Source organism: Culex pipiens, chromosome 2 (genome assembly GCF_016801865.2).
Source record: "Culex pipiens pallens isolate TS chromosome 2, TS_CPP_V2, whole genome shotgun sequence".
In the NCBI taxonomy this organism is placed as follows: Eukaryota; Metazoa; Arthropoda; class Insecta; order Diptera; family Culicidae; genus Culex; species Culex pipiens.
Window position 1 is genome coordinate 94,129,899 of NC_068938.1, and position 205,327 is coordinate 94,335,225.

At 37.3% G+C, this 205,327-nt stretch overlaps 7 protein-coding genes and 16 non-coding genes across 24 annotated transcripts; 11 read left to right on the forward strand and 12 right to left on the reverse strand.

Moving 5' to 3' along the window:
• The first annotated feature begins 3,006 nt into the window (after positions 1-3,006).
• Positions 3,007-21,406, forward strand: LOC120415488 (SPRY domain-containing SOCS box protein 3). Its single transcript, XM_039577055.2, has 3 exons — positions 3,007-3,560; positions 15,606-15,864; positions 15,932-21,406. Exons 1-3 carry the CDS (start codon positions 3,007-3,009, stop codon positions 16,187-16,189), a joined length of 1,071 nt encoding a protein of 356 aa, XP_039432989.1. The 3' UTR covers positions 16,190-21,406.
• A 2,930-nt stretch (positions 21,407-24,336) lies between these two features.
• On the reverse strand, positions 24,337-29,318 carry LOC120415476 (eukaryotic translation initiation factor 3 subunit H). The gene is made up of 3 exons (XM_039577039.2): positions 29,180-29,318; positions 24,953-25,633; positions 24,337-24,893 (listed from the first exon to the last, which is right to left on the reverse strand). Exons 1-3 carry the CDS (start codon positions 29,255-29,257, stop codon positions 24,642-24,644), a joined length of 1,011 nt encoding a protein of 336 aa, XP_039432973.1. The 5' UTR covers positions 29,258-29,318; the 3' UTR covers positions 24,337-24,641.
• Positions 25,650-28,610, forward strand: LOC120415475 (facilitated trehalose transporter Tret1-like). Its single transcript, XM_052708203.1, has 2 exons — positions 25,650-26,517; positions 27,657-28,610. The coding sequence occupies exons 1-2, from the start codon at positions 26,045-26,047 to the stop codon at positions 28,570-28,572; spliced, it is 1,389 nt and encodes a 462-aa protein (XP_052564163.1). The 5' UTR covers positions 25,650-26,044; the 3' UTR covers positions 28,573-28,610.
• Positions 29,319-29,386: 68 nt separating the features above from the next.
• LOC120415474 (uncharacterized) lies at positions 29,387-30,538 on the forward strand. 2 transcript variants are annotated; one of them, XM_039577035.2, is made up of 6 exons: positions 29,390-29,767; positions 29,825-29,931; positions 29,991-30,031; positions 30,097-30,165; positions 30,225-30,332; positions 30,405-30,538. In XM_039577035.2, exons 1-6 carry the CDS (start codon positions 29,686-29,688, stop codon positions 30,484-30,486), a joined length of 489 nt encoding a protein of 162 aa, XP_039432969.1. In that variant the 5' UTR covers positions 29,390-29,685; the 3' UTR covers positions 30,487-30,538. The 2 variants fall into 2 exon arrangements, with proteins under 2 accessions (XP_039432970.1, XP_039432969.1); XM_039577036.2 differs by lacking the exon at positions 29,991-30,031 and having other exon boundaries at positions 29,387-29,767.
• Positions 30,539-34,932: 4,394 nt separating this feature from the next.
• On the reverse strand, positions 34,933-37,056 carry LOC120415467 (ankyrin repeat domain-containing protein 39-like). The gene is made up of 4 exons (XM_039577026.2): positions 36,703-37,056; positions 36,301-36,452; positions 36,028-36,234; positions 34,933-35,736 (listed from the first exon to the last, which is right to left on the reverse strand). The coding sequence occupies exons 1-4, from the start codon at positions 37,035-37,037 to the stop codon at positions 35,495-35,497; spliced, it is 936 nt and encodes a 311-aa protein (XP_039432960.1). The 5' UTR covers positions 37,038-37,056; the 3' UTR covers positions 34,933-35,494.
• Positions 37,057-37,091: 35 nt separating this feature from the next.
• LOC120415466 (uncharacterized) lies at positions 37,092-52,764 on the reverse strand. Its single transcript, XM_039577024.2, has 4 exons — positions 52,514-52,764; positions 41,995-42,087; positions 37,835-37,938; positions 37,092-37,432 (listed from the first exon to the last, which is right to left on the reverse strand). Exons 2-4 carry the CDS (start codon positions 42,074-42,076, stop codon positions 37,190-37,192), a joined length of 429 nt encoding a protein of 142 aa, XP_039432958.1. The 5' UTR covers positions 42,077-42,087; positions 52,514-52,764; the 3' UTR covers positions 37,092-37,189.
• Positions 52,765-56,823: 4,059 nt separating this feature from the next.
• On the reverse strand, positions 56,824-204,501 carry LOC120415489 (mitogen-activated protein kinase 1). The gene is made up of 8 exons (XM_039577056.2): positions 204,090-204,501; positions 196,108-196,583; positions 92,685-92,811; positions 81,120-81,230; positions 74,329-74,463; positions 67,386-67,502; positions 66,962-67,318; positions 56,824-62,111 (listed from the first exon to the last, which is right to left on the reverse strand). Exons 2-8 carry the CDS (start codon positions 196,299-196,301, stop codon positions 61,983-61,985), a joined length of 1,170 nt encoding a protein of 389 aa, XP_039432990.1. The 5' UTR covers positions 196,302-196,583; positions 204,090-204,501; the 3' UTR covers positions 56,824-61,982.
• On the reverse strand, positions 88,113-88,185 carry Trnav-cac (transfer RNA valine (anticodon CAC)). The gene has a single exon. It is a non-coding gene; the product is annotated as a tRNA-Val (tRNA).
• Positions 115,104-115,176, forward strand: Trnav-cac (transfer RNA valine (anticodon CAC)). The gene has a single exon. It is a non-coding gene; the product is annotated as a tRNA-Val (tRNA).
• Positions 117,808-117,880, forward strand: Trnav-aac (transfer RNA valine (anticodon AAC)). Its single transcript has one exon. It is a non-coding gene; the product is annotated as a tRNA-Val (tRNA).
• Positions 118,174-118,245, reverse strand: Trnah-gug (transfer RNA histidin (anticodon GUG)). The gene has a single exon. It is a non-coding gene; the product is annotated as a tRNA-His (tRNA).
• Trnah-gug (transfer RNA histidin (anticodon GUG)) lies at positions 162,565-162,636 on the reverse strand. Its single transcript has one exon. It is a non-coding gene; the product is annotated as a tRNA-His (tRNA).
• Trnav-aac (transfer RNA valine (anticodon AAC)) lies at positions 162,755-162,827 on the forward strand. Its single transcript has one exon. It is a non-coding gene; the product is annotated as a tRNA-Val (tRNA).
• On the reverse strand, positions 167,068-167,139 carry Trnah-gug (transfer RNA histidin (anticodon GUG)). The gene has a single exon. It is a non-coding gene; the product is annotated as a tRNA-His (tRNA).
• Positions 170,471-170,542, reverse strand: Trnah-gug (transfer RNA histidin (anticodon GUG)). Its single transcript has one exon. It is a non-coding gene; the product is annotated as a tRNA-His (tRNA).
• On the forward strand, positions 170,660-170,732 carry Trnav-aac (transfer RNA valine (anticodon AAC)). Its single transcript has one exon. It is a non-coding gene; the product is annotated as a tRNA-Val (tRNA).
• Trnav-cac (transfer RNA valine (anticodon CAC)) lies at positions 172,367-172,439 on the forward strand. The gene has a single exon. It is a non-coding gene; the product is annotated as a tRNA-Val (tRNA).
• On the reverse strand, positions 173,627-173,699 carry Trnav-aac (transfer RNA valine (anticodon AAC)). Its single transcript has one exon. It is a non-coding gene; the product is annotated as a tRNA-Val (tRNA).
• Trnah-gug (transfer RNA histidin (anticodon GUG)) lies at positions 174,223-174,294 on the forward strand. Its single transcript has one exon. It is a non-coding gene; the product is annotated as a tRNA-His (tRNA).
• Trnah-gug (transfer RNA histidin (anticodon GUG)) lies at positions 174,427-174,498 on the reverse strand. Its single transcript has one exon. It is a non-coding gene; the product is annotated as a tRNA-His (tRNA).
• On the forward strand, positions 174,617-174,689 carry Trnav-aac (transfer RNA valine (anticodon AAC)). The gene has a single exon. It is a non-coding gene; the product is annotated as a tRNA-Val (tRNA).
• Trnav-aac (transfer RNA valine (anticodon AAC)) lies at positions 176,257-176,329 on the reverse strand. The gene has a single exon. It is a non-coding gene; the product is annotated as a tRNA-Val (tRNA).
• Positions 176,448-176,519, forward strand: Trnah-gug (transfer RNA histidin (anticodon GUG)). The gene has a single exon. It is a non-coding gene; the product is annotated as a tRNA-His (tRNA).
• Positions 204,502-205,327: the final 826 nt, after the last annotated feature.

Genomic DNA, 205,327 nt, shown 5'->3' on the forward strand with positions numbered 1-205,327 from the left:
AAAAAGCAAAAACTGCTCGAATGGAAGTGCTCCATTCCCCACGAAAACAGCATGATTCGAAAAAAAAAGTTGCATCTTTTGATTACAAAATTTTGGTATCCAAACATGTATAGGTTATCGCTTAAATTTCAAAAGTTGGCGCAGTTTTAGTGAAAAAAGGTTGTTTCTTTTCGTTTTTGTCATTTTTCCATTTTTGCGCGTGGCGTGTCGAAAACCCCAGTTTTTGTTTCAAAAAATTTGTATCTCGGAATATTATCAATTTTCAGTGTAAGAACGGGCCTTGACCGATCTTATGCACTAGGTTCCCGACGAACACGCACTGCCCTTACACCTACATCTCACCCTTGCTCTGAGTCAGTACGAGCAGCACGCTAGAACACGCTTTGAGTGTTCGTGCCAGGCATGCACACCTTCTTTTCCAGTTACGCATTTTAACTCGGCCGGGGGTGGTACATTACGTAGGGTTTGATGTAAGTATAAGCGCCTAACCATTTATAGTGTGCCTATCAACTTTCATTAAAGCAAAAACTGTTTTAATTTTAGTTTAAATTCAAAAACTTATTGTTATTTACTGTGTATTGTTTTCTCCTGAAATCTTCCCTATTGTTGAGTCTGTTTATCTGTTACTATTTCTTTTGTCGCGGTGTTTTGTTACAATTTTTGGTCCTAAGCATGTTATAAAAGTTTATCAAAAATATAAGAGTAGTATTTGTGTTAATCCTTTAACCATTCCATAAATTGAGTAAGGGCTCAAACCTCACTTGTTTGAAAAAAGGGTGAAGAATGAAAACAATTGACAGTAAAAGAGAATTTATTTTATAAAAATCAAGTATCAATAGTAAGACAATGATGAGCGTATTTTGAAGAAGAAAATGAGAAGCTAGATGTATTAGATGTAAAATTAGACAATAGTTAATAAATAGAGATACAAAACAAGCTTAGATTATAGTAATGATAATTTATAGGACAGATAAAGAATTATTCAAATAAATAAATTCGCAATGAAATCAAAAAAGATTAGGCGAATGATAAATAGACTTGATATTACTAGTACATTAAGGAAAAGTATATTTTTAAGGAAAAAAAAAAACAAAACAAAGTTTGTTACAGCAGTATCAATTGATAGAAAAGAGTGGAAAAGCTTTGAGAGATAAGAGAATCAAAAGTTAGTAAAATTAAAATCAAATGTTGGATATTAAATAGAAGAATCAGTGAAGAATTGGGAATCAGAAGAGCAAAATAAAAATAGGAGATAGGTGGTAGCTGAGAATGAAGAGAAGAGAAACCCCGTTGTGCGATGTTTCAGGTACATCCACAGCAGTTGACTCAACATACTGCGAATCAAAACAATACCGTCTACAATCACAAATTACTTCCCTTTCCCACATTGTCGCGCCCCTTTCTTTTAGCCGTCTCGACTCTGACCCGCGGTGGTCAAAGGTTTACGATCCGTTTCCACAGGCCACCAGCTAGGTCATCATGAAAACCAAGCCAACGTGGAGGTAAGAAAATAGGACACTCGCAAGGAACCAGAGCTATACTGTTCTGATCAAGATAAGTCGGATGATCTAACAGAACTACGGATGTAGTTAGTTACGCTCCTTCCAGGATGTTCCTTACGTGGACGTCAACCGAAGAGCACGCAACAAGGTCAGTGCCATTGCATGCTCTTAGGTATCAATCCTTGGCCTGCAACACTCAAAGAGCAGAAAAAATCAAAAAATTGTTTTAAGGACGTTTTCAAAAAAAATCTAGATATCAACACTTTACGCCAGTATACATACTGTAAAAAATAACCCTCACCAAACCCTCACCCATACGCTTATCACGCGCACTCCAGTTCAATTTCCTCTGCCGCTACGCTTCGCGCACCAACACATTGCCGAACACGTGTTATCCTTGTTCCACCCCAGCTCGTCAGAGAACAGACTACGCAGGAGCTCCAACTTACCCTAATCATCGCCGTCCGTCATCGTCATCGCGCGAGGAGGGTTTCCATCGCGCCAGGCGATTTTTCCTTTCTTCAGTCTTTCCGAGGGTGGCGCACCGAACAGAACCCGTGACACACGGTCCGTCGTACTGTTTTTTAAATCTTTGGTGAACGCTAGAGAAGCCCGTTCGCGTACGTCGTGACGTCGTCTGTGTCCGGAACCAGTTTGGATTGTCGTGAAAAGAGGAACGCCAACCTGAGGGAAGAAAGAATTCGGGATTTTCCAAGATGTCGTCGATTGCATCCTGAAGAAAGAAGTCACGCGTCGGCGCAATAGTAGGCCTTGGAACCACAGGATAAGTCGCGCGGGGAAGGAATTTTTAGTCGAGTCCCTCCGTTTCGGAAGGTTGTAAATAGAAGACGGTTCTACGGAGTCAGGCCGTAGGTTCGGGGGGTTGTGTTTGGTCGCACGCGCATCGGGTTCCCCCAAAAGGACATTCGTATGACTTTGATACTGATTTTGCTGTTTTTGAAAAATATTTGCATCTTTTGTAACAAGTTGGTTTTACGGGTTTACAACTCGTTCCTGATTCACCCGAACGGGAACCACCTGGAGAACGCTTCCGGCAAGCACGGCGGCCATCGGTACCGGTCCAGGACGATCGGGAATCACAAGGTGTACTTCAACGATCGGGATTTGCCGGTGCGTCCTCGCAGGACTCGACGGCTCCGCAACGAGCAACAGCAGCAGCAGCAGCAGGAACTGATGGTCGACCGGGACAGCTACGGAAAGTACTACTAGGCAGGGCCAACGCAAACCCCTGCTAGCCTTCCATGAGCAGACTCGACCTCGAAACGTGACTCACCGTAGCTAGACTCATCGCCTCAGTAGACGACACCAACACAACCATCCAGAACCATCATCATCACCAGTAGGATTATTCAATTACTCGTACAATACTCGTCCAGGCTGAACATCTCTCAAACTATGGCCTAGCGTCCATTTCTCGAAATTCTTCCAAGTCTCCAACAATCCAGTAATCTTCAAGCCCGCACCGTGGTCGCCTTCGCAGAAAATGACCATTCAGGAGGGTCGTAACGCGAAACAACCCACCAGCCACAGCATCGGTTCCGGAAGCCACCTTGCCACCTCTACCAGCACAACCAACAACACCAGCAGGAGCAATGGAGTACTCAGCGCCTTCTTCGGATCACTCACGGCCGGAGCTTCCGCCGCCAGAAGTGCCTCCCACCACCATCACCATCAACCAAGTTCCGAACAGCAGGAACCGATTCCAACTCCTCCGCAGCACCAACAACCCGCCATCGCAGTACCGGTTGTGGAAGAAGCGGAGGCGGCGGCGGTGGCCATGGTCGGGGTGGCCTCGGACAACAACAACCAGCAGCCGTTCCGGGGGGAGCGCCCGCTGCAGAACGGCTGCGAGGACAAGTGGAGCTGGAGCAAGCGGGACCGCTCGAAGGAGGTGTGGCTGAGCGGGGCCAACAACCGGACGGTGCACTTCCACCCCAACTGGAGCAAGGGTACGGCCGGAATCCGAGGCACGCGGGTGCTCAACAACGGCCGCTACTACTGGGAGCTGAGCGTGTCGCAGCGGGTGTTTGGGACGAGGTGAGTGCAATACCACCCGATCATATGAAGTTAACCGGTTTTTTTTTTCAAGCTCAAGCAGTGAATCTTCGTTTCTAAAAGATGAATCACATGCTTTCATACAGAAGATAGGAGTTGTATTAGTAAACATTTTTGTTTATATCAATCTAATGTGATACAGTTGATGAACTGTACATACGAGGATAGATTTGCTTGATAAGTCGATTGGCACACTCATCGCAAGGAAGTGCTGCACAAACTGTCATCAAAATCATACTACTTTTATTGATAGCATTTCTACGTTAATATGCATGAGTGACGTCCCATCGAAATAGATTTACTTCAGTCGAACGCAATTTTGTAGTACGCACTTACAATTATTGATATTTGTAATGTTTTATATATAAAAAGCAGACTTTTTCAAATAGACATTGAAAACATTAAGGTATTATGGATGGCACAGCTTTGGGCATATTTTGAAGTATTTATCTAGAGATTCGAACAATGGTTGACAGCATATATCTTGAAAGGGATCCCCGGCCGCACAATTCTTTCGGGATACACAATACATGAAGAACTATACCGAATGCAACCCCTCAACAGGGAAACAGGTTTGTGTATGGTGCAAGAACACAAATAAAAGCGAAAAAAATCGATATCGTACGCCAACGAGTGCCGCAGGAGGAGGCAAAAGGGAGTTTATTTGACGGGGTGCGGTACGTTTGCTGTTATCAGCACATGACGAAGCATGGAACTATATTTTAGGGATGGGGGGAAAACAACACTTGTTGTATTGTGATGTTTTCAGTGGCTTGCGTGGTTGACTGTTAGGACAGCTTAAAATGTAATGCTTTCCAGCAGACATAGAAAATATGAAATTTCTAATTATTATTAGTATTCATTTACAGTTTAGATTCGATTATCCGAAGTTTTGATTATCCGAAGTTCGATTATTCGAAGGTTTGTATGAGACTTCGGATAATCACGATCACGAAAAAAATCGTATCTTTTATTTTCTTACTTTGAACATCAAATTCGAGTTCTGCGACCCCATTTTGGTCAAATTCTGCCTATTGAATTAAAAAATGTCTTTTCAATATTTCATCTCCGCTATTTTGGCCGCCAGCTTGGAATAAAAAATTCTAAATAATTTTAGAATAGTTTAGGGGTCATACTTAATCTAAGTAATCAAAAACAACGAAAAAACAAAACGTTTTTCGTGGTTCGATTATCCGAAGTGAAATTTTGAAAAAGCCTTCGGATAATCGAGTCTGGACTGTATTTTTCTTTATTCAAAAAAAAATCGCATTTCTCGGGGTTGTATGGCGATTGCCCACGCTCCATACAAAAAAAAATTGTATGGACAATTGTCCACGAGGGGTTTGAGATTTTTAAAAAAGTGTCCACATGATTTGTGGATGGTCCCTCCATAAACCACGTGGACACTTTTTTGGGAATCTTCGTGGACAAATGTCCATGCAAAAAAAAACTCCTCCCCCCCCACCCCCTAAAGTGTCCACGTGATTTATGGATGGTCCCTTTCCAATGTTCGCTAAAACTAGTGGAAAGGGCGCTATTTTCTCAGCCTACAGAAAAATTGCCAGGAATCGCTAATTTTTTTCGCTGATTAGAAACAGGTCTAAAATGACCGAACCAGTGGTAATGGTTTTGTAAAAAAAAAATCACTGTTTATGTTCAGTTTCGCTGGAATCAACGTTTTTTTTTTTTCACTAGATTAGAAAGAGCTGCAGGTTTCCAAAATCAACTGCAAAAGAAAGGTTTAAGGTTTACTTTTGGGAAAACACTTTTCTTAGAAAACTTTAAAAAATCGTGCGCGGCGAGGAGTCGTCCCAGAAAAAAAAATCCTATTACTAAATTGAAGGTTTAAATGCGCTCTTTCGATTGAATTTTAGCCCGAAACCCGGAACTCAAAGTCTGATTTTTGAGAGCTCTTTTTGTGAAATACTTGAGCGATGTCTGTATCCGCTCTTAAAAAATTGTGTCTTCCATCATTGGAAAACTGCTCGTAAAACCCACAATTTTTATATTTTAGATTTGTAGCCATGGGGTCGGAGACGAACATTTTATTTTTCGATTCACAATTTTCGACCAATAAATGTGGTCAAAACCATTTTTAGAGGTATTTTTTGGACTATTTTACAGATAACACTATCAAATTACAAGAATTCAGATTCAAACAAAAAGCCATTCGAAAACATGCGCCATAAACTGCTAGGCCCCAAAATTTGAAGCTTTTCCAAAATGTATTTCCAGAGATATAGCCATATTAGTGTTTTTCGTCTTACTTTTACCCTATTTTTCCTATTAAATTTTTGGGTTTATACACAATCATTTACTGAATATCAAATTCGATGTCCCGGCACGTTTTCCCTCGAAAGATCGACAAGTCTTCAAGTCGAAGCATAAACGCCAGCACATTTACGCTTGAGCGTTTTACGCACCGCGTGAAAGTGTTCTTTTTGGCTTCTCATAATAGATCGACAAAGTGCAATAGCTATACATATTTTTTTAAGTTAATCATAGACTAACATTAAAGACTGAGTACCCTTTATATTTTTCTAATAATGTCAATCCAATATGTTTTTCTTAATTAAATTTCAATACCTTGCGACCCATAATGTACCTCTGAAATTTAAAAAAAAATTCGAGGTTTAGCCTTAAAATATTCGAAGCTTTAGGTCAAATTCTCACTGGGGTGTATCATTTTGTTTCTAAAAAATTAATTGCACCAATATATTTGTCGGAGTTTCATCATTTTTTTAAGAAAGGCTCTATTTCACCTCTGGTGATATTAAATCGGGTTTTTCGGTTGAAAATAGTGAAAATTTTACCACAAGAGCCGTACCATATTAATGATTGCAAAACAATTGGACGAATGTAGGTAATAGTAGTTTATGCAACAAGTTGCAAAAAAAAAAGATTTTTTCAGCATGAGTCGAACATTTATTCAACGAGGTTCACCGAGTTGGATAAATACGACGAGTGATGAAAAAATCAAGTTTTGCACTTAGTTCCATACCACATTTTTTTTTGCAATTCCGAAAAATACCCTTTGAACAGAATTATAAGTCAAATGCCCATGGATTTAGTCAATGAATCGTTTAAATAAAAAATACCTTGAAAAATATTACTTTTCCAAACAAGTGCTGTAAAGTTCAACTTTAAACGAGATTTTTAGGCACATTATAATAAAAAAATCTTCAGGTAATCAGGGTTGTTACGGAAGAGTCGAAAACAAATCCGCGCCAAATCCGCGCCGACCTAAAATCCGAAACCGCGCGAAATCCACGCCATATAAAAAAATATCGCGACCAACATTAAAGAAATTTAATTTTTTTTAATGAAGAAAAACTAATTCAGAAAGTATTTGATTAAAAAAAAATTCGTTTTATGTTTGAAGGCTCCAAAACCAAAAGAATGAAAGCAATAAATCCATTTAAAAAAAAATCCTCAAGAGACGGTCAAGGCAAGGGTCATGAAAAAAAAAATCTTCAAAATAGAAAATACTTCAAAAATATAACCTCAAAATAAAATCAAAATCTAAGAATTTTTAAACAGTTTGTAATCCAAAATCCTCGCTAAAATTTCACTCCGAAAAAAATTTAATTTCCGATATTTAAAATAATGTCTTCTCAAAATTTCAAAATCTCTTACATGAAACAGGACTTCAAAAATTGTGGAATTCAAGAATTTAAGAACTAAGAATTTAAAAACAAAAACATTTAAGAATTTAAGAATTTAGGATTTTGTAATTTAAGAATTTTAGAATTTATAAGCATAAGAATACTAAAATTATTTTAGATTTGAGATTTTTTTTTCTATATTATTTTGAATTTGATATTTTTTAGTTTTTAAATTTTGACTTTTTAATTTTTGGTATTTTGCTTAAATTTTGAATTTAATCAGATTGCTTAAATTTTAAATTTCGAAATTTCAGATTTTTTAAATTACGATTTTAGAAATTTCGAAAAAAAATTAATATGTATTTTGATTTTTTTTGTTATAATAAAACTATCAAAACAATTTTTTTCGAATTTTCGAATTTCTGAAGCCTTGAATTTGGAATGTTCTGATCTTTTTATTTTCGCCAAGAATGTTTAAATTTAGAAAAAATATTTCTGCCGATTAAATTCCATTCCAAAATTCGAAAGTGGAGGCCAGCTTCTGTTACGTCTAATCAAGCTCATATTTGGCGCTCACCAGAACAAGCCCCAATAATAGTTTTTGTTACACATGCTAATGTCTATATCTTCGGGAAAAGTTTTTAATATTTGATTTACAAAATTAAAAATAGAATAAATCCAGTTTAAAATTAAAAATAAATCATTACTCAAAACTCACAAGAAATTAAATATTCAGAGCCGGAGATAATAAGAAATGACAAGAAACATATAAAAAATAATTTCTACATAATCTTGATCTTCATTTTTCGACGTTTCGTACTAAGAAAATACAAACAAACATTTTCAGAAGAAAATTCAATTAATAAAAATTATGAAATTCTTGCACTCAAAGGAAACAAAACAAATTATCGTAATTCCTGATAATATTTTCCTTAATAGCTTGAAAGTAATTCTATCTCTCTCAATTAATTTATTTATCCGCGCGAAATCCGCGCCTGAGCAAAATTAGCCAGCAAATCCGCGCCAGATCCGCGCTATCCGCGCGAAACGCGCCATCCACGCGATCCGCGCCGTCCGTAACAACCCTGTAAATACACTTGACTCGGTTTTTTTCGTGAAAACTTTACATGTATCCTTATGTGTGAGACAAATTTGAAATGCGTTTTTCTCAACTTGCTGTTTTTGCATATGGGACATTTATGCGAACATAGGCAGTGGGGTCGTTAAAGTGAATGGTTCGTTATTAAAATATCTTTTAAAAAGCTCAAGGGAACTAATTAATTGTATTCATTATAAATGCCAAATAACTTTTTTCAAATAGAAGAATAATTGCTCTTTGTTTGTCAGGTTAAGGCTTCGGTCCAATATCCATCCAATTCGACGATTTCTTATTTTTACACAACTTATTTGAAACAAAGATTTGATTAACTACCATCATTACTGAATTTAAAATGAAACCGCTTTTTAGAGACTGTAATTAAACGTCAAAGTACGGATATGCCAACATTAAGTACCCGATGGAAATACACTTTGTTTCCCTATATCGCGCACAAGCAACCCCCCGAAAAAACGCTCGCTACAATCAATTTTAATTGGTTTCCGTTGCGGACCCATTTTTCTCGATTGCGTTTCGAGAGGGTGACACGAGAGGTGATTTTCCAGCACAGCACTTTTTCACTTCCTTTTGGGGTCCTAAACAACTCCTCAAAGTTTGGGACCGGTTGGTTTAGTCCTCACTTTGCGCAAAGCGATTCAATTTTCCATATAAATTTGTATGGGGAAAATCATTTTTTTGGATTTTGATATTTATCAAATCCACGTTTCATGCTATATCAAAACCGGGCTCATATTCGGATGCTATGGAATGTCCTCTACAACTTTGCCGAAGAGAGTATGGTGCTAACTTGCTCCTGAAAGAAGATATAGCGTCCTCAAATCTCGTCTAAAACGTGATTTTCGAGCAAAAAACACGTTTTAGACGAGTTTTGAAAACGTTGTATCTTTTTTTAGGGGCAAGCTAGCACCATACTCTCTTCGCGAAAGTTGTAGAGGACATTCCAGAGCATCCGAATATGAATCCGGTTTTGATACAACATGAAACGTGGATTTGATAAATATCAAAATCCAAAAAAATTGTTTTTCCCATACAAATTTATATGGAAAATGTATTCGCTTTGCGCAAAGTGAGGACTAAACCAATCGGTCCCAAACTTTGGGGAGTTGTTTAGGACCCCAGAAGGAACTAAAAAATTGCTGTGCTCACTAAATTTGGACAACTTTATTTTTTTCCATACAACCATATTACACCCTAATGTTTCATCGCGCCAACGCGCATACAGGCTTGCCGCCGTCGTCGTCCTTTTAGGCTCATTATTTTGTTTTAGTCTTGCATCAGCTCCTTTGTCGGAGATTGAACATAGCAGAGCAAAATGCGAAACAAATGAGATTGGCTTGTTTAATTTGGGCCAAAATGCATTAATGGAAGTTGTGTATCAGTAAAATTTAAAAACAAAGCATAGGATGTAGAAAATATGAAAAATAATACTTGGAAACTAAAAACTAAATTTATAAGAAAAACAAGTAACAAGTTCAAACATCTTTTTTGAAAACACAAACTAGACTGAACTGTAGCAAAATTAGGTTCCTTCCTGCAATGTTTAAATTGAAAGTGGTGAAAAGGGACGTCCTGGCTGCGGGATCAAAATTGACACTCAGAGGGAAAAAAATCCTTTTGTCTTTGGGTGTTGGTAAGATGAGAACCCTCTCTCTGCACCACCGGGCCAAGGTTCTCGAAGGGGGGAAGAGTTGTGGAAAAACAAAAATGAGGATAAGGATGCTTCAGTCAGTGCACACAGCAGTGTTTCCGCGTCAAAGGAAGGCTTTCCCTGCAGCAAAAATGTACGGATTCGCTCTTTAAAAATGGAGGGCAAACGTCCGCCTTTCGAGTGCTTGAAAGAACGACTACACAGTGAACAATGTCACATTGCTACATTTTGTGCCAGGAAAGCAAAATTCATTGAATTTTCACAAATTGTTGGAAAAGTTACAAAACAAAATTAAATTTAAGTAGCGTTAAAAAACTAAAATATCGTTAAAGTAGAGGAATTTGAAACTCTAGACTGGACATAAAATGTCTAGTTCTGCATTTCTTCCAATCTTTGTTCCTACAAAAGCATTTTCTTTTCTGCCCTGTCCAGTTTCCATCCAGAAGAGGCATTATTTATGCAGCCGTCGCGCGACTTTTCCCCAAGTGTTGCCATAAATCAGAAGAAAAGTGCTTGCACCAGCAATACTTTTACCGCGAGATTAATGTAACTGTCCTGGAAAGGTCCACCCGCTGTTACCAAGCCCCGGTGGCAATGTGGCCGGGAAGGCTTTCTTCGAAGTTCAGTGCAAAGTGATGTGGAAAAATTCAACGCTTTTTGTTTATGACTCGGGGCAAAGCTTTTGGCCAATAGAAAGAGTCTGGTGAATTATTTGAAAAACTTTAAATTATTGGGTTTTGAAATCATTTCTTCTACGGGTCAATGCTTTAACCACATCGTCATGAAATTGGAAAATGAGTTTTTGTACTGGCAATTTTTTAAAAAAAAATCACATAAAATATTAAAAGTTATCAGTCGATACACCATTTGAAAATTCACGTGTGAAACTCTCAAATCGAACAAAACATTGTAAATGGGCCAATGTGGATTTGAAAACAAAAAGTCTATCCTGCTCATGTCAAATTGAACGTTAAAAAGACAAACTACTTGTTTACAAATTGGCCACATTTACCAAATTACATTGTTTTGCTAGAAATGAAGGATAACAGTTTATTAACTCAAAGCGAACTCATGCTGATACAGTTCGGTAACACTACTGTTTTACAATTATTTCAATTATTGGAATAAACCAGAAAAAAAGCAATTTCAAAACCTTAAACAAAACTAAAAATTATAATATTAATCTTTAAATATGTAATTGATTCCTATTGTTTCTAAACCTTTAGTTGACCCTAAAAAAATGAACATTGAGTCAAAAACATTTTACCAAACCTAATCTTAGGATCACAGAATCTGATTTTTGCATAAATAAGCTAGTTTTAAAACAAGTCAAATTTATAAGAATCACACTCTTGCCCAAATTTCCACACAATCAACACCACCTTCCGGGCCAAAATCGAAAAACCTCCGACCCCAAAACCTTAACTAATTTGGCTAAAAATTAGCACAGATTCTTACAACTTAGAAACATTGGATACATAGCAAAAAAAAACTGTGTAAAATCGCATGCTAATGCATGCACTGCACATCACCTTTGTGAGCAAAAGCATGTAATATTGTATGAAAAAACGTGTACACAAAAAGCATGTACCGAAGAAAAACATCAATCCAGCGAAAGTCATATTCAGATTACCAAATCCACGCCCCAACCCTTTCGGCTATCTCGCCGCTGTGAAAATGGTACTGTATACTGGGTTTACTGCATACTATGTATGGGGAACCTATTTTTGGGTTGAGCAGACCTGATATTTTTTTTTCTTCGGTACATGCTTTTTGTGTACACGTTTTCTCATACAATATTACATGCTTTTTCTCACGAAGGCGATGTGCACGCTTTTGCATACTATTTTACCATCGGATTTTTTGCTGTGTACCATTTTGCAATTTAAGTTTCTTTAAAATAGTTACCTATTGTCTACGATTTTGCAAAACAGTCCAAGCTACGAAAAATGTACCCTTTTCAAATGTTGTTCCAGATTTTGCCGAAGGAATCGAGCCAGGTGGTTTTCACCTAGAATTTTCCAAAATTTCTCATTATTCTTGTCACCCTAGTAGCCACTCATGTAGGAAAATCGAAAAAGTCGGATATATGCCAAAATCCATAACTTTTTGGAAAATATTTTATCTAGTTGTTGAAGAATTATACAATATTTTGTAAAGTACCTGTAGTTTGAAGATATTCACTCAAATGTGTGTATCAAAAATCTTAATGCAAAAAGCTCTTGTTGATGCGCACCGTTAAATCAAATGTCATAAATTTTCGAAGATTGGTAGCATAAAAAAACGAATTCTTGACAACTCGTAACTCTACGTTGATTTTTTTAAATCCGTTGCAAATATTTTTTGAAGTTTATGTCAGAGTCGAGGGGGGTTAAAACATAAAAAAAAGTTAAAAAAAATTGAAATTACTGGTCACGGTTTCAACATTTTAAAATACATTATACGTCTGTCCAGTTGTTTTGCAATTATTAGTTTCCAAAATTCCTAAGTATTGACGAAAATTTTATTTTTGCGAGAAACATTTTTTTGCGTGATGTACGTTGGAATTCCATAAAAGTTCAAAATATTTTTAAACGAGCCCAAACATGCTAAATATGATTATCAATGCAGAATAGATTGTTTTCAGTTGATTAGACTTTTATTTCCACTGAAATTTTCAAGTTATTTGCAAAAAAATATATTTTTGGCCCCTGATAAACTTTGAAAAATATTTCCAACGGCCTAAATAAAATATCAAAATTAAAACTTTCAGATTGGAGGAAATGTAAACATTTTGATCCACAAATCTGCCGGGACCGTGGTGTAGGGGTAAGCGTGGTTACCTCTCACCCAGTCGGCTTGGGTTCGATCGCAGACGGTCCCGGTGGCATTTTTCGATTCAAGATATATTTCTGACTACGCCTTCCGTCGGACGGAGAAATAAATGTTGGCCCCGGTCTAACCTAGAGAGTTAGGTCGTTAGCTCAAGCCAGGTGTAGGAGTCGTCTCCCTCGGTCCTGCTTCGGTGGAGTCGCTGGTAGGCAGTTGGACTCACAATCCAAAGGTCGTCAGTTCGAATCCCAGGGTGGATGGAAGCTGCTTAGGTGTAAAAAGAGGTTTGCAATTGCCTCAACAATCAATCAAGCTTCGGACACATAGTTTCGAGTAGGAATCTCGCAATAGAGAACGCCAAGGCAATGCCGTAGAGCGAATAATTTGATTTTAATTTTGATCCACAAATCCAAAAAGAAAAATTGATAAGAATGCAGCGATGGAAGAACCACAGAGTAACTCTGTGGAAGAACTATATCGGTATAAAGAAACTCTAAAAATCATCATCTTAATTACTCGGTGGATCATCTATTTCTCTACTTGCAGGTATAACGTCACACGTCGAAAAATGACCTGTCACTTATTGTAGATGGGCAATGTGTGTAAACAAGTAGGTTTAAGTGGTACTAACAAGGAAATTCACAAAAAATCTTCAACAGATTGATTTTGTTCAAGAAGTTTGGAAGCGATTTTCTCTTGCGTGATTCGCCTCCTCTCTCTTTTTTTTTTCTTTTTTTCAAGTTTTGCCACCCCTTTTCTAGGCAAATGCGAGGGAAAAAATTATAGGCATAAAAAAAATTAATTGGCCTCGAAATTTTTATATTTTGGGTGGGTTTGTAAATTTTCCCTTGAAAAAAATTACCTTTTCAAGAGCGAGTTGTGGCGCTATAACCACGGCAAATAGTGTCCAGGGCATTTGTTGAAATACTATGTCCCATCCCAGAAGGTCCCGGAGGTGCTCCCAACGATTTATTGCTCTTACAAACAGGAACGTTAACGGGGGATCCAAACGTTTCTTCCTCCCCTGTAGATTCAAGAACGTATTACTGTTTGAACATTCGTGCTCAAACTCAATCCACTACAACGAATCATCTTTGTGGTTAACTTTACGCAGTAGGCCTGGCCGCTTTAACTTTTATGATGTTTCAAAGCAATCTAATGCATTGGGGCACTGCAAATGTTAATAATGACAAGAGGATGCTACGGGTTAATCAACCTAAGGCATTTTCCAGGATGCCCTCGAAAGACTGACTGCGATAGAGTTAGATTAGATTAGATTAGATCCAAAAAACCTTTTCAAACATGTGTTTTGTTAGCCTTCTTGTTTTGCAAAAAGAGCAAAAAGTTAGATATTTTTTGAATCTATTTAGAAATTATTGTTCTATGGTGGATATTGATTTTATTAGAGATAGTTTTTGACGATATTACACCATCCTTTGTCGTTTATTTATGCTTGAGTCGGGAATTCGAACATGTGATGTGAGTGGCCACCTTGGGTTTTATCAATCGGTTTTTGACTAGATCACGAGTTCACGAATGCTTCAGTTCGTATAAATGATCAAAACTAGAAACCTAACGAAAATTTGGTTTTCTCCAGAGTAAAACACAAATTACTACTGGAGATCGGAACAACTGATAGAAGCTTATGAAAACTAAACCGGAATTTGATCACAAAACGAAAACTATTTTTCTAGGGGAAGTTTAATAAAAATATGTTTTGTTGTGTTGCAAATAATAAATAAAAACTGTTTAAATATTCAACTCGTTGCAAAACTTTGTTTTTTTTAGCACTTGTCGTATTTCATCAGCTGTGTGCTATCTTGTGACATAGACCATTTTGGTCGAAAATGAGTTAATGCTGACGTTTTGCTATACTTAACAAACACTACAAGATGCTTTAACCCGATTTTGGAAACTCGCTTCCGTTTCCCGGATATCGCAATACACACTTGTGACATAGACCAATTTATCATCAAAATGATTGTGCACACTTGTGACACGTCATACATGTTGTTGGAAAATGTGGAAAATTTTTCTTGTTTTTCACAAATTTATGTGTACACATACTTTCTAAAGGCAATGTAACCTTTTGTTTGTAAAAATATACTAATTAAGTCGATTAAACCATTGATTTGAGCTTATTTTAGTTTGTATGGGAATTCTGTGCACACTTGTGACACGTAGTACAATTTTACTTTCAAAACACACTTGTGACACGTGCTTTTCAGATTTTTGTTTACATTATTTACTGTATCTTTTAACTGGTGTAACCAAATTAGTTGAAACTTGGAGCGTTTGTTAAGCGATAGTATACGAACCGATTGCTTCAAAAAGTTTGGCTCTATCATTCATAGTTTTGAAATTATTTACCAACAAACTTTAAAAATCGATTTTCTCGAAAAGTATTAAATGGTCGTTGTCACAAGATAGTACACAACGGTCGATTTATCAAACTTCTTTTTGCAACTTGTTTCAAAAAACTACTTCTCAATTGGCATGTCATGCCAATTTGCAAGTCAACCAATTTAAAAAATATCAGCTGGCAAGCCTCATTTGACCAGACGGCCATACTTTGCCTAACCCTATTTTATACATTCCCTTTTGCGTCTTTGATCAATGCACTACGTTCAAGATTACATCAATCTGACGTCTTCATAATAAAACTGCGTCAAGAAAGAGGAACAAGGAGTTGATCGATTTTCCATTGCACAACAGCTAATAACCGTTGGGGTTGGTGCGATTCCAATTTTAGCACACATCCAGCCAAGGCCGCACTTGATTGGCCCACCCGCTAATGGGACCCACTCACGAACCACGAATTTGTTTCTTTCTCCCTCTCTGCACAGCATGATGTTCGGCATCGGCACCAAGAAGGCCCGGCTGCACGTGAACGCCTTCACGAACCTGCTCGGCGAGGACAAGAACGGCTGGGGCCTGTCGCACAAGGGGCTGCTGTGGCACGGCGGCATCGCCCGGAACTACACCAAGCGCTTCAAGGAGAACCAGGCGACCCGGATTGGCATCCTGTTTGACGGCGTCGCCGGCACGCTGACGTACTACAAGGACGACGTCTGCCTCGGGATCGCGTTCCGGGGGTTGAACGAGGTGAGCGGGGGCGGGGGGTTTGTGGGTTGTTGGGAGCGGGATTTAACGTCGTGTTTTGGTTTTGTAGATTCGGGAACCGCTGTATCCGGTGGTTTGCTCGACGGCGGCCAAAACCGAGATGGTGCTGACGGAGTCACGGCGGGACTTTGTCAACCTGCAGGACCGCTGCCGGGCCGTAATCATCAAGCACATCAAGACGCGCGAGAAGCTGGACCGGTTGAACCTTCCGTACTGTATCACCAACTACCTGGCGGAGGCCCTGTCCGATTGTACCACGCCGGTGACGCCCCTGGAGCAACAGCTGATCGATTACTATCTGTTCTAGGACATGGCCGAAGTTCGGGGGTCGTACGACTATCAGTGGGTTTGCAACAACCCGGTGTCGTGGGTGTAGAGCGATTGTTTGTTATTTTGGTAGTCCAATTCTTAGTTGCCACACCACGGGCGTGGTGGAGTTCTTCTTTCTGTTGATACTCAATTTCTGAGCGACCGTACTGAGGGTTTTGCGCGATTGCAGGGCCCGGAATAGTTGGATAGTATTTATTAATTATACTTTTTAATTATTTATTTGTTACCTCAATTGGATTTTCCACTAACAACCTGTAGATGTATTTATTTATTTATAAATGACAATATTGTTTTAAAGCTTTTTCCAAAACGTATCTCATAAGAAGAAATAAAAAAAAAAAAATATTTAAAAGTCAGAAATTTGTTGTTTACAGAGCTGGTGGATTGCGGATTGATTTTGATTTCGATCGAGAATTTAAATCTAAACATGTTGTTAAACTTTCCAACATGACATAAACAAAACTTCGAGGCACCTGAACTTTGATCGCGAGAGATAACAAAATATCAAAATTACGATGAAGAGCGATGAAGGCAATTGAATGCTCATTACTCACTGTCGATTCGATTCGACCATGAATCTAATACAACTCATTTTGTTGTTCAAAGAACTCACTAGTGATTTGGAAGAGCAGAAGCTGAGCCAGAAATTCTTATTTCTGAATAAAATGGCGGCTGATCATTTGACAGATTGAAATAGTCAAAATAAATGCTGAAAAGTTCTAATTTCCTCGATTTTTTCAGCACTCATCGTGTTATCCAACTCGGTGAACCTCGTTGGATAAATGTACGACTCGAGCTGAAAAAATCTTCTTTTTGCAACTTGTTGCATAAACTACTATTTTGCAATTCCGTCGTGAAACTACTTACTTTTCCTGTCATTCTTGAACGACGAAATAGCCTACTTTTCTGTACCAAAAATAACAGAATCAAATAGCAACACTTTTCAAAATAAATGCTGAAAAGTTCTACTTTTCAGCACTCAAATGGGTGCTGAAAAGTTGAACTTTTCAGCACTTGTTTCGAAATAGTAGTTTATGCAACAAGTTGCAAAAAGAAGATTTTTTTAGCACGAGTTGTACATTTGTCCAACGAGGTTTACCGAGTTGAATAAATACGACGAGTGCTGAAAAAATCAAGTTTTGCAACGAGTTACTTACAACATTTTTTGCAATTCTGAAAAACGCTTCTTTAGTGGAATTTTATGTCAAACATTCATCAAAAAAATCAAATCAAATTATTCGCTCTACAGCTTTGCCTTGGCGTTCTCGATTGCGAGATTCCTACTCGAAACAAGGTGTCCGAAGGTTTGATTGTTGAGGCAATTGCAAACCTCTTTTTACACCTTAGCTTCCATCCACCCCGGGATTCTAACTGACGACCTTTGGATTGTGAGTCCACCTGCCTACCAGCGAATCCACCGAGGCAGGACCCAGGGAGACGACTCCTACTCCTGGACTGAGCTAACGACCTAACACCTCTAGGTTAGACCGGGACCAACATTTACTTCCCCATCCGACGGAAGGCGTGATCAGACAAATCTCGTCTCAAAATTTGCCACCGGGACCTTCTGGGATCGAACCCAGGCCGACTGGGTGAGAGGCAATCACGCTTACCCCTACACCACGGTCCCGGCAACACATTCATGTGTTTAGTAAATTCATCGTTCAAAACAAAAAAATATTGAAAAATTTTACTTTTCGATACAAGTGTTGAAAAGTTCAACTTTTCAGCACCCGTTTTAGTGCTGAAAAGTAGAACTTTTCAGCACTATTATTGAAAGGTATTAATTTTCCATTCTGTTATTTTTGATAGGGAAAAGTAGGCCGTTTCGTTTCTCGAGAAGGACAGGAAAAGTTGACGGTTTCACAGTGGAATTGCAAAAAGTTCTTTTTTGCAATTCCGTTGTGAAACTTTTAACTTTTCCTGTCATTTGAGAGAAACGAAACGGCCTCCATACCAATAAACCCGTGTTGAATTCAGGATTGTTTTGATTGTTGAAAAATGTTTCCTTACAGCACTGTTTTGAATGCGTGTGGTTCAATGTTTTTCTAAACTTATTTACTTAAAAACTCACACTCATTAAATTTACCTTTGTACCAAAATTAATGGAGTCGTCGGCTTCCTTCAAAAAGTTAAAAATCTTTTGCTCAGTGAGTTTTTTAGACTTTTTCGAGCGAGCCAACATTTTTTGTCCGTGGCTTGAACGTGATTCTACAGCGCCTTCGATTTTCCGGAATTTCCATAGACAGGACAGAAACTCCTTCTTCAAATCTTGGAAAAAAACAACTTGACTTGACGGAGGTTAGAAAAAATATATAACAGAACAAACTATTTCAGAATTAACAGGTTACTGAGGCCTATTGCTGAAAAAATCTTCTTTTTGCACCTTGTTGAAAAACTATTATTTCAGCATCCCATTCAGAGCTGTATAGTACAACTTTTCAACACTTTTATTAAAACTTAACAACTAATTGGATAAATGTATGACTTCTTTGTTGTGGAACAACATACTTTTCCTGCCATTCTGAACTATTCTGAAGTGACAAAATGGCTTGATTAAATATCGCAAAAAAAAAGTACTGAAAGCTTCATTGTGCAACTCACCGGAGTTGTAAGAACTTCAACTTTTCACAACGTCATGAAGCGCAAAACAACAATGCTGAAAAGTAGACCACTATGAAACGTTGTCAAGGCATCGGAAACTCGTGACATTTCACTAATCACAATCTATTGGGTCAAAAAAAAAACTGGTGCGTTGACGTTTCGTAAGATGCCGACATAATGCATAAAATAAGGTAATCTCACTGAGAAATCATATTCTAAAGCTGTTTTCGGAGCTGTGTAAAAAAGCAAAAATCAGCCCATTTTGACCAATCAGGGTGCACGGAAGCAGGTCCATGGCCAAAACAGGATAAGGTTCACTGAAACCAGCGAAAAACTTGCTATAGCTCAGCTTGAAGAAAATTTATCTGGAATCACAAATTTGTTTTCCCTGGAACGGAAAACTAGACCAGTGGTTTTTTGCATTGGATAAGTGTTTTTTTTTTCGCTAGCTCTTAGTTAAACAGAACTGTTTATTCTATTGCCAGTTAAGCAGAAAATTCCGCTGTAATGATCGAGATTTTCGCTAACTGAGATAAGGTCATCTCCACCGCGGTGTTCAAAGTGGGTTGCTAAATAAAAATCAATCGAAGATGCCTCCAAGCGCTGTAAACAACAATTTTCACAATTTTCACTAGCGCCAATCCAGCGTCGCGCTTGGGGCAAGGACCCTCCGTCAAGACGCTGTAGTGGCCTAAGCTACGAGTGAAATTCTAGTCATTCCGTGGGCAAGAGTCTTGCCCACACAAACACGCACTCACACTGCAGTCAGCAGGGTGAGGGCATATAGTCTAGTCACCAAACAAAACCCGATAGGATCTAATGTGTAGTCGCAAAGGATGGGGTTACGCGCGTGTATATTAGTCGTATGTGTGTAGGGGCAGTTTGGTATGATGCAAACAGAGGAAAGGGCTAGAGTTAGAGTGTTTCACGCGACGCTATTGAGTTTTATATGACAGCTGAGTGTGTACATAAATGTAGGCAACCCGCAAGGCTTAAGGTGGGATGACACCCCGTTTGAAAGGACGAAGATATCGCGAGAATGATTGGCGTTTGATTTCGAACTTGTTTGTTTGCTATAGGTTGCTTGTGCAGCTTTTCACTAATTGTCAACGAGCATGACTACGGAGATGGTGACAAACGAGTGTGACGTGCTGAGGTATGATTGACAGAAAGAGAAGAAGAGTGATTCATGGAATGTTTGTTCAGGAGAGATAGCGAAATATTTTTAGGTGTGATGACATTTAGGCTACTTTGGATGCAATTTTTTCGGAACGTTATTTTTATGTTTCAAAATTAATGGAGTCGATTGCCACTGACGTCACGAGGTCAAACTTTGACGTTGGGGGCAACGCAAATCGATCTCCAGCAGAGCACAAACCGTAAACTACAATCGGCAAAATTCGACTAAATTCAAAATTTGCTTAGACTTAGGTAAGATATGTTTTCTAGGAAAGATACGAACGTAAAGAATGTGTAAAACTTAGTGGTTAAGAGCGTATGCTGATAGTGAAAGAAACTGTTGGTCTGTAAGGTAGATTGTAAGAGCGAGATGCAGAAACCCTGGATCTGAACATTCCGATACGAAAAGCTGTTAATTTTGTAATAAAATCGTCAAACCAAAATACTCCGTTATGCTTAGACTGTGAATCAAACTAGTCATACAACATACTCCCACGTTCTTCTAACTTATGTTAAATCTCAAAATATTAGGCTTCATTTTCTGTGATGCCTCTACGATTGAAGTCCCGTAAAATTACGTGGTACATTCCTCGAGGCTTTTTATTCACCCGATGCGCACATTTGTTTGAAATTGATACTCTATTTTGAGAAGAAACGTGAAAATCGGTCCCAGCAAAACCGAGTGCCATATTTAGTAACTATAGAACGAACCACTTTCGTCAGTTCTACTTTTTGTCAACTGAATGTAATAGCGAAAGACTACAGTCAAATAGATGTGAATTTTAGAACTTATTATGGATTTTTTTTAATCGAAAACTATCGAAAACGAACGATTCAATCAGATCTAATTCAAACTGCAACTAATGAAGTATTACTTTTTGCTTGGCCATAAAAAAAAATAATTTCACATCTGTTTGACAGTGGAAAAAACTGTATCATAAAAAAAAAACTGAAACGAAGAAGAAATTAGAACATTCTACGAATTGATGTCTAAGAATTAACCTACTCAGCTAAACGCTAAACACTTAAAAATCTATAGACAAAAAGAACTGTACATTTTTCGCAAGCGAACAACAAAACGTTTCTTCTTTCTAATGTTTGAAAGCTATGGTGGACGAACACGATACTTTTAGTTTACAATTATATATGTGCGAAGATAGCTTATCGCTTCCGCAGCAAAAACCAGTGGGCCGTAGAGCGTGCAATACAAGAAAGGATACAAACGACACAAGAACGAACTAACGTTTGTGAATAGTTTTGATCAAGATTTTGATGCGGTGTGAACAGAAGTTGACTAAATTTAAACCAAACAAAAAAAAATCATGGCTGAACTTTGTAGTTTTAAGTAAATAAATTTACTCTTGTCGTGATCTAAGAAAGGACATTCACAACTGAAACGAGTTACTAAAGTCTTGCAGCTCTGATGTTTGCAGTGTAAATTTGTCACTATTGGTGAAAGCACACACACAGACAATTGCAGCATTAATCTCACAACCACAACTCATACACGGACCGGTGAATTAACGAACAAGTATTGCGCTAGTCATAAACAATTGTGAGAGCCTTTTTGCATGCAAAGTGGATTGGGCACCAGATAGAAATGTGAAATTGTGTATCAAAGTTTTGGACACGCTAGAAAATATTTAAGCAAGTAACTCATGTACTCAAAAAAAAAACACTACAGTGGTTTGAATTGTTCTGATGACAGCCTTCAAATTAATCTATCTATATAGCTAATGTTCACGGAAACTATTTTTTACCATTGTTTCGTAGGTACTTAATTTACTTTTACTGCTTGGACAATCCCCGGGTCATGAGAGGTGCTCAGATGCGTTGCCATCTAACTCGGTTCTGGGCTGCTTCTCTCCAATTCCGACTCGGAACCCCCACACTTTCCAGATTTTCCTCCACTTGGATCAAACACCTGGCACGTTGCGCCCCTCTCCACCGCGTTCCGATGACCGGTGCCGAATCAAACACCAACCTCACCGGATTGATGTTCTTGCGACGAATGCTTGGCTTGCCGTAGAGTTTCGCCAGCTCATGGTTCATCCTTCTCTACCATACATTGTTGTCACGTACGCCAACAGGTCCTCCTCGAGCCCGTAGAGGACTTCCGGTCTTATCAGCGTTTCTTAAATGGTACACTTTGTACGCCTGGAAAGGAGACCAGACCTCAAGGTCTTGTAGATTCCATAGTAGGCACGACTACCGATGAGGATGCGGCTCCTATTTTCAATGCTGCAGTTGTTGTCCGACGTTACCAACGATCCAAGGTATCGTCACGCTCGATCCTATGCGAGCCCTAAGGAACTCGGTTCCTCCTGTCAGCAGATAGATTGTCTTCGCCACACTCACCCTCAATGCTATCTTCTCTGCTTCCCGCTTCAACTCGGTGTACTTCCTATCCACCCCCTCGAACCTTCTACCGACAATGTCCATGTCGTCGGCATAGCAGATGAACTGGCTGAATCGGTTAATAATCGTGCCCCGCATGTTGAATCCCGCCCACCTCATAGCACCTTCAAGCCCAATGTTGAAACAGAGGCCGGAGATAACGTCGCCTTGTTGCAGTCCCTTGCACAATTCGATCGGGTCGGACATCGCACCTGAAATCCTCACGCTGCACCATGTCCCATCCATCGTTGGTTTCACCATTCTGATCAGCTTCCCGGGAAAGCCGTTCTAGTACATGTCCTCCCATGGCTCTTTGTGATCGATCGAGCCGTGTGCGGTTTTGAACTCGACGAACAGGTGGTGCGTCGGGATCTGGTACTAACGAAATTTTTGGAGGAATTGGCGTAGCAAAAAGATTTGGTACATACCAGGTACGCGTGCTGTAGCAAGAAGACGCTTCCATCTTTCTCGATCTTGAGCTGCTAGCTGGTCTCCCCACCGTACGCGCGGTTTCCCTGCTCTTCTGCCTGTTCCGCCAGCTGGTTCAGCGCGGTCAAAAAGCAGTCTGCCAGGCTGGCTCTCGTCCATTCGGGCGACATGGCCGGCCCACCTGAGCCTCCCGATCTTCGCTTGGGTGGCGATGGTCGGTTCTTCAAGAAACGCGTTCAGTTCGTGGTTCATGCGTCGTCGCCACACTCCGCCAGACACCTGCAATCCACCGTAGATCGTTCGTAGCACCTTCCGTTCAAAAACTCCAAGGGCACGTTCGTCCTCCTGCTGCATCGTCCAAGTCTCGTGGCCATAGAGGACTACCGGTCTAATCAGTGTTTTGTACATCGCCAGCTTCGTGCGGCGTTGCACTCGATCCGATGTGAGAGTCTTCCGTAATCCGAAGTACGCACGATTCCCGGCAAAAATACGAGTCCGGATCTCTTTGCTGGTGTCGTTTTCGGCGGTTACCAGCGATTCCAAGTACACGAACTCGCTCATCACCTCCAACTCATCATCATCCACAGCTAGAGGGTTGAGACATGGGGCGGCCAACGTCCTTCGAACCCCTTCCTCTCATGTACTTCGTCTTCGTCGTATTCATGCCAAGTCCTACACGCCTTGCTTGTACCTTCAGTCGGGTGTAGACATCCTTCACCGTCTCCAGGTTTCTTGCCACAATGTCGATGTCATCGGCAAAAGCAAGCAGCTGGTAGGACCTGTTCATGATCGTGCCACTCGTGTCAATGCCCGCCCTTCGAATAATGCCCTCAAGGACGATGTTGAACAGCGCACAGGATAAGCCATCACCTTGCCGCAGCCCTCGGCGTAATCCAAAGGGTTCCGCTAAATCCCCCGAAACACGCACGTGACACATCACACCATCCAAGGTAGCCTTGATCAGTTGAGTCAGTTTATCCGGAAACCCGTTCTCGTGCATAATCTGCCATAGCTGCTCGCGGTCGACTGTATCATAGGCCGCCTTGAAATCGATGAAGATGTGATGTGTTTGGTTCGTCGTCGAATTCCCTCCACAAAACCGACTAGATACGTCCCATCGATATCCTTTACCCGCTGACGTCGTTTCCCCCGTCACCCTGGTACTCCACCTCCGCCCCGTGCTCGTCGAATCGCTGCTTCTACCTTTTTTCCTCCACCCAAATCTTCGAACTCACCAAGTGGGTCTCCTTCGTTGTCGACAGTTTTGAGTGCATGCTTACGCAAACTAGGTAGGTAGTGTTTCGAGTCAATGTTCGCACCGCGATACGTGCGGATATTCCGTTTGACCGACAAGAATCGGCATTTGATGAGAACATGGTCGATTTGCGTTTTCGTTCGTTGGTTAGGTGATGTCCAGGTGACTTTGTGAAATACTAGAAGTTGAAAAGACACTTACCTTGCACACAGGGAGAGCTTTCTTTCGCCTTCTATGGTGAGTAAAATACAGCGCCGAACGTTGTTGTTTTGTGGAAGCACGTCCCGGTCGTTTGTCCCTGGATGTTACTCGGAACCAACCGGACGACGGCTCCCGTTTTATTACTACCCTCCTTCCGACGGTTTCCCGTTCCGCCTCTTCTCCTCTCCCCTTTCTTCTAGTCTACTGGTTCACTTGTTGCTTGTCCTCTTCTTTTTTTCAAATGGAAATGTTCACTTCAACCAACACCGATGCAAAAAACACAGCATCAAAATCGTCCTGTTCGAAAGTTGCTGGCTTCGGTCTGTTCGGTTCAAATCAAAACGCGCACAAATAAACTAAAATCTTACTGCTTGTTCTCCTTGGCACCCTGCAGGGCCTGGGTCATGTACAGCTTGGCCAACGACTGCGAACAGAACTGGGAAATGTGCTTGGCGTAGGTGTTGATCTGGCCGGACACGATCAGCGGGTTCAACCTGGGCGGCACCGTCGGCGGACGGAACAGCTTGGTGATCTCGTCGTCCGGGATGGCGGTCTCGCCCTTGGCGATGCGGGCCGCGTTCTCCTGGGCGTGCTTCGCCAGCATGCGGTGCTTGTCCTGTAAAAAGGGAGAGTTGTAGTTTGCAAATTTGAATTGTTTGAGTTCTCGTAGCTTACCTGTTCCTGCCGGATGACGGTTTGCTGGTACTTGTTGAACTTGTTCGCTTCCTGGTTCAGCTCGTCAACGCGGTCCATCATGGAGCGCAGGTGGTTCTCGAGCACAGAAGCGGTGCCCAGATCCAGGAAGTGCGTACCCTCCTCCTCCGGTACCATCTCGGCCAGCTCGGACATCATGATGTTGCACAGGGCCGAGTTCTTGATCACGATCGGCACCTCCAGGAACAGATTCTCGTAGCCGACCTTGAGATTGCGCAGCGCTTCCGGCGTGAACTCGCCCTCCTTGTACATGGCGATGGCCTGGGGCGTCAGCCGGTAGGCCTTCAGCGTCAGGAAGCCGCGTTTCGACTTTTGCGTGTCGTAGATGACCACCACGGACTCCTCGATGCTGGTCTGGTAGTGGTACTGGGACTCCAGCAGCGGCAGCGACAGGAAGTTGCCGACGTCCGCACTCTGGTACCAGCCCACGTGGAAGTGGTCCACGTTGACCAGACGCAGCCGGCGCATCATGTTCAGCTGGTACTCCTCCTCGTCGATCGTCTCGTCCGACGACTTCGGGAACGGGAAGCAGTTGGTGATCTCGAGCCGATCGTCCACGACCAGACCGAGCAGGGCACCCTGCGCCACCTCCATGTTGCTCAGCGACTCCTCGTGGCAGTGCTTGACCATCTTCATGGCGGCCTAGAGGAAAGAAAAACAAACAGTAAGGAATTGATAGAGGTGAGCCACGAAAGTTTGCGGTGTGGTACCCACTGCAGTGAGCGCATTTCACGTTGGACTCGTGCTGATCCATACTTTTGTAAAGAGATCCTTTTCCACATTCGACATATTTAGGTTTACGATTATATTTGCAAAAACCAGGACTGAAAGTTTGACGACCTGATCGCCATGCTGATGAACTCAATTCCCTAAGCCTATACGGCAGATAAACGCTCTATTTGGGTCTGTTATATTTGCTAATTAATAGACTACTAGAGTCTTATCAACCGCAGCAATAAACGACGATTACAACCCCAAAATACTTCGCATATCTCGGTCCAAGCTAATCTGACGCTCAGTCCTCTCGTGTCTTTTGAATCGCGCACATCAATTATGTCAATTGTCAAGCTTTTGCAAACTCACCGCAATGAATTTGTGGCCTCGTTGGCAGCCACCTTGTGCTTGTTTATGGTCATAACCACCAACGCGTGGACCTCGCCGGCTCTGCCCAAGCTCCTTGCGGACGATTCACCAGTGCCGATCACCGAAGACGAAGGCTCTTGGATTGTGGCCATCCTGGCGATCGGTGGCCTTTGCGGACCCATCGTAGCCGGAGTTACGGTGGACCGCATTGGACGGAAATTCACCCTTCTGGCGACCTTTGTACCGGTGGTGATCGGATGGACGCTCGTGGGACTTGGCGATGCGGTTGGATATCTGTACGCGTCTCGTTTTCTATTCGGGCTTTCGTATGGGACGGCCTACTCGGTGTCTCCGATATATCTGGGGGAAATCGCATCGGACCAGATCCGGGGCACCGCCGGAACGTTCATCACCGTAATGGCCAAACTGGGCTACATGGCAGTGTCAGGGTGACCACTCAAATCCCATTTTCAAATTCCCGACTTTTTCCCGACTTTTTTCCAGACTTTTCCAGAAAGCTCAAATAATAGGCATTTCTTATCTAAATATTGATTTAAAAAAAAACTCTCTATAAGAAAAGTCAATATCAACCACCGAAAAAAAAAATCTAAATTAATTTAGACAACAATTAGTCCTCAAAATAGATCTTATAACTTTCATAAAAAGTAAAAACTTTCATGTTATTTTTTAAATTGACAAACGTATAGTTTTTGATACTTCGTTTCAACTGGAAATGGCAAAAAGTTAAAGATAACTAAATTTAAAATTTTATTCCTATTTCTCCCACTTATTTTAAGCAAAATGTTTGAAGAGAAAAAAAGTTTAAACAATTTTGCAATAACTCACTATTTTTTTTTTTTGCAATTTCAATATTTTCCTCATGTTTTCAAAACGTAAAAAAGTTTTTCAATTTTGGATTTTATTCGATATTTAAGTTTTCCGAAAACTGAAAATCTAGTTTTATTTATAGAAGATAATTTACTTAAACTCACAAAATAAGTTCAAAGACAACATTTGGAAAAAAATATATTTGAAATTGCTCAATGAATTTAGTTAAACAATTAAAAATATTAAAAAAAATATTATTGCCAAACTCAAGTTGGAATCAGTTTTCAAATATGCAATCTATGTGACAAAATGAAATAGAATCATTACTCTAAGCTGGTCATCAGGCTCTATTTTTATATTAGTTTTTCACTTTTGTTGATAAACAAAAATGAATAGAAATCATTTGATTCATCTAAAAAATTATGAAAATCTGTGTCAACTGCATCCAATATTTATTAAGATTTTGACTGTCTTAAACAGCTTTTCCATACTCAAATATATTGAAATTGTGAAAAGATCCTTAAATTTAAAGTAATTTACAAAAGCAGAATTGAGTGAATTTAATTTGAAATTGTACAAAATATTACAAAATTATTCAAAAGTTAAAATTAATTTTCAAACAAGTATGCTTGGAATTCCCGACTTTTCCCGACTTTTTGACAAAAAATCATAAATTCCCGACTTTTTCCCGATTTTTTGCGGATTTTGGCGAATTCCCGACTTTTTCCCGACTTTCCCGATTTCCCGACTTGAGTGGCCACCCTGCAGTGTATTGCATTGGACCGTACGTCGAGTACTACACTTATGCCTGGATTTCGATGGCTGCTCCGGCGATTTTTGTCCTGTGCTTCTTCTGGATGCCGGAGTCGCCTCATTATCTGATCGAAAAGCAAAAAGACGCCGAAGCCGCCAAGTCTCTGCGTTGGCTACGACGAAGGTCTTCGGTGTCTGAGGAAATCAACGCCATTCGGACATCGATTCAGCAGGCCAGTGCCAACCGAGGTTCGTTCCGGGAACTATTCGATCCCCAGTACAGAAACAACATTCGCATCGTGCTGGTTTTGGTGTTTGCCATGCAGTTCACCGCACTGCTACCAATTCTCAGCTACGCTCAAACCATCTTCGAGAAGATTTCCATCGAACTCAAACCTGAAGAGATGTCCATTGTGCTAGGAGCAGTCCAATTCCTTGCAGTTCTATTTCCAGCAGTATTGGTAGATCGTGTCGGTCGGCGTCCTCTGCTGCTGATTTCAACCGCCGGAGCCAGCCTGGGATTGCTCGCAGCTGCGGCATACTTTGCAGTTGAAACTGCGGACAACATCGACACAACAAGCCTCGGTTGGCTGGCGTTCGTAGCCCTGCTGCTGTTCATCGTGTTCTACGGCTTGGGACTCGCCACAGTGTCCTTTGCCGTGCTGAGCGAAATCTTCCCGGTGAACATTCGGGCTTTTGCGAATGCTCTGTTCACGATACTGAGTGCGCTGGTGCTGTTCGTGATGGTGAAAATGTTTCAGCTGACGCTGGACAACGTTGGGCCGTACCTGCCGTTCGGGATGTTCGGCGTGTTTGGTCTCATTGGAGGTGCGCTGATCTACGCGTACATTCCGGAGACCAAAGGGCGGTCATTGGACGAGGTGCAGCGGATTGTCAGTGGGAAACGGGTGGATTGATCCGTTCATACAATAATTTGTTGTTACATATTTTAAATTTAAATTAAATTTTAAATTTGTTGTTTTATTGGTTACGATAACCTGTTAGTATAAACTGTGCATCAGGTCAAGGATTGTATCATATCGATTGGTTACTGTAGGATGCCGTAAGGAAAAGAAAATAAAATAACTGTTCTTGACGAACAATTTCGTCTAAGGGCTCTACACGGGGTAGCAATCCAATCCGCCAGAAGATGAATAACCAATTCCCACCTCGGGGCGTGCTATTTAAGTATCTAAAGTTCTTCGTCATGATTATTATCCTTGTAGCATTAACACTGCACCTTTTAATACATTTAACAACGCAATATTCATTTTTTCCGAACTAATATTTCAGTAAACCGCTGTTTTCTTTTATCAAATTTCAAACAAATTACTATCTCCCACCCCGGTACGGTGAACATTCCTCCTCCCTCTCACCGAAGAGAAACGTCAAACTGCGCTGACAAAGCGTGGCCGAAAAGCCCTCAACTTTCGGATCCAAAATTACCCCCGGAATCGAACGTTTCCCTGCACCAAACCGCACCCGGCGGACGTCCCGGGCCGCAAACCGGCGAACGAAACTTACCAGGCCATCGCACTGCACGTACGAGATGGTATTATCCACTTCCTGGGCCGGACGACGATTTTGACCACGACTCGCCATTTTTGCCTACACTTGTGAAGAGAACTCAACGACTGAATGACAGCTGACAGTTGATGACGCGAACTGGAACTGAGCGAGCGAGAAGAATAGGGACCTACATACACTGAAAAAACGCCACCCTTTTATATCAAGTGCCCAAACACTTGAATGATTGAATATAGCCCCATCTTAGATCCAAGTTGTTTTTGTTTAAATTTCAATCCAATCCATTGTCAAACTCAAGTGTATTGCTGAATAAATTTTACGCAGTTTTTGAAGCATTATTTTCATGCGTGTAGTACAGTTATTTCAAGTGTTCTGTACATTAGATTTGCCCCACTGTTTTGACAGATCGAAAATGAAGAGACAAACACTTGAAATTGATTTTGTTTTGATTTGATGGGTCAAAGTGACAGCCGCCAACGAAGGATGTGCTTTTAGACGACAAAATGGAGGACGGGAGTTTGGACGAATCATCGTGCTTATTTGATTCGTTCCGATTTCCGCTTTATATAAAGAATCTTCTAATCGGTAAGTATTATTTAGCTTTATGATACAATTGCTGCCCACAACACAAAATATTTTCAGTATTTCGAGCACACCCGAACAACATCCCGTCCGTTCTTCAATTACTGGTCAGTTTCAATTTGGCCTCAATTTCGACGGAAGACGATACGACTGTTGTCCAGTACAAGGTAATCGATTCGCCGAGCTGAATTGAAAGCAAATTTACAAATAATATTTCATTAAATAGCATTTCAACGAGCTGGGACCATTTTTGGCAAGTTTTCAGAGGTTAGTTTTGTTTTGTTTTCACGCAATTTTAGATAGACAAAAAATTGTTTCCATAATATTTTCAGCAACCAGACGAGCAGCGGGACGAGACGATCCAAGAAGTCCACCAATCCTTCTGCAAACCAGAACCGGAGGTAACTTTTCCGGATAAGGAAAAAATAACAACTTTTATTTCAATTTCAATTATTTGCAGTCGGCGATCGACATCGACCAAAGTGCTTCATCTTGTCCGGATAATTCATCCATGGATTCCAACATCATCGCTCGCTGGCCGCTCCCATCAGGCTTGGAGAAGGAGGACGTAAGTGAATTTTGCGTAGACGGTTTAAAAAATACAACGATTTTTAACAACAATCTTTCAATTTATTTTCAGGTTAAAGGAGTTGATGTTCAAGGCAATGTTTCTATTGCTCAACCGTCAGGATAGCACGCCGCTTCTTCCACTACCGTGCTGACGGCCATTCCTTCTGCTGCCGGCACTTCACCGGCCGTATCGCTGGCCACTGGTACGTCTGTTGCTGGAACGAGTGTCGCCGCTTCCGCTGCCGTGTTGACGGCCGATCCATCTGCGGGCTTAATCGTAAAAACTTCACCGGCCGGCTTGCTTGCGCCCGGCACTTCCGCTGTCGTGCTGATGGCCGATTTTTCATCTGCGAGCTAATCGGCCACTGGATCTCCAACACCAGAAACGTCTCGCCGGAAGGATTCATACGAAGATGAAGAACTCGAAGTAAGTTATCAAGTTAATTTGCAGTCTTTTATTTATTCATTTATTCAAAATACATTTTATTTCTAGGACGCTGAAAACCCAGGAGAAAAAGAAAACTCATTAAGTCACTTCCACATTCAGTTTACACCAAACCGGCTGAAATGCTTACTTGCAAAAACGATTGACGGACCGGAACTCATCGAACTTGCTTCGAAGGGAATTCTTTCCAACAAGCGTCAAAATTCTCTAGCATTGATTGTTATGAGTTGTTGAAGTTACTGAACTACTTAAAATAGCAGAAATTTTGCTCATTGATTTTTATAGTAGGGCAACTTTGGGAGTGTGGTCCTTTTAGTGATCACTATTTGGCTCAAGAAGTCATTAAACATTCGTCAATTTACAAAATGTCTCCGCTTGAAGATTTCGACGGGCCGCCAATAATGATTCATTCAATTAACAATCAGATGTTCTATAGACATAAGAATTACTATCAGTATGAGGATATAACATTGTAGAGAAAAAACAATTATATTGTAACACAAAACACACCGTATAACTGTAATAAAACAGTTCATTTACCAAAAATGTAATTCATAAGAAGTGATGAATTGTGAGAAACTTTTTGAAAGCTTTTATTTTGATTAAAGCGTAAGAGTTCATTCAAAATAAAAGCAATCAAAAGGTTTTTCTCCACGCAGTATATTATTTATTTTCCAATCCATTCCAATTTCCATTCCATTCCAATTTCCATTTCATCTACATTGAATAGGCACTTGATTATAGTTGGAGAAATCATTTGAAATCCAAGAGAAATTCTATATTTATTCATGTGAAATGACACATCAAAATTAAGTGTTTTACTATTGAAATGACAGCTAGTTTTGGTGCCCAAAATTCAAGTGTTTTGCGATTGATTTTTAAGTGCACTGTACAGCAGGGTCAGATCAAGGGTAGAACACTTGATTTAAAAGGGTCATTTTTGTTCAGTGTAGGGAAATGAAATGTTCTGGGAGAAATTTCAAACACCCAAAGTCATTAAAATTTAAGGTTGAAAAACTTGTAGTTTTTCTTTGGTGCTGGCACTTTTCTTTTACCGAACAAGCACAAACATATCAAAAACTACCAAATTATTATCAACAACAGTTTTAAAATACTTGTGATTGTTATAAGACTCTTTTTTTGCCAAAAATATTTTCAATTGATTCCAACCTTTGTTCTTGCATAATCTTGTTGCTCGATTGGAACCTCGATTTGACAGTTCGATTGGAACCCTGAGAGTGACATTTCGCCTCTCCATATAGGCTCTCTAGAGAAGAAGCGAAGGTGAGGGAAGAAGAACGTGACGTTTGTGGTCAACTGTGGTAGGCAGAGTTGCCTGTTTTGTATTTTACAGACATTTTGGTTTGTGCACGAGGTTTTGCAGACTTTACGCTGCTAGCGCAGACATAATAGAATAGAGTTATTTACGTGCGCATGTATTGCGTGTACGTACACGAAAAAAAGTGAGGTTAAATTTTGTCCGGCCTGCAAAATCAAATGGTGCGCTAGTGTGCGTACGCGAAACGTCATAAAGCTCTATAGAGCTTCATGACGTTTTGGATTTAACCCGTAAAAAGATTTTTTCAAAAATGTCACTTTTTGAGGCATTTTGGCCATCCTTGCGCATCTTTTGATATATATAACATTGAAATTTGGAGCACCCTGGAGCTCGGTACAGACCTTCAAAGTTTGGCATATTTTCAAAAAATCGGCCCGGCAAAAAAAATTGAGTCGCGTCTTACGACGCTCTAGACGCCATTTGATTTTGCTGGGGTAATTTTTTCGAAAAAATGCCAAACTTTGAAGGTTGCAATGTTATATATTGCACTAAAAGTGCAGAAAATCGCTGTCAACAATAGGTCTATTCCCGTACTGCAGAATTCTGCAATTCTGCACAAAAACGGCAGCAGAGCGTTTCCGTACTTTTCTGCAACAAAAGTAACTTTTCTCTCAGGTAGAACTTCTGCAGTGAGAGAGGTAGAAGTTGCAGCAAAACCGTTCCCGTACTTTTCTGCAAGCTCTCTCTTCTCTTTCTTGTTGAAAAGTTACTGCAATTTGGTGTGATGGATGTTGAGTACACGCTTACGTAAAATTTGCAAGTTGGGTGAAATCATCAATTTAATTATTAGTTGCAATAAACTTTATGTTTTATTGTTACTAAATTGAAGTAGTCTTTTTGAAGGGAAGTTTGTATATTTTGAATTAATGGATTTTTGGGGTAGTTTTTTTAATGTCTGTTTTTATTGAAATGGGTTTCAGGCTGAACTACATTATGATATAGCGATTTTTTTAGTGTTAATATTTTAACCTGACAAAAAAAGATAACTAAAGTCAGTATTACAGCACGGCTAATACCTCAACAAAAAAAATATTATAATAAAAGATTGTTTTAAAAATCTTTTAAAAGACACATTTCTTTTGTGTTTAATAATTTCAAATAAATATTTGTTTAGAAATAATTTTTGATCTTCAATTGTTTGTGAAAAGACTAAATATGTGTGTTTAAATAATAGGTAAATTTAATTGGCAAATAATACATTGTACCTTTAACGGTGCTACCAATTCGTATTCTTATATGAACCAAAAAAATTTGATGTAGTTTTGTCGAATTCTTCTATTTAAAAAAAATTAAATTCTAAAATTCGGAAATTTTTAAATGCCGCCATCTTGAATCATAAAAAGTACAATTTTTATTGGAGTCATATTTTAGGTTAGAAGCTCAGATTAGAGGTTGGAAATTTTGACAAGTTCTTCGGAAAATAGAGTACTATCTGTTTCTATTTTTTTAATATCTGAATTTTAAAATTTTTGATTCACAGAATTTTAAAACATTACTTATTTTTTAAATTTTTTAGCAGCTTTATTTTTTTTTATTGTAGCTTTTGAATTTTTGGTGTTCTGGACTCTGAAATATTCAAGCTTTTGATTTTTTTATTCAGAATTTCAAAATATAAGAATTTTTAAGTTTAGGAACTTTTAAGTTTATTTTGAATTTTTAAAATTATGATTTTTTTGATATTTTGAACATTTTGATATATTTATTTTTTAATTATTTGTATTTTTCAAGCTTCGAACGAGGCTTTGAATTTGTGTTTAATTTTTTTTCTGATATAAATATTTGCATTTTTAAATTTCTCAAATATCAGAATTTTTTTAAGTTTCTCAATTTGAAAATATAAGTTTTTTTTGTAAATATTTTTAATCATGAATTTCTAAATGTCTAGATTTCTAAATTTATGAGTTTGTGATTCACTTATTTTTTTAAATTTGTCAATTTCGCTGCGTCACCGTTGTTCTTCCAAGTGACATCCATTTATAATTTATTTATGTTTTCCTGAATAATATTTCAAACATTTTGCTATTAAAACGTGTATTTATGGTACCTTTGTTTGACATTTTTTGTAAAACGTACCTGCAACCCTCCCCGTTCTAGAGGCAAACTCCTTTCAATTACTATTTTTCTCAATCCCCTCGTCAATCCCTCTATTTTAATTTTTTGAAATCATTAAATAACTTTAATACCCAATTTGAGTAAATCCACTCAACTGTGTACAATATTGCAGAAAAAGTACTGGAACGCGCTACCCAGGCAAAATTATTGCTGCTTCTCTCCTTGCAGAACTTCTGCAAAAGAGAGAGATGAAGAGAGCGAGTTGAAAAGTACGGGAACGTGCTGCAAAAAAGTGACTTATGCGGGCTGCAGAATTCTGCAGAAGCTGCAGAAATTCTGCAATTCTGCAAGTACGGGAATAGACCTAATGTCTATGGCACATTCTGCAATGCCGCGCGGCGTGTACCTTTGAAAAAAACGGACAATACACCAAAAGATGACCATGGATTTGACCTACACGCCAATGATGTTGAAAATAAACGCTTCAGTGGCCAAAATGTCTCAAAAAATTACATTTTTGAAAAAATCCTTTTTTTACGGGTTGAATCCCATTTAAAATTTACATGCAAAGCGCCAGCTCCTGTTACGTTCAATCAAGCTCCTATTTTGGATGTGGGCTCAGTATGTCCCCCAGAACAAACCCCTGAATGCCCACCAAAAAGTCATTTTTGTTACACTCTAGTGTAAACTGACATCTCAACAACTCGAATCGAGTCTAGAACAAATGGAACGTTTCTCAATATATAAATCAAACAATCTTGATCATTTTCACAAACATTTATTGTTTATCGCAAACGGTAAACCGAAATTGTGCAGACAACATCAAGCTACACACATAATTCTGTACTTTTACGATGATAAAGTTCCCATGTACATAAAGGTTTCTTTCTATGATTAATATGTGATCGTTTTATAATGTAGAATAAAGAAAAAAAGAAATATTTTACACAGATTTTCGAGGCAATGCACAAGGTTTCGATAAGAAATTATAGCTGCAAGTCAATGATTTCGTCAAGTCGCTGTGTCAATTTATTGAAATAAAATGTGTCGGGATGGGCTACTTGTTGAACAGCGATCAAACCAAATAAGCTAGCTTAATTCTGTCACACTTTGTCTAACACAAAGAACTTAACCAGTTTAAAATTTATCCAGCATATCTCTGAGCGACTATCACAAGTAGACTATTGCTTGATACAATACTCAATAATTTAGCAAACATCTCATGAACCGTAAATTTAGCAATCTGACTTTTATCTGGATTGGAGCAGGGGATGACAACGTTTTGTATGTTTTTAAGGCAAATCGGGACACAAAAATGGCAATCCTACGCATTAAAAAGTACCCTCAGTTGCTCGTACTGCGGCGAGGACTCGCTTATCGATTCCGCTGGACGGTGGCCTTTACTGTCGGGGGTGGATTTTGCCGCTGGACCATGCTGAAGCAGAATCCGGCACGACTCGAGGTGACCCTTTTCGGCTGCCCGGTGAAGAGCCGTTTTGCCGTCGCTGTCCTGCAGCAAGGCATCGGCTTTGTGCGCCAGGAGGAGCTTCAGGATAGGTTCGCGGCCTGTGCGGAGAGAAATCATAAAATTCCATATTTTTTAGAGGTTTTGTCGGGAATGTGTGGAAAAATTATGAGCAGTTGAATATCAGTGTACAAAGCAGAAAAATCAACTGTGGCATCTGATCAACTTCTTTTTACTGAATCAACTGTCAAACCTTAAACCTAAAGCAAAAATCTTGCAATAAATGCTTTTATCAGACGTAAATAATGAGGTTAAGGTAAGGAAGGAAGTTCGCGAGTACGCATTGTAAACAAAAATCGTAGAGAAAACACCAGGAGTTCGTTCACACTCACCCATCATCGCGGCCCGATGCAGTGCGGTCGCCCCTCCTCCGTGGGTTCGCTCGTTCACACCGATTCCTGCCTCCAGCAGCATCCGACAGATCTCCAAGTGTCCAGCCCGGGCGGCGTAGTGCAGTGCCGTGTAGCCCGAGTTGTCCCGGTCACAGAGATGTCCCCTCCCGATCAGCGTCCTCACCTTGGCCGAATCGTTGTCGATCGCTGTGGGGAGCGTGAAATTTGGGTTTTAACATTTGCGAGAGGAGAATTTTTATTTGGGGACGTTACCAGCTGTCCAGATTCCCCGCTCAAACTCCAGCTCATCCAGCGATTGCGTGGCCGGCGTAGACGCGCTACTGCAGTTGCACTGATGATGATCGCCGTGCGGCTGGTCGTGGAATGCCGCCGACATCTTTTTTACATCCGTTGCTCGTGGGCGGCTGCTCGAAGGTCAACGGGAAAACGGTGAACAACGCTCGTTAGAGGAGATTGCTTGATAAAAACTATGTAACAAACTACAAAACACACACCACCTGCACCATCCAAAAGTGTTTCCCGGGGTAAAATCGTTGAAATTTGTGTGTGCGGGCGTACGAGGAAATGCCTATTTATACATATGAGTTAAACACTAGTGTAAAAGTAGTGGTTCCGTGAAACGTGGCCAGAGAAAAGCGTGATTGTCCGGTTTACAGCTCACGCTGCAGCGTCCACACGACCTCGGTTTCGCCGGTGCTCGAAATGACCTTGTATCCCAACTGCGCGAGCGAGTTGATGATCAACGAAGGGGCCACCTTGATGACCACTCCGTTGTCGACCGGGATCGAGCTAATCTGGAACCGCTTGGACAGGGCTTGGGTCTCATCCGTGGAGCAGCCGAAAATGGCACTGTCCCGGGCGTACAGGGAGCCCTTCACAAAGACGTACGCGTACGTGCCTTCGGTCGGGAGGATCGGGATGGGCACCGTCACCACGTTGTTGGTCAGCGAGTTCTGGTTCGTGGTAACCGTCGAGTTGGGCGATTCCATCGTTCGACTTGTTCGGGGGTAAAATACGCACACGCACAGAGTAAAAGGGGTTAACAAAGAATCTTTAACAACAACAACTAGTTAACTTGTAACAGACGGACTAGTCTTCAATTTGCTCACACCACACTAATGGAGAGAGAGTTCAGTACAGATTATTCCGGCACGTCGATCTTATTGCTCGGTGGTGGCGGATAGTTATTCACCTCGCGGCCCAGATTGGTCAGATTGTCACGCTCGAAGTTGTTACAGGAGGACGCGGAAGATGCAATCGTGGTCGAGTTTTCACACACAAACGGTTCGGGGTCGTTGAACTCCTTGCGCATAGTCCACATGTATTCGTTATAGTCTTGTTTGACGGCGGTCGACGACGAAGCCACCACGCGGTATCCAAGGACCTGAAAATGGAAACACAATTACTAACGTTTGATTGCAACAAACTTGCTCTAGAAACAAAGTCACCACGCATTTTATTTTCACCTTGCGTGACTTTTTATCGATAACCCGGATTGCATGTTCTCCAAGCACTTCCACCACACCTCTTCACGTAGGAGAAAAGGCAAGCCGAACATATCTTCACACCGTGTTCCCAGCAAGACGAGGCAAGGGAACGCTCAACAACAACACTCTCCGTGAACGCCGGCGTGCCGGTTCCGTTTTTCCAAAGGTACTCCAAATTGTTTACATTCCCAGACCGCGAGCATCGCGTGGTGCGTTCTGGCGAAGCGTGTGTTGGGCGTTTTGTGCAAGTCACCGATATGATGGGGTAATCCCATGTGAACAGCGTTTGGAACTCTTACCTCTAGTGCAGTTAGTATCACACAAGGATGCTGCAGGTAAACGATCGTTGACTCATCACTGTATCCACCGCACGGGAATCGGTTCAGCTGTTCGAGATCGGACGCTGTGGAATTGGGGAGGAAAGAAGCAAATGTTATTTTGGAGGTTTTGTACAGAAGAAGAATAATTAACCTACATGGAATTAGTGGAACTATTTAGGATTGGGAACTCCTAATGAAAAAAAAAATCCCTTTTTCATATAAATGAAACTACTGTTTATGTTTAAAGAAGTCCCTTTGCTTTGATGCCTCTATTCAATTGCCATACAGTTTTTTGAGTTGTTCATACGAAAGTGAAACTATTCGAATATCTTTATTCTAAGAAGGGTTTGATCAATTGATCGATTTGGTTGTAGGTTATAAATTCATCTATTTGGCTAACTTTACCGTGATTTTTTTTTTATTTCCGATAAATTTTAGTGAACAAAAATTCTAATTTTGAGCAATAGATGGAAGACTTAACTTCGATATTAATGAAAATAACAAAAATAGATTTTTGTAGTCATTTGCTTAAAATTAAACTTAAGCTCTAAAACGTGCTGTCCCTATTCAGAGGGTAGTACGCACGGACTAAGTCCGGTGCACTGTAGTCAGATTCGCCCCATCAGTTGACGGAATTCTTAATATCGAGCTGGAGTCGGAGTCGACAATTTGTTGAAAGCTGGAGTCGGAGTCGGCTACAGCTGGAAGGCTGGAAGTCGGAGTCGGTTGGAGCTGAAGACCTAAGCTGGAGTCGGAGTCAAAGTTAGAAGTTTTTTGTTCTACGGCAAACTTTACTTCTCTTGTTTTTTTTTTGTTTTTCTTGTTTCATTTTAAGTATTTTAATTTACATTTATCTTGTTTAGTTTATGTTTGTTTAGTATTTAGTCTATTCTACCACCTCAACAAATTCACTAGAAGAGAAAGTGTCTATTTTATGTGTTAAACTGCCTTACTCAAAGCGTTATCAGTCTCAGATGGTAGTCCCAGATGTTAATTACAAGTTCCAGTTCGAATCGAGTTGATATCTGGATGGAACACTTTTTTATTTGAGTTTGAAAATTTTGCACTACTATTAACTTAATAAGTCTTAGTTTAAACTCATGTATGTATGACATAACATTGTTTGATTTATGGTCATATTGGAAACATATCTCATGAATACATATTTTAAACTAAATCTTCACAGCAAAAAATCCGATGGTGAAATCGCATGCAAAAGCATGCACATCACCTTCGTCAAATTAACACGTAATATTACACACTGCATGTACATTTTTTGCAAACACAAAAAAAAGTTGCGACCGACGGGATTCAAACCCAGCACCAACAGTAAGGACTGGCGCCTTAGCCCGCTCGGCCATCAGACCGATGAAAAGCTATAAGGATAAACGCATATATGAGCTTGACATTTCGGTCAAGTAGGTTTCCTATACTGATGGGATACATATTTCAGGGCGTAAAATTACATAAAATTGCGTAAAATAATGCAATAATTATTTTACACCCAGCACTTTAACACGCAGCTGGATTACTACTTTTTTAGCTGTGTTATCACATTTTTTTTCTTATCACAAATTAGCCAAATTTCGAAAATAAATAAACGTTAATTTTTTTTATTTTATTTTATCTTAGCCTTTTTTGTATTTAATGAATTGTCTCAGTCCAAAAATACATTAACAAATTAAAAAACTTTTTTAAATTTATTTTCTTTCAAATACAATACTTCTCCAACCAAATAAGAACAGTAACAAAAAATTGAAAACGGCTCTCACTGACAGTTCGCAAACGGCTGACACTGACAACTAGGTGTATTCTTCTCCGCCCGACTCAGGATTTAACCAATTGGGATGTACCGCCCTTCATTTTGTTTAATTTTTTAAGCCCTTTCAGATGCATTTTAAATTTTGCCTTTGTTACAGCCTTTTTAAGGTTTTTGACGTTTTTAATAATGCTCATAATAATTAAGCCAGATGCTTTTATGTACAAACAACCCCTAAAAATTCAGGCAGATTGGTGAGGTCCAAACGACGTCCCATACAAAGGGGAGCAATTTTCTACCAAAACCGGAAATGGATTTTATTTGTATTTTTTTATTTGACTTAAACTTTGTGGGGGTCTTCCCTATGACCAAATAAGCTATTTTGCGTCATTGGTTCACACATACAAGTCTGCATACAATGTTGGCTGCTGTCCATACAAAAATGGTATGTAAATATTCAAACAGCTGTAACTTTTGAGTGAATTTTCTGATCAATTTGGTGTCTTCGGCAAAGTTGTAGGTATTGTTGAGGACCTTTGAGAAAAAAATAGGTACACGGAAAAAACTTTTGAGCCATAGAGAAACATGGTCAAAAAATCTGCCGCCGAGTTATGAATTTTTGAAAAAACAGTGATTTTTAAAAAGAATCGAAGTTTCATGCAAAAACAAGTTTGACATTATTTTTTAATGCAAAATTGAATTTGCAATTGAAAAGTACTCTACAGATTTTTTGATAAAGGGCTCCGTTTTCAAGATATAGCCACCGAAAGTTTGATTTTAGCGAAATATTTGCAGTTTTTCAATTTTTAAAAATAGTGACCATGAGTGACCGTTTCTAAAAATATTTGTTTTGAAAAGTTCAGAAAATTTGCTATAAAATTGTCTAAGAGGCATTGAAGATTGGATCTCGGGTTGCTGAGATAGAGCCGCTTTAATAAAAAGAAACACGAAAATTGAAGTTTTCTTAATCTCACTAAAACAACCCACCATTTTCTAATGACCATATCTCAGCAAATAATGATCCGATTTTCAATGTTAATACATGAAAAATTCGTGAAATTTTCCGATCTTTTCGAAAAAATATTGTGAAATCTTTTAAATCAAGACTTTGATTTGCTAAAATTGTTCAATGTAGTAAACAATAGTTTACAGTAGGTAAAAAAAAGTATTTGCACCCCTTGGGCATTATGCACATTTTGTGATAAAACATGTAAACAATTTAAAGTTTGACAGAAACCTAGTACTACGTTTTGTTCAGAAACTCATGTTGAACATTTTGCTATAAAAAGCTCATGAAAAGATGATTTCCATTAAAAGTTATGTAACAAGTACTATTACAGAAATCAAAAAAGGGGCAAAAAAAGTTTGTACATCTCTCGAAAAATTAACATAAATAATGTTATTTGCTGACAATTCACCATAAATGCAGTCTCCCAACTCCAAATAGGCATCCTTGACTGATACAAAAAAATATTTGGATTGAATATAAAGTTTACTAAATACTTAGTATAAAAGTTTATATAACTCTGTAAATTCTATATAATAATTATCTAAATTTAATTCTGCAAACTTGGACTTTCGTAATATTTGTCTTTGTGGATCAAACTTACCTTCTTGCACCCTTCGACAAAGTTGTTGGGAATTGAATTTCCTACAAGAATCTCACACTTGAATCAATTTGGTCGAGACCTGCCGACGACGACCTGCGCCACCTTGCGGAAAAATATTGAAACGATGTTTTTCTGCTTACATTTTCGCGATTTTCTCCATAAAAAACTTCAACGATAAAAAGCGACCCCTTAACCTTTACCGATTTGGCTCAAAATTGTCACAGATACTTATGTTTGCCAAAGGAAATAAATGAGAGGGTATCCCTAATGTCATTTTTTTTATTGCCACCCTAGTGTTCAATGTTATATTTTGTGGTCGCCGGAATCATTGGTTAAGGATCAAATATTTATTCAGACGTGCATCAAGATAGCACTACGGCGATGATGTGTAATATTCTTAAAGCATTCTAACCAAAAATAATATCACACGAACCATCTAAGAAACATTGTGGTACACTGTTACACACTTTTATGGCAGCCGACTTTATGGCTCCACCAAATGACCTTGCAATTCCAAATTCATCTCTACCGTGCACAAACATGTTATGCTCTAACCAACTTCCTCAGGATGGTGACCCCCCTTTCCATCACACTCATCTTGAAGGAAAGAAACCTTTGCAGTGTGCTTCCGCAGAACGCGTTCACATGCACCTATTTTACGATGTAGAACCCATAATGTGCGTGATTTTGTTTTATTCTCTTTTTTTGCTGCTGTTACAAGTTATGTTCCCATCGATCATGCATCATTTCAGAGAATGAGAGAAACTTACCTTTCAGGCCCGAAACCAGCACTCGAAACGGATATTTATGGCTGTAGGAAGCTAAATTGCCTCGTATCAAAATGTATGGCATTGAATATCAATCTGGAACGAAACATGAGAGAGGAAAAGAGGAATAATGAATAAAAAAGAGTCGAAAATCGATCGAAAAAGGAGAAGGAATTCACAACACAGAACGAAAATCAACGAGGAAGAACCCACGAAAAAAGCTAAACAAGTTTCATGGAAAGTGAAAATTACACAACATTTTTTGTGTGATGATTCTCGAAATCAAGAGTGAACCGTAATTGGCGGAATGTAAATTTTCTGAGCCGGTAGGTTTCCAGGCTGCCGCGCGTCGTAGGAGTAATTTGAAGGATTAATTTTCCTCAATTTTCCATAGCGTGCGCGCAGTGAAGGTTATTTTTAGAAATGATGAATGGGCCACCCCTCAATCGCGATGATCAAGTCGCGATGCACTTTGCACAATTTGTATCGCTGCGCGCGTGTATATTTGCAGAGTGAGAAATAGAAATAAGAAAAGGCAGGAGAAAAAAAAAACATTATTTTGAATTTACGGTTATATCACACAGTAGCGATGACGCTGCCCGCGGAGAGGTGTGGCGTATACTGCCGTTTTACGGCGATATGATGTATACGCCATTTTGGACATTTTTAATTTTATTGTACAGTCTGATAAAGAATCTTAAAAGCTACCTCCTGACGAAAGAATTTTTCAAAAAGCTGCTCTGGGGCCCATTTTATTAAGCAAACAAACAATGATGTATACGCCAATTTTACTCATCATGATGTATTTATACATTGAGAATTGATAGAAGTCAAATTCAATACTGTTTGAATGTTGATTTGAGGTTTTGGTACCAAATCAAGACTGGGAAATAATGTATTACATTATTTCGATTTAATTCTTAAGGGGACATCCATTAAACGTCATCCATAAAGTACGTCACGTTCTGAAGTGGGGGGAGGGTTTGAGCAAGCGTGACATTGCGCGTTAAAAGCATAGGGAAATCGTGACAAAGGGGGGTGTAGTAAATTTTGGCTGATTTTAATGTGACGTACTTAATGGATGACACCTTATCCACACACACGTAGACACTTTTTTGAAAATTCTGAACCTGCCCACCTTGTTCATGCAAAAATGTTTTTATGGAGCGTAGACAATCGCTAAGGGAACGTTCTTTTATTATGTAACGCAAAAAAATCGGATTTTTAAACCCCCTCCCTCCCCCTCGTAACAAAATTTCCATACAAATTAAAAAAAAAATGTATGAAGCGTAAAACGGCCTCCGACCCCCCCCCTCCTCCCCCCAAATGCGTTACGTAATAAAATAACGCTCCCTAGTACCCTCCCCCCCTTAAAGTGTCCACGTGGACAATGCATTCCCTTAATCCGCTCAGCTGTCAAAATAGCTGGCACAAAACATATAGCTTGCATTGATCGACCAATGTATACATACATCACTGGGAAGGAAAAGTAGTGATTTTTTAATGCTATTTTTACGGCCAAATGATGTTTGTGGTTTAAAATCGTAGAGAATAGGAAAAATCAAGAAATTTTGTAGGGGCCACATTTTTATTGTACTTTTTAACAGTTTCTACAGAGCAGACCTTAAATTAGTCATTTTAAAATGAAAAAATGAACAAAAACAGAAAATCGTGTCTACAGCCAAATCACCTCAATGGCGTATACATCATATCGCCGTAAAACGGCAGTATAGTGGCCAACGAAAATAAATAAACATCGGACCGGATCAAGATCGGACGGACCCCTCGGCGCATCGTCAGCCAGAAGCAGCAGCAGCATTGTGCGAACCCCTTGAACCGTGTAACAGAGAGTGCGGGCGAAACCGGAAGTGATGGACGAATGCATGCAGAAGAGCTTTGGCGATTTGCCTGGAGTTTGTTTGGTTTGGATCAGCTGAGACAGTATCAATGATTCTTGGCTTATTTTGTAATTGCTGATAGAAACGATACCTGATGTACATGAAATACTCGTAATACACTAATATGAAAATATATGGAGTGATTCCAGCTCAAATCGGGTTTTTTATCTGGCACTTTTGTCCACGACCCTCTCCGAATTCAATGAAACTTTGTAGACATGTTATCCTAGGAAATAGCTTATCTGCGTATATGGCCAATTGTACTCGAAAATAACATTTGAGAAGGGCGTCAGTTATATAAATATTTTGTATTTTAAAAACTACTGTATCTCGAAGCCGTTGCATCGTATCAAAAAGTGGTCAACTTGTAGGAAATTGGACGGGCTTTCTGACAAAAATATAATGAAATATAAATATACGTCACTTCTATGACATTTTTTTTATTTTTATGGTAACTTTTAACCAATTTCAAGATGATGTCACGATTTTTCCGTTTAAATTTTTTGAGGAAATAGCCTAAGATGTTACAAAAAGATTCACGAAACATGCAGGATAGTTGGTATGTCTCTTCTAAAAAAATACAAAAATCATTCACTAAAACTGATTTTTAAAGTGGTCTAAACGTCAAAATTGGGAATCGGTTTCTCAGACAAGGTGGGTCTCGTGGCGCAGGGGTAGCGGCTTCGGCTGCCGATCCCGATGATGCTATGAGACGCGGGTTCGATTCCCGCCTTATCCACTGAGCTTCTATCGGATGGTGAAGTAAAACGTCGGTCCCGGTTTCTCCTGTCTCGTCAGAGGCGCTGGAGCAGAAATCCCACGTTAGAGGAAGGCCATGCCCCGGGGGGCGTAGTGCCAATAGTTTCGTTTCTCAGACAATTTTGCATAAAAGTCTCCATATTGACCATTATCCTATGTCCAATCCTTGTGAAGATACAGCGGTTTTAAAACTAAAAATGTTGACAAAATAGGGTTTTTGGTGGTCTCGTAAATATTTTTATCAAAAAGCTCGTTGTCTTTTTTAAAATGATTTTTTTTGTTTTTTTATGAGAGACATACCATCTTGCATTTTTCGTGACACTTTTTTGTTTTGCTTGAATTCGACATTGTCGTGCTATTTTGTCGCACGTCGCTTTTTGACGTTTCAAGAGACACGAGTTTTAATGTATGATCTTGAATAAACAAAAACTATAGCACGCAATGTAAATAACAACAAACACATTTTGTCTGGTTGACCATTCCATGCATTATCCCGAAGTATGGTAGAGTTTGGTTGCCGGACTCTCGAGTTATACTTACAAATGTTTACGGTAGTCGGTCATTTACGTGTGTCAAACGCGTTTTAACCTAAAATCCCTTTGACTAGTTGTCACACTAACAGCAATTGGGTACTAAAGCCCTTTGTAAATTTTTATGTACAACAGTAAAAAAAAACGATTAAAAACCATTTCTGATCACTTTTTTTCATTTTAATGCAAAAAAAATAATTTACAAGACAACATTTTTTCGATGGATCAACTATGGTCCCCTTGGAACGAGCTGTCAAGTAGGAGCTTTTCTGTCAAGAAGGACTTAATTTTTCAAAATTGATTTAAAAATCTATTTTAAACTCTTTGTGGCCGTACAAAGGGTCATTGTACTCAGAAAAATAAGCTTTATCGCTGTAAACAATAATATCAGCAATCTAAGCTTCATTTTAGGACCCAATTTTCAGGGTGTGTCAAGATAGCACGACAAGCTCAAAAATTCTTTCATATGAAGAGTGACAACCATGCAAGGATGTTTTTGTTTTTTTTTTTTTTTAAATATTGGTAGATTGAAATTTAATGTTGGGGATTTGTGAGTGGTCAAAAGGTCAAGCGTTTTTAACTCAATTTGGCTAAATAGGCACATGCGATAAGATAGCACGACAACGACGAATTATGGGAATATGATTAACTCGTTAATGTTTTTCTGATAGTTCGGAAGAAAATTTCGTCATCATGGTTCACCACTAGTGAAGGAAACTTGCTGAAGAAGAATGAAATTTGGAGTACATTCCGTCGCCGCTGACCACATTTTTCTTCATTACGCACAGTCATCGAGTGTACAAGAAGTAGTTACGCGCCAGACCGTTGATTTCCGACGTCTCTTAGGTCACAATCTAACGCATCCAAATCTTCACCAAACAGATCTCTTATCCATCCACCGCCGTCTGTACGCAATCCAAGACCCCAAAACACACAACCGACCAGGCCGCACCCAGTGGGGTCTTCTTCCATTTCCATTGTATACACTACATTTGACTCCACGGCCAACAAAGAAGCGCGATACGTAGGAGTCACTCGGACGGAACCACCAAATTCCACACGGTCCAAGTCTTATGCTAATTTGCCGTGGAAATGGATTGACTTGACGGCCACAACTTGACGGTGTAATCTCTGTGCTGACGTTACGAAATGCCACCACCGGGTAATTGCTGGGTGCCTAATTTCACTGGCTTGGGGCACATTTTTTCTTCATCTTCTTCTTGAAACCGAAACCTAATCTGATTAAACCACCTAGCCTATGACTTCACGCGTTCCGGCGATTGTTTACACGCGTGGAGTCGTTACTCTTGTATCATGAGTCCGTCCGGCCAGCAAAGACCGGTCGGTATGCTTCCTCTCCCAGCTTCAAAATAAATTTACTCACATCTGGCAAGGCGCCACGGAACGTAATTAAACCGTCTAGCAGGGGTGTGTATTCACCCGTAGGGGGAGGTCTCCGCTCCACCTTTTTGGACCAAAACTAAACAAAATCAAAGCTCAAACTGGCCAACTCTTTGCCAACTCGGCCTAAAATTACAGTAATTCACCCGACGACGACGGCGAGGTTGAAGGTAATCACGAACCGTTGTCACGGTAACGGGGGCGCGCGCGTTGGCAACGCGGTCAAAACGAGTCGTAAGCAACACGGCACTACACAAACCTAATCACAACCACGCGGTAACGCGATACGAAGGAGGCTTTGGCGGCTAGCGAAACGAAGCGTCGGCGGCGGATGATAAACTGCAACTGACCGGTTCGAGCTTCGATGTGGTGGAGCAGTGGAGCACGTTTGCTTGGATCGAAAGAGAAAGAGCGAAGAGAGCGCCGAAGGTGTTGTACCTGTTGATGTTGGTCTGCTGGTCATCGCCGGCTCTGCAGCTGAGGTGAGCGCTGATTGAGAGATTGAGAGTGCTCACAAAGCTCTTTTTGGCTTTTCGTGTTCTTTTGTTTGCATAAGGCTTAGATGTATTTTTTGTAGACGGTTCAGGTGATTTTAGTTAAGTTTTTTTTTCTAAGCTGATCACCGGCTTTTCAAATAGCCAAACTATCTGGTAATTTTTATAGTTGATTTGATGCTACTTTATACTTTCGTTTTAAAACTTGTTTTGTGAAGTTTGAACGTTGTATCAAATGTCACTTGTTTAGAAAGGCATAGTTACCTAGTTATCCCAAGGAATGATGTCAACTGTATTTGGTTTGGGTGTAACAACTTGTATGCTCGTTTGAGTTTTTTTTCTCCTACATATTTGTACAGAGTTGGCCACAGTTCTAATTTCAATTTTCCATGTCTCTTAGGCATTTTTATTGTTAATTTCAGAACTTTCAGAAAAAAACAATCAGCAATGGATAATCATGAACACTATCTTTAAAAATCTAAAAACGGGATTTAAAATTATTCTTTAATAGCCCCTTGAAAACTTGAAAACAGAGTACTTTAAAAAAAAAAATTTTTCAATTGAAAATGTTATTTTTCATTAAAAAAGCAAATTATATGTTAAAACATGAAACATTTGTGAAATTTTATGATCTTTTTGAAAAAAATCTTTTGAAAACTTCAAAATTAAGACTAACATTTCAAAAGGGCAACATAATGACTAAAATGACAATTTTTCCATATTTAAAAAAAATCTCAACTCGGCGGCAACATTTTTGTCAATACCTCTTTATGACTCAAAAGTAGAGGGTGACGATTCTCGAGATTTTCAATTTCCCGGGAATCGAGAGTTGAATTTGGCCAGTTCCTGGGAATTTCCGGGACCCGGGAGTTATTTTATTTACTATGCCAAAAGTGGCAGTAAGTTAAAAGAAAAGTAAAAAATAAGTTTTTTTTTAAATAAATTTACTTACAATTGATTCTTACTTTTTCTACGAAACGTTAATTGAAGTATCCTCATTATTTAGAGGAACTCTATCTACCTTATGATTTTTTTTCTTCTAAATCTTCAATTACAAGATTGTTTCTTGAGCTTTTTTGGGACTCTTGGACTGACTAGGAATTATAGTTTCAAATGTTTACGAATAATATATAATTTTCCAGTATCGGGATTTTTGCAAAATGATAAATAACGACTCAGACAACAATTTACACTTGTTTTTTTTTCCTTTTTACGGACAACTGTAAATAGTCATTTAAGAGGGAAGGAAGATATAAGCGTTTGACGGATGACTCAGTATTCCAGGGCCTTCGGCCCGGGTTTTTTGGAATGGCACCCCAGTACCTTCGAGTAAGACGTAGTCTACGTCAATATAGTGGTATTTTTCAGAAGTGGTAAAGTTTTGTGATTGAATGGTGTAGATAAGTAGGGTAAGTGCATTTTCACGATTTCGCCGACAGCGTGAAATTCGGGAAATTTGATTTTATTCGTGAAATATCGTGGAATTTATCATTTTTTTAAATCAACTCCTTGAAATCAAAATATAATAAATATTTCACCCATAAAGACTGTTTAAGTAAATTTTATTAGTTTTCAATTGACAAGCAAAAATCAGTCAAGGTAAAAAACATATTCTAGGAATCATCAAAATATTACAAGGATGATATCATTAATCAATTGATTGCAGTAATTAGCATACCAAAAATTTTAATTTTAACAGATTTTGGCTTTTCCAACCAAAATTTGTTATAATTTACTGAACAAGTACACCCATTTTAATCACTCTAAGCCATTCGACCAATTCTCATCACTTTTGCAGTTTTTTGCTATTAAATCAACATTTTCAGATACATCAACAATAAAGAGTTGCTTGCTCATTTTTATTTGAGCTATTTATTACTTTGGAACAGTCAAATAAAACACTTGTTGAAAGCTGTAATTCATGATCGAGGTGTTGATAGGCCGATAATAGAAATAGGCTGAGAAATGGTATAATTCCCCTATATTGTGATAAGTTCTTGAAAGATTGCACAAATTTTCTTTAATTGAATTGATTTATTTTTAAGAATTCAATAAAAAGCAAACATTTATGTAAAAGTAACATTCAATATAAACAGCCGTTTTTTCCCTGAGTCAATATAATATAGACCGGAGGAGCAAGAAATAGGAATATATAGTAAAAAATTGAGTTCCATTAGAGTAGAGACAAATATTGAGAAATTAGATTGTTATTTAGAACATTAATAATACAGTCGACTCTCTGGCTGTCGATCTTCTCGATATCAATAATTCTCCATCTATCGATGAATTCTTCAGTCCCTTCAATCTGCATACTTCAATTATCTTCATTCCTCGATATGTTCCCTTGCTTGAAGGATCTCTTCCTCGACGGTCCCTTGGATTCCGTTTGCTTTAAAAATCTCTTTCGGTTGTCAATAATTTTAGTTTCTCATGGCTTGCATAGACATTTTTCTTGGCGAAACGAAGCTTTGAAGGGTGTTTGACATAAGTTTGTTTTTGTTTGATGGACGTTGCCATGATTCTCTCCCATAGCTGGGTATGAAAAAAAATAATTTTCAATCGAGTCTTCATTTTGCATCGTTCTGTAAACTGATTATTCTCTTCCTCGACGGTCCCTTGGATATTGACAACCAGAGAGTCGACTGTAGTGATATTTGATTAAGTGGGTGGACCGTTCCAGTGGATGTTAAAAAATACTACTTTTTGTTTTCTGTTCTGGTTTTGAATAAAATTTTGAAGATTGCTTTGCAGATTAAATTATTTTTGCCAATTGCTTTTTAATTATGTGCATCAAAATTACAGTTGTTTTTGAAACGTTTTCTTTGATCTTTTTCGGAAATAAATGTGTTTAAATGTCTGTTAGGTTGTTTGTTGTTTTAAGCCAAATTTGCTAACAAAACATATTTGTTTATGATGGAAAATCCATCTTTTATTCATTATATCTATCATAAGACCTCAACCATGCATCAAAACACCAAATATCGGTTAAATTTGATATAAAAATAATAGTTTTCCTATAGTGGACCCGGGTCCACAATCGGATTATGGACCCGAATCCACTATAAGAAATGGGGGTCCATAACAGGCAAAAAAACTTTTTTTTCAAATGGCTATTTTTCTGCTCAAAACAAATTACTGATGTTGTTTCATCATAGTCAAAATTGTTCAAAAGACTTCAGATTTCATTGTTTTGTACAAAGGGTTATGAAAGAGTGCTTAAAATATTGAAAAAATGTGAAAAATGCGCGTCGACTCTACTAGGGGGTCCACTAATGGTTAAAATACCCTATTTATCTGTTCAGTTTTTCACAACAAGGAAACAAAATTCAATTCTCACCTCCACGTGAGTTTGTTGGTTTGGATCTTGTTTCTTTCTGCGCGGGGACTTGTTTACCTTTTGCTCCTAAAACGAGCGCGAGCGGTCATCGGGCCGTGAGAAGAGACCGACTGGTTTTTCATTATCTTCTTTTTCACGTTTATTCGCGAATGATGTCATATTTTAGTAGCCCAGCCGAGTTGTTGTGTTTGCAAAAATTTGACGAATGACCTTTGCGCTACACGCAGTCTGTGCGGTTGCAGATTCTGATTAACGCGTAGCAGCCAATTGGGGGACCATGAAATGTGGATGTTCTGTTAAGAATTTCAACAATGGAACAAGACGTTTCCACCCTGTGGGAGTAAATTCCAAACTAGTTTATTCATTGAGGGGACAGCGAGAACGACAACAAGTGATAAACTTGAATGAGGTTGAAAGAAGTTATTGAACGGAAGCATGAAGGTGCAAAGAACTTGGGGCTCTAACGAGAAGACAGCTGGGTTGTAACCGATAGCCGATATCACTGCTGGCTTGCTGGCTGGCGTCGCATTAATTTACCGCAACGTCTAGAGAAAGACTGGGCCCTGCAGGGCAGGTTGTTAAACTTTAATGACACGGGATGTGCATCGATCAATAATAATTACGGATGTGTGGTCGCAGAAGCAAACCGCACGATTGACGGAGACAATCCCATGGGAAGAAGTTGAGAAGTTACAAATGTTACAAACATAACTGGGATTAAATTGGATTATGCTTCGTCATTTACGAAAATTTACGAAAAGGTTATTTTACATAAAAAATACATTTCAAAGGTTTTTTTGTAACTTTTTTCCTTCAGTAGATTTACTGGATTCTTTAAGCACCCACAAACTCTGTTCCCAACTTTGAATAGCTGTTGAAAGGTTGTCCACATCTCAGCATAGGATAGTAACTTCACACAAGTAATACTTAAACAACGAAATAAATTAAATGAACTTAGCATTAAAAATATATTTTATTTTTGATCAATTTGGGCAATTTATTTTCAAACATTTCCAAGGGCAGCAGACCATCAAATTCAGATTTAAAAACTTATTTGAAACAGATGTTTATAATAATGTTGCAAGTTGTATAGCGTAGATATCGATTTAATTTGCCTTTGGTTGAATTAAGAATGAACACCAACCGAGAAAATGTAAAAATCGATTTTTAATTGTCTGTCGCTAGTCATTAAATAGTATGTAGGAAAAAAATACTAACAAAAAAGCTATAGCAAGCCATAAGTTTAAAGAACAAAGTGCCGCAAAATTCATTTAACATTTATTCACTCTTGATTATGTTTTTAGTATGAATTTAATTTATATAACTTGCTTTTCATGGCAACAACAATCTTTCCCTATTTGAAAAATATGAGAATGTGCAAAATTTGTTTTCAAAATGCTTTTTAATACCTGGATTCAGCAGTTATCGTTTTCGGTGATTGAATTTTGAAATGTTTTGAATCAAAAATAATCACTTTTTAAAATCGAGGCTTCTAAATCACAAAACTAAACTAGACGCGAGATAGCACGTATGTCTTCAAATAAAGCAATAAAAGTAAAATTCGTTTAATGTCCTCACTTGCACAGTGTCCACTAGCAACTAAGCGACAACAAGCGTTAACTCGCTTTCGAGATATCCCCAAGGTCCTTCCCGCAAACAACACTCTGGTATGTATACGTGTACGTTCTCATACGTGTATACACAAAACGCGTGAGTCAACCCAATCAAGTGGGATTGAACAAACGACCAAAACGACAACAACCAGCCAAATCAACCCCAACCAACAATTTAATTCATCAACGACGACTTCGCGTACTGTTTTTTTTTCATCAAAAAGTAAGAGAACGGGGCTGTTGTGTTGGTAAATTCCGCCGGATGACCTTGGTGACGTTGAATAAAGTGATGGCTTCTAGAAGGCACTTCACGGGGAACTGAAACTAGGTCAAAGGTCGTAATCCGATTCAAGGACGGTTGTGAAATTTTCAGCAATCATTTCTAAGAATTTCGTCGCAATTGATTGGAGACATAGGCGATAAGATAAAATCGATGACAATGGTAAAGAAATAAACCAAACTTGAATGATTGATTGTCCAAATTGCTTACCTGGGCCGCAATAACAGGCTGAGTCAGACGGAAGGCGGCATGTCACCAAGGTTCTGCCGAAAGTTCCTTGGCCAGTTGCGAGCCAGTTTCGGTAAGTCGTAGTCTGCAAACAACGGTTTCACCAAGTTTAACACTCCACGGTAGCCACAAAATCACAAAACATTCAATTTGAAGCACTTTTCCGATATTTCTTTCACTTAATCAGAAAACCACCTCCGAACTCCGCCGAGAATTCAATCGATTTGGAAGTATTTTGACAGTTCTGCTGTTTTTGTTGTTGCAAAACCACCTTGTTGTTGTGGACATCAACGACGTTGTAGCGCGACAGACTGGCACAGTTGCTGTCGTTTGCGAGCTCTGGTAGCGAGTAGCGGAACAAAAGGAAGCATGCCTTATCCGAGGGACGCGACATTGAGAGTAAATATATGCAGAATGCCGTTCAAGAGCCAAACGACATGCGACACCTAGTGTTGAGTAGCAGAACAGAGCGAAGAATGTCGATTGAAATTTCCACCCTTTGAGGTTATGTATGCGAATTCTGTTTTGTTAAATTCCAGCGTTCAAAACAACTTTTGAGCACAAATTCGAGCTGATACTTTGTTAACTTTTGATGCTCTATCATTTTAAACAATATATTTTTTTTTCCAATTTTTTTTATTGCGTTAATTTATAGAGGGCAAAAAGTTTACACTGGTACTGCTTGAATTTTTTCTCAAAAGTTGTTCTAAAAGCTGTAAATTCAATTTTAAGTTTGCATTCCTATGTAACCGAACAGCAAAAATTTGAATCGTCATTCTTCGATGCTTTGCGCCATCTGTCGGAATTTTTGAGCTTTTAATCGCGAATTGGTTGAGCCCTCGATTGGCGCAAAGCGATTTATTTAAGTATTGGAGTTTGTATGGGGAAACATTTTTTTTGCATTTGGATTTTTATAATTTTTATTTTTAATCAAATTCAAAAACCAACACAATAGGATTGAAATTGAGCATATCGAGAAATTAAAAGTGCAACATGGAGTTAAACTTTCTGTCAAGCTGCTGTGAAGTAATCCAATTACAGCTGTGAAAGTTTCACTCCATGTTACCGGCTCACATCTCTCTTTTTAATTTCTCGATTGGAACATCCTCTACCACCTGGAGCAAAAATCTCGATTTTGCAAAAGTGGATAATAGCCTTTTTTTCAATGATGGGCAGATTACTTGTTCAAATATTTAAAAAAATTTAAAGTCAACATTTCATATGGCCGATAATAAGTGTGTTTGGTAGGGTGGTCCAAATCCGGGCTTCCTCAGGGCTACCCCCTGAAATCGAAGATTGGCCAATCACTAGACTATATTCCAAATTTGAGCTCATTCTGACCACGGAAACCCCACTCTCTTATCGCTCGGGGATTTGTATGGGAAAAATCGTCAAAATTCTGTCCGCCTGGCAGTGCACCTGTAATGTTGCCCCTAGTGTCTTGAGGAAATTTGTTCTAAATTTAATGAAGGATAACTATGGCGCCCTCCATAGATACAAAAGTAAAAGAGTTGCTTTTCTCCATAAATTTTGACGACTTTTCCCATACAAATACAAACTTCAAGCGATTAGAGGGTGGAGTTTCCGTGGTCAAAATGAAATCAAATTTGGAATTTAGCCTAGTGATGGGCCATCTTTGATTTCTGGGGGGAGGCCCGAGGAAGCCCGGATTTGGGCCACCATTTGGGCGTTTTCAAATGATGAGGTTGATTTGGAAATATATTTATTGGAATGAGCGGAAGCTTTCACGATGCATTAATTTTTTGACAATAGAAATCGGCTCATATTTGCTGAGTTATCGTCTCTTAGAAATTTGACGTTATTTTGGTGATGCAGAGAAATACTAATTTTTCCTGTTTGTTTTTCTAGAGTCTCAGCAACAACAATTTTGACAAGATTTTTTTTTCAATGGATCAACTATGGTTCCCTAGGAACGAGCTGTCAAGAAGTACCTTTATGTCAACTAAAAATCAATTTTAAATCCTTTGCGGTCGTACGAAGGGTCATTATACCCAGAAAAATAGGCTTTGTCGTTGTGAGCAATAATATCAAAAATTTAAGCATAACCCAATAGACCCCCAAAACCAAAGCTAAAAACTCTATTCGCCACCTACATTCGAGTAGGAGAACTTTGGTGCAAGGTTACGTTTACGGTTATGCGCGATAAGTGCAAAGGGGAGTGAAAACTATTCTAAGATTTTTTAAAAGAAAATTGATCTTTTGTAATAAAATAAAGTTAACAGGAGGTAAGAAATAAAAAGTTCTATCGACTGACTTTTTGATTTTTTTGCTAAGTTGCCTTTTTCATTGAAAATTCTGAGATCCGGATTGAAAATGCGAGAATGAGGTTAGATTGCTAATTTTGGAAATCAATCCAATTATCATTTTTCAAGCAGATCTTTGCTTTTATGGTAGAAGTGACTTTAAAAAATAATTGTCCACTTGAATAATCTACATTCTCAATTGAAGAATTCGACGACGTTTTTTCCGCTAGGTTCGCTGTTGTTCCAGCGGTGTTCGGAATGACAGCCCCCATACAGTTTGAGCAGTTTTTAGGAAAAAATCGCGTTTATGATGAAAAATCAAGCATTTTCAGAAAAGTGGGGTATTGCAAAGTGTGGCAATTTCGCTAACGATCATAATGCGTGGTGATTTGTAGTGATTAATTGTGACTGGTATTTTATTTAAACGATTTTTCTAAAAAGATGATCGATATTTTGGATAACTTGAGTTAAATGTTGCAAAAGTTAAAAGTAATGATGAAATGTTATGTAAAAGTGTTTAAACTTTACTTTTCTTCCCCTTTGACCAAAATATTGACCTTAAAAATGCATTTTGGTGATTTTTTGGAATTTTTTGGAAAAATTCGAATAACTGGCAATTTTTTGAGAAAATATTTGTAATTATGCTGTAATATGACTCTAATAGTTTGTTCTATCAATAATACACACATAAGGAGCATTATCAATCAAATAAATCATATTTAAATCAATTTTTCAAAAGATCTTTTTGGTAAATTTGAGGAAAAAACATGAAAAATTAACTCAGCCCCTATGATTTATACATCATTCGATTCGTTTATGCGATTGCCACACTTTACAATAACTTTCATCGACGTTAAAAAATATTTGAAGGAAATAAAAATCAAAAACTGCAAAAAAAATAATATTTCCAAGCACGCTGTCATTCCGAACATCGTTGCGTAGTGCTTCTACTCGCCACCAGGATGCGTGCACGTTTCTGTCGAATCTCTCAATTGCCGTTCAAGAGCCAAACGACATGCGACACCTAGTGTTGAGTAGCAGAACAGAGCGAAGAATGTCGATTGAAATTTCCGCCCTTTGAGGTTATGTATGCGAATTCTGTTTTGTTAAATTCCAGCGTTCAAAACAACTTTTGAGCAAAAATTTGAGCTGATACTTTGTTAACTTTTGATGCTCTATCATTTTAAACAATATTATTTTTTCAAAATTATTTTTTTCCAAATTTTTTTTATTGCGTTGATTTATAGAGGGCAAAAAGTTTACACTCGTAATACTTGAATTTTTTCTCAAAAGTTGTTCTAAGAGCTGTAAATTCAATTTTAAGTTTGCATTCCTATGTAACCGAACAGCGAAAATTTGAATCGTCATTCTTCGAAGCTTCGCGCCATCTGTAGGAATTTTTGAGCTCTTAATCGCGAATTGATTAGTTATGTTTTGGTTGATTAAAACATTCCCTTATTTTGAATCAGATAATGAACAGGTTAAATCGATCATCACAAAAATATTTTCGTTTATATCAATTAAGCTATTTATTTCTTACCTGAAAATGGTATAATTTGCTATTAATGTCGATTTTATGATGAAATAAAACAATTTCAAATTTCAAACCAATTTACTCGCTGTAGGTTATAATGAAAACATCACCCCAAGTTTGAGCGCCCTCTAGTGGGGGGTAATTTTGACGTTTGATTGCCTATTGTACGGAAGATTTCGGAGATGTTTCAGGATAAGCAAAACCGCAGTTTTCTTTTGACTTAATTATATATCTTTTATTCATATACTTTTTGAACAGATTTCATTTGTTTTTTTTTGTTTTCTCACTTGTAAGAAGTATGAGTGCTTAACTATTAACACATGCTTTTTTCACGGCTTTCTGCACGTGGGATTTGCTCCCCCTATCTGACTTTTGTTTGGATTATTTTGAATGTGCTTTGTTTGTTTTTGCTGTAATGAATATCCATGCAACAGGACACATATCGAGAGAGAGAGATGTAACTTTTACTCTGGAGCAAGAACACAAACCTCACATTTGAATCCACCATTTGGTCAGTTCGTTTTAATATTTTTTAGTCTGAGTTGATAAATTGAGTTTTTTTTTGCTCGATCTTCTATACACACATTTATAACCGGCGTTCGAAAATGTTGCAATATACGAAAAAAGAGTGTGCCCGCTTGAATGCATATGGTTGACTATATGAGAAGACAAATAGTTGTGTGAACTTTAAAATACATCCAGTAAAAATATTCCTTTAGAGCTTTAAAAAACTTGGTTTGATGACACACCGTTTTTGTTTAACCACCGATCGAATGACTTAATATCTGCTGTGTTACTTATGCGACTTGCGACGTAAAAGAGTTTGTTTTTTTTTACTGTTGAGAATTTTAGCACAAATTTTTAAAAACAGATGCTTATTTAACTGCTAATTCGATTTACGTTCGATTTTCCTGACAAATAATGTTTCGATACTGCCTCGTTATGTGATTAGTTGTTTGATTTTGTTTGTTTTTTAAGATGGTGGAATAAGTTTATTGGATTTAACTGGGGCACAAATCTGCGCTCGATTCTAGTCGGATTGTGTGGTTGGAGATATTGCAATAGTTTAAGAAAGGGCGTAACTAAGAATAGTCAAGAGACGGGAAAGAGGACCCCACGATCTGCACCTACACTGGACTAGTCCATAAATACATGTTTTTTATCCATTTTTCATTATGTTGTAACCAGTGGGTATGATCATAAGACGACTATCCGTAAGATCGTATTTTGAAATGTTACAATGTTTTGACTCGTTAGTTCGATAAGATCCTAATTTGCGTTTTTTTGTTTGCTCTCACGATAAGTACATCTGCCGGTGCTTAATGCTACATATTTTTATATTCAATGTTTGATACATGCTGTTTTGTTTAGTTTTTCTGCTTTAGTTATATTTTTAACCCTATCTAGTCGCTCTAATGCTGCTAAACTGCCATTAGTCCATGTATTATTTCAATATGTTAGATTATCACCACTCACTGTTTTGGGTTTCACAAGGTAGAATGAATCGTAATGGGGCGCAGATGAATGCGTCATACTACAGAATGGAGGTGCAGATGATGGTGCCGCTTTCGCGAAAAGTTTTGTTTCCTTTTTTATTACTGTTATTTATTTTTTACTGCAAATTGCTGCATTTCCATGTCTTTCACTTGTTTATAACTACTTATCAGAATAATACAACAATATAATATATACGACTGGCTTGTTTTGTTCTGCTTGTACATTTCTCCCTCATGAAAAATATCACGTTGTTTGCATGTACACATTTTGTTTTGTTGAATTTGATTTCACTTGTTTCTGCTTTTATTAGATTTTGTTTTTTTTTTAATGTTGAGTTACAATTTGATAATTACACTTTCTGAGACGCCCGTATTGTTCCATTATACTGTACACTGTCCGGTTGCATTTAGCCTTTCTTTTGCAAGTGCGCATAACGCGAAGTGAGTTTTAGAAGACTTTGAATTGAAAGTTTAAAAAACTTGAAAAATCTGCAATCGTCTATGTACAGCGCACTACCAAAACGGATCGTGCGTGAAATAGTGACGAAAAAAAGGCAATGAAAACTCGGTAACGAACACCAATATATGTATTACAGTCACAACAGTTTACGAGCAACGCAGTGATCGTGATTAAAAGTTTTAACGACGTATATCAACATTGAAAATGGGTTTTCGGTGCGCCAAACAAGTGTTGGTCAGCTGCTTGAGCGCCTTTAGTAAATTATTCTTTCAAGTAGTTGTATTTACAGAGCAAAAAATCAAACCAAAAAAGCATCGGAGAATTGGGTCCTAAAATGAAGCTTAGATTGCTGATATTATTGTTCACAGCGATAAAGCTTATTTTTCTTAGTACAATGACCCTTTGTACGACCATAAAGAGCTTAAAATGGATTTTTAAATCAATTTTGAAAAATTAACCTCGCGGTCCTTCTTGACAGAAAAGCTCCTACTTGACAGATAGTTGATCCATCGAAAAAATGTTGTCTTGTCAAAAAAAAATTTGCATTAAAATGAAAAAAAGTGATCAGAAATGGTTTTTAATCGTGTTTTTTACCGTTGTACATAAAAATTGGCATAGGGCTTTAGTACCCAATTGAATTCCAGTATCGAAAAATCTACAGACAAAATGAAATTCCAACACAAAGTTGTGGTAAACTAGTTTCTGCTCGGGTTGTTCTTGCGAGATGTGAGCCGTGATGTTCGCTTTGACGTTTGACATGACGGATGGAAGAAACAGTTTGTTGATCAAATTTGCACCGAATGGACGCGATTTTCGCTAGAGTGGTTGATATTTGTGCTGGATAAGTTGGCGGTCGATGTTGACGAGTTGCTGGAAGGTCTCGAATATTGTCTGACGTAGAAAATTCATCAGCGCAAGTGATTACACATAACAAACGGAATTTTGGCAAGGGTGTGAACGAAATCAGTAATTTTCATGATCAATCCGCCAAATGTAAACATCTAGTCCATCCTACTCACACTTTATGTCAGCATACTTGAATGTTTACATTTGGCAGATTGTATTCGGTCGAAAACACGTCAGAAATGAAACTTAAGAACTTCAAGTTTCACACTTTCGATCCTACTGAGAAGATGCCCTTGAAGATCATATTGCAGGGTCACGAAGTCCGTCAGATTTTCGAATTGAGGAAAAATTTCTTTTTTCTTTTCTTATTAAGCTCATTTTATGGACATTTCTGTTTGTAACGACGGAAACCCGTTTAGCACGTTTCTTAGCATGGTAGAACATAACTGTAACACAATTGTTTATCGGAAACAAAGCGCCACAAGCAGCTTCCAAAGCACCGTGACGACCGAAACCCTTTAGCTGCTCTGTTTTGTTGGCTTCCATACGCGTATGGAGAGGGTGACCGATTGAGGATCGACCTCCCTACGGCTTTCAAAAATCCTGAAAATGAACAGTATTACACCAGTAATTACATGTAAAGCGTCGTTAATTTTTTTCCAGTTGACTTACAACCACAACCCAAAATTGCGTGATTTACGATTCGGTATTCAGCTCCGCTTGAATAAGTTAATGATGCGCACGTGGGGGCGCTATTGCAGAAAATTAACGCGTTTGCAACGAGTGAGAGATAAAACTTACACAATTGCACACACTTATTCACAGTTACACACACATTTAAAAATTTTTTTTTTTTTTTTTTTTTTTTTTTTTTTGGGAGGGTGGTCCAGCCGCACATCGTTGATGTTGAAACCTCTAAACTGGGCCCTCGTCCTGTCACGTCCGTCAGTAGTCTTGTCGTACATTACAACTAGAATCAGATCTGCCAATGAATTAGTACACTTCGACCAAATAAACACTGACGCTGTATGGATCTGACTCTAGAATAAATGCACAGTGGTGTGTTATTCATAAGTCCAACTTATTCAATTATTCATTTAAGTCCAAATATTCATTTGCTAACTACTTTGGATTGAAAATCTAAACTTTAATCTAAAATCCTCTAAACTTAATGTTCAAAACTAAACATTCCTTTAACTGTTGTAGTACTTCTTCTATCAAAAACAATAAAAATTTATGAACTGATATACAAATAGGAAAGAAATCTCGATTTGAAAAAGAAATGACCATTTACGTCAAAAAATCCGTAGTTCCTCGATTCGCAACAATGGTCGATACAACCATAATCCGAAAACCGTTAGTTCAACAGATCAACGAATTTTGTCCGATATCATTTCACTATTGATTGATCGAGACTCTATGGACAATTTGACATAAAAGAATGCCTAGTATTCTACATCAATCAAAGTTTATTGACAGCATTACTCTTACTTAACAATTGCAACTAACTTTAACATGAAATAGATTTGGAAAGGATACAGATTTATTTTTAATGCTAATGCTAAGCAACAAATCAATAGTACTATCCTGAAGTCCCAACCTAAATCCCACATTGTGATAGTGAAAAAGTCACAGAAGCAGCGGTGTCTTGTGCAATTGTGATATTTTCACTATCGGAGAACTACCTAGTTCACGAAGACAGCTTATCGGTCAACGCTTAAGCCCTGGGGCTGCGGCAAAGCGAGTTCTCATAGCATGAAGTGGTGTCCATAGTGCTTATAAAAAAGAATGTATACCCAAATTTTAACTAATGCACTAGGATCAAATCATGCCCCTTGACTTTACAAGGCCCAGGGAGTTACACACACGTTTAAAAATTACAGTAATTAACAACGAGTTTCCGTTTCATCTTTTTCTGCGGATGTTTTTCATAAGTGGTCTCAGATGAAAAAAAAGGATTCACAAAATTCTTCTCACTTTTTTACATTTTTTTTTTCGTTCAGTTTCCGCCGGATTCAACAGTCATTCTCGGGTGTTACATACATTTGCCGTGCTGGATGCGTTGTACAATGGAAAACATTTACAATACTTGTGAGTTTTGTGTGAGTGTGTTGATGAAAACTATTCTGCTCCCATACGAATGATCGCCTGGCGAGTGAGCCTTTCTTCAATTATCTTACAAATCTTCTTCCCCTAAACAGTCAACAATTAGGCGCTGGAAAAAAGTCTCAATGATTTACGTAAATATTCTATACATATTTTTTTAGTGTTAGCACTGCTGCTTGATTTCATCTTCATTTTTTTTGGTTTAACTATTTGCAGTTTACTTGTTTTCTTCCATTTTCCTCTTTCTCTAGTCGCACATCTTTGCGCATAACCTAAAATTAAAATATTTTTTCTATATATTCGCTTAAGACAAAACCTAGCCTGATTTTGGGTACAACTTGCATGGATTGCAACAAAAGTAGAGTGTATATCATCTGTGTTCTTAAATAAAAGCAAACCAAACGCAACCTTTCCACTCCACTCTCTTTCTAACTCTTAACTGGCACACGATTTTCTGTTAAAACTCTCAGCCCTCAAAAGTTAATCGAAACTCCGCCTTCGCTAACGTGAATCAGTAAAACTTTAAAATTGTAATATTTTGGAAGAGGGGCGTGCGCGTAGAAGGGGTGAAATCTTTTCACTTCCGGACTCCGGACACAGGAAACAATATTCACAACACAATGAATGACGACGGTCTCCTGCTAGCAGTAGGGGGGGTTGACCAGCCCAAGGATGGACTCTTTCAAACTCTTTGCAAACGGATCGGGATGGGATGGGATGGGCTGCGCGCTCATCAAACAGGAAATTACATGCTATCCGGGAGGTTATCGTTGTGGTTGAATCGGAGCGTTTCCTCGAAGATTAATCGCTTCAGCGTCTCCTTCGGCAGATCGTCCAGCTCCATCGCGATGCGGAATGGTTCCTCGGCCACGGGCTGTGAATGAAAGCGAAGCGAAAAACCAAACGTCAAATGATTAATGAAGAACGGTTGCACTTCGGGTGACACTGGAAACGGTCCTATTGGCTATTGTCGGGCAAAATCGATGTCGGAACATGGCCAATTTAGTAAATTGTGGGGCTCAAACGAGACCTGGACCGATTGTTGCTTCCGGGCGGAATATTAATTTGCAAAGTGTCCCACCGCCCCATTAATAATGCAGTCTTCAATCGGTTAGAAACTCGTTTGGTCAAATATTCAGGCAGGTCGATACTGGTCCGGGGTGGGCCGAGGGATGGGCGGAGGGCTCCATCATTAGTTTTAATATTGTGTTTTAATATTTAACGAGGGTATTAAATGGGATACACGTTGTTTTGTTACGGTCCAAATGATTAACTGGGAAAGCAAATCATTAAATTTAATAATAAACGTTGTCAGGAATGGAGTCATATTTGACTCCTTTTAGACTTCTAGATTTTGAATGGAGAGTGCACAGTAAAAAAAATCATGGTAATATTACATCTGGGATTGGGTACATCTTTCATGTCAGAAAACAATGTGTAATTTTACCATTAAAAATGTTTGAATCCACCTCTATCTATTCCAGTGTTTTGCAACTATTTGAGTAGAAATCGAGGTTATCTGAGATTTTTTCAGCGCCTTTTCGAGGTATTTAAGTTTTAAATTTGCTTATTTTGTACTTTAAAATAGCTGTAACTTTTGACCCTTAAGTCCAAATTGACATGTCGAACCCTGAAATGCCACGTACAAAAAAACTGATTTTGTATTTTGTATTTTTTGAACTGAACATAGAATAGAAGGCGTAGATTACGAGATAAAATTTTGATGTCTTTGACAAAGTTGCCTGGATTGGCAAGCCTAACAACTTTCTAGAAGACAAAAAAAATCCCAAAAATATTCATGTAAAGTTAGATTTTCAAAGTCACCCTAATTTTGAAGCAACCCAAAAGTTGCCCCTTTCCATTTGCAACAACTCTTTTCAAGACACCAAAGCTCCAAAACATCACCATTTTTTAATTTTGCGATCTGGACCACTGTGCATTGATCGAGCTGTTTTTTCTTCTTCTAATATTCGACTAAAAGAGCTTTTTTAAAACCTAATCACTCATTCGCTTTAATTTTATCTTTTATATTTTATTGATTTAGATAATGTTAATTTTTTGCGATATTTTTTCCAGTTAAAAATATTTTCTAAGATTTGCATCGCACTTTTCTAAACAAAATAAAAAATCAATAGGCAAAAATAATTTAATCAGGAACGAAATCTTCAAAATTCAAAAAAAAGGTGGTATTTTTCAGCTTCCACGGGAGCCATCTAACCAAATAATCAAAACTCAGACTCAAATCTCAGAAAAAAAATTGTGCAATCTTTCAAACATTTATCACAATGTACTTGTTCAGTAAATTCTCACAAGTTTTGGGTGAAAAATCCAACATTTGTAAAACATATTTTTTTTCTATGAGAATAACTTCAATCAAATGATTAATGTTATCTTCTGTGTGATTCCCAGATTTTTTTTTTTACTTTGAGTGATTTCTGTTAAAATGATTAAAGTATTCGTAGCTTTCATTTCTAAGTAAATGTTTGTCACAATTTTATGTTAATGCCTGTTTTGCTAACAATTCTTCAAATGGATCAATTGAAAACTAATAAAACTAAATGAAAAAGTATAAAGAGATGAAATATTTATTATGTTGTTATTTTAACGAATTGATTTGAGAAAATTGATAAATTTCACGAAAATCTTCAAATTTCACGAATTTTACGTTGTCCGCGAAATCGCGAAAATTCACTAACCCTAAATTGACAACCCTACCCTACCCACTAGTGCGTCCATCCCGGGAATTCCCGGGACAAACATCCCGGGATTTTCCATAATTTGTCCTGGGAATTCCGGAAATTGAAAAAAAAAACATATTTTGTTCTGGAAATTCAGATTTTGTTGTGGAAATAGTAGAATACTAAGTAATCGATAAGAAGCATTAAAATAGAAGAACAGTTAAATACTAAGTAACCCGTGAAGCAATTTCATCCGGCCCGCGACGGCTTTTCAAAAATGTTCTATGACCGGCCCTGTTCATGGACTGTTCATGAAATATTCAATAAATAAACTGAGTGTTTAAATTAAAAAATAAGCATGAGATTAAATATTCACGCAAGCAAAAATTTAACGAGAAAAATTTTGGTTTTTTATTTGTTTTTTTTTTTTTTTGCTATAAAATGTTACTAATTCAACGTATTATTTGGATTTTGCCTTTGTATTTTCAAAGATTTTTGTTTCAAAATCTAACATTCTTCATGTTTGAATTTAATTCTTATCATTTCTTTATTGTTGACTTCAGAATTAATCAATTAACTGAAAAATGGCTAAAAATATAAAATTATCCATTTCGTGAGAATGTGAAATAAAACTGAAGTTTTTCTTTTTTTAGGAACTTGATTTTAAAATTCAAATATCGTTTTTTTCAGAACATCTTTTCAGTGATAAACTCGTGTTTGAAAAAAAAAAGCTTTTTAAAAGCAAATTATTAAGACCGAAGAAAAAATAGCTGCAAATATTTTTAAAATATTGAAATGTTAAAATGAGTCAATAAATCTGGGAGCATAAAATATATGACACGTTCTTCAGTATATTTTTCATAAACTTCGATAGTTTAAAGAAGTTCAATGAACTAAACATGAAAACTATATTTTTCATGTTTAGTTTTTCTACACGTTTTAAAATTTGTTTGTTTAAAATCTTTTAAAATGTTTTATAAAATATATTTCAATAAAGGTGAACAACAACGCAAAAACTTTTTTTTTTGTTTCATTACGCTTGGATCCAAATTTCGTTTAGATAGTTTTTGTCAAGCCTCATTGATTTGGTTGTGTTGGCAATCAAGCTTTCAAAAAAAAACTTGCAACGACCAGTTAAATTTGAATGTTTTTGCCTTTTTTTTTACTAATTTTTAAATTAATTATATCAAGGTATTGAATAGCAATCTACAAAACCAATAACAATAAATGAAAAAAAAACTAAATGAAAATAAAAGAAATAAACACATTTTTCAATGTTTTGATTCTTATTTTCAACACTAGTTTATTCATTTGATTACATGAAAAGAACCTATAAGAATAATTTTATGAAAAAAATGTTTACTTTTTCAATTTTTTATCAAACATTGGTTCCGGCCCGTCACTGCTTCAGAAAAATCAGAACTGGCCCGCAGGGCCAAAAGGTTGGGCACCCCTGCTGCCGCCGAGTTATAATTTTTTGAAAAAAAAAAATAGTGATTTTTGGAAAAAATCGAAATTACATGCAAAAACTTATTCGACGTATTTTTTAATGTAAAATTGAATTTGCAATCGAAAAGTACTCAACAGATTTTTTAATAAATGGATCTGTTTTCAAGATATAGCCATTGAAAGATTTATTTTAGTGAAATATTTGCAGTTTTTCTATTTAAAAAATAGTTACCATGAGTGACCATTTCCAAAGATTTTTTTTAAAGTTCAGAAAATTTGATATAAAATTGTCTAAGAGACATTGAAGATTGGACCTCTGGTTGCTGAGATACAGCCGCTTTAAGAAAAAGAAACAGGAAAATTGAAGTTGTCTAAGTCTCACCCAAACAGCTAATCATTTTCTAATGTCGATATCTCAGCAACTAATGGTCCGTTTGTATGGACTTGTATGGGTGAACCAACGACACAAAATAGCTTATTTGGTCATAGGGAAGGCCCCCACAAAGTTTGAGCCAAATAAAAAAATACAAAAAATAAAAATGGTCGAAATCGGCCGATTTCGTAGAGAGTGGCTCTTGTGGTCTTCCACATACAAGATTTTGGTATGATTTTATGGTATTTTGCCATCTATTACTGGGCAACCAAGGGCACATTTTGGTCTCAGTTCTTTGGTATTCCTGTGTTATTTACCCCTGCTCGGGTAATTTTTCCTGAGGAATCGAGCCAGGTGGATCCTTTTTTTTACATTTTTCGTTATTTCGCCACCATGATGAATGAGCACGCAACCAACTCATCACGTCACAGCCTGTGCAGAAGTGCATCCCAGAGCCATGAAACCACTGCTGCTGCTACCACTATTCTGGTGATGGCTGCTCGAGCTCGAGTGCGCAAATCGTTCGTGCTTCGCTATTTCTGCCCCGATAAGCGTGATAATGATGACAGCAGTGATGGTGCTAGTCAGCAAACTCGGATCAGGATACGTTCAGTTGAAGGGAGGGGAACGGCACAGGACGATAAGCATCCGAGACGAACCGCCAATCTTCATATTCTGTACGTATTGGCACGAAAGAAGCTACTTCAAACGGCTCATTCCTTCTAAGGAACGAAACGATGTTACATTAGCTCGTGAACCACCCTAACGATGATACGTGTTCGGTTTCCAATTAGGGTTCAACTGCGAGAGTGTCGCTGTGCCGTACCAGGGTTCGACGATAAGCTCGTGGAAGTGCTTGAAAGAAGCACAATTCCTTCAGTGCAATCAACAAGCACGTGTGCTTATGGTTCAATCCTGCACAGAATCGTTTACATTACATCATCCCGTCGTCATCGTCTACTGGCGCGTTCCCCCAAGCTTCCGGCGTAATGATAGACATTTGTGATGCCAATTCCGCCTGAGTGCACCAGAGAGTGCAGAGAAACCAGCTGATTCACAAATCAATCCTTCTGAGCGACGGCTCAACCATGGAAGCAGCGAAAAATGGTCACGTTCGGTGACGAGTTTTCTGTGTACCACAACGATTTCGCGTACACCTTGAGTGGCAATAACGCACATTAGCTCTAGTCAGAGTTGGAAGAATGTGAGTGCAGTTGTTGTTACCTCGTCGGCGGGATCGTAGTATTGCTCGAGGTACGGATGGGCGAGCGCCTCCTCGACCGAGATCCGGTTGTGCGGGTTAAAGGTGAGCATCTTGCCGAGCAGGTCGAGCGCGTTCGGGTCGGCGTTCGCGAACAACCGCGACCAGGGCACCTTCGGCTTGTACGGCAACGACTGCAGGTAGCTGCGGGCCTTCTCGTTGATGATGCACTCGAGGTCCTCCTGCGAGGGCGACCCGAGCACGCCGAGGATGTGGTTCAGCTGGTCCAGGTAGTGCTTGCCGGGGAAGATGGGCCGGTTGCTGAGCATCTCCGCCAGTATGCAGCCGACGGACCAGATGTCGATGGACTTGGTGTAACCCTGGAACGATAAGGGACAATTTATACTGATTGTTCTTAAAAGCCTCTCCCAAAGATCAGCGTGTTACCTTGGAGTTCAGCATGATTTCCGGTGCCCGGTACCATCTGGTGGCGACGTACTCCGTCAGGAAGCCGGTGTGGTCGTGTTCGGGGTCCGCTACCCGTGCCAGGCCGAAATCACAAATCTGCAAGCAAACAAACAAAGCAAGGTGAGATCATTAATTAGTGCCCACACTTCAGAATCGGTCAGAGTCCCGTGTGGTGATGTCACCACAGTGTACCACCCTGCCCACCCTGCTGGAATGGACAGAAATCGCGAACCCAGGGTGTGATAATGGGTTCTGACGTACGAAAATAGAACTGAAACAACACAAACATCACCGCGCGAGCCGTTTTTGGTTAGTGATAAATAATTTAATCATTCATGAATAGCAAAGTGGTGGGTCACATTTGTGTGCAGTGCGCGCGATAACTGATTGTGACGGAACTGAGTGAGAGAAATGGGTGTTATTATGCGTTCTGGGAAGCTTATAAGTTGGTTTATCAAACATTGAAGGTATTTTCTAGTTCATGGGAATCAGAATAATTTCACTAGTTGATATTAAATGTAATGCTCCGTTTTTATCAATCATAAAAAAAGCAAAATATCAAAACGTCTGAAAAGTACTTTTGATTGCATATTTAATTTACGTCTGAAAATGAATTCGAAATTTAAATTTCTTACAACGTTCTGGAACAAATCATGAAAATCAAGTGTTATTAACACCCCAAAACTCAACCCCCACAAATCAGTTGGAACGGTAACATCCACTCGCTGGTTCTCGGCAAAAACTCAAGCAATCAGGCGGACTCTTTTCCAGTGATTTGTAAAGTTTTTAAGATGATTCTTGTTGCATATGAAAGACTCGTATTTAATACTAAAATGTAAACGTAGATTAGCATCTACCCGTAGATGCTTCTCCGTTATTGACCAGTACATTCAAAAAAAAAAATCCATGGACGAAAGATGAAAAGTAGGAACCAATCATCACCACTTCGCATATTTCAAAGACCCCCATCATGCTGATCAATACCGGCGCCGGCCACGACTAGTGGTAAGACACGGAGAAGTGGATAGGAATGTACTAAAATTTTATAACGTAGATTTTTACTAAACTAACATTTTCGTAATAGAAAGACACAACTTTTGATACCCTAAAATGTAAAATGTGCTTAAATGTTTGAGTTATTTTACGAAAAATGTGGTTTTACGAAAATCGTCGAAGTGACCATTTTTCGGAACCCTCACTCCAATTTTGAGCCCGATCGGACAACTTTTTAGTACCATGAGAGGAGGCACATGGTGGCCCAAGTAAATTTTTTATAATTTGTAACTAAGCATTATTATATGTCTTATTCATGTCGTGTTAATCCGAAAAATCGCTAAAAAATCAAAAAATCAGCTCTGCGATTCTTCTGAATGCAGATGAAAGCTAGTGTGCTGAACCTGGGCGAGTTGCCGCGCAAATTTCGAAATATTCATCTGTTTTCGGATGCGGCCAGACTTTTCAACAAAATACACAGTTTTCAAATGAAAATATGGTCAAATTTTTGCGTTTTCAATTTCTTTTAGAAAACACATCATTAATAATACCTTGCTTTCATCAGAAGATTTTTTCTATCAAGTCGATGTTGTGAATTGAAAGAAGTTATATTCTTTAGTAAGAAAGGCTCTATCTCACCCCTGGTGGGATTAAATCGGGTTTCAATTTAAATTTTTCTATTTTATTTATTACTAGGCTGGGTGATGAATAGAGAGAATGCGTAACGTGATTTTCGAATAATCCCATTTTGTTTACATCTTCAAAGTAGGAGGCTGTTCAAACACAAACGTGACTTCATGACATGACTTATTGGTAAATGAGCTGTTTTATAATCAGTAGTATGTGTTTTATTTCGTCTAGTTTTTGAATTTTTTTACTGCAAAATGGTCGCGTTTCGATCGATTAGGATAGGTTTTTCTTTTTTACAGGTGACGAAGAACTGAAAGAAGAAATATAAAAATTATAAAAAATTACGATCTCGCCTTCAACTTTCTTAAGATTTCTTGACTTCAACTCCAGGTTCTCAAAAGCCACACATTTTTCATTCTGCAAAAAAGAAAAAAACAACAAATTTTAATGAACGATAACAATACTCTCTACTTTTGGCGAACAGTAAATTGGTTCCACTTTAACAGTTTAGAATTGAGGCTGTTTTGCGAACAACTATTCAGCACCCAGCTACTAGGCATCTCCATTAGTATGAAAAAAAAACACTTTTTTCTGAAAACGCAATTTTCACCAATTGGAAAATTTCAGAAAGGTGAAACACAACTTTCTACGTATAAATTCCATGGGTCTTCTCAATTTATAATGATTTCCTTTCCCGGAAAACGAGACATTTTCTACCAATTCCCCGGGAAATCCCGGGAATTCCCGGGAAATTTGAAATTTATTAAAAAATATTCTGATCCCGCTTCTGATTAAAATTTTGCAATAAAATTGAATAGATCAGCAACTTTAATGGCCAAATCAGTGTGAGTATTAATTAATTGCTTAACTGTCATTAAAATATACAAATTCTAATTTTATATGCTGATAAACATTAACAGATAAACATTGAATTTAGCTTAAGAATTTAACTTCTCGGCCTTTTTCAATTGAAACAATATTTCATGAAATCACAACTCAAAGTTTTTAAATATTTGCCGCGAGTTTTGTTATGTTTGCACCTTTCATATGATACGAAGTTGTTTTTTAAATGATTTTTTATGTTTTCATTTATGATATAGTTTGTGTAACATGGTATTCAGGTTAATAAAGACTTAGCTTAAAAGAATTTTTATAGTGCAAAAGGTGGATTAAATTAAACAAAACATGTTTTTAATAATTACAGACTGTAATTTTTCGAATACTATTACACAAATTTCTCCTTGCAAAAAATATCAATTCAGTTTTCATCCAATTTGGTCAAGGTAAACAAAAATATTTTAAAATGTATTGATATCTTGGCCAGAAGGGGTTAAAATCTTATTTTCGAATGACCTAACACATTTTATTGTTTAAAAAGGTTATCACAAATTCACAATTTACAGGCAAGCTGATTAGTTCAATATGAACAGTCGATTGAAATGGATAAAATCAAATAAGGTTCTCTCATATATTTTTTTTATATTTTCGAAATATTGGTGCCAACAAATTTGACATCTATCAGCAATCGCGATCATCATCCCGATTGCCTTTCTTACTAAAGAAAGGTTTAGGGTTTACTTTATGGCTGGACATCATTTTCATCTTCGTAAATAAGACGATTCAGCATGAATTTTAATCGGAAAAATCGCTAAAAAATCACACTGCATCGATTTTCGACGCTTCGTCGCCAAGTCGACAAGTTGTCATATCAAGCTTCGAATACTGGCGCGAGAATGCTGGCGCATATATTTTGTGGCTCGAGATATACTTGTTTGTAGTAGCTTGTCTACAGATGTTTCCTACAACATGTAAGATATCGTAGCTTTTCGGTTTCTGTTTATGCAAAAACTTTTGTGACATAGGACATTCATCCGGCTTCAATCAATTTGTTTCCCATGTGCTCCTAAAATCGCCTAAAAGTAGGCTTCATTTTAACGTGATTTCGTATGTTTATTTGACAGGTTTCGTTGGACTCCATTAGGAGCTTTCTAACTTTTTCATCGTTTATATCGTTTTCAAAGTTTTCAATGCTCGCGACGCCAATGGTTTTCTCCCTAAGGTACTTGCGATTGAGTGTGTAGTGGTGCGGTTGTCTCACTTTCGTGAAGCTGAATGGAAAGCTTTCCTGCACCGTGCGTAGAGGGTGACGAGCGGGAATTCCCGGGAAAAATTTCCCGAGACAGGAGAAACCGGGACCGACGTTTTACTTCACCATCCGATAGAAGCTCAGTGGATAAGGCGGGAATCGAACCCGCGTCTCATAGCATCATCGGGATCGGCAGCCGAAGCCGCTACCCCTGCGCCACGAGACCCCCCCCCCCCCGAATAAACCAATGTTTCTCTAATCTTCTTATTCAGAAAGTGTATATTTTAACTTGTCAAAAATTCCAATAACTATAATTTAGAGAAGCCAAAAAAGGTGGACCCACGGGTGGACCCCAAAATTTACCTTAAAAATTATTTAGCAGTTACACCCTAGATATGAAATCAAATGTTTTAATTTCAAATATTATGTTTTCTAATTATTTGTAAAAGGGAAAAGCTTTTTCAAGTTAAGTTAAATTTCCATATCTTCTCTTGAACATAGCAATCCAATTTAGTTTCTTGTGAACATTTGGGTTTTCCTGATAACTGTAAATATTTTTTCAATGAATATTTAATGTTGAACTTAAAAATTACAAAAAAACAATTTAATTTGTTGTCTTGAGTCGTTGTTTATCATATTGCAAAATTCCCGATAAAATGGGAAATTATATATAAGCTTAATCAGTTTTTTTTAAACAAAAATCTAATAACAAGTTTGTGAACCTTTTGAAAAATCACTCAGTGCGAATTAAGATTCGTAAATATTTTAAACTACAATTTTGAGTCTTAAAAAAACTCAAGAAACGATTTTGTTTTTGCAGATTCAGAAAAAAAAATCAAAAGTTTTATATAGTTCCTCAAAACAATGAGGCTGCTCAAATTAACGTTTCATAGAATTAGTATGAATTGGGTACTAAAGCCCTATGTCAATTTTTATGTAGAACGGTAAAAAACACGATTAAAAACCACTTCTGATCACTTTTTTTCATTTTAATGCAACATTTTTTTTTGACAAGACAACATTTTTTTCGATGGATCAACTATGGTCCCCTTGGAACGATCTGTCAAGTAGGAGCTTTTCTGTCATGAAGGACCGCAAGGTTAATTTTTCAAAATTGATTTAAAAATCCATTTTAAACTCTTTGTGGTCGTACAAAGGGTCATTGTACTCAGAAAAATAAGCTTTATCGCTGTTAAAAATAATATCAGCAATCTAGGCTTCATTTTAAGACCCAATTAACAGTACCTGAATTCATTTAAAAGAAACAAATTTATTACTTTTCATTTTAAATTTTTGACACTGTTGGCGTAGTAAAAAAAAATCTCCCGGGTCCCGGGAATTCCCGGGAAATAGCCAAATTCAACTCTCGATTCCCGGGAAATTGAAAATCTCGAGAATCGTCACCCTCTAACCGTGCGGCATACGCGGTTCACTTGTACCTCGGTTTAGCTTTGCGCCTGCTTTGTTCGGTTTATGGGGTCGTACCGAAATAAGAAAACCAAAACCGCGGTGTGCGTTGTCACTAAGAATTTGTACGATTTCATTTGGAAAACACATCATTTATAATACCTTGCTTTCATCATACGATTTTTTGTATCATATCACTTTCTTTTGTGCTGACATTATAAATAAACAAAGTCGATGTTATGTATTGAAAGAAGTTCTACTATTGTTATATTCTTTAGTAAGAAAGTCTCTATCTCAGTCCAAGGGGGGTTAAATCGGGGTTTTTTTTTCCTAATTTTGGGCATGCCATCAAATGGGCGTCCAATTTTACATAAAAGACCCTTTGACAACTAATTTCCAAATCACCATTGCAGGTTGCAAATGATTGAAAAACTCGATTTTTTAGAATATTCAAAAACGACAGAGATCGTATCGCCCCTCCGTCACGAGATATCGAAAAATGGACCTCGGCTTCGTGACCATGGATCAAAATTATCCCTTGTGACAAAGAGAAGAGAGGTCGGGGCAACTGCTCTGTGACCCAGGATCATAAAATCAAATTTTAAGCTATGACTTGACTCTGGAATGTTTAGATGCAATTTTTGTATGGACGAACAAATAGCGCAAATTGGCTTCTTTGACTAAAGGGATTGGCTAGTTTAAGACTTTTTATTAAAACAAAAAAAATCAGAAATACTGATTTCTGGGAGAATTGCTCTAAAGCACACAGCTAAAAAAATAGCAATCCAGCTGCGTGTAAAAGGCCTGGGTGTAAAATAAACATTGCATTATTTTATGCAATTTTATGTGATTTTACATTCTGAAATATGTAGCCCATCAGTATGGGAAACCTACTTGACCGAAATGTCAAGCTCATATATGCGTTTATCCTTCCAGTTTTTCATCGGTCTGATGGCCGAGCGGGCTAAGGCGCCAGTCCTTACTGTTGGTGCTGGGTTTGAATCCCGTCGGTTGCAACTTTTTTTTTGTGTTTGCAAAAATTGTACATGCAGTGTGTAATATTAAGTTTTTATTTTGACGAAGGTGATGTGCATGCTTTTGCATGCGATTTTACCATCGGATTTTTTGCTGTGCATTTAAAGCTAAATTAACAGTTTTTACACATTTAACCTTTTTAATATGGATTTAACTGGAAATTAACAAAACTAGCCAAACTGTTTTAAAATGTGATTTTATTCAAATGAAAAAAAAAATCAAATGGCAAGCTAAACAATTGCACGTATCGGAACCATTAAACTGAATTGATTTAAAAGATCAATACTGCTCCTGATGTTAACTACCAGAAATAGAAAGTCACTACAAACGAAGCAAACTGATTACAGATCGTACTATGTTGTCACTACATGGCTGCCAACATATTATAACAATTCATCTGCACACAACCCCTGACGAACAAAGCATTTTCCCTTCAACATGACAATGGCTGATGCGCAGTCTAGTTGGCTCATTAGTGAAAGGTGTGTTTGTTTCGTAGAATTCTAGGATCTGACTTGAATAATAAAATCCGGCACTCAACCAACTCAATTTTCATTCCTTCCAGGCGTTCTCATAACAGAAAAAGGGTGATTGAGTTTACAAAGGATTCGTCAGACGGCAGCGAGTTTTTCAATCACTTTTTTCGTGAACACAAACAAAAACAATCTAAAGCATCGGCAAAAATCCGGCAGGATCCCTTCCGGTGGAATATTTCTACGTCCTTAGAATAACGATAAGAACAAAAAAAAAAGTGTAAATCTCAACACTCACCTTTAAATCACAAGTCGTGTTCAGCAGCAGGTTGCTCGGCTTCAGATCCCGGTGCAGGACGTTCGCCGAGTGGATGTACTTGAGACCTCGCAGAATTTGGTACAGGAAGTAGCAGATATGATCGTTGCTTAGTCTCTGCGGGAGGATAAGTTTGCGTAAGAAGAAATATTTCATTATCATATAACATCATTAGCATGGGGTGGTGGAAAGGGGCGCAAAAGTCACTTCGAGGAGCGATTGTTATAAACGAGCCCCGCGTCGGAATCTCGGGCGGAAAATTCCGCCGGGCATCTGGCGCGGGGGGGTGTGGCTATTTCTAGCTGCTTCCCATTACTCTCAATCATCTCGCCAGTGGCAGCAGCAGCCGGAGTTGGAGTTGGAGCTCGGGATATTCGAGGATGGTGTGGAGTGGATGAAGAGCGGCCAAAAGCGAATCTTCTGGAGGTGGCCTCGGGCGCGGACACATTTGGCCGGGTCAAATTGTGCGTTGCTTTTAATTAATGAAATTTATAAACTGTCCGAGTTTGTCTAGCTATCTGAAGCTGTCTCGGTTGCCAAGGTTGTAGGCTAAAGTTAATGGCTGCTGATGCCCGAGGCGAGGACCGGAGAGCGGGAGTGGTCGAAGCCCTACGGTGTGGAAAATTTTCCGTCAGGATTGAGTTTGGTGGACTTGGAATACGTAGAAATTATCGGAACGATGAAATATGGAAGCGTTTTTTATCATTTGAAGGGAAAACGATTTAAACAAAATAGCAGCGTCTGCATTTAAATTCAAGTGTTCAGTTTACAGTGAGAGGCAAAAACACTCCCTTTTTTGAAACCAGCAATTTTCAGGCAGAGTTAAGCTGCAATCCATAAAAAAAGACTATGTCCATCGATTCATAATGACCAAATGAGCCAATTTGTTTCATTAGTTTCTTCTTACAAGTCTTTATAGAAAAGTGTAATGAACAAAAATCGAAAATCTGTATCTCGAAAAGGAATTTTCTGATCGATTTGATGTCTTCGCAAAAGTTTTAAGTTTTGATAGTTTTACTATTCAAAAAAAAAAAATTTAAAAAATAAAAATAATAGAAATAATGGAATTCGAGTTGACAAAATTGATTTTTTTTCAAATGCATGCTCTTCTTACTATTTAAATGTTTTAGTAAACAAAAGTGCAAACCAAAGTATATAGGGTATGACAGATGTTTCGTTTCTGGCCTAAATACTTTTTTTTTTGAAATAATGTGTTTTTTAAGTATCAAAAATGCACAAAAAACATTTTTAAATGAACTTTAGTAAAATTTTGACCAAGTGCACCGGTTTTGAGTTATTGCTAGGTAATTTTAGTATAAGCTTTTTTTTTTTTATGTCCGCCTTGTGGGCAGATATTGGGATTAGTTCACCTCGACCGTCCTAGCGACTATCTTTTGTGATTCCCTGTTATACTCTTAAGGCTGCAATTTTTGCTCGAATCTTATTGAGAAGAATCAAGCTATCTGTTTACAGTCTTTTTTCCAATGCACATATACACTGGTAGAGTGCGCCTGAACGCAGTGCGTTGAAGCGTGGTTGTGCGAAAGGAAGAATTCTCCTCTCGTGTTTTTTGAGTCCGAACACTCATCGTATCTGTTAGCGCATCTTCGGCTAGTTGGCCAGTCAACTATCTTCCGAAGTGCAAATATCAGCCGAAGCTAAGTAGTTGTAGTTGACCTAGCGAAGGAGAAATGAGCAACTTTTGAAGAATTGTTGTGGCTCGCAGGCTGTTGATGTCCAACTTCAAATGATGAGGACGGACGGGGACTGGAGCGGTCCCTGTTGGCTATTTTTAGATCTCTCCCCTTTGTCATCAGTTTTTCGGCTCTCTCGTATTGACCCGACTGTCGTCAGTTGGCATTGGAGCTCTTCGCCGAGTAGTCCATTTTTGACTAACTCGACGTTTCTCCAAAGCGCAGACAGCAGGGAAAGAAAAACCTGTACTGATTTTGCGGGATGACCAAAGCTCCAAAGCTGCCACCCGAGGATTGAACCTCTGACCTTCCGCTTGTTAGGCGGATCCCGTAACCACTCGACCACGGGAGGTTCTTTGCTTCGGCAAGACATATACTAAAATTGGAATGATACAGAGAAGATTAGTATAAGCTTTACAACAAAATTGTGTTTGTAAACTTTTCGAAAAAGTGTCCAGCCTCGTGATAAAGGTTTTCAAAAAGCAATTCTCGGCAAATCGCTTTTTTGAACATTTTTGATCCGATGTTTGGTTGCAGAGATATCTGAAGATTTTTTAAAAGGACCTACAAACAAAAATTTTGTTTTTTTAATCTTTTGAGTGCTTTTAAAACCACCTTGGGGCTGGGGTATTTAAAAGAAACGAAAAAAAAACAAAACTTTTTTTTTAATTTTTTAGCCTTTTTTCAAATAAAAAAACCCACATATAACCACGAAAAAAAATTGAAATTACCAAACATTAGTTTTTCTAAGTTCTACTGAATTGACTCTCTATTTTCAAACGATTATAATTGATGTTGATGATCTTGGAAACCGTTGAGCAGATTTTCAATGTTAAAAGTAAAACTTGTGTGAAGTTTTCTCAATCTTTTGAAAAACATATTTCTCAGATTTTGAAATCACGACTACATTTTAATAGGGCCAAATAATATGATTTGAATCTATTTTGAAATGTAGGTCGTGATATAAACATCTGAAAATAATCTTTTCATAGAGTTTCTCATATGTTTCACATTGTAACATTGGAAATATGTGTAATGTTTCCAAGATATCATTGATTAAAAATTTAGAATCGATTGAGCAGAGCTAAAAAAAATCATTCTATTTTAAATAAAAAAAGGACGATTATGTTGAAAATTTAATTTAAAAATAGCTATAACCCAATAACGATGGACTTTACCAAAATTTTACAGAAGTGGTTATCGATTCAGAATTTAATTTCACGTTAAAAATGAATTGTTGGTTACTTTAAAAAAAGACATTTTTTCACAAAAATCATAACTTAACCGATAACAAAACTTCCGTCATACCTTTTAGCTCAAAAATCGGTACTTTATTCTGCCAAAAGATATGATAAAATCGAGGATATAAAGTTTGTCAATCGTATTTTGCATCATTAGTTTCTGCATACAAGTCTCCATACAAACTTGAGGGCTGTCCATAGAAAAGTGCTATGAAAATATTCAAAAATCAATATCTCAATCAAGAAAGGGATTGTTTGATTGGAATTTAGAGTGTTTCACGGAAATACAAAAAATAAAAAATAAATTAACTAGGATTTTTTTTGTGAAATTTTTGAGAACTGATAGAAAATAAGTAACTTTATCTAGTGCAATTGCAATTTTTCTGCCAATGTTAACAATATAGAATTGTAAAATTTAATTTGTTTACAGAGACGATTGCAAATTTTTTCCAAACCTAGTCTAAAACCAAGGAAGCTATTTATTATTTTTTAGAGAAAAATATATAAGTGGTTATGTAACAAACATGACCAATACGACAAAGAACTTTGCAGGAAGCTCTTAAAATCTATCTATTTCCTTTATTTGTATTTGCTAAGAAGCATTTGTTTTTAAAAACATATGAACATTTCCTTGACCAAAACATGTAATGCTCAACGTTGTTTTTAAGTACATCCTCTGATGTTCAGTTTCCTCTGGGGTGGCCTCCCTGGAGCGCATCAGTTTGCAAAGTAATGGAACGCCAACGGCATTTTGTTGATAAACTCATCAGAGCAGTGCCAGCGGCGTTGACTGTGCGGAATTGCACTAAGTGGCGGTTGTTTTCTTTCGAAAGTTCAAACAAAGATATGTTGAAATAAAGGAATGAATTTTCTTGGAATTATTTGTTCAAAACTTAAACTTTTCTCGTCAACTCAATTTTGCACTTAGCTATGAAATGCAAAACAAAAAATCGTAAAGTTCAGTAAGTTTTGATGGGAAGCTTATAGAGCGCAAACAACAATAATCAACTCAGAGTGTAGTCGTACAACTTTCAACCTTCAACAGTTTGCTTCGCTTGAAACTTTACAAAAGCAATTACTCAGGTCCTCCCCTAAACTTGGCGATTCATTTGATAGCCAACAATGTGCAGGAATTTCTTCTACTTTTTCTTATCACAAACCACAAACCACACAGCGCAATAAAATCCGTTCCAATCATGCCACCCAAAGTCCTGCGGGAGATTGGTTTTAAAGTCCAAGCTCAGCAAATTGGAAACGCTCCTGATTGAAAGTATCCGAAGTGATGAGAATGGCTTCATGTTATATTGGAGCTGAGCGACAAGGTATTAAAGACTGGCAATATCCACTTTCTTGTAACTCGATTTAAGTTGCAAAAAAACGCGTTATACTTTTTTAATTTTTTTTTCAAGTTTTCACAAAAGTTCCTATTTTAAACATCCTCAGCTAAACAATGACAAAAGTTGGAAAAAGTTATTTCTAAAAGTCCATCGTGTATCGTGTGAGTATTATGGCCCTTTATTTCTTCTTGAGGATGAAAACATTGCACAGTGGTCCAGATCGCAAAATTAAGTGGAAAATGGATTTTCCGAAAAATGGTGACGTTTTGGAGCTTTGGTGTCTTCAGAAGAGTTGTTGCAAATGGAAAGGGGCAACTTTTGGTTTGGTTCAAAATTAGGGTGGTTCACGATTAGGGTGATTTTGAAAATCTAACTTTTCAGGAATATTTTTGGGAATTTTTTTGTCTTCTAAAAAGTTGATGGGCTTGCCAATCCAAGCAACTTTGTCGAAGACACCAAAATTTTATCTCGTAATCTACGCCTTCTATGACCAAATTTATAAAAAGCATCTGAGCAAACCTTCAAAAATCAGTTTTTTGAACGTGGCAATTCAGGGTTAACTTTTAGAGAAAAGTGATATTCGGAGCACTTTTAGAGCTCTACAAAACAAACATTTTCATTTTTTGACATGTCAATTTGGACTTAAGGGTCAAAAGTTACAGCCATTTTAAGGTAAAAAAGATGCAAATTTAAAACTTAAATATCTCAAAATGGCGCAAGCCAAATTTTAAGCACTAGGTTGCATTTGAAAGAAGAGATCTAGCACTACAAACGCTGAAAAAATCTCAGGGGTGTTTTTCTTTAAACTTGAGATATCTTCATTTGAAAAAGTCTAATTTTCAAGGGAAAACCATATGGGACCACCCTAACGAAATTCGAAAATTGTCCAAATATATGTTTTTCCATGTAATTTTGCCCGCTGAATCTGAATCTGCCCTCAGAATTGAGCCAAAATGTCAACAAATCGATTTTTGGTCATATTTTGGGTTTCCATGTAAAATTATCATTTAAACCCAAAATATGACCAAAAATCGATTTGTTGATATTTTGGCTCAATTCTGAGGGCAGATTCAGATTTAGCGGGCAAAATTACATGGAAAAACATATATTTGGACAATTTTCGAATTTCGTTAGGGTGGTCCCATATGGTTTTCCCTTGAAAATTAGACTTTTTCAAATGAAGATATCTCAAGTTTAAAGAAAAACACCCCTGAGATTTTTTCAGCGTTTGTAGTGCTAGATCTCTTCTTTCAAATGCAACCTAGTGCTCAAAATTTGGCTTGCGCCATTTTGAGATATTTAAGTTTTAAATTTGCATCTTTTTTACCTTAAAATGGCTGTAACTTTTGACCCTTAAGTCCAAATTGACATGTCAAAAAATGAAAATGTTTGTTTTGTAGAGCTCTAAAAGTGCTCCGAATATCACTTTTCTCTAAAAGTTAACCCTGAATTGCCACGTTCAAAAAACTGATTTTTGAAGGTTTGCTCAGATGCTTTTTATAAATTTGGTCATAGAAGGCGTAGATTACGAGATAAAATTTTGGTGTCTTCGACAAAGTTGCTTGGATTGGCAAGCCCATCAACTTTCTAGAAGACAAAAAAATTCCCAAAAATATTCCTGAAAAGTTAGATTTTCAAAATCACCCTAATCGTGAACCACCCTAATTTTGAACCAAACCAAAAGTTGCCCCTTTCCATTTGCAACAACTCTTCTGAAGACACCAAAGCTCCAAAACGTCACCATTTTTCGGAAAATCCATTTTCCACTTAATTTTGCGATCTGGACCACTGTGCATTGGGGTCATGGTGTATTCTTTGACCAAAGCTTAATAGTTGTAAGTTTTTATTAATGTTACAATTTTTCAAGGTATTTTTCAGGCAAATTATGAGTAAATTTTTGAGTTTTTTTATATGAACTACTTTGTACTTTTTGTAAAACCAGAACCGTAGACCGAGCCAAAATCCCACCCACTCACCCACCTAGAAACAAATATCCACCCAAAATACACCTACACAGCCACCCCGAAGGCTCTTGTATCTTCTGTTTTTGTTTCCAAAGTCCTTTGCACCCCTTCCGCAGGGAGCCAAGCAAAGCCATGAATTATTCAAAAATTTCGCCCCCATTGTTTTGTCCCCACTCTCGGGGAGGCCGGGCTGTTTCGGTTGATGCCGGGGGGAGTTTTTTTTTGAATGAAAACGAGAAAAAAAGCTCGCTCAAAAGACTGAGCCCGAGACAGAGATGCTGCTTGAGCTTTTGAAGTTCTATCCACCGAAGGGGGTTGTTGTTGGTTGCTCATGGTGACTTGCTGGCTGGTTGGCAGAGTTCCAGCAAAACGAAGAGGCAGAGTGCTTTTCATTACCATCGTGGGCAAATGTAGGTCGTCGTCGGCGGCGGTGGCCAAACTTTGCGGTACCGTGCACCGGGGTGAGTAGGGACACCCGATCCCTGTCCCTATTCAGCCCCAGCTAACGGTTCAGTGGAATATTCCCGCTGCACTCACCTGTGTTTTCAGTAGTTTGTACAGATCAGTCTCCATTAAGCACTGCACAATGTATACGTCTTTCATCTGTTCTATGCTAGGCACCCGCAGGATATCTCGTATGTCTATGATCTGAAAGGAAAAAAAATAGTTTAAAAAACAGGAATCAACAAGGTAAATAAATCTAACGAGCGAAACGCCATTTGCATGCCACTCGTAGATTGTTGAGAACAGCAGCATTTCAACTGACAATCGTAGAAATAAAGGACGTGATGTTGTTTTGGAAGCAATTTGGAGCTGCACCATGAATTTTAAGAACATCACGGCCACTTAATTATTACGACTAATTAGCGAGCTCGTAGTAGCATTAATTGTTCTCAGAAGACTTTGAGTGGATTAGCCGTGAGAGAAGGAAAGAAGACCCTGTTGTCTGGTATGCGAAACAAAGATTATGTGCTACACGATTTTTTGCTCAAAATTCCGTAATAATTTTACAATAGAGCGTACACAGCAAAAAAAATATCTGTAAAATCGCATGCAAAAGCATGCACATCACCTTTGTGAGAAAAAGCATGTAATATTGTATGAAAAAACGTGTACACAAAAAGCATGTACCGAAGAAAAAAAAATCAGGTCTGCTCACCCCAAAAATAACATCGATCCGGCGAGAGTGATATTCAGAATTACCAAAAATTGGTAGTGTTGCCAATTGTTTAAAAAGCATAAACCAATCAAAAACCCAACAAATACAAAAGGTAGAGTGCGGGAACGTTGACTAGATTTACATTTGTCGGTTTTTCGGTTTTGTATTTAGTATGTAAAACCGACGCCTTACTTGAGTCGATAGAGCTATCTAAGTTCGATCTCACACACACTAGCACACCATTTGTTTTGCTGGCCGGTACAAAATTTAACCTCACTTTTTTCGTGTACGTACATGCAATACATGCGCACGTAGATAACTCTATTGTGGACGGTGGGCAGCGCGCTAGCCTTGCAGGATTATTCGTGTTTAGCGCGTCTTTGTAATTTGTGTTTTTTGTGTTTTAATTAAGGTTAAACTTATTGTTTTGTGATTTTAAAACCCTTCCTATATCATCGTTGATCACAAGGTACGGCGTCGGGTAAATTATGCGTTAATTTTCGAATAATTAGTAAAATTATCATTATGAAAAAAAGTCATTTCTATAGGGTCTCCTAAGAAAGGTCGAATCTCAAAAGGCCGAATCCCGAAAAGCCGAATTACTCGATAGGCAGAATTCTGATAAGGCCGAATCCCAAAAGGCCAAATGCTCAAAATGCCAAACCTCATAAGGCAAACCGCGCTCGAACTCACGGTTTGCTATTATTATTTTCATAAAGCATAGTCATGTAGCAAAAAATGGTTTCGAAATAAAGAAGGCATAACTTTCTAGCATTGCTACTAACTAAATTTTTAAAGTTTTGATTTGATTTGCCGCAAAAAAACTAAACAGAAATGCTTTAATTCATTCTTCTCTACTCACTTGCATGCATGGTAACAATATGATAAGTAAAGATAAAAAGAATGTATTCATTATGTACTTATTTCGCTTGAAATTACAAAAAAAAGATCACAATCCGTTAGTTTACTGTATCTCTAAACATCATAATCAATGAAAATCGTGAAAATAAGAACAAAATTCTGAATTCCATAATCATTCTGCCTTTCGAGACATTCGGCCTATTGAGACAATTTGGAGGAAGCTTTTAGGGGAAATATACCCATTTTAAGCCTAAAAAGCGGTCGTGTTTGAATGATGCTGGATAGTCTGGAGTGTTCCTTAAAATTTACTAAAACCAAGTACACCAACGAGTAGAGCAACTTTTGGTGAACATTTCTGTTTATTTTCACTTTTATCAAAAGTTATGCTATTCCTTTTACAAGTACTTGAAAAACATATTTCCCAAATGTATTCTAATCAGTCAAGTGCATTGGGCCACTAGGGTGAAATATCAAAATCGATTTTCCAGCACAGCAATTTTTCAGTTCCTTTTGGGGTCCTAAAAAACGGGGAACGATTGATTTAGTCCTCACTTTGCGCAAAGCGATTTGGGTTTTGATATTTATAAAATCCACGTTTCACGCTTTACTAAAACCGGATTCATATTCGGATGCTCTAAAATATGCTCTACAACTTTCCCAAAGAGAGTATGGTGCTAGCTTGCCCCTGAAAGAAGATATAGGTCGAGCAAAAAACACGTTTTAGACGAGTTTTGAACACGCTGTATCATTTTATAGGAGCAAGTTAGCACCATACTCTCTTCGGGAAAGTTGTAGAGCACTTTCCAGAGCATCCGAATATGAATCCGGTTTTAGTACAGCGTGAAACGTGGATATTATAAATATCAAAATCCAAAAAAAAATTCCCATACTAATTTATATGGAAAATTGGATCGTTTTGCGCAAAGTGAGGACTAAACCAATCGTTCCCAAACTTTAGGGAGTTGTTTAGGACCCTAAAAGGAACTGAAAAATGTTTGTGCTCACTAAATTTGGACAACTTTATTTTTTTCCATAAAACCATATTACACCCTATTGGGCCACGCCCATTTTTCTATTTTCAGCTAAGTTCTTTTTTTCTTCCAGCGCTCTTTTGGGTCTACTTAGTGCTGCCAAAATTGATGAAATTTTAAGCGAAAACTCACGAAAAGTAGCATTTATAGAGAAAATTTCCTGGCATCACTGGCTCACTCCAACAGGCGCCGCTGGTGGTGTTTCAGCCTTCGATTGGAATGGGTCGTCAAAAGTCAAACGACAAAAGACTTGGCGCGTTTGTTTTTTTAATGGGGCTTGCTAATTATTTACATGTTTCGGGATTATTTTTCAAGTCAGTGACTAGCTAATGTTCAAAAGAACATGTTGCCGGTAGTTGGAAGCAATTTCATATCTTAAGCGCTTTGAAAAAAATAGCGCAAGTGAAAACATATTGATGGCAATTTTCGTTAAGCAGTTAAGCTCTCATCTAGCGTATTTTTAGTTTTTAGGATGTGTGTGCCACCAGAATTATGAGAAATGGTCTCGCAAAATAGAAATTATGATCAAAAGTGCATTAAATTTGAAGTTTTTGGCCAGTAAATGGCATAAATTTGCGTGTTTACTTGAGGCGGTGCTGTTGCTGGTAAGTTTATAGCTTAAAAGTATTTTTGGAGCTTTAATCGAGCATCAAACTCTTCATATGACGAAGATAGGTGTTTGATTAGAAAGGGTATATTTCCCCTAGTTTTTTTTAGTTTTTAGTTTTTATCCCTCGAAGATTTATCCCAATGAAAAATGAAATTCATTTCCTGTTTCCCTAAAGAATTCCCCACTTGCGAAAATTTAGGCTCCATTTCTAAATGAGAATTTCCTAAAGCAAACATTCCTCCCCTTGACAAACGAAAATTCAACTTCCGTCTAATGAATTCGCCCTTCCGCGCTGCTATTTTTGGGGCCACCTTTCTGGTGTCTGTAACAATAATGTGGTGTGAATTTTAAAATGTCCTCCGGCAATCCAAATTACGTTGAGAGTCTCCCCACTCCAACACTCAGTATTATATCCTGACGAGACTGAACGAAACGAAATGAGCAAAGTTAATCATCGTGCCTGCTGAATTTGAAGTAAGGAGGCATTTCAAGCCGACGCAGACACGCCCATTTTGACAAACAATACAGCAAGTGATACCGGGCTTGAGATTGGAATTGAAATTATCATCAAAATCGTTAATGAATGTTAGAATAATGGTCGGGTTTAGTTGTTCCTTGTTGTAACTTGAAAACATTGTATCATTCAAAACGCAACAAAATGAAATATTTCTAAAAATACAACTCATTAATCAACTTTATTCCCTCAATTAGAACGAGGGCGTGCCATGGCAAATACAACCCACAATTCGCAATAAATTTGTGATTGCTCTCGGGGATTCCCGTGTGGCCGCAATCACGGCGACGACGGCCTGGACTGCTCCCCGGAGGAAATTCAATCCACCATCAGCAACTTCGCTTCAGCCAGCACAGTGCGCGCGTGGTGGTAAAGTATACCTCCATATCGCAACCACAAAAAGTGTAAGTGTACGTGTCAGGGCTCGCACCTGTCACTCAGCCTACACACACACCTACACAGATTTGTCTTGACAGTTCAGCAGATTCGTTTTAGTTCGTTGGCGCGGATTTTGTTAAACAAAGATGTATTTCGGTTGCACTCTGAATTATAAACGCTCCCGTTTTATCAAGGTATGATAGATTTGGGCTTCCTGGGCACGCTCCAATCAACAGAATTGAATTTTATTGAAAAAAATTCTGATTACTGAATTCAGTTAAATTTACTGAAATCTGCACTACTGAAATTTTCAGTAAATTTAAACTTGCTGAAATTTCAGCAAACTTTGACGGATCCATACAAATTCTGACTGATGTTCAGCGAAAAACTAACTGAAAATTTAAGTAGTACAGTTTTCAGTAAACATTAACTGAAAACGAACATCAGAATTTGCTGTGTTCGGACAAATTTAGAACAAATTTCTGTCAAAAGGGGGGCATGGGAATAACATTTTAATGAAAAACTAACTTAATCCACCTATGTGGTTGGTGCCTTTCTCATTTTTTACCAACTATTGGTGATTCGATGGGTTTGGACACAAATTTCATGTAGTTTTTCTTAAAATCCGCAATAAAAAGTACACAACATCAATTAAGTGGTCATAACTCGAGACAGGGTTGCCAGATCTTCGATGTTTTGGACTCGTTGGAAAGGGTCTTGCGATTACCTAAACAACGATGTATAACATGACGATATTTGAATCGATTTCCGGTCACTTATCCAACATCTGGATATTTACAAAAACAAATTTTTATACATAACATTTGAACTACATATCAAAACTTTATAAAAATCAATAGGTAGGTATGGGACCTTAAACCAAATTGAATGCAACTGGTTTGACCAAAATAGGTTCTACCAGTGCTGAGAAAACTCAGTGAGTATTTTGGTCACATACACACAGACATTTGTTCAGTTTTCGATTTTGAGTCGATAGGTATATAAAGGTGGGCCTACGAGCTTTCTGTGAAAAGATCATTTTAGAGCAAGATTATAGCCTTACCTTAATGAGGAAGGCAAAAAGAGTTTTAAAATGCACAATAAGCGAAAAATATTTTTTTGCAATTCCGTCGTGAAACTACTTACTTTTCCTGACATTCTTGAACGACGAAATAGCCTACTTTTCTGTACCAAAAATAACAGAATCGAATAGCAACAATTTTCAAAATAAAAGCTGAAAAGTTCTACTTTTCAGCACTCAAATGGGTGCTGAAAAGTTGAACTTTTCAGCACTTGTTTTGAAAAGTAACACTTTTCAACATTTTTTGATTTAAACGATTTATAGACAAAATACATGAAAATTTGACTTAAAATTTCACTCAGTGTGTGTTTTTTGGAATTGCAAAAAATGTTGTATGGAACTCGTTGCAAAACTTGATTTTTTCAGCACTCTTCGTATTTATCCAACTCGGTGAACCTCGTTGGATAAATGTACGACTCGTGCTGAAAAAATCCTCTTTTTGCAACTTGTTGCATAAACTACTATTTTGCTGTGTTGTTCATTGGAATATCATAAAAATTCAAAACATTTTCAAACAAGCCCAAAAATGCTAAATATAGTTGTTTCAGAATTGATTATCAATGCGGCATAAACTTTGAGAAACGGCCTAAGTGAATAAAAAAATAAAATCGACAAAATTATAGAACTTTTTATGATTTTTTTTTCTGAAATTGCAATAATATCAAAAAATTATAACTTTGTAAAGGTTTTTATTTCTTTACTGAATTTAAAAAAATGCATTTTATATGTTTTAAATATAAAATGTTATGTTTAAAAAAAAAGTTTTCTTTCCTATATCAATTCTTAGTGACAAAATTCAGCAAATAAATCTTGTTTCATTTTTGTTGTGTGGTCTTTAATATTTTCTATTTTTTTCCATTTTTATATTTTCAACCATTAATGTATTTTTAGAAATTGTGTAGTATTTTATCGACAAAAATGACAAGAATGTTAACTGAACTCACGAAAATTTTGCCTTCATTTGACGCTCATTGTTTTAAGAAACTTTCATCAAGCTTCATCATTCGCACACAGTACAGCTCCAAGAAATGGCACGTGCCATTTCATTTCGCCGGAGAAGTAATTTTCCATCGCAGATGAATCTGATCTGCGCTATTCCGGGAATCTGGGCGGCATGTCCTGGGCACGTCCAATGGCGCGACCAATATTCTTCCGTTCAGAGCGGGTTGAACCGTGCTCAGTTGCCGGCATTTCGGAGGATTGCTGAATTCGCATTGATTGGGCTGTTTTTATCCCCGCGGGCCGTGTGACGGATATTCCTTTGCTACATTTCGATCGATTTTCTAATAGGATTCCTCCTAGCAAGGATTATTTCGATGTGAATTTTTATAAAAAAGATTTTTTTGTATTAAAATCTAACTTCTGAGCTGAGCTTTGAACCGGCAAATTCCCTACAAAAATTCCCTACTAAGAAATCCAACCTCCAAAACAAGACACTACAAAATTGTTGTGAAGTGTGGAAATAAATTGGAATCTCAACATGTCGAGTAATTGAAACCGACGAGAGTATAGTGACTTCAGCCCCGAAAACCAGTCATCTCTCTGGTGGGGATTCCACGCGCTCTTGAGCATCCAGCATCCACTCGAGTAATGGCAAATAAATAGCTTCTTTACCAACTCCAGGGGCAAGGACTCCATCAGCGTTCTTGGGATGGTGTGTGGTTTTGCTGCTCTAGTGGGTAAGTGTTTGAGGATATTATTTATTGCCAATTTGGAGACGAATCGCTCCCATGGGGACTCGTGCTTCGGGCATTTGGCACAGTGGCACATGGGTAAAGCTGTAGAAATATTCCAATTGAGAATAGCTGTTGGGAGAAATATTAGTTATTATTGCTCATCATATATTGGAAATTAGAACTCTGTTAAAAAAAATCTTACAAAATTCATACAAAAACGTGTTTCCGCCCGGGCTCGAACCGGGGACCTTCCGCGTGTGAAGCGGACGTGATAACCACTACACTACGGAAACAATTGATTGCTAGACATTAATGAGATGAGAGTTGCGTCGATAATAGCGGACTTATCATGTAAGAAACAATAATAAAGTCATCACCCTAATGGAATATTCCAAATTATAAATGATGACAGCCCACTTCTTTCAAAAGTTCCTGCAGACCTTCAACAGCCAACTTCGCGCATCAAAATGACATTTTGAACAGTTTGATTTATGAGATCGGTAGCGTCTTTTCGAAAGTCTCTTTCTCTCACGATAGCTAGATATCTCTTGGTACGGTTTTATCTCCAGAAGACACGATAACGTTGAAAAATTCAATTTGTTCTAATGATGTATCGGTGGTGTTGCCACCATTGACACGTGTCGACACGTTCTGCGGTGTTGTTATCCGGCCGAACCATAACCATTTTCTTGATTAAAATTTGAAACTGATGATCAAACGCCGCCGGGCTAAACCCAGCGAGATACTTGTTTTGCACAGAAAGTCAAGTGTAGATGTCGCTGGAGGCTGCCTCGTCTCGTAACCTGACACGTGGAATACAATCTGCGGCGGCAGTTACATAGCGAATGGCACACGCACACAGATGTACACCCTGAGTCGAGCAAAGTGAGAATCACTTTATCAAACACAGAGAACGGATCTCGGGACGACGTCGACAGAGGGATGCTGTCAAACGGGTCAGACTCCTGGAAATGACAGGTTAGAATGAAAGTAACTCGAGAAGAAATCCTTGAAAATCTCCAACACAACCTCCAGTTCCTGTTCGAAGAACTTGTTAGCATTGCCCTGACTTCGGTTGGAGCTTCTTTTCACAAGAACACAAAATGGTGCCAACCTTCCGTTTCAAGATCTTGGCGCTGGGTGTCAGCTTTCTTTTGCTTAGTCACCCAGATTGTCAGAGAGAGCGATGGGTGCATTACACCATGGAGTGTGCCGGTATCTCCTTTGCCAGCAAAAAGGGTGTCGTCGAGCAGCCAACTGCATTGCGTCAGGGTTTGATTGAAATTTGGTGAGTTTTTTTTCGTACTGGATTCCAAGAGATTTCCATGGCAAAAAAGTGTGGTTGAAGATTCGGAAGTTGCATGAGCTGTGCTGTAGGTTGTGATAACTCAGCATGATCAAAAGCAGCAGGAGTTCAATATATTAGGAAAATCTCATTTGGTGGCCGGAATTTGCTTCATTTGTACCTCATGCTGTAGGCTTTTATATTATTGGATTATGTTCAACGATGGAGTTATCTCAAAAATTTTCTTGGCGAAAAAAAATTCTTCTTATCAGCGAACCAACGGACATCAATATGTTTTTCAAATATTATTCCAGTGGTTAATTCTCCACCAACTTACACAGCAGTTGCCCCGACTCTTCTTTTTCCTAAGGGATAGTTTTGGTCCATTTTTTGATATTTGACGGAAACTTTGATTTTATAAAATTTTAAAATAGACGATTTTTTCAATAGTTTGCAGCCAGCTTGTACTGGTGAAGATTTGGAAATTTGATGTCAAAGGGACCTTTATGCAAAAATTGTGTAATTGGTGTACTTAAAATGACAAAGTGGTGACAAAAAAAATATTTCTCATGAAAGAATAATACAAATTGAGTTTTAAACCCATGAAACTTTTCGTTACTCAACTGTACAATTGTGGGACATGTCTTTTTTATACTGTAAACAGACACGGACTACTGCGGCACTTGCGTATCTATTGTATCTTTTGGTTTGGTTGAAAATTAGGGCGGTTCACTATTAGGGTGATTTTGAAGATCTGACTGAAAAGGAATATTTTTGGGAATTTTTCTGTCTTCTAAAAAAATGTTGGGCTTGCCAATCCAAGCAACTTTGTCGAAAACACCAAAATTTTATCTCGTAATCTACGCCTTCTACGACCAAATTTATAGGAAGCAACTGAGAAAAACTTCAAAAATCTGTTTTTTGAACATGGCAATTCAGGGTTAAGTTTTCGAGAAAAGTGATATTTAGGGCACTTTTAGATCTCTAAAAACAAACAATTTTATTTTTTGACAGGTCAATTTGGACTTAAATCCATATTTAAAACATAAATATCTCGAAAAGGCGCAAGCCAAGTTTTAAGCACCACATTGCATTTTAAAGAGGAGATTTTGGTCGATACTTCTGAATGGCTTAAAGATGCGTGGTTTTTTCCACTAAAAAATGAGAAAATACGAATTTTGGGAAATGGATTTTTAGTGAAAAAAAGGTTTAATAAACACCATTTTTTTCCCGTGTACCAATTTTTTTTATAGGTGAACCAATGACACAAAATGGCTTCTTTGGTCAAAGGGAAGGCCCCCACAAAGTTGAGCCAAATAAAAAAAATATAAATAATAAAAATGGTCGAAATCGGACGATTTTGTAGAGAATTGCTCATGGGAGTTGCTGCTGGAGTCGGAATCGATTGAGCGAGGTTTTACAAAGCGAAGTTGGAGTAGAAGTTGGTAAATCCATTGATGTTTACAAACCTATGTGGAAAAAATGTAACTTAATGTCAAAAATCGTATCAAAACTAGATTCTTTCTAAATGGTGAATTTCCAATGGACCGATTCTTAGTCCACATATCATGCGGGGAAAAAAATCAACAGGTCGAAATATCGCTCGCTGGAAAACAAACGAGCAAATACAAACAGAGAAAAAGGGAGTGGAAAATGGAAAAATGGGTTGCCTGCTGGTCGAAATGGCGTTCGTTCTGATATGCTTGATGGACACATTCAATTTGGAAGAACAGAACCCAACTGTTGACTCCACAGTGACACTTGGACGGTGATCGAACGCGTGCGGAATGTGTGCGAGTTCACCGAAGCTGGCATCACTGGAGCGATTGATGCTGTGGAAGTGGGTTTTGATTTCTTCTGTAATTGAATTATCGTTCGCATTGATTGGCCGCTGCGGTTTGCACAGATTGATATATTCAATTAACATTCAGCCCAAGCTTTTTGCCTTAATCCTAACGATTCATAAAACTCGATTGACTTTAAAGATTACGTTATGCGATTTCAACTTTCCAAAAGAGTCTCAAAAAGGAATGTTTTACGCGTGGCTTTTAACGACTGTTTGATGAAACTTTGGTCTCGTTGGGATTTGGTCCTAGCGCCGTAGCTGAGCTTTCTAGTTTTTTAATATGCCATTCAGGGATTAAAGTTATCCTCCTTCGACGAAAAGTCTCTCCTGATGAGAGATGTTCGTTTTACCGCACTTTAATAGAGTAAGCGGATCATTTTTTTTAGTTTGACTTTAGGAATTGACTCAAAATGACTAAATTATGAGAGGTTGGGAGACAAAGTTTGGAGACGCCTAATTCGATTTTAATAAATCTGTGAAATTTTTGTAATTAGATCATTTTGAAGCCACAAAGTGCTGCTGAACATGAAAAGGCAACTTTTGTGGCTTTTTAAAAACATTTTTGTAAAGCTCTTTTACAGTTTTTACCTAAACTTTTTTTTGCTTTTAACTTCACAATTTACCTACCTCACGGTCAACGAACAATTTGTAAATTTGCATATTACATTACACTGCAGTCAGTTGTTTTTTCTGCACCACACAGTAAACAAAAATAGTAAATTTGGAAAGTTGAATATTACCTCTTTTATGATGTAATACACATTTTCAGAGCTCAAATTCCCTTCCCAGATGTAATATTACCATCTTTTTTACTGTGCACCCTGCAGGATCATCCTTTTCGCTGCCATCATTTAAGGAATCGTTTTCGTCAAACGTCGGATTGAAGGATTCCATGTCGGTGCTTTTCCATCGCTTTTCTTCCGTTTTCCACGTTTTCTTTTGAATACATTTTGACTTGGCTGTGTGAAGAAGTGAAAAGCAAACTTGGATTCGTCGCCAGGCGGGGATTTTTCCTCTCGGGGGACGACGACTAAGGAGATGTTTGCGAAAGATTAACTTTTCACTGATTGAATTATTCTAGTGCAGGAAGTGGAAGAAGAGGAAGAAGTGACTGTTGCTGCTATCAGTTCGAAAAAGTGACAGCCAAAAGAAAAGAAAGTTTCGCAAGCGGAAAATCAAGACAATTGAACAAATATTTGAAGGCTTCCTTGCGGGAGGGACAGATTTTCCACCGAAAAAGTGTGCCTGCAAATGTGGGCTTAAAATGTTTGAATTGGACCAAGTTTTGCCAAGAGGAGTAAGTCAAATACCGCATCGCCTGCGAGTAACGAAGACTTCCCCATTAAGCACGAATGTTGAGCATTTATTTTCGTAAAATTTCCTGGGAAAAACAATTCAACTCACGCTAGCCGGTAAGTAATTTTGCCCTAAAGTTTCAGCCAAACTCGTTAAGCACTGCCAAAACCGTTTGCAGGGAAATCATATTGGAAAAGTTCGCTCCGGGCGACTTTTATTTAATCTAAAACTTTGCAAATTCATCATTCTGTATCATTTTGCTCTTGTTTCTCTTCAATCGTGCCTTTGTATTAAAGAACTTTTCGCTCAAGTATGTCAAATGCAATGATATCCACGTGAAAATCCACGTTTCAAGCTATACTCACGTTTTCGTGTTTGAATCTGGTCAGTATTTTGATTTCCCGCAGCGTTCTCTGACAGTAGGTCTGGTGCTCGAAGGGGGAGATTTTCTTGATGGCCACTTTGATATTTGACACGGTGTCCACTGCGGAGCTGTAATTGAGGGGAAAAAAGAGAGAAAGGAATAAGTTTGAGGTGAGAAAATTTAGCAAACTTGGTGTTAATTATGGGTAAACAAGGTGGCAGATGTCGATGGACGTTGCTACCACAGACAAATGGCCATGAAATTCGTAATTTTTTGATAACGAAACATGATCTCGTATATCAAAATTACATTTCTGAACCAAGCAAAAATATTAGAGTGTGACGTCTGTTTTCCTGTTATTCTGCTGTAGGAGGGAAACTTTTAATTGCCACCCATATCTAGGGGGAGGCTGTTGGTCAGGAAGCTTGATTGACATTCAAACTTTTGCTGCCCGTTTAAAGTAAGGTGAAATTTAAATATTAGGGAAAATAATCACTTCTGCTAGTGTTCACATGTAACTTCCAACTCGATTGCAAACACTGCCAAATGAATTATGACTAACATGTGCCATATCTCAAAATATTTGGCTTATCCAAAAATGAAATTTAGCAAACATGATTATTTTTCGCTATCTATTTTTTTTCTGCAAAAAGACGACTTAAAAAATGCTGTGTAGAGAATCCGAGTTCTGATTCAAATCGAATATGCACTTTGAAGATTTCGAACCTGAATGAATCGACACCTTGCATAGCTTCACCGAAAAGAGCTGCAAGCAACCGTATAGCGTCCGTGAAGTGGGTCAACAACAAGCCCCTCCCTCCCGAAGTGGGTGTCGAATTCTCAGGTAAGGAAGAATGAAGCAGAATTGGTCCAGAAGTTACCGGCTTGTGGAAAGCAAAACCACGCGCGCACACACACACACCGACCACCACTAAGAATTTATGTTTGTCTTGGTGGGGAAAAGTTGTTCTTGCACCTGTGCCTTTTGCACCGGAAGAACTCCCCGCCGACCGGTTCTTCAGCCGAGCTTCAAGAGATAAGCGGAGTGAAATATCTGCCCTGTTTCTTGTGGACCTTAAGGCGACACGTGCCCCACCTTTCCGTGTGTTTGTCTGTGTGTATGCGCGCAGGAGGGTTAATTTGGTGTGGTTTGGTTGGGGTTCACCCTTGTGTAGGGGTGTTTTAGGGCTAACGGGAACCGTTGGACACAATCAAGTTAAGGTGGAAAAATGATGTTGTAACTTTCCGCTTGTAACAGAGTAAATAGAAACCTCTCAAAAAGTGCTGCCGATGGAAACTCCGAAATAATTCTCTGAAAACGCCATTCACCCTATGTAAAGATGCCAAAGAGATCCTAGTTCCTGGAAAGGATTCTACACTCGAAGCTATATAGCCGTGTTTGTGTATCCGTTATAGCGAGCACTGAAATAAACTTGTGACACGACGACGACGACTAGGGCGTCCAATTTTCCCGGGTTTTGAATTTCCCGGGAAACAGGAAAAATTTATTTGGAATCCCGGGAATTCCCGGGATCCCGGGAAATTTTTGAATCAGTAATAAAATCTATGTTTCATTATATTTGTTATGATTTCAAGCCTAAAATCATTGAATTAGCTTAATAATATCAAATGGTTATAATCCTCACTTCAATCTAAACAAAGACGACAGTTTTAAAGTAGCCTAAAAGATTTTTTTTGACATAGGACTATGTCTTTACTTACTATATTGGGGGGCCAGTTCAGAAATTCGATCCAAAGCGTCACATTTAAGCGTTAAAAAAGGGGACATTTTGAACGCTTATATCTTTTTTCCCTGTGAATCAATCCAGACGGTTGGACCACCAATCGAAAGAGGAAGACTTCAGCTATTGTTTAACTACATAGATAGTTTGACTAAACATAGTTAAAGCACTTAAAACATGCAATCAAAATGAGTAATTTTTCAGTACAAATCGGACAGATGACCAATCAGAGTGCGCGTCGGGCAGGCGCGGAGCAGCAGCAGCAGCAGCGGCCAATAGAAGAAGAGGACCAGCAACCAGAAGGAAGAACCACCGGCAGCAGAAGGAAGAAATTCGAGCGAAGCGGACCGCGTTGAAGCCGCTATGATGCGGCGGTTCTCATGAAAAATTTCGAATTGGTGGTGGAAAAAACCTGGAGTGGCCGGTACCCTCGAAGTAGGTTCCCCCGGGGCCTGGGGGAACTTTTACTGAACCATACGAGTTGTGGCAATATGGGTATCAAAACTCATGCTTTTTGATACTGAACATAATAATGGCCATTTCGACAGTAGTGGCCACAACCTGGAGTGGCCGGTGCCCTCAAAGAAGGTTCCCTCGGGGCCCGGGGGGACATTTACAGAACCATACGAGTTGTGGCAATATGGGTATCAAAATTCATGGTTTTTGATACAGAACATAATAATGGCCATTTCGACAGTAGTGGCCACAACCTGGAGTGGCCGGTGCCCTCAAAGAAGGTTCCCTCGGGGCCCGGGGGGACATTTACAGAACCATACGAGTTGTGACAATATGGGTATCAAAATTCATGGTTTTTGATACAGAACATAATAATGGCCATTTCGACAGTAGTGGCCACAACCTGGAGTGGCCGGTGCCCTCAAAGAAGGTTCCCCCGGGGCTTGGGGGGACATTTACAGAAACATACGAGTTGTGGCAATATGGGTATCAAAATTCATGCTTTTTGATACTGAACATAATAATGGCCATTTCGACAGTAGTGGCCACAACCTGGAGTGGCCGGTACCCTCAAAGAAGGTTCCCCCGGGGCCTGGGGGGACATTTACAGAACCATACGAGTTGTGGCAATATGGGTATCAAAATTCATGGTTTTTGATTCTGAACATAATAATGGCCATTTTGACAGTAGTGGCCACAACCTGGAGTGGCCGGTGCCCTCAAAGAAGGTTCCCCCGGGGCCTGGGGGGACATTTACAGAACCATACGAGTTGTGGCATAATGGGTATCAAAATTCATGCTTTTTGATACTGAACATAATACATGGTGTCGATCCAAATCCCAAAATAAAATTCCCTGACTTTTCCCTGACCTCTCCAGACCACCAATTTTTTTTTATTTTCTATTTTTTACTAACATATTGTTTAGAGCGTTTTTATGGTTTCATGCATTTTTCTTTTTGAATATTGGAAATTTAAGATATTGAAAAACTTCAATGACTTTTTTAATTTATTTTTTTTAACGATGGATTTTGCAAAAACTAAAAAACTTTTTTTTTAATTTTGTCAACCATTTTTTTCCATTTTGTTGCCTTTGGCAGAATTAAAATTTTTGATTGTATTTTTATAAAAAAAACTAAAGGTTTTGGAGACGAAAACTTGAAAAAACATGTAATTTTGTAGAACCTTAAGAAAGATTTAGAAAAATGAAAAAATAATGAAAATATACAATTAATTGTTAATGTTTACGGTTTTAAAAAAGATCTATGTTTTTTTCAACAATGTTTGTATTTAAAGTAAACAGTTTGCTGGATATTTGAAGAAAACATCTCCTTAAATAATTTTACAAAAAATATATTTTTGCTATAAAATTAAAAAAAAAAGTTTTCTACCTTGACCAGAGCCTACAGACGATCAATCACACGATCAATATATTTTATAAAAATAAAAACAAAATACAACCTGCTCGAGCTTTTCGAAAAGTCATTATTTATCAAACTTAGATATTTGGGTGTTTTGGAATAGATTCCAAATCTATGATCAATCTGACCACGGGAACTCCACCTTGTAAGCCCTTGAATGTTGTTTGGGAAAAATATGTAAAATGTAGTTGTACAATCCCTTAAATCTCGGATGCTGGATCTTAATTAAAGTTGAAACAACTTTTCCGAAGAGACCATATTTTATAAATTCTTGAACTCTCAAATTCCTTTATTCAGGGTTGTTACGGAGAAATCGAAAAAAAATATCCGCGCCATCCCAAAACCCAATCCGCGCAAAATCCGCGTCATTTTAAGAAAATTATTTTTGCGACAAACATATAAAAAAGTTTCATAATAAATTCAATTTTGTAACCTGAGAACGCAGAATTTTGAAACGCTGAAAATGTATTATTGCTAGGATTAGGTAAACTAGAGGAAAAATCCAAAACAAACATCTTGGCACAAAAAAAAATAAAAAAAAAATCAACATTTAGAAATTTAAATCTAAAAACTGAATCAAAACTAAATAAAGAAAAATAATAAAATTTTAAAATTGTCATAAATCCTCGATCTTGAGATTTTAAATTTAAGATACAGTTCATACTCGATGATCTTACCAAAGCGTCACTTAGAAAAATCGAAGCAAATTTTCCTACATCTTCTTCTCAAAATTTCTCTAACCGAAAAAAATAACTCCAAAAATACTTCAAATTTTATCAGGTTTTCTGTAATCTAAGATGGTAACAAAAATGGCAGCATTCAAGAACCTAGGAATTTAGGAATTTAATAATTTAAGAATTTAAGAATTTAAGAATTTAAGAATTTAAGAATTTAAGAATTTAAGAATTTAAGAATTTAAGAATTTAAGAATTTAAGAATATAAGAATTTAAGAATTTAAGAATTTAAGAATTTAAGAATTTAAGAATTTAAGAATTTAAGAATTTAAGAATTTAAGAATTTAAGAATTTAAGAATTTAAGAATTTAAGAATTTAAGAATTTAAGAATTTAAGAATTTAAGAATTTAAGAATTTAAGAATTTAAGAATTTAAGAATTTAAGAATTTAAGAATTTAAGAATTTAAGAATTTAAGAATTTAAGAATTTAAGAATTTAAGAATTTAAGAATTTAAGAATTTAAGAATTTAAGAATTTAAGAATTTAAGAATTTAAGAATTTAAGAATTTAAGAATTTAAGAATTTAAGAATTTAAGAATTTAAGAATTTAAGAATTTAAGAATTTAAGAATTTAAGAATTTAAGAATTTAAGAATTTAAGAATTTAAGAATTTAAGAATTTAAGAATTTAAGAATTTAAGAATTTAAGAATTTAAGAATTTAAGAATTTAAGAATTTAAGAATTTAAGAATTTAAGAATTTAAGAATTTAAGAATTTAAGAATTTAAGAATTTAAGAATTTAAGAATTTAAGAATTTAAGAATTTAAGAATTTAAGAATTTAAGAATTTAAGAATTTAAGAATTTAAGAAATTAAGAATTTAAGAATTTAAGAATTTAAGAATTTAAGAATTTAAGAATTTAAGAATTTAAGAATTTAAGAATTTAAGAATTTAAGAATTTAAGAATTTAAGAATTTAAGAATTTAAGAATTTAAGAATTTAAGAATTTAAGAATTTAAGAATTTAAGAATTTAAGAATTTAAGAATTTAAGAATTTAAGAATTTAAGAATTTAAGAATTTAAGAATTTAAGAATTTAAGAATTTAAGAATTTAAGAATTTAAGAATTTAAGAATTTAAGAATTTAAGAATTTAAGAATTTAAGAATTTAAGAATTTAAGAATTTAGGGACCATCCATAAACCACGTGGACAGTTTAGGGGGGGAGGGGGGGGGGGGTATGGCGATTGTCCACGCTCCATACAAAAAATATTTTTTTTGTATGGACAATTGTCCACGAAGCGGGGGGGGGGGTTCGAGATTCTCAAAAAAGTGTCCACGTGGTTTATGGATGGTCCCTTAAGAAAATACATTTTTTTGTTTTCTTGAATTATTTTGAAATATTGATATTTTTGAATTTTTTTTTCAGATTTTTAAATTTTCAATTTGAAAATTTCGAATCTATTATATTTTTTAAATATGTTTTTTTTGGTTTTTAATACTATTTTTGCCATTTTTTTTCCTTAAATCTGAATAATTTAATTTTGAATATAAGAAATACCTCCTTTCCTCTAACTATCCCCTATCTATTAGCAATTTCGAAGGTTATTTTGTAACTTTTTTCCTTCCCCTGCTCAATTTTTCTCCCGTGTACCAGTAAACTCTAACACCGTTTGAATTAGTCAGCTGTTGAAAGGTACCCCATATCTCAGCTTAGTATAATTACTGCACTGATGTTTTTGCCAAAACAATCCAATAAATGGAATGAAATGAAATGAAATAATTTTAAATGTGGGAGCTGTATTTTTTAATGTTTTGTTTTTTTTTGTTTAATTTAAAAAAAAATATTTCTACTGGTTGAATCCCATCTAAAATGCAAAGGCGGAGGCCAGCTTCTGTTACGTCCAATGAAGCTCATATTTGGGATAAAACACAGTACACCCACTGGAACATGCCCCAATAATAATTTTTGTTACATCCTAATATCTATATTTTCAGGAAAAGTTTAAATTATAATTAAGATTCACAAGATTAAAATTGAATGTATCCAGTATAAAAGAATACTAAATAAGAGTAAAAAACATTACTCAAAACTTAAAAGAAATTAAATATTCAGAGTCAGTATGTTTAAAAATGAGTTGAGTGTAAAAAATTTGAAATTAAATATGTCTTTATTGAACATTCTTATAATAATTACATTTCTTTTACATGATAAGTGGTATGGCCTAATGCTCTTCATCTTTGTTGTATTATTCGTTTTATTATTAACTGATCACATTTATTTATTTGCTTCAAATTGTTTTACATTATTGCATTGAATTGAATACATTTGGGTAAAAAAGAAAAAAAATCACTTTAACAGCTAATCCTAACCTAAAACTAAAAAAAAATAAATCCATTGAAATATTCAAAATCACTAGAACGAGTAAACTACGAACTGTATTTTAAGATGAATGCTCCAAGAGTTCTTACTTGTTCCTGACGAGTTTTGCAACCACGCAGAGTTGTTGTCATCTCGATGAAAATGTTTAGAAGTTCTTGTGGTGTAAACAGGTCACTACTGCCTTCACCCGTTGATGTTGGTTGGTTTTCCCTCGGTTGCTGACTGAAGCCTGGAGGTGTTGTATTCTCTGCAACTTTTTGCCGCTGATTCAACGGCAATGGCTGCAGATTTGGAACCACTCGAACAGATCCTGCTACTGGCGACGCCAAAGCAGGAAAATCCACGTCCGTGTATGCTGGTGGTGTTTTGCGACGATTTGGTTGGTGCCTCGTCGTCGCTTGCTGCCGAATTTTTACAAACTCAGCACGTTTTGGGCAGCTTCGATTCTTGGTAGAATGGTCGCCGCCGCAATTGAAGCATTTCGCTTCGATGTTCTCGTTGATTGTTTCGCAAGCTTGTGTTTTGTGCTCACCTCCGCAGGTTGCACAACGACTCTTGATGAAACAGTTCCTTCCACCATGTCCAAACTGCAAGCAGTTCGAACATTGCGTCACGTCACGGTGCACTGGACGATAACGTTCCCAAGTCACGATGATGTTGAAAATCGCCCGAACTGCCTTCAGCTCAGACGGCGTTGTCGATCCTTTCTCGAGATGAACCAGGTACAGTTGATCACGATACTTGATGTCCTTGTTGTGTCTCGTCATCTTGAAGACTTCGATCACGTTCAACTTAAGAGTTTTGAGCTCTTCTTTCAGCACACTCACATCCATGTCGTACAAGCCACGGAGGACCTGTTTCATGGGGCGTTTACCTGGATCGTCATGGCTGTAGTATTCAATCTTTGTGTTGTTCAGGAAATCCCGAACGTAGTTGTAATCCTTTCTGGTAGGTAGCAGAATTTTGAGTCCATCAGCACACAAGCGAATGGAAGCTCGTAAAGCACCAGATTTGATAAAGCCGGTCAGCCACTTTCGCACCGAATCCGATGACGATGTTTTCACAAAAATGGGTGGCAACTTTTCCCGTCGTTCAAATTCTTCCTTCTCGCTCACGTCCACAGGGAGGGTAGCGAACTGGTTTCCAGACAATTTTTGAGCGTCCTTGCTCAAACTGCCTGGCTTTGCAGGTAGCGCTTCGGCATTCTTTAGCTTCTTCAAATCTGCCGATCCTGCTGGTGAGGACCGCCTCTTTTTCTTGCCCTGAGGCATTTTTGCACTTTTTAAGCACTTTTCAGGAGCTAAAATCCAGGAGTACCTCACTGAATGATGGTCCACAAAGGAATGAGAGTTGAGTGTAGTAATACCTTTATTTAGGAAATCCTCAACAACACATTTAAAAAAAATATCTCTTCATAATCTTCATCTTTAGACGTTTCGAAAATACAAACCAAAATTTTCAGAAGAAAATTCAATTAATAAGAAATCGAAGTTTTTGCTCAACGAAAAAAAAATATTTGATAATATTTTTATTTATAAGTTGAAAGTAATTTTATCTCTCTATAATTTTTTTAATCAAAATTGCTACCGCGCGAAATCCGCGCCTAATTCGCGCCGTCCGTAGCAACCCTGTTTATTCCATATTTTTTTGTTTTATTTCTTTAATTCTTGAATTTAATTCTTTATTTTTTTTATTCCATTTCACCACCACTATTTTGCTTACATTTTAGATTACACAAAATTAGATAACTTTGGATCATTTTTAAGACATAGTTCAGTTTAATTTTGAGAAAAATAAGAATTTAGATAACTAAAAAATAATACTAAAGTGAAATTTTGGAAAATTTTCTAGCCTTACATTTTTTTTAGAAATTTAGAATAAAATTTAAAAATTTAAGAAATCAACAATTCAAAAAATATAAGAATTTCCAAATTTTGAAAATTTAGAATCTTTGAGCTTTAGAATTTAATTTTCAAATGTTTGCTTTTTTTACTTTTGATTTTTTTAATCATTCAATTTTTCTGAAAAAAATGTATGATTTTCTCTATGGTCTCTATATGCTGAGCAAACGACCAATTTTAGAACAAATCTCTGAGGATGGTGGGGCAACTGCCTCATATTGTCCCACCCTGTGTGCGCTAGTAATTTGTAATTTTCAGTTGAACGCAAATCCAAAGCAAATCCAAATTATTTGATTTTTAAACCTAAACATATTGCAAACAAGCAATGCGCAAAGAAATGCCAAATGCAACTTTTCGTTGCTGATCCTTTACTTCGTGACCCTTTTCTTAGCATTTTTTATATGGAGTTTTACGTTCCTTCCAGACTGACCAATATAAAAAAATAAATATTATCAATGTTGCAAAGTTTGGCCTGGAAGACATTCAAATACATCATCAAGGGCAAATTTACAAAACGAAATGAAATTTTGTAGTAATATTTTTAGGATCATCGAAATTCCCTGACCCAGCTTAAAATTCCCTGACTTTCCCTGACTTTTCCAGGTCAAATAAAATTCCCTGACAATTCCAGGTTTTCACTGACTTTTCCAGAAATCGACACCATGTAATAATGGCCATTTCGACAGTAGTGGCCACAACCTGGAGTGGCCGGTGCCCTCAAAGAAGGTTCCCTCGGGGCCCGGGGGGACATTTACAGAACCATACGAGTTGTGGCAATATGGGTATCAAAATTCATGGTTTTTGATACAGAACATAATAATGGCCATTTCGACAGTAGTGGCCACAACCTGGAGTGGCCGGTGCCCTCAAAGAAGGTTCCCTCGGGGCCCGGGGGGACATTTACAGAACGAGTTGTTGCAATATGGGTATCAAAATTCATGGCAATATGGGTATCAAAATTCATGGTTTTTGATACTGAACATGAAAATTGACATTTCGACAGTAGTGGCCACAACCTGGAGTTGCCGGTGCCCTCATGGAAGGTTCACCTTGGGAGAACATTTATGACAATTTTGCCGACAAATCTATGAAACAAAATAAAATAATCTTATTCCAGATTTCACTAGCAATCCAACAACAATTTCAAATTGTTTGGTCCTATGTCTTTCGGTTATGTCTCTGACATACCATCTTGAACTTTTTTGTCTTTGTGGTGTTTAGGATTTTATATCAACTACTATTTTTAATTCCAGTATGATTTATCATTTTTTTATTTGCGAATCAAATTACATAATTCTTGAGTTTTTTTTTTATAGATCCAATAAGCTTTTGTTTTCCATATGTTTATAGGACCTATTCAAAAAAACTTTGGAATTCTTTCATATTTTTTTCTTTTATATATATTTAATATGACATGACTAAAACAGCTAGAAAACAAACAACGACAATAAATAAAATGATACCAGTCAATGTAAAATTTTAGATAAGTTTTGAATTCATTGTTTTATATAAAACATATTTTACAAATTATCTTCAAGTTACTACCGCCAACCGAGGGAAAATCAGAATTACAGTCTAAATAGGTACAGGAGATTTTAGAGCAATACATTTGGAAGTACAAATTGTTTTGTTCTGTTACTGTTTCAACCGAAGTAATCCAAAACGTCATGCAAATATTTTTTGCTTTAATAGCTGTATTTATTCGTTACATTTGTACGTATTTGCCCTAGATGCCGGTGTTTGATTATAAATAATTTGATATGAGATTGTTTTTTTTTAATTTAAAATCGAAAATATACGTAAATATATCCAGTTTTTCAAAAAAAATAAAATAATAGAAAAAAAAATTAAAGCACTAGGCATTTTGCGGACCTGGTAATTCAAATTAAAATATTTTTTCCTTAAATGCCAATTTAATGCTGAGATTTGCTGAATACAAATTTTAATTCATTTTATTGTTCTACTATTTTCACAACCAAATCTGAATTTCCAGACCAAAATATGATTTTTTTTTCAATTTCAGGAATTCCCGGGACAAATTATAGAAAATCCCGGGATTCGGGAATTCCCGATTTAGGAAAAATCCCGGGATTATTGTCCCGGGAATTCCCGGGATGGACGCACTAACGACGACGATATCGTTGAACCGAACGACGACGGTATTGAGCGCTTGTTGAACCTTTTTAGGGGAAAGTTAATTTGATAAAGTTGGAACCTGATATTGCGCATAACTGTCTGCAGAGTATGTGAGCTTCTGCGACCCTTTAGCGGTAAACTAGTAAAAGCTTGAATGAGATTTTTTGCACTATTTTTCTTGTGTGTGGTTTTGCTTCGCTCACTGTGAAAAGGCTACAAAATAACTCGAAACATGACCTTCTCTTTGCATTCATATCGACACATCAACCCTCATTCTCTGTTTTATTAGATAAGGAGATAGAAGTTTGGAGTCTTCTGCAATGTAGTTCCGAATGGCTAGCACTACAATACTTCCGAAGATAGTATGCCTCTACCTGTTCAGGGTTTGGAGATATTTTTTGAAAAAAAAAAAAAATGTTTAGGACCACCATAGTACCAATTCCACTAAAATCCAAAGAATTTTATATCGAACAAAAGTACTTTTGACACCAATGCTCCAAAATGCTTCCCAGAAGCCGATTTTTTTTTTGCAAATTTTGCTTTTTAGACCACTGTGCGGAGAGTACGATGAAGAAAAAAAAAATCAAAACAACGTTTTCAAACATCAGGAAATAATATTGGAAAAATGGGGGTAAATATTTATTTTTTATCGAATTCCTTGGATAATTTCCTATACAATGCAACCAGAAGAAAGTCTTTGGGTCTGCACGTGCAAAGGTGCCAAAACAATGGTCTAGCCAGGGATTTTTGTTTTTTTTTTCTCTTCAAGTTGGGTCCAAATCGGTAAAGGTCGAGTCCAAAAGTGTACTTCGTTGACATGGAACTACCCAGTAAGATTTTCGCAAACTACTTTAAATTACCAAAAATAACAGATTTGAAAATCAATACCTTTTAATACCAGTGCCGAAAAGTCCCATTTTTCAGCACTGAAATGGGTGCTGAAAAGTTGAACTTTTCAACACTTGTATCGAAAAGTAATATTTTTCAATATTGTTTTGTTTTGAACGGTGAATTTACATAACACATGAATGTTTGACAGAAAATTCCACTCAAAAAGCGTTTTTCGGAATTGCAAAAAATGTTGCAAGCAACTCGTTGCAAAACTTGTTTTTTCAGCAAAAATTTTTTTGACGCTCATCAAGAGAAATAATCGGAAGAGAAAATACAAAAAGATCTAAATAAATCTAAAAAATCCTTATTTTGATTATTTGGCAGATGTAACGTCACAGGTCGAAAAATTATCTGGCGATGTGTGTAAAACAAAACGAAAAAACAATATTTTAAGTGGTTCACAAAAATTCACAAAAAATCAACTGATTGAATTTGTTCAAAAGTTCGGAAGCGATTTCCTTTTGCGTGTTTCGCCTCATTTCTCTTTCGCGGGTGGTGATTATTCCATTCCTGACTTCAAATCTGATTGAACCCTTCAACAAAAATGTAGCGGATTGAATTTTTTTACAAGAATCGCGTTGGTTTTTTGGGACTCGTGCCACCTGCCGGCAAAATCCTTGGACAACACAGTTTTATCTGAAAGTTTACCCTACCATGCATGGCTATGGACGGTGAATGATTATACAATGACTATGCAGCAATTCCCCACGAAAACAGCATGGAAAAAAACAAAAGTGCTCGGATCGGGCTCAAAATTTTTCTGGGGGTTCCCTGGCCGAAATAATTAGACCCGTATTTTTTTGTTTGGCCATTAGGGTGACCTACGGCGTATTAGGGTGGTCTGAAAAATGGCGATTTTCGTCGATTTTCGCAAAAACCACTTTTTTCGAAAAATCATAACTCCTCGCCATTTTAACCGATTTCAATTGTCTTATACGCAAATGAAAGGTGATAAGTTGGCCTTTCAAAGAAAAATAGTAAGAAGTTTCAAAAATGTAGCCTAACATATGAAAAGGTCGAATGAAACTTTAAAATGCCGTTTTGACGGTGTCTGGACCAAAGAGCCTATGTCTGGAAATATTTTTATCGGATTCCCCGGACATTTTTACATAACATACCAAAAAATGGGAGGAGTTCATTAACAGGATTCCGAGATATGAGTTTTTGAAAATAAAATCCGTGTTTTTTGACGCGCCGCGCGCAAAAACCGGAGAATGACGAAATTGGCAAAAAATCAACTTTTTTCACTAAAACGGCGATAACTTTAAAATTTCAGCGATGACCTATAGATGTTATGGTACCAAAATTTTTGTATTTAAAAGACGTACCCAGACATGTATAGGTCATCGCTGAAATTTTAAAGTTATCGCAGTTTTAGTGAAAAAAGTTGATTTTTTGCCGATTTCGTCATTTTCCGGTTTTTGCGCGCGGCGCGTCCAAAAACACGGATTTTATTTTCAAAAAATCATATCTCGGAATCCTGTTAATGAACTCCTCCCATTTTTTAGTATGTTATGTAAAAATGTCCGGGGAATCCGATAAAAATATTTCCAGACATAGGCTCTTTGGTCCAGACACCGTCAAAACGGCATTTTAATGTTTCATACGCCTTTTTCATATGTTAGGCAAGATTTTTGAAACTTCTTAATATTTTTCTTTGAAAGGCCAACTTATCACCTTTCATTTGCGTATAAGACAATTGAAATCGGTTGAAATGACGAGGAGTAATGATTTTTCGAAAAAAGTGGTTTTTGCGAAAATCGACGAAAATGGCCATTTTTCAGACCACCCTAACACGGCGTAGGTCACCCTAATGGCCAAACAAAAAAATACGGGTCTAATTATTTCGGCCAGGGAACCCTCAGAAAAATTTTGAGCCCGATCCGAGCACTTTTGTTTTTTTTCATGCTGTTTTCGTGGGGAATTGCTGTATGATTTTTGCCATTTCCAGGAAGAAATTTAAACTTAATATATTCGCACAATCTGCACAACCGGGTGACGACAGCGGCGAAACTAATGCAGCGTAGCGATGCATAAAATTATTTCATTTGCTAAAAAGCTAAAAGGCGGCCTCCTCTCCGAACTCGGAAGTCGGATTTGTGCAAAGTGGCTCCTCCCTGTTTGGTATGCATCTCTGTATTTATACCGCTGCAGTCGGTGGTTGCATTAATGCAGTGCTCAGTCGTACGTGAAAAAAATATGCAGCACCATCAACAGGATAAACAGGAGCTTTTAGCAGGGAGAGGATGGGATGAAAAACCACCATTAGTGGTTGAAAAATGCGAATTCATGAGCGTTTGTGTTAGACAAGGATTTTGTTCAAAAATATGTTATGTTTCAGCAAATATTTCAGCTAGTGTCAAGTTATTGCAATGAAAACATGAGTCTTGAAAGTTCATGAAATTGTGATCCATAGTTGAACATGAATGAATTTCTTCAAGACTTCTAACTTTACGAAAGTTTATTCACGATTGCGGGATATTACCTTTATTTCTAAGTACAAACTTTGGAGAATACTTGTCAAGTTTCAAACAGTTCAAAAGAATCCGACTGCTAGCATCTCCAGCCGTTATCAACTTGCCAACTAACGTTCAAAATCATGACATTATCCTGGGGCGAATTGCGCAAACAACTTTCATCGATAAACCGCACCGATGCCGCTATAAAACTGCGACGCTTTTCCGCCTTATCTTTCCCGAGGACCCGTTATTTAGTCTGGCATGTCACGAGACTTTCGGAACAAAAACAGGAAAATCCACCTACGGCGAAAATCATTTCGCCCCCAAACAAAACTACTCACATAGAAACACACCCACAAAAACCCACCGAGGTTCATTGAGAGGTTCACGGAGTCCGTTTTGTGAATGGCGAACAAATCTAGGGCAATCATTTCCCCTTTCCAGTCGCTGGCTCGCACCGCACTGCTCGGACCAAAAATGGAGGGAAGGGATGCCAACGTACGTAAAAAACAAATTGCGGAAGCGAGCGAGAAAAAAAACATACCGGAAAGCCATTTCACAGCATCCACCGTCCGACGACAACGGAAGCTTAGTGATATGTGCACGGTGCTTAAGGCATCCTAGTGACAGTTGAGAAAGTGGGAGAGACTGAGGTAAATTGGAGAATGGACGAAGATGCTTTGTCCAGAGAGGATCATAAAAATAGTTCCTTATTTTTCGGAGAACTGTTTTGACAGCGATGATTTTTCGTTGAACGGAAATCAATATTCAGAGGTAACTAAAATTAGAAATATGAGTTTTGATTGGATTTCCGAAAAATGTCTAGTTATTTCTTTGAATATGGAACGCAGAGACTATTTTAGGCAAATCCAACAATCGGTGGGTATAGTATTTCCTCCTGACCAGCGATGGAATAATCATCATCAAAAGAAAATCTTTGGACGTTCATCAAGAGAAAAAATCCGAAGGAAGGCATGGCTCTCCTCTCTAGCGCACGAAAGATCGGTAGAAGGAATCTAAAAAGAATCATCATCTTGATTATTCGGCGGAACATCTTTTTCACTACTACACTTGCATGTGAGCAGTTCTCTAGGATTTCGGTCATTCGATTTTTTTTGTATTTTTTAATCCGACTGAAACTTTTTTGGTGCCTTCGGTATGCCCAAAGAAGCCATTTTGCATCATTAGTTTGTCCATATAATTTTCCATACAAATTCGGCAGCTGTCCATACAAAAATGATGTATGAAAATTCAAAAATCTGTATCTTTTGAAGGAATTTTTTGATCGATTTGGTGTCTTCGGCAAAGTTGTAGGTATGGATACGGACTACACTGGAAAAAAATAATACACGGTAAAAAAATTTGATGATTTTTTTATTTAACTTTTTATCACTAAAACTTGATTTACAAAAAAACACTATTTTTAATTTTTTTTATTTTTTGATATGTTTTAGAAGGCATAAAATGCCAACTTTTCAGAAATTTCCAGGTTGTGCAAAAAATCACTGACCGAGTTATGAATTTTTTAATCAATACTGATTTTTTCAAAAATCGAAATTTTGGTCGTAAAAATTTTTCAACTTCATTTTTCGATGTAAAATCAAATTTGCAATCAAAAAGTACTTTACTGAAATTTTGATAAAGTGCACCGTTTTCAAGTTATAGCCATATTTAAGTGACTTTTTTGAAAATAGTCGCAGTTTTTCATTTTTTTAAATTAGTGCACATGTTTGCCCAGTTTTGAAAAAAATATTTTTGAAAAGCTGAGAAAATTCTCTATATTTTGCTTATTTGGACTTTGTTGATACGACCTTTAGTTGCTGAGATATTGCAATGCAAAGGTTTAAAAACAGGAAAATTGATGTTTTCTAAGTTTCACCCAAACAACCCACCATTTTCTATCGTCAATATCTCAGCAACTAATGGTCCGATTTTCAATGTTAATATATGAAACATTTGTGAAATTTTCCGATCTCTTCGAAAAAAATATTTTTGGAATTTTCAAATCAAGACTAACATTTCACAAAGGCCAAACATTCAATATTACGCCCTTTTAAAATGTTTGTCTTGATTTGAAAATTCCAAAAATATTTTTTTCGAAAAGATCGGAAAATTTCACAATTGTTTCATATATTAACATTGAAAATCGGACCATTAGTTGCTGAGATATTGACGATAGAAAATGGTGGGTTGTTTGGGTGAAACTTAGAAAACATCAATTTTCCTGTTTTTAAACCTTTGCATTGCAATATCTCAGCAACTAAAGGTCGTATCAACATAGTCCGAATAAGCAAAATATAGAGAATTTTCTCAGCTTTTCAAAAATATTTTTTTCAAAACTGGGCAAACATGTGCACTAATTTAAAAAAATGAAAAACTGCGACTATTTTCAAAAAAGTCACTTAAATATGGCTATAACTTGAAAACGGTGCACTTTATCAAAATTTTAGTAAAGTACTTTTTGATTGCAAATTTGATTTTACATCGAAAAATGAAGTTGAAAAATTTTTACGACCAAAATTTCGATTTTTTGAAAAAATCAGTATTGATTAAAAAATTCATAACTCGGTCAGTGATTTTTTGCACAACCTGGAAATTTCTGAAAAGTTGGCATTTTATGTCTTCTAAAACATATCAAAAAATAAAAAAAATTAAAAATAGTGTTTTTTTGTAAATCAAGTTTTAGTGATAAAAAGTTAAATAAAAAAATCACCAAATTTTTTTTTACCGTGTATTATTTTTTCCAGTGTAGTCCGTATCCATACCTACAACTTTGCCGAAGACACCAAATCGATCAAAAAATTCCTTCAAAAGATACAGATTTTTGAATTTTCATACATCATTTTTGTATGGACAGCTGCCGAATTTGTATGGAAAATTATATGGACAAACTAATGATGCAAAATGGCTTCTTTGGGCATACCGAAGGCACCAAAAAAGTTTCAGCCGGATTAAAAAATACAAAAATTAAAATTGAAGAAAAAAGACCGATTTCGTAGAGAATTGCTCATGTGTAACGTAACTTTTTGTAGATGGGCAATGAGTGTAAACAAAGCGAAATAAATAATTTTAAGTTGTGTTAACAAGGAAATTCACAAAAAAAAATCATCAACAGATTACTTTTTTGGAGAAGTTCAGGAGCGATTTTCTTTGGCGTGATTTGCCTCCTCTCTCTTTCGCGGGTGAAGAAAGTTCGCAAGCGAAAATGATTTTTTTGCGATTATTCCATCCCTGCTCCTGACTTAAGTATTAGGTAGGTTTACCAAGTCGATGATATTATTTGAATTATTTTGGCGGAGTTGATTAACTTTTTAGTTTAATTAGTCCTCAACTTGTTAGTTGACGGACGGAGGGCTTGAGCTACGATGTTAAAAAAACGAAATTCTGGTTTTATCAATGTAATTTTTTTGTGTTTCACAAAACTCGGCAAAAGCCAGAAATGGATTTTTTTTTATTTGACTAAAACTTTGTGTGTTGCTTCCCTATGATCAAATAAGCTATTTTGCATCTTTGATTGCCTTTATAAGTCTCCAAACAACTTTTACAGTAAGCCATAAGAATGATATGTAAATATTCGAAAATCTATATTTTGGAACGGAATTATGTGATCGATTTTGTGTAATATTACATCAGGAATTGGTGAATATTCATCAGTTTCTGCTAAATTTTCATCAGGTTCAAATTTTCACACATTTTTAAAATAAAATTAATCATATAAATAGCTAATAATCAACCAAATAATAAAAATTAGCCTTCCAAAATTACACTTTTTTCTGTGTATTGGTAAGGACTGTTAAAAAGTTAAACTGAAAATCTCCAAATTCGAATTTTTAGATTCTCTAAACTGCCCATGTTCGCATGAATATGCATTAGGGTGACTATAACAAAAATCGACAACAGGGATGCCCTCTGATTCGATTCTTTAGGCAAAAATAAGTAACTGTGCCAATTTGAGCAAATCGGTTAAGGTAAAGGGTCGCTTTTTATCGTTGAAGTTCGTAAAAAAATCTTTTCATACAAAAACGTCTTCTTTAAATCTTAAATAACTCGTCAAGATTAAATCGGATTGTTTTGCGGTCTTGGATAAAGTTTTTTGGCGGAATTTTGAATTTTCAGCTTTTTTTCATACATTTTTTTCGAACCCTTAACCGATTTGGCTCAAAATTGGCACAGGTACTTATTTTTGCCAAAAGAATCGAGCCAGGGGGTATCTCCTACGATTTTCCAAAATTTTATTTTTTATCTTTTCACCCTAATGGCAAACTTTAACTCTTGTGGCAGTAGCGAACCAGAGCAACAAGAGATCCACTATTTAAAATTTCTACATACATGTAGAAATTCAAAAATTTCATATTTCAGAAAATTAAATAAATCCACTAAAATAGTAGTTTATGCAACAAGTTGCAAAAAGAGGATTTTTTCAGCACGAGTCGTACATTTATCCAACGAGGTTCACCGAGTTGGATAAATACGAAGAGTGCTGAAAAAATCAAGTTTTGCAACGAGTTCCATACAACATTTTTTGCAATTCCAAAAAACACACACTGAGTGAAATTTTATGTCAAATTTTCATTTTTTTTTTGTCAATAAATCGTTTAAATCAAAAAAATGTTAAAAAGTGTTACTTTTCAAAACAAGTGCTGAAAAGTTCAACTTTTCAGCACCCATTTGAGTGCTGAAAAGTAGAACTTTTCAGCATTTATTTTGAAAAGTGTTGCTATTCGATTCTGTTATTTTTGGTACAGAAAAGTAGGCTATTTCGTCGTTCAAGAATGACAGGAAAAGTAAGTAGTTTCACGACGGAATTGCAAAAAGATGATTTTCAATCACTCCTGAAAGTTTCATAAAGATATTTCATGATTAAACTGCGCAAAGCGAACTGTCGAACTTTGTGAGTGTCTTCTCTGAACTCCGAGTTGATTTACGGGTGCCACGATATCTCGAGATGGGATGGACCAAATTGGCTGAAATTTGGGGTGAAGACTCTTAAGACATATTCCGTGTGCATGACGAAGCCCGATTTTTAAGTTTTGCTTTTTAAAAAATACAAAAATCTTAAAATGGCGATTTTTTATATGAAAAACATAAACATATTTTTATCTTTTTTTTCAAAAATTTTTTTTGAAAATCGGGCTTCGTCATGCACACAGGACCGGTTTAACGAGGCTGCACCAAAATTTTGAGCCGATTTGGTCAAAGCAGTGAGGATATATCGTGGCACCCGTTTTTTGAAACTGGTAACTTAAAATGGCTATATCTCGGCAATGATACAACCAAATATCTTCAAATTTATTTTGATATTAGTTGAAAATATGTATTTAAATGCCCTTAAAACATAATTTAAAAAAGTTTAAGTGTGTGCCCAAACCAACCTCTTACATTTTTGTCGATTTACATGTATGTAACCCCTTAATGAGGTGAAAGAAAATTTTGTCAACATGTTGTCCTCCAAGACAAAAATGCAAAATGGTGTTTGCCAATCGATTTTTTTTGCTAATAGTAAAAAAATGTATCTTTTCAGCACCTTTGCCATTTTTTTTTTAAACTTTCAACCTATACGAAAATTAATCCGGGTTATTTGGAGCTCTAGAGAATCACTTCAATATAAACCTTCAATATCCGCCATACACCATCTTGGATCGAATAATTTTATTAAAAAGTTCGCGTTGATTTATCGTATATCTTCTTCAAGTGGTGCTCCTAATACCATCTTCACCAGAAATAAACACCATGCAAAGACTCCACAATGAATGAAAGGAAGTTTCCGCGCGAATGTCTTCGCTTGGCAGTCATGAAAATACTTCTCCTATTATCAAGATAAAACTGCCATCCGGACTCGGTGTTTTCCGTCAAGATTTTCAAATCATTCTTCGTTCTCAGCACCGGGATTGGATTATCCCGGCGAAGAGTTCCATTTTTTCATATCTTTGCACAAACTGGGGGGAGGGACCGTTAATTGAGTTGAGCCCACTCGGCTCTGGCAGACCATTTGCACCCAATCGAATTATCTGCGAGTGCTAATGGATGAGTGTTCAAGAGTGTTTTTTCCTGCGCGCTGATCGATGACGGGGTCTCCTTGCACAGTGAAGTATATACAAAACTCGACCCAAATCACGCTTTTATCCCTGGAGACAAAGTTATTAAAGGCACGCGGACCCCGACCGGGTACAACAGCACGATATTAATTAATTACCCTCGGTAAACAAAGCACCTGAGTCTCCCATACTACAGTCAGTTGAGGGTACACCGAACGCCCACGGAAAGGTTGTTCTGTGGAATCAATCATGGATTAGTGGGGGACCGACCCGACTTCCGATGCAAAAGTTCGCGTTCGCGATCCTTCTCGGAAGAGTTTTCCACCCTGCCAATAAAAACACCGACACGACAAACAAACGCGCAGAAAGCCCTTTCTGGCTGACACAGCTTCCAAGGGGTTCCGCGAAAATGCCGGTCCTCTCCCAGCACCCCCAAGGGGTGAAATCGGAGAAGCTCACAAGATTAATAGCTTCTGTGTGATGTGGTTCGCGGAATCGGGACTACTGACTGGAACATTTCTGGTAGGGAACGCCCTTTTCATTTTCAAATCACAATTTTGTGAATTTCAATAGGGAGTAAAGAACGAATCTTCATCAAAAGAGTTTCATTGAGCATGAGTACTCATTGAGAGAGAAATTTGAATGAAATACTAAGTTTGGGAGAGATTTTCGTCATCTTATTTTCGCCTCGTCTCACTTTCGTAATTGAAAAAAAAAAATACTAGTGAAGAACGGAATATTAAGTTTGAGTAGTTATGAATTATATCCAAGTACAAGTACAACACCATAATCCGTCGAAAATCCCCTTCTCATTTCGGAAAACTCCACGGGTGGCGCGGAAAATTTGTCTTTTCGTGGAAATCGGTTCCCTACCGCCGTCCTCACATAATAGACGCCACACACCCTGGGAGGATATGTGAAACAACAACACCGGCGTTGAAGGCAGAGATCCTTCCTCCAAACTTTGTCGAAGGTTAACCAGGTGAGGTAAAATTAATTGTTTCGTTCCCATCACTTCAACACCCAACAGGGGGGGGTAGGCCCGACCTTCACCGGATGTTGGTCGCAACCAACCGCGCTGAACGCTGGTATTTTGGCAAAATTTGTTCCGGCAGAACGTCGGAGCAGCCCCTTCAGAAAATGATTTATTAATAATTTATTTTCAATTTGGAGAATTTGGCTCCTTCCCCAACTTCCGATAACACTTGAAGCTCTTTCATCTGCCGGGATGCGAGCGTGTTTATTTACTGAAAAGTTACCGAAATAGCTGTTGGTGAAGGAGGCGACTTAAAAATCACGCCGTCTACCCCAATCAGCTTATGCAAATTGCTTCGAGGAAAGGACCTGCTTTGCCACATATTGCTCCCCTTCCCTTTGAAAGGTAAAGGACCCAAGCCTCACCTTGGGTGTTCAGAAATTGATACTTTAGAGACTTGTGCGTATTTTCAAAGTTAAAATAATCACGTCGATTTGAGCTTGATTTTGCTAAACGGCGAAACATAAATTTCCAAACAACAAAATCACGATGAAACTCGCTGAATATGCACGAAAACACTGAATACGAGTGTTACTCATCATAACGGAGGTGAAGCTCGGCCTAAAAATGGTTAAATAAAATATTTTACGACTCCATTGCTGCTGCAGGTGGTTCATGATTTTTTTTATCACATCTGATTTACTGCGAGAGCGAAACGTTATCTTTAATGTGTAATAACCCTTCAAAAAGCAGATACCAGGTGGATAACGAACAGTGACAAGAAAAAATACAACGCAAAGCTAAGTTGTAAAAGTACAATAAATGTTAAAAGGTTTATACACATAATTTATTGCCAACTTTCTCATGATTGAAAATATTCATTAATAAATTAATTACATTATTGCACAAAAATATTGCATTCGTAAGCAAAATAGACCAGCAAAACAACCGTTTTACGAGATAAGTGACGCGATGCATCAATATTGTTTGCGAACTGAAATAAATCCAGCTTAAATCCGATCAAACAAACTGTAAATGTATAATAAAAAGCCCGAGCAACGGGGTTGCAAAACAAGTCCATCGCAAATATTTACGCCAAAAAGTTGGCTCTTTGCTGTTCTTGGAATCGGAACTTTGAACTGAGCAAGAGTGCTGTCAATTTTGAAATTGGCTAAAAAAATATCGCGAAACAAGTTGACCGGAAGTGAACGAGGAAAAACATGTCAACAGAGGGAATTAAACAGTCGAATTGGACAAACGATTATAAGCGTTGAGCATACTCAAATAAAAAAAAATGAACTCAACTCAAAAGCCTAAGAAAAGAAAACGATACCAATATTTCCAACAGTTTCCGTAGTGTAGTGGTTATCACGTCCGCTTCACACGCGGAAGGTCCCCGGTTCGAACCCGGGCGGAAACAATAATATATTTTTGACATGTCATATAAAAAGAGCTGGATTATTTTATTTAGACTGTTTCAGAAAGACAATTTTTAAACAATTGAATCATGAACTCTTTTGATTTTTTTTGTATATTTCTTAATATTTTCTAAACGGTAAACTGATGTTGTCTAGAAACGTCAACGAAGGCAAGGTGGAATGCGGCATTCTTTGCAGGTTTACCACTAAAAACTTTACTCAATCTAGCTACCTTAAGGTGGTTAGTGCCTTCCTCACATTCATATAGTACATCGTCACTTGTGTACTATCTTGTTACACGACCTATCTTTTTACAACAGACTCCAAAAAGTGTATAAATTAACCTTACTGCTCATAACTTTTTATAGGAATATCAGATCTTCGATGTTTGACGATCATTTGAAAGGTCTTTCAAATACTTTTCTGAAAATATTTAACACGGCTTACAAAAACCACCCTTTTTAAAATCTTCCGGACTTTCGTTAAAATCGTTTTTAGCATAACTTTTGAAGTACTCTAAACTTTATAATTATGGGACCCCAAGACGGATCGAATGAGACCAAAACGGTCCAAATCCGTTGAGCCAGTGCCGAGATAATCCAGTGCAAAATTTTTTTATCAGCATCCCACCACACACACAGACATTTGCCCAGAATTTGATTCTGAGTCGATATGTATTCGTGAAGGTGGGTCTAGGTGGTCAAATTTAGAATTTTGTTTTTCGAGTGATTTTATAGTCTTTCCTCAGTAAGGTGAGGAAGGCAAAAAATGAATAAAAAATACCAGGCTTTCCTGGAAGAATAGATTAGTTTGTATAAATGTAAAATATTTGAAAATTATGTTTAAATTCTATCAATGTCACTCCGTTTTACGGCACAGATTTTGGCTATTTGACTGACTCACAAGTAAAAACAGTTTAAATGGATATATAATATTTGGGACGCATAACCATTTTCTGCAGAAAATCTGATGAATATAAGTACAGATTTTTTTTTTCTGTGGAGTTTGCACGGATGACACACAAAAAATATGAAAATTGAAAACACAAGCATGAATTTCAACATCACAATATTTTTTTTTGGAATATGCATTTTATATCCGTACAGTTGATTTGCACTAATTAGTTTTCTAAAAATGTAAGATTTGAAGAAAAAAAGCAAAGTAAAATTGTTCAAAGGATTTGAAAATGCAGTACGTTTTCAGATATGAACTAATTTTCAATGGGAAAACCTAACACATTGAAGGTACACAGTAAAAAATAATGTAAATTTGGAAGCTGTAATTTTGGAAGAATATTACCTCTTTTATGATGATTTTACCTCAATTTAGACTGAAAAAGTGACATTACACCAGAAAAAAGGTAAAATTACACGGTTCCAGAGATAAAATTACACCTTTTTTCTGACATAAAAGATGTACCTTTCCAGATGTAATATTACCATGATTTTTTTCTGTGTATTTTAATACTTATATTGATCAATGTTTTCATAATTATAATCACTAACTTTAAAAACTTTTCAAAATTTGTATAAAACTACTTCTTGAGGTACTTTGAACACTTCTCTAGCAAACTCGGTATGTTTCCATACGATTTTATTTGTACTCGATTCACAGTAAAAACCTTTTTACAATCTTCCGAACTTTTGTTAAAATCGTTTTTTTAGCATAACTTTTAAAGTACTTAACTAAACTCCATAATTTTTAAAAGCGACTTATGGTACCCCAGGACGGATCGAATGAGGCCAAAACGGACAAAATCGGTTAAGCCAGTCTTGAGATAATCGAGTGACAATTTTTTGATCAACATCCCACCACACACACAGACATTTGCTCAGAATTTGATTCTGAGTCGATAGGTATACATGAAGGTGGGTCTAGGAGGTCTAATTGAGAAGTTCATTTTTCGAGTGATTTTATAGCCTTTCCTCAGTAAGGTGAGGAAGGCAAAAGATTTCGCAGACTCCAAAAATAAAATCAATCTTGTGAGAATCATCTCTAGATTACCAAGTCCGCGCTCCAACTTTCTCGGCTATCTCTGGGTCAATATCGCAGTAGCTGTATGTATACAGCTACACCGTATTACAGTAAATGCAGTATACGACGTACGAGAAACCTATTGGTACATTGGTGTTGAACCATACTGTTATAAGACAGTTAGATAGACGAGATGGTTAGGGCGCGGACTTGGTAATCTGGAGATAATTCTCACCAGATTGATGTTATTTTTGGAGTGTGCACAATCTTTTTTTTCTTGCGTACATGCTTTTTGTGTACACGCTATCTCATACAATATTAAATGCTTTTTCTCACAAAGGTGATGTGCATGCTTTAGCATGCGATTTTACCATCGGATGTGTTCGTAATAGAAAAAAGAAATCTTAAACCTATCAATGTAACCCCAGCTATCGGTACCTGAGCTCATAAATACATTGTATGAGTCATGAATGCCTCAGAATTATTCAAATTCAAATACTCAAAGGGTTAGGGATAGTTTGGCAAGAATAATAAAACCTTAAATGATAAAATACCTTAACACAAAAAAGTTGTTTTGTGGTTATTTCCACAAACATTTAAGCGGAATAATTTCTATAAAATTGAAACGCGCAAAGTTCCATCATGGAACAAACATATCGGTTTCCGTGGTGTAGTGGTTATCACATCCGCCTAACACGCGGAAGGCCCCCGGTTCGATCCCGGGCGGAAACAAATATTTTTTGACTGGTTCACTGGGCTGGACTGGACATGGTTTTGGTTCATTTTAACGTTTTTCTTTTGCTCCATGTGGCCAACATAGTGAGGTTGGAATCAATTCATTTTCAAGACCCTGAGTCAGAGCGGGTAATTTCTAACAACTTGTAGAGTTGTTTTTGAAGTAGTAGGAATAAAGTCTGCAAAACAGATTGATTTTCGGGATGAAGAAATAATACATCTCGGGTTATTTCTATAAACAACAATTGCTAACAAAAAAAAATCCCATCCGTGCCAATGTTTGGAAACACTGCCGTGACCAGGATTCGAACCTGGGTTACTACGGCCACAACGTAGGGTCCTAACCACTAGACGATCACGGCTGTATGGGAGTCATGTTTACAGGCTCAATATCGGTGAAACACATTCCACTCCGCCAATTAAACACGTTCGCTGAATGTAACTCAAAAAGCGAGTTCGGGCGATTATGCAACAATTATTTTTGGACCCATGCGTTTATTTGCAATCGGGTGGTCGCTATACCAACCAAGCTTGGCTCCACCCAATAATTGAATCACGAGCCTTTCACCACGTGGGCTTTTGTTGCAGTCTACCACTTTTACATCCGACATTGAAAACGAACAGGTTATGAAAATCTCAACACTTGATCCATATAATGAATCTTTCTTTAAATTTAAAATAATTCTCCAATGCTTGATTCAGACAAAAATAGCAACCACTTCATTTCTTGTAAAACCCCAAAAAATCCACGTGTAGTACATACAAGCTCCACTCCACTTCGGGGACGAACCGCTTCAGTTCAATTCCTAGCACCCTTGTATGGGGAAGGATGAAAGTTCGGTACTCGTTTGTTTCCCATACACCATCAATATACGAAAGCTTTTCCAACAAGGCGGCAGAACCAAAGCCTGAGGGAGGGTTCCTCTTTCGTGAAATGCTTCCTGTTTTGGCACACCAACACCACTTTAGCACACGATGCAAAGCGTTCCGAGCGCGTCGTGATTGATCGGCTGGTGGTGGTTGATCTATTTGTTCAAAAAACAGCCTCCCTCCCCCTTCCGGAAGCTTCCTTTGAATGCGCGCATGACGGAGAAAGAAAGACAGAGCTTTTGGCATTTTATCCCGCAAGTTTGACGTATGAGGCTTGTTCCCGGGGGGAGCTCAATAAGCTTACGTCATACGGCTAGACGGAAGTGTTCCCTATTTTTTATGTTTGTTTGTTGCTGTCTTCAGCATTCTGGCTGCGTCCTTTTATGTCTCGCCCACGGGTCACCGGATAATGTCTTCCCCAGAATCGAGGTCATCCGAGCGTCGTCGCTCCGGGCCGGCCGTCATAATCACTATCATCATTCCACTTGAACGGAGAACTTTAGGGTTTTTTTTTTCTTTTCTTCTTTTCTTTACTCGAAGCATAAAATCTGCCCATGAATCGCTGGAGGTCGATTAAGCTCACCATGATGGATCAGTTTTGTTCTGCTTTACGGTGTACTTACCTAGAAAGAGAGAGAGGAGAAAAGAAAAACATAAATTAGTGGAGGTTTTTGGCAAGAATTTTTACATAAGGCTATCATGCGGCTCCGTGCCACTGAATATGGAACTGAAGACTAAGTCTTTCGTGTGCATGACGAAGCCTGATTTTAAAATTATGTTTATGTTTAGAAACAAAAATAAAAGACTGACTAATTTTATTTTTTAGGCTGTTGCAAACTTGACAGATTTATAATGCATCTTTGAACAATTTTTCATTCAAATGTTTAAACCATGGCTTGTAATTTCAATTTAACTAATTTGTTTCATTGAGTACGTTAAACGCTTCCATTTTCATTTTAAGAAGAAGTGAAGCTTTTTAAAGCAATAATAATGTTGAGATCAAAGAGATAATATTTTGCAATTTTCAATTATTGAATAGTCGCAGAACTGTTTTTATGCATTCAGCATTTGGAGATACTAGTTGTTAAAAAAAAGTAACAGGACGAAAATTTACTAAACCCCTTCCCGCCCAGAGCAAAATCGTGATTTTTTACGTTTTTCCACATTACTCGTAACTGGATCGACCAAAATGGACGAAATTTTAATGGTTATTGGCAGTGTTGCAAATGAGTGATAAAAAAGCTATCAATAGATTATCTCTGCACCAAAAATATCCGAGAGTATAGTGGCCGTCATTATAGCTTGTGAGATCTCTTCTTGTGTCTCGTGATTCCCAGCGATGTCATTCTCTCTCTATCACTCTTCCCCTTTTCCTCGACTATACGCTCTCACCGCTGAGTCTCTCAATCTCTCCAAAAACTGCCATGAGAGAACGCGAGATGGCGATTAGGAGCCGACCACGCATGACGTCCCGTCAAACTGCGTTTGCGAAATTGGTTTTGTGGCGGCTTTTGTGGTTAAACGCTGTTGCGGTAGGATGATCGTGGAAGCGGGAATAAGAGAGAAAAGAAAAATGTCAATCGCGAGTGGGTAAACACGAAAACGTGTTCAGCTATGTTCGGCGCTGAGAGTTTCAATGAAGAGAGAAGAGCAGTTGTATTTGAGGCATGAATATTCAGGCGGGATAATTGTAGGTTCTGAGAGCTGATATTTTGATATTTTAACAACCCTGGTTATTGGTTAACATTCTATATTAACTAATGAGCAATTCCAGCCCAAAACAGGAATTTTTCAGGTACTTTTTTCTCGACCCTCTCCAATTTCAATGAAACTTTGTAGACATGTTATCCTACGCTTATATAAGCCATTTTTGTGTATATGGAGCCAGTTCCACACGATAATGACATTTGAGAAGGGCGTAAGTGTTTTAAATATTTTTGTAATTCGGAATTTAAATATTTCTGTATCTCGAAGCCGTTGCATCGTATCAAAAAGTGGTCAAAGACAAACTTGTAAGAAATTTGACGGGCTTTTCGATAAAAATACACTGAAAGTAAAAAACACCCAACTTTTATGAGATTTTTTGATTTTTAAGTTTAAAAGTCAAATTTGAGGGGGAGCCCACGATTTTTTTTCGTTCAAAATTTTTGTGAAGATAGCCTAAGATGTTACAAAAAGACTCACAAAAAATGCAGGATGGAGCAACTCACCTAAAAAAATACAAAAATCATTTACTGAAACTGTTTTTTTGAAAAGTGCTCTAAACGTCAAAATTTTCAAAAACTGAATACGGGAATCGATTCTCCAGACAATTTTACATAAAAGTCTCCATATTGACCATTGTCCTAAGTCCAATCCTTGTAAAGTTACAGCGGTTTTAAAAATAAAAATGTTGAAAAAATAGGTTTTTTGATGGTTTTTGGCAATTTCTATATGACAGACTTGATTTTTCAGTCTCGTAAATATTTTTACCGGAAAGCTCGTCAAATTTCCCATAAGTTTGTCTTTGACAACATTTAAATTGGATGCATGAGCTTGCAGATATAAGCTAATTACATTGCTCATAATTGAAAACATCATATTTTTTCAGTGTAGTATAGTAACTTGGATAGTAAATTAGCTTATATCTGTAAGCCCATACATCCAATTGAAATGTGGTCAAAGACAAGCGAAAAACTATGTGCTTGATGAGTCTGCAACTTCAACTATCGGACTAACATTCCTCCCTTTCGTTGAACAGCAGGCTTCTTGGGAGGGCGCCGGTATTGACTAATAAAGTCGGGGTCTTCAGAGGTTTAACAGTGAACGGATGGTTGGCTCCCACTGATCATTTTTGATTCATTGTTTAATTGCAGCTGATCTGTCAATAACGGAGTAGCAGCTCAATGGCAGTCAACCATGCTCATGCTCATGCTCATATTGGTCGCAGAAATTTTTCAACTTCATTTTTCGATGTAAAATCAAATTAAAAAGTGCTTTAGTGAAACTTGGATAAAGTGCACTGATTTCAAGTTATACACAGCTAATTTTGGGTTGCCATTTCAGTAAAATAAATAACTGAATGCGATTCAGTAATCATCGCATTTGCTGATATTCGGTAACAAACAAAAACATTACTGAAAAATCAGTAGCTGCATACCTGTCAAACTGAAATGTCACTTCTGACTTATTCTTTGGATGCTGTCGAGAGAAAGTCCTCTTTTAAATGTGTTGCTTTTTTTAATTTTAGAAACAAAGGTAAAAAAAATGTTAATAACAAATGCCTCTATGCTAACCAACTGTTTTTTTAGGTTTGGACGATTGATGAAATAAATTAACTAATAACAGTATTTTAATGACAAGCAAAATCAAATTTTGACAACTGAAATACCAGCAATGAATGAATGAAATTCAGTAAAACTTTACTGAATTTCAGCAAAAAACATTGGGTGTGTAGCCATTTTTAAATAACTTTTTTTCAAAAATAGTCGCAGTTATTTTTTTTAATAGTGCACATGTTTGCCCACTTTTGAAAAAATATTTTTGAAGAGCTGAGAAAATTCTCTACATTTTGCTTTTTTTGAATTTTGTTGATACGACCTTTAGTTGCTGAGATATTGCCATGCAAATGTTTAAAAACAGGAAAATTGATGTTTTCTAAGTCTCACCCAAACAACCCACCATTTTCTAACGTCGATATCTCAGCAACTTATGGTCAGATTTACAATTTTAACGAATTTTTAACTTTAAAAATGATTCAATTTGATCATCTGCACGACCATTGACATAAAAAAAAGCAATGAAATTTATATTTGTTTTAGAGACAAAAAATCAAATGAATGTCGTAAGTCGTGATGGCCGTTACGACGCGTTAAAAACTAACCCGACAATGTGCCTCAATCTCGGTAGAATCGGAATACAATAACGATTTTAAACAATGGAACTGGGATCAATTTGGTAGCTCTCCACAACCAGCAGGGACCGGTGCCCTCGGGGATGTTCCGATGGGGAACATTTATCAAATCATTCATGTTAGAGCAACAATCACAGTTTTTTTTTGTAATGGAAATGATGATGACATTTCAACAAAGTTGGCCACTATTCTGACTAACATAAGTTTTGGAAGTTTCATGACTGAAGGGTAGATTTTTCTTAATTAATTACGCCAATGCGTTATCATCAAACAAAGTTCCTTGCATCCATTTTTTCAAGTTTAAAATTAATTTTTATTTTCTCTACAGAATGCATGGAAAGCGTTTCATTTAAATCAAAACAATTAAAATTTTAAATCGAGGAATAATTTGCGAAAAATATGGTTTTTCAGTAACACTAAAAATACTGCTTTTAGAAAACAGTTTTTATTCTTCTTTTAGTCAAATTTGTTTTTTTTCATGTTGAATCTTAAAAAGAAGTTAATTAACTCAATTTCGAAAAGAAAAAGCACCATAACCAAGGATGGCAAATAGAATTTTCGTGTTCAACATAATTCTTTCTGACATTCACCTCAAAGCACGACGATAAGTCCTGCCTAAATTAAAGGAATTCATGCTCTAATGTCTTCATGTCTTGATATTCCTGGCCGTTATTGTTGAGGAGATACGCACCGTTACGATATTTTATTCATGGAATGAGTTCTTTTTTTCTCTCATGTATGTAGCAGTTATTCAAAAAGTTCTCACGTCCTTACCAGAGGGCGTCTGAACGCATGTGGTACTGGCAACTTATTCGACCGGAAGAGGGTCCGAGAGAGAGCGCGCAAAAAGCGGGATATAAATAGAAAAATCCTTTTCATGAATTTTACAGCCTCACCCTTCGGCCAGAGGCTAGAGGAATCTGTTTGTCAGACCGTTGATGAACTTGTACCGGCCTGTGAGCAATTTTTCATTGTCACGTGTCCTTCTCCTCTAGACGACAGAAACTCGTGGAAAAATGCTGGGCTGGCAGAACGCCAGCAACATACTGCGGAGGTCAATCCGCACGTCTGTGATAATTGAAAATCAATACCGGAAGGCTCGACCTGTGTGGAACCGGGGATCACCATGGTGATGGAAGCCGTCCCAATAGACGGATGCATTTGCAAAATACCAGGGATTTGCGGTCAAGGCCAACTCGGAAAGGCCAGGGCATCTGGCAGAGAAGTTTGAAGCTTTCCCGGGAATCAAGGGGCGAGCATTAGCATGAATGTTGCTTTGAAGTGGCGAGAATGCAAGTTTAATTTGAATTCTGTTCAAAGCATTCAAAATGTGCACCAATTGTCGAGTAACGATGGTGCCAACTGTCTTTCGGGAATGCTTCACAGGAAATTCCAAACTGGTTATTCTGCGTGAGTTAACAGACAAGACAATAATAGAGCGCAGCATGAATTTAGGATGGTTGCATAATTCCTACAAAACGATTCGCTGAATTCACAACGAGTATTTGAAATCCTCGCAAAATTTTGAAACGAGTAGCTCACTAATAAACAATATAAATGTTCTCATAGTCTGCCATCTGAAAATGTCAGAAAATACTTTGACATAATATGTGAGTTTTTATTAATGGAATTCTCTCCTAGATCAGAAACAGAACACTTCATTGTATTTCCGTGCGAAAAACCACTCATTTCTGTTGAACCGTTAAAATTTCCGCTTCGTTGCAGCTCGTGAAGCCAAATCTAATTAAATTTATTTCAACGAATCAATCGGCAAAAAAACGAAATACTCCATTGAAGCCACTCAAATCCGCTACAAGTCAGGGGGTGCTTCCACTCCAAAAAGAGGGGTAATACACACACAGCCCATTCACCGGGCTGCACACAACACCCGTGCAGAGGGTTTTCCAGCTGCTTTCAACCGCGTGTATGTGTGTTTGTGTGCAGTGCACGTTGCGGAAAAAGGAAAAGGCTTTTCCTGTGGAGTGGAAAAGGGGTTTTGTTGCTCCCGGTTCGTACCCCTTTCATTGGCCTTTGAAAATGGTGTTTCTTTCGGGCGCGAGGCGCGTTTTTGTGTATCTACTCTCTTAAAAGTCCCGGCAAATCGAAACCGGCTTTTAGGGGGTGGCTTTGGTCCCGACAAGTCAAAGTACCTTTTCCATTTGCAAGCTGGGCTCAGGTTTTAGTTTTTTTTTTCATCTGAAAAGCCTAATCTGCAGTAACGACCTGAAATTCCTAGTTCATAAGCCGATTTAGGCAATCAATTCTCGTCAGGAAAAAACGGTAAATGAAGACTACAGAATTGACAAACAATGCAGGAAGTGCATTGTGTGTGTATGCCACCAATCCGTTACCTACGGTCAACGGCAAAATGTAAAAATATTGTTTAGACTGAAAACCTCAGTCTCACAAAGAAAAATGGCCAAAAACCACAAAATGGCCAAATCCCTTTATTTTTTAACATTTTTAAGATACAGTGGTCTTCACATGGATCGGACTTAGGACAATGGTTAACATGGCGACTTTTCTATGATATTGACAAATCGATTTTCACAATTGGTTTTTGAAAATTTTGACTTTTGGACTCTAGAAAACTAATTATCCTTCAAATTCAGGGTGGCCACTCAAATCTCATTTTGAAATTCCCAACCTTTTCCCGACTTTTCCAGAATCTTAAAAAATAGGAATTTCTTACCTAAAGAATGATATCAAACAAAAAACTCTTTATTGAAAGTCAATATAAACCATCAAAAAAATCGAAACGAATTTAAAGAAAATTAAACTATTGACAATTTGCGTAAAAACAGAAATTTAACAACAAATTCCCTAAAAAAAAACTTTGAAAATTGAAGCACTCATTATTTTGATTCCGATTAGAAACATAAACAACTAATCTTTGAAAAATAACCGAAAGCCTAATAGTATTTGTAATTTCAATGTTTATTTTTAAAATTGGCAAAAGTATAGTTTTTGATACTTCGTTTCAACTGGAAATGACAAAAAGTTGAAGATTACTAAATTTAAAATTTTATTCTCAAATTTAAAATATGATTGCTGTTAATGTTCCTTCAAATGATTTTGAAAACATCTAGGAATTTGAAAAAAATGTTTACTAAGTTTCCTTTTGAATTTTGTAACTTTTTTTGTTTTGTTTTGAAAATTGACCAAAATATTACATTTACAAAAAACATCAAGCAGGTATGCATTAGATTTCTGACTTTATGACATAAAATTACAAATTCCTGACTTTTCCTGATTTTTAGCGGATTTTGGCGAATTCCCGACTTTTTCCCGATTTTCCCGATTTCTCGACTGTACTTGCACTGCAAATTATTTTCTTATGCAATATTAAAAAACTAACCTAATTCACCTATGTGGTTGATGCCTTCCTCACTTTTTACCAAAAATGATGGTGGTTTGGACACACATTTCAGCTTTTTTTTAGATCCAGAAAAAAAAAAACACAGATATAACTTATGTGGTAATAACTCGAGACAGGGTTGCTAGATCTTCAATGTTTTGGACACTTTGGAAAGGCCTTTCAATTGCTTAACCAACGATGGGTCGGATGATGGATCCGGACATAGTTTACATACATTTAAGTGAGATCCGGCTTCAAAAAAGTACATAAATATCACTTAAGTGGTCATAACTCGAGACAAGGTTGCCAGATCTTCAATGTTTTGGACTCATTGGAAAGGCCTTTCAATTACCTAACCAACGATGGGTCGGATAATGGATCCGGACATAGTTTACATACATTTAAGTGAGATCCGGCTTCAAGAAAGTACATAAATATCACTTAAGTGCTCATATCTCGAGACAGGGTTGCCAGATCGTCAATGTTTTGGACTCATTGGAAAGGCCTTTCAATTAACTAACCAACGTTTGATCGGATGATGGATCCGGACATAGTTTACATACATTCAAGTGAGATCCGGCTTCAAAATTGTACATAAATATTACTTAAGTGGTCATAACTCGAGACAGGGTAGCCAGATCTTCAATGTTTTGGACTCATTGGAAAGGCCTTTCAATTACCTAACGATGGGTCGGATGATGGATCCGGGCATAGTTTACATACATTTAAGTGAGATCCAGCTTCAAAAAAGTACATAAATATCACTTAAGTGGTCATAACTCGAGACAGGGTTGCCAGATCTTCAATGTTTTGGACTCATTGGAAAGGCCTTTCAATTACCTAACCAACGATGGGTCGGATGATGGATCCGGGCATAGTTTACATACATTTAAGTGAGATCCAGCTTTAAAAAAGTACATAAATATCACTTAAGTGGTCATAACTCGAGACAGGGTTGCCAGATCGTCAATGTTTTGTACTCATTGGAAAGGCCTTTCAATTAACTAACCAACGATGGGTCGGATGATGGATCCGGACATAGTTTACATACATTTAAGTGAGATCCGGCTTCAAGAAAGTACATAAATATCACTTAAGTGCTCATAACTCGAGACAGGGTTGCCAGATCGTCAATGTTTTGTACTCATTGGAAAGGCCTTTCAATTAACTAACCAACGATTGATCGGATGATGGATCCGGACATAGTTTACATACATTCAAGTGAGATCCGGCTTCAAAAAAGTACATAAATAACACTTAAGTGGTCATAACTCGAGACAGGGTGGCCAGATCTTCAATGTTTTGGACTCATTGGAAAGGCCTTTCAATTGCCTAACCAACGATGGGTCGGATGATGGATCCGGACATAGTTTACGTACATTTAAGTGAGATCCGGCTTCAAAATTGTACATAAATATTACTTCAGTGGTCATAACTCGAGACAAGGTTGCCAGATCTTCAATGTTTTGGACTCATTGGAAAGGTCTTTCAATTACCTAACCAACGATGGGTCGGATGATGGATCCGGACATCGTTTACACGCATATAATTGAGATCCGGATATTTGTGAAAACACATTTTTATACATAACTTTTGAACTACTTATCGAAACTTCAAACAATTCAATAGCGATGTATGGGACCCTAAACCAGGTCGAATGCAACTGGTTCGATCAAAATCTGTTCAGCCAGTGCTGAGAAAACTCAGTGAGAATTGTGGTCACATACATACATACACACACACATACACACACACATACACACACACAGACATTTGTTCAGTTTTTGATTCTGAGTCGATATGTATACATGAAGGTGGGTCTAGGAGCTTTTAATAAAAAGTTCATTTTCAGAGCAGGATTATAGCCTTACCTTAGTGAGGAAGGCAAAATAATCCAAGCATATTTATAAAATCCCAATCATTACTTTATGCAATCTCACCTTTCATTTAAGTTGGTAAGTTTTCAAAAATGATGAATTCTAAAGATTCATTCTACAGCAAAATATTAAAAGTATCTTTATTATTCAAAATCAAAGTTAAAGGTTGTACATGTCCAAGCCTCAAATACATTGAAAAGCGACAAAAAAATGCTAAGCCAGCTATCCTTGGAAAAAAAGACATCACGAGCAATTTTTACGCAAATAAACGTTAAGAGAAACAAACTAATATTGAAAATTTCATGTAAAAGCTCAAAAATCAGAAAAAAATAATACCGCCAACAAGCGGTGCCATTGATATAATTTCGATTAAAAATCTTTTTCAGCTGGTTGAGTTTGACTTATAACATTTATATTTATAAAACATATTGTGGGTTTTTATGATTTTTTTCCACAATGAACTACCAAAACCGGAAATGGATTTTATTTGTAGTTTTTATTAGGCTCAAGCTTTGTGGGGGCCTTCCCTATGACGAAAGAAGCTATTTTGTGTCATTGGTTCACCCATACAAGTCTCCATACAATTTTGGCTGCTAACAAAAATGGTACTTAAATATTCAAACAGCTGTAGCTTTTGAGTGAATTTTCTGATCAATTTGGTGTCTTCGGCAAAGTTGTAGGTATTGTTGAGGACTTTTGAAGAAAAAATAGGTACACGGAAAAAAAATTAGCGGATTTTTTATCAACTTTTTTTTCACTAAAACTCAATTTCCCAAAATACATACCTATTTTTTGATTTCCGAGATTTTTTGATATGTTTGAGTGGACATAAACCCGCAACTTTTGAGCCATAGAGAAACATGGTCAAAAAATCTGCCGCCAAGTTATAGATTTTTGAAAAAATAGTGATTTTTGGAAAAAATCGAAATTTCATGCAAAAAAAAAGATCCAAAATTGTTGAAAAAATGATTCTGGTGATCGCAGTTGGGGTTGAGTTGTGATACACAATATTCGATAGCATCGAGTAAAAAATACCTGGAAAATTCCTGTTTTGAACTGGAATTGCTCATTACATTTTTAGTTTCACTTTCTAGTTTTTTTCCCCGAATAAAGAATTTAAACTTAATCATGTTTTCTTTGCGATGTTCTTGCTCAACCCGACTTGACGAAATTCCAATTCGGGAAATTTCCATCATTACGCCGAAACATCTCGATGGGTAATTTGACGAACCAGCAGTGTGTTGCCCCAGTTCGGAGAACCTCTTGTGGAATGAAACCAAATCTATGATACGATCTTCGGTAACCACTTTCGAAGGTTTTTTTCTTCTTTTTCTCTCTTTGCAGTATCATTCCACGGAATGTCCTGATGAGTGCCACGTGAACACGTATCATTGCAGGAAGGCACGTGTACGGACCGTAAACATGCAATTTCTTTCTCATTAATTTTGTATTACTCATCACCATCTCACGAAAGCGAAACTTTTTTCCTGGCAGAAGGGATCCTTGGACGGACGAACTCGGAGTCTGAGTGAGGGTGAAAATCACCTTTCCGTCACTGATGGGCTTATTTCTTTGCACAGATTTATTTTTTTCTCTCTTATGTGAAGCATACTTAAAGTATTCAAATTTGATGAGACTTTTTTCATAAAATCCAGACATTTTCTTTTCCAAAATGCTTTAATTTATCTAATAAAATGTAAATTTTCACATAAACACATAAGAATCCTTAAAATCCCTGTTACACATTAAGTCTTTTTGGCAACACTCTAGTCTTCCTCACGCTCTCGTGTTATGTAATGTGCTGTACGTACAATTAATAAGTTATGAGCCAACATCATTCAGAAGCCGACCCGGAAGCACCCCAAGAAGGCAAGAAGGTCGTCGGCTGGAGGCAAAATGCTGATGGGGAAAGCTTTTTGGCTTTACAGAGCTGGCGAAAGCTCCTTTGCAAAGAAACGTACTTATGCCAAGTACATGCCAAGCCGGTTCCAGGAACGAACCGTTATGATGGTCTTGCAGCTTCGACCTTTACCCCGGTGCAAAAGCTATCACGGATTGCCCTGATTCTTGGCTTTGAATGAGATGGTTGTGACGGGTTTGACATAGGTGAAGGCACGTCTGTAACCCGTAATTGTCTGCCCGTCTCGTAGTTTGAAAGGGTTACGAGCTGCTAGAAATAGCTCGGAAGTGACATTAGTAGCACATTTTGACATTCTGTTGATGAAATTTGGTGCATTTTACCTGAGAAAGAATATGGGTAACTCTCCGCCAACTCACACAGCAGTTGCCCCGACCCCTCTTCAATTTGCGTGAAACTTTGTCCTAAGGGGTAACTTTTGTTTTTTGATATCTCGTGACGGAGGGGCGGTACGACCCCTTTCATTTTTGAGCATGCGAAAAAGAGGTGTTTTTCAATCATTTGCAGCCTGAAACGGTGGGGAGATAGAAAATTGGTGTCAAAGGGACTTTTATGTAAAATTGTACACCCGATTTGATGGCATACTTAAAATTCTGAAAAAAATTAACACTACAAAAAGAAAAAAAAACACTACAAAAAGTTTTAAGAACTCTGCCTTTTTTTGTTATTCAACTGTAAACATTTTTGGAACATGGAATTTTAAGGGAAATTTAATGTACTTTTTGAATTTACATTAATTCAGAATTTAGTGCAACATTTTACATTTTGAAATGTCGTGTTTTTTTTCTAACATTGCAGGGCAAATGTTTAGAGTGTAATAATGTTCTACAAAGTTGTAGAGCAGACAATTACAAAAATTTTTATATATGAACATAAGGGGTTGCTAGTACGCATCACGAGTTATCGTGATTTGGCAACCCTGTCTCTAGTGATATTTATGTACTTTTTTGAAGCCAAATCTCACTTATTTGTATGAAAACTATGTCCGGATTTATCACCTGACCCACCGTTAGATAGGTAATTGAAAGATCTTTCAAACGAGATCAAACCCAGTCTCAAGTTTTGACCACTTAAGTGATATTTATGTACTTTGTTATTCCGGATGTAAAAAAAAATTATAAAATTTGTGTCCAAAGCCGTCTTATTACCTACACCCAAAGTTAAAAATCGAGGGGATAGTCCTCCCGAAAAGAAATGAGAGGAAAGTACTATTCTGCGTGAGTAAAGACCTCTTGCATGTTCATTCGTCCATTGAAACAGTTCATCCTATTGAGTGGCTTATGTGTACAAATGACCGCCACTTAGTCACCGAACCATGGTGGCCCATACGGCAAAGGCACGGTTCAATAAGCCGAAGGACTTGGGTTGAATAGTCTTTTAATTACTGGACTTTTTTTTAAACTGTTGGTTTAGCTTAACTTTTGAAGTACCTTACTAAATTTGATAATTTTCAATAGCCTATTGGGCCACAAGACGAATCGAATGAAACCAAAATGGACAAAATCCCACCACATTTGTTCAGAATTTGATTCATAGTCGATATGTACGCGTGAAGGTGGGTCTAGGAAGTCAAATTAAGAAGTGCGCTTTTTAAGTGATTTTATAGCTTTCTCTTGCGTTTTATCAAACTGGTCTGAGAAATTGCAAATTTCCTTAGAAAGATCAGCAAAGCGACCTAGCGATGCCAGCTTTTTTCTGCTGTTAAAATTATTAAAAACAAAGTGCAAAAGTCCAGTTTATTGGACTAGTGCTGCTAGAAATGTTAACTAACAACAAGTGGTTATCTAGATGTTAAAAGTTTTGAATTTTTCGACTTACAGTGTCCGGATTAATACTTTTTGATTATGGATTCAATTTAACGCATTCATAGAAAGTATGAACCACAGTTTTTTTTTATATTATTAGGTTTAAAAAAATCGGAATCACTGTCAAATGTCACTCTTGCTATGCTATGCTATGTTCTATCTTCAAGAATGGTTACTCTCTGCTTGAAAAAAGGACTAAGGACATTTAAAAGTACTTTGTTGTCTAAAATTTCCCCGTTCAAACAACACGGAACAACCAAAAACTGCCTCAACTGTCAACGTACCGACACTTTTGATGAGAGTATCAAAAACTCTTCACGGAAAGTTTTCCCATCGTTTCACCGTTTCGCTCGTGCACGTGTGAACCGCCTCCAACCACGAAAATCAAACAAAACTTTGGCAGATATTTACCCGCAAATGAATGGGGCAGCCGCCTTCACAACATTTTCCGCTGTCAATTAGCGCTCCCTGTCCCTCCCCCTGCTCAAAACTTTACTTTGTTCCATAGAACTAGTACCGGCGCGCGCGCGGTATGGGTGTAAACTGAGTTCAACTTCCACGTGGGAGGCCCTGGTATGTTTGCGCGCGCAAAAGTTAAACTTTTTTCATTAACACGCGGCGCTGAACGTCAAAGAAAAGTTTCTCCAGCGTCGCAAAACAGTTTGCAACACTTGCCCACACTACACACACCTATAACGATGGCAAGTAATTAAATCTCAACAGGAGTCGTTTTTTGTTGCAATTAATCGCTGCCTTTGAAGGAATTTCCCTGTGGTACTTTCAAATCCACTAATCCACGTGCAACCGGTGCTCATTAAAAAAATCTGGTAGAAAATTTGAAAACGGGAAATCTGTACCTAGTCCTCTTCATTTTAACAAAGTATTGCATAATTTGAAGCAGGAAAAAAATCGCTTCTCCACAAAAATTGAGATCTGAAGAGATGATTACCAACAAGTACACAAGGACGAAACTACGAGTACAAAATGAGACCCTCCATCAAGCAAGGAGATGCACGGTGTGTTTAAATTTCACATTAAATTTCAAGCACACGAAAAGTGCAATGAGCGATTGAGACATTTAAGTAAATTTTCAAAGCAGACTAAATCATTAATAAAATGTGAACAACTTTAAAACCCACCGCGTGGCCCCACCGTCACTTGAGATGATGATGTTGGTGGTGGCGCGCCAGAACACGAAAAAGGAAAAACTTCACCGGGTGGGAAATTGTTGGGGTGGATCCGCCTGGAGGTTGGTGGAAGCCATGAAAAGTGCACACTCGAGCAGTACACGACGTGGTGTGGTAAATCTTCCGGGAAATTAAGGACCGTAAATTATCTGCACTTGTGCATGTGAGCCGCTCGTTGCCATTTAGATTTTCGAGGTGTGTGTGTGTGTTTTTTTTCTCCCACAAGGACACTTGCACACGGCCGCAATAAAACTTGTCACGAGAGTCACACATGGGACTAGGAATAGGATTTATTCGCATTTTTTTACGACGCAAGGAAAAACGAATCAATATTTTTCCGAATAAAAATATGCATGCATCGGTATTCAGTGCCAGCTGACAATCCTCCGTCACAGTCGTCATACGCCATAGTAAAAGTGTGTCCTTTGATGCGCAATCGATAAAGAAAAAAAACACAACGTTCGCATCGATACGCACCGAGAACCAACTGGGACGTTGAATAGCACAAATACTTTATCAGGATTTGTTTCGCTCAAAAGCAACGGACCAATTCCATGTCAAAGTTAATAAATCACTGTCGAAATGTGAAATACTTCAAAAATATCTAAATCAAATTTCATAAACAATACTGATGCTAAATGTAAATTGAGCATTTTCTCATTGATTGCAATAAAGATAAATTTCATTTCTAATATGAATGAAAAATTTATAAATGTTTTTTCAAGATTTTTAATTTTGTATTTTTTTTATTTGGATGACACTATGTCTCCATACAACTCCACCTTTTTATTAAAAATAGTCATGTGAATATTCGAGAATCTAATTTTTGATCAATTTTTCTGTCTTCGGTGAAGGTAGTTGTAAACTTTTCAGAAATGGAGGAACTCGGAAGAAATCCCGATTTTTTAATACGCATTTCATCACTAAAAAATCAAATCTGATCAACACATATTTTATATGCTTTAAAGAAAAAAATTAATCTTTCGTGCATAATATCAATAAGACCTTAGTTTTCCACTAACGATACATCGAGAAGTTTTGGTTGAGTTTTCAGTCTTGGAAATGTAAACTCTTGTGAATAAAACTATTTTTTAATTTTCAGAATCAAACGTGAGTCTTAAAAATGATAAATATACGTGATTTCAGCTCATTTAAAAAGTCAGGCAAACGTTGTAGGTAAATTTCTCATCTTTTAGATATTGCCAAGGTTCTTCTTCTTCGTGGATTATTTCGAATTGAAAAAAATGCAAATCTCCCAAAAAAAAACTTTTCACACTAAATATTGACTTTTTTATATGTTATTTTCAGATATGTTAGACAAGAGATGGCATCATTCAAGCTATAACAAAAATTGGTCAACATTAATTTTGCAGTGTTGCCAATTTCCCGAAACATTTTTTTTGAACGTGGAAAAAAGTCGAAAAACTTTTTGATTGTATTTTAAGATGCAAAATAAATTTTTTGCAATTCCACTGTGAAACTGTCAACTTTTCCTGCCCTTCTGGAGAAACGAAACGGCCTACTTTTCCCTACCAAAAATAACAGAATGGAAAATTAATACCTTTCAATAACCGGTGTGAAAAGTTCTACTTTTCAGCACTAGTATCGAAAAGTAACATTTTTCAATATTGTTTTGTTTTGAACGATGAATTTACTAAACACATGAATGTTTGACATAAAATTCCATTAAATAAGCGTTTTTCGGAATTGCAAAAAATGTTGTAAGCAACTCGTTGCAAAACTTGATTTTTTCAGCACTCGTCGTATTTATCCAACTCGGTAAACCTCGTTGGATAAATGTACAACTCGTGCTGAAAAAATTTTCTTTTTGCAACTTGTTGCATAAACTACTAATTCAATCAAAGAATACTTCACTAAAATTTGATATCATGCACCGATTTCAATCAATATCTGCATAAGTTTTTTTTATTAAAAAAAATCAAGCTGTAATTAAAATATTTTTTGTTTTAAATTTAATTGCCAAAAACTTAAATAAAAATAAGATTTTTCAAAAATAATAATTTTGTGCAATTCGGTGTGAAAATTTGAAAAATAGGTATTTGAGCAGTTCTCTAGGATTTCGGTCATTCTATTTTTTTTTTGTATTTTTTAATCCGACTGAAACTTTTTTGGTGCCTTCGGTATGCCCAAAGAAGCCATTTTGCATCATTAGTTTGTCCATATAATTTTCCATACAAATTTTGCAGCTGTCCATATAAAAATGATGTATGAAAATTCAAAAATCTGTATCTTTTGAAGGAATTTTTTGATCGATTTGATGTCTTCGGCAAAGTTGTAGGTATGGATACGAACTACACTGGAAAAAAATGATACACGGTAAAAAAATGGTGATTTATTTATTTAAATTTTTATCACGAAAACTTGATTTGCAAAAAAACACTATTTTTAATTTTTTTTTTATTTTTTGATATGTTTTAGAGGACATAAAATGCCAACTTTTCAGAAATTTCCAGGTTGTGCAAAAAATCATTGACCGAGTTATGAATTTTTTAATCAATACTTATTTTTTCAATAAATCGAAATACTGCTCGCAAAATTTTTTCAACTTCATTTTTCGATGTAAAATCAAATTTGCAATCAAAAAGTACTTTAGTAAAATTTTGATAAAGTGCACCGTTTTCAAGTTTAATCCATATTTAGGTGACTTTTTTGAAAATAGTCGCAGTTTTTCATTTTTTTGAATTAGTGCACATGTCTGCACACTTTTGCAAAAAAATATTTTTGAAAAGCTGAGAAAATTCTCTATATTTTGCTTCTTCGGACTTTGTTGATACGACCTTTAGTTGCTGAGATATTGCAATGCAATGGTTTAAAAACAGGAAAATTGATGTTTTTTAAGTCTCACCCAAACAGCTCACCATTTTTTAATGTCGATATCTCAGCAGCTAATGGTCCGATTTTCAATGTTAATATATGAAACATTTAAGAAATTTTCCGATCTTATCTTTTCGAAAACATTATCTTCAAAATTTTCAAATCAAGACTTACATTTCAAAAGGGCCAAACATTCAATATTATGCCCTTTTAAAATGTTAGTCCTGATTTGAAAATTTTGAAAATAATGTTTTTCGAAAAGATCTTTTCCAAAAGTATGCAAACATGTGCACTAATTTAAAAAAAATGATAAACTGCGACTATTTTCAAAAAAGTCACCTAAATATGGATTTAACTTGAAAACGGTGCTCTTTATCAAAATTTTACTAAGTATATAACTCGGTCAATGATTTTTTGCACAACCTGGTAATTTCTGAAAAGTTGGCATTTTATGTCCTCTAAAACATATAAAAAAATAAAAATAATGTTTTTTTTTGCAAATCAAATTTTAGTGATAAAAAGTTAAATAAAAAAATCACCCATTTTTTTTACCGTGTATCATTTTTTTCCAGTGTAGTCCGTATCCATACCTACAACTTTGCCGAAGACACCAAATCGATAAAAAAATTCCTTCAAAAGATACAGATTTTTGAATTTTCATACATACATGGACAGCTGCGAAATTTGTATGGAAAATTATATGGACAAACTAATGATGCAAAATGGCTTCTTTGGGAATACCGAAGGCACCAAAAAAGTTTCAGTAGGATTAAAAAATACAAAAATTAAAATTGAAGAAAAAAGACCGATTTCGTAGAGAATTGCTCAATTTTTAAGTGTAGCCATCTTTCCTGACTTGTCCTCACTTTTGCCGAAGATACCGAATTGATCAGAAAATCCGTTCTTAAGATACATTTTTTTGAATATTTCAACACTATGGACAACTGCAAAAATTGGACTATATGTGTCAGAGAATTGCTCAACTGACTATAATTTGAAAACGGCGTATTTAATCTTAAATATTATTATGTAATTTTCAATTGCTAGTTATTTTGCATCAAAAAATGCATTTTGAAAAAAATATTTTCTAAACACCATATTTTTCATATCCGGGCCCAGATTTAGCACCATTCTAAACTCTCTTCGCAAATTGCATAGCATAGCATAGCATTGGTGTCTACCCGTAGCTGCTACTTCGTTATTGACCAGGACCCCCAAACATTGCTCCGTGGACCACAGAAGAAAAGTAGGAACCAATCATCACCCCTTCGCAATTTTCAAAGGTCCCTATCGTGCTGATCAATACCGACGCCGACCACGACCAGAGGTAAGACACGGGGAAGTGGATGGGAATGTTAGCCGATACTTGAGTGATGGGACCGCTAAATCGGCTGCGTCTCCGACAAAGTATCACATGAGTTTCGAGGGGTTAGTAAGATGAGGATGAGGTCAGGATTCACTGTGGTAGGTGATGCGACCATAAGCAATTTGTTTATCGGTTGAAATTTTAAAAATCTTAGGCAGCCGGCTGCGGAAAGATAGCTATCTAGGGATTTAAATATAGTATTAATTTCGCGATTCTCCAGAAATTCTCCGTCGGCGTGCCTTCCGATCAACGATGATGTAGGAAGGGCTTCATTAATTAAAATTATTTTATATCATAAGCCTTAAAACATATTCGTCGACGTGCCTTCCGATCCTCGATGATACGGAAAGGACTTAATCCAGCAATACGACTTGCTTGTCTCAAAAAACAATAATCGGATCGTTTCTATCGAAAACTATATAAAGCGAACACAAATAAAATTCATCGGCCAACGAACGCGCGAACAAAAAATAAATGGAAAAAGAAGAAGAAGAAATCCAATCACCCCATGTACACAAATAGCGACACAAAAGAGACGGAAAATAACACGAAAAAATAGGACTGCGCGTCCCCACAAGCATCGCATTACTGATCTCTAAACTCTTTTCGCAAATTGTTGCGTAAACTACTATTTTGGTCCATTCAAACATATCAAAACACCATGAGATTTTTTTAATAAAAAAAAGTTAAATAGAAAGTTTTTTTTCTGTGTATCTATTTTTTCTGGATAGCCCTACCCATAGCCCTCAACTTTGCCGACGACAGGAAATCGATCAGAAAAATCCTTTTAAAGGTAAAGATCCTCGAATATTTACAAGCTCCCTTACTAAAACTAGCCAGAAAGTAAATGTTTTTTTACAGAAGGAAACAATATTTTATCAAAATTTTAAAATATGATGCAAGGGAAGCTCGATTTGTGAAAACCTAGAGAATAACTCTCCCGCCAAATATATCACTTCGTATTGGTATTGGCAATTAGTCAAATGACAAATAAAACTGATTTTTTTACAGCACAGCGAACCCATGATCCGCAGCATGTGATCAGAAAATTAAACAAAACCTTTGATGAAACAAAAAAAAAAAACGGAATCACCCTGGCGCATTGGATACTTTCCAACCGATTCGAACCACAGCTGATAAAATGTATGATTGAACCATGCCAACCGGTTCGTTGATATTGGATTTCTCTTTGTTTCTGTATTTTTTCTATATTCATTTATCTTTCCGAGTGGCAAGGCTTTCCTGGTCGGATATTAAGGTTTTTTTTCCCTCCTCAAGCACAAAAAGCACTATGCGTCTCCATTAGACTGAACGTGTGTGTATGTACATAAGCCTATTTGTCATCGTACGTGTGTTGCGAATGCTTGCAACATTGCCGAGAGGTGGCAACGGATGACTCTCAGATAAATTCATATTGGTGCAGCCGGTGGTTGGGATGTTCATCCGACATCTGGGAAAGCACAGTGCCAACTTTGGTAACGCGTTATTTAAGAACAAATCGATGATTTAAAAAAAAAAAGTAAAATAATGTTATCAAATAATGCTGTTGTATTTTTTTAATGGAAAAATAACTGCAATTTTAATTCCACAAAAAACGATCACCCTTATTGTACCGTTTCCTCTGGGTACGCCAGACGTGTGGAAAATTGCAACAATAAATTTCCATTCAGGGTAGAAACTTCCACAGCAGTTCCAAGCCCGATGCATTGTGTCCGGAAACGTTTGTCCCTCTCACCTTGGATTGTAAAAAAAAAGCTTTAGCATCGGAACTTCAACTCACTCAAGATATCTCTCCATTCCAAGAAGATACCGCATACCCTGACGTCAGTCAGGCACCCCGTTACTGAGCATAAAACGTCCTCCCCGTTGCAGCTTCTTATTGCGAATTGGCTCATAAACCCCAATTAGGTCGTCCGGCGAGGATTCACCCTAAAATCACTTTGGAGCGCCCCTTCTGTTTGCCCTTCCCCGGAAATCCTTCCCAAAAACCCAGAGCCCATATTTGTCAATTATGGCTAAATTATTCATTGAGGCTACCTTTGAAGGGTATAATTTTCAAGAAGGATATGCTTGAGCAAACCGCACAAGTACAAATTTGATGCTTTTATTTGATTATTGTGTACACATCAAACCTTCCTCACTATCTTGTAACCTTATGAAAAATATCTCACGTAGGGGAAATCATATAAATCATATGAAGAGTTTGATGCTCGATTAAAGCTCCAAAAATACTAATTAGGCTATAAACTTACCAGCAACAGCACCGCCTCAAGTAAGCACGCAAATTTATGCCATTTACTGGCCAAAAAGATCAAATTTAATGCACTTTTGTTCATAATTTCTATTTTGCGAGACCATTTCTCATCATTTTGGTGGCACACATATCCTAAAAACTAAAAATACGCGAGATGAGAGCTTAACTGCTTAACGAAAATCGCCATCAATATCTTTTCACTTGCGCTTACGTTTTCAAAGCGCTTAAGATATGAAATCGGCAACATGTTCTTTTGGACATTAGTTAGTCACTCACTTGAAAAATAATCCCGAAACATGTAAATAATTAGCAAGCGCCATCGAAAAAACAAACGCGTCAAGTCTTTTGACGTTTGACTTTTGACGACCCATTCCAATCGAAGACTGAAGAAAACCGAGCGAGAAGCGAAGGCAAATAAAGAACAAAGGGTGGCCACCAACACCACCAGCAGCGCCTGTTGGAGTGAGCCAGTGATGTCAGGAAATTTTCTGCTACTTTTCGTGAGTTTTCGCTTAAAATTTCATCAATTTTGGCAGCACTAAGGAGACCCAAAAAAGCGCTGGAGGAAAAAATAACTAAGCTGAAAATAAGAAAATGAGTGTGGCCCAATGCATTCTCGACTGATTAGAATACATTTGGGAAATATTTTTTTCAAATGCTTGTAAAAGGAATAGCAGAACTTTTGATAAAAATTAAAAATAAACAGAAATGTTCACAAAAAGTTGCTCTACTCGTTGGTGTACTTGGTATTAGTGAATTTCAAGGAACACTCCAGATTATCCAGCATCATTCAAACACGACCGCTTATTAGGCTTAAAATGGGCCTATTTCCCCTATTACGTAAATCTGATGTGGGAGCTCCAGAATTCGGATTTTTCTCCGAAAAGAAATCATTAATTAACCGGTGCCGAGGCCGCGTCAGCCAGATTCATTACCGCTACCATTTCGCAGAACTGAGAATGGTTGTAGTTGCAGATGAAATGCTTTTGATGTTTCCAGCTAGATTCACAGAAATGGCAAAAAAATAGAAATGTTTTGATTAGAAGTAATCCATTCTTGAGATTTTTTTTATATATCCACAGAAAACACAATATTTTTTTGCAAACCTACAATATATCAATCGAGTTGATGGACAGAGCTGGTTCAGTTTTCATAACCTATTTTGCAAACTTTAAAATCAGACTTAAAGCGCTTAAAAAGTTGGCTGCACAGCAAAAGAACCGATGGTAAAATTGCACTTCACCTTTGTGAAAACACTTAACTTGCAGCCGACGGGACTTTAATCGAGCTTCAACAGTGAAAACTGGCGCCTTAGCCCACTCGGCCATTAGACCGATGAAGTACGGATAGAATAAACGCATTTATGAGCTTGACAATTCGGTCAAGTAGGTTTCCCATACTGACGGGCTACACATTTCAGGGTGTAATTTTACATAAAATTTCACAACATAATGGAAAATTTATTTTAAAACCAGGCCTTTTACACGCAGCTGGATTTCTACTTTTTTGCTGTGAAATAATTAATATGTTTTTTACCTTTTGCCTTTTATGATTGCGAAGGAAGTTAATACGCTAGTAAAGAATTAAATGTTGAGATAATTCTACGGCTGTTCTTCAGTTTATCCACATACTTTTTATTATTTCCTGAAGAGCATACGAAATATATAAAAAAAAGCTATACCGTTGGCAAAATAAACCCAAAATAGAGAGAAAAATATTCCTGGTTTTTATCCTCCGATTGCCCGCCACCATTATCCGCCGAGCAGCCGTCAGCAACAGCCAGAGCTAATATACCGATTGGGCCACTTTCGGAAAACTTTATCGTCCACAATGGCCGCCCGGAATAAAACCTGAATGTCACAGGCCCGAAACCCGTTGCAAAGCGAGACGCAACGCTTTCCTCCTCCCCCTCTCTTCATCACCATGATTGAAAGGGAGGAAAATTCCAAACAACACGAACGAGGAAAAGCGAATTTCGAAGGCAAAGTTTGTCTGTGTGTACCTTTTTTCTCTCGTTGATGTTGTTGTTCCTATTGTGGGTTGGGGGCCCTTCTGAAGCCCTAGCCATGCTGGTGGCCATTTTCAATCGCTTCGGGAGCGAAGTGGCTAGGCAGACCTTCAACAAGTTGTTTCGAGCCGATCTGCTATGGCAAGAGTTGTGCAGCTTTAAGTTTACAGTAAGGTTTTGCAAATGCACATCAGAAATTAAAAGTTTTTGAAACAAACAGAAAATTTATACCTACTTATTTTCAAAAGAAATAGGAAATGAAAAAGGCAAAATTGGAAATAACACAAACAATTTATCACTGTTACTTGGTTTGATAAATTTGTCAGCGAAAGGACCCAAATCTGGTGTGGTGTGACCACACACCATTTGCACCGAGCGTGACCGATAAGGGCTTCGATCCACGTTTAATCCAGATTACGTTACGATACATTGAGCCGGGTGCCAGGCTCCATTAACCAGGGCCCAGCCTCTAGGATTTACAGCCTGAACCAAAAATCGACTGTGGGTATCGTATATTGGCACAAGATTCTCTCTCGTACTTTATGGGCGGTAACTCTGATTTTGGCACTTTATCGAAAACCTCGCCCTGCTGAGGGGGTGGGGCTGTAAATCGCACCGGAAGTTTTATTTTGGCAACATAATAAACACGGCTTCGATCTCGTGAAAAAAAAAAACATCTGGATTGAAATCAGAGACTTTTTTTCCAAGCAAGTTATGAATTAATATTTCCCGAAAAGGAATTTTTCACCAAATGTTACGATTCGGTTCTTTTATATTGCATAATTCTATTACCATTACTCAGTGAGAAAGGCAAACATATCTTCGGAACGAGCCCCCTGTCTGAGCTGCCCGAAGGCATCAGGTAATTGGTTCGTGGAAATGTGCGAAAAACAGCTTTACGGTATACTGGATTGCGATATGATTTGTTGTCACAAATATTTTTGAAACAGAGTGGAAATGCGTTTGAATGTTAGGTGCTTCCAAATTTCAAAGAAAACTATGTTGCAAAAAATGCTAATTTGCTTAAATAAAGAAGCATTTTTCGCGATTCAACTTATTAAGCTTGTACAAACAAAAAACCCCAAACCCTAAAAAGTACACCTTCAACAACAGTAAAATGAGTGTTCATTGCGTAATCAAACGTCTATAAGCATTCACCCTCCCCCCGCTCGAGCAAACGTGAGTGACGAAGAGAAGCCTCTGAATTTTAATTCAAAACTCTTCGCACACGCCACGCAGAGCCCGGAAAGGAAAAAGTTGAAATTGCTTCCAGGATTACCGCCCCAAAATGGTACACCTCCACTTAAACACCCACTTTGGTGGAAGTGGAAAAGCTCCTCCAATCTGTACAGTCTGTGTTATTTAAGCACGCGTTCTAAATTATCTGCCCTGTGTGGTTCTTTCTTTTATCCTCGGCAGTGTTGTACGTCACAGTGTGTACAAACAACAGGTAACGCACAATTTGACAATATATCTAGAAGATTCAAAGTGAAAAAAATCTTCCCTCCTAAAGCATAGTATGAATTCGAAAGAAGATGTCGGAAATCGTGTGAAACACGTCTAAATCGTCTGAATTCATTTAAAATCAAATAAAACGTTTGAAAGCGTCTTAAGGCTCAAACATCTGAAAACGTCTGAAACCGACATAAGACATTTGAAATCGTCTGCAAATGTGAAGAATTGATTGAAACACCAGCGCAATGCACGCCTAAAGACGTCTTAAATCATCTTAAAATTGAATGAAACGTCTGAAAGCGTATTAATAACTGAAAAAAATAATTAATCCGTTTGAGAACTGCTGAACACAAAACACGTCTCAAGCAAAGAAATAATTTAATCGTTGATAAACGTCTAAAGTTGTTTAATATCATATGTGAACGTATGGAAACGTTCAAAAAGCCTGCAACCTGAAACATTGGATCTGTCTTAAAATTTCTTAAATTGCTAAATATCTATTAAAAACTACGAAAACGTCTTAAACCGTCTCACGATCAAAGCACTTTTGAAACTATCTGAAAACGGCTTGAACGCTCTGTCATGGTTTGCAAACGTTAGCAAACGTCTGATATCGTTAAAAATCGTCTGCAAACAACTGAGAGTGTCTGAAGCAACTTTAACGTCTGAAATGTCGATTTAAATCATATGTAAGCGACTGAAAACATCTAAAAGCTCCTGCAACTCACCTAAAACTAACTGAACACTTGTAAAAATTCATGACATTTTCAAGTTTACACACTTGAGCAATTCCAGCCCAAAACAGGATTTTTTCTAGGTACTTTTTTCTTGACCCTCTCCGATTTCAATGAAACTTTGCAGACATGTTATCCTACGCTTATGTAAGCCATTTTTGTGTATATGGAGCCAATTTCACTCAATAATGACATTTGAGAAGGGCGTAAGCGTTTTAGATATTTTTGTAATTCGTAATTTAAATAATTCTGTATCTTGAAGCTGGATCGTATTAAAAGTGGTCATAGACAAACTTGTAGGAAATTTGACGGGCTTTCCGAAAAAAATACACTCAAAGAAAAAAAAACACGCTACTTTTGCGAGTTTTTTTTATTTTAAAGCTGAATAGGGGAAATCTACCCTTTCCAATCAAACACCTATCTTCGTCATATGGAGAGTTTGATGCTCGATTAAAGCTCCAAAAATACTATTTGGGCTATAAACTTACCAGCAACAGCACCGCCTCGAGTAAGCACGCAAATGTATGCCACTTACTGGCCAAAAAGATCACATTTAATGCACTTTTGATCATAATTTGTATTTTGCGAGACCACTTCTCATCATTTTGTTGGCACACACAGTGACACACACGAGAATCCCTCAAACGCTTAATGAATGTCGCCAAAATTAACTTTTCACTTTCGCTTACTTTTTCACGGCGCTTAAGATATGGAATTGCTTCCAACTACCGGCAACATGTTCTTTTGATCATTAGTAAGGCACTCACTTGAAGAATAATCCCGAAAAATGTAATAAATTAGCAAGCGCCATCAAAAAAACAAACGCGCCAAGTCGTTTGACGTTTCAATGTTCACTTTGCATTCTAATCGAAGGCTGAAGAAAACCGAGCGAGAGACGAAGGCAAAAAAAGAACAAAGGCTGGCCGTCAAAACCACCAGCAGCACAGCCAGCGATGCCAGGAAACTTTCCCTATAAATGCCACTTTTCGTGAGTGTTCGTTTGAACTGTCAGCGCAAATGGCAACACTCGACAGAGTGTTGGAAGAAAAAAGAACTAAGCCGATATTAGAAAAATGGGCGTGGCCCAATGCATTCGCCTCGATTAGAATACCCTTGGAATTTTTTTTTGTTAAATGCTTGGTAAAGAAATAGAATAACTTTTAGTGAAAGTGAAAATAAACAGAAATGTTCACAAAAACTTGCTCTACTCGTTGGTGTACTTGGTTTTAGTAAAATTCAAGGGAGACTCTAGATTATCCAGCATCATTCAAACACGACCGCTTATTAGGATTAAAATGGGTAAATTTCCCCTAGTCAAATTTGATGGAGAGCCCGCGATTTTTTTCGTTTAATTTTTTTTTTTTTTTGTTAAAATAGCCTGAGTTGTTACAATAAGACTCACGAAAAATGCAGGATGAAGCAACTCACCTACAAAAAATACAAAAATCATTTACTGAAACTGTTTTTTTTAAGTGCTCTAAACCTCAAACGGGAATCGATTTTGCCTTCCTCACTGAGGTACCCAAGTAACCACAAGCACTTAATTGAAGTATTAATTCAGTACTAAATCAGCACTGGAATGTTTTGAAGTAGTAAATAAGCTTTTCGAATGCCTCAAAGTACCAAAACTTTGCAGCATTACAACTGGCATTAAATAACCATTTACGACCTTGAAAATGTGCTTCAAAGCATTTGATGTTTATCAACAAAGTAACCCATCGATACGGGAAACATTTCAGCCAGGCACGCTCTTATTGACTTTTATCCTTCTCCCGTTATACCGTCCCAATAAGCATGCGGGCTAAGGCGCATTTCCTCCAGTATGCAACAGTTTTATTTTTGCGTAAACTGGGTTCAATTCCCGCTGACTGAAGTGTTTTTTTTTGTTTTGTTTTTTTTTTTTGTGGAAAACTGCAGCCTGTAATGAAGCCAAATTTTTCAAAACATATGCCCATAGCACAAAGGACATTATCAAAAGTTCTCTGGTAAATTGAATGAATTTTCTCGCAAGCAAAAAGCTGCTTTCTGGAAGTCTGATACACTTTGGGAAATTTTGCCAACCGTGGACCAAGCACTCCTCGGAAAAATAGTTCCCGTTAGCCGTTAGCGAGTACTTGTCCCTATTAACCTCAAGCTTTCCGTAATTGATTGCACTGCACTTACTGGCTGGCCGCAAATTGCTGAGTGATTCGTAAATAATTTCCGTCCAACGAAATGACAACGGGTTTTTGAACCAGAACCAGGGACCAGAATCTCGAAACAGCAGAAAGAAAGTCTTCATTAATGTTCGATGCATCAACCACATCGATTAAAACTTTCAAAACAAACACTCAATTCCGAATACATCAGTTGGCTGGCGCGCATCCTGGAGATCGACGAGAAAAATGCAAGAATAACATCAAAGTGTCACACTCACACATGACACGCAACAGGAGAAAAAAACAAAGGAGGCCCACCACCAAGTGTGTGGAGCAGCTAGCTGTCCTTTTTTTCCCCCAGCCTTGACGTCGATAAAGCAGTTTTTTTTGTTCGAGCTTTCGGTGAGGCATTAAATCGGCATCACTGTGCGCCACTTGAAATATTTCTCAAGGGAAAAGTGCTGATTTAATGTTTTGAAGCATTATTTGCTGGTATTAAATGCCAATATAATGCTGATTTAATGCCGCTATTTAGTGCCTCGCGGTTACTTGGGTAAGGCTATAATCCTGCTCTAAAAATGAACTTTGTATAAAAACGTCGTAGACCCACCTTCATGTATACATATCGACTCAGAATCGAAAACTGAACAAATGTCTGTGTGTATGTGTGTGTGTATGTGTGTGTGTATGTGTGTGTGTGTATGTATGTATGTGACCAACAAACTAGCTCATGTTTCTCGGCACTGGCTGAACCGATTTGACCCAAACTTGTTGCATTCGACTTGGTTTAGGGTCCCATAGATCGAGTTTTATACAGATTGAAGTTTCGATAAGTAGTTCAAAAGTTATGTATAAAAATGTGTTTTCACATATATTCGGATCTCACTTAAATGTATGTAAACTATGTCCGGATCCACCTTCCGACCCATCGTTGGTTAGGTTATCAAATGACCTTTCCATCGAGTTCAAAATATAGAAGATTTGGCAACCCTGTCTCGAAATATGGCCACTTAAGTGATATTGATGTACTTTTTGGAAGCCGGATCTCACTTAAATGTATATAAACTATGTCCGGATCCACCATCCGACCCATCGTTGGTAAGGTTATCAAAAGACCTTTCCAACGGGTTCAAAACATTGAAGATCTGGCAACCCTGTCTCGAAATATGGCCACTTAAGTGATATTGATGTACTTTTTGGAAGCCGGATCTCACTTAAATGTATGTAAACTATGTCCGGATCCCCCATCCGACCCATCGTTGGTTAGGTTATCAAATGACCTTTCCATCGAGTCCAAAACATAGAAGATCTGGCAACCCTGTCTCGAGATATGTCCACTTAAGTGATATTGATGTACATTTTGTAAGCCGGATCTCACTTAAATGTATGTAAACTATGTCCGGATCCACCTTCCGACCCATCGTTAGTTAGGTTATCAAATGACCTTTCCATCGAGTCCAAAATATAGAAGATCTGGCAACCCTGTCTCGAGATATGGCCACTTAAGTGATATTTATGTATTTTTTGGAAGCCGGATCTCACTTAAATGTATGTAAACTATGTCCGGATCCACCATCCGACCCATCGTTGGTTAGGTTATCAAAAGACCTTTCCATCGAGTTCAAAACATTGAAGATCTGGCAACCCTGTCTCGAGATATGGCCCCTTAAGTGATATTGATGTGCTTTTTTGAAGCCGGATCTCACTTAAATGTATGTAAACTATGTCCGGATCCACCATCCAACCTATTGTTGGTTAGGTTATCAAAAAACTTTTCCAACGAGTCCAAAACATTGAAGATCTGGCAACCCTGTCTCGAGATATGACCACTTAAGTGATATTGATGTACTTTTTGGAAGCCGGATCACACTTAAATGTATGTAAACTATGTCCGGATCCACCTTCCGACCCATCGTTAGTTAGGTTATCAATTGATCTTTCCATCGAGTCCAAAATATAGAAGATCTGGCAACCCTGTCTCGAAATATGGCCACTTAAGTGATATTGATGTACTTTTTGGAAGCCGGATCTCACTTAAATGTATGTAAACTATGTCCGGATCCACCTTCCGACCCATCGTTAGTTAGGTTATCAAATGACCTTTCCATCGAGTCCAAAATATAGAAGATCTGGCAACCCTGTCTTGAAATATGGCCACTTAAGTGATATTGATGTACTTTTTGGAAGCCGGATCTCACTTAAATGTATGTAAACTATGTCCGGATCCCCCATCCGACCCATCGTTGGTTAGGTTATCAAAAGACCTTTCCATCGAGTTCAAAACATAGAAGATCTGGCAACCCTGTCTCGAGATATGGCCATTTAAGTGATATTTATGTTCTTTTTCAATCCAGATCTAAAAAATAGATGAAATTCGTGTACAGCCATTGATGGTAATGAGTGAGGAAGGCTCCAACCACATAGGTGGATTAAGTTAGTTTTTCAGACAATTTTACATTAAAGTCTCCATATTGACCACTGTCCTACGTCCAATCCTTGTGAAGTTACAGCGGTTTTAAAAATAAAAATGTTGAAAAAAAAAAGGTTTTTTGATGGTTTTTGACAACTTATATGACAGATTAGTTGATAAATCGGTAAAGTTTGAATTGGTAAACTATGGGTAAATTTTTTTTTCGTCTAAAAAATTGACCGAAAATCAACTGAAAGATGATCCATAACGATATCTTTTACTGAATTTCGGTTTGATTTTTACCGAAATTGGAAGTTTTAATTTTACCGCCGTTCAGCAGTTGAAAACCCAATATTTTTACGGAATTCGGTAATAAAAAATCTTTATGTGTCTGATATTCTCTATCCATTTATTTTCGCCTATTTTTTGTAGTTACATTTTCGTAACTGGGTGAGTTTCCGCCAACACACGCAGCAGTTGCCTCGACCCCTCTTCGATTTGAGTGAAACTTTGTCCTAAGGGTTAATTTTTGTCCCTAATCACGAATCCGAGCCCAATCATTCGATATCTTCTGACTATTTTTGATCATTCGAAAAGACTTGTTTTTCAATAAAATGCAACCTGATGGTTTGGAAATTTGATGTCAAAGGGACTTTTATGTAAAATTTGACGCCTGATTTGATGGCGTACTTAGAGTTACAAAAAACGTGTTTTTCATAAAAAAAATAAAATAACAAAAATAGTTTCAGAAATTCTGTCATTTCTGTTGTTTGACTGTGAAAAAAAGGGACATGCCATTTTATGGAAAATTTAAGAGCCAGTTTTCACCAATGTGTCGTATCGAGGTGCTTCGATTTGGATGAAACTTTCAGCGTTTGTTTGTCTATACATGAGATGAACTCATGCCAAATATGAGCCCTCTACGACAAAGGGAAGTGGGGTAAAACGGGCTTTGAATTTTGAGGTCGAAAAAACATTAAAAATCTTAAAATTGCTCGCATTTCCGTAAAACTTCTTCAATTCCAACTCTCTTAGATGCATTCGAAAGGTCTTTTGAGGCACTTCAAAATGTGCCATAGACATCTAGGATTGGTTTGATTTTTTTCTCATAGCTTTTGCAAATAACTGTTAAAAATGGATTTTTTTAAAACCTTAATATCTTTTTCCAACAGCCTCCAACACCCATACTCCCATAGGTCAAAAGATAGGTAATTTCATGGACTATAAGCCTACGGAAATAACTTTTTGGCCAATTGCAGTTTTTCTCATAGTTTTTTGATTTTTCTAGAACAAACATTTTACAAAATTAGTTTTTGCCCTGTATGCCGTCATAGCGGCACTTTTTGATCTCAATTTTGTCATATTCGGAATCCTCGGAAAATTTCACGTAAGTTAGAAGTATTGGAGTATTGGAGTAATTGTTAAATTTTTTGTTAAAAATATGAATGAACATATGAGCAATTCTCTACCAAAACCGGAAATGGATTTTATTTGTATTTTTTGATTTGGCTCAAACTTTGTGGGGGCCTTCCCTATGACCAAAGAAGCCATTTTGCATCATTAGTTTGTCCATATAAATTTCCATACAAATTTGGCAGCTGTTCATACAAAAATGGTACGTATATATTCGAAAATCTGTAACTTTTGAAGGAATTTTTTGATCAATTCGGTGTCTTCGGCAAAGTTGTTGGTATTTTTAAGGGCTATTTAGAAAAAAATAGGTACACGGAAAAAAAAATTTCCCGATTTTTTTATTAACTTTTTTTTCACAAAAACTCAAATTCCCAAAATACGTATTTTTTGATTTTCGAGATTTTTTTATATGTTTTAGGGGACAAAAATCCGCAACTTTTGAGCTATAGAGAAACATGGTCAAAAAATCTGCCGCCGAGTTATGATTTTTTGAAAAACTGGTGATTTTTGGAAAAAATCGAAATTTCATACATAAAATTTTTTTGACCTCATTTTTTTATGCAAAATTGAATTTGCAATCGAAAAGTACTCTACAGATTTTTTGATAAAGGGCTCCGTTTTCAAGATATAGCCACCGAAAGTTTGATTTTAGCGAAATATTTGCAGTTCTTCAATTTTTAAAAATAGTGACCATGAGTGACCATTTCCAAAAATATTTTTTTTTGAAAAGTTCAGAAAATTTGCTATAAAATTGTCTAAGAGACATTGAAGATTGGACCTCTGGTTGCTGAGATACAGCGGCTTAAAGAAAAAGAAACACGAAAATTGAAGTTTTCTAAGTCTCACCCAAACAGCCCACCATTTTCTAATGACGATATCTCAGCAATTAATGGTCCGATTTTCAATGTTAATACATGAAACATTCGTGAAATTTTCCGATCTTTTCGAAAAAAATATTTTGAAAAAAAATAAATCAATACTAGCATTTTTTATGGGCATAATATTGAAAGTTTGGCCCTTTTAAAATGTTAGCCTTGATTTAATTTTTTTCAAAATATTTTTTTCGAAAAGATCGGAAAATTTCACGAATGTTTCATGTATTAACATTGAAAATCGGACCATTAATTGCTGAGATATCGTCATTAGAAAATGGTGGGCTGTTTGGGTGAGACTTAGAAAACTTCAATTTTCGTGTTTCTTTTTCTTTAAGCCGCTGTATCTCAGCAACCAGAGGTCCAATCTTCAATGTCTCTTAGACAATTTTATAGAAAATTTTCTGAACTATTCAAAAAAAATATTTTTATTAATGGTCACTCATGGTCACTATTTTTAAAAATTGAAAAACTGCAAATATTTCGCTAAAATCAAACTTTCGGTGGCTATATCTTGAAAACGGAGCCCTTTATCAAAAAATCTGTAGAGTACTTTTCGATTGCAAATTCAATTTTGCATAAAAAAATGAGGTCAAAAAAATTTTATGTATGAAATTTCGATTTTTTCCAAAAATCACCAGTTTTTCAAAAAATCATAACTCGGCGGCAGATTTTTTGACCATGTTTCTCTATAGCTCAAAAGTTGCGGATTTTTGTCCCCTAAAACATATAAAAAAATCTCGAAAATCAAAAAATACGTATTTTGGGAATTTGAGTTTTTGTGAAAAAAAAGTTAATAAAAAAATCGGGAAATTTTTTTTTCCGTGTACCTATTTTTTTCTAAATAGCCCTTAAAAATACCAACAACTTTGCCGAAGACACCGAATTGATCAAAAAATTCCTTCAAAAGTTACAGATTTTCGAATATATACGTACCATTTTTGTATGAACAGCTGCCAAATTTGTATGGAAATTTATATGGACAAACTAATGATGCAAAATGGCTTCTTTGGTCATAGGGAAGGCCCCCACAAAGTTTGAGCCAAATCAAAAAATACAAAAAATAAAAATGGTCGAAATCGGCCGGTTTTGTAGAGAATTGCTCATATGGGGTTTGCTTGTAGCCATAGCCATCACGAATTATCGCGATTTTACGAAAAAAGTTTTGAAAATTTGAAACTTCACAGGCAACTTACCAGAAAACATCTCATAAGAAGAATGCCTTTAGTATTATCATTTTGCAGTGTCTGAAAATCTCCGGACACAACGCATCGTTTTCGAGCAGTTCGTCCCATGAATTATGCATTTCGCGCACCGGTGAAAAGCTGTGCCAACAAATTTTAGCCTGTACCACTCAAACTTCCTTCCCTTTTTTCATAACGAGCCTTTCCGGTCTTTTTTTTCGTTATCAAAACATAAGCGTCCTCATCAGTCAGCCATTTTCTGGGCTGAAAACGACAACTCTTGTGAGCTGAGCGCTTGGCACAGAGCTATAATCATGAATTTTCCCTAAATAAGCATAATTTCGACATGCAAAATTTTCCACTCCACACCGGCGCGCAAAAGGCGGAGGCGTGTCTAAGCCGTGAAGAGCCGCAGATCAGATTTTTCGGAGCCTGATGATGCTGAAATGATGCTGTTCACAAGTTGCGGAGGCAGAACTGAGTTTTCAGTAAATTCAGCATTTATCACACTTTTTTTTCTCCAAGTTGTGTTCATCAACCACAACTTCCCAACAGTCAAGTCGCATAAGAATATCTGCAGTACAATTTTCCCCCTTTCTGAGCAGGCTTGTCAACAGGAACGTCGCGGTAAAAAGGCCTCCATCGACGACAAAAGCACGTCGTTGCAGTTTGTGGCACTCGGTGAGCTTTCAGTCGGTGGCCTCGTCCTGCTCTCGAAGTCACTCTACCATGGTCGTGTGACGTCGCCGGTGCCACTGAGGATGGAGGTATTTATAGCCCATACATTTGCGCTCGCCTTCGGAATACTAATGATCCTCGCGGGGTCTCCTCGTGGATGATGACGTGTGCGCATGGGGATATCCACGGGTTGTGGGACCATTTTTTGTAATTTCTTAATAAGAAATGAAATATCTGAATTTGAGCGATTGTTGAATTGCTCATTTTATATTTTTAATCCTTGTGATGAAGAGTAAGGTTATTGATTTATGAAAAATTCGACAATTAGCATATGTCGCTGGGCCGAAAATGCAGATGGAAATGGACTGTGTCAAAGTAACAATAAATATGGAAATGTTAACACGATTTTAGTTTTTTTTTTAATTTTCTTAGAGGGAGTATCTTGTTTGAATTTCAATGAAATTAGAGCGCAATAAAACTACAAAGGATTGAATATTTTTCGCTTCAAAAACTGCTTTATAATTAATTTTAAATATGGAAAATCGTAAAAATTGTGTTTATTATTGAAAAAAAAAATAAACCTGCAAATAATTTCATTTAGCATCCCATTATCACAAATAAGCTGGTTTTGATAGTGCATACATTCATAATATGCTTAAATTTTGATTGTAGTTCAGTGAATTGACGTTCTTTTTTCAGAAATGTGTCCTCTCATCACCCACTAGATCATGCCACCGAACTTCGATTTGCTTTTATGGCAAAAGCGTGCGTATCTCGTGTCAAAAGGCCATTTTCGGAACGCTTCTATAAATGGAATATGAAATATTCGTGCAAAAGTGTCCTGTGAGCAACTCTCTACGAAATCGGCCGATTTCGACCATTTTTATTTTTTGTATTTTTTTATTTGACTTAAACTTTGTGGGGGCCTTCCCTATGACCAAATAAGCTACTTTGCGTCATTGGTTCACCCATACAAGTCTCCATACAATTTTGGCTACTGTCCATACGAAAATGGTATGTAAATATTCAAACAGCTGTGACTTTTGAGTGAATTTTCTGATCAATTTGGTGCTTCGACAAAGTTGTAGGTATTGTTGAGGACTTTTGAAAAAAAATAGGTACACGGAAAAAAAAATTGCAGATTTTTTTATCAACTTTTTTTCACTAAAACTCTTTTTCCCAAAATACGTATTTTTGATTTTCGAGATTTTTTAAATATGTTTAAGAGGACAAAAATCCGCAACTTTTGAGCCATAGAGAAACATGGTCAAAAAATCTGCTGCCGAGTTATGATTTTTTTTGAAAAAATAGTGATTTTTGAAAAAAAAACGAAGTTTTATGCAAAAACAAGTTTGACATTATTTTTTAATGCAAAATTGGATTTGCAATCCAAAAGTACTCTGCAGATTTTTTGATAAAGGGCTCCGTTTTCCAGATATAGCCACCGAAAGTTTGATTTTAGCAAAATATTTGCAGTTTTTCAATTTTTAAAAATAGTGACCATGAGTGACCGTTTCCAAAAATATATTTTTTGAAAAGTTCAGAAAATTTTCTATAAAATTGTCTAAGAGACATTGAAGATTGGACCTCGGGTTGCTGAGATAGAGCCGCTTTAAGAAAAAGAAACACGAAAATTGAAGTTTTCTTAATCTCACCAAAACAACCCATCATTTTCTAATGACCATATCTCAGCAAATAATGGTCCGATTTTAAATTTTAAGGCATGAAAAATTCGTGAAATTTTCCGGTCTTTTCGAAAAAAATATTTTTTTTTTAAATTATTTGCTGAGATATGAATTAGAAAATGATGGGTTGTTTTAGTGAGATTAAGAAAACATCAATTTTCGTGTATCTTTTTCTTAAAGCGGCTCTATCTCAGCAACCCGAGGTCCAATCTTCAATGTCTCTTAGACAATTTTACAGCAAATTTTCTGAACTTTTCAAAAAAAATATTTTTAGAAACGGTCACTCATGGTCACTATTTTAAAAAATTGAAAAACTGCAAATATTTCGCTAAGATCGAACTTTCGGTGGCTATATCTTGAACCCTTTATCCCTTTATCAAAAAATCTGTAGAGCACTTTTCGATTGCAAATTCAATTTTGCATTAAAAAATAATGTCAAACTTGTTTTTGCATAAAACTTCGTTTTTTTCCAAAAATCACTATTTTTCAAAAAATCATAACTCGGGGGCAGATTTTTTGACCATGTCTCTCTAAGGCTCAAAAGTTGCGGATTTTTGTCCTCTAAAACATATCAAAAAATCTCGAAAATCAAAAAATACGTATTTTGGGAAATAAAGTTTTAGTAAAAAAAAGTTGATTCAAAAATCTGCAAATTTTTCCGTGTGCTTTTTTTTCTCAAAAGTCCTCAACAATACCTACAACTTTGCCGAAGACACCAAATTGATCAGAAAATTCACTCAAAAGTTACAGCTGTTTGAATATTTACATACCATTTTCGTATGGACAGCAGCCAAAATTGTGTGGAGACTTGTATGGATGAACCAATCACACAAAATAGTTTATTTGGTCATAGGGAAGTCCCCCACAAAGTTTAAGCCAAATCAAAAAATACAAATAAAATCCATTTCCGGTTTTGGTAGAGAATTGCTCTTGTGTGAAACTGCTACTGCTCTACAAGCTATACTCGAACGACTGAGCTACTGTTTCAGCTTCGCATTTCTTGTATCGCATGATGCTGAATGGTTCAACCGACGAAGCAGCAGCAAGGAATTTCAATCTCTGCCCGAAAGAGGCCCCCCTAAGGAAAATGGAGCAAATTTCCATATTCCAATCCAAACGAAATGTGTGTGTATGTGAAAATTCTAGAAATAAACGGAAACACAGGACTTATGGCTCGACCGTAGCCGGATTCCGGCTGTGGTAGCCAAGTTCTCTAGCAGTGTTTCGGTAGAAAGATATGAATGGTGCAATTGCAACCGACAAGATTGAATGGCCAAATGAATTTACACTTTCAATTACGAATTCAACAGCAGTACCAGTTGGCACCAGGACCGGAACGTGCCTGGGACGGCCCCCGTCGTCACAATGTGAGCATTCCCAGATCTAATTGATATGGAAATCAGGAAGTGTGTGTGTGTGTGTGTGGGTCGCACCCACTCCAGGGATCCATTTATGTTAACCACTTTAGGTGAGTCGAGTCCCTGCTCATATCATTGTTGCTACATTGTGTGTCACTGTGCCACCATATAATCGTTCTCATTAAGATGGGGCAGAGGATGTTCATTCTGTTGACGAGATCTTGATTTCTCAGATGCGTCAACGAGAACCCTTTTGTTTGCTAATTAGTCAATTATGACTGTTGCGGAGGTTGGTGGGGAATAAAATTTATTCCAGGATTTTTGATATGTTTGAACAAAAAAGTATTGAACGATACCGACACTACAGGGAGCGGTGGGAGATTTCGGGTTGAGGAAAATTTTTAATATCTGAAATTTATTCAGCAATTTTAAACTTTTGCAGGCAGTTTTCAAACTGTTTACCAAATCAAAAGCTTAATCATTCCTAAATCGAAATTTAGCAAAAACAATTTTACCACGCCCACGCCGATAAACAGAACCGCAAAAAGTTTTGTTATTACACACTGCGTGTACAATTTTTGTAAACACAAAAAAAAGTTGCAACCCACGGGATTCAAACCTAGCACCAACAGTAAGGACTGGCGCCTTAACCAGCTCGGCCATTAGACCGATGAATAATGGATAGGATAAACGCATTTATGAGCCTTACATTTCTGTTAAAAAGTTTACCCGTCTTGATGGTCTACATATTTCAGGGTGTAATATTACATAAAATTGCATAAAATAATGCAACATTTATTTTACACCCAGACCTTTTACACGCAGCTGGATAACTAATTTGTTTTTCCTGTTACCCGAGCATGGGTAAATAACAAGGGAAATGCATAATAATACCTTTCTCTGGTATCAATCCCAAATTTTGGTATTCCTGGACCCTTGAAAATTTATCTTAAGGATTATGCAAGAGCAAAATGTGGTATCATACCAATTTAAGGTATTGTTTTGATATTGCAAAATTGCAAAATTTGTCAATGCACAGTGGTCCAGATCGCAAAATTAAGTGGAAAATGGATTTTCCGAAAAATGGTGACGTTTTGGAGCTTTGGTGTCTTCAGAAGAGTTGTTGCAAATGGAAAGGGGCAACTTTTGGTTTGGTTCAAAATTAGGGTGGTTCACGATTAGGGTGATTTTGAAAATCTAACTTTTCAGGAATATTTTTGGGAATTTTTTTGTCTTCTAGAAAGTTGATGGGCTTGCCAATCCAAGCAACTTTGTCGAAGACACCAAAATTTTATCTCGTAATCTACGCCTTCTATGACCAAATTTATAAAAAGCATCTGAGCAAACCTTCAAAAATCAGTTTTTTGAACGTGGCAATTCAGGGTTAACTTTTAGAGAAAAGTGATATTCGGAGCACTTTTAGAGCTCTACAAAACAAACATTTTCATTTTTTGACATGTCAATTTGGACTTAAGGGTCAAAAGTTACAGCCATTTTAAGGTAAAAAAGATGCAAATTTAAAACTTAAATATCTCAAAATGGCGCAAGCCAAATTTTAAGCACTAGGTTGCATTTGAAAGAAGAGATCTAGCACTACAAACGCTGAAAAAATCTCAGGGGTGTTTTTCTTTAAACTTGAGATATCTTCATTTGAAAAAGTCTAATTTTCAAGGGAAAACCTTATGGGACCACCCTAACGAAATTCGAAAATTGTCCAAATATATGTTTTTCCATGTAATTTTGCCCGCTGAATCTGAATCTGCCCTCAGAATTGAGCCAAAATGTCAACAAATCGATTTTTGGTCATATTTTGGGTTTCCATGTAAAATTATCATTTAAACCCAAAATATGACCAAAAATCGATTTGTTGACATTTTGGCTCAATTCTGAGGGCAGATTCAGATTCAGCGGGCAAAATTACATGGAAAAACATATATTTGGACAATTTTCGAATTTCGTTAGGGTGGTCCCATAAGGTTTTCCCTTGAAAATTAGACTTTTTCAAATGAAGATATCTCAAGTTTAAAGAAAAACACCCCTGAGATTTTTTCAGCGTTTGTAGTGCTAGATCTCTTCTTTCAAATGCAACCTAGTGCTTAAAATTTGGCTTGCGCCATTTTGAGATATTTAAGTTTTAAATTTGCATCTTTTTTACCTTAAAATGGCTGTAACTTTTGACCCTTAAGTCCAAATTGACATGTCAAAAAATGAAAATGTTTGTTTTGTAGAGCTCTAAAAGTGCTCCGAATATCACTTTTCTCTAAAAGTTAACCCTGAATTGCCACGTTCAAAAAACTGATTTTTGAAGGTTTGCTCAGATGCTTTTTATAAATTTGGTCATAGAAGGCGTAGATTACGAGATAAAATTTTGGTGTCTTCGACAAAGTTGCTTGGATTGGCAAGCCCATCAACTTTCTAGAAGACAAAAAAATTCCCAAAAATATTCCTGAAAAGTTAGATTTTCAAAATCACCCTAATCGTGAACCACCCTAATTTTGAACCAAACCAAAAGTTGCCCCTTTCCATTTGCAACAACTCTTCTGAAGACACCAAAGCTCCAAAACGTCACCATTTTTCGGAAAATCCATTTTCCACTTAATTTTGCGATCTGGACCACTGTGCAATGGTCGAACACCACATTTTGGTATTCTTTAGGTGTTACAGTATTTTATCAAATTCCTCTGAAACTATGGGAAAATTTAGACCAATTTTGACAAAATAATTAATTTTGCGCTAAAATGATGTCTCAAAGCGAATGCTTTCATTGAAAACCAGAAATTTCAAACTTGATTTTAAACATTTTTGATATACCCCCTACAGAAATGACTTGAAATTGTGGAAAATTGTCTAAGTCAGGATGGCACATTTTGGTATTATTTTGGTATTGAAAGGTTTCATCAATTTTCTCTGAAACTATGGAATTTTTTTAAAAATTTTGCGAGATAATTAATTTTGCGCTAAAATTACTTGAAACATAAAAATGTTAAAGCTGTTTTTTTTGTGATATACTCACTAATATTTTTTTCAAAAACGTTGAAATTTCTTTAAGTCGGGATAACCAAATACTTTGAAAAACGAGTCAATCAACAGATTATTGAATTTTTATTGAATTTCAATCCGGTTTCATTTTAATAATACTTATTTTTCAATCTTGTTATTTTTCAGAAGCTTCAAGAACTTCAAGCACAGGCCGTTCATCAATGACAAATGCATTCGGTGTGGTGAAGAATATCACTATGAACAACATGGAATCATCAGGTGAGTAGATTTGGCTATTGCATATGGATCATTTCCGTTTTTTCACAAACTGCAACTGCTGCACTAAAAATGGTATGAAAATACCAAATTTTGGTATTACTTGTGCAAATACCAGCGACCAAAATGTGCTCTTGGTTGCCCAGTAATAGATGGTAAAATACCATGAAATCATACCAAAATCATGTTTGTGGAAGACCACAGGAATACCAAAATCTGATTTTCCAAGGGCGCGGGAATACCTAAAAATTAAACCATGGCAATACCAAGTTTTGGTATTCAAGCAATGTTCAAAAATCCAGAAGACCTCAACTTGGTATTGAAATGATTTTATTTTGTGGTATTATTTTACCTTTGAAATAACATGTTTTGGTATTGTTGTGCCCTTTCACATACAAGATTTTGGTATGATTTCATGGTATTTTACCATCTATTACTGGGCAACCAAGGGCACATTTTGGTCGCTGTTATTAGCCCAAGTAATACCAAAATTTGGTATTTCCGTGTTATTTACCCCTGCTCGGGTTTAGCACTTTTATATGTACAACAGACAAATTATTTTGAGGACTTGTATGAAGAAAACATTGGTGCGAAATATATATTGGTACCGTCAGTGGGGGTAACATGGGGTCTGGGGGGTGAGATTGGTCCAAAGTGATGTTTACGGATTTTACAATTTCTCAGGTTCTTCTCAATGAAACTGAATTCTGTTACAAGGGTTGTGTAGGAGATATCTTAAGATGACTTTGCTGAAAAAATCTCGTTCCTAGAATAAATCCTGTCTAAAGAAGAGGTACATTTTTGACCAAAAATTACCTCTCGAAAAATCAACTTCTTTAATATTTTTCCAGGCGCTTTCTTTTATATGTTTTTACACATATTTTGCTATAATAGAGGTGCAACACATTGTTTTATAACAGAAACCTATACAACCTTTGATAATTAATCTTCAACAACCCAACCTCGCCTCTAGGCAGGCCAAAAATTAATTTTCAAATAATTTTTGATCTTTGAAAGCCTTGGAAAGAAGAGCTATTAAAGTTTAGGAAAATGTTTGGGTTAAAAGTTAGAACTGTTTAATTTAACATTTCCTTAATTTTATGTGAAAATAAGTTTGCACTAGTTTTTGCATTGCAATCAACATATTTTTTTACAATCTAAATGATAAAGTTATTTTTATAAAGTAAAACACGATAAAAATAAGCAGAACATTTCAAAAATGGCAGTAAAAACATGAAAACTAGGAACGCAAAAGCTAATAATTGGAGGTGAAAGAGTACACAGAAAAAAATAATGTAAATTTGGAAGCTGTAATTTTGGAAGGTTGAATATTACCTCTTTAATGATGTAATTTCACCTCAATTTAGACTGAAAAAGTGACATTACACCAGAAAAGTGGTAAAATTACACATTTCCAGAGGTAAAATTACACCTTTTTTCTGACATAAAAGATGTAATATTACCATGATTTTTTTTTCTGTGTAGGCTAAATACTATAAGAAACAGACAAAACCCAAACAAAATAAATGAAAATATGAATAATATTAATGTTACTAGAAAAACATGAAGCAAGAAAAGAAAAGTTTTTCGCATAACAAAAGTTGCTCAAAGTGACTTTCTGAACACTGGAAAAGTAAAAAATAAAATAAAAAAAAAGATGGGCATTAGAGGGTTCAAAAATTTTGAGATAAGAGTTGATTTAAAAAAAGTTTACAAATTGAAATAAAAAAACAAAACATTGGTTAAATTTAGGCGTAGTAATAAGTCAACCTATAAACCAAATGTTTTGAGTTTTTGAACAATTCTTATTGAAAAAACGTTAATTAATCCACCGTTAGGTGGTTGGTGTATTCCTCATATTTAGAGGCTATCCAAAATAGATACAAAAGGGCGGACCTTTCAGTGTTCTATCAACTTGATTCATTATTCATACCATCAGATTGGGTAGTCACACAGAAAAAAAAAATCGTGGTAATATTACATCTGGGAAGGGGTACATCTTTTATGTCAGAAAAAATGTGTAATTTTACCTCTGGAAATGTGTAATTTTACCACTTTTCTGGTGTAATATCACTTTTTCAGTCTAAAATGAGGTAAAATTACATCATAGAAGAGGTAATTTTCAACCTTCCAAAATTACAGCTTCCAAATTTACATTATTTTTTTCTGTGTGCAGATCTTCATAATTCAGGACACTTATCTGCCGTTCTACGCATAATTGTCCCATGTTCAAAAAGTGCAACTTAGAAAAACGCGATTGAAATTTTTCGATCGATTTCTGTGTTTCGTATAATTGTCCCGCGGGCTCCTATTCACCCTATATGTCCCTAATCGCCCCAGTTAGCAGTGAATCACTCTTATTTGTGATCCTCTTGTTAAACAACAAGTAAACACGACATAATGCTTCATAAAACTTATGATTCCGTATAACAAAATACTTAGTGGGACAATTATGCGTAGAAATGTAACGATGGGACAAGCAGACTTGGTGTTGTTTTTAATGAGTTTTTGAACAAAGTACGAGATTTTATGTGTTTTTCTTAACATTCATCTAAACTTAAAAATGTTAAAAAGTCAAAATCATCAAAAAATGACATGGGACAATTATGCGTAGAACGGCAGTTATGTGCTTAAAACTTTTGATAGGGTTGTCAGATCTTCAATCTTTTGAACTCGTTGAAAAGTTCTTTTGATTATCTATCCAACGACAGGTCGCATGATAGATCCGGACAGCGTTTTTGTCAAAATATATGAGATCTGAATCTGAGATTTGAAACAACTGAGCAAAAAAGTTATAGCATTTCCTTCTCAAACCAGGACGTTACAGTTTGCTCCAGTCCTGTAGAACTCCCAGCAGTGCAGCAAGGCCGATAAAAGCCCGAACATTATCGCTAATAGGTGTGATCATATCTCTATACACTCGCAGGGAACTCCCCATCGGTTGCCAGCAGTCAGTGGGAAAAAGGGACCGCCGCCGCCATAAGTCCCATGATCCCCGCAGGAGGCGCCTCGCAATCTGGGACTCCACGACCAACGACGGTGGCCGAATGTAATTTCCATTAGCGTAAATTTACAAGTGGTAATTTGCCACAGACACGAACTGCGGGGCAAAAAAGAAAACTGAGGACGACATTATCAACACCGGAGCTGAACGACGGAAACATCCGGCGGACGACTTGTTGTGGCAGGAATTATATTTCTGACCCATAAATTGTGGCCCAGCTCCGAGACGTTGTCGTCGGCGCTAACGGTTATGAGCGGACCTAAGGACCGAAGGGCAAGTGTTGACTTTGGGTTGGTGCTCTATGGCTTCCTTGGAGTGTAAGAAGGGCGGGAGTTGGGACACATTATGAATGCAAAAATGTCCCACTGAAACATTAGGAATGTGCAAATTACGAAACGCATGGGACAGGACGTAAATTGATGTGGTTTGTTTGAGTCCCTTTCTGAAGACGATAAGTATTTACATTGGCGAAGTTTCTTAAGACAGCGTGAACAAAAATAATGCATAATTAACATTGCAATTATTTCTTTTCATAATCACAATTTCACCGATTGGAAGGAACAGAGTGTTTCAGTTATATTGAATGAAACTGATGTCATTATCCTCAGGTGGTTCATAACCTGCAGCAACTCAATTCAGTGACGAACCACCGATGGAAGCCATCAAATAAATTGTGTTTACCCTGTTCCATCCACCATCAGGTAATGAACATCGACCAATAATTTTCCACCGTGCGACATCAAAGTCGATCTTCGTCGAATGGAAACGAATCCAATTATTGTTTGTTTGCACTATTCCGCACCGAATGCGAAACGTTATCACCATCAAGCATCAACAAAAAGGAGGACTGTTTTTCACAAGGGGGTTTTTCGAAATTCATTTTGGGATACTTCCCATGGGAGATACCTTGGGCCAAAAACTCAATTTTAAATTCAATCAATCGATTTTGGGTCCAATGTGATTTGCGATTGAGAATTCCACCGTGAACATGACTGATAATTTTACCCTTGATTATGGCCAAGTTTGTCTTATGATGAATACTCACCTGGAAGGAGAAAGAAAACATGTATTAGTACTATAGTAAGTAAGGAAAAATAAATAAGAAATAAAACAAAAAAAGGCTTATGCCGTGACCAGGATTCGAACCTGGGTTACTACGGCCACAACGTAGGGTCCTAACCACTAGACGATCACGGCTATCAAGGCAGTGTATCGTTAATGATTGTTTATAGCCAATACAAGAATCAATTTTGACCCTACCGTGTCATTATTGTTGTTATAAACTGATCGAAGCAGCAGCCATTCACGATCAGTGGTTTCCGTGGTGTAGTGGTTATCACATCCGCCTAACACGCGGAAGGCCCCCGGTTCGATCCCGGGCGGAAACAAATATTTTTATCCAAAAAGTTTCAGAGCTTTTGTAAAAGAAAATAAAACATTCATGTGAAATATCAAAAGCCTCATATTTTTAGCCCTTAATTTACAAGAGATATACGCAATTTTTACTAAAAATTACGTAAAAAGAACATAATATTAACGTAAAATGCACTTTTTTAGGGATAAACATGTATGTTTATGAAAAAAATGCGATTATCCAATATTCCTGGAACAACTTTGCCGAAGACACCAAAGTCCTAAAACATCGCGCAACAAAGTGAGAATGTGGTTGACACCTTGCAGGGTAGTCTAGTCACCCTGTTTGAACATTGTTTTTTTAAGAGTAAAATTTGTCAAAATATTTTTAGTGTTTTTATTTAGCAAAAGAATGGACAAGAAATATTTATGGGACTTGAAAGAAAAATATGTTTAAGCGAATTATATTAAAGAAGGATCTTTGGGATATTTTTCAGTGCATTCTCAACATTGCAAAAACTCATATTTCCCCCCTAAAACTAGAGCGTCCATTTCTCGTTTAACCGAGAAAAGGCACTTAATTTCTAAAATCAGTCGTGGAGCAAATGGTAAATACTTTTTTTGCAATCCCGCTGGTGAAACTGCCTACTTTTAACTACCAAAATTAACAGATTTGAAAATCAATACCTTTTAATAACAGTGCCGAAAAGTTCTTCTTTTCAGCACTGAAATGGGTGCTAAAAAGTGGAACTTTTCAGCACTTGTATCGAAAAGTAACATTTTTCAATATTGTTTTGTTTTGAATGGTGAATTTACTTACACACCAAAAAATAATCGTGTAATTTTCTGTCTAAACGATGCACATAACTGGAGCGTCATCTTTGACGCAAAATTACATCAGATTAGAAAATTACACGACCCTTTCTAGACATTTTTTAGCATTGAATTTTACACGAGAGGAAATTACGTTGATGTAAAATTAAAATTCATTTAATTTCACTGGGCTGCTCGTGGGTTCCGGATAGGTTTTGCTCGTGTTTCTAGGTTAGGACTGAAACAAAAATATCTTCGACGTTTAAATAAACATGTTTATTTCGACAGTTTCATAACAATTAATAATATATTGTTGATTAGTTTTCACTTGCATTCCATCGTTACGTTCTGCCACTTATTACCAGATTATTCTCTGACATCATGTGACTTCGAGAATCGCCTAGAACAGGTTCCACCTTGGGCACGAAAAGCCGCTGATTGATTGCACTAGTTCGGTTCTATCGGGAGGTTGAAATCAACGGCGCACATTCCAATATTCAGGTCCGGAACGCGATATTTTGGCGGATTCCGATAGCACTCGCTTCCCTTCATTAAAATCTTCACAATTCAGCACTTAACGAGTAGCACACACATCAACACACATTGCACCGTGCCGTTTTTGGTCCAGATGCGGCCACCAAAACATTTTCGCCCAAAGTCTTTTTCGCTGGCGCATTTGCTTGGATGCGACGGACGGCTACTTCTGGAGGCTTGTCGATCTTGGTGATGCTCGTAGAGAAATTTCAGAAAGTGGTTCCTGAACAAGCTGCCAAAGGATTTCCGCATTGTACTGCAGCAGTCTGGGGACAAGAAAAGATTAAATTGATGATCTATGATTGTAATCAAGAACTGCCTCACTCACCTTGAAATTAGCGATCCCCCTCCGGAATCTGCTTGAGTACCGGAACTGGCAAATAGCTCTCGGGTACCGGACATCAAGTCTCCTCTAAGGCACACAAAACTGCCAAAAGATTTCGAAGGGTTCTGGTTGCCAAAACACCTTAGCAGCAAATAAAATTTTCACGCGACTGTTGTGATCGCACAGTTCAAGATGGCTGACTTTGACAATCGTGCACGCAGCGATGCAAAGCAGCAAAAAAGGGTGAAATTCGAACCGAACTGATGTAAAATTAAGTAACATGATTGAATATTCAGACAAATCGTATGCTCCAGTTATGTGCATCATAAGAGACACAAAATTACATTTAATTAATATTAATATCCAGTAAAATTGCCCATATAATCAAGGATTTGGGTTTTGCAATATTGTTTGGTGATTACGTCTGGTAAGATGTAAAATTAGGTTGATTTTTTTGATACGTGCTTTAGTTTTCAGTCAATGTTTCAATTACGTCAAGAGTAATTTTCATATTTTTTTAGTGTGTAACAAATGGGTAATTCTCCGCCAACTCACACAGCAGTTGCCCCGACCCCTCTTCGATTTGCGTGAAACTTTGTCCTAAGGGGTAACTTTTGTCCCTGATCACGAATCCGAGGTCCGTTTTTTGATATCTCGTGACGGAGGGGCGGTACGACCCCTTCCAATTTTTAACATGCGAAAAAAGAGATGTTTTTCAATAATTTGCAGCCTGAAACGGTGATGAGATAGAAATTTGATGTCAAAGGGACTTTTATGTAAAATTAGACGCCCAATTTGATGGCGTACTCAGAATTCCGAAAAAACGTATTTTTCATCGAAAAAAACACTAAAAAAGTTTTAAAAATTCTCCCATTTTCCGTTACTTGACTGTAAAAAATTTTGGAACATGTCATTTAATGTGAAATTTAATTTACTTTTCGAATCTACATTGACCCAGAGGGGTCATTTTTTTCATTTAGAACAAAAAATTTAATTTTAAAATTTCGTGTCTTTTCTAACTTTGCAGGGTTATTTTTAAGAGTGTAACAATGTTCTACAAAGTTGTAGAGCAGACAATTACAAAAAAATTGATTTATAGACATAATGGGTTTGCTTATAAACATTACGAGTTATCGAAAATAAAAGTTTTGAAAAAGTTGGTCGTCATCGATCATGGCCGTTCATGGTCACCCGCGACAGACACGGACGACGAAACAAAGAGAAACGCAAAAAGTAACTTTTTAAAAACTTTTTTTCGTAAAATCGCGATAGCTCGTGATGTTGATAAGCAAACCTCCTATGTCTGTTTATCAAAATTTTTGTAATTGTCTGTTCTAAATTTTTGTAGAACATTGTTACACTCTAAAAAATAACCCTGCAAAGTTAGAAAAAACACGAAATTTCAAAATGAAAATTTTTGTTCTAAATGAAAAAATGACCCTTCTGGGTCAATGTAGATTCAAAAAGTACATTAAATTTCCCATAAAATCCAAAATTTTTTACAGTGAGTAACGGAAAATGGCAGATTTTTTAAAACTTTTTTAGTGTTTTTTTCGATGAAAAATACGTTTTTTCGGAATTCTGAGTACGCCATCAAATCGGGCGTCTAATTTTACATAAAAGTCCCTTTGACACCCAATTTATATCTCATCACCGTTTCAGGCTGCAAATTATTGAAAAACACCTCTTTTTCGCATGTTCAAAAATGGAAGGGGTCGTACCGCCCCTCCGTCGCGAGATATCAAAAAACGGACCTCAGATTCGTGATCAGGGACAAAAGTTACCCCTTAGGACAAAGTTTCACGCAAATCGAAGAGGGGTCGGGGCAACTTTTCCCGATTTCGTGTGAGGTGGTAGAGAATTACCCACATGAATGTTTGAAATAAAATTTCAATCAAAAAGCATTTTTTGGAATTGCAAAAAATGTTGTGAGCAACTTGTTGCAAAACATGATCTTTCCAGCACTCGTCGTATTTATCCAACTCGGTAAACTTTGTTGGATAAATGTACGACTTTTGTTTTATAAACAAAAACATTCTCTTTCACGATAAGAATTGCATAAGCCATGAAAAACTCAAAAATACTCCGGGATTGGCCGGGAAAATAGCTAAAAGTTGACAGAGTTTAACCCATCTGCTGAACCGCAAAATAGAATTAAAAAACACAGAGAGAAAATGGGTAAGAAAAAGGCTCAGGAGGTTATGTTACAGACATTACCAGTATGACAAAAAATCGTTTGAGAAAATCTTAAAAACCAGAATTGTAACCAGTTCTGACAAAATGTAAATTGTCATGCCCGGCATCGTTCCCCAAAAAAGTTGAAATCATTTGCACCATTTGCACCGTTTGAAACTGTTTGTACTTGGGGACACCCTGGAGATTTTCCCTTGTCCATAAATAAAATAGGTGAAGCATTAACTCTTCCCGTCTTCCAAATATCTTTTCTTGCGAAGATAATTCAAGTAAGAACTGTGAATGTTTGATTTACACATTAGTTTCATGATTTACGCCTGCTAGTCTGACTGTAAGAATTTCGAACCATTTTTTTATCGCTTCGTCACCAAAAAAATCCCATCCGTGACAATGCTTCTACTCGGAAACATTGCCGTGACCAGGATTCGAACCTGGGTTACTACGGCCACAACGTAGGGTCCTAACCACTAGACGATCACGGCTGCATGGGAGATATGAAATAAAAAACTTCTTTTGCGGTACCCACTTCACGCCGCCAATAACTGCAACTCAAAAAAACCGATCGCTGCATTATGCAACAATTTATGTTTATTTTTAGACCCGTTTTTCTCGCCACCAATCAGCTGATCGCAGCAAAACCAACTTGGCCCCACCCAGCAATTAAGCCACTTTTTTTTTTGGTTTTCACTGTCTACCCACCTCCCTCCACGTGTGGGCTTCGCGTGGTTTTCGGCAGTGGCCATAACCGACAAGTTGCTGCGCCGTAAAAGTGAGCGCTAAAAATATAGCAGCACCCAAAATAAAATTAAATTTAAGCAAAATTACCGACCGCGGCAAGAAAACCAACGACGGTGATTGAGAAAAAGTACCTCGAAATGGTCGTTAGAAATATTTTCGTATACACCAATTTTGACCCATGTCCTGACGGTGCAGGACGGCCTCGTCCTTATCTCATTACAAGCACCTGTTGCGCTGTTTCCGGTGACCGGTGGAAAACTTCAGTGTCCGGTCTTTGGGAAGGAAATTCAATTACATTACAGTCGTCGTCGTTTTCGGGAAACTTTTGCTCAATTGCTTGCTAAACGGACAAATTGGGAGAGGTTACAAGTGTCACTTGAAGTTGTGCGATTCCAGGAATACTGGAAAGTTTTCAATTGAACCAAAGAGTTCAGCCGTGTGCAGAAGGGCGGAGTCGTCCACCCACGATCGGACGAACTCCCATTTTGACAAATGGCTCAATCAACTGACCCAGAAAGGGAAGATTAGTGTCAACGCGAGCAGCATTCAGAATGATTCAGATGAATCGTTGGCGGCCAGGAAAAATTGTGCTTTCTGCAAGGAGGACAAATAAAGTAATGGCACGTGGATCCAGGATTAAGGCCATGGTTAAAAAAGGTGTGGTATTGTTAGGTCGCGCTGTCGGACAAAAGCCATCTACTCAAGCAAGGTCTGAAGGCCATAGAGTTATCTAAGCCCGATCTCACGCACACTAGCACGCCATTTGTTTTGCTGGCCGGTACAAAATTTAACCTCAATCTTTTTCGTGTACGTACACGCAATACATGCGCACGTAGATAACTCTATAGCAAGATTTCTGTCTGAGTTTTTTTTTTTTTCAGGAACATCCAGGATACCATTAGGAAGCTGTTGACAACGCGCGCGAACAAAACAACTTGCAGAAGTTCCTGGAATAATTAACAACAAAACATTTGGTTGTGTCGGCAGAGCAACAATCACTTGACAGGCTAATTAATTAGCGAAAGGAACTTTGGGTTTTCTATTTTTCTTAAAAAAGGCATGTTTTTTAAATATTCGACTCTTTAAAAGAAGAAAATTTCTGATTTTTCTGATAGAAACTTTTTCTACATTTTAAATTTAAGTCTAACATTCGAAAGAGGCCACAATTAAAGTTGAATTCAAAGTTTTTGAATTACATTCTGAGGGATCAGAATATTTTTTCGGTTATTGTGGAAAAGAAAATAAAATTTATGTTTATACCATTTTGAATATTTTTCAAATATTATGATATCAAAGAATTTACAACACGGCCACAATGTTTCATCGTTGCTAGCCTACTCAGTAAAAATTTGTAAATTTGGAAGATACATTACATCTTTCACGATGTAATATTACCTCGATTTCTACTGAAAAAGTGGCGTTACTATGGAAAAGTGGTAAATTTACATATTTTAGGAGTAAAATTGGTCATTTTTATTGCCACCACAGCAGGAAAAAGAGCGAAACAGGGTTTTGTAGCTTGAGCGCAGAGCGATGTTTATTTGCGACTTGAGCGATTTGACGGTAAACAACGAATGAAAAGAAAATATCAGATGCCGCGCGAAACAAACGTCAAAATAGAAAATACCCGGCACTGAAAAATGCTGAAATCTTGCCAGCAGGGCTGCCAACTAACATTTTTATCTGACCTAACAGATGTACCCATTTCCAGATGAAATATTACAATGATTCTTTTTACTGCACAGTAAAAATGTGTTAATTTGGAAAAGTTAAATTGGAAGGTGTGAAATTAAAAGGTGTAATATTACCATTTTTCTAAAAAAAAACGTGTAAATTTGGAAGCTGTAATTTTGGAAGGCTGAATATTACCTCTTTTATGTTGTAATTTTACCTCAATTAAGACTGAAAAAGTGACATTACACCAGAAAAGTAGTTAAATTACACATTTTCAGAGGTAAAATTACACCTTTTTTCTAACATAAAAGATGTACCCATTCCCAGATGTAATATTACCATGATTTTTTTAACTGTGTAATATTTAGACTGAAAACGGGGCAGTACAACAGCATAATGACAAATTTAACAATTTTTCAGATGGAAAATTACACTTTTTTTAAATAAAGGTGTACTCATGCGCAGATGTAATATTACCATGATTTTTCTTTTACTGTGTGTAAAATCATGGAAACGAATTTATTTATGATGTATTGCTACGTTTCACTCTAAACTGAGGTAAAATTACTTAATTAATGAGGTAATATTAAACCTTCCAATATTACACCTACCAAATTAACATTTTTCACTGTGTTTCGTAAGAACAGCTGTCAGCTTTGTATGGCAAAACAGCTCACGATAGTTTTCGGTTTCCGTAGTGAAGTGAATTGAAAGGTTTGCCTCTTTTGTGATGTAATATGACCTCAATTTAGACTTAAAAGGGGCATTACACCGAAAAAGTGGTAAATTTACACAATTTCTAGCAGTCATTTTTTTTTCCTGTCATAAAAGATGTACTCATTCCCAGATGTAATATTACCATGATTTCTGATACTGTCTGAAATTTGTTTACAGTTTAAATTTTGAGCAACAACGTCAGAACTCAAGCTTTAAATCCAAAATGATAGTGAATTACACTGGATTCGCAATCAAAGGTACACTTTTTTAAATGGTCTCATGATGTTGTTCATCAGCAAGCCTTCTAAAACATTGCTTATTATTTTTAACATTCACACTTAACATTCACCGGAGACATGCTAAATTTGCACAGATTCTATAGGATTTCTTAGAAAAATCGGAAATAACATTTAGAAATGGCTGTATCTCAAAAACTTCAACGATAAACCTTCTGAAACATGATCAAAAGTAGTGTGTAAAGTAAAAACTCATCAAGAGCATAATACATCATTACCTAGAAGTGCATATTATTAAACATGCTGAAATCAGACGTAACCTCTTAAAGGATCTGTATCTCAAAAGTCCAATAGTTTGTTTTTTTGCTCAAGGTATTTTTTTCTGGCCGATAATCAAAACTTATCTGTCAAAAAAGTAGTTGACAAAATAGTACTATCCTTGGAGCACTGCCGTGACCAGGATTCGAACCTGGGTTACTACGGCCACAACGTAGGGTCCTAACCACTAGACGATCACGGCCAATTCGGATGGGTTGAAAGTAGATTGATTTTCATTCAACAAATGAATCAAAAGTGATTTCATTTATATTGTTTAAGATTTAAACTTGATCGAAGCAACAATCATTCATTATCAGTGGTTTCCGTGGTGTAGTGGTTATCACATCCGCCTAACACGCGGAAGGCCCCCGGTTCGATCCCGGGCGGAAACATATATTTTGACGGTTTTATTACGCTTGAAGAAAAAAAAGTGAGTCGTTTATTTTTACTTTTCTTAACCATCACATTCAATTTCCGTCTCAATGGGGAGCCATACCGGATTATATTTGCGGGTCATCAATTCTGCAAAGCCCAATTTTAGATTTTAATAATCCTCCTAACGGTTTCCGCAACCCCCACGGAAGCAGGATTATATTCTCCGGTCCGATCAAAGCTGATTACCATCATCAAAATGTCATTTCCAGGCGCGCACTGGCCAATTCCGCGCGCATAAACTCTGTTTTTCAGGGCAGACAATAGACGCTTGAAGGGCGTTCCGTTCATTATTCCGTGTTTTTTTTTCATGACCCTCTTTAAAATCAGGGCAAGTGTCCCAATGTCGCCCTGGGTGTTGAAATCAACGGTTTGTGTTTGTTACTTTTTTTCGTGCGAATTTAAACCATTCCAGATATGGTTGGTATGGGGACGAATTCATGTCCTCGACCGCAGTCCTTCCAGGAATTCCGGCTCCCATTTCACAACGGACAACGACCGGAGGAGCCATTTGGTTATTTGAATGTGACCCAGAGGCCGGCTTTCATTTGCATCGGTTACCACAGGACGCTGATAGTGAAGGAAATATTTGCAAAACTGAATTCAAATGGTTTTCATTGAAATCTGTTTTTCTTTATTATAAAAAGGATCTTGACTTGGATTATGACAAGGTTGCTAGAATATTTGTTTTTTTTTTTATTTTCAAAATATTTTTTTAAGGAGCAGAGTTGCCAGCTCACTAATTGCATTCGGGTGTCAACTGGCAAACTTACCGGACTTTACCCTACAGCCCAAATCTCACAGTGTTGCCATCAGTGACTGTGATGAAGATGGCCATCGTTTGCGCACAAAACAAGTGAAAACAAATTATCGCTCGATTTCCCGCAAGAGCGACGAAATTGATTGCTTCCCGGATGAGACCATTTCAGGCTCACCACGCGCCAGGATCTTCTGATCTGGAAATGTTTGACAGCAGTCTCGAGTGGCGCTTCAGTAGCACTTTTCACTGCGAAATGAAGCACACAAAAAGGACCATGACAAGTCTGGAAAAAGGACGCGACATCGGAGTCCATCCGTGGGGCGTGTTTTTCTTTTCCAAAAAAGAAAGAAACAATCTCCATTTTGTGACACGGCCCATGGCACCGTCAAAAACCGAAGAAAAGCGAAACAACAATCCTTCGGTCAGAGGACAAGAAACGGCACATTCCGGAACGTCCTGCCACAAAGAGTTTAAAGTGAATAAGTTAATCCATTCTTTTGGTTCGAGAAACCCCCCGAAGAAAGTTTTCCGTCATTTTTCCTCGCCCGAAAATAAATGGGATCATGTGTCTTGTTGTGCATTACAATGAAAAATTTAATGACATTTGTCAACAGCTGTCCCGGGGGCTGATTTGGGGTTGCTTCCGAGCTCCGATAACCCCATTGTGTTAAATGGGGTTAGACAGCAGCGGGTCAGGACATCTTTTTCGAAGAAGAAAAAAAAGGACAAAGACCGATTGTGTGAATTATAACTTAACGGCACGCGAGACCCCAGCTGAAGTAGCAGAAACGTAATCATTCATGGGAAGTGGCATAATGTTCCGAGAAGATATGAGTTTCCGTAGTGTAGCGGTTATCACGTCTGCTTCACACGCAGAAGGTCCCCGGTTCGAGCCCGGGCGGAAACATACCTTTTTAGGTCACAATATATCATAGTTGAGAATTCATGACTGCATAATATTAACTACTACATGGGTAATTCTCTACCAACTCACACGAAATCGGGAAAAGTTGCCCCGACCCCTCTTCGATTTGCGTGAAACTTTGTCCTAAGGGGTAACTTTTGTCCCTAATCACGAAACCGAGGTCCGTTTTTTGATATCTCGTGATGAAGGGGCGGTACGACCCCTCTATTTTTGAGCATGCGAAAAAAGAGGTGTTTTTCAATAATTTGCAGCCTGAAACGGTGATGAGATAGAAATTTGGTGTCAAAGGGACTTTTATGTAAAACTAGACGCCCGATTTAATGGCGTACTCAGAATTCCGAAAAAACGTATTTTTCATCGAAAAAAACACTAAAAAAGATTTAAAAACTCTCCCATTTGCCGTTACTTGACTGTAAAATTTTTTGGAACATGTCATTTTAAGGGAAATTTTATGTACTTTTAGAATCTAAATTGACCCAGAAGGGTCATCTTTTCATTTAGAACAAAATGTTTCATTTTAAAATTTCGTGTTTTTTCTAACTTTTTAGGGTTGTTTTTTAGAGTGTAACAATGTTCTACAAAGTTGTAGAGCAAACAATTACAAAAATTTTGATATGTAAACATATTGGATTTGCTTATAAACATTACGAGTTATCGCGATTTTACGAAAATAAGTTTGGAAAAAGTTACTTTTTGCGAAGTAATATATTCACGTTTATAGTTCAAATGCAAATCTTAAATTCATGAACACAGTTCACGATTACTGGAATTGATTTTTTTTCTGTGCATATAAAATCCAATCACACACCCTCAGATCCCTGCACTTTACTTTTTTAAATTGACTTTGTTTGTAGTGAAAATCTTACTCAGTTTCTGATGTAAAATTGCAATAATCTGTTTTAATGTTTTTGTGTAAAAAAAGTATAATTTTACATCAGAAGCCGGTGAAAACAGCAGTTATTCTACGTAGTTTAAATTTCCAAAACTAGCCTATCATGTTCATATGGTCACATGAATCATTTTCCCATCATCATTTAACATAAAATAACATTAAAAAGTGTAAATTTAAATCATATTTTTTTACTGGGAACCAAAGTAGCAGCTAGTGTAAAAGTGATCAAGTAACATTTTCACTGTAAACATCAGGGTGGTCCACAAAAATATTGCTGTGTTTCCGCCCGGGATCGAACCGGGGGCCTTCCGCGTGTTAGGCGGATGTGATAACCACTACACCACGGAAACCACTGATCGAAGATGAATTCTGCTACAATCATTCGAAAAATTTCAAAAAATCAAACCATCCACATTAACGACCCCCGGGTCTTTTGTGGTCTCTATTGCAAGTTTCTGCTCGAACCTAGGAGTCCGAAGGCTTGAATGGGGAGAGCACCCAAACCTCTTTTTACTCCAAGGAACCTTCCACCCCAGTGTTTGAACTGACGACCTTTGGATTGCGAGTCCAACCGCCGCCAGCGATTCCACCGGAGTAGGCTTGGTTTGGTGTGTTATTTGTACTTATGGCATGGAAACGACTCCTACACCTGGAATGACTTAACGGCCTAACAACCAAGGCCGGGACCGACATTTTACTTCCTCATCCGATAGAAGGTTGCAGCAGATGGGAATCGAACCCAGAATCATCCGCTTACAAAGCGGACAGCGTAACCATTCGGCCACGCACTGCCAAATTTCATAAAGTGCAATTTGGACTCATTTGAATCACTTGTTGAATGGAAATCTTTTTACCAACAACCCTTTCTGATGAGCCGTGATCGTCTAGTGGTTAGGACCCTACGTTGTGGCCGTAGTAACCCAGGTTCGAATCCTGGTCACGGCAGTGCTCCCAGGAAACATTTTTTTTAATCAAATGAATTTGTACCGAATAGATGACAAAAACAAAATAAAAAATGTAGCATTTTTTTTATTCTTCCATTGAACGCAATAAAAAAGAAAGAGCTTCTGGAAGCTCTGCCGTGACCAGGATTCGAACCTGGGTTACTACGGCCACAACGTAGGGTCCTAACCACTAGACGATCACGGCTAACCAGGAAGGGTTGTTGGTAAAACGATTTCCATTCAACAAGTGATTCAAAATGAGTCCAAATCGCACTTTATGAAATTTTTCGAATGATTGCAGCAGCAATCAACTTCGAGCAGTGGTTTCCGTGGTGTAGTGGTTATCACATCCGCCTAACACGCGGAAGGCCCCCGGTTCGATCCCGGGCGGAAACAAATTATTTTTTTAAAAAATGGTGAAATACTACGGTTTACACAACAGTGAAACTATTGTATGATGGAAGGGGCTGAAAATTTGCAATTTCACGACTACCGAGTTTATTGACGGTCATCCCTCCTATAGCTCAACTAGACATTTTGCACACCTGTCCATTGCTGTGAAGCGTTTAATATTCCACGTCTCTTCCGGTGACGTTCAATTCAATATACTCGATTACGTTATGAAAGGCAGGGAGGACAGTGTCCAACGAGCTGGTAGAACAGAGCTGTCAATTCAGCCAGTTTGTCAAGTGGTACGGTTCTTGAAGCGAAGTGTCCCCCACATCCTGGCTAGTATAGTACGGTCTAGTCAGAGGTCCCTCAAGACCCATTTAACGGTTCTTCGCTCGGATGGTTGACAACGGTGAGTCAGCTTTTAAAATTATTTTTTTCCCATCATCAGGATATTTCCACTACAACCTTGTTCCCGCTTTCTACTCTCTACCTATCGTTGATTATGATGGATAAATGCGGTACCGCCAAGGTACATTGGCACTGATGACGGGTGGATCCAGTGTGACGGAAGGACCATGCTCGTGTTCTGATGGTCTTGGAGTTGGAGGAGGGGGTGGGGGTTTGATAAGCCACCATGTCATACCGCGATGAGCTGCAGCCCAGGACCGAGCTCCGAAGCGAGCGAGATTAAATCAGAACCGTTTTATGCACTGTGTCGAACATTGCCAAGTGACGTAAGCGACATTAAAAATGAAAACAGCGTTTTGACGAGTTGCCTTATTTTAATATGGCGCTTACGTCGCTTTATAATATTACGTCAGTGCAGTCAGTTTGTATGTATTTTCATGCTCTGATAATATGATAATGATGGTAACGATGGTGATTATACACATTTGCCAACTATTCGACGGTGGGGGATATTAAATTGGAATACACCCCGTCCTAGGAGGAGCGCAAGCGAATTTGATTGAAGCTGTCGGCAACGATGGCTGGATGAAGTTTAGCGTCCCGCTGGGGAAATTGTGAAGACCCGTCAGTTTCATGGGATATTCTTTTCGAAAGAAAACGTTATTCTTCTATGTTTCCTATCCATTATGCATGATTCGTTTTATGTGATCTCGGATTTTGTATGGATGAGAATACAATGGAAATCAAAATATTGGCATGAAAGAATCGAATTATTGCTTCTTTTGAAAAAGCATGATTTCGTCGTGATCGTGCTATCTGGTCGCACTTTTGGGCCATATTGAGTTGAAAACGTAGTTTCGTGCAGCTCTCAATGCTTCACCTTTTGATTTTCACAGATTCCAAAAAATCGATTTCAATCCTGAGATATTCAACGAAACAAAATCGATCTGATCGTACTATCTTGACACACCCTGCAAATTACTGTAAGTGCGACAACTGGATAAAGGGATTTTAGCCAGAACGCGTTTGACACACGTACATGCCCGACTACTGCAAACATATTTTATTATAGCTCGGGACTTCAGCAACCAAAATCAAAGAAACTTTGGGAAAATGCACAGAATGGTCATATAGGCTTCTCTTTGAAAAAAAATATATATATTGTTTCCGCCCGGGATCGAACCGGGGGCCTTCCGCGTGTTAGGCGGATGTGATAACCACTACACCACGGAAACCACTGATGAACGATGGTTGCTACTTTGATCAGTCAATACACTTCAACATGTGCAATTTGGATCAATTTTTTGATCATCCGATGAATAAAATCTTTTCACAAGCAACCCCACCTAGTTAGCCGTGATCGTCTAGTGGTTAGGACCCTACGTTGTGGCCGTAGTAACCCAGGTTCGAATCCTGGTCACGGCAGTGCTCCAAGACTTTTTTTGCCTGCTTCTGTGAAAAACTTAATGTCAAATTTAAATTTACCAAATCAAATACAAGGTTATTCTCCAATCCGAATAATATGCTATTGAGACATTTATACGAACATGGACAGCAAAGTGATATCAACAGATAATTCCACCATGAATCATCGTCCACACGCCGCAAACACGCGTGTCACCACGTGGCAAATCTACGTGACAGTATTCTACCGCCCAAAGTGCGGCAACGACAGGAACCACAACTCCCGCAACCGTTATCTAAGACATTGCAATTAATACCGACGACGGCGCGGGGGCGGCGGAAGCAATCCGGTTCTTCCGGCTCCGGGTTGTCAACGGATTAATCGCTTTATTAGCATTGGAAAGCGCTAAGCCGGCCGACGACAGCATCCACACGGAATTATCGGGCCTTCGTGGTGGCTGAGCTGCGAGTTGAGCTTCGACAAACCCAACACAACGCAACACCGGTTGACAGTTTGATCCTTTGAGCTCCCGGGGAGGGGGTGTTGAATCGAACTCTGGTTGCGTGGGAATTTAAGTCTTGGTCTTGAAATACTCTCTCGCCACAGGATTGGGAGATTCGATTTTTGCGCGGGCCTCCACGCATCAACAAAGTCGGGAAAAGTTCCGGTGTGTCGGAGTGGGAGAGGTTGTACCCTGCTGATAAATCGCCGAATTTATGTCCGCAAATACGTGTGACACGTTAAGTCCCGCCCCGTATCTTCCCCTGAGGAAGAGGTCGACGAACAGTGAAGATATTTTCTCTGAGTGCACAGTTAAAACGGAAAGAGAACTAGGTATTCTCCCCGAAATAGATTTTTATTTTTATTTTTTGCTTGGCTTGAACATTGTGGAGGCTCGAAAAAATCTGTATTATTTGGAGTAAGTCGAAATTTTCAAAAAAGTATGATAGTTTTGCGCTCTTTAAACACGCATGGACAATCGCTTTTTTGGTGCCTTCGGTATGCCCAAAGAAACTATTTTGCATCATTAGGTTGTCCATATAATTTTCCATACAAATTTGGCAGCTGTCCATACAAAAATAATACCTGAACATTCAAAAATCTGTATCTTTTTAAGGAATTTTTTGATCGATTTGGTGCTTTCGGCAAAGTTGTAGGTATGAATAACGACTACACTAAAAAAATTGATACACGGTAAAAAAAATTTGATTTTTAATTTCACTTTTTGTCACTAAAACTTGATTTGCAAAAAAACACTATTTTTTTTTCATTTCTGAAGTTTTAGGGTTGATGCCAACTTTTCAGAAATTTCCAGAATGGGCAAAAAATCTTTGACTGAGTTATGAATTTTTGAATAATGTACAGATTTTTTCAAAAAAATCGAGATATTTGCCACAAAAAAAATTTCAACTTCATTTATTGATGTAAAATCGAATTTTCAATCAAAAAGTACTGTAGTGAAATTTTGATAAAGGCTTACGAAAACAATATTTTCAAAAAATGTATATCAAGACTAACATTTCAAAAGGGTTAAACATTCAATATTACGCCCTCTTGAAATGTTAGTCCATATTAAAAAAAATTAAATATTTTTTTCGAAAAGATCAGAAAATTTTACGAATGTTTCATATTTTGACAATGAAAATCGGACATTAGTTGCTGAGATATCGACATTAGAAAATTGTGGGTTTTTTGGGTGAGACTAAGAAAACATCAATTTTCCTGTTTTTAAATCTTAGCAACTAAGGGTCGTATCAACAAAGTTCAAAAAAGCAAAGTATAGAGAATTTTCTCAGATTTTCAAAAATATTTTTTTCAAGAGTGGGCAAACATGGGCACTTATTTTTTAAAATGAAAAACTGCGACTATTTTCAAAAAAGTTACCTAAAAATGGCTATAACTTGAAAACGGTGCACTTTTTCAAAATTTCAAAATTCAAAAGTACTTTTTGATTGCAAATTCGATTTTACATCATGAAGTTGAAAAATGTTTGCGACCAATAATTCTATTTTTTTTTAAAATCGGTATTGATTCAGAAATTCATAACTCTGTCAAAGATTTTTTGTCCATTCTGGCGTTTATTGTCCCCTAAAACATATCAGAAAATGAAAAAAATAAAAATAGTGTTTTTTTTTAAATCAAGTTTTAGTGACAAAAAGTAAATTTAAAAATCACCAATTCTTTTTACCCTGTATCATTTTTTTTCAGTGTAATCCATATCCATACCTACAACTTTGCCGAAGACACCAAATCGATCAAAAAATTCCTTCAAAAGATACAGAATTTTTAATTTTCATAAATCATTTTTGCATGGACAGCTGCTAAATTTGTATGGAAAAGTATATGGACAAACAAATTATGCATAATGGCTTCTTTGGGCATACCGAAGGCACCAAAAAAGTTTCAGCCGGATTAAAAAATACAAAAATTAAAATAAAGAAAAGGACGAATTTCGTAGAGAATTGGTCATGCATGAAAATTCAAAAACCTGTATCATTTAAAGGAATTTTTTGATCGATTTGGTGCCTTCGGCAAAGTTGTAGGTATGGAGAAGGACTACACTGAAAAAAAAGATACACGGCAAATGAAATTTGTGATTTTTAATTTCACTTTTAGTCACTTTTTGAAATTTTCCAATCTTTTCGAAAACAATATGTTAATTTTTTCAATCAAAACTAACGTTTCAAAAGGTCGTAATATTGAATGTTTGGCTCATTTGAAATGATAGCCGTGATTTTAAAAACAAAATTTGAAAAATCTATACCTTCATTTAAAAGAAAATATTGTTTTAAAGATATACTAATAAAGAATAGATATTTTTACTTGAAAGTGTATGACAAGGCATTCAAGAGATCTGGGAACACTGCCAAGATATCTCAATATATTTCTTTAAAATATTCCAACATTAATGTTACGTCATTAATGGACTTTAACCAACTGTAGTTTTTTTTTCTGTGCAGGCTTTTCTATTTTTATAACTTCCAAACGAATTGCCCCTTTTTCCATAGCAAATCACTCGGGAGGTTTGGTTTCGCGTGACAATGTCACTACTTACGACGATGGCGGAAGGGATCTTCTTGAGGCAGGAAAAGGGAGAAGGGCTCGTCGCCAAGGATACAAGCCCCACAAGGATGATATTTTTCTTCGCCTCCAACTCCAAGATGCGTGATTTATTTGGAAAAGCTTTTATATGCCCCTTTGGCAGCAGTTGCTTGGCTGATGACGTTGTCAATTTTTCTCCATTTTTTCGGCCATCAGTCATCAGGACCTCGGCACAGTTCCTAAAATGGCGCACAGATTTATCTCGTCGGAATGACATTGTCATTGTGGTTGATTTTTTTGTGGAGATTTGATTGAAGATTTGGGGACCTTGATCTTTCTGATGGATTAGGTTTGAGCAAAGTGTAAATCTCTTGGGACTCTGCTAAATCTGTTAAATATCTTTCGATTGCTAATTCAGTTAAACTTGTTGCTTAAACGTAAACGATTCAAGCCAAAGGCAGCTTTTCGAGAAAAGGAAACACAATTTTCAAAAGCAGTGTCCGCGTCCAATGATGGACACGCTGTGAGTTGATGTGCGCCAAGCTTAAAATGGCTGACAGGACAACTTCCGGCCATGTTTGCGTCCAGCCCATGAGAGATAGAGAAAGCCTAAACTCGGTCCGTGTATGATAATTTGAGAACGGTGGAGCCACCCCCACCTCGACCTGACCTGTTAATACCCCTCCCAGCATGTTTGCAAAACAACGGAAAGTTTTCCGAATTTTCACAGCGCGCTTTTTCGCACGGTGGGACTAAATTGTGGAAAATTGAGAAAAAAAAAGTTTTCGAAATATGGCAAAAAGTGATAATCTCTGTTTGACATAAAAAATAACCAATTTCACAAAAAAAAATGCTTTTTCAAAAACACCCACCGTGTTCTCCCATGACGCAACCAGTGTGGGGACGGATCAAGTTGAAATTCATGATATGCAATGGAAACCATGCTGCGAGCTCGTGTACACACGCCGATGACATGGTAAGCCTAATATTATTTTCGACAGAACCTCGCAGCAGCAGTATGAGGATATTCAAGGATTCAAGGTTCACGTCGTCGTCGTGATAGACAGATAAGTGAATATTTTTCAATGTCATTGACAACGCAGGCGGGGTTCGGATTAGGGGATGACTTTTGATTGAGAGTAAAAGAGTTTCATTATTTGGCAATGCTTTCATACCGGGAAAACCCCTCTTACGAGAGAGAACTCGTTAATTTGAAATTACTGAGGCGGGTCTTATGGTTTTGATGTCAATGTAACAGAGTAAATTTGGATAACAGTCACAATTAAAAAGCTATTTTTGCGCAAAAATGCAGAGTTGAAAAAAGTATTTTTCCAAATATTTACAAATAGGGGAAGGTGGGGCAAGACGACCATATGGGGCAAGAGAAACAATCGCTTGTACGGCAGTAATTTCTACAATTTTGATTATTTCCAGTATGAGGGATTGTTGCTAACAGGCAATTAACTGAATCTACTACCACATAACCGCCAAAACGACGTAAACGCCACGGGGCATAAGATTGAATAAAGTTTATTTCAAAACCATTGTTTTCTTATAACATTTGGGAAGTACAAAATAAGGCTTAGGGTTCGTTTTAAGGCTCATTTTATCAAAGTGCTATTTTTCCTAGATCAGTAAAGTCCCTTCCAATGACTTGCACCTATTATAAAGTATGATTTAACTTTTGGTTATTTTTGTTGAGAGCTTTTATTAAATCATGTTCAGGAGGGGCAAGTGTACCATATAATCTAATCTAATCAGACCCTAGCGCAGCCAATCTTTCGAAGGGATCCTGGAGAGTGCCTTAGGTTAGATGACGCCTAGCACTCTTCTTGTCATTTATTAACATTTGTAGTGCGCCATTGCATTGAAATGCATTGAAACATCACAAGCATTAAAGCGGCCAGGCCTACTGCGTAAAGCCGTATCGCAGAGATGACTCGTAATTGTGTTGAGTTTGAGCACTGAGTGTTCGAACAACAACACAATTCTGAATCGACAGGGGAGGAAGAAGCGTGGGGACACACCACCATACGCTCCGAGAGTTGGTTGTATTCGTTGGGAGCACCATGCTAAGAAGGTTTGGTACTCCGGGACCCTCTGGGATGGGACATAGGGACGTGGCGTTACATCGTGCTGCCATCTGGTTTTTTTAAGCGCAAGAGTGGAAAAGTGCTGAGACATCGTTTAAAAATAGACGGCGTCCTATCTTGCCCAGCAAAATTAAGTCGATAAAGTAGTCGGTTTCGATGAGAAAAAGTGGAAAACGTGGTCTAAAAATAGCGACGCCATCCCCCTATTGTATTTCCACGAATGCCCTGGACACTATTTGCCGTGGTTATAGCGCCACAACTCGCTCTCTGTAACAATATTACTAATACCAGTCCACGCTCACCAAGTCGTCATGGCCTGGTGGTTAGCATTTTTGCTTACCAATCCAAAGGTTGGGGGATCGAACCCCGCCTCGAGCGACTTTGATTTTTCGTTCATATTCATCATTTCAAATTTATGTGTTCTTAACTTTCTCGTTGGGAGCAGATGGGCATCTAACCCAGAACCATTCGCTTACAAAGCGAACACCGTAACCAGTCAGCCACGGCCGCTCCTGAGGAGGGGCAAGTGTACCATATGGATTTTTAGTATGGAAAGAATACGAATTGCTGCAACAACATATTTTATTGTGAAATAAATACATAAAAGTACTTGAAAACAGATAAACAATTGTTAAAAAAAATGTCCAAACAAAATATAGTGATATCACGAAAATTGACTATTTATCATCTTAGTAATAATTTTTTTTTGTAAAAACGATCAAATTTTTAGTAAAATATTTTTTTTAATCTAAAAATTAAAGAAACGTTTCAAATACATTCTAATCTGATGTATCTAAGTGATAACAGTTCAATTGTTAGCAAATGAACATGTTGTTTCATGCAATGTTCCTCTTGCCCCATCGGGTTGTTCGTCTTGCCTCACTAGTTGAGTAGAACATACGGAAAATCGAAAATTTTAAAATCAATTTTAAACATTATTAAATAGGATTTTTTTTAAACTTGTTCTACACAAGTCTCAGTCAAAACCTGGAATAAGATGATTATAAAAAATCCAACAGATTTTTTAACTTTTTTAATGGGTTATAACGAGCATTTCCTTAGCTTGTTACACTTGCCCCACTTTCCCCTATATTGAAAAAATACATTAAAAAAAACCTCTCCCCCAATCACACTCCTGATAACGGATTTAAAAAAAATCCCAGGTTGCATTTTTTTGAAGAATTAATGATAACCATTTCAAAATTTTCTCCTACTAACTTTAACTTTCTTATCAGAAATAAATCGTGATTTTAGTTGAAGATTGCTCGACATAAATAAGCACTTTTTCACTACATGTAACTGTCAATTTTGAGTTTCATTCTGAGTGATAATTATGTTTCAAACTTCTTGTTTGAATATTACAATTAAGTAGATTTCTAATCGATTTGGTATTTTCGGCAAAATTTTAGGTTATGATTGAGACTGTGTAGAAAAAAATAGGTACACAGAAAAAAGCTGTTTTTAAAACTAATTATTACTCAAAATTTAGATCCCAAAATAGGTTTTATTCTAATTTTTGTTTTTTTTTAATATGTATACTACAGTACTAAAAATGCATCTTTTGCGCTATAGATGGTGCAATATCTGATACCGGAGCTATTATTTATTGAAAACAAATGTGACTGTGAAAAACATTTTTTTTTCTAGATTAAGTTTTAGGGTAATTCTCTACCAACTCATAAGAAATCGGGAAAAGTTGCCCCGACCCCTCTAAGATTTGCGTGAAACTTTGTTCTAAGGGGTAACTTTTGTCCCTGATCACGAATCCGAGGTCCGTTTTTTGATATCTCGTGACGGAGGGGCGGTACGACCCCTTCTATTTTTGATCATGCGAAAAAAGAGGTGTTTTTCAACAATTTGCTGCCTGAAACTGTGATGAGATAGATATTTGGTGTCAAAAAGACTTTTATGTAACATTAGACGCCCGATTTGATAGCGTACTCAGGATTCCGAAAAAACGTAATTTTCATCGAAAAAAACACTATTTTTTTTAATTCTCCCATTTTCCGTTACTCAACAGTAAAAAAATTTGGAACATGTCATTTTAATTGAAATTTAATATACTTTTCGAATCTACATTGACCCAGAAGGGTAATTATTGCATTTAGAACAAAATTTTCATTTTAAAATTTCGTGTTTTTTCTAACTTTGCAGGGTTAATTTTTAGAGTGTAACAATGTTATTCAATGTTGTAGAGCAGACAATTACAAAAAAATGATATATATACATAAGAGGTTTTCTTATAAACATCACAAGTTATCGCGATTTTACGAAAAAAAAGTGAAAACACCTCTTTTTCCACATATTCAAAAATTGAAGGGGTCGTACCGCCCCTCCGTCGCGAGATATAAAAAACGGATTCGTGATCAGGGACAAAAGTTACCCCTTAGGACAAAGTTTCACGCAAATCGAAGAGGGTCGGGGCAACTGCAGCTACGAGATTTCCGAGTGGCTTTTTGCAACATCTAAGGCTATTTGCATACAAAACTAAGATTAGCGAAGAACTTTTGAACCTTGAAATTTAAAAATTCTCATAGAAATAGCGTGTATTTTTATTTCAGTGGATTTTTTTTTCAGAAAATCCGTCTAATTTCCTATAAATTTGTCTTTGGCGGGGTCGGAGGGGTTGAGTTCGGTGGAATAGAAGTTGGATTTGTTGGGATCGGGGACTTTGATTCGTCTTTGAGTTGTCTTTGATCACTTTTTGAAACGATGCAATGAGTATCGAGTAAAAAAGTACAAAAAACCTTTTTGGGCTGAAATTGCTAAATGGCGACCAAACAATGCTGCCTGGCACGCTTACAAAGCAAGTTTAACGGCTTTACAGAAAAAATAGCTACATAAAAAAAAACTAACCTAATCCACCTATGTGGTTGATGCCTTCCTCACTTTTTACCAAAAATGGGTAATATGAGTGGTTACCAAAGGGCCAAACATTGAATATTACGCCCATTTAGAATGCTAGTCTTGATTTAAAAATTTTCATTATATTTTTTTTCGAAAAGATCGGAAAATTTCACGAATGTTTCATATATTAACATTGAAAATCGGACCATTAGTTGTTGAGATATCGTCATTAGAAAATGGTGGGCTGTTTGGGTGAGACTTAGAAAACTTCAATTTTCGTGTTTCTTTTTCTTTAAGCCGCTGTATCTCAGCAACCAGAGGTCCAATCTTTAATGTCTCTTAGACAATTTTATAGCAAATTTTCTGAACTTTTCAAAAAATATATTTTTAGAAATGGTCACTCATGGCCACTATTTTATAAAATTGAAAAACTGCAAATATTTCGCTAAAATCAAACTTTCGGTGGCTATATCTAGAAAACAAAGCCCTTTATCAAAAAATATGTAAAGTACTTTTCGATTGTAAATTCAATCTTGCATTAAAAAATAATGTCAAACTTGTTTTTGCATGAAACTTCGATTTTTTCCAAAAATCACTATTTTTTCAAAAATTCATAACTCGGCGGCAGATTTTTTGACCATGTTTCTCTATGGCTCAAAAGTTGCGGATTTTTGTCCCCTAAAACATATCAAAAAATCTCGAAAATCAAAAAATACGTATTTTGGGAAATTGAGTTTTAGTGAAAAAAAAGTTGATACAAAAATCCTCAAATTTTTTTTTCCGTGTACCTATTTTTTTCTCAATAGTCCTCAACAATACCTACAACTTTGCCGAAGACACCAAATTGATAAGAAAATTCACTCAAAAGTTACAGCTGTTTGAATATTTACATACCATTTTTGTATGGACAGCTGCCAAAATTGTATGGAGACTTGTATGGGTGAACCAATGACACAAAATAGCCTATTTGGTCATAGGGAAGGCCCCCACAAAGTTTGAGTCAAATAAAAAAATACAAAAAATAAAAATGGTCGAAATCGGCCGATTTCGTAGAGAGTTGCTCTGTTACAAAATGATATAAAGGTTTATCAAATATGAGATTTTTAAAATACTGCAAAGGTTATAATATAAAGTAAAACCATTTCGAGATCTCTATGGCCCTTTTTGAAATGCTTTAAAGGATCTTTCAAATGCAGAGATTTTTTTCAAATTTTACGAAAATGTGAGCAATCTTATGATTTCAATAAATTCTTCAAGGAAAAGAGTAATCTTCTGCAAAATCCCCAAACGCAGCGTGCGTTTTAATTGATTGCAGGTTATATTTCAGCGCTGGGACCCCAATTTATGGCTTAGAGGTCTCTCTCTCCCTCCAATTCCGAGAACTACGTGACACATCCTTCGTGATTCTGCTTCTGTCAACGGAAAAAATGTCCTTAAACCAGCAGCAGCAGCATTAGTAGGAAAAAAGGCACCCCACGACACCTCATACATCTCAATAAGTAAAACTTCCAGGATCCACAAAAAAGGAACTGCAAACGTGTCCATATGGTGCCACACACACACACACACATGTCCGGGGTTTTATTTCCCTTTTCAGCACACAGCGCACACACATCATGAACGAGTTGTTGGTTCCCAGTGGACTCTTAATTTTCGCGCTTAGAGTGTTCACCCACAAACATAAAACAAAAAAAATGCGAGTGAATCTACTGCACTGGTCCGAAGGCACGTCCCAGCTGACATAAACACATCAACGGAAGATGGTCGACGTCGTCCTTGTGTGAAAAAGGTTCCACTGACATTTGAGGTGATTTTGGTTTTTTTTAAATTAATCTAGAAAGATTTGTAAAAAAAATACAAAGAAATAATATCAATTTTCAGTAAAAATTGAAAATATAGTGAAATTAATCAGTTCAAATCACCACCAAAGAACGGTCTAGCATGAAGTGCACAGAACCATCCAACAAACGTGTCAATACTCTTATTTCAGTTCAATGACAACAACAGAAACAAGTGTCTTGCCCGCTTTTCGTATGAACTCATCCGAGTGTGAACAACAATATTGAATTAGCGATGCCTGGATACACTAATTCCCTCTAGGCTTTCGGGAGTTAAAGTAGGTGCGATAAGAAAATAATGTGTATGTGTACAGTACACTTCACGTAAGAAAAGAAGAATTGATGACACACAATCTTGATAAGTGGTTGGACAAGGTAAAGTTAGGTTGTTAACGAGCAATTTATTATTGCAATTTTGATTCTTTAAACGGAAAGCTTCTATCTTTCAACTACCAAAATTTGTTTTCAAGATATGTATTCATCTTAAATTGAGGGTTCAAATTGAGCAACGTATTGTTACTGTTTGGTTTTCATAAATTCAAATACACGGCTAAGTACAAATCAAAAATAATTTTCGTCCTAACCAATGCTTGAAAAGGGATCTATCACTGAACGGGACTGCTCGATATTCGATAGAACTTTCTGTCAGCGACCATTTCCCAAAAACGATATTTGATCGCTGACACACAACGCCTATCATGACCGTCATTGCTTGGCGACGGTCGATGAACACGAAGACGAAACGAACGAAAAATGAGCACCACTCAAGCAGCCGCCCGAACGAGACAACGTGCTCTTTCTCTTTCTCTTGCTTTTGCCTCTCTCTTCCTAGTGTATGCTGCGTGGTGACAGAAATCATATGATTGCTAGGAATTTTGACATGTATGATTTTCATAAAGTATTCGCCTCCTTTTCTCTCCCACAGAAAACTGGGGACAATGTAGCTGTCAAACTAGGCCAAAATGTTAAAGTAACTCATAAAATGAACTTTGAGTGATTTGAGTTCATTTCTGACGTCACGATTTTCTCCCGATAGGCAAGAAAACTGTGACGTAGCAAATGAACTCAAAGAACTCAGTATTCATTTTGTGAGTGCCATTTGAGTGGTTTGACAGGTGTCAAATCGGGACTTAACATTTTTTTGAATTAGAATTTGCTTCCGATTGCGCGAAACGTCATAACCCGGGTTTTTTTTCGTATAAGTGTCCGTGTGCTTGGCCGTGCTTCTGGCCGTGTTCGTGTACGTGCACCTGACCACGTAGTTGCCTGTTCCTGGTCGTTTCCGTGGCCGTGCTCTAGGCCGTGTCTTTGTCCGGACTCCTGCCCGTGTTCGTGCCCGTGCTTCTGGCCGTTTTCGTGAACCTGGCCGTGTAGGTGCCTGTTCCTGGCCATTCCCGTGGCCGTGTCCTTGCCGTTTTCCTGGTCGTGTTTGTGTCCATGCGAAACGGAACAACCGGAACAAAATAATAATTTTAAATGCTAAGTCTCGGAACTGACACCTGTCAAAAAAGTTCATTCGGTTGTTTACCTTTGAGGTTAAGTTCCGAGCTTTTCTCCTTTATAGAATGTCAAACGACCGCTCTCTAAGCGATTTTCTCCTGAAAGGAAGTCAATGATTGTGTGAGTGACTTTGCGTAGCACTCATTCCTTTGTGTGTGAAACGAACGAAAGTAGAATGTAAAAATCATGTTGTCGTGGTGAAGACGATTAGAGTGTTCTGTCAGCTATCACAAACTAAGTCGAAATTTCAAAAAATCCGTATTTTTTTAATTTTTTAAATATGTTTTAGGAGACAAAACCCCGCATCTTTAAAGCCATTCAGAAGTATGGAACAATTTTTTTTCCGACGAGTCCTAATTTTTTTTAACTAGTGATTTCTGTAAAACATTGAAATGTTGTACTTAACATTTTTTGACTTCATTTTTATATAAAATCGAATTTTTAAAAGTTAAATTTGTCCGAAAAAATCCGGTTTTTGAGAAGTACTTTTCGGTTGCAAATTTCATTTTACATAAAAAATGAGGTTAAAAAATTTTAAGCACAGGATTTAAATTTTCAAAAATAATCACTATTTAAAAAAATCATAACTCGTCGACAAAGTTTTGGTCCATACTTCTAAATACTCTGTGCTCAAAATACCGTTATATGGACAAAATGTAATCCGAGATTTTGGTATCTATCGATTCCTAACACCATAACGCACCCCTGAGCAAAAATTGAAAACATTCGCTGATGTACTTATCGAGATACAACCCTTTTAAGATGTTACATCCGATTTTCAATAAGAAACCCAAACAATCTATACAATTTCAGTACTTGATAGAATATGCATTTCGAGATAATGATGAATTTTGCTTCATATGACTGTCAAGTATCTCTGGGTCAAGTTTCAGAAGACTTGCTGATGTAGTCCCTGAGATACACCCATTTGAAATGTTATTTCCGATTTTCCAAGAAATCTATAAAATCAATACAATATCAGCACTTTAAATAATATGCATTTCGAGATAATGATGGATTTTACTTCATATGACTGTCAAGTATCTCTGGGCCAAGTTTAAGATGGTTAGCTGATGTAGTTTTTGAGACACAGCCATTTTAGAATATTATTTCCGACTTTTTCTAGGAAAATCTATATAATCGGCGTGAAAAAGTCGGAAATAGCATCTTAATGCGGCTGTATCTCAAAAACTACATCAGCAAACCATCTTAAACTTGGCTCAGAGATAATTGACAGTAATATGTGTTGGGATGCGACCCTATTCGCACCCGACTGCGAACTGTCTTCGTGACAGCATCAACATCTATCAGCCGTGCAGAGTCTTCCATTCTCTCTTGCACCCGCGCCGGCTGAAGAAGTGCAATCAGTGTTAATTATTTATAATTATTACTTGATTTAATAAAAGTTACTTGTTACGGTTAACACCTCGCATTACTCGGTATCGTAACAAATTGGCGACGAGGATTACGGAGTCGGCTCCGTCCGTGGTCGTTTTCGCAACTTCACCGAGTGCTGGCTCACTACACCAAAGTGAGGTTAGGTGCGCGATGGATGACCTGGCAGTTCAGCAGCTTCTGCAACAGAGCCTGTGTCAGCAGCAGCAGCCGACGAAGGAACTCGACGAGCTGGACGCACACACGGCAGCGTCCCAGCTGGAGGCTCAAACGCCTTCGGGAGATCTGTTCGCCCGCAGCCGCGAGCCCTGCAGCACCAACTCTCACCACACACACGTGGACCACACCGAAGGTAACTCGCACGAAGTGGCGGAGACCCGGCTGCCACGATCACAAGCGATCGTGCGCACAGGTGAGCTGGAGCAGGAACAATTACACCTGTCTTCCGGCCAAACAGCAACCCAGCCGGCCGCCAAAGATAGTTTCAACAAACAGTCGCTGTCTTCACTGGATGACGTCATCATACCAGCGGAGGGCGCGCTGTCCGAACGCACCGACCTGTCAGTCATCGATCCGCATCGACCACATCGTTCATCGTTTGCTATCCTCACTCGCACTCCGGAAACATTCACACCGGATGCATCTCATCTGATGGTAAACAACAAGGTCTGCGGCGTCAGTCAAATCGATGACATCTTGGTCGTCAATCAGGTGCAGGAGCAGCGCCGCGATCAAACACAGCGATCGTGTCCAGGTAGAAGTAAACATCACCTCTACGGGCACGTGCAAGTCGGTCGATCTGTTCACAGATTCGTCCGCGGCGGTCTCAAGTCGGACGAGTCCGCAGAGTGTTTTGCGCCCACAGGCCAGCAGACATTCGAAGCAACATCATCGGGGGGAAAGGCCCTCCGGGCGACAACCAATTCTCCAACGTGGAGAACAACAACAACAACAATGCTAGCGCTGGACGTTCAGCTCAACCAGCAGAACAGTACCAAGGATTTCAACATCTTCAAGGTTCTTCGGTACGCTGCTTGGGTTTGGGATCCAGGACCGCTCTTGCAACGTGTTGGACTCCCGGAACGACATCGTATCATCTGTTTATTCAGCGATCAGCTGTGGCAACATAATGACGACTGTGAAGGAGTATTGAGTCGAGCAGAGCAGAAACTTTCTCTTGACATTCTGCTGGGCGCTCGGAATTTGAAGCCAGCTGAACCTGAAGGATTGAACGAGCTACGTCAACAGTTCCAGCCATCAAGCCCGGAGCGCCCATCAAGATTCTCCGCGGGTAGAGTTCATCCTGAAGCACCACACCTGCGACGCTCGTCGAGATTGCGGTTCACACCTGTCTACTGCAAGCTGCACGACTTCTAGAAAGGGGGAGGTGTTGGGATGCGACCCTATTCGCACCCGACTGCGAACTGTCTTCGTGACAGCATCAACATCTATCAGCCGTGCAGAGTCTTCCATTCTCTCTTGCACCCGCGCCGGCTGAAGAAGTGCAATCAGTGTTAATTATTTATAATTATTACTTGATTTAATAAAAGTTACTTGTTACGGTTCACACCTCGCATTACTCGGTATCGTAACAATATGAATGGAATTGTAATGATTTTATAGATTTTCTAAGAAAAAGTCAGAAATAACATTTTAAAATGGCTGTATCTCGAGAACTACATCAGCAAACCTTCTGAAACTAGGCCCAGAGATACTTGACAGTCATATGAAGCAAAATTCATCGTTATCCCGAAATGAAAATCGAACGTAACATCTTAAAAGGGCTGTGTCTCGGAAACTATACCAGCGAATGTTTTCATTTTTTACTCAGAGGTGTGTTATGGTGTAAGGAATTGATAGACACCAATATCTGGGATCGCAATTTTTTCATTATAACGTGATTTTGAACACCGTGAAAAAACTTAAAAAATGCGGTGTCTTGAACCCTAAAACATATAAAAAATAAAAATACGGATTTTGAAAAAAATGATTTTTGTGGAAAAAAGTAAGGCCGTTGCAAATATTTTTCAAAGTTTATGTTCCTCGACTCTGGCCGGGGTCGAGGGGGTTTTACGAACCGATTTTGAAGGAGGGGGGGAGGGACATAAACTATGAAAAATATTTGCAACGGTTTTGATTAAAAAATCTCAATTTTTTCTCTGGGTTTCTGAATAGTCCTTATCAATACCTACAACTTTGCCGAAGACACCAAATCAATAAAAAATTCCTTGAAAAAATTGTATGGAGATTTGTATGGGTGAACCAGTGACACAAAATGGCTTCTTTAAAATTAAATAGTCGAAATCGGCCGATTTCACAGAGAATTGCTCATAGAACCTTTTAAAAAAGTACACCAGATATTTTTTTTTAAATCCCTGTAGTATTTTTACGGCAAAAACAAATCTTAACTTTATTTTTTTATGAGGTATAGTGTGATAAAAAATAGAAAAAAATTGAATTTTTTTTTCAATGATAGAAAAAATATAAATTTTTCAAAGATTAAGCGATACGATAAAAATTACAAAATTTTTAAATTTTTAGACACAGGCAATGTTCAAAAAAACTTTTTCCAGCTCCTTGAAAATGGTAGACTGGATTTTATTTCTTAAATTATGCAATTGAAAAGGAGTAAGGCTGGTACAAATTTTATTTAAAGTTTTTGTCACCCAAATGTAACATCAATTGATAAATGGTCTTAACCCTCTACAACCCAACCAACCCCGCCTTTAGACGGCCTTCGACCTACAAAATCGCCAAAAAACCATTTTCCATCCAATTTGTGATGTTCAAAAAGCATTAGATAGAAGAACTCTTTAAATTTTAGAAAATTTTAGGGCTGGATGTTTGACTTGTTTTATGTGACTTTGCCAATGTTTGTATAAATGTATTTTTTTTAGGGGTCAACTTTGGCTGTGTTTTTTACAAACATTTCCTATATTGTAAGTAAAACGTAGTATGCAATAATTTTTGTAGTGTCCCAGACTATGCCTATTCGATTTTTTTTACAATTTTAATTTTAATGGTGCCATGCTAGAGCAGAAAATGTGAAAACATGCAAACATTGAAAAGGTGACTTTAAAAACCTGAAAAATAGAAAGGCGAAATGTAATGATAGGAGGTGGTAGAATAGGCCAAAACCTACCAAAAACATACATAAACTAACCAAGATATATGCATATTAAAATACTAAAAATGAAACAAGAAAAACATAAAACAAGAGAAGTAAAGTTTTTCGTAGAACAAAAGTTGCTCAAAATGACCTCCTAGAGGGTGACGATTCTCGAGATTTTCAATTTCCCGGGAATCGAGAGTTGAATTTGGTCATTTCCCGGGAATTTCCGGGACCCGGGAGTTTTTTTCTGGCAATAATTTAAAAGGAAATGTAATAATATTGTTTCTTTTCAATCAATTAAGTGACTTTTAATTCATATTTATTATATGCAATGTTAACTTCAGTACCAGTACTTTGATAGCCGGACTTTGATAGGTTTGCGATTTTTCCGCAAAATTAAGAGTACAATTAAAATACGTACAGAATGGTTAAGAATCATACTGACCGTGGTAGAGAAGTGTTCAAAGTACCTTAAAAAGAACTTTTCATAAAATGTTGAAAAGTTTATAAAGTTAGTTAACTATAGTTAAGACAATATTGATGAAAGTCATTATTTTAAACTTCTCAAAGTGTCATGATTTTTTCATCGGAAAACGGAATGCATTTTCGGATTCTTTTGACAAATTTTCACCAGGAGAAGGTTAAATAAGTCATGTATGTGTTTTTGAAACACAATTTGAAAAAATCTTAAAATTCATAGGCAATTTCACTTGAACAAATTTCATGTCAAATGAGAAAACTTGTGATCAGTATAAAATGCAATATAAATCGATAATTTTATAAACAAAACTAGTTTTAATAAATTTCAGGCGAAATTCCGACTTTTTACAATTTTACCTAAAATTTATATGTATTTTGTTAAAAAGCTTATATACTTAGTTTACTAATTATAAACATTGATTTTTTTTTCTTGGAAACTATATTAGCTTCTTTAGTGATGGAACATTTAACGTACAACGTGTGGCCTACCCCAGACATGTTTAAAAAATAATAATCTTGAGAAAACCCTTACCTGTTGGAAAATATTCCAAAAACAAATTGAAATCCTATCAAAGTCACCCCGGTTTACAGTATCCTCTTTATCTACCTTTTGATTTTTACTTCTGAATCAGCAAATACAAGACCGTTTCTTGTGCTTTTTGGGACTCAAAATTGTAGTTTAAGTGTTAACGAATCTTTATTCGCACTGAGTGATTTTTCAAAAGTTTCACAAGCTTGTTGCATGAATTTCTTATTAATTTTTGTGAAGTAAAAAAAATAGCTGATATATATTTTTTTCCAGTATCGGGATATTTGCAATGACTCAAACAACAATTTAAACTTGTTTTTTTTCCTTTTAAGTTCTACTGTAAATATTCATTGAAGCAATATTTACAGTAATCAGGAAAATCCGAATATTCACAATTGGTGGACCTTAACTTTATAACAATTTACAGAGTGTTTTTTCCAAAATATAATTGAATATTGAGGTTGACGTGAAACACAAAATGACTTATTGACATCAACAAAGGAAATTACCTTGATACAGCGAAATTACTCTTAGGGCTCAAGAGAAGATATGGAAATTAAACTTATTTTGAAAAAAAGAAAAAAAAATAAATAAAAATAATCAAAAAAAAAACTTTCGAATTCATTTCTGAGATGCAACTGCTAAGTATACTTCAAGATAAATTGAGGTACAATTTTTTTGGCTTCTCTAAATTATATTTTTTGGTATTTTGACAAGTTAAAACTTTCTGAATAAGAAGATCAGAGAAGCATTGGTTTATTCTAACTTGGACATCGAACATTGAATTTCAATTTAGAGTTTTTCAAATAATTTTCTGATTTGTTTATAAAGCAAAATCGATATTTATAAGTATAAAATTTCCCGGGAGTCTCGACCGAATTTCCCGGGAATCAAGAGGTCCAATAATGCTCGATTTCCGGGAAATTCCCACTCGTCACCCTCTATGACCTCCTGAACGCGGGAAAAATACAAAATTTCGAAAAAAAATGGGCAGTAGAGGGTTAAAAAAGGTCGGAATTTTTCCCGTATATTTGCTTCCGTCTACAGCTTTTAAGAAGACATCAAATCGATTTGAAAATCCCTTCTCAAGATACAGAATTAAATGCCTATTTTGTATGACAAGCTCATAAAAATATATGGAGACTATAGAAAAATTCATGATGAAAAATTGATTCCATTGACTTTTACATAGGGAATGAATGGACAAAGTTTAAGACGTGTACTAGGAATTTCCGGAAATAGACATATCTTGGGAATCAAATCACTTTCTACACAATTAAATGAAAATAATTAAAATTTATGAATGAACTTTTAATATTTTTAAGCATTGTTATATTTGTTTTATATACTAAAAAATAAGTAAGAAAATCTTCCAAAATTATGTGCCAACATAATATGAAAGTATGTATCAAACTTTTCCGACTTGAGCAACACAATGAATCATTCCACACATAGAAGAAGTTACAAAACAACCGCCAACCATGTTGCGGTGACGCCAAGTTTGACCTAGTTTTCTCACTTTTCCAGGCGCATCAACGGTGATTCCACCGCTACCGCGATAAATCGTCGAAGAAAAGTGAAAGAGGGAAAAAGAGTGGGAAAATTAGTGGCCAGGATTAAGCTCTTTGTGGCTAGTTCTATCTGCCCGGTGACGATTTGCCCGGCTAACGTTGGAAGAAAAATCGATTACGGTCAGGATGAAGGATTTTTATTGTTTAAGGATTTATTTATATTTTTATATTTTCAATTTTGATTACAAAAATTGTGCAACAAAAGCTTGGTAATTAAAATAATAATTTCAAGCCCGATTCAAGGAACTTTTCCAAGCAATTGCAAAGCTTTCAACACAAAAAAAACACATCCTCACTGTGATTCGGTGGTTCGCGTTCGGAAAATGCTCGCTGATTTTTCTTCCTGGAATCTTCGACAGCATGAAATAATATTTCTCCGAAATCGGAACATAAAACATTCCACTCAAGTCGCGCGGTAGCTGCCATTCTTCTCGTCAAACTTTTTTCGGTGCCACTCCCTCCGGCAAAAGGTTCAGGTTTTTTACCCAAAAACAGAAAGAAAACAAATTGTCACAAAGAAAATTAATAACCCAGGAATGACAATCCGAGCATTGTTGAAATTACGTCGAATGGGAATTTGGCGTGACGCTTAATGATTCGCGTTTTTTTACAATGCTTTCAAATTTTGAGAAAGTTATTTGAGGACGGTGGCAAGTTAATCAGATCTTCTTGGGTTTCGAATGATTTCTAGCATCGGAGGTCAAATTCGGAGATGACATGGAAGGTGACTCCTCCTCGTAGCTAAGGTGAAATTTAACTCCAATTAAAGTAAAGGGGGTTGAGGTAAAACGAGCAATGGTGAACTTAATCCTCACTGATGAGGCAGATTCCGATGAGCTTTTCCTAGCAATGTTGGTGTAATTAGAGCTTTTTTCACGAGAAGGTAGAATTCAAGCAATGTTGCACACAGTAAAAAATAATGTAAATTTGGAAGCTGTAATTTTGGAAGGTTGAACATTACCTCTTTTATGATGTAATTTTACCTCAATTTAGACGGAAAAAGTGGTATTACACCAGAAAAGTGGTAAATTTACACATTTCCAGAGGTAAAATTACACCTTTTTTCTGACATAAAAGATGTCAGACCCCTTCCCAGATGTAATATTACCATGATTTTTTTTCTGTTAAAATGAATGAAAGGAAAAATTATCATTTGATGATTCCTGCACCAAAATATAAAACAATCAAAAAATCTACTCACACAACCATCCCGTAGGCGCCCTCGCCAATGTAGGCCAGCTGGACGTACCGCGGCCCGACCTCAAACAGCTGGCCCCGGATGACCTCGGCGTTCGGGTTGGCATTGGTCACCCCGTTGCCGGTGCCACCGGCGGCCGCTCCCGCTGGGGCTGCCTGCGCTGCTGGATTGTTGGTTGGACCGGCCGCTTCTGCCATCTTGAAGTTGCTTGTTTTTTACTTTTCTTCTTTTTTTACACTCTCCCTAGCACTATCGCGCAAAACAAATCAACTTTTTTTTTGTTGTAGCACTTGTTGCCTATCTCACTCTACGTGCGCGAATTTGAACAACAACACTCAACAACACCAACACACTCGGACGCGGCGATTTCGCGGCGTTTGTTTACGTTTTACTGTTTTTTTTTTTTTTGCTTTCCGTTGTATTCGCCGGCTTGATTTATCACTGGAACACCAACACACTGGCCGAACAGCTGAAATTGGCTGCAAAAGAAAGTGTTATCTTATGTTATGGAAACTTTAAAAATGATTCTTTATCGAAATGCACTGTTGCTATCAGCTCATTTGGGAGGATTTCGAGGAGTGTGGAGCGTTTGAAGATAAGAGTTTTATCAATTTTATGACCTATGAATAAAGCGGTTTTGCAAATTTGATAAGTAGAATGGAGCAGACATTTCTCAGAAAACTTAATTAAAACTTAGAAAACACCTGAAACCTCGTAGATTCTTGATTTGAGCCAACAATCTCTGGATTGTTTTTCTAGTGCATAAAGGCCGTTGCAAATATTTTTCTATGTGTATGTCAATTCCCTTATGTCAATTCCCTTATGTCAATTTCCTTTGGTCCGAAAACAGAGGACATTTTTTTTAAGCATCAAAATTTTAACAATCTAAAATGCCTTTTTCTGCATTGATAATCATATTTAGCATGTTTAGGCTCGTTTAAACATATTTTGAACTTTTTTATGAAATTAAAATGTGCTGTACGCAAAAACGAAATGACAAAATGTTCGTCAGTACATAGGCATTTTTTAAATTAATGATTTCAAAACAGCTGGACAGGTGTAAAATACATTTTAAAACACTTGTTTATTTAACTTTTTTATTTTTCCTTGGAACCACAATGCCACAAATATTTTTTGGTATTTTTTTTCTCGAAAGTAAACATTCTAACTAAAAACAATCCAAATTTTCAAAGCTCTAAGTTTACTTATTATCTTCGTTACGCAAGCCGACAGTAAAAAAAACGATTTAATATAACCAGTGGTGAAATAGAGCCTTTCTTACAACATGATGAAACTCCGACAAATATATAGGTGAGCTATTCTCTACGAAATCGGTCTTTTTTTTTTTAATTTTAATTTTTGTATTTTTTTAATCCGACTGAAACTTTTTTGGAGCCTTCGGTATGCCCAAAGAAGCCATTTTGCATCATAAGTTTGTCCATATAATTTTCCATGCAAATTTGGCAGCTGTCCATACAAAAATGATGTATGAAAATTCAAAAATCTGTATCTTTTGAAGGAATTTTTTGATCGATTTGGTGTCTTGGGTAAAGTTGTAGGTATGGATATGGATCACACTGAAAAAAAATGATACACGATAAAATTTTTTTTTGGTGATTTTTTATTATATTTCTTGTAACTAAAACTTGATTTACAAAAAAACACTATTTTAATTTCTTCTATTTTCTAATATGTTTTAGGGGACATCAAATGCCAACTTTTCAGAAATTTACAGGTTCGCAATTCGCAATTCGCAATTTTCGGTGTAAGAACGGGCCTTGACCGATCTTATGCACTAGGTTCCCGACGAACACGCACTGCCCTTACACCTACATCTCACCCTTGCTCTGAGTCAGTACGAGCAGCACGCTAGAACACGCTTTGAGTGTTCGTGCCAGGCATGCACACCTTCTTTTCCGGTTACGCATTTTAACTCGGCCGGGGGTGGTACATTACGTAGGGTTTGATGTAAGTATAAGCGCCTAACCATTTATAGTGTGCCTATCAACTTTCATTAAAGCAAAAACTGTTTTTTTTTTTAGTTTGAATTCAAAAACTTATTGTTATTTACTGTGTGTTGTTTTCTCCTGAAATCTTTCCTAGTGTTGAGTCGTGTTTTTATGTTGCTATTTCTTTTGTCGCGGTGTTTTGTTACAACTTTTGGTCCTAAGCATTTTATAAAAGTTTTTCAAAAGTACAATAGTAATATTTGTGTTAATTCTTTGATCACTCCAAAAATTGAGTAAGGGCTCGAACCTCATTTGTTTGAAGAAAAGGGTGAAGATTGAAAACAATGGACAGTGAAAGAAATATACTATTTGAAGAATCAATAGTAAAAGAAAGATAGTAATTTATGAAGTAGATAAATAAATTAACAATAATTAATAAATAGAGGTAACAAACAAGCTTAGATTGTATTGAGGGCAATTTATAGGGCAAATGAAAAATTATTCAAATAGATAAATAAAGAAAAGGCAGATGATAACAAAATTGACATCGCTGCCAAATTAAGGGAAAGCAGAAAGTATGTTACAGCAGCATCAATTGGTAAAATAGAGTGAAAAAGCGTTGAGAAATAAGAGAATCAAATGAGTAAAATCGAAATCAAATGGAGGATAGTAAATAGAAGCCGCGTTAGAAAATCAGTGAAACAAAATAAACAGAAGATAGGTGGTAGCTGAGAATGAAGAGAAGAGAAACCCCGTTGTGCGATGTTTCAGGTACATCCACAGCAGTTGACTCAACATACTGCGAATCAAAACAATACCGTCTACAATCACAAATTACTTCCCTTTCCCACATTGTCGCGCCCCTTTCTTTTAGCCGTCTCGACTTTGACTTTGGTCAAAGGTTTACGATCCGTTTCCACAGGCCACCAGCTAGGTCATCATGAAAACCAAGCCAACGTGGAGGTAAGAAAATAGGACACTTGCAAGGAACCAGAGCTATACTGTCTTGATCAAGAATGATCTAACAGGACTACGGACGTAGTCAGTGACGCTCCTTCCAGGATGTTCCTCGCCTGAGCGTCAACTGAAGAGGTATCATCAGCATCATTCGCACTTGGCCTGCAACTTTTCAGAAATTTACAGGTTGTGCAAAAAATCTTTGACCGAGTTATGAATTTTTTAATCAATACTGATTTAAAAAAAAAACGAAATAATGGTCGCAAAAATTTTTCAACTTAATTTTTCGATGTAAAATCAAATTTACAATCAAAAAATACTTCAGTGAAATTTTGATAAAGTGCACCGTTTTCAAATTAAGGCCATTTTTAGGTAACTTTTTTCAAAATAGTCGCATTTTTTTTTAATTAGGTGCACATGTTTGGCCATTTTTGAAAAAAATATTTTTTGAAAAGCTGAGAAAATTCTCTATATTTTGCTTTTGTGAACTTTGTTGATACGACCCTCAGTTGCTGAGATATTGCCATGCAAAGTTTTAAAAACATGAAAATTGATGTTTTGGACCATTAGTTGCTGTAGTTCTTGCAAAAAAAAACATATTTATATAATTACCTCATAAAAATGAATAGATTTCAGATTCACAAAACATTATTCACTGGGTAATATATCATGGCCTTTTGTTGTAAATCATCTTCGATAAACAACATAATAATTATAAAGTTTAGGAGAGTTTTAGGAGAGAACTATGGTGAATAAGGCAGACAGAATCTTTTTGTTTTACACTTATTTGAAATTAATAAAACACTGTTATGATAGATTATACATAAAAAGTAAATAGTTTCGTTGAAGAAGTACAATTAAAAAAACTCAATTACTTTAATTGCTCAAAAATTACTTTAACCCTCTACTGCCCAAATTTTTTTTCGAAAATTTTTATTTTTCTTGTGTTTAGGAGGTCATTTTGAGCAACTTTTGTTCTACGAAAAACTTTGCTTCTCTTGTTTTATGTTTTTCTTGTTTAATTTTTAGTTTTTTTTTAATTTGCATTTATCTTGTTTAGTTTATGTTTGTTTTTGGTAGTATTTGGCCTATTCTACCACCTCCTATCATTACATTTTGCCTATCTAATTTTTTTTATGTTTTTACAGTCACTTTTTCAATTGTTTGCTTATTTTTCTCATTTTCTGCTATAAAACGGCACCATTACCCTTATTTTTTAAAAATCGTAGAGGCATAGTCTGGGACACTAGAAAAGTTACTGCATACTTCTTTTTACTTGAAATATAGGAAATGTTAGTTAAAAACACAGCCAAAGTTGACCCCTAAAAAAATTACATTTTTAAAACATTGGCAAAGTCACATAAAACAAGGCAAACATCCAACCTATATATTTTCTAGAGTTCTTCTTTCCAATGCATTTTAAAGATCCAAAATTTGTTGAAAAATTGATTTTTGGCGATATTTTAAATCGAAGCCCGTCTAAAGGCGGGGTTGGGTTGTAGAGGGTTAATTACCAATTAATTACTTTAAATTACTCTAATTACCATGAATTTCTAAGTAATTGAAGAATTACCAAATTACCAGCGAAAAATCAAAGTAATTATTAATTACTTGCCAGTCTGAGGCCTTGTTGGAAACCTAGGGAGTATAAAAGAAAATCCTTTTTACTAAAAATCACCAACAATCGGGATCAACTCGGATCGTTTTGCAGCCTTCGACAATGTTGCAGGAAATTAAATTTTCTACAAGAATCTTACACTTAGACAATTTTGAGTGCGCCACCTGTCAAAAAATAGTAAAACGATGTTTTTCTGCATATATTTTGTGCGATTTTCCCCATATAAACTTCAACGATAAAAAGCGACCCCTCAACCTTAATCCATTTGGCTCAAAATTCGCACAGATACTTATTTTTGCCTAAGCAATCGAATCAGAGGGTATCCCTGATGTCGTTTTTTTTATTGGCACCTTACTGCGCAGGCTCAACTCGCGGGGAAGCATGAAGTTTGAGGTCGACACACATGCACGTGCACTTTGAATTTTTCAAAAATATTTGAACAGGGCCGAATGGTTTTTCTCCAAAGTTTGTATGGAGAATTAGGGCGGTTCGTCGCTGTTGCATGCGAGCAAAAATTTGCAAAACCTTAAAGAAAAACCATTTTTATGTTGAAAAAATCTTCGAATCACATTTATTGAAAATCAAGTCCGTTTCCAAGGATACTAAATGTCACCAGAAAAATGCAGCTTCTTATTTTTTTTCAACTTTAATTTTTTAAAGTGTTAAAATGGATGAAAACAAACATTTTAATGCATGTTTCTATTGTGGAATTGTTTCAGGAACACGAATATGATAAAATTATCACCAAAAAATGGATCTAAGGGGTCCCCCGAGCAAAAATTTACATCCAAAAGATTTACTAGAATAAAAGTGTCTACAGTCATCCCACAAATTCGGAACACTTTTATGATAATTTGTCAATAACATGCCAAAAGTAGCTTTTCTGTCGACCTTACTATTTTTAGAACCCTCATTTGGACATTATTTTGCTATTTCACTAGTAAAAGTAGTACTTTTTGAACAATAAACTTCATTCCAAGACTATTTTGTCCAGAGCAGCAAAACACTGCCCCGAAATGGCCTGTTTCATAATTGTGGGATGTTATTGTGCCTCCCACAATTGTGGAACACCTGAATTTAACTGATATTTTCATTGTAGTTTTTCACGACCGTTACAATTATTTTAGGTTACGTTTCGGCTTTCGGTCACTTGGTAAAATCAAACACCAGTTTGCTTTCTTCTCCGACGTTTCGGTTCATATAGAACCTTTTTCAAGGAATCGAAAAGAAGGTGCTTTTCGTCTGTTGGTACTTTTCCAAGCACTCAACTGTCAGGTGGTGGGGAAATAACGCTTGCGAGTCTGGCCACTCTCCAAGATTCGCTCGTCCCATGGAGATTTCGACTCGAACCACAATACGGTAGCACCAGAAAATTATCACACTTCTCATTCGGCGCGCCAACTTTTTAAGATGGCAGTACAAGTGAAAAAAAAAAAAAAAAAAAAAAAAAAAAAAAAGTTATCAAACCATGGATAAAACATCACTTAGCTTGAGTTTCACTGGTTGCAGTGTGTGAAGTCATTATTTTGTTACAAATATGTACTCCTGGAGAGATCCAAAGTTTGTTTACATTCGTAAGAAAAAAGTGTTCCGAATTTGTGGATTTCAAGGGTCAAAGTAATTCTTCAAAAACTTCATATAAAAGTTAAAAATTGCAGATGTTCGATACAGCATTCGAAAGATCGCAAGAAAAACTTTCAAATAAAGGTAAAAGCGAATCATTAAGTTCAATTATTGATTTGCTATGATTTTTTGAACATTGGCCGAACTGGAAACCGTTCCGAATATGTGGGATGACTGTATTTCGTGTGTTAAACTGCCTTACCCAAAGCGTTCTCAGTCTCAGATGATAGTCCTAGATGTTAACTACAAGCTGCAGGTCGAATCGAGTTGATATCTGGATGGAACACTTTTATATTTGAGTTTGAAAATTGTGCTATTTTGTCACTTAAACTCCCTTTAGATTTAACCAATTGAAATGCTTTTCCCTGCATTTAGTTGCATTTTTTAGGCTATTTCAGATGCATTTTGTGTATCGATTTGCCCCACTTCCCGTTGACCTAGAGTGCTCATATTTTAGCCAGATGCTAGTTTTATATGTACAAACAACCCCTGAAAATTTCAGGCAGATTGGTGAGGTCCAAACTATGTCCCATACAAAGAGGTATGCCGTGGACTCGCTCTTAACTAAACTGCATAATTTTTAATAGCGACTTATGGAACCCCAAGTCGAATCGAATAAGACCAAAACATACAAAATCGGTTGAGCCAGTGCCGAGATAATCCAGTGCATTTTTTTAATCAAAAAATGAATGTTACCATTTAAATTAAACTTAAAAAAAAGCAATATTTCTAGATTACTTTTTCAAAACAACCCACGCTTTGTGCTAATTCGCTATTTATAAAATTCTAACCAGAATTGAAAAACACATTTTTTACTTTTCTTCTCTTGGAAAATTCCTTTGCCTTGATCGCACATCTGAGCGTTCGCGATAATTCAAGCAATATTCAAGCTAAAGGCACAAAACTCCCCCACCGTTTGCGAAAAGTTGTTTTTTTTTATTCTATCTGAAGCTTTGATAACGAAAAAAGCTTAACGAGATGCACACACAAACACACTTGAATTGGGTACCTTCCCCACCCAACATCAGCCAAAACTCGTCCCCTCACTCTTCCCACACACACTCGCAGAACTTCAATGAAACACTGACTGTGGGTTGGTGGGCGGTCACACAATCCCACATTCCGTCGCGCCGCCAGGGAGGCTCGTCCTGTTTACTATCGATTGCCATTGCTGACACCGCCACCACCTGCCCCCTTCACTTCGCAGCGGGTTCTTCATGTCATTACGGACTTTTGTTTCACCAGCAGCAGTAGCATCCTGTCAATATCGTCTTCCTTATTTTTTTGGGAGATTTCTTTCGGACAGCCCATCCTGGTCCAGCATCATCATCTTCTTCCCTTCTGCTGGAATGTATCAAATTACACATTTCGCCCTTCACTTGTTTCTCTCCTTCTTCGTTCTGTTGCTTCTTCCCTTCACAAAATCAATTTCTGTTTCGATTTGCATGCTCCCAACGCGAAGGCAAAAGGGAAGAATGACTCACAATCTTCCGCCACAAACACGGGAAGCCGCACTTTTGGCCAATCTAGCCGCGGAATCTTCTTCACTCTCGCTTTCTTGTTTTTTCGCTCTACTGTTGCTGCTTCCCCTCCCGTGCACAAACCCGCGAGTTAGAGACTGATTAGCGCTGATTGAAATCAATTCTGGCTGGAGCTTCGAGTCCCCTTCTCCCCCACCTGGAACACAAATCAGGGCGGAACCCGGATCCAATTCCAAGCAGCAGCTGGTTCAAAATCTCCTCTTCCTGCCTTTTTTCCCCCACAATAAATTTTGACAGTCCTCCTCGAAATCCTCCTCCGGCTGTCAAATTCCGATAAATTCCGGAACATCAACGCACCTTCTTCTTCCTCCTTTTCTTTCGCACCTTCACTTCTCCTTCTCTTCCAGGGGCACAATTTGTATCCTCCCGCACCGGAGAAAGGAAAGAAAAACGCTCAGACTGGCCGCTGACCGCCAGGAACCGCCACACAACACAACGCGACACACCAATCCCGGAACAAGAGAATCCGCGCGCGCGACCGCACCGAAGCACTACTGGAACGCAAATGACCCGACGACCGAGCGCTCGCGGAATATTGACCGACCCGAAACCGACGGAAACAGGCAGAGCAAAAAAAAAGATGCCAAGCGCAAACGTGCGATTCTGGTAGCGAAACGGGCTCTGGCTGGTTGCAGATTCTGCTGTTGCTGCTGGAGGATGGTTCGGCGGACTTGCGGGGCCAGAGAGAACGACGCGGAATGACCGTGGAGAGCGGAGCGGAGAGAGGTTCTGTCAAAAGTGACAGCGCGAAATGACGCAAGCGCAAAGAAGGAGGGTGCGTTCAATGGTGGTGCGAGAGATGTGAGGCGTGCCAGGTACAGTAATGAAAGGATTCTCGGACCCGCACCGTAGAATGTTATTTTTATGGTTTTTTACTAGGGGTTAATCTCTTCGAGTATACTGCATACGTGTATCATACGCACATAATATTCTCATTGTATGCATACCATATTGACGATATGAACCCCATATTCGTCGTATTTGAGGTCATATCTACCCAAATATCAGCGTGAATATCATACGCGCATAATACTCGCGCAGTATTCCTTGGCTGCATATCGTATCGACTCCAATATTGGCTTCATATTGGTGCAATATCAGAAGTGAATTGCCCTTTGGTTTTTTATCACTCAAGCAGTATCGAAAAATTAAAATTGCAACATGGAGTTAAACCACAGGCAAACAGACGGGACACTCGAGTGCGGAACCATCGTCCTGCAATAACCGAGCCAAAACGGTTATTTCAAATGCACTTTAGCTTCGGCATCCACCCACCCGGCGCTGATGGCGCTGCTGTCGTGACAGCTCGCCTGTCTTTCCTCAGTGTGTGTGATGTGTTTTAGTGTTGTTAAGTTGAGCGTGAGCACGTGGCAGCAAATGAAAACAACAAAAATATGATGAAATTCAGGAATTCTAACGATGATCCACAATCCTGGCTTTGCGGGACAAGATTGGGGCAGTCTCAGCCAGGGTCAGATGAGCGACTGACTAGCGAGGACATACCTCTTGCCCCACAATTAACCCGGTAGGCCTGC

Excerpts from the sequence above, each read along its gene's own strand:
- LOC120415466 (XM_039577024.2), bottom strand. The coding sequence starts at position 42,076 with ATGCCATACATTTTGATACGAGGCAATTTAGCTTCCTACAGCCATAAA. Across the intron at positions 37,939-41,994 it reads GCTGGTTTCGGGCCTGAAAG|CGTCCGATCTCGAACAGCTG; the intron begins GTAAGTTTCTCT and ends CCAATTCCACAG. Across the intron at positions 37,433-37,834 it reads TGATACTAACTGCACTAGAG|GTCCTTGGATACCGCGTGGT; the intron begins GTAAGAGTTCCA and ends TTCCATTTTCAG.
- LOC120415474 (XM_039577035.2), top strand. The coding sequence starts at position 29,686 with ATGGAGGACGGGAGTTTGGACGAATCATCGTGCTTATTTGATTCGTTC. Across the intron at positions 30,166-30,224 it reads TCTGCAAACCAGAACCGGAG|TCGGCGATCGACATCGACCA; the intron begins GTAACTTTTCCG and ends AATTATTTGCAG. Across the intron at positions 30,333-30,404 it reads CAGGCTTGGAGAAGGAGGAC|GTTAAAGGAGTTGATGTTCA; the intron begins GTAAGTGAATTT and ends ATTTATTTTCAG.
- LOC120415476 (XM_039577039.2), bottom strand. The coding sequence starts at position 29,257 with ATGGCGAGTCGTGGTCAAAATCGTCGTCCGGCCCAGGAAGTGGATAAT. Across the intron at positions 25,634-29,179 it reads ACGTGCAGTGCGATGGCCTG|GCCGCCATGAAGATGGTCAA; the intron begins GTAAGTTTCGTT and ends TCTTTCCTCTAG. Across the intron at positions 24,894-24,952 it reads CCGTCATCCGGCAGGAACAG|GACAAGCACCGCATGCTGGC; the intron begins GTAAGCTACGAG and ends CCCTTTTTACAG.
- LOC120415475 (XM_052708203.1), top strand. The coding sequence starts at position 26,045 with ATGTCAATTGTCAAGCTTTTGCAAACTCACCGCAATGAATTTGTGGCC. Across the intron at positions 26,518-27,656 it reads AAACTGGGCTACATGGCAGT|TGGCCACCCTGCAGTGTATT; the intron begins GTCAGGGTGACC and ends TCCCGACTTGAG.
- LOC120415488 (XM_039577055.2), top strand. The coding sequence starts at position 3,007 with ATGACCATTCAGGAGGGTCGTAACGCGAAACAACCCACCAGCCACAGC. Across the intron at positions 3,561-15,605 it reads CAGCGGGTGTTTGGGACGAG|CATGATGTTCGGCATCGGCA; the intron begins GTGAGTGCAATA and ends CTCTCTGCACAG. Across the intron at positions 15,865-15,931 it reads CGTTCCGGGGGTTGAACGAG|ATTCGGGAACCGCTGTATCC; the intron begins GTGAGCGGGGGC and ends TTGGTTTTGTAG.
- LOC120415489 (XM_039577056.2), bottom strand. The coding sequence starts at position 196,301 with ATGGCAGAAGCGGCCGGTCCAACCAACAATCCAGCAGCGCAGGCAGCC. Across the intron at positions 81,231-92,684 it reads CCAGATTCAAACACGAAAAC|ATCATAGACATACGAGATAT; the intron begins GTGAGTATAGCT and ends TTTTCCTTTCAG. Across the intron at positions 67,503-74,328 it reads ACACGACTTGTGATTTAAAG|ATTTGTGATTTCGGCCTGGC; the intron begins GTGAGTGTTGAG and ends GTTTGCTTGCAG.
- LOC120415467 (XM_039577026.2), bottom strand. The coding sequence starts at position 37,037 with ATGGAATCGCCCAACTCGACGGTTACCACGAACCAGAACTCGCTGACC. Across the intron at positions 36,453-36,702 it reads TGGACGCTGCAGCGTGAGCT|CCGCCCACGAGCAACGGATG; the intron begins GTAAACCGGACA and ends ACCTTCGAGCAG. Across the intron at positions 35,737-36,027 it reads GCATCGGGCCGCGATGATGG|GCCGCGAACCTATCCTGAAG; the intron begins GTGAGTGTGAAC and ends CTCTCCGCACAG.